This window comes from Eubalaena glacialis, chromosome 15, assembly GCF_028564815.1.
Source record: "Eubalaena glacialis isolate mEubGla1 chromosome 15, mEubGla1.1.hap2.+ XY, whole genome shotgun sequence".
NCBI lineage: Eukaryota > Metazoa > Chordata > Mammalia > Artiodactyla > Balaenidae > Eubalaena > Eubalaena glacialis.
The window spans coordinates 75,810,260-76,054,052 of record NC_083730.1 but is presented as its reverse complement, the minus strand read 5'-3'; the positions used below and the strand labels follow the sequence as shown (position 1 = coordinate 76,054,052).

General features: G+C 44.8%; 4 protein-coding genes, 2 long non-coding RNA genes and 1 pseudogene across 8 annotated transcripts; 3 read left to right on the top strand and 4 right to left on the bottom strand.

Annotated features, from left to right (window-relative positions):
* The first annotated feature begins 406 nt into the window (after positions 1-406).
* On the top strand, positions 407-6,556 carry LHFPL7 (LHFPL tetraspan subfamily member 7). The gene is made up of 4 exons (XM_061169261.1): positions 407-596; positions 1,365-1,535; positions 3,591-3,855; positions 6,463-6,556. Exons 1-4 carry the CDS (start codon positions 407-409, stop codon positions 6,554-6,556), a joined length of 720 nt encoding a protein of 239 aa, XP_061025244.1.
* A 3,019-nt stretch (positions 6,557-9,575) lies between these two features.
* Positions 9,576-92,321, bottom strand: SGSM1 (small G protein signaling modulator 1). Of its 3 annotated transcripts, XM_061169398.1 has the most exons (26): positions 92,243-92,321; positions 92,102-92,145; positions 66,936-67,011; positions 63,818-63,980; positions 61,555-61,707; positions 58,226-58,293; positions 57,804-57,949; positions 57,540-57,671; positions 54,327-54,451; positions 49,622-49,689; positions 48,343-48,506; positions 48,023-48,155; positions 43,229-43,393; positions 41,203-41,341; positions 38,659-38,723; positions 36,656-36,801; positions 33,124-33,252; positions 28,014-28,196; positions 26,689-26,757; positions 24,774-25,364; positions 23,080-23,204; positions 20,760-20,842; positions 17,334-17,443; positions 15,947-16,043; positions 14,682-14,849; positions 9,576-11,717 (listed from the first exon to the last, which is right to left on the bottom strand). In XM_061169398.1, the coding sequence occupies exons 1-26, from the start codon at positions 92,259-92,261 to the stop codon at positions 11,629-11,631; spliced, it is 3,450 nt and encodes a 1,149-aa protein (XP_061025381.1). In that variant the 5' UTR covers positions 92,262-92,321; the 3' UTR covers positions 9,576-11,628. The 3 variants fall into 3 exon arrangements, with proteins under 3 accessions (XP_061025381.1, XP_061025382.1, XP_061025383.1); XM_061169399.1 differs by lacking the exon at positions 43,229-43,393; XM_061169400.1 differs by lacking the exons at positions 63,818-63,980; positions 66,936-67,011; positions 92,102-92,145; positions 92,243-92,321 and having other exon boundaries at positions 58,226-58,289; positions 61,555-61,616.
* An 8,663-nt stretch (positions 92,322-100,984) lies between these two features.
* Positions 100,985-111,318, bottom strand: LOC133075364 (uncharacterized). Its single transcript, XR_009697354.1, has 4 exons — positions 111,273-111,318; positions 106,950-107,057; positions 102,107-102,158; positions 100,985-101,185 (listed from the first exon to the last, which is right to left on the bottom strand). It is a non-coding gene; the product is annotated as an uncharacterized LOC133075364 (long non-coding RNA).
* Positions 111,319-115,917: 4,599 nt separating this feature from the next.
* Positions 115,918-145,512, top strand: PIWIL3 (piwi like RNA-mediated gene silencing 3). The gene is given in 22 exon segments (XM_061169260.1): positions 115,918-116,076; positions 118,300-118,432; positions 120,590-120,718; positions 121,270-121,488; positions 121,611-121,615; positions 122,095-122,213; positions 122,874-122,954; positions 123,601-123,798; positions 125,787-125,898; positions 131,528-131,654; positions 131,860-131,977; positions 132,473-132,611; positions 133,530-133,711; positions 134,153-134,225; positions 139,821-140,036; positions 140,147-140,250; positions 142,242-142,312; positions 142,698-142,851; positions 143,557-143,611; positions 143,614-143,690; positions 144,556-144,709; positions 145,396-145,512. Coding segments are annotated over 22 exon segments (2,742 nt in total).
* An 8,481-nt stretch (positions 145,513-153,993) lies between these two features.
* Positions 153,994-187,985, bottom strand: LOC133075363 (uncharacterized). Its single transcript, XR_009697353.1, has 3 exons — positions 187,798-187,985; positions 162,443-162,593; positions 153,994-154,067 (listed from the first exon to the last, which is right to left on the bottom strand). It is a non-coding gene; the product is annotated as an uncharacterized LOC133075363 (long non-coding RNA).
* Positions 187,986-195,730: 7,745 nt separating this feature from the next.
* On the bottom strand, positions 195,731-198,186 carry LOC133075190 (putative POM121-like protein 1-like). The gene is made up of 3 exons (XM_061169259.1): positions 197,427-198,186; positions 196,708-197,345; positions 195,731-196,654 (listed from the first exon to the last, which is right to left on the bottom strand). Exons 1-3 carry the CDS (start codon positions 198,184-198,186, stop codon positions 195,731-195,733), a joined length of 2,322 nt encoding a protein of 773 aa, XP_061025242.1.
* Positions 198,187-203,601: 5,415 nt separating this feature from the next.
* Positions 203,602-203,700, top strand: LOC133076023 (U2 spliceosomal RNA; annotated as a pseudogene).
* The last annotated feature ends 40,093 nt before the right edge of the window (positions 203,701-243,793 follow it).

The following is a 243,793-nucleotide window of genomic DNA, read 5'->3' as shown; positions in this document are numbered from 1 at the left end:
CCTCTGGGTAGAAGCAGACCTTTTGGAAAGTGCAAGCCTTGATGGGCAGAGCGAATGAAGGAAGGAAGAAATGAATGAATTAATGAAACATGAGAGGGGGCTTGCATGGACCAGTGATGATCATTTCCCACGAGGACTGGTTGTGCTCCAAGGTCTGTTTAAGCACTAACATTCATTCTAAAATTTGGAATTTCGACTTCCAGAACATGTTAGGGAAAAGACCCACCCTCACCCCAGTTATTAACACCTGCAAGTGCATCCCAGGGCGAAGGGAGACTAATGACCTGTGATCTGAAGACAGGACCAGATCCCTGGCTGGCGGGGGAGGGGGGACACCTTTGCCAGCCCCTGTTTCTCTCCTTCCACTAATCTTGTCCCTTGATCTCTAGGTCACTGACATTCCCTGATGGTGGGCACCGTGTGGGCAGCTCTGGGGCTTTCCCTAACCTGCATCTCAGCCCTCAGCCTCATCTCTCCTGCCTGGTTCCAGACCACCACCTTCTCCTTTGGTGTCCTCACCTACTGCTCCTGGCCTCAGGGTAACAGCTGGAACCAGAGCTGTGGGACCTTCAGGTCCCTGGATGATATGCCTGACTGCCTGGAAGGTGAGGCGTGGTCTCATCGATTCACTGGGACCTGGAAGTGGGGCACTCTTAAACCCATCAGAGAAAAAAAAAAAAAAAAGCCAATTTCTGCCCACCTTCCTTCTAACCACTGACTCGTAGGTGCGGGGTGGGGTCTGGCTATCCGCCTGTTAGCAAACACCCAGGATGATCCTGAAGGCAGCTGCCAGCGTGCAGTGCCTTTGTACAAATTAGGAAAAGGGTGCCCCTTCTTCAGGACACTATACTGCCATCTGCTGGAAAAGTACTGTAGTCAATATGCATTTCTGTGATGACTCCCAAAAGCATCTCCTAGAGTTGTGCAGTGCACAACCTGTACACACCTACATGGTCATCCTCTATCTAAGCGCTGCTAGGTTTGAAAACCACAGCTAAGGTGTTGAAAGTCACTGCAAATTGCCAAATTCAACAATGGGCACAATGGGTTGGGACTCCCAGTTCAGCACCTCTAAGGAAGATTCACAGCCTTCAAAACCGATGATTACAAAGGTGCCTCTCTTGGTGACTCTGCTGTATAGCAGGTACTCAATTAAGGGAGGGTATGGTGGTTGTAGATCTAGATCTTAATTCTGACTCTACCTCTTAATTAGCTGTGTGCTCTGAGGGAAATGACTCCAATTCCTTATATCTCTGTTTGTTTATATGTAAAACAGGGATAATAATAGCACAGACCTTGTGGGATTTTGAGGACTCAGTAGCTGATCAGTTAAGCAGAGAGAGCAGAGACTGCCTCCACCCCAGACAACACCCTCCCTCCTTTCTCTTCCTGGCAGGTCTCAGCTGTGATGCTCCTTGGAGGCTGGCTCCTATTGGCCTTCAATGCAATTCTCTTCCTGTCCTGGGCCTTAGCCCCCAAAGGGCTGTGCCCAAGGAGGGGCAGTGGCCCAATGCCAGGGCTGCAGACAACAGCAGGTAAATCTTCTATCACATATGTGTTCCAGACATGTTTGTGGAATGAATGAATGAATGCATGGATGGATGAATGAGCCTGTAAGCAGAGTCTTGCCTCCTAGTTGAATCTCAGAGATAAACCCTAGGATTGTAGACTATTCCAGGTCCTTTAACAAGCCAGAAATTGGAGGTAGGGAATGGTATCCTTAGCATCACCCTCTCTTGCCCTTATCCAAACCCAGTCTTAATAGTCTGTCCTCCTTTGTTTCTCTCCCATCCATCCACTTTGCATCATTTTTACCAGGACCATCATATACAGTTGGGCAGGTTGTACACTGAACAAGGGCATCCAGCTGAGGGCTGAGAGCTGCTGAAATCTAACCATGCTCCAATTCCTAAGCTGTGAAACTGCAGGGCTGCGTCTGCCCGGCTGCATCTGCTTTTCTCTAATTCACACATCGGCTTGGGATGATCTAGCTCAGGTCTTGACTGAACCTTCATCCAATTAATTCTCCACCATCTCTCACCTGGTTTAGAGGTGACCACCTCACACGTCTCCCTGCTGCCACCCTTGCCCCCTAGAGTCTGTTTGCCACACTCTGGCCAAGTGGGTCCTGTTAAAGCTGAAATCAGACCATGCCACTCGGACTGGCTTATCCGCGCCAATGACTTCCTGTTACCGATGAGGCTCCACTGATGAAGCCCTCATTCGCTCACTGACCTCATCTCTTACCTGCTCCGCCAGGCTCAGCATGCTCCGGCCAAACTGGCTTGCTTTCTGTTGCTCATAAAAACCAAGCTTGTTCCCCCTGCCTGGAGTTCTCTCTTCTCAGATCTTCACATCTTGCTCCTCCCACTTCATTAAGGGCTTTGCTCAAATATCACTGCCTCAGTGGGGGTCTTCCATGACCGCAAGGTAAGGGAGCTTCCCTCTCCTTAGAGTCTCCTTCCTCTTACCTTGCTTTCCATTTTTCATAGCACTTACCTGCCTGTTTGATAATATCTTATCTGCCTGCTTGATTACTGTGCATCTCTCTCCACTAGAACATCAGCTCCATGAGGGCAAGGATTTGTCTGCCTTGATATCACCAGCATCTAACACGGTACTTTGCACATAATAGTTGCTCATTAAATATTTGTTGAATCAATGGATGGAGATACAGTCCTTGTCCTCCAGTGTCTACTGGGGGTGGGGTGTATTAGGCAGTTATAACTCAGTGGATATTTGGCACAAGAGGATGAGCACAGGATGCAAGGAAAAACTCCAAGAAGTACCTGACCCAGTGTGTGGAAGGTGTTAAGGAAGGCTTCCTTGAGGAGGCATCACTGAGATGAATCTGGAAGGATGAGTGGGAGTTAACCAAATGTAGAAGGGTGTTTCAGGTAATGGGAGCATCACGGGCAAAGGCATAGAGACGAGAGCAAGGCACGTGCAGGGAACTTCAAGTGGACGAGAGTGGCTGAAGGGTGGCTGCAGGTCACGTGACTCTCCTGCACAGGGAGTGCCTTCTAGGTGCGGAGGTGTCTGGTTCATTTTCTTAGTATCATTAGTACCTCTGACAGAGTGTCTAACAGTTTTGATGAATGAGTGCATGGATGGATGGGTGGGTTGGTGAATGGATGGAGTAGGGTGGGTAAGTAGGTGGATGTGCTGATGGATGCATCAATAGACATATTACTGGAAGAATGGATGAATGGATAGATGGATGGAAGGATGGGGAAAATGGGTAGATTGGAATATGGATAGATTGGAATATGGATAGATGGATGGATGGATGGATGGATTGGTGGAAGGCAGGTGGCTAAGTGGGTGGTTGGTTGGATGGATGGATGGATGAGTGAATGGATAGGTAGGTGGAGGAATGGAGAGAATGAGTGGATGGGTGAGTAGATGGACAGATGGGTGGAAGGCTAAGCTGAGTGATCGGTGGATAAAAGGATAGATGAGCCAATAAATAAGTGAATGGATGGATGGATGGGTGGGTGGATAGGAGGGTGGATGAGTGAGTTCTGGGATGGAAAGGCAGCCCAGAGCCCCTTGACTGACACACTGGTTTTCCTTGCTGCTGTTTCTAGCCATCACCAGCATTGTGGGCCTGCTGGTTTTCCTGATCAGCTTGGCCTCCCCATTTGGCAAGGAAGCCTGCTTAGCCTCCTCTGTGTACCACAGTGGTCAGTGCCAGCTGGGCTGGGGCTATGTGACTGCCATCTTCCATGCAGTCCTGGCCAGCCTCCTGCCCATGTTCAGGTGGCTCCACGTGACCGAGGTCCAGTGGAGGACCATCCTCTTCTCCAGTGACACTGAGAGCATCATCCTCATGCCAGAAATGAGCAAACAAAAGTATCTCAGTAGGAGCAAAAAGAGCCCATGCAACAGTTGTATGAAATCACCACGCACCCAGGTTCAAATCCCACCTCTGCTGCTTCCTTGCTGTGTGACCTCAGACAAGACACTTCACTTCTCAGGGCCTCGGTGTATACTTCTGTAAAATGGGTGTGTGTGTGAAATAATGCCTACCTCATAGGGTTGTTATGATAATTAACTTACGATGCTGTGTATAAATAAGGCCCTTAGCACGATGTTAGGCACTAGTATTCAATAAACTTTAGCTATAATTATAATCCCTATCTCACAGGACTGTGGTGAGGATAAATCTATTCATGAAAAGTGCCTGGGGCAATTCTGAATCCGTGCTCACCACTCAAATACTACATCTTTTAATAAGTATGTGCATATTCTCTCTCTATGAGAGAATAAAATAAAAATATCCCTCCCTTTTTATAACTCCTCCTCTTGGAGAATTTGAAAATTTTTCATTTTCCCATCAAACATCTAGTGAGTGCCCCTTATAGATGAGAGTTGGTCCAGTGCTGGCGTGGGGATTTGGGGGTGGGTGGGTGTCAGGCGGTAAGGACCTATCTCACCCCTCCGTGGATAATCCCACTGATGTGGAAACTTCACTGTTGTTTGGGGCACATGAGGCCCCTCACGATCCAGTCCGAACCTCTCTGTTCAGCTTCTTTCTTGTCATTCACCCAACCCTGCACCTCTGAAACCCTCCAGCCACACTGAATTCTGAGCCCACAGTAGGTCTCCTCACAGCTCCACCCCTTTGTACACGTTGCTCTCTCTGCCAGGGATGGAGTCAGTCTGTTGCCTTTGCTTATCAAGACCCATCACCCTTCTTTGGGAAGAGCGCCCTAATCTTCCCTTGGGGAATGACCCTCAGCAACTCTCTGACCACCCCAGGCTTTAGGGTGGACAAATGAGTCCTTATGGCCAGTCAAGCCCAGTCAGAATGATTGGTTCAGAGATGGGCATGGGACCTGTATAAGCCAACATGGACAACAGTGGAACCACAAGATAGACAAAGATGGAGCTCTAAAGACTTCACTTGAGTAGCTGGATGCAGCCGTGCCTGCTCCCCTACCTGCAAGAGACATAGTCACAGGCAGCTCCAGGCTGGTACCCCTCTAGTTAGACTGCCCCAGAAGAACGAGTGAACCACTCTCTTCCCAGGGAAGGAATCTGATTGGCCAGAACTGGGTCATGTGCCCACCTTGGGGGGAGGGGCATGTCAGCAATCTCACTAGACTATAACTATAGTTATAACATAGGAGATACATTTCCCCAGAAGATGGGAGAAGTTGCTGGTCCTAGAATGGGGCAAAGATGCCAGGCAAGCAAAAATATTTGATACCAAACTCTCTCTTTAAGGGAAGCTTTATTATCTGCATTTCACAAAAGTGAAAACTGAAGCTCAGAGAGACAAAGTCACTTGCCCAAAGTCACACAGCCGATCAGTGGCAGAGCTGGGATTTGAATCCAGGTCTGTCAGACTCTGTGATGGAGGCAAAATAACACCTGAATTTGTTATCTCTGCCCCGACCCAGCTCACCAAACTCTTTTGGTTTTAATTGTTCAACTAAGAACATCTGTAAACAACAATATTATATTAGAGCGATTCTATTATTTTGAAAACACACAGACCACAGAGAATGCAGCTTGCATTCGTCTTTCAGAAAAAACAATAAGGACAATAATTCCTTTAAAAAGTAAGAGAATAAGGGAATAAAGTAATAGAAAACCTAGGAAGCCACCACACGGTATCCAAATGGACTCGAAGACCAGTGGTATGTTCCAAGTGTCATCAGAAGCACTTTGATGTGAGTCAGGCTTCTGTGGGAAGATTCCAGGAGGCCCAGGCGGCATCCCAGTGCAAAAAGCTGCAAGTAGATGCCACCAAGAAGAAGCCCAAACTCAGCTTCAGGTCACCCACCTGCGCTAAGGATGAACCGCCTCCTCTATGTAATAACCTTACAGCAGCTCCCACGCTCCTTAATTTTCTCTTTCAACGATTTCAGCAATGCCAAAGGGAGCAAATCTGCAGCCTATGAAGCAGAAGCATTTACACAGACGCTGTCTTTATTTGACAAGAGACAGAGGGATCTGTCTGTCTTATTTTCTGTTCATCATAATAAGAGGTATTCTTTGTTTGCAGGAGCCCTTTACCTGCCGAGGCTGGAAATCACTGGGCCCCCAAGACTGAATAAAGCAAGCCAGGAAGATACTGGAGGATTCCTGCCCAACACCCTGATGTAATGGAAAGTCCCCAGGGAACGGCATCGTTCTGTAGGTCATTTGAATTCTACTAGGTTGACTTAGCAACGGATTGGCAAGCTGGCACTCCAAAAAGGATCAAACTGTGCTCCTTCTAGAGTCTATACCTGTCCTGGGCTCAAGCTCTCAATGTGTCCAGCAGCTTAAAAGCCAGCAGCACAGAGACCCAAGAGCCCTTCCCTGACTCAGAAGAACCCGATGCAAACTACAGAGTCAGAGTGGGTTTTGCTCCTGCCAAGAACTGATGGCCTCACCACACCTAACTCCAGTTGCTCTGTCATAGCCCCAGAGGGCTCAGAGCTCATCCCTTCCCCAGTTCTCCTCCAGGAGCTGTGTCAAAGATTCACCTGAGAACCTGAGCAAGACAGATGATGGGAACTCAGGGAAACTGAGGTCCCAACCAGGAAATCATCCCCAGTGATGCTAGGGGCAGAGGGTCCCAGTGGAAAGAGGGGGGCCAGGACTGAATCCAGACCCAAGGGAGGCATTATTACCCCCAGTTCACAGAAATGAAAACCAAGGCTCAGAGAGGTAAAGTCACTTGCCCAAAGCCACACAGCCAGGAAGTGGCAGAGTTGGGATCCTAAGTCATCCCTCCCCAAGCATGTGGACAAAGATATAGGACATGATTTTAGTTGGTGTGGTGAGAAAGTCACTCCCACTTCAATCCTCCTTGAAGTCCTCCAAGAAGAAAGGCTCGTCTGGTGCTAGCATGTCTTTAACCTCTCAAACCCTTAGTACATCTCTTCTTAACGGCAAGAGAGCAAGCTTCAGAAAGCCTTTGGTGGGAAATAGTATTTTGGCAAAATAATAATATTTATTTTTACAACCATCTTCTGTTTATGCAAATGATCCTGGCTTGCCATAAGTTTGAAGTTTAAAAAATGAGTTGATTTAAAGACAACTAGTAAAGGGACTTTCCCTGGCGGTCCAGTGGTTAAGATTCCGCGCTTCCACTGCAGGGAGTGCAGGTTCGCTCCCTGATCGGGGAACTGAGATCCCACATGCAACGTGGTGTGGCCGAAAAGTAAAAAGAAAAAAGAAAACTAGTAAAGATATAATAGTACAGATGGTACACAGATGTGGTCCAAATCATAAAGGTGGACTGCAGGTGACTTGAGTTTGATGCTGTCATAAAACTTGGGGAGAAGACTCATTGATTGATGGATCTAATGTCTCTCAAACTTGAGTATCTGTTGAAAAGGAAAGAAATCTAAACCACTTCCTCCCACTGCCCTTGACTGTACCCTCACCTCCTTTCCCCACTGGGCTGCTGGGACCTCAGGCCTGGGAGAGAAGGAGGGAGGGATAAGAAGGAAGATGAAACAGGATGGCATAAATGGTTGCAGCTGTTCTGAAGTGGGATGGTCGGGGCCTCCCAAACTCTTTGCATAAGTGCTTCTCAGTTGCCCCATGGCCTCTTCCACAAGCCAAATGGAAAGCTCGAGGTGAAAAGAAAATGGAACGTGATTTAGAAGAGAGATGACAGAGCAGCCAGAGGGTCTAAAGCCAGCAGTGTTGTTCTGAATGCGAACAGCGACATTCAGGCAGAAGACATGGTGACGGACAGTATCCACATGCTCGTGGCTACAAGGAAAGGAGGCAGAAGGAGGAGAGGAGAGGAATCGGAGGGATGGGGGAAGGAGAAGGTAAAGAAATGGAGGAAAAGATGGAGGAGGAGGTGGAGGAAGAAGAAGAAAAGGGGGGGAGGAGGAGTCCACAGTGACAACTGTGTGTGCCATACACATGGCAACAAAGACCCCTTCTCCATCCCTGCTTTGAGTCACGAAAACGTGCCTAGTGGCCCAAGACTCATCTTCGCACATCTATGCAAGGTGCAAATGCATGTGTTTAGGAAAACCTTTACAAAAGCAAAACATTCTCTTAGGATTTTTTTCCCACAAAATATATCGTCCTTTACCGTAAGTCAATAGTGCATGTAACTGCACATTTGTACACACATAACAGGTATGCTGGTGGTACCCAGGTCTGGTGGTGCCAGGCAGCTGCAAGAATAGTGGGGTCCTCCAGGGGGAGGGCCACGTGTACCAAGCTATGGCTGGAGTTGGGGAAATGAGACCAGTGGCTTCAAAGGATGGTCAGAACATCAGGACCAGTCTTTGCTCTCAGAAGCTTCTCCCAGGAAGAAGCAGACCTTCCCACTAAGAGAGCCCCATGTGGGCCAGCAAAAGACAAGTCCCCACCTGCCTGCTGCTGTGTGACTTCAGACTTACCTCTGCTGGCAATCTTCCAAGAAAGTGGTGACTTGGGCTCAGCCAGGCCACCAATGCCACCTGAAACTCCTTTACTTTGCTGGCTTATTTGGAAACTAACTTTTTCTATAGAAAACCTGAAGTTTTGATGGGTGCTCATTAGATTAAATCAAGCTTTGCTTCTGCAGCGGAAAACCAGAAGTTTCCCTTGGCACATGGTTAGAGGCTGCTGGGGGTGGAGATCCATGTGAGGTCTCCATTGCCCAAAGACTGGTGCAGAATGGCAGCCGTGAGTGGGAATCATAGATATTGAGGAGATAAGTTGATGGTCTATGGGAACACTGGGGGTGAGAGAGGAGCTAGCTCAGCAGTGGGGATACAGTGAGGCATCAACTTAGAGGTATACTCTTGAGTCCAATGGCTGACCATCTTGGGACCCCTCCTGTGCATGGACCTTGGGATACATGGTAGACTGTTTGCAAAAATACTCAATTATTTCCCTGCCTGTATTTACAGCCCTTTTCATTGTCACTTTTCAAAACCTCCCATCAACTGGTGGAATCTATTTCTCCATCCTTTCAATCTGAGCTCAGCCATATGACTTCTTTGACCAAAAGAATATAGTAGAAATAACTTTATGCCAATTCCAATCCTAGGTCTCAAGAGGCATTGTACACTTCTGTTTGCTCTCTTAGAAACTGCCATCATGGCCATGTAAACAAGCCTGAGCTAGCCTAATTGAGGATGAGAGATACATGGCCCAGTTTCTCCCACTATCCTAGACAACAGCCGGCCAATTGTCAAAAGCAGAGTAGCCTGGCTGGCCATCAGCTGACCAGAGACACACAAAGAAGTCGAGCTGAGACCAGAAGAACCGCCCAGCTGAACCCAGCTCATATTGTTGACCTACAGAATCATCACAAGCTAAATAAATGGCTGTTTGAAGCCACTAAGATTTGGGGTGGTTTGTTACACAGCATTACTTGTGGTAACAGCTAACTGATACAAAGGATGAGATGAGATTCACCAGCCTTGAACTTTCAGGGGAAAGACCAGGGAGCTATCATAAGAATATGTCCCTCTCTGTGTCTGGGTCACTGAGGTGGGGTGGAGGGTGGGGTATGAGGACACAGTCTTCAGAAGCAAGCATTTCTTTCTTTCAAATTAAAAAGAAAATCCCCAAACACAGAAACAAAAAATAACCAAGGTTCACATGTTTCTGTTTATATATATTTTCTCTCTCTATAGACACAACTCTGTAGTAAACTGTAACAAGATATGTTGGCAACACTGAGAAAAGGAGGGCACTCCATAGATAAAACAACTCGCACGCATACGATTCAGGGACACAAGGACACACACAACGTACAGAGATCCGAATAAACACAGTAAGCCAAATAAATAGGAGTTATTCCAAATCACAACCACGATGCTCTCTGGAACACCACGAGAGAAGGCAGAGAAGAGATCTTGTGCTGTACTTTCAGACTAGTCTGTCAAAAAACAAATAAGAATCGGAAGGTCTAGGACCTGGGTCTTGCTAAAATAACATCCTCTGTAGTGAACAGTTGAATGGCAAAATAAACTTTCATCTGGAGGGGACTTTCATACATTTTCTCCCATCTTGGGAAGGTGGGGGACTAGGGCGAGGAGATGCATTTCTCACGGAGCGTTCTTCGGAAGCGAGGGCCATCTAGTCTCATCCATCCTGCCCAGGAGGCCCTACTCAGGCGGAAGTTCAGTGCAACCTAAAGTGCTGGGTCCAAGGGAAGCACCTTCACAAGCACTCCAGGCAGGGATTGCTCCCCATCCTGGTTTGCTCAGGACGGAAGGACTAATGCACTCTCTCTGTGAATGCTTCAAAGTGCTTGACGAATCTCCTACCCTCTCCAAAATCCTACCTGCCGTTCTTGGGAAGAGCATCCCTCCCCAACTCTCACTGTTTCTCCCGACTCTGGTACACTCTCGGAAGAGAAGGGCTGGCAGGACCACTCTCCTGGGAGGACAGGTAGGCAGGGTAAACTAGCTCGCTTAGGGCCTGTTTGGGGATTGGTGACCCTCTGTGTGAAGACATGGAGGGGACCATTTCCAGTCTGGTCTGTGACCCTGGCACCAGTTCACCAGCTGATGTTTCTTTCCCAAGGAAAACACCCGACATACCCTACCTGGGCCAACCTCTGTCCTCCTTTCCCTCCTTTGTCCTGAGTGAGCAAGGGCACTTAGAGAAAAGCCAGCCTCCCTAAACAAGTGGCTTGCACCAACACACATCTTCCAAGCTTCTGGAACATCAGACCCGATGTATGGAAGGAGAGGCGAGGTCCTCCCTAGGAAGAGAGGAAGGGGATGTGGACTCGGCCCTGCCCGGGGACCCCTGAGCAGGATCTGGAAGAGGCCTATCTCATGCTTACAGACACTTCTCACAGGCAGACGTCCTTCTTTAAAAGAAGAAAAAAGTCTCTCCTGGGCCAGGTGGAGGAGAAAAAATGAGAAATACACAACGGTTGAAATCCAGGACCCCAAGAGAGATGTGCAAAGGACCCCATGTGCCTTTTCTAAATGGAAGAAAGTCTCAGGATATAGGCGGCTCAGGTACAAAGAAAGTGGAGAGGAGATACACTTGTAGCCCCTCCTCCAAGCCAGTGGTTCTCAAATGGGGCTATTTGGCAATGTCTGGAGGTGCTCCGGGATGTCACAAGGGGTTGGGGAGGAGGGTGCTACTGGCATGTAGTAGGTAGAGGCCAGGGAGGCTGCTCAAATTCCAAGAGTGCACAGGGCAGCATCCCTCCAAAAAGCATTAAATGTCAACAGTGCTCTGCTCCAGGCCAACCTTCCAGCCACGTTCTGGAACATCTCCAAAGGCCCCTTTCAGAGTACAGAGGTAGCCCCACAGACCTCTCCTATACTAGTTTCCAAAAAGTTCCCTCCCCAAGTCTCATCCGACAAGACAGTTGGAGGGATGGGAGAGAAGAGGGAGGAGACCATTCTGGGGACCATGAACGAAGATGTTCCCTCCGCACACCAACAACTCCCAACTCCCACAAGGGAGAAATCCCAGACTTGGGCGATCTTTGGTCAAACAGGAAACATAAGGCTGAACTGAAGGGGCAACCCCTCGATCCCACCTGCCTGGTGGCCAAAGTTGGGGTACTTTCTCTTTGCACAGAGGTCCATGCTCGGGAACAGATGCCAGGACCTTGCTCCCTGGGCAGCCAGGAGGAGAAGCAGGCAGGACAGGCAGGTGGGCGGAGGCTCGGCTGACGCTGCCTGGGTGACATGGTCCTCACTTGTTCTCAATCAGGGTCTGCACCTTGTACACGAGGTCCCGGGCCAGCTTCAGGACCTGTTTGGTGTTGTGTCGCTCGGCCATTTCTGAAAGAGCGGAAGTAAAATCTCATGAGCCTCCTTCTGTGTCCATCCTCGGGACGCACTTTCAGTGCCCGGAGAGGTCTCTGGGGCATCCCCATCATCATCATCATCTGGCATCACCCCCAGAGCAGTTCTGGAAGCAGAGACTTTGGGGAAGGCCTGCATCTCCAGACCTCGGTTTCCTCATCTGTAAAATGGGAACCATAACAGTACCTACTTCACAAGGTTACTGTGAGATCAAACGAGACGAAGCTGGCTCTCAGTGTGTGTGTTTAAAAAAATATTAGGTCCTCCCACCACCTTCCTACAAACATAATGACTGGACACCTTTTAAGAAAGCAATGCCAGGCACATGGTAGATGCTTAAAAGTAGAGAAGGAAGGAAGCAACAGAAGGAGAGGGGGAGGGGAGGGGAGAAAGCACCAATAATCACTTTGTCGAGAGTGACACAAAATGATCAGCTCTTCAAAGCAGAATAATCCTAAACTTAGACATTTATCATAAAGAAATCATTTGGGGATTTCCCTGGTGGTCCAGTGGTAGTCCCCGCCTTCCAGTGCAGGGGACGTGGGTTCGAATCCTGGTCAGGGAACTAAGATCCCACATGCCACGGGGCAACTAAGCCCGCGTGCCACAACTACTGAGCCCACGTGCCGCAAACTACAGAGCCCACGCGCTCTGGAGCCTGCGCACCACCACTAGAGAGAGACAACCCGCATGCCACAGCTAGAGAGAAGCCCGCACGCCGCAACAAAAGATCCCGCATGCCGCAACAAAGATCCTGTGTTCCGCAACTAAGACCCGACGCAGGCAAGTAAATAAATAAATAAAAATTGAAATAAAAAAAAATAAAAATAGGGATAAGTAACATTAAAAAAAAAAAAAGAACCTCAAAAAAAAAAAAACCAAAAACCCAAGAAAGAAAGAAATCATTTGGTAGAAGAAAAAAAGAAAAACAAACAAAAACACTAAGACCATGGTTCCCAAACTGGGTGCTGAGGAATCCCAGGGTGCCACAGTGAACACATGGAAACTTTGAGGGAAATACCGCTATCTTCCACATCTGCTGAACACCACGTAAACTGCTAACGCAAGTGAGTTTGCAAATTTCATGACTTTCCTATCAAAGTCCTTTATAGCTTTGCAAAAACTAGGTTTTCAGCAAGCAGTTGCCGTGATAAAAGCAAGTATCATGTGAAAATCACTGTGGAATAAGAAATGAAGGTGGTGGGGTTCAAAATGATTCCAAGGTTTGAGAAGTTGTGCAAAGCCCAACAGGTGAACACACCCATTAGTAACTGTACTTATTTGTTTATTTATTTTTATTTATTTATTTTTTTTGGTCACGCCGTGTGGCGTGTGGGATCTTAGTTCCCCGACCAGGGATTGAACCCATGTCCCTTGCATCGGGAGCGTGGAGTCTTAACCACTGGACCACCAGGGAAGTCCCAGTAACTGTACTTATTTAAATATAAAATAAAACTACTATTTTCTTTTGACTTATACGTATTATTTTTTCAAATGGCTACTAAGTTGTTAAGATAGATATACTTATTAGGTGGTTTGGACCTAACTAGTTACTGAATGGAACTTTTGGTCCGGGTGCCACAAAAACTTTACAGAGACATTAGGGGTGCCATGAACTGAGTAAGTTTGAGAACCTCCATGCTAAGACAGGAATTGCTTTGGGTTCTCAAATCACACCCTCAAACCGAAAACAACCTAGATGCCCAATCAGAAGGGATGGTTCAGTAAGTTATGAACAGTCACTTGAGGTATATTCTGCTGTCTTAAAAAATGATTATATGGAAGATGGTTTTTAAAACATTAAGTGGAAAAAACCCTAGATACAACTGGATTCTGAAATGGTAACAACATAAAAATATACATTATTTTGGGAAAGACTAGATGGAAAAAACATTTTTAAAAAAATGAACCCACTAAGTACAGCGTGGTTTCCTGGATTGGATCCTGGAGCAGAAAAAGGACATTAGTTAAAAACCAAGTGAAATCAAGTCAGTCTGTAGTTTAGTTGATAATAATATATCAATGTTAATTGCTTTGTTCTACAAATGTACGAGGATCAGGTAACATATTAACATTAGGGGCAGCTGGGTGAAGGGTATTGGGAACTCTCTGTACTATCTTTGCAACTTTTCTCTAAATCTAAAATTATTCCAAAATAAAAAAGCTTCTTTAAAGAAAACTAATAACGTTTCCAGTGTAAGGTCATCACAGGTGGCTTTTTTCTTCTTTTGCTTTTTCCAAAACCTTCTTTAGTTTAAGAAAATGTTTTAATAGTGATAATATTGATAGTAGCAACAGCTTCTATTCATAGCAACAGCTATGAGCCAAGTACCACCTGATTGATGGGCTTTATATCCTTGTGGTCTGATTTAATCCTCCTGACATCTCCATGAGGGAGGTGTTAGTATCATTTTATCCCCAAGGACTCTGAAGCCCAGAGACATAACGTCACTTGCCCAAGTCACACAGCTCCCAGGTGGCAAGGCTGGGATCAGAATCCATCTCTGTTTGATTTCAAAGACTGTGCCATTTTCATGCCACTTCAACTGCTTTCCTGTATCTGCTTTCCCTACACATGTCAACCCTCTGAAGCAGACACTGTTACTCCATTTCCCAGATGAGGAAGCAGATGTTTAGAGAGAGGGGAAGCGACATGTCCATGGCACAGCTGGTTAACGGCAGAGCCAGGGATGCTCCCTGAGCCTGATTTCAACACCTAGGCCCCTTCTGCCAGATCCCTGAGAAAAACACACAGGGATCACTCAGCACTACAAGATGTTAACTCATCCATTTGGAAATAGCCGCAAGAAGTGGGGAGAACCCTCCTCCATCCCCTTCATGGTGCATCAGTCTCAGTGACCCTCCATCCCTCTCCAGCCCCCAGGAAGGGGCCCTCCAGAAGCCTGCACCCCTCAGGTAAGACCCTGGTCATGTGGATACCATTAAAAAATTTGATGATGTCTGTGAAATCCATGTTGTTCTCCAAGATGATGTCACGGTAGACCTCCACCAGCGCCAGCGCGATGAACAGGACATAGTGGGCGGACGACACGTGTTTGGCTGCCCAGATGGTCTCCCAAACAGAGAAGACGTCATCATAGATGAGTTCTGCCGGGACACCAACACACACGCGCAGGGGGAGGGTCAGTCACTGAGCGCACGGTGCTGCCCTCCCTCCGGAAAGATCCCAGGCCAGCCATGGTCCGCGCTTCTGTCCTGGAGCAGTGGACAGAGCTCAGGCCAGGAGACAGGAGACCTGGACACTGTCATTTGACAGAAGCCTCAGTTTTCCCCTCTGTAGAATAGGCTATGCAAACCAGGTGGGTTGTAAGTTTCCAACTCTGACATCCTGTAAGTGGAGGAACCGGGCACGTGCAGATTTGATTTACATTGACCTGTCCTTGTCCAGCCCCTTGGTCAGTGTCCCCCTCTCTCCCTGCACCCTCCATCTCTTTTAGCACCAATGGGGGTATCTCCTTTTCCCCCTGCACCCAGGCAGAGCTGGCTGCTGCCTCTGGGTCTGGTAAAGAGATAGAATAGAGCAATGATGAAAAGTAAGGCTTCCTATGTCCAATAAACTCAGTCTGAATCCTGGCCCCATCACTTACTAGTAAGGTGACCTTGGGCTAGTTACTTCCCCTCCATGAGCCCTTCTCTTTCCTCATCTGTAAGTGGGGTGATACTAACAGTAATAAAGGACTGAAGAAATAATACATAGAAATGGCTCAGCACAGTGCCTGGACCTTAATAAACACCTCCATACAGGTTAGATATTATTAGCATCACCCCAAATTGGCATGACAGCAATGCACCGTGTCAGACATCATTTCTAAGTCACGTGTGAAAGATGCTCTATGGGCTTCAGAGTTCTTGGCCTCTGATAAGCAGCTTAATAGAATGGAAGGGAAGTGGGCTTAGGTAGACAGAGTGGGGCTCAGATCCCGGCTTTATAATTCCTAGCTCTGAATTTAGTTCTTCTCAGTCTTAGCCTCCTCATCTGTAAAATGGGGATTGTGACAACACCTACTGCATAGAGTCTCTGCAAGATAAGTTGGGTGAACTGATAGTCAGAGCTCAACAAATGGGCATTACTCTCTTCCACTGGCTTTGTTACAACACCTCCCAGCCTCACCTCCGTGGTACCTTTTCCCCTGAGATTCTGCTACAAAGAGTCTGAGAACAAGTTTCCAGTTTGAAGTCTGTACCTCGCTTGAAATCCAGCAGGAACCAGCGGTAGCAGAAGTAGAAGTGAGTATAGTCCCCATTCTGATGCATCAACTCGAAGAGCTCTGAGTCCAGGATCTGTCAGAGAAAGGAAAGATAGGCATCAGCCTCCTGGGCAAAGGCTAGACTAGAGGGGACAGCTGAATAAATGATGCTACATCCCCACAGCAGACACCATACAGCCCTTAACAACCAGGTGGAGTTTAAAAATGGGCAAAGGATTTGAGGTGGAAATCAACCTAGCTCAACCTAACCCCGTCATTTCTCTAAAGAAGATGTGCAAATAGCCAATAAGCACGAGAGATGCTTACCATCATTAGCAATCAGGAAAATGCAAATCAAAACCATAATGAGATACCACTTCACATGCACTAGGATGGCTATAATAAAAATGACAGACAGCAAAGTGTTGGTGAGGATGAAGAGATATTGGAACCCTTATATGTTGCTGGTGGGAATGCAAACTGGTGCAGCTGTAATTCCACTCCTAGGTATATCCCCAAGAGAAATGAAAACCTATGTCCATATAAAAACTTGTACATGAATGTACACAACAGCATTATTCATAATAGCAAAAAAGTGGAAACCACTCAAGTGTTTATCAGTGGATGAATGAATAAACAAAATGTGGCCTATACATGCAATGGAATATTCGGCAATAAAAAGGAATGATGTACAGATATATGCTATAACATGGATGGACCTTGAAAACATGATGCTAAGTGAAAGAAGTCAGACACAAGAGGCCACATATTGTGTGACTCCATTTATATGAAATGTCCAGAATAGGTAAATCTATAGAGACAGAAAGTAGATTAGCGGTTGCCAGGAGCTGGGGAGAGGGATTGACGTTAATGGGTATGGGGATTCTTTTTGGGGTGATGAAAGCGTTCTGAAATTAGATAGTGATGATGATTTCACACCTGTGAATATTCTAAAAATCACTGAATTGAACATTTTAAAAGGGTGAATTTTATGGTATATGAATTGATCTCAATAAAGGGCTGTGTGTGTGTGTGTGTATGAGAAAGAGAGAAAGCGAGAGAGAGAGAAATATACTCAAATATTTCTTTGCAGAAAAGGACCAATACAATCAAACATCCTGTTAAGAGCGAGGGCCATGTCTTGTTCATCAGTGTAGCCACAGTGCCTGAACCAAACAAATGCTCAGTGACAATGAATCTAGTGGAGTTGAGCTGTTGAGTGAAGGTTGAGTTGAATTGAGTTTTTTAGTTTAACTCAACTGGGCTGAGTTAAGTAGGATTGAGGGACTGAGTCAAGTTAAACAAGGCATGGCTATTAAGTTGCCTTGCGGTCCATTGGGCTGAGATGGAATAAGTTATATTATTGAAAAGCACAAGGTCCTACCTGGATTAGCGACCTCATGTTGGCAAAGTGCGTGTCCATGGCGCCTCCGTGGGGGAAGTTCTGGTTCATCCTCTTCATGAGCTCGGTGAAGCAGCTGAAGGCAAGGGCCTCTGCGGAAAGAGCACAGGAGAAACAGTCAACTGCGCCACTGCCCAAGGAACCCGAGGTCCCAAAGCGATGGTCCGAGGCCCGGAGCTGGTTCACAAAGTCCACAGCCAAATGAGAAGCATAAGGACAATGGAGTACAAATGCATACCATTTCAAGGAATGCTCTCCAATTAATTACATACTTCCCACCTTTAGAGGTACTGAAATGTTTTATTTTAGGAAACAATGGTGACAGCAAAATGCTCTGTTTTAAAGATCCCTATTTGCTGTAATAAAAAGTTGACAATGTTTGGTCCCAAACTTTTTGAAAAAAAATTCTACAGGGTTCATGAAATTCTCATGCCTGGGAACCACTGTATTAAAAGAGCAATTGTCAATATTGGAAGGGTGTTTGCAGGCGTTATGCAAAGAAAGGGTCAAATAACATTGGGAAATGCTGCTTAGAGAGCCACTACTAATATTAAGAATGAAAAGGCTCTGAGAAGTCATGTAATTTAAAAATTCTTTTATATTGTTCAACCCAGTGTTTAAAAAATTTATTTGAAAATAGTACCTTTTTTCTCTCTTAACACCTAGTAACTTTGGGGAAAGTTATGAGAAGGTTTCCAGAGGCACAGTAGGATCTCATTTATTTTTTAAAAGACTTTATTTTTCAGAACAGTTTACATTTACAGAAAAATTGGGAAGAGTGTACAGAGAGTTTCCATATACCCCACACCTCGTTCCCCCTATTACTAACATCTCCCATTAGTATGGTACGTTTGTTACAATTAATGACCCACTGAGGATACATAATTGACTCAAGTCCATAGTTTTTTATCTTATGTCCTTTTTCTGTGCCAAGAACTCATCCAAGGACTATATTACAAACAACTGTCATCTCTCCTTAGGCTCCTCTTGGCTATGGCAGTGCCTCAGGCCTTCCTTGTTTTTGATGACCTTGATAGTTATGAAGAATACTTGTCAGGTATTCTACGGGATGCCTCCCTATTGGAATTTATCTGATGTTTTTCTCATGATAAGACTGGAATTATGGGTTATTGGGAGAAAGACATAGGTAATGTGCCATTTTAATCACATCATATCAAGGGTATACTGTATCAATGTGATTGAGGATGGTTGATGACCTTGGCCATCTGATAGAGGCAGTGTTTTCAGGTTTCCCCACTGCATAGTTTCTCTCTCACCTCCCACCCCCTTCTACACTGAACTTTCTGGAAGCAAGTCACTATGCTCAGCTCTGAAGAGTTGGGAGTTATACTTCCCATTTTAAAACAGCCTTACTGAGGTTTACGTACCATAAAATTCACTTTTAAATGTATAATTCACTGGTTTTAGTATATTCACATCTGTGAACCAAAATCTCTAATTTCAGAACATTTTCATCACCCCCAAAAGACACTCTCTCTATATCAGAGGTCATCACCTATTTCCCTCTCCCTGCAGTCCCTGTTAACCACTAGTCTATTGTCTGTCTCTACAGATTTGTCCCTTCTGGCAGCAATCTTATTTTAATGTTGCTAAAATGCCCAGCTTCTCACATGCTCTTGGAGGCAGTTTTCATATCTTACTGGTTTCCTCATTAATAAGTTGAATAAAATCTTTGTCATGTGTTTATTTTATTTGTATGAGAGAGACATGTTAACTTTTTGAAAATTACATTTCATCAGTTCTGAAGGTCATCCACTGAGATGTTTGAGGGGATTAATCCAATGGAGACAAATTAAATCAATTTACCTGTACATCCTCGGTGGCAACAGAACTTTTTCTGACCCTCTAGTTATTTTTTTCTTTTTCTACTTATATTACGTATTTGTTTTTATTTCTGGCTTGTACACCTTCAATAAGTTAATCTGAATTGGTGGCAGCAATGACTGGGGATTTGCTCTTATGGTCTGACTATTTGGTGATCTCTGTTGGGTGTATAATGAAAGCCTATTCTCTGTTGGGTGAGAGATGACAGAGAATCCAATTTTGTAGTCTTTTTTTCTTTGTTGTTCTTTTTTTTTTTTATCTGTTTGTCTATTTGCAACCTCAAATCAATTAAGAATTACATGCTCATTGGAAGAAAAATAACTAAGTTTTTGTGTTTCTGGTTCACTGTTTTCAGCAATGTTTTATAGTTTTTGGTGTATAAATCTTGCACTTCTTCTGTTAGGTTTATTCATAAGCATTTTATTCTTTTAGATGCTATTGAAAATGGAATTGCTTTCCTAATTTCATTTTTAGATTATTCATTGCAATTGCATAGAAATACAATTGACTTTTATATAGGTCCTATATCCTGCAACCTTGCTGAACTTGTTTATTAGTTCTAATGTGTTTTGGATTCCTTAGGATTTTCTATAGGCAAGATCACGTCATCTGCAAATATACATGGTTTTACTTCCTTTCCAATCTGGATGCCTTTTATTTCTTTTTCTTCCCTAATTGTCCAGGCTAGGGCCTTTTGCGGCAAAAGTGGACATCTTTGTCTTACTCTTGATCTTAGGTGAGAAGTGTTCAGTATTTCACCATTGAGTATGATGTTAGTTGTGGGTTTTTCACAGATGCCTTTTATCACGTTGAGGAAGTTCTCTTTTATTCCAAGTTTGCTGAATTTTTTATCATGAAAGGCTGCTGAATTTTGTCAGATGGCATCTCTTTGTCAACTGAGATGATCATGTGATTTTTGTCCTTTACTCTATGAATGTAGTGAATTACACTGATTGATTTTCATACATTGAACCAGCCTTGCATTCCTGGGATAAATCCCATTTGGTCTTGAAATATAATCCTTTTTATATCTTGATGGATTCAGTTTGCTAGTGTTTTGTTGAGGATTTTTGCCTTTGATTTCATAAAGGATATTGGCCTGCAGTTTTCTTTTCTTGTGATGTCTTTGTCTGGTATTGGTATCAGGGTACCAGTGGGTCCTCATATAAGGACCTGCCTTATAGGATGAGTTGAGAAGTGTTCCCTCCTCTTCTCTGTTTTAGAAGAGTTTATGAAGTATTGGTATTCATTCTTTGTTAAGTGTTCGGTAGAATTCACTAGTGAAGCTGTCTGGGTCTGAGTTTTCCTTTGTTCTCACTCATGTTTATACAACCAGTGGCTAGCAAAAGCTTGGATGGGTGTTGGACACCTGGAAATAAGTGTTGGTCAACATGGAATAAGAGAACTTTTTATTTCACTAGGACCTTGATGTGTTCACTGGACATGTCTTCTGAGCACCTGTACTGACCCATTCCATGGAGTCACAGAGTCAGGTTAACCTCTCTTCTATGTAGTGGGAAGGAAACTGCATCCCCAGTTCTGGGGCAGGGAGGATACACTCACCGTCATCCAGAATGACCAACAGTGGAGCCAGGAGGTCACACATACCCTGGACATAGCCGATATCAATGTGCTGCCAGATGTAGCTACAAGAGAGACACAAGATGCCCAGTGATGGCCCCCACAGTATGCCTCTCCAACCCACTCCTCCTTTATCTCCATCCTGGTTTGGTCCCCACCTCTCACCTGGACCACTCCCTCAACCTCCTGCCTGCATCCCCATCCCCAGTCTCACTCTCTTCAAACATCCTATGCTCAGTCACCAGGATGTCCTTCTTAAAGCTCAGCTCAAGGAGACCACTGCATGCTCAAAAACCCCACTGCATGACAGGACAGTGTCCAAACTCCTTAACTGGGGGTGCAAGGAGTTCATAGTTTCCTCCCAATCCCTCTTTACAGTCTCACACATCACTTCCCAGTGCTTCTTCCCCTCCAGCTGCACTGAGGCATTTACCTTTGTACAAATAAAGCATACATTCATGCCCCTGTGCTTTTGTCCCAGCACTTTCCTCTGTCTGGAATTCCCATCTGTCCCTTAATAATAGTAACTAATATTTACTAAGCATTTACCGTATGCTCTGTCCACTATACATGTACTGTATCATTTAATTCTCAAAATAATCATATGAAAAAGTTACTATTATTATCCCATTTCACAGGTAAGGGGAATGAGGCACAGAGAACCAAGTGACATGCACCAGGTCATACACCTACCAATAAATGGTAGAGACAGGATTTGAACCCAGGTGGCCTCACCCCAGAGTATGTACTCTTAACTTCAGTGCTAAATGATTTATTTCTTCAGTGTCTTCTCTTTTTGCCAAAATTCATCTTGAAGGTCACACCACTGTGAGGCCTTCTGTGACTTCTCCTGGTGCCATAACTAGGTAAAAGTCAGTCTATCCTTCCTTCTCCCCCAGCACTTTTCAATTTTAAGGTAGCATGCTATATTAAAGTTAATTATGTTTGTATCTCATCAACTAAATTTTGAGTGGCAGTAATTGTTTGGGAGACCATAAGACAGAAAGTTAAGAGGTGGTGTTTATTAATAAGAACGGTTTGAGCAGGGTTTGGCAATCCTTTTCTGAGAGGTCCAGATAAGAAGTATTTTCAGCTGTGTAGGCCATATGTTCTCTTTCTCAACTACATAACTCTGCAGAAGCAATCAGATAATACGCAACCAAATGGGCATAGGTGAATTCTAAAAAAAAATTTATTTTCAAAAGCAAGTGGTAGGCTGGATTTGGCCCATGGGCTGTAGTAGTAGTTTGCAAACCCCTGAGTTAGAGTAGCATGTAAAGAAGTCCAGGATGCACTGTCGAGTGTAAAAAGCAAGTTGTAGAAAAACAGTTTATAGTATAATCCCACGCAGATAAACATTTTTTAAAAATTAAAACATGTGCATTCATGTTATATTATACTATATATTACATAGTATAACTATATATTATATAGTATAATTACATGCTATATAGTTACATAGTTATATAGCATTATATTACATTAAATATTAATTACTATCTAAATAAATATCAATATATTAACATGTGTATATTCATATTATACTATATATTTATAAAATTATTTACTACATATGAAGCATAATTATATATGTTATATAGTATAACATTGTATATTATATAATATACTATCTATTATAGATGAGTATATATAGATATCTCATATATATGGCTTGGGAGGATATTCACTAAACTGTTAGCAGTAGTTTCTTCTTCTAGGTGAGTGACATTAATGACTGGATATAAAAGGAGAAGTTTCTCTTTATACTTTATGAACTTCTGATTTCTTTGGTTGATTCAGGTTTTTAATAAGCATGGGTTACTTTCATATATTAAGAAATAAAATATTTACTATTTAATGAAAAGTAACAAGTAGCCCCAAATCCTGGCTTAAAGAAATAAAGCAGAGATTCTAGAGTCCGAGAGAAATGGGTGAGTTCCCATTCAGCCACTGCCCACCTGGAGGGACCCTGAGCAATGCGGTACCCCTCTGAGCCTCCATTTCCTCACCTATGAAAGGGGATAACACTTACCTCATAGGCTTGTTGTGAGGACCAAGTGAAATGATGTTAGTAAAGGGCTCAGGATAGTGCCTGGTATACAGTAGGTGCTTAATAAATGTTCTTTATTATTATCATTACTATAATTGTTATATAATTGTCAGGATGGGCTGGAATGAGATTCAAGGTGGGCATGGTGCCAGCTGCAGAGAGTGCGATTCTAAATGGGCTCCCTGTAGCCCACACCTGTGCCATCCCCTCCCGATCCCCGACTGATCCATCCCCCCCACCCACCCCAGCCACCTGCACATGATGTTCCGTAGCTTCTCCAGGTTGGCGGGTGTGAAGTACCAGTAGTTGCGGTCACACCTCTGCACGTCCTTCTCGATGCGGTGCAGGTTCACCGTGTACAGATCCAGCAGCTCTGGCTGCGGGCCCCCAGGAGGGGAGGAAAAGAACAATTACACCCCAACTCCTCACAGAGGCTGTCTTCCAGATTCTCTTTCCTCCTCCTAGCCCTCTCCTGTCATCACTGAAAAAAACTTCCTCTACCTAATAATAGATGGACCAGTCAGATGTTCGACTTTTTTGTTGTTGCTATTGTTTCCTGAGAAAGCCTCTTTCACTTTGCATGATGAAAATTCTCTTTATTTTTTTCCTTTATAAAACAACACAATCCCGGGACTTCCCTGGTGGGCCAGCGGTTAAGACTCCGCACTCCCAATGCAGGCGGCCCGTGTTTGATCCCTGGTCAGGGAACTAGATCCCGCATGCTGCAACTAAGAGAGCCCGCAGGCTGCAACTAAAGATTCTGCACACCACAACGAAGATCCCGCAAACGGCAATGAAAATCCCACATGCCGCAACTAAGACCCGGTGCAGCCAAATAAATAAATATATTTTAAAAAACAAACCAAAAAAAAAAAAACAACACAATCCTATGAGATGTATAGAATTACTATCCCCATTTTATAGATGAAAAAAGTAAGATATATATATATATATGTATATATATGCTACAATATACATGTAGCAAACTAATAAAAAGCAAACAAAGAAATGAAAATACTCTAGGAAAAACAAAATTTTTTGCAGGAAAGAAAAAACATATACAGGTTACTACATGGATTATGCATTAAATTGTTATAATAATATAACCACCGAACAGTCATTTAACTAAAATTATTATAACCATAGTGAATGGATGGGGATTGGGCCGGTTTCACTCGTGTGGTGAGGGGGCGGGGGGGAGTGGGAAGGAAGAAGACTGAATCCTCTTCCTCCACAGTGGGGAGTCAATAGATGTCAAAAACTGAAGACAAACAAAAAAAGATCAGTAAGTAGCAATACAAGTGTATTATTTACAGACATGAGGGTAAACACCAGATAATTTGGGCAGAATAAGTAAATACTACTGCCTCTGGGGAAAGCCTAATGGGCAGAGGTGGGGCAGACAACTTCCAGTTTTTGGATCCAGCCTTGTCTGTTTGACTCTTTGTGATAGAAATAAAAAGTCCTTTAAAAGAAAATGGATATACAACACCTGGCCCAGAAAACCTCCCTTTCAGTTGATGTCCTTTGCTTTGGGCTTTTTGGCAAGAAAGTAAAATATTTAAAAGCTATTGGACCTGAGTGTAAATCAGGATGGTCACCATCAAAGTTGCTATTGATCGCTATGGGCTGAGCACAGAGGACTTGACTCACTAATTCTGAAAATAACTCAGGGAGGAAGGTACTAGATAGACAGGGAAACTGAGGCTCAGAAAGATAAAGTGATGTACCTAAGCTGAGATCTGAACCGAGCACTGTTTGTCTGCAAAGCCTGTGTTCTTTAAGTATTATATTATCTTCTCTCCCAAATGGGTTTCTACAGTGAACCCTCCGTGATGGGAAAAGGCAATGAACCAGAGGTCATTCTGGATAACTGAGGTTTGTGGGACACTCCCACCCTCCTGAGGCTGCAGAAAATTGAGTGGAGGAGAATCCTGGTGACTTACAGAGTAGGTGACGCCACTAGAAGACACGGGGGATGCCTCGCTGTTGGCAGAAGTGGTCACGGCCAGAGAAGCGAGCACGGGGAAGAGACTCTCCATCTCGGGCTCCTCTGAGAGGTTGTCTTCACTGTCCACCTGGCTCTGCGTCCCCACCTCGATGCCCCTCCAGCCCTCCATCGCAGGGCCCCCCCTTTCGGGCAGAGCTACATCCATACTGCCAGTGATGGACACGAACTCGTCCATGCTTCCGTTGGCCAGGAGGTCGCTCTCCAGGCTGTCCTGCACAGCCAGCTCCTCACGGGGGACCTCATCCCGGGAAGCGGTGGCCTCGCTGCTCTGCCCGTCATCCACACCGCTGTCCCTGGGTCGAATCACCAGTGGGGCAGGGCGCTGGGTGTCCATGACGCTGTCCTCCGTGCTCAGGCTGGGTTCTGAGTGCTCCGAGAGGCCCGAGGAGAAGTTGTGGGAGGAAGGGTGGCCGGAGTCTGGGGAACAGGTGCCATTCACCAGGTTCCCGTTGGGGATCTTGGGCTGCTTCTCCTCCAACCTGCATTCTGCCTCCACCTGCTCCACCTCGTCCACAGACTCAAAGACCTGCAGACCAGGTGCACAAAGACAGATGGACTAGGATGTCTGTTGTGGTGCTGCTTCCAGCAGCAACCTGAGTATCCATCCACAGGGGACTGGCTCAAATACGGAACATGCCTGCAGGGGAGCACTACACAGTCAGTAAAAAGACTGAGGCAGAACAAGGTGTAATATATGCTCCCACGTGTAGAAAATAAAAAATTGCCCCATATGCACGCATAGGCATAGAATAATGCAGAAAGAAACAAGGAAGCATTGCAGTTGACTCTGAGGAAGAATATCTTTTATCATACAAAATTATGTGCACATAACTTTTTAAAGTAAAAAAAATTAGTTAACCACATAAGGAACAGGCTAAAAAAGCATCCATGTGGTGGACTATTATGGATCAATTTTCAGAATTAGTTAGATGTATATGAAATATTATGGAAAAGTCTCCAGGATACATATCTAAGATTTATTTGTGGTTCTTTGTGTCTTTAGGCCATATCCCATCAAGGCAGACTGTATAAGATCATGTCCCAAGATCACTTGAAATATTTCTTCTGTGTGGTTATGTCACCAACTTGATTTACTGTTAATTTCATGTGCTTCTGGTTTTAAAAAGATTTCTTTTCGATTAAATTGCTTTTGGAGTTAACTTACCTAACTCCAAAGTCAAAACTAGAAAACAAAGTACATTCAGGGAAATGTAGCTTCTTTCCCTGCACCCCTCACCCCACTTAAGTAACCATTTGATCAGTTTCTGGTTTATCCTTCCATCGTTTTAGAAAAAAAATAGATGCAAATACATACATATATTAATATTTCCTCTGTTTATGCAAAAGATGACATACTATGCACATTTTTTTCACTTTGTTTTTTTCTTTAATATTGAGTGAGAATGTGTTAACATTTCTTTGCACTGAATGAAATGAAAGGCTGTTGAACAATACATCTGATGGTATTTATTTAGAAATTTTAAAAGATTACTAAACATCGCAATATATTACATACTGCCTATATATTTCTGTGTACGTAAAGGCATACAGAAGGGTCTGGAAGGATACACAGCAAACTGAAGATAGCAATGTTATTTCTAGGGAGGGCATGTGGGGATTAGGGATGGTCAAAGCCAAATTTAGTTTTCTCTGTAATATTTTAATTTTTTTAACAGGCAAAAGAGATTCATGTATTACTCGTGTAGGTAAAACTTCAATTTTTAATGCTACCATAAAAAGCTAAAACAGATCAACCATGAGTGACCTGTATATGAGGGACCTCCAGTCCCGTTATTCCAGGTTGGAGGGAGGGGGATGGGTGGGGAGGGGCGGGGCCTCCGGGAGGTCACCTGTGTGCTGCTGCTGGAGTCGCTCTGCAGGCGGATGTTCTGGCGGCCCGAACTGCAGCTCTGGGAGGACTGAGAGAAAAAGCGGCAGGACGGAGTGTGGGTGAGGCTGCATCCGGGCTCAGGGCCCCCACATTGAGCTCAGGAGGGGCTGCTGGGCTGGAAGTCAGTAAGTGTGGTCTTATCTCTACTCCTGACTCGGGCAAGTCCCTTCTCCGGGCCTCAGCTTCCTATCTATCAAATAAAAGTGGGGCGGCGGCTCACTCCCTGCTCCCTGGAGCCTCCTCGGAGGCCACACCAGCCACTGGACCTCCACCTCCCACCCACAATCAGAGAACCCCACCTTTAACTGCTCTGCTCTTGAGACTTCCAACTAATATTTTAGTTCAACTCAAGGGACTGGTTGTATGCATGTCTGTTTTCTACTCCTTCCCTGTATACATGCTTTTGGCCCTATAACTTCTAGTTTCTGTCTACCCTGATGCTAAGCTTGGCCAAGTGACCTGCTTTGGCCAGTGGGGTGTTAGCAAACTCGACAGGGCAAACACATAAAAAATGCTTGTGCATTTCTGCTTTCTCTCTTTAAGATCTGCTTTCACTGCGAGAACATGGCCAGGCTAGCCTGCTGGAGGATGAGACGTGAGGAGCAGGGCCGAGTCACCCCAGATATGTGAGAGCCCAACGAAGATCAACAAACCTTTTAGCTGAGCAGAACTGCCCGGCTGACCCACAGACTCATGAGTAAAAAATATATGTTTACTGTTGGACATCATTGGCTTTTGGGAGTTGTTTGTTACACAGTATTAGTGTGGCAATTGATGACGGATTTATCACTGGTGAAGGGAACTGACTTTCTTTTCATCCCTTGCTTTGGGATGCTAAACTGGAGATTCTATCAGGACAGATATGTCTGACCTGGTCACTGGAGCATTCTTGACATTCCAGGACATTCCTGACAGTACCTGGCACATAGTAGGTACTCAACAGCATTTGCTGAACAAATGAAAGTCTAACACTGTGCTGGGCACTTTATTTATACTAGCTTGTTTGAGTTGCACACAAATCTCTCCTGTACAAATGATCATTCCCATTTCATAGATGAGGAAACTGAGGCCCAGAAGTAAAGGTGCTTGTCTGAGCCCCAGAGCTAAGAAACGAAGGGGCTGGAGTTTGAAGTCAGGTCTGTCTGACTCCAAAGTCACCTTCCACCCAAAAGCCAGGGGTGAGACTCTGTCCCAAGGCCCCAAACACCCAGCCCTCACCCTTCCTACAACAGCCTGATGGAGCAGAGCCCCGCCCCCGGCTCCCTCAGGGGAGCCACCCATCACCTCATTGCTGATGGTGGAGTCCCGGTGCATCATCCGGTGCAGGTGGCTGTCCAGGCTGGCCCCCGAAGAGCATTTGGCCAGGGCGGCCGCGTGGGATTCCCGCTCCCTCTGCCGCACAATCGCCTCACAGCCCAGCCACTCGGACATGGTCTGCGTGTAGCAGGCATGCATCTGCTCGTCCACCTGCCAGGGCACATGCACCGTCACCTGGAATGCTGGGATCCCAGGGGACAACCAACCCAACCCAGAAGATGGTGGCTCTGACCTGGGACCCTGAGCCCTAGAAACACCCATCCAACATTCATGGAGTTAACATCCATCAGACATTAACTGAACACCTACTATGTGCCAGGCACTGGCTAGGCCCTGGGGATACACAAAAGTGAGCAAGGCAACTCCTTTCTTTCCATTTTTCCCTCCTTCCTTCCTATCTTCCTTCTTTTATTCATTCATTCATTCATTCATACACTTATTCAAATATTTGTTGACAACCTACTCTGTGCCAGGCAGTATACTAAGCCTCGGGGATACTAAAGTGAGCAGACTGTTTCTTTCCTTCTTTATTACCTTTTTTTCCTCTTTCCTACTTCATTCACTCATTCATTCACTTGTTCATCTAAGTTGATAAGTACCTACTATGTGCTAGGCACCAACCTAGGCATACGAAACACAAGATGAGCAAGATGCCTCCTTTGTCCATTCCTCCAGTCACTCAACGCACTTACCAAGGGCCTCCCAGGTGCCCAGCATGGGGGTAGATGCTGAGAACACAAAGATGAATAAAAGTGACCCTTTCCTTTACTTACAGCAATGGCTTTAGAGAAGGGCCACAGGTTTCTAGTGTTTCCCTTGTGGGATTTCAGCAGAGAAGATAGGAGCTTACTTCATTTCTGTGTTGCACAGCCCAGGTAACTGAGGTTCTGAATCTGCCAGACCTCTGGGCACAAGTGGGGCAGACAAGCTGACGAAAGGGTGTGAGGGGGCAGGAAGGAGAAGAGGGAGGGCAGGGAGCCTGCCCTGTGCCAGGGTTGGGAGGGGCGGGCGTCCTTTAGCTAGTCAGGGCTTCCAGAGAGAGGCTCCGGGTCCACCCTGCCCAAGCCTGTCATGGGAAGCTCCCTCCCACTGACCTCCCGAAGACTCATCCAAGCCCACCTCCCTGTTCCCACTGCCATCCTAGGCTAGGCTTCCAGGACCCCTCACCCAGATGACCTTCCTTCCTGGTGCCTGCTTGTCCCAGATGGCCCCTCCTGCCCATCTCCCACTCGGCAGTCTTCCTCGTGTTTCCTCTCCAGCCCTGCCTCTCACTGCTGCCCCCACCCCCCTCGTCCTTCACGTCCCAGCTACCCACGTCCGCACGCCCTTCCGCCCCTCCCCACACAAATGCACACAGACACACACACATCGCATCATGCAAGCGTCTCTCTTCCTAGAAGCCCTTCCTCAGTCTCCTCGCCTGGAAAGCAACCTTTTCAAAGAATTCAGGTAGGCTTCTGCCCAGTGGAGGTGCCTCCTCCGTGCTCTTAAAGCCCCTGCGTTTGCCTCTATCTGACTTTGCATGAACCCCCCTAAACTGGCAAAGACCTTATCTAATGCACCTCTGGGTTCCCAGTCCCGAGCACGGGGCCTGCCACACCGGAATCCTCATGCTGGTCCTGAGATCAGTTTAGACAGTTCATGGCACAGCCTCAGCATATGGAACCACTGTGTGAGAAAGTCTCCATGTTCAACTTTTCTGATTACGAGGAAGGCCAGTCTGGCGCTACTGTGTCTTTAATCCATCCTTAATACTTTATAATCTCCCTTCATAACAAAGAGAGAGAGGCCTCAGGCAGCCTGTGACATCTAGGTAGAACTGAATTATATCATTTTGTCACATTCTATTTATTTTTGAAGTTTCCTTCTCTTTTGGCAAGTCATATTGGTTTTCCATTGATGGCAGGGATATAAAATGCCTTTTTAAGTAAGTTATATAAATTTTTAAGTGAATCAATTCAAAGACAAATTCTTAGTAAATCGTAGCACAGATGGTACACAGACATGGAGTGTAAAATATCAGTGGGTTTTGAAAACTCAGTATGAATAAAAGAATGTAAAATATCTCACTAATAATTTTTATATTGATTACATGCTGAAATGGTAATATACTGGATATACTGGGTTAAATAAAATACGTTATTAAAATTAATTTCACCCTGATAAAATGACATAGAACCACACACACACACACACACACACACACACACACAGAGGAGTGGATGCAAAAACTAATGAAATCCTAGGTTGTACTGTACCAATGTTGATGTGCTGTTTTTTTGTTTTTTGGGTTTTTTTTGGCTGCGAGGCCTTTGGGATCTTGGTTCCCTGACCAGGGATCGAACCCAGGGCCCCGGCAGTGACAGTGCCGAGTCCTTACCACTGGACCGCCAGGGAATTTCCTTAATATGCTGGTTTTGATAATACACTATATATAATAGTTCTATAAGATGTTTCCATTGGGGGAAGCAGGGTGATGGGTACCTAGGACCTCTGCATCACAACTTTTGCAACTTGGCGTGAACTTAAAATTATGTTAAAATTAAAACTTTAAAAATATTAATTGTATCTGTTTCTTTTTACTTTTTAAAATGTAACTACTAAGACATTTAAAATTCCATACGTGCTACAGTAATGAAGACAGTATGGTATTACCTGAAGATTACTAATTATAGTGTGGCATTAGATCAAAGGCACAGAATAGAGAATACAGAAATAGACACCACTCTAATAAGCCCCACTGATTTTTTTCTCCGTCACTTTTTTTTATATTGAGGTATAGCTGATTCACAATATTACATAAGTTTCAGGTGTACAACACAGTGATTCACAATTTTTAAAGGTTATACTCCATTTATAGTTATTATAAAATATTGGCTATATTCCCTGTGCTGTACAATATATCCTTGTAGCTTATTTATTTTATACATAGTAGTTTGTACCTCTTAATCCCCACCTCTATCTTGCCCCTCCCCTCTTCCCTCTTCCCACTGGTAACAATTAGTTTGTTCCCTATATCTGTGAGTCTCTCTCTTTTTTGTTACATTCACTAGTTTGTTTTATTTTTTAGATTCCAAGTATAAGTGATATCATACAGTATTGGTCTTTCTCTGCCTGACATTTCACTAAGCATAATACCCTCCAAGTTCATCCATGTTGTTGCAAATGTATGCCCAAATGATTTTTCACAAAGATGCAGAAGCAGTTCAATGGAGGAAGGACAGCCTTTTCAACAAATGGTGCTGAAGCAATTGGACATCCAGAGGCAAAAACCAAACCAAACCAAACAAACAAACAAAAACTCTTGACTTAAATGACACACCATATCCAAAAATGAACTCAAAATGGATCATGGACATTTTAGGAAAAAATAGGAGAAAAAGCCTTCAGGATTTGGGGCTAAGCAAAAAATTATTAGACTTGACACCAGAAGCACAATCCATCAGAGGGAAAATTGATACACTGAACCTCCTCAAAAATCTAAAAATTTGTTCTGCAAAAGACCCTGTTAAGACAAAAAGACAAGGTACAGACTGGGAGAAAATATTTGCAAATGACATATATGACAAAGAATTAATACCTAGAGCATAAAAAGAACTCCCAAACTCAACTGTAAAAAAATGAAACAATTCAACAAGAAAATGAACAGAAGCCATGATCTGACATTTCACTGAAGATTCACAGATGGCAAGTGAGCATGTGAAAAGATGTTCAATATCACTAGTCAATTGGGAAATGCAAATTAAAACCACAATGAAATACCATGTACACATTAGTTTGAGTGGCTAACATAAAAAATAGTGATAACACTAAACCCTGGTGAGGATGCAGGTGTGGATCACTCCTACAGTGCTAGCGGGAAGATAAAATGGTACAGCCACTGCAGAAGTTTGGCGGTTTCTTATAAAACAAAACAAAGTGTGAACTACCATCAGGCCCAGCAACTGCATTCGAGCATTTATTCCACCTTATGCTCACATGGAAACCTGTATATGAAGGTTCACTGCAGCTTTATTTGTAATCACCAAAAAACCGGAAACAACCTGCCTATCCATCAACAGTTGGAGTTAAGCTGTGGTGCATCCATACTGTGGAACACTACTCAGCCGTATAAAGGAATCAAGAATAGATACGCGCAGCAACTTAGATGAATCGCTACAGATTTACACTGAGTGGAAAAAGTCAATCCCCAAAGGTTATACACTGTACGATTCCATTTCTACAACATTCTTGAAATGACAAAGTTATAGAAATAGAGAACAGATCAGTGGTTGCCAGGGGTTAGGGATGGGAGTGAGTGGGAGGGAGGGAGGTTTGGCTATAAAAGGACATGAGGACCCTTGTAGCACTGGACATGTTCAGTATGTTGACTGTGGTGGTGATACACAAACCCACACGTGTGATAAAATTGTAGAGAACTAAATAGACACACACACGAGTACAAGTAAAATGGGAAGTCTGATTAAGATTGAGATACATATATATATATATACACACACACACACATATGTATAAGGATATATTATACAGCACAGGGAATATGGCCAATATTTTATAATAACTATAAATGGAGTATAATCTATAAAAATTTTGAATCACTATGTTGAACACCTGAGACTAATATAATATTGCAAATAAACTATATCTCAATTAAAAATATATACATATTTATTGTAAACAACTAAAAAGAAATGCAATAAAATATGGACTTTAATGTAAAAATAAAGATTGATACATTGCCAGTATATCTATGTCAATGTCAATACCCTGGCTGTGATATTATAGTTTTGCAAGAAGTTACCACTGGGGGAAGCTGGATAAAGGATGAGATATCTCTGCATTATTTCTTACAAGTGTATGTGAATCTATCATTACCTCAAAACGAAAAGGTATTCAAAAAAATGACATCTGTGGCGTGTGTTGTGTTTCTATTGGACTGCGCTGCCCCCAAGCTTCCTGACTCCCCAACATCTCCCTGCCCCACCTTGGTCCACCATGGGACCAGGGCTCCCCCAGCCCCACAGTACCTGGCTCTTCTTGCTGCCAAAGACCCCACTGCCCATCAGGGGTAACCAACCTCCTTCCTTTCTGTTTCTGTCATCCCAAACTGGTAGTGGCCCAGGAGGAAGGGCCACACGGCTTTGCGGATCTCTGGCTGGATGCCCCCGTAGTAGATGAGACGCAGCAGCTCCTGCTCCTCGTAACTCTGTGGTAGGTGGGGGGAAACAAAGGATTTGGTCAACAGGAAACCGGGGGATGGACTCTGTGACCCAGCAGTCCCGCTTCTCAGACCTAGCCCGCAGTGATCATGCTGTGAACAAGCAAAGCCACATGGGCCCAGATATCCATCGCGGCATCATACAATAAAGCAAAACCCCAGGAACCCCCATAACTGCCCACCAATGGGGGAATGCTGCATCCCTACGTGGGAATACCACACGGAGAGTAACAGGGCAGCAGGCGCATTTATGAGAACCTACATAAAAGGACATTCAGTGTATATTGTTAAGTGTAAAAAATAAGATGCAGAATAGGTCGAGGGTGAACCCATTTTTGTAAAAAACAAAAACAAAACCCAAAGGTCAGAATATAATGAATTAACATTTCTACTTAATTTTTAGTCAATTTTGTGTACTGTGCTTATTGGGGAATATTATCTTGGAGTTATTAATCTTGACTCAGCACTAAGAAAATTGTTTTAAAGCAAATTAAACCGAAAAGGAACCATTTCCAGCTGATTCTTTGTACACTAATAGCTTTTGTGCGCACAAGAATGACTTTAGCAACTGTTTGCTGTACTGTGGAATAGATTTGTCCTCTTTCTTTTCTAAAATTCATTTTCAGGCAAAGGCTTTGCAGATACAATTTGTCAAGCAGTCGCGCTGGGGGACCAGAGTGTCCTATCTGTGTGTGTGTGTGTGTGTAAAGTGCCAATGACTGCCAGAAGGCTACCCTGAAGGGCACTACGGTCCTGTTTCCTCCCACCTCTTTACTTCACATTCTAAAATTAAAGGCATGTTTCACTTCTTAACACTAGTCTTAAATGTACCCAACCACAGTGGCAAAACCAGCCATTTTGTTCCTGTTAGGAATTTTTATTCACATTGTATTGACAGCCTTGTCAACGCTGTATAAAAATTAGGGAGCTATTTGGGGCTGAGGCTGTGAACGCTTCATCAAAAATCTGTGTTCTCTTCTCCCGGAGTCCATAGCTGGACTCCATTTCCCAGCCTCCCTTGCAGGTAGGTGTGGCCATGTGACTGGGTTCTGGCCAAAAGGATGTAAGAGGAAGTGATGTAATCCATTTTCAAGCCAGGGCTTTGAAGAAGCAGGTGTACTCCCTTCACACTTTCCATTTCCCCTCTGCTGGCTGGAAGCAGATGACCACAAGGCCCCAGAGGATGGTGGGGCCACAAGACTGAAAGACCCCGGACCCTCTAGAGGGAGGAGAGATGCCCACTCACCAGGAATGCCCACCCAGGACTGTTAAGTGAGCAATAAATACACCTCTATGGTGTCAAGCAACTAAAACAGCGGGGACTATGTGTTACTGCAGCCCAGTCCACCCTGACACAGCGATGCAACCAAGCAGATTGTGAAAGGGTTGCAGGAGTGTTAGATGAAAAATATTCATTTTTGACTATTTATTGTTTCAGCCAATTTGTCCTTAGGATACTGCCTCCCAAACTGGGGAGATCGCGAGGAGCATTTGGGGAACTTTCTTTTCTTTTTTTTCTTTTTTTTTTTTGGCCACAACGCACAGCCCATGGGATCTTAGTTCCCTGACCAGGCATCGAACCCGGGCCTTTGGCAGTGAAAGCGCGGAGTCCTAACCACTGGACTGCCAGGGAATTCCCTGGGGAAGGGGAACTTTCAAAATATAAATTCTTGGGCTCCACTCTCAGAGGTGCTCAATCAGTAAAGCTGGAGTGGAGCCCAGAAGTCTATAAATCTTTCGAATTCCTCAGGAAATGTGCACTCACTCTCACAGACTGCCAGGGATTATGAACACTATAACCTTTCAAGAAAGGTAAGCTGGCATATCTATTTAAATTTAAAATGGACATCAAACAGTTACATTTCTAGGACTCTACCCTCGAAATAAGAGAACTAGTACAGAAAGGTATATGCTTATAAAGATGTTGACTGCAGCATTGTTTGAAATAATTAAAAAAAAAGAAAAAGGAACAGCCCAGATGTCCATCATTAGAGGAAGATTTGACTAAATTATGGTCCACCCATATATAAGGTGCTAAGGTTCTAACGTGTAATATTTTACTTAGAGATTTGAAAGATGTCTTTGATATAAAAGTAAGTTGGTCACTTAAAATACAAATATAATGTTACCTCATTAAAAAAATGTTTCAGCTATATCTATATAGACATATCTGTGGATGTATAAGTATGGGAAATGTATAGCAGGGTCTACACCAAACTGATACTATTCATTAATTCAGGGGATCAGAACTAGGGGGGTGCAGCAGAGAGATGATATTTAAAAACTTTTAAAAAATTCTGTACACCTGTGTTTTTCATTCTTTGAATTGTTACAGTAAGAAGGCATTCCTCCTGTAATTTAGAAAAACAACTATTTCCGGCAAAAAAAGAAAACCACCCTTCTGCTTGTCCAGGTTTGGGAATCAGTTTGTTTTTCCCACTGAGTCCCCTGGCATCCTCAGATTAATACACAGAATAGCACCCGCCCCCAACGTGGGGAAGCCAGGCTGAGCCAGGTGCACACCAGCTTGGCCCTCCCCAGGGAGGAGGGATGCAGCTGACGGAGCCACCGCGTTTACCCAGCGTGGAGGAAATGGGTATCTCCTCTGAGAGCCTGCACTTGGCAGCAAACCAGTATTTCTTAGAGTGGATTCTGCCTTCCACCATAGGTGGTACTTTTCCAACAAAGGTCCCTGCGGCCACATACATTGGAAGGAACGTTCCATACGCTCTCCCACACTCCCCCAATTTCCTGAGCGTGACAAGCATATCAGCATAGCCAAGGCTCTGACAAGTCCTGCAGGATACAGAAAGCTGTTTAAGCTTGTTTCCCAAATTATTTCTCCATGAAATTTTTTCACACATAAACATTTCCCTTCCAGGAATATTTGTATTCTAATAAGAAAATCTTAGAAATCTATCTCCAGGCAAAATAGCTAAGGGTAGAATTCTCGAGCCCTAAGACAAAGATGAGAGAAAAGGGTTTCATGTAGTGGTGGGGTTTCCTTGGTCCAGCTGCCTCCCTCTAACTTAGCTACTCTCATCATTCTAAGTAGCCAACTGGACTGTAAATTCCTCTGGCCGGGAAGTCACAGCACATCATACAGGACCGAGCATACAGCTGATGCTTCATAAATGCTTACTGACTGACTCATTCTTTGCTCCTTCCAGGCAAACATATGTATTTTCCACCCTCCCTGATCCTCACCCCAATGGGCAGAAGCGGGCTATGGGTGTTGGAACTCTCGAGGAGGGGACCTTCAATTTGTGTATGGAGAGCCCAAGGATGTCACAACACCTGAGTCCCCACGCAGGTGGGTCTGTTCCTCAGATGATAGGAGGTCCCCCCATAGTCTCTGCCGCACGGCAGGCCGAGCCCGGCCAAGCCTTACTGTGCTGTCCTGCAGGTACTGCTCCCAGATCTCGGCCGTCAGCCCGTGTCCAGCATCGCAGGGCAAGTCCGGGGACACGATCATGTGATTGACCAGGGCTGACAGGTGGGTCCTCACAGTGGACAGGTGTCTGCAGTAGGCGAGCCCTGCCGGGGAGGGAGGAAAAGTGTCATTGTCCACCATCCAACACCCCCTGCCTTGTCTCACGGAGTCTCCAAAGTACTGTCCTACTCGCAATCTGATTGAACCCTCGTGACCAGCAAATTGTCATCATCCCCCTTTTCCAGATAAGGAAGGTGAGGCTCGGAGGGGCAAAGTCACTTGCTGGCTTAACTGCTTAACAGCCCTGTGACCCTGGGGAAGTCATGTCACCTTTCTCAGCCCCAGCACCTCCTCTGCTGGAAACCAAGGCATTTAATTCACAGGCTGGAGGCAGGAAGAGGCCAGTGACTCCACGGGCTCGCTGTGCCCTGGGGTGCCTCCAATCCATACCAAGAGAAAGAGAATGGGAGAGAGGGGGATGACTCGTTCAAACTGCAGCTGGATAAAGAAGGCCCTGGCCAGTCAGTAGCTGGGGAGCTGCTGAGGACACTGGTTTGCTTTCAAAGATGGCCCTGGCCCTTCGAGCAATTCCCACCAACTTGCCCCCCTTCATCTGCTGCACCCTGGGTGCCGGGTCCACAGGAAGCACTCAGCCGGTGCTGGCCTATGTGTGCTTTGACCATGCCCGTTCCTTCTGGCTACTGACCCCCAACTCATCCTCGAGTCCCAGAGAGGACCCTGGACCATCTGGAGCCTGAGGACTCACCCCTACCAACAACAGGGGTAATCATGATGATTACGATGAGGATGATACGATAGCTAACACTTATATAGCACACTCTGTTCCAGGGAGCTGTTCCCAGAGCTTACGTAACTTAGTTGATTCTCACTACAACCCTATGAAGCAGGTACTCTTACTACGCCCATCTTATAGGTGGGGAAACTGAGGCACAGTCTGCGTGCATCACTTGCCCAGGTCACATTGCTAGGTGTTGAGTTGGGATTTGAATGCAGACTGTCTGGCTCCAGAACCTGGGCTCTCAACCACCATCAGGGAGGAGCCACACCATGTGATGACATCAAGACCCATCTCGACCCCCAACCCTTCTACCAGGAAGCTCTTCCACTGTGGTTCCATAAATACTCACCCAATGCCTTCTCCACGCCAGGCCCTGCGTTAGGCACTGGGGATGGGTAGCAACAGAACAGGCAAAAACCTTGATCTTGGGGAGCTCATGCTTTCCCTGTTTCTCCAGGCCGATACGACCTGCACTGTTTTTTCGCAGGCCCAAGCAGGATGTACTAACACTTTCCTAGAATCCCTGAAAATATACACATTTTATCTTCCCCATCTAGGCTGTGAGGCAGGGGAAATAAACCTGCTAAGAATCAAAATAGCAGAGTGGAAAAAACAGAGGCTTTGCCACCAGGCAGGCCTGGGTTTGAGTCCCAGCTCTGTCGCTTATTAGCTGTGTGACCTTGGGCAAGTCACTTTGCCTCTCTGTGCCTCAGTTTCCTCATCTGTTAATTGGAAATAATCAGAGCACCTGTATTATGAATTTAGTTTTTAAGTTTTTGGGAAGGGATCAGGCCATCTTACTCTTCTGCTTCTGCCTATAGGAGAAGGGGACTGACATTTACTGAGCACCGACTGCATGCAATGCCATGCTTTCCATTCAATCCTGAAAGCAAACCCTCTAAGGTGGGCACTGGAGATGCAATGGTGATTAAACCAAACCCCTTCCAGCAAGTGTTCACTGCCTTCCCTTAGGACCAAGGGAGAAATTTTATGCCCAATCTGTAAATGAGGAAATTGAGGCTAAGAAAGGTTAATGTAACTTCACCAAAACTAGACACCTAGGAAATAGGAGTCAGGCTCCTTCCCCTGATATTGCTGGCATGCAGTAGGCACTGAATAATGCTCCCTGGAGACCACAATGGCAAATAAGGCCAATACGCACATCCATAGAAGGCTCTGGAAAGAATCTGGTACTTCATATTGTCACAGAGAAGCTTCAAGGGAGCCCTGTAGGAAGGAAGGAAGGAAAAGGAAGACACTTAGTACAGATCCACACATAGCCCAGGTTTGCTGGAGAGGAGCATAACTCGTTATCTCTAGGGAGCAGATTAAAACCAGCCAGTCAAGTAGACTGGGGGTATTATTGTTTCTATCTACATAGCATCACTGCCCCTTCTTCTGCTATCAGCTTGGGAGTTACCTCCTCCCCAACTCTGTCCCTGTGGTTTGGGTAGAGCTGATTCTACCCAGTACATGATTCAGCTTGGAGTCACAGTTATTGGGTCGGGGTGGGGTGGGGTGGGTCACATGATCCAACCTGGGCCAATGAAAATCAGCCCTAGAACTTTTGTTGGAACTACTAGAAAACAGACACTCTTTTCTCTGCTTGAGTTCCTAAGCCAGTGGGATGTAGGGCAGCAGCTGCTGGGATCCATTTTTACTAGTGCACAGGAAGGGCCAGCCTGAGAATGAAACCATCATAGACACAAGCAGAGCCAAGAGCCAAAGAAACAGACATCCCTCTATGGAGCATCTCGATCCAGCCATGCCTGAAGCCACCATACCTCTGGATGTCTGAGTTCTATCAACAGATTTTCATTTGCACCAGTTTGAAGTGGGTTTCTTTCACCAGCAGAAAGTGTTTTGACATTCTTTTATTTTTTGATTGGAGTGTGGTTGCTTTTCAATGTTGTGTTAGCCTCCACTGCACAACAAAATGAATCAGCCATCCATATACAGCCATATGTCTGACTTCTAAAGTGACCCAGCTGAACCAAAGTGGAGCCAGACTGCGATTCAGACTCTGGCTGACTGCAAAGGTAATGCCTCAGAGCTTCTCCTTGCATGGGAATTTGCGGGGGGACTGTTTTGGCTGAAAGAAGGCCTCAGAATTGATGGAGAAAACAGGACTGCTGAAGGTAGCGTTGTGCATTCTTGGACAAAACAGAGTGGAGGAATATTACACCCGTTAAAAACCCAGCGAGACTGGGAAGGAGGCATGGCTGAAGTCCTCCAGTTATGCACATGGAGGCATTAAACATTAAAGTCACCCTCTTTGTGCCCTCAGGCTGGTGAGGCTTGGCTTCCTCGGGTTACATAAGGACAACATCACACTGACAGCTGCCCCACAGTGGCCTTGGCTGTCTGCAAGGTGGTGAGTTCCCTATCATTACAGATGTGGGAGCAGATACTATGAGAGGTGCTAGGTTAGAACAGCATTTGTCAATTGTCCATGGACCATCAGCCACAGAATCACTTGGGGTTTCTCCAGCATGTGGATTCCTAGGTCCTGCACAGACCTACTCAGTCAGGATCTCCAGTAAGTGGTCCAGGAAGCAGTATGTGATCTCCAAAGTGATTCTGATGCCTATGAAAATGTGAGAATCTCTGGTCATTTCAGTGCTTCTCAAGCTTAAAAGTACACACATGATCTTGGGACCTTGTTAAATGCAGATTCAGCTTCCGTAGGTCTGGGATGAAGGACAGAGAATCTGCTCCGGTGATGGTGCTGCTGGCCCAGAGACCATACCCTGAAAGCCAGGAAGTACATGGCTTTATCTGATGTTGGCCCCCATTTACACGCCCATGACTGAAGACTGGACCACCCACTGGGACAGAGGCCCAGCAAGGAAAAAAGAGTTCCATTCTCCCAGGCCAGGCCAGGCGGGGTCAATGGGAAACATGACCAGTCTCAGGAATGGGCTGAGTAGTTCCAAGGAGACAAAGCCCTGTGGGCAAGGAGAGAGATGATCTGGGGATTTAACTTTATGCAATAAATTAAAAAGTGTCATTTACTGAACATCACCATGTGCCAGGTACACATGCTGGCCACTTTAAACCATTATGTGATTTGTCCTTACAACAGCTACATAATGTAAGCATTAGTATCCCCACTTGTTGCAAGAGCAAACTGAGGCATGTTTGGTTGACATTAAGTAATATTTCCAGCTTCTGTCTTCCAGGAGCATGGTAGGACGCACTTCCTGGTCCCTTGTAGGTGGGGCCAATGAGGTGTGAGTGAAAATGTAAGTGCTGCACTCGGGCTGGAGCATTTAACCACTGGTTAAATCCCATCCAGAGCTCCACTTCCCTCAGTCACCATGATTTGCAACATTCAAGATGGTGGTGGCTCCATCTGCCAGGCCCTTTACTGTGGAGAAAGCAGAGCCCCCAGCTGACCCAGGATAGACACACAGCATGAATATGCACGATGGACAATCCTTTATTGTAATAAGCCACTGAGATTTTAGGATTGTTTGTTACAGCGTCATAATCTTGTTTATCCTGATCGATATATGTAAGGAAGCTCGAACAGCTAGGAAGCTCGAACAGCTAGGACTTCACAAGGCTAGGATTTAACCCAGACATGGATGATTCTATAGCCTATGTTCACTTCTCTGAATTCAAGGCAAGGCAAGAAATGGGCGTCTGCAAATCTTTGGTAAATCCTTCCGTTCCCTCCATCCACAGTCCAAGCCCCTCATACCTCTCATGGTTGCAGCCATTGGTTGAGCCACCATCAGCCGAGCCACTCTGTGAACAGGATGAGCAGGAAGATTTCCGTGGGCTGGGTTGCCATAGCGATGGCAGGTTGCTCACGGAGACATCCATCAGGTCCTGGGGGACTGTGGTGGGTAGAAGGGGCAGAGGAAGAGCCATGGTTAAGCCTATGTGGGTCACAGAAACCTCACCCCAAAGCAAGCAGCTCACCCACAGACCAGCACAGGGATAGGGAAAGACCCTGAATGTCACAGCAGGAAACAGCGACCCCAAACCAGGTCCTTGAGCCCATCCGAGCCAATGAAAGCCACCACCAAGATTTCGGGCCCCCAGCAGATGGGCAGAGCCGATGAAAGCTGAAGAGACAGAAGGAGAACAGACAGAAAGAGATCAGAGCCAAGGAAACAGGCCCAATCCCCGAGCAGGAGGCCAAGCCTCACCATGTTGTCATTCAGTTGTCCTCATAGGAGGCTGGCAGGAAGGAAGGGGAGCCTGCTGGGGACTTCTGGGGAAGGCTGATGGCCTCGAGTCCCCAGAGGTAGGTCTCATGGGGAGCTCCTGGTGGTGAGATGTAAGGAAGCCTGACTCAACAGGTGAGGCAGGGCACCCAACAGCAAGGGGACCCAGTGGAGTCCCCACTGATGAGGGTGCCTGCACTGTCCATGGTCCTGGGCCTGTAGCTGCTCTACCAAGAGAGCCTCAAATAGGTTGGCAACCCCCCAGAATCATGTGGGGGGGCATGTTAAAAAGCTATATGCCTGTATCCCACCCCTGACCTACTGAATTAAGGTCTCCTGGAGATACAGCCCTTGAGTCTGTGTTTCAAAAACAGTTTTGAGGTAGCAGCCACATTTGAGAACCAAGAGGGCACAAATGATCTCCTAACTCTTGGACACTGGTGGTTCCTGATCAATTGCTCCCAAGGATATAGCACTTATAGTTTCCCTTACTGTTTTCTTTCCCAGCTCCATGGAAAACGCAGCATCTGCAATGCTGCAGAATGAACACACCAGTGACCCAGGCATTAGAATTTCTACAGTTCATTTCCTGGCCTCTTGGTGCAAAAAAGTTGTTTTCTCTAGGACAGGGCTTGGTAAATATTTTCTGTAAAGGGCCAGGTAGAAAATATTTTAGGGTTTGCAAGCCACTATCATAACCACTTGATTCTGCTGCTGTAATGCAAAAGCAGCCAAAAACAAAAGGCAAACAAATGAGCATGGGTATGTTCTAATGAAACTTCATTTGTGGACACTATAATGTGAATTTCATATCATTTTCACATGTCACAAAATATTATTCTTCTTTTGATTTTTTTTCGATTATGGTAAACACCATTAGAATGGTGGTAAACACCATTCTTAGTTCATGAGCTATACAGAATGAGACTGGATTTGGCTTGTGGGCCATAGTCTGCCAAACCCTGCTCTAGGAAATTAAGAGGGGTACTCATTTGCCCCATGAGCCATGCCTCCTCAAGGATGACTGGTAATACCTGGCCTCTTCCCTTGGGCTCTAAGGGGAGGGGGAGCTGTGGATCCGGCCCCCCGAGTCACCTCAGATCCGTAGCTGACAGCGTCTGCCCCCAGCCACTGACAGAATAGAAAGCTGCCTACAGAATGAGGTTCTTGAGGCCACCAAAAGTGGCTTGTTGCCCTACTCCTCCCCATAGACTCACCAATGAGCTGGACAAGAAAGACCAGTAAGCCCCTGTAAAATGTTCTAGAAAAAGTCCCAGTTCTCAGCCAATCTCAGGGAAGCACTGATCAGTTTCACGGAGATGTGGCAAGAGTGCCTCCACCCCCAGCCTCTCACACCCTGCAGACATCATCAGTGGATCCCTCTGCTACAGAACCCGCAACACTCCAAGCTGCGTCCTGCAGCACGGAGGCAGGACAGTGTGAGGGCATCAATATTTCTCCTGCCTCCACCTCCCCCGGGACCAAGACTCAAATGACAACATGGCAGAGGTGGCTGGCACCCAGCCCCAGGGGTGGGGGGAGCCCAGGCATTACTGGGGGGCTGCGGCTTCTGGCTTGATGTGGGGAGGGTGGTGTCCCATTTGGTTTGTGCCCACCGACTGCCCCTGGCCACCACTAACGCGGACGGTCCCGCAGGAACCACCATCCAGGCAGGGCCCACGGAGACAGGGGAAGTGCCGCTCACGGCACTGGAAGCAACTTAAGAGACAAAATAAAAAGCCCTGGTGAAATGGAAGGTCTGCAGTTGCCAGAACACTGAAAAGGCGAGAAGAACCAATTCCCTGGGGCTTGAAACCTTCCCCTGTCCTGCTCCACTTAGTTCTATAGATTGTGTTTGATCGGAGGAAGAAAGAATGCTGTTACCTATAAAGTGCCTACTATGTGCTGGGTGCACATCCCCTACTATACGCAGGGGATTGCCTTATCCCTAACGACCCTGTAAGGGATGCATTTTTTTTTCTCCTATTTTGCAGAAGAGAAAACTGAGGCTCAGAATGGTGACACAACTTACTCAAAGCCTCACCAGCTAGTCACTGGCCCAGCTAGTCTTTTTGACTAAAGTCCCCCCTTCTCTTCCCACTTAGAAGAGCTGTCACTTCCCGAGCTCAAGTCCTATCATTATCCCCTTTTACAGATTAGAAGACTGAGGCACAGAGAGTTCAAGCAGCATGCCCAAGACTACTCAGCTAATAAGTGGTGGAGCCGGGATTCCAACCTAGAGGATCAGACCCCGAGATCCTATTCATACTCTCTCAGCTGTTTTCCTACTGGCTGCTGTCTCTCCAAACCATCCTTGCCCTAGACCAGCAGTTCTCAACTGGGGTGACGTTGGCGTCCCAAGGGACACTTGGAGATGTCTGGAGACATTTTGTCATGACTTGGGAGTTAGCTGGATGTTACTAGCATCTAGTGGGTAGGGATGCTGCTCAACATCCTATATAAGACTCCTCCCTCCTCCACCCACAAACAATTATTCAGCCCAAAATGTCAACAGTGTCAAGGCTGAGAAACCCTGCACTGGGCAGGTGCTGTCCAATACAAATCCAATGTGAGGTACAAGCATAATTTAAAATTTCCTAGTAGCCACACTAAAAGGGTAAGAAAAAACAGATGAAATCAATCAGCAATATGTGCTATTTAACCCAATAAACTCCAAATGTTATCTTTTTTTTTTTTTTTTGGCCGCACGGCGTGGCACGTGGGATCTTAGTTCCCCGACCAGGGTTGACCAGGGATCGAACCCGCACCCCCTGCAGTGGAAGTGCAGAGTCTTAACCACTGGACCGCCAGGGAAGTCCCACCAAATGTTATCATTTTCACACAGAATCAATATAAAATTATTAATGAGATATTTTACATTCTTTTTCTTGGTACAAAATCTTCAAAATCCAGTGTGCATTGTACACTTACAATTTGGACTAGCCCCGTTTCAAGTGCCCAGGACCATATGCGGCTCACGCCTCCCATACCAGACAGTACAGAGACCGTCTTGGCGACAGAGGGGTCTGGAAATGCCCTTCTCTGACTGTGAACCCACCTAAATGCTTGAGAACTTGTCTTTGCCTCCTCTGTGCACAAGAAGCAGGCACAGAACCAGGTGGTGGAGACAGGGGTGAGAAGACACGGAAAGGGAGTTTAGAACCATCTGTGGCCACATCTTCCCTCCCACAGGGGGAAACTCTTCTCTCTTATTATTTAAGGCAGGCATCTGTATACTTTTTCTGCAAAAGGCCAGACAGTAAATATTTTTGGCTTTGTGGGCCACGTGGTCTCTGCCCCAACTATTCAACTCTGCAGCTGTGACTTTTCAAGCAGCCACAGACCATACGTAAATGGATGGGTGTGGCCGTGTTCCAATAAAACTTTATTTACAAAAACAAGCAGTGGGCTGAATTTGGCCCACAAGAAGGGGTTTGCTCATTTCAGATTTAGGCACTTCTTCAGAAAGGACTTTACAGGTCTTACAGATGAAAATCATAACATGATTGTTTTGTAAACTCTGCGAGGCTCAGGGTCCTGAGAAAATCAACCAAGGATGGGCGTCACTATTTCCATGTGGGCTGAACCTGACCTCGAGGATGAAGGGAGTGAAACCACAATGCCCTCCCCCACCCTCCCATCAAAACAATCTGCATGGAGTGGATGTAAGAAGCACAAGCTCTGGAGCCAGACCACGTGGGTTCAAATGCCAGCCATGCCAAGGATTAGCTGGGCAACCCTGGACCAGTTTTTTAATCTTTCTGTGCCTCAGTTTCCTCCTTTGAACAAGGGGGGTTGGTGATGACAATGGTACCTGCCTGGGAGGGCTGTGGTGAGCATTAAGTGAATTAAGACATGGAGAGAGCACAGAAGTGGGCTCGGCACACAGTGGCACTTAGTACATGAGACCCACCATTGCTCACAGGGCATCTGTCATATTAGGTATGTGATGTATCATTGAGCTGACTTCTAGGAATATGATCCTGGGTGGGGACGACTGTTATCCCAATTCTACAGATGAGGAAATGAGGCCTGGAGAGGGCCAGTCACTTGGCCACATTGCTGTGGCAGACTTGAAAGTAGTAATGTGTTCTTTTCTCTAAACCAGCAGTTCTCATCCGGGGGCAATTTGGCCCCCAGAGGACACTTGGCAGCGTCTGGAGATATTTCTGGTTGTCACAATGTGGTGCTGGTGGTGGGGGCAGATTTACTACTTGGCACCTAGTGAGTGGAGACCAGGGATGCTGCTCAGCATCCTACAGTGCATAGGACAGCCCCCAACCACAAAGGATTATTCCATCCGAAATGTCAGTGGTGCTAAGATTGAGAAGCCCTGTTCTAAATACACTGTCTTGGTTGGGGTTTCCTTGAAGGCAGACAAGGATTCAAGTGCAATATGGGAGATGTTCCCAAGAAGCACAGGTAGGGGAGAAGTGAAAGGACACAGGAGGGGAAGGGCGAAGAGGGTAACGAGCTGGTCACCGCATCAGTTACCATCATGGGCACCTGGTGCTTGATCTCGTGGGGGACCTCTAGGACATGTGCAGAACACACATTTCAGAGTGTTCTCACCTGAGGGGTGAGGGAGCTGGGGCATTTATACACCAGCTCCTACCGGGCATTGGCTGAGGGCTGCTCCAGGGAGGCACTGATTGTAATCCACCCCACCCACCCACCAGGGCAGAAGGAACCCTGGTGGCTGCAGAAACCCTTAGGCAAAGAGACACTAAGGCTGGCAGCTGGCAGTGGAGCTGCCTGCACAGAGGGTGTGGGTGGGTGCAGCTAGCATCTGTTTCCCTGGCACATGCAGGGCCACGACAGGCTAATGTGGATATTCCCCAAATAAGTAAGACATTCAGCACCCAGCCTGGCTCCCAGCAAGAGACTACAAATTGTTTGTTGGATGAGGCCCTGTGGAGAGAGCTGCCTGGGAAGGCAGCCACAGGGCACTGGCCCCTCTGATAAATCAGCTCTCGGGGTCGGGGGGGAGGGCGGTGCGTGCGCCATGTGAGCCGTGGTCCTGCAGAGAGGCTAGGAGGGCTTCAGACCCTGATCCTGGGTGGCAACGGATGTGGCAATACACTTCAGGACACTCCATGGCTCTTAAAGACACGGGAACACGAGGCTTTGCTCCTAACTGAATACATGTGAAAACACAGGCTAACCCAAGCAACATAAGACCTTACCACCAAGCCTGCCCACATCCCAGCTCCGACAGCAGTGGCTGTGAACTGGAGCATTAAGCAGCCTGGCACAATTAGTCCAACCTCGCCAGGGAGGGTGTCTGCTTTCAAAAGAGCCTCTCACTGCCCAGCGTGGTCACTTAAGCAAAGGGAATCTCAGAGCCATTATCCGTCAAATGGGAACAGGGCTGCAGAGGGTTAAATATTTAAAATAAGGTTTATAGAAAAAGCCTGTAACTTATTATTGATTTAACAGACATCCACACAGTGCTGAACAAATGCCAGGCCTCCTTCTGAGAACTTTTCAAATATTAATTCATTTAATCGTCACCACAGCCCTCTGGTAATGATGATCTTCATAGCAACAGTTTCCATTCACTAAGCATTTACTTCATGGCAGTCACCATGCAAACTGTAGGACATATGTTATAATCTTGTGTGCCAGTGCCCAGGGCTTCCCTTCCCCTCTGCTGGCTTTTATTTATTTATTTGTTTGTTTGTTTGTTTATTTATGGCCGCGCTGCGCGGCTTGCTTGATCTTAGTTCCCCAACTAGGGATTGAACCCGCGCCCTCAGCAGTGAAAATGCAGAGTCCTAACCACTGGACCACCAGGAAATTCCCCCCCTCTGCTGTCTTGACAACCATTTATAGAGGGCCTACTGTATGCGAGGCCTCATTCTATGGGCATTACATTGACCAGCTTATCATCTCATTGAATCCTTACAACAATATATTGAAGTAAAATAATAATAACAACATAATAGCATGTGAGTGTTCTTTCTGTGCCAAGTGCTTTATCTCAGTTGATCCTTGCAAGAGTCCCATGAAATAGGTGCTATGAACATCCCCATTTTACAGATGAGGAAACCAAGGCACAGAGGGGTGAAGTGACTTGCCCAAGTTCAACCAGTATTCCAGAGCCCATATCACTGCTGCTACCCCATGCCACCTTGTGCCCATGGACATCTTTATTAGCTAAGTAGAGAGTGCTTATTTGTTTTCATTTGGGGGAAATCAAGGCTGCCAAGATCCCAACTTCCTGATTCCAGGTCCCCCTGCTGGCCCCAGAATTCACATCTCTTGTCCTCTAGTTCCACATGGCTGAAGTCAATTTCAGGACCAGCTAACAGGTGGATCCCTGGGCCCAGGGCCAGGGCAGCTTACCGAATTCAGACTGCATGCCAGGGTAGATGATCCTGAACACGTAATCCGTGGCCTCCTCATCTTCCTTGTCTGAAGACGTGGACTCGGACGAACCCTGAGGGCTTCGCTTGCGCAGTTTGGGAAATACTTTGCCCTGAAAGAACACATCCCAGTGCATGGTCCCTGGGACTCACCTGTCTCCACAGCCTGCACAGCCCGAGGGTCTCTGCGGGGCGTGCAAGAGCCCACGCGGCCACATAAGGGCCCGTGGGCAAGAACAGCCTGCCACTCCCCATGGCTGATGCTACCCCAGCCTCCCTGGGGCTCCCACGATCACTCACCTTCCCCCGCTGAGACCAGAGTGGCGGGTCCAGCTGCCCGTGAGGGAGCAGCCCATTCTCCAGGCACGAGAGGAACTGCAGGAGGTGACCTCCCTTGGGGAAGCGGAAGGGCGGCCTCTGGATCCCGTCCTGGCTGACCAACACCACTGTCCCACCGCTGTCCACTGCCACCGCGACCCGGCCAGAGGAGACCCAGCAGGAAGTCACTATGAGACATGGTGATGGGCCCCCTCCCAGGCATGCCCAGCCAGACCCAGCGGTCCTGCTCTAAGGCTCTGGGAAAGGCCTGGGCAGAAGGTCAGGGGCAGTTGTCACCTCCTCCGAGTCCCCCTCATCCCACCCACCAAGGTCATCAACTGGGGAACTACAGGACAAGGTCAAGAAGAAGGTGGTTGGCCTCCCTGCATTCACCCACCAAAGGAAAAAGATACCCCCAAATACCCTATGCCCCTCAAACACACTCTACAAATTGATCTGACCTGTTTTTATATGGAGGCTTTCAGACAGACCCATTTTCAGGGCAGTAATTGACTCTTGCTAGCACGTATTAAGCATTTACTGTATACATGCATAGCACGTTAAAGGCATTGTCTTATTGTAATACTCAGAAGAGCACTATGAGGCATATCTATTACTGCCTATTTTGCATATGATAAAACTGAGGCTCAGAGAGGTTATGTAACTTGCCCAAGGTCACACAGCTGGTGAGTGGCAGGACCTGGATCTGAACCCATGTCTGTCTCACTAAATAATTTAAATCACTGTGTTTTGTGTCTTGGTGAGGTACAGATTCCTTTCTTAATAAAGCAGGATGGCCCTCTGCTTGTTCAGAATATACCTTCCTTGAGCTATAAAGGAGAACTCTAGTTATAAATCTTTGATTTTCAGAACACTGACTTTGGAGGGACAAAGGCCTGGGTTTGAGACCAGACTGGGGAGCTTAGGAAGTATATCAATGTGCCACGCTGCTTCCTCACCTCTAAAATGGGAATGATGGAGCCCCTACCAATGGGTTGTTGCAACGATTAGATAACAAGCATGTGAATAGTGAGAACCGTGCCTGATACATGGGTTTAATGCTGAGCCCTTAACAAATGCCATTTGATCCTCACAGCAACCCCATGAATAGACGCTGTTATGATTTCCATTTTATAGATGGGGAAACTGAGGCTCAGAGAGGTGAAGTCACTTGTCTGACGTTGCACAGGTAATAAGTGGGTGGGGCAGGCAGGGGATCCAGGAGGAACACCCCAGCCCCATGCTCGCCCTCAGTCCCTACCTTGCTGGTGGCAATGCAGGTAGACAATCTCCTCCAGGCGGATGGTCATGGCATAGTCCCAGTAGACGCTGGAAGGGGAGGGAGGGTCAGGCTTGCAGGATGTCTGCCCAACTCGCTGTGGGGAAGCCCAACCCATGGGCTCCTCCACCCTCTTCACCAGGACCCCCTATCCCCAACATCCATGTCCCAGTCTTCCCAGACTCTATCTCCCCTTCTTCTGGTTCCAGTACCCCAATTTTCCAAGGAATCCCCCCTACACACACATTTCTTTAACCCCAGTCCATGTGGCTAAGGCTAACCTCTCCTACCCTCCCCCACCTCGAGGACTCCAGGAATGGGCACCTGACCCTGGCTTGGCCACTCAGTATATGACACTGTTCCAGCCACTGTGATTGGTTCACGGATTGCCCCATGAAGCAAACAGAACCAATGAGACTCAATTATTGGATTTATGTTAGAAATCTCTGGGAAAGAGATGTTCCTTTCTGCTAGGAGTAGTGGTAAGGATGATAGAACTCTGGAGATATAGAGGGCCATGGCAAGAAAAAGCCTGCCTGTGAATGGAGTCAACAGTTGGGAAAGTAGAGCCAAGAGATGGAAAGAGTTCAGGTCCTCATTTGAGTCCCTGGATCCAGCCATGCCTGAAACCACCGCCCCTGGATATTTCAGTTCATGTGAGCCAATGATTAAGGCAGTCTGAGTTTGGTTTTCTGTCACCAGCATCTAAGATAAGAGTCTTGACCAACTCCAGGCCACCATGTGTCCATGTGGTTAGAACAGCCACTGAACAGCCTTAACTGCACAGGTCTCAGCAGAGTGACTTGAAGGCTTCCATGAACCTCATTTTCCTCCTCTATGAAACGGGGCTGATAATATCTACTGCATCGTGTTGCTGTGAGGATTAAATGGAATCACATATTTGAAGGGCTTAACACAGTGGTGATGCATGAAAAGGTACTTGGTGGATGGTCTCTGTGATGATTTACTTAAGGTTTTCCATTTCCAGCTCAATGCCTACTGCTGTCTTGAAACAAGACTGCCCTTCCCCTCAGAACACAATGGACAGTGGGGGCCACAGGAGTGCACTGTTCAAGGTTCCTTCAGATCTTGCTGTGGGGAGCAGAGCTGACCAACAGCTTCAGAGGCCACCCCTGTGGATCCACCACCACATCTGTGCTAAGGTCATGCTTCGCTTGGGCTGTTCTTAGTCAGGACTGAGCACGTGGGGGTGACAGTGTAGGTCTATTCTTGTGGGCTCGGAGACTCCTCCAATGGTCAACTTTAGCCCAGGGATTCCCTACTGATCTGGCCAAATGTTCTTGGAACTGCACTGTGTCCGAGATTCTTCTTGGCCAGTCTTCCTTCCTTTCCCCATCCCTTCCCAGTGATAAGACCAGCTTCTCGGTCTGCCTGCCTCCTCCTGCTCCTCACTTTTATCCTTTGCAGGTTCTTCCCCTATTACATCTCTTCTGCACATCTAATCCTGTCTTGGTGTCTGCTTCTTGGAGGACACAAACTAACACAGGCGTCAAGGTCAGGCAGGGTTCAAATCCCACTTCTGCCACCTACACTGAGCCAGTCTTTCCCCGTCTCTGGGCCTCAGTTTCCTCTGATGTGAAGCAAGGAAGTTGGAATATAAGCTCTCCGAGGGTCCTTCCTGCACTGGTCTATACCAGAATCAGTCTCGTCAGGATCCGTGGAGTGAATGTCCTTGGACGATGGTCAAGTACACAAGCGTTTTTCCGAGTAGCAGCCTCTGCCGAGCCCCTCACAAGGCGAGTCTCAGTCAGGAGGTCCTTCCCAGGGCTCCCACACCAGGCCCATCACACAGGGTTGCAATTGCCTGTTTTCTCCTCTGTCTCTCCAAGGGGTGCTGAACTCCTGGAGAGGGACTGGGCTTTTTGTTCACTTCTGCAAAATGCTTAGAGAATGTTCATAATGAATGGTAAATGCTGGATCCTGGAATGCCCAGGAAACAAGGCAACTCTCCAATTACCACCAGACACCAGCAAGGAGGATCTCTGTGGCCACAGGTCCTTTGGATCCATCTAAATTAACACCAACAAACCCCATGACCGGGATGCCTTTCCAGCTGCCAGGCTTCCTGCTAAGGGCTTTATATGCATTTTCTTATTGACTCTTCCCTGTATGTCTCTTCAGAGATTCCATTACCACATCCCCATTTTACAGATGAACAAACTGAGGCTCAGGGAGGTGAAGTTGATTATCCAAGGTCACTCAACTGGGCAGGAACAAGAGTTGAGTTTCTGTTTTCGTTTTATGTGTTCTAACGGCTTCTAGAGTAGAATTGCTGGGTCATATAGCAAGGGTATGTTATAAGAAACTTCCAAACTTGTTTGGAAAGCGGTTGGACCATCAGCAGTGTATGAGGGTTCCAGCTGTTCCACATGGCAGGGCTGAGATTTGAGCCAAGTCTGGGCTGACTCCAGAGACCAAATATCCACCTTTCTGGTGGTATTTCCCCTCGAACATCAGGAAACCCAGCTGGGGAGTTATGATCCTGGTTGTGTAAGAGGGAAGTCTGGCTGGGAAAAGAGGAAAGAGGTCCTGAACCTCCTCCTCCTTATTGTCATTGTCCCTTGATCCCCAGAGGGATGCTGCAGCCCCTGGGTTCCCCCCTTTCCCATGCTAACACGCACATTTCTGACCCCTGGCTGTTTTTATTCCAGTGAGCCTCAGTTCCAGGCAAGGATAACAAGGATAGATGGGGGTTCAGAGCCCAGGGCTGGGGAAGTTCCCAACCCCATTAGCAGTGACCTTCGAAGTGCAGATTCAGCTGGAACTAAATATTGAAGCACTTATGATGTGCCTGTCCACAGAGGAAAAGAAGAAGCAGAAACAGGCAGAAGCAGAGTCCCCGATGATTTGAGCTGGAGGGAAGGTGCTTGGCAACCATTTGGTCCAATGCCTTTCCCAAAACATTAACATCAAAAGTTTCCCGCCCACACAATCCTGGGCTTAGGTCCAACCAACAGACAGGGTCCTAGTGTTGCTGAAAGCTTTGATGTTTGGTGGAAGACACGTCAATGTTTAGGAACCCCTGCAGACCCTTGGGGAACCCTTCATATTTTGGAGAGCTCATCCTGTCCAACCCCCTCATTTGATAGGAGAGGGAAGCCGAGGCCCAGAAAGGGGGAGTGATGTACCCAAGGTCATCCAGTGAGGTGAGGACCGAGCAAGGACTTGGTTCCATCACATCCATTTATTCATTGCTTATTCATTTTCTCCTCCAGTACAATGTAAATACAGTGTAAGCTCTGAAAAGATCGATTTTCCTCTCCTTTTACGCATCTATTATCTCTCTTGGACCAAGCACAGTGTCTAGCACACAGTAGGTACTCAGTTAACATTTGATGAATGAATCCAGGTCCCCTGACTTCCCTGCTTTGCTTCACAATTATTTGATATCTAAAGGGCAAGACAGTCGGAACACAAGTAGGTACAGATTTATTATGATTTTGTAAATGCTAAGAAGGAGATTCAGGGCTCCGTGGGACCTGAACTCAGCTGGGAGGTCAGGGAAGGCCTGATATATAGAGGTTTCAGGTGAATAAGCTGATATAAGGTTCAAGGGCAAGAGCATTTCCTTGGCTCCCACACTGCTCCTCCCAGAAGGTTTCACCATCAGAAACTCAGGAGTCTGGCTGGAGCTGAATTACGTGGCCCAGCTGAGGACTGACGGCACCTCCCAATGACCGTCTCTGAGGACAGATGGTAACCCTTGCCCAGGAAGTGATCAGCTTAGAGAATGATATTAATCACACCAAAGCCTGGCGTTAATCGTACCGAGGCTTAACACTACACAGAACACAATGACAGTGCTCTGGTTATGGCCCTTGAAAAGAGTCTTTATTTTATATATATAAATATATATATTTACACTTACAAATATGTATATATATTTATAGATGAAATCCTATAATTTCATGATGTCTGTTTGCCACTGCAGGACAATATGAAAGGCAGAGGGGATGATGGGATGGCTGTTAGGGCTGCATTGTGGGTACTTGAGTTCTATTTTTATGTTAGAAATTCCTCATAATCAAAAGTTTTGAAGAAATCGAGAACATGTATAATAATAATAGAGCCCGATGTGGACTCAGAGCAGCAAAACCCATCATTCCTCCCCCAGCAGCAGCCAGGACTCCCCCAGCTGAAATCACCGGGCTGGCGGCACCTCTGCATGGCGGCCTCCCTGTGTTTTCCCTAAACTTTTCCTAATTGCCCTGGAACACAGGGGATCGCAGGCAGGGAATCCCTGGTCCCCGGGTCTCTTTGAAGTGTGACTCCAAGGCCTTTGCTGGGTCTTATAACTCGCAGGGTATTACAGGAGATACAGACCTGGACCAGATGCTCACAACCAACACCTCTGGCCTTCCTTTTGCATTGAGTGATGGGTAAGGTGGCAGGAGACCGGGGAGTATTTGCCATTTGTGGGCTTATGAGATCTTTGTTACGATTTCTCTCTCCGGGTGGTGTTTGCTCAGGGCGCTGCCTAATACCTGTATCCTAAGATTCTTCCAGTCAGTTCCCAGATCCTCCTGAGTTACCCACAAGGCCACAGCTGCAGGGAGCCTGGACCAAGTGGCCATAACAACCAGACGGAGCGGGGGCAGAGGCGGGGCACAAGGGACGGGGCACAAACATCCCTGCGCCGAGGGGAGGGAGGCTCCCAGCACCCTACCTCTTCTCGTAGTCCAGGTCCCCCACAGACCCGTTCATCAGCTGGTTGGGCGTCCACTTCAAGGTCATGACGTCAGCTGTCTGGTGCAGGGACAGATATCCCGGCACAGCCTCCATGTCATCCCTCTGCAGAGACAGCAGGACTCAGGCCTGACCATAGTGCTGGCATCACAGTGGACATGGGCCTTGGCCCATGTGACTCAAGGACACACAACCAGAACCAAGAGGTTGGCTCATTCCCTCCACGGCCATGTCCATTTGGAAGACCCTGAACCTCCCTCCAGATGGCCGTGCTAAGCCAACCACCACGATGGGTTTGGTTCTATAGAGTCCAGCTGTGAAAGCCGCCCACCCCACCCTTTCATGTGGCTCAGGAGGGACATGTGGGGTCAGGGGGGATCTTTAGAACCAGGAAGGGGGCTCTGTCCTTTCAATAACACCCTTTCCAAAACAGAAGGCATGTATCTGCCATCACTGTGTCCAGTCTTAAGGGAGAAAGAGACGACAGCTGAGTTCTGTTCCAGATATTACCCAGAAGCCCCTCCCCCAATACCCTCTCCATACTCCCCGCCCAGGAGCCCCATCCTCTGCCTTCCCAATATGCCTGCAGGGCTTCTCACCTGCTCTGCTCTATCCCAAGTGGGGTTTGGCGGAGGGGGCTGTCTCCAAGCCTCACACATAAGAGGCAGCCCTCCTCCCCCCAAATTCACCCCACAACATGTGGAGACAGACAACTAACATTTACTGAGCACCGAGGGTGTACCGAGCGTGGCTCCACTCCATAAATATCTCAACCACACACGCCAGCAACCCTGGGAGGAAGCATCCTTGCCGTATTTCATCGATTCTAAGATACACAATTGTTTTTCACGTTTTAGTGCACCTGAAATGGGGATGCCTCTTATAATCAGCGGCATCTTAAACTGTGACATAGTTGTCCTTGCCCGATCTGGTGCAGACTCGGTCACGGCTGTTTATATTGTTGTCCCTTCAATGACGTTTTGTGCTATCGTTGTTACCCCACATGTGGAGTACAGGTGTTTTTTTAAAATGTCTTCGAAAAGATTAGACTGTGATCTGATTGGAAAAGTGATTATGTATGTAGGAAGGCTGGGAACAGAGCAGTGGAGTGGAGTGTGATACTGGTGAAGCAGACACATCATTCACCCTGCAGGGATGACCACACTTCCAGACTTTCTTGCACAGCAACCAAGTGCACACGCTTGCAGGAAAGGCTGTACCTCCTGTGCTCTTGATCAGAGGTGGGCAAGCTTTTTCTGTAAAGGGTCAGATAGGGAGTAATTTTGGTTTTGTGAACAATACAGGTTCTGCTGCAACCACTCAACTCTGCCATGATAGCGTGAAAGCAGCCATATACAATATATAAACTAATGGGCATGGCTGTGTTCCAATAAAACTTTATTTACAAAAACAGGTGGCTATATATAATAATATATATGTATGTATGTATAACTGAACCACTTTGCTGTACACCTGAAGCAAACACAACATTGTAAATCAACTAAAGTTCAATAAAAATTGTAAAAAAAAAAAAAAAGAGTAATAAAGTATCAGGAAGAACATAAATGGTAAAAAAAAAAAACACAACAAAACAACAGGGTGGATTTGGCCCACACCCTGTAATTTGTTGACCCTTTCTCTTGGTGGAACAAAAAATTATATTAGATAGGAAAATAAGGGCAGTGATGACTGTGACTCAAAAAGTGATACAGAAGATTGGAATCCTGAAATGTGAAGATGTTTTGGAACTATCTTAACTAATGTATTTCAATTATATTTCCCCTTGTGTATACTTATAAGAATAATGTATGATTAAAAAAAACTATGTATAAATAAGTCTCAAATATCTCCTTCAAAAAGTATAAAATAAAATTTCCTAGTGAGAAAACATTGTGTATAATTTAATAGCATTTTAAATTTCTTGACGGTTGTGTTAATAAATCAGGCACCTTGGGACTTCCCTGGCTGTCCAGTGGTTAAGACGCTGCACTTCCACTGCAGGGGGCACGGGTTTGATCCCTGGTCAGGGAATTAATATCCTACATGCTGCGCAGCACGGCCAAAAAAGAAAAAATCATGCATCTTAAATTCATGGCTACTTACAACTGAGGAAATAGGGTCTCATGCCCACTGAGATGCAAATACTGAGGCTCAGAAGGAGAAGTGACCTGGGGCACCCAGTGGTGGCAACCGTGAGCGCAGAGCTGGAGTGGCCAACAGCTCTCTCTCTTCCTCCTCCCGGCTGAGCCCAAACACGACGCTGATCTCGATGGTCCAGGGAGGGGACAGCAAAGGAGATATCACATGGGGGTAGGGCCTTCATGTGTCTTACTCGCCACCCACCCCTGGGGCTGCACTCAGTGCTGGGGCATAGAGGGCGACTGATAAGTGGTACAGACTCTGAATTCAGATCATAACTTTGCCCCTTACTCCCCTGTGTATGGGCCTCAGTGTTATCATCTGTGATAATACAACTTGCTTCAGATGGTTGTTGTGAGGTTTAAATGAGTTAATACAGTTAAAAACACTTAGCACAGAGCCTGACACATAGGAAGCGCTCCATAACTATTAGCTGTGAAGACTTTCATCTTGATATCCTAAGCATCTAGTGCATAGCGGGTTCAGTACAAATGAGTGAACTAAATGAGTGAGTGATTACAACAGAGAATGATAGATAGACAGCTGGGTGGAAAGATGGATGGATAGATGAACTGGAAAACAAATGGACAAATGAAGAGATGGATTAATGATGAGTAGATGGATGGATGAATAGATGAATATAATTATGGGTGGATGGATGGAGGTAATGATGGGTAGATGAATGGATGGATGTAATGATGGGTGGATGGACTGATGGAGTTGATGGATGGATGTAAAGATGGGTAGATGGCTGTATGGATGTAATGATGGGTAGATGGATGGATGAATGAACGGGTGGTTGGGTGGATATAAATACAGACAGATGGATAAAGAAATGGTGATGGATGCATAGATAGAGGGATGGGTGAATATAGAGACTGGAAGAGAGTAGACTGGCTGGGTGGGTGGAGATTTTGACAGATGGATGAATAGATGGGTGAATGGGTGGATGGATGGATAGATGGATGAGCAACCAGGAGCCAGAGGGAACTCCTCCTCTATAACCTGGAGCCAGACCCCCAGTGGAAGAACTGGGCCCAAGATGAACTCTCACCGGCTGAACCAGAACGTTGTTCTTGCCATAGAGCAGGGTGGCCCGGGAGTTCTGGTGCAGGGACTCTACATAGTCACGGGCGGAGAGGGACGGCCGGTCATCCATGCTGCTACTCGAATGCCTTTTCTGGATCTGGCAATGTGCGGGGAGGTGGCAGATGAGGTCTGGAGTGACCACCAAGGCCCCGGTCCACTCCCCACCTCCATACCAAGTCCAGAACTCAGCCAGACTCCCTCCCAGCGCCCCACCGTCCACCCCACTCACGCAGAGGGCTGGACGCTTGGTGGGTGAGTCCTGTCGCAGGTGCAAGCTGTGGATGCGGTGCCTCTGGACAAGCTCGTCGGCTGAGGGGTCCGTCCAGAAGTGATCAGAAGTCTTCATCTTGGTGTACTCCAGGGCGCAGGGCCCCACTGCAGAGCAGACAGGGGCTAGGAACCCATCTCCCTGGAAAGTCCTCCCTCCCTTCTACCACCAGACGGCCCACTTATTTCACCATCTCTCCCCTCCAGGCAGCTAGCATGACCCAGGGTCCTGCTAAAGAGAAACCAGCACAAGACCCTGAAAGCAAGAGGCAGGGAGCAGTTTTGAAGGGAGAGGCTGGTGGGAGGCGAGAGAGGCCCTTAGGAGGTGCCCCCTGGAGCTGAGACCAGAGATCCAGAAGAAGCTCAGAGCACTGGACCACTTACCCAACAAAGATGCAAGGATGGGGCCATCCACGGGGTCCATCAGGAGAGCTTCCTTCTCGTAATACTTACTAGCAAGAGAGGAAAGGACATGCAGGGTTGGATGGTGACCAGCGGAGGGCACACAATCAACTACAGCCTGATGGTTAAGAGTAGACTGGGTTCAATGCCTCTCTGGTCACCCAGTACCTCTGTGAGCCTCAGCTGTCCTATATGTAAAATGGGGATAATAATAATATATCTCATAGGGCTGCCAAAGGACGTTTGAGAGAGACAATAGATGTAAGGCACTTAACACGGTGCTTGGCTATAACTGCTTAATACATGGCTTATTAATAATACATTATTATTAATAATGAGAGTAACAGGGGCTTCCCTGGTGGCGCAGTGGTTGGGAGTCTGCCTGCCAATGCAGGGGACATGGGTTCGAGCCCTGGTCTGGGAAGATCCCACGTGCCGCGGAGCGGCTGGGCCCGTGGGCCACAGTTGCTGAGCCTGCGCGTCTGGAGCCTGTGCTCCGCAACAAGAGAGGCCGTGATAATGAGAGGCCCGCGCACCGCGATGAAGAGTGGCCCCCCGCTTGCCGCAACTAGAGAAAGCCCTCGCACAGAAACGAAGACCCAACACAGCCATAAATAAACAAATAAATAAAAATTTTAAAAAAACCCAAAAAACGAAATGAGTAAAATACGCAAAACTAACATTGGTTTAAAAAAATAATAATAATAATGAGAGTAACAGAAAAAATCATTAGAAGGCTGCCGAGGCCTGGCTGGTTCTGTCTGCTTCTCTTGCATCTTCCATTTCAAACATGAAGTCACTTAGAGGCTCAGATGATGTCTGCCCTTCCAATGTTATTGAGGCAAACATATGCTTTTTAGCTGTGGTGTGTCCTCAAAAGCTGTACTAATAGGCCTTTCTGTCTGGAAGACTAAAGCAGATGACGCCGGCCTGACACGCTCAAAAATGCCCCCGGCCTCTGACTCTCCAAAATAACATGCAGTGTTGTCAATACGTTCGTGCTGAGTGTTTTGTTTTTTGAGTTGCTGTGTACTGGTTTCTAATTCTTTGCAAACTCATACAATCTAGAAACTAACAGAACTTCAGAATTGGAAAGGACCTTGTTCTGACCTCCTGAGGGATCTCAGGCCCAGAGAAGGTAAGTGACTTGCTGGAGGCCACACAGCAGGTGGATGCAGGCTACACCCAGCAAGCTTAGCTCTTCTTCCTGTCCTACAACAGGGGGTGAAGAACACAGGATCTGGAGTCGGACTGAGTGGGAGCCCAGCTCGGCCACTCCCTCCCTCGCTGTGTGTCCCTGGGCAGGTGACTACCTTCTCTAAGCTTCGTTCTGTGCCCTCAGCTGTAAAATGGGAAGAATGACAGAACTCACCCACTTGGGGTTGCTGGGAGGAGTAAATGTCCAACTGCATGTATTAAGTCCCAACACCGGGAAGTTCTCACTAAATGTGGCAAAATCATTGTAATTTTACCCCCAAAGAAATCTTCAATCAACCATAAAATTGGCTGAGGCAGAATGACACATCCTGGACATGCTCAACATCAAGTTTATACATTTTGGTGTCAGATCTGAAGCTAGTACTTTGAGACACTTTCCAGTCCACCACTCGTATTCTATTCCAAAAATCAGCACAGTTATGTGATCATAACCTGGAAATAATGTCTTAAAATAGTAGGTAGGTTGGGAGCAAGATGTGACTACATAGGGTAGCCCCAAGGAGTTTCTTCCAGGTGATGGGTTTCTTTGGAACAGTTCTATAGCCTGAGTGTGGTGTTGGTTTTATGAAACTATGCATGTGTTAAAATTTCACAGAATTATATAGCAAAAAAAAAAAAAGAATGTACCAATACTGTTGGTTTAACAGTATTGCGTCAATGGCAATTTCTTGGTTTTAAGACTTGTACTACAGTTATGCAGGATGTTAACACTGAGGGTAGGCAAGAACCCTCTGTACTACTGTTTCAATTCTGTGTGAACCTAAAATTCAAAATACAGTGTTAATGAAGAAATAGTAGGTTGGTATTGCTGCTCAAATAAATTACTAACTAAATATGACCAACTTTTTCAGCGGGAAAACACAAGGTCATATGCCAAAGGCAATTAACTACAGAGACCCTGGACCCATAACAAGACAGGGGGCAGAGATGCGTTATAATTTACTAGAAGGTGAAGAGGTGAACTGGAGCTCCAGAGCCTGGATTTCTTTCAGTTCCTCTCCTGCCTCCGGGCCTTTGCACCTGTTGTTCCCTTTGCTGGGAACACTCTTCCCCACCCTGTTTCACAGTATCCCATCTTCTGGGATACTTTCCCTGACCACCCAGAGGAAATTAAACACCACCCACCTGTCCTGGTACACTCATCACAAATGATCACAATTACTATTTGCCTGTTTTCCCTGCTACAATGCAAGCTTCATGAGGGGAAGGACTTTGGTTTGTACTTTCATACATATTTTCCTAGCAAACAGGCAAAGAATAAAAGATGAAAACAATGATACCCACTCTGTGTGAGGATGTGGTTAAACAGGCATTTTCACATACTGAAAGATGGAAAGATTCTCAGATATATTTCTTTCTTTCTTCCATCCTCTCTGTCTCTCTTGCTGGAAAGGGGTGCTGGCCACGAGGAGTCTCAGATCATAGATCCTTCAGTAGCTCCCCACTGCCCTTTTCATAATATCCAAGTTCTTTAACATGACAGGCAAGACCAATGTATCCCCAACATCTAGGTTAGTGCCTGGCACATAGTAGATGCTCATTAAATATTTATTGGGTGAATGAATGGATGCATGGATGAATGTTTGCCAAGAGGACTTACACTGTAAAACCTTTATATCATGTCAATCTGAGGTAGGAGAGAAAATGTAAAAAATATCACTATGCATTTCCAAAATGCTGTGTACTCACTAACTCCTTTTCTCACCTCTTCTCCAGAGTGGCAGCAATTCCCATCCCGTCCCATTCACCAGAAGAGACAACAGAGGCACAGAGAAGCTAAGTGAGTCCCCTAGGGCCATATAGTGAATAGACTGTGGGCTTCATTCATGGGAAAAGGAACATCTCTAAGATTGCAAGATCCTTATACCCCACCCCAATTCTGAAGACCCTGCATTGCTATTAAGCACCCAAATCTTCCCAAGGTTCTAAGCTAGGCTAGTTCAGAGTCAAACATCCAGAAGGCCCTTATTTAATCACTTTCACATCAAGTGTATATTAAGTGACCAAAGGGTAAGCAGCTTTGTGCGAGAGGGTGCAATTCCTAAGAAGGCCAGCAGGTGGAGGCAGAGCGCACCCAGGTGTCTTCCGCTCACCTGCTGTTTTCCACAAGGTAATGAACAATTTTGTCCAGGACCTTCTCAAACAAGGCTGTACGGATCCACAGGTGCTTGATGGCGAGTGGGGACAGGTTGGGCAGTTTTGGCAGCTTTCGCACATTCTCCTGGAGGCCCTGGATCTGGTTTCGCCTTCAAGACCAGTAAAGGAAGATAATAGATATTCACAAAAGAGGAAATCCAACAGGATCAATGTGCAAATGGGAAAGTGTCCAACTTCTCTAAGAAATCAAGGAATGGCAATTAGAACAACAACAAGAGCCCATACTGTTCCTGGAGAATGGGAAAAGAGTTGAAAAAATAATACCGAGTGAGTGTGAAGATGTGGTAAAACTGACACTTTCATACACTGTTGATGGGTGAGCCAAATTCTCACACTGAAATTTCTGTCTCTCCCTCTCTTGGCTGGAAAGGAGTGCTGGCCAAGAACAGTCTTGGATTATAGATCTTTTGGTGGCTCCCCATTGCCCTGGAGAAGGAAGCTTTTTAACATGACTAGCAGGGCACTCCATGACCTTGCCCGTTTGCCTCTCGAGACACCTCCTTACCACTCTCTGCCTCTGACCCCATGATCCAGCCAGACAGAGATATCTGTGGATCCCTGAGGCTGCGAAGCTCTCATCTGAGGACTTCCATGAGCTGCTGCTTCTTCCCGGCTTCCCCCGCCCACCCTATTCCCTGGCTGACTCCTTCTCACTCTTGAGGTCTCAGCGAGGGCACCCCCTCCTACAGGAAGCCCTCTTGCACCAGCTGAAGCTGGGGAGGGGCCCCTCCTCTGTGTTCCCTCAACCTCTGCAGCTTAACTTCCCGCTCACTTCTCTGTCTTCCCCTCCACACTGTGACCTCGAGGGTATAGACAATGCAATTCGACTGCTTTTAAAATAAAATACTGAGAGTCTACCAAGTGGCAAGCCTTGGCCCTTTTTCACGCCTGTATCTCCAGGGCCCAGCACAGTGCCTGGCACACACAAAGGGCTCAGTAAATATGTCCATGAATGAATGATTGCACAAATGAATGAATGGGCACCTGGAATGGACATCTCTCATTCCTCCATTAGAAAGTTGCTCCCAGTGTTATGGAAGGTCCATGGAAATCCATCCCTTTAAGAAGTTATCAGCAAACACCTGGGAATTTAGCAGATGGATTGGAAGGCACCTAAAGACCAGGTGGCTGAGGAGTCAGATTCCAAATGGGAGTTGGCAATGCCAAATCCATAGCCTTACCCATCATGCAGTTCTGGCCAGCAGCCAGGGGCTGGCAGGGCCTAAAGGGCAAGGAAAGGGCCATTTCTCATCCAGTGAAGTGGAGTAACCACTCACGGCAGAGAGGGTAAACACATGACATGCATGCCTCTCTCTCCCTTCTCTTGCCCATAACAGGCATGGCTAATCAATCCTTGCCCTCTTTCCCATGAAGCCCACTCACAGCTCCAGAATCTTTCACAACACAACTCTCTGTGCAGCCACTAGGACCAAATGGGTTTGAAACCTATTTGCCATCCCTGACCAGGCTCCAGGTAGGGGGTTTGGCTGTGCAGTCGGGACCCTGGGGGTGGCTCGGGTGGAAGGCCCTCATGTACACACTCTCAGGCCATGAGCCTCCCCCCAGTACACACAATCAGCCACTAAGACAACATCCTCTTCAATGGCTGCTTCACTGTGAGCATCTGTCCACGCAGACAGAGACCATGTTGGTTATGTTAAACTTTGATCTTCCTGCATTTGGCACAGGCTTGGCTCAGAGTAGGCACTTATTCATTTTACAGTTGTTTCTTGGGCATTTCCCAGGTGCTGAGCACTGTCTCAGACACTGGGGACCTAATGGGGGATAGCACAGGTGCAGCTGCCTGCCCTCAAGGAGTTCAGAGTCAAGTGGGGGAGACAGACAACAATCAAGTAAACAGTAAACGAATGAATGAATAAATTACAGGTGGTGATAACAACTGGGAAGACAATAAACAGAGGGATATAAAAGAGAAATGGGGTGAGGGTTGGAATTTACCATTAGTTAGGGGAAGGCCTGAGGATGACAAGGAACCAGCCATGGAAGATGAGGGGTGTGAACTGGGTGGAGGGTACAGTGTGTGCAAAGGACCTGGGGTGTGAAAGAATCTGGCGGGTTTGAGGAGCAGAATGGAGAGTGGAGAGGGTGCGAGGAGGTGCAGGCTCTCACAGAGCCCGGGGAGGAGCAGGGGCTGGCCTCTGGGGGTACCCTAGCCTGTACCCCGTTCTCAGCACTTACGCGCTCTCGATCAGCTGCTCCAGGTCCTGCACCTTGCGGCTCAGCTCCTCTGCGGGCGGGAAGCTCTTGCCCACTTTCATGAAGAGAGCTGCGATCTTGTTGCTGCGCAGGAAGCCAGCCGCCCGCCTCCGCAGGCCATGCAGGACGCAGGCCTCCACAGCCGCTGCGGGGACACAACGATCAGCAGGCCCTGCCCATGCTCCCCAGTGCCCAGCCTGGCTCTGAGCTTCAGACACACACAGGTACCTTGAAGATCCGGGGACCCCAGAATCACAAATTTCGTGACAGCATCATAGCAAAAAGCACGTATGCCTCTCCACCATCCAGCCCCTCAAAAGGGAGCAAGGGGGCTTAGTGGTGAACCCACGCTTGCTGCCCAAGGTCAGATCATCTCTGTTCACATTCTCTCCTGGCCAATAACCAGCTGTGTGACAGGGGGCAATTACTTCCCCTCCCTGTGCCTCAGTTTCCTCATCTGTAAAACGGGGATGGTATGAACATTAACCTCATGAGGTTGCTGTTAGGATGAGGTGGAAAAAATGCACGGAAAGCACTTTGCACAGAGCCTGGCACATAGTGTGTGCTTTACGAATGTTAGCTATTACTCCTGTCAATGAGGGAGGGGAGCCTGGACCATGTGACTGCTGAGCTTTATTCTGGTTAGAGAATCACATTGTTGTCATTACTACTGTGACTCCAGTAACAGCTAACATTATGGATCTCATTTGATCCACAACCAGGCAGAAAGGAAAACCATCCATTTTTCAGATGTGGAAACTGAGGCTCCCAGAGGTAAACTGAACTGCCCAGGGCCACCCAGCAAATAAGTGATGGAGCTGGGATTCAAACCCACATCTGAACCCAAGGTGTGCTCACAACACTTGTGCCTCCACAAAGGGCCTTTGAAGAGAGGATTCAGTCATAATCTTCCCATTTCTGTGTTTCCCCTGGAGGCCCCGCCCAGCCCTCCTCAAATAAGAGACCTAGGGTGTAGCCTGGGTTCTACCACTAACTTGCTGTGTGACCTCAGGCAAATAACTTTCCCCCTCTGGTCCTCAGTGTTCCCTTCTAAGAAACAGACCCTGTGCAGGCCATTCTGATGGCCCCTATCTCATATCTGATACTCTCAGCAGCCTTTATTTATCTTCTTACTTTCCGTCTTACACAGCAGACTGGGAGCTCTCTGGTATGCACTGGAGCATAATCAATGTTTATGGGAAAATGTGAATTTATAATAAGAGCCACCCCTTCTTGGGCACCTACTGGGTGTCAGACCAGTGTTAAGGTTTACCTTCCCTGATCCCCGCGGCAAAACTCATGAAGCAAGTGTTCTAGTTACTGTCATTTCAGAAGAGGACACCAGCACTCAAGAGCCTGACCAAGGTCATGCCATGTGCAAGGAGAAATACTGAGAAGTTTCGGTCTAATTGCCTGTGTTGTTTTTGTTGTTGTTGTTAGCAATGACTTGGCTTTGAAGGATTGTTCACATGTTGCCTAATCTGCTCATGGATTTAAAATATTCTGGGTGATGATCTCTAAAATATCTTCATTTTTGCTTACATACCCAGAACTTTGATTTCTTTATACTGATTAACTTCATGATCCATTCCGGCTTGGTAGACATTTTTCCATTCTTTCTGACAATGGCTCATAAGGAACAATGGACAAAAGAAACCTCAGGGACATCCCTCAGGTCTCATTTAGAGCCAGCAGATTTCTCTCACCCCCAAACTCTGATCAGAGTTAGAGAATTATTATGATTTTTATCATTCTCTAGTCTTCTAAGTCTTTAATTGGTAGGTATGCTAGTGAGTCCCAAAATAGACATGCATATCATGTCTTTTGCAAATAAAAATGTCCAGGAGAAGAAAGAAAGACAGAGATATATATCTATATTTATATAGAGAGATATATATTCCCATATATATGTATGTGTGTGTATATATATGTGCATGCATAAATGTGTATTTTTATACATAACGTAACAGCTTATAGAAAAACCCGAATGAACTTTTTGGCCAACCCAATATATACATAAAACATATTTCTGGGACTTCCCTGGTAGTCCAGCGGTTAAGACTCGGCGCTTTCACTGCCATGGGTCCAGGTTTGATCTCTGCTCAGGGAACTAAGAGTCCACAAGCCAGGAGGCACAGCCAAAAAATATATATATGTATATATATATTTATTGATTTAAATAAATGCATTATCACCTAAAAAAATAAGATCTTGCCCAAGGTCACCCAACCAAGAAGTGGCAGAGGTGGGATTTGAACAGAGGTGGGCTGCAAGGGGCTGAGCTGACGTCAGTGGTTTCCCAGGTCATGGCATGTGCTCGGCCAGCTGCAGGCCCACGGGTGGTGTCCCCGGCCATCTGGATGGAAGCTGATGGGTCCCTCCATAGGGCCAAGACCGTTAGAGGGGCATTACAGCTTGTCCTTCGTTATGAGACTCCAATCACGAAATAAAAAGGTTTTCAGGGAGAAAGAAACACTCCCACATATACGTACACACTGCTTATGCACTGAATCCTGACTTCAGGGACACGGTAAGACACCTGTCTCTAGCCATTGTGAAAGTACAGTAAGAACCTGGCAGCGAGGTTATTTCTGGAACCCTGTGGGCCTCACAGGTTCAAGAAGAGAAGTCTCAGTCACGCTCTGAGCCTGCCTCCTTTGCTGAGCCAGCTGGAAGAGATCCCTCGGGATGTGTCTATGGCTCTTGATTCCTTATTATTTTTTTTTAAGTCCTCATTCATCCTGTCTCTTTACCTGGGTGAGGAAAGGATGCAGAGCCCATCCCTTAGATGCAAGACCCCTGGTCGCTTGGGGTAGGGTCACTGCGAACGGAGCCCACGGGAGGGAAGGCATCCTTCTGTGTCAACCATGATTACCTTTTCCCGGGGTGCAGATGTCATTCTTAATTTCTTCTCTACTTCCAAATCTTTTCTCTACTTCCAAATTCCCTAATGGAGTCCCTTTAGAATCCAAAAATAGCTTTGCAGTTAAAAAGCAAAAGAATGACATGAGAACTTTGCTCAAAGAAAGACGCCACATCCCCGAGGCAGCCCACAGAGGGAAAAAAAGCCACTTTTCAAGGCCATGGGCCACTAACTCACCACAGAAAGAGACGATGTGGCTGCTGTCTTCGTGGACAAACTTGCGCGTGACGGCTTCCTCCATAATCTGCTTCACCTGGAAGGCAGAGGCACCAGAGGGGGAGACCCAAACCCACTCAGGGTGCAGACACCTCAGAGGGTTACATCACCCCCCATGGTGTTCTCAGGCTGCTTGGGATGTTTTAGTAACTGCTTTCCTTCCACATCCTCCCCGCTGTGTTTTCTGTAGGGCTAGGGCCTGTGGCCTCTGATAGCCCCACACTTCACACTGAACTAAATTATTTTTTCAGGCTCTCTACAGAGTGGGCTTCTCTTGAGGTGTCACAAAAAATGTCCTCTCCTTCCTGACTGTCCACATCATCTAAGGCATCCAACCTCTAACTCCTTCCATCCCCTGTTATGGTTTCTTCAGAGTACTTCCTGTCCTATTTGTTTACTGTCTGTCTCCATCTTCTACAACTTAATTTCCCCAAGGGCAGGGCCTTATCTGCCTTTTTTTCACGGCTGTAGCCATGGAGCCTAGAACAGTGCCTGGTCCACAGTAGGTCTCCATAAATATTTTCTAAGTGAGTGGATGAATGAATGAATGAATGAATGAAACGGGTATATGAAAAAAACCAGGAAGGTGTAGTATGAAAAATCAGCCCTGGAATCCTGTAGACCACAGTTCAAATCCCTGCTCAGGTACCTACCAGCTGGATTTGTGATCTTATTTTGGGAAACAGAGGCTTAGCAACATGTAGAAATTCACCCAGAAAGGCAGAGCTGGCCCAGAGTGGAGACAGAATCCAAGCTGGGTCTGACTCCCCAGGCTGTGTGTTTTTCATACTACATTCACTCATTCAACAAATATTTATTGAATACCTGTGATGTGCCAGGCACAGGGGACACAGCACTGAAAGGGCAGCCATGCCTCTGCTTATGGAGGTGGCCCTCTGGTGGCCTGAATGCCCTTCTGCTTTGCTGGATTCTGGGCCCCACTGTGCCTGGAGTCACTGTAGTATTTTAGCAAAGTGTTTCTCCCCTCTAAGGCCTCAGTTTGCCCACCTGGAGGTTGAGGAGGTCAGAAGAGATGATCTCAAAACCTGGTCCCAGCTCTACATCTCTGGGGCTGTGACATGGGGATCCGGAATCCACCCCCATCGATGAGCCCCTACTCCCTTCTGGCTGCCCTGCAGCCCACCTAGACTTGGCCTGGCCAACCCATCCACGCACCTGTCTGAGAGCAGTCTCAGGCTCTCAGTGCCCCTCTCTCCCTTCCTTCTGATTGCCTTCTGGAGGGGAACACAGAACTCAAAGCATCCTTGGCCATGTTCTCCGGAAAAACACATGGCAGTGACCACCTGAGAGCTGACACAGCACTTCCCCCGACATAACCAAGTCAGCACCCGCACCGTGAACAGCTCCCGGCCGCTAAGCCCAGCAAGCTCTAAGCCTGGTTTTGCCAGCAGCATTTAAAAGTCTGAAAGCTATCTAACTGAGCCTGTGGAACTGGTCCCACTTACAAATGGGGAAACTGAGGTTCAGGAAGATGAACTAGTCCACCCAAGGCCATACGGCTAGGAAGCAGCAGAGCTGGAATTCCAACTTATAAAAATGTTTCTCATTTTGGCTCCAGCTGCCATATCCTGACCCCTCTAGCTACTAGCTGTATTTCCTCAGGCAAATCATGTCGCCTCTCTGAACCTTAGTTTTCTCACTGGGTAAAGGGCTTGTAGGAACAGCACCTACCAGGGGCAATGGGAGGACTGCACAAGGTAATGCACCCCACGTGCTGAGTACAGAGCCTGGTGCGCAGTGTGCCTGTGATAAACGTTAGCTGCATGCAGGTCACTGCCCTGCCGAGAACCTCACACCTGGCCTCTTTTACCGTTATTCTGGTCCTGCCTGAAACATCACCTGTTAAGATTAAATTTCCTTGCTTGGGGACCCATAGTGGATGCTTTTGTAACATCTATCAGATTTGTGATGATTTTGTCAGCACCTGTCCCCCCTGCCAAGCTGTGGACCCCATGAGGGCAAGCACTCCGTGTCTCCCTGCTTAACAACTGTGGTCCCAGCACACAGTAGGTGCTCATAAAGTTCTGTTTGAGGAATGAATAGCTTGAAGGATCATGATTGACTTCTGCTTTGGTAGAATATTCTAGTTGAAAAACATGCTTTCTTGTCACTATAATCATGGGTAAACGGACCAGCAGCATAATGATCCCTGGAGCAAACAAAGGCACAGAGAGGTGGAGTAACCTGCCCAGAGTCACACAGCTGGTGAGGAGTGGATTCAGGGCTTGAACCCAGGTTTATCCGATTCCAGGGGTTGAGCCCCTTCTACAACATGCCGTTAAGCCCACATGGTCTCAGAGCATTTGTCCCCCTCTCTGCCCTCCTCAGCCTCAGGTACCTGCCTCCCTCTTTTCTCTGCTCCCAGCACCCAGACTTGGACATCCTTTGGGAATGGAGGCAGAGGGAGTGAGTTCAGGCCAAATAGTGGCGACAGTGGACTGTCAGGGAGGCATGGGGGTGGGTGTCCAGGCAGCTGGATCGGGAGTACTTTCAAAGGCACAGTGAGTAATCAAGAGCCAAGAATTGGGAGCCAAACAGACTTGGGTTCAAATCCTGGCTCAGCCACTTACTAGCTGTAGGAGCTTAGGCAAATTCCTTTACCCAGCTCCAATTTCTACAGAATCGTTTTACTGACTCTTTTGGCTCCACCATCGAAATAGACTAAGAGTCCAACCATTTTTCCTCCCCTCCACCAGCACTGCCCAGGTGCAAGTGATCCTGGTCCAAGTCATATCTCTCCTGGATTGACACTGTAGCCTCCCACTGGTCTCCCTGCATCTACATCCTAGAGGCTGTCTTAACGTGTCCAGAAGGATCTTGTTAAAAGGTAAGTCAACAGAACAACCAGACAGAAGGTCGATAAGGAAACAGAGGACTTGGACGACATTATAGACCAACTGGACCTAACAGACACATGAACTATCCAACCAACAAGAGCAGAATACACACTTTTCTCAAGTGTACATGGAATAGTCTTCAGGTTAGTGTGTTAGGACACAAAACAAGTCTGAATAAATTAAAAAAGACTGAAATCAAAGAAAGTATCTCTTCCGATCACAGTGGAATGAAGCTAGAAATCAACAGCAGAAGGAAAACTGGGAAATCCAGAAATAAATGAAAATTTAAACACACCCTTAAACAATGAGTCAAAGAAGAAATCACAACAAAAATCAACAAACATCTTGAGACAAAAGAAAATGAAAACACAACATGCAAAAGTTTATGGGATGAAAGAGAAGCAGTGATAAGAGGGAAATTTACAGTTGGAAATACTTACGTTAGAGAATAAAGATCCCAAATCAGCAATCCAACTTTACACCTTAATGAACTATAAAAGGAGAATAAACTAAACCCAAAGCTAGCAGAGGGAAATCAAGATTAGAAATAAACAAAATAGAGAACAGAAAAAATTAGCAAAAGCAAGAGTTGGTTCAAACAATCAGCAAAATTGACAAACCTTAAGCTGGACTGACTAAGAAAAAAGGGGAGGGCTTCCCCGGTGGCGTAGTGGATAAGAATCTGCCTGCCAGTGCAGGGGACACAGGTTTGATCCCTGGTCGGGGAAGATCCCACATGCCGTGGAGCAACTAAGCCCATGCACCACAACTACTGAGCCTGTGCTCTAGAGTCCACGAGCCACAACTACTGAAGCCCGTGCGCCTACAGCCCATGCTCTACAACAAGAGAAGCCACCGCAATGAGAAGCCCGCGCACTGCAACGAAGAGTAGCCCCCGCTCTCCGCAACCAGAGAAGGCCCACGCGCAGCAACAAAGACCCAACGCAGCCAAAAATAAATAAGTAAATAAATAAATAAATATTTTTTAAAAAAAAATAAAAAAGGAGAGAAGACTCAAATAATTGAAATCAGAATTGAAAGAGGGGACATTACAAGGGACGCCACAGAAATAAAAAGGATTATAAGAGAATACTATGAAAACTGGATACCAACAGATTGAATAACCTAATAGATACTTAATAGACTATAGTATAGTGTAAACGTAACACTTATATGCACTGGGAAACAAAAAAATTCATGTGATTCATTTTACTGTGATATCTGTTTTATTGTGGTGGTCTGGAACCAAACCTGCATTATCTCCGAGTCAAGCCTGTATATGAAAAGCCCACAGCTACCATCATACTCAATGGTGAAAGCCTGAAAAAGCTTTTCCTATAAGTTCAGGAACAAAATAAAGATACCTGCTTTTACCTCTTCTATTTAACACAGCACTGGAAGTCAGCCAGATATATTAGGCAAGAAAAGAAACAAAAGAGGGACGCACACTGGAAAGGAAGAAGGAAAATTATCTCTTTTCCCAGATGACATGATCTTGTATTTAGATATTATATACAGAGAGAGAGGTTTGTATGCCCATGTTCATAGCAGTGTAATTCACAATAGCCAAAAGGTGAAAACAACCCAAAGGTTCATCGATGGATGATAGATAAACAAAATGTAGTGTATACATACAATGGAGTATTATTTAGAGTTAAAAAGGAAGGAAATTCTGACACATGCTACAACATGGATGAACCTTTGAGCACATCATGTTAAGTGAAATAAGCCAGACACGAAGAGGCAGATACTGTAGGATTCCACTTATATGAGGCACCTAAAATAGTCAAATGCATAGAGAAAGTAGAATGGGGCTGCCAGAAGTTGGGGTGGGGGCGAGGGGAAAATGGGGAGTTAGTGCTTAATGGGTACAGAATTTCAGTTTTGCAAGATAAAAAGAGTTCTGGACACTGGCTACACAATAATGTAAACATACTTAACACTACTGTACTTAAAAATGGTGAAGGATGTGAATTTTCTGTTCTCTGTATTTTACCACAATTTTAAGAAGCATGTATGTGTTAATGTAGTATAAATAAATATTTTCTAGTTAGAAAAAACAGGGTAAGTCCGACCACCATCCCTCCGGTGCTCAGAGCTCTTCCGTGGCTCCCATCTCACCTGGAGTGACAACCCAAGTGCTCACGATGGCCCACAAGGCTCCACATGACCTGGGTCCATCACTGTCCTCCCAGCCTCCTCCCCCACTGGTCCTGTCACTCACTCCACATACCCCATATCTCCTTGCTCCCAGCTCAGAGGGCACGGTCCCACCTCACGCCTTCACACTTGCTGTTCCCTTTACTGACCCAGCACAGGAACATTTGGCTCTGCCGGGCTGGTGTTCCCTGCAGCAGCAGGACAGCTCTGGGGGGTGGGAGGAGTGCCGAAGCGTGACCACTCCATTTCAGGGCAGGCCTCAGCTCCTTCCAGAGGGCCAGCCCTCTCTTAAGCAGGTCGCAGCCCTCCTGCCAACGTCCTCCTGTTCCTTGGAGGCGGCCATCTGCCTGTCACCCTCTGGAGTGGCTCTGATGCAGAGGCCCTGCTGCCAACCTGCCCCTTTCCCCACGGTTAGCGCAGAGACCACCAGGCCCCATCGGCTCCCTCCACAAAAGGAGGCTGTGAGCTTCCTCAGGATGCGTGAAAAACCCTTCGGCTTTAGCTTCCGGCTCTGCTAGCAACTAGTAGGGGCCCTTAGGCTGGCACCACCCCTCTGGCCGCAAAGACCTGCCCAGGATGCCTTAACCTCTTTCCATTCCTTTTCCTTGTCACCTGCTTTCCAATCCTGTAAACTGTCACCTCCCCTAATGTTATGGGCTCAGCTGTGTCCCTCCCCGGCCCCCCACCAAATTCATGTTGAAATCCTATCCCTTAGGACCTCAGAATGTGACAGTATTTGGAGATGAGATCTTTACAGAGTGATTAAGTTAAAATCAGGACATTCGAGTGAGCCTTCATCTGATATCATCTGGGGTCTTTATAAGAAGAGGAAATTTGAACATGGACAGGTACAGAGGGAAGACCATGTGAAGATACAGGGAGAAGACAGACATCAACAGCCGAGGAGAGAGACCCAGAACAGACCCTTCCCGCCCGGCCCTCAGAAGGAACCAATCCTGCCGACACCTTGATCTTGGACTTCCAGCCTCTAGGACTGTGAGAAAATAAATTTCTGTTGTTTAAGTCACCAAGTGGTACCTTGTTATGGCAGCCCAAGCAGACTAATACATCTGCCGTCTTCCTCTCTCCCTCTCTCTGGAAGGCCTGGAGCATCCCTAACCATCGCATGTGGCAGATAACACTGATGTAGTACAAAGAGGATGGGGCCTGGAGGCTTTGACTTCTCTGTGTTGCAGGATGGCCTGGCCAAGCAAAATTAAGATTCAGAGGTCAGCTGGTGGCAAAATCATGGGCAGGTGTCTTTACTGGGGGCTCTGTGTGTTTGAGTGATAGCAAGAGGGCTTTCTGGTTTGGGGCTGGAAAGGAAGGAAGAGTGTGGGGTACAGGGGCCATGGGACTAAGGGGTGGGGAGAGGATGGCAGTGGGGGCCATGAGAAGGTTCTGATGATGTGGCAGATGCCGCAATGCACCACTCAGATCCCATGAGGACCGGAGGCTGCCAGCTGCTGGGAGAGCTGCTGTCCCTTAGGAAACAGGGTCACTGCAGCTGCAGAGAGGGCCTCCCCCAAGGTCACAGTCCTTCCCGGGGTGGCCCATCCAGTGAATGATGCATGTGGGGTGTGAAGATCCGGCATCCTTGCCCTAACATGGGACAGCTCTAAAGGGCCATCCCAGATCTCCACAGGGCTGAGGCTTCCACGGAGGCCACATCGTGGCCCAACTTCTCCCTCCACCCACTCCTGCTTCTCTGCCTCACCTCCACTGGTGTTGACCCTGAGAGCGTGCCCTCATAGACCTCCGGCATCCTGATCTCTATCTCAGCACTGACCTCGGATCAACACGTCTGGACAGCAATCTACAGGGACAAGTTGCAAGTGATACAAACGCAGGTGAATTCATCTGGGCAGGCGGCAAGAGAAGCAGCCCTCGGATCCTGAGTTCAAGGTGGAGAGAGCTGCAGGGATGGAGTCAGACAGTCCTGCCCTGAAGGGGCCCTTAGTCCAAAGAGCCACAAGCTAAGGGAGGTGGGAGGTAAGTGCGATGGGGACCAGCAGAGCTCCTCGGGGCGGAGCCCAGAAGCACCAGCACTGGCACCAGCTGGGAACTGGTTAGAGATACAAATGCTCAGCCTCACCCTGGACCTACTGAATAAGAAACTCTGGGGTGGTGATCAAGCCCTCCAGGTGATCTCAAGCACGTTCAGACTGTACTCAAGGATCTAAGGGGATGGAAAAGGAGAGGGGGGGAGAGCGGGGAAGGGTGGGGGAGGATATAAAACAAGGAGCTGCCCCAAAATCCTTAAGAAAGAGGCGTAGCAGTCACAGCTGTCTCTGGGGACCCTCCCCACACAGCCTGCCCCTTCTGGGAACCTCTCCCCCCCACCCTGATCAGACTGGGGGCAGTAGCGGTTCCTGGTTCCCCAATGTTAATATCACGGGGTGCTGCATGCTTTCCGGGGTCTCACAGCATCCTTCCCTTGCCTTAGTCAACAGCCCTTTATTAAATTCACCTTAATGTACTCAGTTTGGGGAAAGCACTTGCTTCCTATCGGCACCCTGACTGCACACACGCATTGTCTCAACTCCAAAATCTGCAGAGCAGAGAAGGCCGTCTGCTTACAGCTGTGGATCCTGAAACTCAAAGGGTAACCTTGCTGTTGAGGTCACACAGCTGGGAAGCTGGCTGCAGGGAGGAGCCCGTGGCTGCCTGGCTCTGGGCCTCTTATCCTGGGGATGGATCTGGGGGTGGGTGGTGGAGGGGAGAATGCAGCACCCACGGTGTTCTCAGCCTGAACAAGGGGTTCTGGCGAGTGAGGGCCCCTCCCCACCTCCGTTGGCTCCCAGCTGTGGGCTAGAATATCTCCCCAGAAGTTCATAACAGGCTGACAGCCGGAGGCCAGGAGAGGAAATTAAAAGGCAATGCTGTGGGAGCCTCCCCCAGAAGGTCACTGAGAGTCTTGCAGAAGAGGGCATGGTCTCGCTGCAGGAAGAAAGAGGCTGCTGCCCACTCCCGTGAGGGGGGGACCCATCCCCGGGGACAGATCAGCACTGTGGGCAGGGGAAGAGGGTCTGGCAGCTGCGCAAGACTTCTGAAATTAGCTCAACCACCTTCCCCCTCTCAGACCCCCAGACATGGTCTTGAACTTGGTCCACCTTGGAGGCAGACAGATTTGAGGGACCGTGGGGTCGTTTGGATACAGTGGCAGTGGCAGGGTGCCATCCTGGCTCCTTGCAGCCTGTGTGATTTTCTAAGCTTTGGACCAGGAATCCCGCCCCATTTGGGCGGCACAGAGGCAGTGACTATGGTTGGTGCCACTCTGGAGCCACACAGACCTGCATTCTCATCCCAGCCCGGCCACTCACGTCCAGTGTGAGCTCGGTCGAGTCGTGCCCCTGCTGGCACCTCAGTTTCCTCATCTGTAAAGTGGAACCTATCATCCCCTGGGGCTGTGCTGAGAATTAAATGTGATGTGACTGGTGAAAGGGCAGGCCGGGCTAGCACACAGTAGGAGGTTTATGACGCTAAAGCTTACCCTCACTTTTCTGGGCACTCGCTGTGTTCCGGGGACTATTTGTAAGCACAACCTTAATAAGGTCATTTCCCAAGTTATTCCCATTTTATAGATGGGGAAACTGACGCACAAAGATTAGCTAACCTGACCCAGGTCACGCAGAGGCAGCAGGATTCAGACCCAGGGCCTTTGTTCTAATAAATACTTTGTCTCTCACTGCAGAAGCGGAGGCCACTGTGAACCAAATGCTTGCTATTCTCCTTTTGTTTTGTCATTCTGCTTTTGTTATTAAAGGAGAATGTATACTAAGAGCATCTACGAAGTGCCAGGTGATCTGTATAGAATGTCTGATTTAATCCTCACGAGAGCATTATTATCCCCATTTTAAAGATGGATAAAGTGAGGCACAGAGAGTTTATACAACTTGTCTGTAGGTCACACAGCCAGGACTTGAACCCAGGTCTGTCTGACGGCCTGACCTGCAGCCCTGCCTCCAGCCCTGCCCAATCTTGGGTCAGGCCCTCTGAAATCCCAAGGTGCTGAGAAACCTGTGAGGAGGGATTCTCCAGTGTCTCCCAACTTGGGGATGGAAAGAGGCACTGAACTGGGAGTCAGAAGACCTGGGTCACCTGGATGTGACTCTGCCAACTACAGCGCACTGTGGGGACCCTTCAGAGGCAGGGGGACCTCAAAGGTCACAGTGGTCGGGAAACTGTGATCCCTCTCCAGCTCCATTGTAAGGAGTCCAACAACTGCTTGCGTTTCTCCAACGATGGGGAGCTCACTCTTTTTGGAACCAGCTTCTCAGCTCTAAGGACAGGATGTGAGGAGGCAGTTGAGAGAGGCTAAGAGCCCAGGAGGTGGAGTCACTGACCTGGGGTCCAATCCTTGGCCACTCACTGCCCACATGATGCTAGACAAGCTTCCCCATCTGTAAAATGGGGTGGATGGTCTTAGCACCCCTACCTCACAGGCGTAATGTGAGGCTTGAATGAGATTGTGGAGACTGTACCTGGCACATAGTAAGGATGTTACAAACAGTAATGACTCTTGAGATGATAGTGACGGTCAGGTTCACTGCGTGGCCCATGGTGGATTTTCATGAGGGTTAGTTAGTTAGGTGAATGGCCAATTGCTAAGGCGCCCTTTCAGCTCTATTCACCAACCCCAACTTCCTCTGGCTGTGGCCCAGCCGTGCCTCTACATCAGGCCTCAGAGCACCTACCCCACCCCACCGCCAGCCCCACCCTGCAACCATTCAGAAATATGCCCCGCCCTCCCCCATCCTTCCCTCCCTCTACCTGCAAATATTTAAACAGCATAAAAGGAGGATTAATCTCAGGAGGGAGATAGGGAAATCCGGGCCAATTTGCAAAGCCAAAAGGGGGGCTCCTGGTGGCTCCCTGGTCTACCCTGTGTCTCTCCTCCTCACACCTGCCACCTGCCCACACCCAGGTACCCTCATGTTGCCCACCTGGAACACTGCCAGGTTCCAAATCAACTTGCTCCTCCTCCCTGCCTCTCCACACTGTGTTTACTCCTCTAAGCCCCGGATGGGAATCACATGGCCCAGTATGCAGGGCTGTCATAAGGATTACGGAAAATACAGGCAGGGGACCTCAAACGAGACCCAGCACACAGCTGGCACCATATAAAAGGAGGCATTTTAGTGATGTGAGTAAGAACGTGGGCTTGGAGGCCACCAGGCCCAGGTCTAACTCCAGCTCTGCTGTTAGCTGGGGAACTTCAGGCCTCGGTTTCCTCATCTGTGAAATGGGGATGATGTTTGCACCACCTCACAGGGCTGCTATGGGAGGATTCCATAGACAAAACAGGCACAGTGCTCAGAACCACCCTGTCTAAAACAGAGTCTCTTGCATGGCACCCTAGAACTTATCACAGCCTGATCGTCACTACACATCTGTGGATTTATTCATTCAGTGTCCGTCTCTCCCAAGTAAACCTTGAGCCCCTAGGACGAGCAGTTCAATATATATTTGGTGATCACTCTGATTATATCAATAACACGAATACCAGTAGCCGATGTTTATGGAGCTGGGTTCCAGGCAGTGTCCTAAGCCCCTTTGACGCCTGATCTTGTTTGCTATGTGTGTAAGGCTGGGGTCAGCAAACTTCTTCCATGTGTGTAAGGCTGGGGTCAGCAAACTTCTTCTGTAATAAGTCAGACAGCAAATACTTCAGGCTTTAGGATAGCGGTGCCATATAAAATACAGGATGCCCAGTAAAATCTAAATTTCAGATAAATAAGATATATATATATATATATATATATATATATATATATATATATATATATTTTTAGTATAAGTATGTTCCAAATAGTGAATGGTAAATACTTTTGCTAAAACATTACTGTTTCCCTGAAAGTCAAATTTAATTGGGCTTTCTGAATTTTCATTTGCTAAATCTGGCAAACCTCTTTTTTAGGTCACCTACAGTCTACGTCACAGAGTCTCTTTTGCTTTTACAACCCTTTGTAATGTAAAAAGCACTCTTGGCTCAAGGGCAGCACACAAACAGGCTACATTTGGGCCACGGGGACCCCTGGTTTAAAGCACCCAGCACAGTGCCTGTGGCACATAGGAGGCCTAAATAAACATCACCAGAGCTGCCACCTGCTTGGCGGAGGCCTTAGAGCATCCGCACGCCAGCGGGGGTCTCAGGTGGTAGGGGCCTGGTGGTGCAGGTGGGTGAGTAATGCTTAGGCAGCAACAGCTTCTGAGATGGAGGCCCCTAGGCAGCCTGACTCTTACATCTGCAAGAAACTCACGGTGGAGAGGACCGTTAGATTAGGATGCCTGGAGGGCCTTCGAAGTGGTTTTAAAAATAACTCTCAGGGACTTCCCTGGTGGCGCAGTGGTTGAGAATCCGCCTGCCAACGTTCGAGTCCTGGTCTGGGAAGATCCCACAGGCCGCGGAGCAACTAAGCCAGTGCACCACAACTACTGAAGCCCGCACGCCTAGAACCCGTGGTCCGCAACAAGAGAAGCCACCGCAATGAGAAGCACGTGCACCACAACAAAGAGTAGCCCCCGCTTGCCGCAACTAGAGAAAGCCCACGTGCAGCAATGAAGACCCAATGCAGCCAAAAATAAATAAAAAACAAAACAAAACTCTCAGCATGTAGGGAAAGTGGGGAGAAAAGGGGGGGTGGCTCAAAGGCCCCCTTGACAATGACTGGGGTGCGGGGGGTGAGAGGTGGATAGGCTGGGCCACTCTGCAGGCACCCCGGATGCTGAGAACAAGATGCAGATACCTTAAGAGGCCAGTATTTCCAGCCCTGCCTCAGGACGCAGGTCCCCAAAGGCAATGCAATGGGTTCACCTCCATGCCTTTGCCCACGTGGTGCCTTCTGCCAGATGCCCCTCCATGCATGCTCCAGCTAGCTAACTGCAACTCAGGCTTCAGCCCAGGTGTCCCCTCCTCCTGGGAGCCTTCCTGGACTTTCCATACCCCAAGCGGGGATAAGCGTGCCTCTTCCACGTTCCGCTAACACCTGCCTTCCCATAACGTATCACATGAACCAAAACTGTCAAAACTGACTGCTCAGTGAGTCAGCATTCACAGAGCGCCTCCTATGTGTGCATTAGGTGGCAAGCAGATGGAGTCCCTGTCCTCATGGAGGTCACAGTCCAGCAAGGTGGAAAGACATTAACGAAATCACACCAACAGGTAGGTAATGACGAAGCGAGACCAGTTCTCTGCAGTGAAAGAACTTGGTTCTATGAGAACAAATAACAAGGAAACTGGGTGGGTGGGGAGGTCAGGGAGGGCTTCCTGCAGGAGGTGATGCTCAAGATCTGAAGTACAAGTAGAAATGAACTCTCTGGGCTTCGGATTCACCAACTCTAAAGCACAGGGAAAAAACTTCCTCCTGCTACTGCCCCCACAGAGGTGCCCTGGAGCTCAAAGGAAGGAACAGATGTACAGACAGTGTGGCAGGGAAAAGCACTACATGGAAATAGCTGGCGGCTCTGTATTTTTTAATTTGATATGGGCGAGGCACGCAGGAGGTGAGAGTTGGGAGGGGCTGGAACAGGGCTGAGGCTGATGGGTGGGGCGGGGGGGGGGGGAAAGGAATATTTTGGGAAGCTCCGAAGCACAGACACAGATGTGGGGGCTGGATGGGACCGCCTGGCAAGCTGTAACTATTCCTATGGTGTGGCTCCACCTGCCTTTCCTGCCAAATCCTGTCCCTTCCCAGTCACACGTGCATTCCTTCTGTGTGACCCACGTGACTCCCACCACCTGACATTCGCTTCTGCAGTCCCCTGCACCTGACATCCCCACCCACTCTTACCTCCACCTCCAGCTCTGGAAAAACCACCCAGTGCTCCAGAACCAGATAATGTGACCTTCTTACTCCCTCCTGAGACCCCCTCGAGTTGATGTGATGCCCCCTCCCTTTCCCAGCTCCTAGAGTAACACCCACTGCACAGCCATGAGCACTGGACTCTGGAATCAAACTTCCAGGATTCATATCCCAGCTCATGCACGCATGATCTCGGGCAAATCATGTCCTTTCTCTGAGCCTCAGCATTCCCAACCATAAAATGGGTGCTATTCATATTAGTGTTATATTAGTATTTGTATTAGATATTAGTATTGCCTCACAGGCATAAGATGATACATTTTGTAGCAATATCTCTTGGATCTGTCTCTGAAGGCAAAAGAAATAAAAGCAAAAATAAACAAATGAGACCTAATTAAACTTAAAAGCTTTTACACAGCAAGAGAAACCATCGACAAAACAAAAAGACAACCTACAGAATGGGAGAAAATATATGCAAATGATATGACCGATAAGGGGTTGATATCCAAAATATATATAAACACCTCAGACAACTCAATATAAAGCATTAAACACAATAGCAGCCACATAGTAGGTGCTTTATGCATTTGTTTTATGTAAGAACAACTGGCATTTATTTATAAAGTGCTCACTGTGTGACTGGCACTGTGTTTAGGGGGTTTATCTCATCCAATCCTTGTGGTAATTTGGAGAAATGGTTACAATTAGCCTCCTCATTTTACGAACGAGGAAACTGAGTCTCAGTGAGATTAAATGACTTTCCAAGAGCACAAGGTTTTCAAATGGCAGGGCAGGGATTCAAACCCATGACTACCTGCTCTGCACCTAGCCTGGCACACAGTAGGTTCATTCATTCATTCAACAGACACCTACGGATGCTTCCCACAAGCTGGGTAGGAGCTTTACATATGTGAGCCCAAAGATTCACAATAATATAGGTGTCATTGCTACTATTCTCATTTTTCCAACGAAGCAGCAGACCTGGGAGGGACAAAGATCATCTGGCCTGTGAAGAGGCTGGGATCTGAATCAAGGTCTCCTGCTCCGGAGTCCCAAGTCACGGTGGGGACGCTAGCAGCCAGGTGGCCAACGCACCGGCTCCCTCAGCCCAGTGCAGCCCAATGTCACAGTCACAGCCAGGGTCCAGCAGCACCTGCCAGCTCCACCTCTGCCCCAGCCATCATCTTTCATCACCCATCTCTCCCAGCTCGCCAGGCACCTCCTAGCTCCCTCTCTCTGCCACATGTCGGTTCCCGAAGGAAAATCATAGTCATGAAAAGAATGTCCAAGCTGAAATGCTTATTACTAAATGAAAGAAGCCACTCTGAAAAGGCAACATACTGTATGACTCCAACTGTATGACATTCTGGAAAAAGCAAAACTATGGAGACAGGAAAAAGATCGGTGGTTGCCAGGGGTTGGGGGGAGAGAAGGATGAATAGGTAGAGCACAGAGGATTTTAGGGCAGTGAAACTGTTCTGTGTGATGCTATAATGGTGGATACACGTCCTTATGCATTTGTCCAGACCCATAGCATGCACATCACCAAGACTGAACCCTAGTGTAGCTATGAACTTGGGGTGATAATGTGTCAATGTAGGTTCCTCCATTGTAACAAATGTCCCATTCTGGTGGGGGGTCCATAGTGGGGAAGGCTGTGCATGTGTGGGGCGGGGAGTGTAAGGGAAATCTCTGTACTTCTCATTTAATTTTTACTGTGAACCTAAACTGCTCTAAAAAATAAAGTCTGTTTTTTAAAAAAATGTCTTTACCTTACTCTGCCACTCATGGAGGATGTCGGCAGGGGTCCCAGCTTTTGGGCAAACAGGCTAAGAGTCTCCTTCCAAAGAGACTCCTCCACGCCTTCAGCCTGTGTGGTCTGCAGGGGGCTCTGGGGCCTCACAGAGCAGGGGTCTGAAGGTGTCTGGCACTAGGACCTCAGCAACCACCGGGAATGGATCTACGCTTCCTTTTCGGGACTCTCTCTCACCTGCAGTTCCAGGACTGATCTGCCCCACCCTCCGGCCCACATCCTTCCATCCTGCCACCACATCCACGCAGGTACGGAAGGCAAAGCCACAGGGGTGTCCTTCTGCAGTCCCATCCGTGTGACGGGAATGAGCGGATAAATAAATAAATGATGAAGTGGTGGCATGTGGATCTTCAGAGGGTTAGAAAAGCCCTCCCTCCGGTTCCTCACTCTTAACCGCCCTAAAGGTGGCTATGGGGCTTGCAGGAGAAGCAAATGCCTCTCCCGGGCTGTTGCCGGTCCGGCCCCAGTTAATAGTTTACTGACGTGCTATAAATAGGCACCAGGCATTGCTTCCGAAGAGTAGAAAGACCAGCCAGCCAGCCGGGCCTGGAAGGAGAGGTGTTCGGGGGCTGAGAATGGGGTTCCCACCAACAAGTCTGTCATCGCCACCCTGCACAGGTGCCCCAGACCCCTCGACAAGGAGTCTTCCCCAGTGCCTGACTCTAAGAGCATTCACCTGGGGACATCTTGGCCAAAAGGTCCCTCCGGCCAACACTCCCACACCCAGCCACTGATGGACATGGAGAAGCCTTGAAGACCACCCCCCGGCTGCCCCCCATCCCCAGGGAAAAGGGCCCACGTGTTTCACATTCTCAGCCCACACCATGGGCACCCGCCAGCTTTCTCCCGGGTGCTCTGCCTACTGCGTGTGGCGGCTCCCCTGGCAACATGCCCCGTTTCCGCAGACCCACGGGCCTCAAGGATGAGGAAGGCGCACACGGACTCCAGAGGGTGCCAAGATTCTCTGGAAGGCTGCCCAAAATTTGGGGGTCTGGGTGGCTGCAGGAAAGAAAGAAATGGAATTCCCAGATGGTTCACACTCAGGATGGACCAGAAAATGGACTAACCACCTCCAGCCAACCTTAAGAGGAAAAGCAGTGAGATAGTGTATTTAAGGGCTGGGTTAGAATCCTGGTTCTTACGGGCTCTCCGACCTTGGGCAAGTCACTTGCTCTGTGCTTCAGTTTACTCATCTGTAAAACGGGATAATAAATAGGACCTACCCCTACCTCTGAGGTAGGGGTAGGTCCTATTTATTAAGGATTTTTTTAAGATCAAATATGTTAATGGATATAAAGCACTTAGCACAATGTCTAGAACATGATAGAACTTTCTGGACACGCTCTATCTCTGTATTGTCCAATATGGTATCACTAGCCACGTGGGGCTATTGAGCACTTGAAACGTGCCTAGTGCCGTTGAGGAACAGTATTTTAAATGTAATTTTACTTGATTTAAATGTAAATAGGCACATGTGACTAGTAGCCCACATTGGACAGTGCAGGTCTGGAATATAGTAGGTGCCCAATAAATGCTCATTATGATTATTATTAGAGATTGACTATTATTAGAGGACTCAATGGGTTAGAAAGTAGGAGACACCATTTCATTTCTGAGCACATGGAGGTCGGGAAACTGTACTGTATTCATCTTTGTATCCCAGCATCTTTCAGGGTGTTTTGTTTTTTTTTTTAACTCTGTGAAAGGTTTATTTAAAACCATATTAAAGGACACCAACTGTATTAGGGTATTTGGGTTGTGGATCCTTTACAGGTCCTGAGGATAATGGAGGATACGCTCTCCATACAGCAAGTACAGAGTGTTTGTACAATTTCAGGGTTTTGCACACCCCAGAGTAAACATCTCTGATCCAGCAGATACCTGAGCACAGCAGGTCCCCAGGCAGCACTTGGGATCACAGCCAGGCACAGACCATCAGAGTGGCCATTTCTACTGTTAGGGGCTGAGCTCCAAATGCAGGACCCTCAGGCTGTGAAGGCGGATGTCTGTGGTTTGTTGGCCTAGTTACCATCTCCCTGTCTGGTCATTTCACCTTGACTCTCCTCTGGGTCCCCTCCTTTACTCTCACAGGGCTGACTCCACACTTTACCCCTCCAGGCTTGACCAATCAGAGCAATCCATCCCACAGCCATTGGCGCAAAAGGAGCACATGACCCAGGCTGGTCGGATGAGATCTAATCCTAAGACTTCTGCTAGAACCATGGGGAAGGAGAAGCTCTGTTTGTCTTGATGTCAAGCTGGCATATTGTTTCCTGAGAGCAGCTGGGCAACACTCTACCTCCCCATAGAGAGAAAGCGTAAAGCTTACACAGACAAAAGCAGCACAGAGAGATGGAGAGAGATGGTCCTGATAACATCACTGGAACCCCTGGATACAGCTGTACATAAAACTGGATCACGACAAACTTCCCAAACCCTTGAACCAATAGATCCATTTCTTAGCCTCTCTTTCCCTTTCTGCTTTATATTTATATATTTATTTATTGTTTTAACTAGTTTTTTTAGCAAGTTATTATCCAACTTGAATTGGATGGGGCTGGCTAAAATACCCTGCTCTGCTGCTTTGCAGCTGTGTGACCTTACTTAGTCTGGTTTCTTAACCTCTCTGAGCTTCAATTTCCTCTTCAGTAAAGAGGAGTCGCTATCTGTACCTACTCTATAGGAAGATTGCTTTGTGGATTAAATGAGACAGAGTAAAGCACTTAGAGTAGCGTTTAATAAATGGTAGTAGTAAAAATGTCTTTATTTCTTAAAAAAAAAAAGAACAAAAAAAAGAAATGATAGCTGCTCTAATTCTAACTTTCTATTTCAACATAATTCACTAAATAACAATAATTAGAGGAGAATTCATTCAATGCCCCAAGTATCGCCAAGTCCCTTGATCTCTTGGGGCTTCAGTTATCCGATTTTTGTATGGAGTCTACTGCAATAGGACCTGTTACTGTCCTTTACAAATGCCCAGAATCTGAGTTCCTTCAGGATTTTGTAAAGAAAAAGCACAAAAAAACTATTCATCTCCTATCTTCTTGTACTACTAAAAGAAAGAAAAATACGCTGCCCCCCATTGGAGTTCAGCCCTCCTAGCTGCCTCACCCGGGGGCTCACAGAAGCTAAGTGGCAGGGCCAGCAGGCTCACGAGGGTTTCTGACCTCCTGAGGCTGAGGGATTACCTCCACAGGGGCCGATGAGCAGTCAGACACAAAGGGAACCTCCAGCTGCCCACCCAAGGATGGCAATGCCATCAGTCAAGACTCAGCCTTGCAGACTCCTACTCAGGGCTCAGTCCCGCTGGATCCCCTTCCTAGGCTACAGCACTGCTCCTGTGGCCCTGGCACAGCCCAGCCCGAGGCTTACCCAAGGAGAGCAAGATCCCATGCTGAGGGCATCTGCAAGTTCAACGTGACCAGAAAGGGCAGCAAAATGTCCTTCGGCAAACGAGTTCCATCTCACTCTTAACTGGGTGAGCCAAGCACTGTGCCTGGTCCCTCCACAAATACTGTCGAACCCCCGTGTTATAGCATAAACGAGTGGTAGATGATGCCCCGGCCATCTGATACACAAGGAAACTCAAGCCAGAGAGATTCCCACAGCTCCTAAATGCCAGGGCTGCAACCTGAACTCAAGGCTGTCTGGTTCCAAAGCTTGGCCTTATCCCTAACTCCACACTCTCAGCATAGCTTATAACCACATTGGTTTTGGCTCCAGAGTGCAGAGCAGGGTTCTGGAGCCAGACCCCCAAGCTGTACCACTTACAGTCTCCACGACCGCAGGGGTGTTACTTGCCATCTCTGTGCCTCAATATCCTTCTCTATTAGGGAGAACGTTTTATCCACTTCACGGGGCACTGAGATACTTAAATGAAGTCATTCATATAAAATGCTCAGTAAATGCTGTTTAAAAAAACTTGACCCCATTAGAATGGCTTTAGTCGAGCCCTTGTTTTCCTTGAGTGAAGGCTCCCCAAAAGTCTTATCAGCTACTGAGTATAATAAATCTTAAATACAGACTTGACAAATTCAGAGTAGAGAAAACACAGGAGAGACCTCGCTCTTGGAAAGAGATGCCGGTCAAATTAGATGGCTCGATGTTCTTAGAATTCCTGAGCCGTCCGACCTTGTCCACTTAGAAAGCAGGAGAACGAGACAGGGAGAAGGGACCCGCTAGGAGGCCACAGGTTGTTAGGGGCAGAGTTGGGACAAGGACTCAGGTGTCCTCACCTCCCATCCTGGGGTCTGCAGCCAACAACTGTGGGCCCAACTGGGTGACAGAAATGCACTGTCCCACCTGCCAACCAGCAGCAAAAGCTACCACCCTCTCGCAGAGCCCCTCAGGAGGTCACTGCGGGCGGGACCCAGCCAGACTTCACGGGAGACATAGCTAAGCAGGAAAGCCAGAGTCCCTCCTGCCACCCCCGTCACATCGAACCCAAGCCCACCACTATCCAAAGCTCCCGGAAGCCGCATTGCCAGAGATATAAAAAAAGCATCAAACCAGACTATGTGCGGATATAGCTGCATTATTCATGACAACTTCTGCCGTTTTAAGCTCGAAAACACGACACACACCAACTGATTTGAGTCAACCCTGCAAGCATCAGAGAGCCCCAAAATATCCCACCCAGTATTCCTGCTTTTGTTCATTCGATCAGCAAGCGTTTTTGGAACCTCCGCTCGGCCCAGCAGAGGAGCGTGGGGCTGTGATTTCCAGCCCAAGAATGGAAAGCTCGGAGAGGACTAGATAGAAGTTTCCTCTCTTGCCTAATGACTTTGTATCCTCATTTGTCCCCTCCATGTATTGCCCGCCTGCAGCCACACGTAGGTGAACTCACACTCCCCCCATGCTCAAAATCCCCCCACGGCTCCCATCTCACTCAGAGTAAAGCCAAAGGTTCCGAGGGCCACAGGCCCTGCACGATGGGCCTCCTGTTCCTTCTCTGACCTCATCCTCTCCTCCTTCATTCTTTTTCCCTTTGCTCCAGCCTTGCCGGCCTCCTCGCTATTCACTGTTCCCCACTCAAGGGCTTTGTATATGCTGTTCCCTCTGTCAGGAACACCCTTCCCGCAGATGTCCGCCAAGCAGACAATGTCACCCTGTCAGAAAGGCCATCCCAGAGTGCCCCCTCTGGAGCACCCTTCTCACCACTGTCCACCACCTTTCCTGCTTTATTTTCCTCATAGCTCCTGTCACCATATTTATTGTGTTATCTATCTGTCCCCCAACTAGACTGTAAGCTTCACGAGAGCACGTGAGCAGGGATGTTGCTTTGTTCACTTCTCAATCTGCAGTTCCTACAACAGTGCCTGGCACCTAGTAGATGCTCAATAAATATTTGTGGAAAGAAGGAAAGAAGAGAGGAAGTTTTCTTCTAAGACCTGGCAGAAAGGGTCTGTCCTGGCCCCTGCTGCCAAATGAAACTTCCTGAAGTACAACTCCAAGCAAGACCTCCCCTGTTCATAAATCTTCTAGAGCTCCCCACTATCTGATGGAGCAAAGGCTGCCGCCTGGCATCCACAGCCCTGCACAAGCTGGGGCTAATGGACCTTTCCTGACTCATCTCCTTCCCCTACACACATCTGACCCCGAAGCCTGCTTCCGGGGACTCTGCTGTAGCTTGTAGCTCCCTACCTCTGCCCTCTGTGAATCAGGGGCCACGAGGCCACCCTTCAGATCCTGACAATGTGGGATTTGAATCCTGGCTTCTCCACGGGCTGGCTGTGCAACCTTAAAGCGAGCTGCTTACCGTCTCTGTGCCTCCAGGTCCTCTTCTATAAGGTGAAGGAGATGGTTATTCTCCCTCTTAGGGTTGTCTTTCAGAGTAAAGGAGGTGGCACGTGGGGACCAATCAGCAAAGTAGTGCTGTTCTGAGCTGGATACTTCCTTGTGATGGGGGCTGTCCCGTGCTTTGTAGGATGTTGAGCAGCATCCCTGGTCTCTTCCCACTAGATGCCAGTAGCACCCCCAGCTATGACAACCAAAAATGTCTCCAGATGTTGCCAAATGTCCCCTGGGGTAGGGTTGCCAGATTTAGCAATACATACTCATTCTAAAAAATTGTTTGTTGTTTATCTGAAATTCGAATTTAACTGTGTGACCTGTATGTTACCTGGCAATCCTACCTGGGTGGCAAAATTGTGCCCCCTCCTTCACTAAGAGCCACCGGGTTAGACTGACACCACCACAGGGTCCTAGTACTAACATCAGTTGTTTCCCTCTTGATTTCCTCCAACCTTCTCAACACGTCCCACCCACCTCCCCTCTCATGATCCCCCACTCAGGAGCTGGGAGGCTGAGTCCTCAGACAAGCCCAGCTCAGCCACTGTGATGATGGCTCCCCAGGACAGCCCTCACACCAGTTCCAGTGTGCAGAGCTAAACGTAGCTTCCTCTCTACCATCCACCTCATCCCCCTGCCTCTTTCCCAGGGTCTCTCCTCCGGCCCACAAGCCCCTGCCTTCTCCCCTCCAATTAAGAGGCCTCCCAGGCCCAGCCAGGAGGCAGGAAAACAAGGCAGTTAGTCACTCTGCTTCTGTTATCAACTCGTGTCACGTGGCTGGCTCCTTTAGTGGCAGTCGTCATGGCAACGGGAAGCCAGTCCCTGAGGCTCTGGGAACCAAAACAAAATTAAGGGGTGGAGGCGGGGAGGGAAAAGGAGGGGAGGGCTAATCGAGCCAGGAAGGAGCCAGGACAGAGCTGGTTGGATTTAACTGGTGGAAATTATGCTGAGGCCACGCTGTCCCCAGCTTTCCCTGGGTGGCGCTGGGGAGACAGAAAAAAAAAAGATTCCTGTCCTGGAGAAGCTCAGACTAACGTGGTGGGTGTTTTCACATGGTTTATCCTGATAGGTGAGTAATTTTCACCCCCATTATGAATAAACTGAAACCCAGATACGTGTGAAGGTAAAGACAGATGCTTGTCCAAGTTGTACAATTGATAAGCAATGAGTTTCGGCTCCACCCTCTTCTTTCCATATTCCTCATGTCCTCCCCACTCCTTTCCTCTTGCTTTTAGGATAGGACCACATGCTCTGCCCCCTCTGCATGTGGCACCACTCGCCTTTCTCTCTGCACTCCAGCCACTTCCTAATCCTTCCATTCCTTGTCTGTAGTGCTCCCTCCAGCCACAAAGTCTTTGCATGTACAGTTCCCTCTGCCAGGAATGGTTTTCCTCTGTCTCTTGCTACCTCATACCTTCACCTAAAAAGCCTACTTATCCTTCACACATCTTCTTAAACATCACTTCCTCCGGGAAGCCCTCCTGAGCCACCTGCATGCAGTTATATGTTCTTGTGATGCCAAGTGCTTCTACTTCAGACCTCAGTGCACAGCCTGCAATCATCCTTTTCATTACATTCGGATGTCTGTCAGGGTCTGTCCACCGTACTGGAATGTCAGCCCCCAGGGGGCAGGGCCAATCTTGTTCACTGTGGGATCCACAGAGCCCAGCTGAGTCAGCACTAGATGGAACTTCCAGTCCCACAGGCTCTACTAGCCTTTGTAGCTTCAGTGGCTCAGATAAAGTTTGCAGACCTGCCTGGCTTATCTACAGAAACTGACTGTTAAGCCACCCCTTCCAGAAAGAAGGATGGGAGGGGCCTCTGGGCGAGGCTGTGACAGGCAGGGATGTGGTTCTGAACCCAGAGGGTGGACAGAAGGAAGACCTCAATCAATTCCCAGTTTTCTAAGCAAAGAGCTCCCTTTCACCATTCCATTGGAGATGCTCTCCAAAGACGTAGGCAGAGGAAGGAAAGGAGAGAGGAGATCTGCTTTGGGGGGCATGGATTTGTCACCATGCCCTTGGGGGCACCCATGCTGAACAGGGGGCTCACAGACAGAAGACTGTCCCCCTTCACTGGTTCTGTGCCCTTGAAACATCGCTTACTCTCTCTGGGCCAGTTTTCTCATCTGTACAATGGAAATTATACCACCCACACACGCTGAGATTGTAGCACTGTGTAGATGTGGATGGGCATGTTTGTGATTTAGGGGGTAAGAGCCTGGCTCTGACACCAGACAGGCCTGGGGGATAAGTCCCTTCTGGGCTGTGTGTTCTTGAGGAATTCACTCCTCTTCTCTGAGCCTCAGTTTCCTCGTCTGAAAATGGGAACAACCTCACTCACTTCATAAAATTACTGTGCACACAGGATATGGCACAGAGTAGCCCCCAGCAAGTGGAAGCACTAATTACTAAAACGACGTGCCCCACGAAATGCAAAATTTAGAAACAGCCATCAACTTGCAACTATAAGTCTTGCCTTCTGATTGCAGATCGGGGTCAACGGGCACCCGAGGTCCTTTGCAAGGTTCTGCCTCTGCACCCCGCCCCCCCCGGCCCCCACCCAGGCATCAAGCAGGATGCCAAGAGGTCCCTCTGACCAGGAGATGGCCTCCACCTCGAGCCAGGCAGAAAGCTCATCCCAAGCCCCAAACTCAGCTGCTCCCAGGAGAGAGAATGCAGCCCCAGACCGCTGGCCACCAGGGGGAAGTCCCCCACAGCCTGGCCAATAACCCAAACTAGACTGACATGGATGGGACCTCCAGGGACACTGAACCAACGCTTCCTCCTCCAGATATGGAAACTGAGTCCCTGAGAGGGGAAGGAACTCGTCTAGGGCATCGAGGGAGCTGGTAGCAGAGCTGGGTTCAGGGCCCCAGCTGGAGGCCTGCCCAGAGCCGGGAAGCACTCCCTCCAAGATGTTCACAAGCTCTTCTGCCTGTAGGTCCCCTCCCCCAACCCCTCGTTGAACCAGTCAAGCATTTCCTTAAAAACACAGCCACTCCAGGTGAAAACATCTGGGGAGCACATATTACACCTAGGTTTAATTAAAAAATGAACAAAAAAATTGCAGGTTTTTAACCTGAAGGGTTTTGCGGGGGAGGTCTATACACACTTTCCCCCGAAACAATCAGAATATGTAGGTTTTGATGGAAAGAGGGTCTAGACAGAGCTTTCTTCAGGTCCCCACAGGTGTCTCTAAGAGGCCTGAGCTGAAAAGTTCTGGGCCTTTCTGAGGGATTCCATGTAGCCTGTATGTCTCCTTATTCAGAAACGCTAGAATGTGCAGTCAGCCTGGAGCTGATTCTTTTAGCAACAATGGGACATGCCACACACAGAGACATACGCACAGACACACGCCCACGCTCCCCAAGTGGGGAGGGGCAGCAACAGGTTCCAGCCTCCAGGCTGCCCTTGGTGGTATCTGCCACCGTGCGGGGAGGGGCTTCTTGGTGGACAGCACTGTTACCAGATACTGACACCCTCAACATACACAGAGGCACAGGATCAGGTCAGCCCCCAAGGTCTGCGGCCATTCCTGGTCTAGGGCTGAGCACTCAGGATGCAGATGTGAGGCAGGCTCAGCAGCAATGGGGTCCCACGTGGAAGGATGCGGGGTGACATGAGGAGGGCGATGCACACACACAGACACACACACGGTCACAGCCTCACTCATTCACACACAGACTCATGCATCCCATGTCACATGCACACACACAGTCACAACCTCACTCATTCACAGAGATTCCCACATCACACAGATACACATCATAATCACAAAAACAGATAAACACACAGACACACGGATGCATGTACACATAGAGATACACTTAGATATTTCCAGGCAGATGCACACATGTTCTCAGATACACATACTCACAGCTACATGTCCTCACCCACACAGACATGTGCATGCACATACACACACAAAAAAACACACGCAGTCCAGGTATCTAAATGCTTCCCCAGGCACCCATCACTATAGATTCTCCCGCTCTCCAAGAAGTCATGAACTATTAACTCTAAAGGCTAGACTGGGCTCCCGTCTAACCCCAGGGAGAGTGAAGGGGCAGAGGGGCAGCTGAACCCTGACTAATTCTCACCCTCATTCGAGGGTGGGGTGGGGTGGGGGTCAGGGGGACCTGCCTGCCAGGGGAGCATGCGCACATGCCTCAAATGGAGTAACCCACTGACCTGGGACTCTCAGGGAGGGAGTCCCCTGGCTCCTGGGGGTGGCTCCAAGGACTGAGAATTTCGGGGAGGGGGTACGTGGGGGACTTTATTTCCCCGTAGCGACTTTCTCCCCTTTCCCGAAGTCTGGTGCTCCTGCTGCAGCCCCATCCGGCCCGCCCCCGACAACATGCCCTGTCAGCCCCCCCCCCAGGTGCTTTTCTCACCTTGGCGAGACCCACCACCCTGCTCTTCCACAAGAGGGGCTCCTACTCAGACACATCCAGGTGTGCCGCCACCTGGAGGGCCCTCACGCAGCAGTCGCCCCTGCACACAGCACAAAAACACCCAGGGCCCCCCACCAATAATCCCACCCCCAAGCTCACCCGCTTCTAGCCCCGTGGGGTCAGCACCCACGCAGGGTAGCTCCACACCCCAGGAGGCCACCGCTCCTTTGCAGACGCTTTCGGGGTGGCTGCGGTGGCTCCCTGCCCTGGGGGTGGCGCCCCCGCCCCCGCCCGGCACTTACCTCCTTCTTGACGGTGCGCAGCAACCTCTGCCGGGTCTCCGCCTCTGTGGGGTGACACGGGGGAACTGCCGGTCAGCCGAGGGCTGGGGGCCGCGGCTCGGCGCTGCCCTCCCGCCGCCCCGGCGCCCCGCGTCCCCTTACCCGCCAGCCCCGAAGCCATGGCTGCGCGCGCTGCGATCCGAGTGCGGCCGGCGGCGGTGGCTCCTAGGGGCTTCTCCCGGCTGCTGCGGCCGCGGCGGGGCGGGGCGAGCGCCGAGTGACGGTCAAGGCGCCAGACGTCAGGCCCGGCCGCGGCTGCCCCACCCTCCGGAGAGCCACGCTGGGCCGCCCAGGCCCTCGCTGAGGCTCCGCGCGGCCCGACACACACGCTCACCCCCGCGCATCCCGCGCATCCCGCGCCTGGACCTCCCTCCAGAGGGACCGCCCCCCCCCCCACCCCCTGCTCCATGCCCACCCGCCTTCTATGGGGCCGGGAAGGACAGCATCATTTATTCAGTGTCTGCTGTGTGCCAGGCTCGGAAGTGGCGGGAGACGGTGGGGCTACTATCGACACTCTACTAGCTTCGGTTTTCTCATCTTTAAAGTGGGTATAATATGATCACCTCATGGGAATAATATGAGACTTAAACGAAGTACTGAATGTAACGCGCTTAACACACACCTAGGGAAAAAAGGCCAGCAACCATAAAAGATAGCTGTGCTGCTACTATTACTGTTGTTGTTATTATTATTATTATTATTACAGGCATAACCTCGTTTTATTCTGCTTTGCTTTTTTTTTTTTTTTCATTTTAAAAACTTTACCATGGACATTTTCAAACATATATAAAAGTAGAGAGAATAGCATAATAAACCGGATTTACCCATCCCCAGTTATTAATATACAGCCAATCTTTTCTTTTTTATACCTCATTTGTGTCCTACCCGCTGACACCATTATCATTTCATCTATAAATACTTCAGTATGTATCTCTGAAATATAAGAACTCTTTTTGTTTACAACAAAACCCAATCTCATTATCAGACCTAAAAAATTAACACTAAATTCTTAATAACAACAAATATCCAGTGTTCACATTTTCCCAATCAACTTATAGATTTCAGTCTATTTTCAGCTAAAGTATTGCTTGTGTCTTATACCCTTTATTGCACTTTGCAGATATTGTGGGTTTTGTTTTGTTTTGTTTTTTACAAATGGAAAGTTTGTGGCAACCCTGAATTTAGCAAGTGTATTGGTGCTATTTTCCCGATAGCATTCATTGGCTTTGTGTCTCTGTCATATTTTGGTAATTCTCACAATATTTCAAACCCTCCACCTGCAAAAAGACTGACTCCTCAATGAAGGCTTGGATGACAGCATTTTTTAGCAATAAAGTATTTTGAAATTAAGGTATGTCCATTTTTTTTAGACATAATGCTATTGCACACTTAATGGACTGCAGTATAGTGTAAACATAACTTTTTTTTTTTTTTTTTTAATCGGTGCTGGGCAGCCCCTTGGTTCTTTTTTTTTTTTTTTTTTAATTAGTTAATTTATTTATTTATTTATGGCTGTGTTGGGTCTTTCGTTTCTGTGTGAGGTCTTTCTCTAGTTGCGGCAAGCGGGGGCCACTCTTCATCGCGGTGCGCGGGCCTCTCACCGTCGCGGCCTCTCTCGTTGCGGAGCACAGGCTCCAGACGCGCAGGCTCAGCAGCTGTGGCTCACGGGCCCAGTTGCTCCGCGGCATGTGGGATCTTCCCAGACCAGGGCTCGAACCCGTGTCCCCCGCATTAGCAGGCGGATTCTCAACCACTGCACCACCAGGGAAGCCCCCTAAACATAACTTTTATAAGCACTGGGAAACTGAAACATTTGTGTGACTTGCTTTATTTCACTATTCATGCTTTTTTTGTGATGACCTGGAACTGAACCCGCCATATCTTTGAGGTATGTGGTATTATTAAGAATCTTCCAAGGCACACTGGTTCTCCATCCAGGAGATGCCAGGCCTTGAGGGGCTCCCTCTCCCACATGCAGGTCATTGGGAGAGTGGGGTCCTGGCAGGACCCCAATAGGGGCACCTGTCAGCCAGGATCTCCAGGGCTGGGCAGGCAATGAGCTCTTTGGGACCAAGGTTTTTTCCACCAGGTTCCTGACTGCATCCACCCAGGATGCATCTCAGATCTATATTTACTGAGCGCCTACTATGTGCCAGGTTACTGTGCTGGGGATACTGAAGTGAGCAAGACAGACAAAATGCCTCACTTTGTGGGGCTTAGGGAATAGACAACAAAATAAATAAGCAGATGCTATAGTATGATGGAAGCTTCTGGAGAAAAATTAAGTAGGCAAAGCAGAGAGGGAGGGCCCAGACGGGTGGGTTTTGTATTTTGAAGTGGGGTAGCTGAGAGAGGCCCCACTGAAGAGGTGTCATTTGAGCAAAGGCAAAGGAGTAGGCTGTGGGGATTTCTGGAGGAAGAGCATTCCAGGCAAAGGGAACAACAGCAAGTGCAAAGACCCTGAGGTGGGAGTGCGCCCACTGAGTGTGATGACAAGCTGAGAGGCCAGTGGGGCTGGAGTGGCACAAACAAGGAGCACAATGGTGGGCCAAGGTCCTGTAAGGCCTTGAAGTCCACTTTAGGATTTGCATCCTGCCCCAGAGGGCCCCCCACTATTCAGTTTTCCTTTCAGAAGGACTGAGGACAGCTCAGAGTGTGCCCTCTCCCTGCAGCCGTGGATCCAGAGTCCCCTCTTTTCCATTTGTCAGTGTCAGGGGCCTTTGACCATAAGCCACAGGTGCTGACTTTGGCTAACTTAGCAAAAGGGAATAGACTGGAAGGATAATGGGCATTCCCAGAGTCCAAAGGAGGCTGGAAGACTCAGAAATGGGATGAAACCAAGGCAGCTCTGGAAGGCCAGAAAGAGACTCTTGGGAATAGCCGTCTGACAAAGACTGTATGTTTTAGAGCACCACCACTCAGGTGAGAGGAGCTCCATCTATTTAAGGCCCTGTTCCAGAGAGGGAGCATCTGATTGGTCTGGCCTGGGTCACACAGCCTGCTCCTTCTGTGGGAGGGGAGTCTCAATCACACTCCCCCCACCCCACTATCTCCAGTGCAGGTGCCCAGAGTATGAGAAACAGTTGCCTCTTGGCAAAAGAAAAAAAAAAGGTAACACACCAAGTGAACAGCAGCCAGAATTCTGACCTCAGGGCTCAAGAGATTGATCCAGTGGTTCTATCTATCCTTGACTGTGCCCCTAGGATAACTGCGGTACTTTAGAAAAGTAGGATGCCCAGGCCCCACTGTGGGGAGCCATTTCTCAAAACCCATGTTTTTCCTTCTGCCAAGCACTAGGCATGGATAGGTGACCTGTGATGGTCCCTCCTTGAAAACCTGGAGCTTTTCATCCAAAAAGAAGGACTTGATGAAGCTTGCTTTAGTAGCAACAGGAAGATGGGCATCTATGGGACCTGGATTTGCTCAGGTTTCTGAACCAGGAGCTTGGCTCTCCCCGCTGAAGTTAGACCGCTCACCACTAGGGGCGCCATCACCTAAGATCAGCTTGGAAAGATCCCAAAGCCCTCCTCAGGGTCTGAGAATTCCACCATCTGACTCACGGCTACCCAGGCTTTGCCTCATACCTGTGCTGCTGACCATTGGTGCAGCTGCGGGAACCAGTGCGAAAGGCCTGTTTCTCCTGCAGTGTCTCTTTAGCGCCCTCTACTGAGAAAACTCAGCATCGTGCTCAGTATAAAAGACAATCTTTTTTTTAATAAATTTATTTATTTATTTATTTATTTTTTATGGCTGTGTTGGGTCTTCGTTTCTGTGCGAGGGCTTTCTCTAGTTGTGGCAAGCGGGGGCCACTCTTCATCGCGGTGCGCGGGCCTCTCACTATCGCGGCCTCTCTTGTTGCGGAGCACAGGCTCCAGACGTGCAGGCTCAGTAGTTGTGGCTCCCGGGCCCAGTTGCTCCGCGGCATGTGGGATCTTCCCAGACCAGGGCTCGAACCCGAAAAGACAACCTTAATGCAGTCTTGATTATTATGGAGGAGCCTCCCTTGGACTCCGGGAATGCCCGTTTTTCTTCCAATTTATTGCCTTCTGCTTAAGTTAGCCAAAGTCAGCTTCTGTGGCTTATGGCTAAAGACCCCTGAACACTTCTATTCACTATGGAAGAAAGAATTTGGAGTTGAAAAGCAATACACTGATTACTGGCACAACGGCATGACCCTATTGTGAAGTCATTGACCTAGAGTTTTCTCTTACTTGCAGTTGAAAACACCTTGCTGATAAAATTATTCTATGTAATGTGTTCATCTGTTTCCATGAACATTTGTAAAAGAAAGTGACCTGCTTTTTCACTTAAAAATGAACATCTCTCTATGTCAATAAATATACATCTAGATCATTCCAGGCACATGGAAGAGCAGGTGCAAAGCCCCTGGGGTGGGAATGAGCATGCCTAGACAAAGAAGAGAATGGATGTGGTGGAGACTGTAACACAGTGAGTACTTAAGGCTCCTCCAGTCCATAACTCCCTAAAAAAACCCAGGAGAGTCTTGATTTCCTTCTTACCTTCTCATCCCACATTCTATCCATCAGCAAGCCTTTTTAATTTACTGTGGTAACAGTCACGTAACATTCACCATTCTAACCATTTTAAAGTGGACGATTCAGTGGCATTTAGTACATTCACAATGTGCTGAAGCCATCACCACTCTCTAGTTCCAGAACACTTCTTCATCTCAAAAGGAAACCCTGTGCCCATTAAGCAGTCACTCCACATTTCCCCCTTCCCCCAACTTTTGGCAACCACTAATCTGCTTTTTGTACCTATCAGTTTGCCTGTTCTGGAGATTTCATGTAAGTTAAATGATCCAGTAGGTAGCCTTGTGTCCAACTTCTTTGACATACCATATTTTTGAGATTCATCTATGTTGTAGCATGTATCAGTACTTCATTCCTTTTTATGGCTTAAGAATTTCCATTTTATGGACATACCACATTTTGTTTCTCCATTCATTAGTGGATGGACATTTGGATTGTTTCCACCTTTTGGCTGTTGTGAATAATGCTGCTATGGATAGTGCTGTATACTTCGGTGTACAAGATTTTATGTGGACAAATATTTTTATTTAACTTGGAGTGTAATTGCTGGGTGCTGTAGACTGAGTGTTGATGTTCCCCTCAAATTTATGTGTTGACACCTAATCCCCAGGGTGACAGTATTTGGAGGTAGGACCTTTTGAAGGTGATTAGGTCAGGGGGATGGAACCCTCATGAATGAGATAAGTGCCCTTATAAGAGACCCCAGAGAGCTCTTTGGCCCCTTCCACCACGTGAAGACACAGCAAGAAGATAGCCATCTATGAATCAGGAAGTGGGCTCTCACCAGACACTGAATTTGTCAGTGCCTCGATCTTGGACTTTCTGGTCTTCAGAACTGTGAGAAATAAATTTCTGTTGTTTATAAGCCATCTAGTCTATGGTATTTTGTTGTAACAGTCCAAACTGACTAAGACATGGGTCACATGGTCATTCTATGCTTAACGTTTTGAGGAACCTCCATATTCTTTTCCATAGTGACTGTACCATTTTGTATTCCTACCAGCAATGTACAAGGATTTCAATTTTTTCACATCCTTGCCAAAACTTATTTTCCTTTTTAAAAATTATACTCATCCTAGTGGGTGTGAAGTGGTATCTGATTGCGATTTTGATTTGCATTTCCCTAATGACTAATGATGTTGAACATCTTTTCATATGCTTGTGAGCCATTTGTATAACTTCTTTGGAGAAGTTTTATTCTAGTCTTTTGCTCATTTTAAATTGAATTGTCTTTTTGTTGGTGAGTTGTATGAATTCTTTATGTATTCTGGATACTAGACTCTTATTACATATATGGCTTGCAAATATTTTCTTCCATTCTGTGGGCTATCTTTTCTCTTTCTTGATAGCAGCCTATTGAGATAGTGCAAAAAAAGTTTTAAATTTTTATAAAGTCTATTTTATGTGTTTTTTCTTTTGTTGCTTGTGATTAAAAAAAAATTTTTTTTTTGTCCACTCCACAGGGCATGTGGGATCTTAGTTCCCCAACCAGGGATCAAACCTGTGCCCCCTGCATTGGAAGCATGGAGTCTTAACCACTGGACCGCCAGGGAAGTCCCTGTTGCTTGTGATTTTGATGCCATATCTAAGAAACCATATCCAAAACCAAGGTTATGCCTACTTGCCCCTATGTTTTCTTCTAAGAGTTTTATAGGTACAGCTCTTATATTTAAGTCTCCAATCCATTTTGAGTTAAGTTTTATATATGGTGTGAGGTAAGGGTCCAACTTCATTTGCATGTGGATATCCAGTTGTCCCAGTACCCTTTTTTCAAGAAACTATTGTTTCTAAAAATAAAGCTACCATATGATCCAGCAATCCCACTCCTGGACATATATCCAGAGAAAACCATAGTTCAAAAAGATACATGCACCCCAGTGTTCACTGCAGCACTATTTACAATAGCCAGGGCTCAATACTATGTAATGACCTATATGGGAAAAGAATCTAAAAAAGAGTGGATATATGTATATGTATAACTGATTCACTGTGCTGTACAGCAGAAAGTAACACAACATTGTAAATCAACTATACTCCAATTAAAAAAAAAAAGAAACTATTGTTTCTCCATTGAATGGTCTTGGCAGCCTCTTGAAAACCAGTTGATCATAGATGTATGGTATCCTTTCTGGGCCCCCAATTTTATTCAGCTGATCTATATAACTATCCTTATTCCAGCACCTCAGTTTTGATAACTGTAAGGAAGTGTGAATCTACCAATTTTGTTCTTTTTAAAGATTGTTTTGACTATTTGGGGACTCCTGATATTCCATATGAATTTTTGGATCAGTTTTTTCATTTCTGCAAAAATGGTGTTGGGATTTTCCCTAAGGATTGTACTAATCTGTAGACAGTTTGGGGGAGTATTGCCAAAGTTTATAAAGTGGTTTCACAGTCATCACTTGATCCTCATATTGTCCTTACAAGGTAAAGGTTACAATCAGTGTTTCCCATTCTACACACAAGGAAACTGAGGTCAATGAGATGGAGTAACAAAGCTCAAAGTCTGGCTGTTAGGAGGTGACAGATCCAGGGCATGAAAAGCAGAAGGAATAACACATGCAGGGTTCAGAGGTGACAGCCAGTATGATACATTTGGGGAATTACATGTTGGTCAGTAAGTTGAATACTGGGGTATCGAAAGTGGGGTGGCTGAGAAAGCTCTGGGGTCCACTCAGGGAGGCAGCACCACATACTGGTTAAGACCACAGTCTCTGGTCAGACATACACAAGACTGAATTTCAACTCAGCTACTTGCCAGCTGTGTGACCTTGATCATGTCCCTTAACCTTCCTGAACTTCAGTTTCCTCATTTATAAGATGGGGGCAATAATGATCAATATAAGCTTGTTGTGAGAATGAAATGGATGCCAAGCACTATATTCCTGGCATACAGAAAATGCTCAAGAAATAATAGTCTCTAGGGACTTCCCTGGTGGCGTAGTGGTTAAGAATCCACCTGCCAATGCAGGGGACATGGGTTCAAGCCCTGGTCTAGGAAGATCCCACATGCCGCGGAGCAACTAAGTCCATGCGCCACAACTTCTGAGCCTGTGCTCTAGAGCCCAAGAGCCACAACTACTGAGCCCTCGTGCCACAACTACTGAGCCTGCGCTCTAGAGCCCACGAGCCACAACTACTGAGCCCACGTGCCACAACTACTGAAGCTCACATGCCTAGAGCCTGTGCTCCGCAACAAGAGAAGCCACTGCAATGAGAAGCCCACACACCGCCACGAAGAGTAGCCCCAGCTCGCCGCAACTAGAGAAAGCCCACACTCAGCAACAAAGACCCAACACAGCCAAAAATAAATAAATAAATTTATAAAAAACCCATCTCCAGTCTCCAAACTTCAAAATCTGATTGGCTTAGCCTAGCCAATGAACTGACTCTATCCTGGGTCAGGTGGCCCTATCTGCTCCAATCAGCTGTAGCCAGAGGGCTGAAGTTATTTGGTGTGAACATTGCTACTGAAGCAGAAAGAAGAGTATGTGGCTCAGGAGTGTGCCTATGAGTGAGGCCTAGAGAAGGTGGGAGAGAAAAGCGTTCCAGATGGTCTCTGAGGGCTCCAGGATGTCCTGGTTCCTGTGCCACAGGCATTGCCTTCTGAACATCATTCCTTATCCTCTAAGCCTCATTTTTCTCATCTATAAAATGGGAGAGGTGTTAATTCTACTTGTCTATCTATCTCCCAGTGCACCTGTGAAGATAAGAATCAAATGACATCGTGTTTATGGAGACTCTTGGTGTACATGCCATGTAAGTACATATGATCGTTAATTTACCGAAGTGATAAAATTATGTTATCGAGCTGCTAAAGCAGATCTCAGTCAAGGCTCTTGGGACAGGAAAGACACTCACTCTGAGTCACTTAAATTGATGAAAGATACGCGGGGCGGATTTGACAGAAAAAAAGGACAAGCCGAATAGCATCTCTGGCTGTGTGAAGGTTATTGATTTTCTCTTGCTGTGTGTGGCTCCGTTCTCTTTGCCGATGGGTCTTTCTCCCTTTACTAATGTATGGGAAGGAGACTTACTTTGAATTGTGTGCTCTTTCCAGCAGTACGTTTGGGTTTTTTTTGGCCGCACCACGTGGCATGTGGGATCTTAGTTCCCCAACCAGGGATTTAACCCGTGCCTGTGCCTCCTGCATTGAGAGCACGGAGTCTTAATCACTGGACCACCAGGGAAGTCCCTCCAGCAGTGTGCTTTTTAAAAAATTATTATGAACATATGTTATCTTTTCACAAAATAGAAAATAATAATGATAATAATAAAGATGATGGGGTAGGGTATCAGCAGGAATTGCAAGTACCGGCCTGTTTTGTGAATCTTGCCTCCTTGTGAATCAGCTACTTCTCCAGGAAGCCTTAGTTTCTTCTTTTGGAGTGTGGCATTAGAAACCAAGATCTGGGCACGAGGTATCTTCTGCTTGCCCTCATTCTGCCTCCTTCTCTTCACACGCCCTTCAAGGTCTTGGGTTTCCAGTTTCCTGGAGGCATGCACAAATGAGAGATAAATTTGTGTTAGAAACGAAGACAGAGGGCTTCCCTGGTGGTGCAGTGGTTAAGAATCCGCCTGCCAATGCAGGAGACACGGGTTCGAGCCCTCGTCCGGGAAGATCCCACATGCTGCGGAGCAACTAAGCCCATGCGCCACAACTACAGAGCCTGTGCTCTACAGCCCGCGAATCACAACTACTGAAGCCTGCATGACACAGCTACTGAAGCCCGAGCACCTAGAGCCCGTGCTCCACAACAAGAGAAAGCATTGCAATGAGAAGCCTGCGCACCGCAACAAAGAGTAGCCCCCGCACTCCGCAACTACAGAAAGCCTGTGCACAGCAACAAAGACCCAACGCAGCCAAAAATAAATAAATAAATTAATTAATTTTTAAAAATTATAAAAGAAATGAAGACAGAGCAGAAGCAAGGTCCAGGATACAGGAACCCGAGCTCTGGCTGCTTCTCAAGCAAACTGTTCTTTCAGGTCGGCTTTTGCTTCCTAGACTCCAGAAGTGTGGATCCTGAACCAGAGGAAAGTGAGCTGGGTGATGGCCCGACAGTTCTGTGTCCAAAAGAGCCTGGGCAGGTGATAAGGGGACCCTAATGACAAGGCTGCTCCTCACTGTGCCCTCGGCAGAAGCAGGACCACCGGTAGCAAAGGCCAGAGCCTACATCTCAGCATAGCTTTGCCTTTGGTGTCACCGGGCTCCCTACTTGCAACAAGAGGGCTCTGCCTTGGAGCACCTCCAGGTTCTGACTTAAGGCAGGAGCAATCGTGCCTGCAAACACAGGGTTATTCTTAGTGCCGGGTCCTGTGGTCACTATGGAGGTGTTTTGGTGAGGGGGGCCCCAGGTGTTCAGGCCACGCTTCCCCCATAGCAGCTTGTAGTTCTCAGGGACCCACTCACTTCTGCTGTAATGCTGAGTGCTGCAAAGGGGCAGCTCATATCTGGGGCAGATCTGCAAAAAAACCCAACAAACAAACAAACAAACAAAAAACAAAAGAAGAACCATCACATAAACAATAATCTGCTCACCAGGGAACCACATCACTGACACTTGGATGCACCTCCTTCATGGCTTATTTTTAGGTGAGCCCCCCGCCCACTATCCCATAGGAAATAGGGAGTTCTTAAGAATTCCTGGGCAGGAGGAGTTCTCTCAACAACTTAATTTTGAAGCTCAAAAGACAATTTGGGGAAGCTACGTGGGCCTTAAAAGATCAAGTTACAACACAGGAGCACCTCAATACATAAGGCAAATGCTAACAGCCATAAAAGGGGAAATCGACAGTAACACAATCATAGTAGGGGACTTTTAACATCCCACTTTCACCAATGGACAGATCATCCAAAATGAAAATACATATGGAAACACAAGCTTTAAATGATACATTAAACAAGATGGACTTAATTGACATTTACAAGACATTCCATCCAAAAACAACAGAATACACTTTCTTCTCAAGTGCTCATGGAACATTCTCCAGGATAGATCATATCTTGGGTCACAAATCAAGCCTTGGTAAATTTAAGAAAATTGAAATCATATCAAGTATCTTTTCCGACCACAACGCTATGAGACTAGATATCAATTACAGGAAAAAATCTGTAAAAAATACAAACACATGGAGGCTAAATAATACACTACTTAATAACCAAGAGATAACTGAAGAAATCAAAGAGGATATCAAAAAATACCTAGAAACAAATGACAATGAAAACACGATGACCCAAAACCTATGGGATGCAGCAAAAGCAGTTCTAAGAGGGAAGTTTGTAGCAATACAATCCTACCTCAAGAAACAAAAAACATCTCAAATAAACAACCTAACCTTACACCTAAAGCAATTAGAGAAAGAAGAACAAAAAACCCCCAAAGTTAGCAGAAGGAAAGAAATCATAAAGATCAGATCAGAAATAAATGAAAAGGAAATGAAGGAAACAATAGCAAAGATCAATAAAACTAAAAGCTGGTTCTTTGAGAAGATAAACAAAATTGATAAACCATTAGCCAGACTCATCAAGAAAAAAAGGGAGAAGACTCAAATCAATAGAATTAGAAATGAAAAAGAAGTAACAACGGACACTGCAGAAATACAAAGGATCATGAGAGATTACTACAAGCAACTGTATGCCAATAAAATGGACAACCTGGAAGAAATGCACAAATTCTTAGAAAAGCACAACCTTCTGAGACTGAACCAGGACGAAATAGAAAATATAAACAGACCAATCACAAGCACTGAAATTGAGACTGTGATTAAAAATCTCCAACAAACAAAAGCCCAGGACCAAATGGCTTCACAGGTGAATTCTATCAAACATTTAGAGACGAGCTAACACCTATCCTTCTCAAAGCCCTGTTAGGACTAGCAGGGCCTGAGTTAGGAGTAGTGTCAGGGCCTTAATTAGGGACAGTGTCAGGGCCTGAGTTAGCAGTAGTGTCAAGGCCTTAGTTAGGGACAGTGTCAGGGCCTTAGTTACGACTAGCTTCAGAGCCTATGTTAGGAATCGTGTCAGGGGCTGAGTTAGGAGTAGTGTCAGGGCCTTAGTTAGGGACAGTGTCAGGGCCTGAGTTAGCAGTAGTGTCAAGGCCTTAGTTAGGGACAGTGTCAGGGCCTTAGTTACGACTAGCATCAGAGCCTATGTTAGGAATCGTGTCAGGGGCTGAGTTAGGAGTAGTGTCAGGGCCTTAGTTAGGGACAGTGTCAGGGCCTGAGTTAGCAGTAGTGTCAAGGCCTTAGTTAGGGACAGTGTCAGGGCCTTAGTTACGACTAGCATCAGAGCCTATGTTAGGAATCGTGTCAGGGGCTGAGTTAGGAGTAGTGTCAGGGCCTTAGTTAGGGACAGTGTCAGGGCCTGAGTTAGAAGCAGTGTCAAGGCCTTATTTAGGGTCAGTGTCATGGCCAGAGTTAGGTGTACTGTCAGGGCCTTAGATAGGGACAGTATCAGGTCCTGAGTTAGTAGTAGTGTCAAGGCCTTACTTACGGACAGTGTCAGGGCCTTAGTTACGACTAGCATCAGAGCCTTTGTTAGTTATCGTGTCAGGGCCTGTTAGGAGTAGTGTCAGGTCCTTAGTTAGGGACAGTGTCAGGGCCTGAGATAGGATTAGTGCCATGGCCTGAGTTAGCAGTAGTGTCAGGCCTTAGTTAGGATTAGCATCAAAGCCTTTGTTAGGAGCAGCCTTGTCTCGTCCTGATCTTAGAGGAAATGGTTTCAGTTTTCACCATTGAGAACGATGTTGGCTGTGGGTTTGTCATATATGGCCTTTATTATGTCGAGGTAAGTTCACTCTGTGCCTGCTTTCTGGAGGGTTTTTTATCATAAATGGGTGTTGAATTTTGTCGAAAGCTTTTTCTGCATCTCAATAGGTAATCAATATTATCTCAATAGAGATAATCATATGGTTTTTCTCCTTCAATTTGTTAATATGGTTTATCACATTGATTGATTTGCGTATATTGAAGAATCCTTGCATTCCTAGGATAAACCCCACTTGATCATGGTGTATGATCCTTTTAATGTGCTGTTGGATTCTGTTTGCTAGTATTTGTTGAGGATTTTTGCATCTATGCTCATCAGTGATATTGGCCTTTAGTTTTCTTTCTTTGTGACATCTTTGTCTGGTTTTGGTATCAGGGTGATGGTGGCCTCGTAGAATGAGTTTGGGAGTGTTCCTCCCTCTACTATATTTTGGAACATAGAGAATAGACTTGAGGACATGGGGCAGGGGAAGGGTAAGCTGGGATGAAGTGAGAGAGTGGCATGGACATATATACACTACCAAATGTAAAATAGATAGCTAGTGGGAAGCAGCCACATAGCACAGGGAGATCAGTTCGGTGCTTTGTGACCACCTAGAGGGGTGGGATAGGGAAGGTGGGAGGGAGGCGCAAGAGGGAGGAGATATGGGGATATATGTATATGTATAGCTGATTCACTTTGTTATAAAGCAGAAACTAACACACCATTGTAAAGCAATTATACTCCAATAAAGATGTTTAAAAAAAAAAGGATCCAGTTAATGTGATTTTTGGAGGCTTAAAGGGGTGACCCTGTGAAATCAGGAAAACAAATGGTAAGGAAATTAAACTCAAATTGAACAATTATTCCTAGGAAGATGGCCTTACACTTGCACATATGGGTGGTGGTGTACAAAAGTGGTTTTACTGTCATTTAGAAGAGGAATCCCACAGTGATACTGAGGAAGCCACAACTATCCACCTACAGGATTAATTTTTTTAAACGTCTTAATGCCACATGAATGCCTTGCTGTGGTTTGTCACAAACTCCTGATTCAAAAAGACCTGTTTTTCTTTCCACATAGATGGAAAACAATCTGAAAAAAACATATATATGTATGTATAACTGAATCACTTTGCTGTACACCTGAAACTAACCCAACACTGTAAATGAAATATAATTTTTTTTAAAAGGTAAAAAATAAATATACATAAAAAATGCTAATAACCTATAATGAAAACCTATAGTTTTCTGTTATCCTGATTTCTTGTGAAACTGGTCAGAAATTTGTATATTCCTTCAATATGTTAGGGTTTACTCCTCTTCTTAACTTGATTATCAAATAATCCAAGAGCCTAATCATTGATTCTGTTTGAAATTTATCTCTTCCTCTTCATAAATTATTGCTTTGGGTATGATACAAAAAATTTTTTGTTATATTTCTCATTGTTTGGTGCATTTATAAATATATGTGCCACATTACTGATTGTATTCCACTTGGACTGGGTGACCAACAGAATTGTTGTACACACTTGAATTTCCTAACTGAACACCATAGCTTGTTCATTAAGGGAAATGGTCCCTGATCTTGCATATTTGGGGCCTGAAAATTGCAGGGGAATATGTATTGGATAGTAAAAATTTTTTTTTCTGGCTGTGCTACGTGGCTTGCAAAATCTTAGTTCCCAGACGAGGGATTGAACCTGTGCCCTCAGCAGTGAAAGCATGGAGTCCTAACCACTGGAGCACCAGGGAATTCCTGGAAATTTTTAGTTTTGGTTATTAAGGACGCAAAAAACCACCACATATCCACTGTCTCCATCATTTCATAAAAGAAAAACCGGGACTTCCCTGGTGGTGCAGTGGTTCAGAATTCGCCTGCCAATGCAGGGGACACGGGTTCGAGCCCTGGTCTGGGAAGATCCCACACGCCGCGGAGCAACTAAGCCTGTGTGCCACAACTACTGAGCCTGAGCTCTAGAGCCCGCGAACCACAACTACTGAGCCCGTGTGCCACAACTACTGAAGCCCGCACGCCTAGAGCCCGTGCTCCACAACAAGAGAAGCCACCGTGATGAGAAGCCCGCACACCGCAACGAAGAGTAGCCCCCCGCTCTCCGCAACTATAGAAAGCCCGCGGGCAGCAACGAAGACCCAAGGCAGCCAAAAATAATAAATAAATTAAAAAATGAAAATAAAAACCATCTTAACACCTAAAGGATAGGAAGGACCTAATTTCAGACCTAAAAAAAAACAAGGCCTTTCCCGGGCAGGGACAGCTGTTGTTTGTACACTGACAATTTCACTGTAGAAACCTTCTGCCCCTGGCTTATGGATTTGAATCTTGTCTCTGATACTTCCTAGCTGTGTGACTTTGGGTAAGCAACTTTGCCTCTCTGTGCCTGTCTCCTTCTCCGGGTCATTGTGAGGATTAAATGATTTAACCTATGTAAATTAAAGCCCTTGCTACAGAGGCTAGTGTAGATTTATCGTCGCCGATACTCACGAGTGACAACAGCGTCACCTAGTGGCTCTTCATCCCAGGTACAGACAAGCTGCTTCGGAGGAGGCATCCACACGGGCAGTGAGTGGGAACCTTGTGTAATGGCCAAGGCTGGGGGAGAAATAAGGAGAAAAGCCACAAATATTCATGGAATTATAAATAAAGTTGGATTCTCACTTTATGCCATATACAAAAGTTAATTCAAAACTGATCAAATATCTAAACGTAAGAGCTAAACCTATAAAACTCGAAGAATACAGGGCAAAAGCTACATGACATTGGGTTTGGCAATGATTTCTTGGATGTGACACCAAAAGCACAGGCAACAAAATAAAAATAGATAAATGACTACATCAAAATTAAAAACTTAATGTGCATCAAAGGACACAATCAACAGAGTGAAAAAGGTAACCCAAGGGATGGGAGACAATATTTGCAAATCATTCATAAGAGGTTACTACTCAGGATATATAAGGAACTCTTATAATCCAATAACAAAAAACTAATGTCACCATTCAAAAATGGGCAAAGGAGTTGAATAAACATTTTTTCAAAAGTGTATACAAATGGTCAACAAGCATGTGAAAAGATGCTCAACATTACTAATCATTAGTGAAATGCAAATCAAAACTACAAGGAGGCGCCACCTCACATCCATCAGAATGGTTACTATCAAAGAAACAAAAGACAAGTGTTGGTGAGGATGTGGAGAAATTGGAAACTTTGTGCACTGTTGGTGGGAATGTAAAATGCTGCAGCCACTATGGAAAACAGTGTGGTGGTTACTAAAAAATTTAAAATAGAATTACCACATGACCCAGCAACTTCACTTCTGGGTGTATACCCAAATGAATTGAAAGCAAGATCTCAAAGAGATATTTGTACACCCATGTTCATAGCAGCATCAATCACTACAGCTAATCCATAGAAGTAACTTATATATCTCCATCATCAGACGCATGAATAAAGAAAATGTTATATATATATATATATATATATATATATATATATATATATATGTCATACACACACACACACACACACACACACACACACACACAATGGAATAATATTCCATTGGACACAATGAAATACCAGTCCTGGGTCATTCTAAGGAAATTGTTCCATCCAAGTATCAAATGGTTTTCTAAATTTATAACCCATCACAGGCTCAAAGTCATGCCTCATTTTAATTGGCCTCTTATTTGGCCCATGACTTTCTTGCACAGACTTATTTTACTAGAACTTGTAATTGGCTTCCTTAGTTGTTACTGACATAACAAGCATATGTGTTCTCCTTATTTCCAAGATTTTCAGTCATAGCTTTTTTTAAATTTATTTTTTATTGAAGTATAGCTGATTTACAATGTTGTGTTAATTTCTGCTGTGCAGCAGAGTGATTCAGTTATACATATATACATTCTTTTTTATATTCTTTTCCATTATGGTTTATCACAGGATATTGAATATAGTTCCCTATGCTATACAGTAGGACCTTGTTGTTTATCCATTCTACATGTAATATTTTGCAACTACTAACCCCAAACTCTGTCCATCCTTCCCTCACCGCCCTTCCCCTTGGCAACCACAAGTTTGTTCTCCGTCTGTGAGTCTGTTTCTGTTTCATAGATAGGTTTATTTGTGCTGCATTTTAGATTACACATATAAGTGATATAATATGGTATTTGTCCTTCACTTTCTGACTTACTTCACTTAGTATGATAATTCTAGTTGCATCCATGTTGTTGCAAATGGCATTATTTCATTCTTTTTTATGGCTGAGTAGTATTCCATTGTATATATGTGCCACATCTTCTTTATCCATTCATCTGCCAATGGACATTTAGGTTGTTTCCATGTCTTGGCTATTGTGAATAGTGCTGCTATGAACACAGGGGTGCATTTATCTTTTTGAATTATAGTTTTGTCCAGATATATGCCCAGGAGTGGGACTGCTGGATCATATGGTAATTCTATTTTTAGTTTTCTGAGGAACCTCCATACTGTTTTCCATAGTGGCTGCACCAACTTATTAATACATTCCAACCAACAGTGTAGGTGGGTTCCCTTTTCTCTACACCCTCTTCAGCATTTGTTATTTGTAGATTTTTTAATGATGGCCATTCTGGCTGGTATGAGGTGGTACCTCATCGTATTGTAGTTTTGATTTGCATTTCTCTAATAATTAGTGACGTTAAGCATCTTTTCATTTTTTTTTAAACACCTTTATTAGAGTATAATTGCTTTACAATGGTGTGCTAGTTTCTGCTTTATAACAAAGTGAGCATCTTTTCATGTGCCTATTGGCCATCTGTATGTCTTCTTTGGAGAAATGTCTATTTAGATCTTCTGCCCATTTTTCAGTTGGGTTGTTTTTTTGTTGTTGAGTTGTATGAGTTGTTTGTATATTTTGGAAATAAAGCTCTTGCAAATATTTTCTCCCATTCCATAGGTTGTCTTTTCATTTTGTTTATGGTTCTCAGTCATAACTTTTTTTTTAGTCATAAGTTCTTAATCATAGCATTTCTTATGCTAAATCCAATTTCTTTGCAAAAACTCTTTTCTTCAGGCTCCTTGAATTCTTGCTCTAACATGGACCGTGTACTTTCCAGTCCTGCTAAAAATATATCATCCTCGGATTTTTTTTATAATTGCACAGCTAGGTTATGTCCATAACACTAATGGTCCCCAATGGTGCCTCTCCTAGAGATATCTCTTGTTGAAAGTTTCAGGTGTATATGGTTTAACATCTTTTCTAGGTTTAGATGAACATACATGCCTACACATAATTTATTTTCAGAATGTGGTATTATTATTATGTAATTATGCAAGTGGGTTTTTCTGCTTAACCATTTTTCAAAGCCAGTAACAGAGCTCCTTCATGCTTTTGAATAGCTGCATAATATTCAATGTACTATTATTTGCTTACCTATGCCCCGGGTGATGGAAATTTGGGTTGCTCACATTTTTTTCCACTAGAAATCTTTCTACAATGAAAATTCTCATGCATATATTTTTTCCTATGTGTACTAGTATTACTACATAATAGATGCCTGCAAGTAGGATTTTTTTGACTCATAGGGTATGGGAATTTTAAAATTGATAAAGACTGCCCAATTTCCCTCTTAGAAATTATACAATTTCATATGCTCACCAACAGTTTTAGAGAGTGAGTATTTCCCATATCCTCACCAATACTGGACATTTTTCATATTAAAAAAAATTTTTTTTTGCCAATCTGTAAGGCAAGAACTGTATCTCATTGCCCTGTTTTTATTTTTTCTGCTCCCTGATAGTGTGTGCTATTTCATCTCTATGTCAGTGTTCATGCTGTAGGTGAAATCCTAATTACCCCCAAACAGGTCCAGCCCTGGTGATAGTTCTGCTGTGAAGTCTTTCTTGGTCTCTTGGGCAATCCTATCCTCTTCTGAGGATTCTATAACAATTGTATAGACTGACCTCTCAGTTGCACTGTAAAAAAAAATTTTTTTGGATGAAGCCCATTTCCTAATCCCTTATTTCTTTATTCACTGGTGCTTTGCACATACTAGGTGTAAAGAGTTTAGTTGAATAACTAAAGGTAATCTCTTAGGTTCCTTGTAGCTGTAGTGATTTGTGTGCTGTGTTTCCATTGCCCGAGACTTGTATACAGTTTTAGCTTTAGAAGGCAAAGAACCCATATTTTTAAATGAGCACAAAGTCATTCCTCATTACTCATATGTGCATCAGAAATGGATTTCGTTATCAGGAAGATTCCCAAGACAACCAGGCTGGACACAAGAAAAAGAATGACGGCAAAGTACAGAGAGTGTACTCCATAGATAATCTTGGGACAGTCACTGGCAGCCAAGCGACTCCCCATTCCACAGGCAGCCTCTGTGACCATACAAATGAGGCCAACCACAAGTCCAGTGATTAGGCCCCAGAGGCCCCCGGCAAAAGAAACAAAAACAAAATTAGGTTTTAGAAAAGATGAGAAGCTCATTTCAGTGTGTCATAATTATTATCCTGCCTGTTTTCTCAACTAAGGACCTAAAAAGGCTAACCTTGAACACAAGGTAACAAAAGTCAGGGCAACTGCAAATACTCATGTCTCTTGGGAAGTGTTGCTCTCCGTGGTCCTGAAATGTCATTGTGCTGTTGATTCTCCAACTCCAGGACACTACTGTCTACCCTGATCCAAACTGAGGTTTTCCTTAAATTGTATACACTTAAAAGCTGGTGACTTATTTGAAGAGTAAGAGAAGTTTATCCTGTATGGACTCATGGAAAAATGTACCAGTATCTGGTCTTGATTCAAAGGAAAAATCCTGTGATGTCACTTACATTCCAGTTAAAAGTTGCAATGACGATGCCAAAGCCACTCCTGTCTCCACCAGCCACGTGAAGTGACTGCTGACGATGTCAGTGGCAAAGAGAGAGTTACCCATCTGGAATCCAAGAGAACAAATGAGGATCAAGGTTTGAAAGAACCAACAGACTTCTTGAAAATAGGAAATTGATGGTATTTCAATCACTACTCCTTAGGGCAGGGTTTGAAAGATCACAACTTGAAGGCTCATATGTAGGGGACTTACTGTAATTAAGGGAAATGCAAATCACAATGAACTATCACCTCATAACCACTAGGATGTCCACACTGTATGTATATACCACATTTTTAAAAATCTACTCATCTGTTGATGGAGATTTAGATTGCTTCTGCCTCCTGGCTATTACAAACAATGCTGCAAAGACTACGGATATGCAAATCTCTCTTTTGAGATCTTAGTTTTAATACTTTTGGATATATACTCACGACTCAGACTGCTAGATCAAATGGTAATTCCATTTGTAATTTCTTGAGGAACTGCCATACTGTTTTCCATAGTGGCTGTACCATTTCACCTGCCACCAACAGCACATAAGGCTTCCAATCTCTCCACATCCTCACCAGTACCTATTTTCTGGTTTTCAGGGTAGACCCACTCCACCTTAGAGGTCTAATTATGACTTGGACCCCACTCTGCCTACTCACCTCCAGGGGCTAAGCAAAGGTATCCACCTCAGCATCCCTGTCTCCAGCAGTTAAATTATTTTGGTGGGCGATTACATGGCCCACATTCATTGTCTTTCAGAAGTCTCATGGGGCCATTCATAATTGAATTCCCAGCACCACACCAGGCTATTCTCAATTGTACAAGAGCCCGTTTTGTTACAGAACCAAACTTAGGTCTGCTCACCAGCATGCAGTAAAGCCAATCTACTGACACCAGGTTGTGAAGGGAAGTGCAGCGTTTATTTCAGGGCACCAAGCAAGGAGTCCAGGGCAGCTAGTGCTCAAAACACCCGAACTCCCCACAAGTTTCAGCAACACAGTTTTAAATGCAAGGTGAGGGAGAGGCGTCCCAGGGTGTGTGGTCAGCTCGTGCACAATTCTCTGATTGGTTGATGGTGAGGTAATGTTGCCAGAGCTGACCCAGGTGTTTGTTCACAAACCTCCAACCCCCTTACCTTTAGCAGGAGTTAACATAAATCTTTAAGTTAAAGGTCCAGAGATAAGAAAGAAAGCTGCAAACAAACAAAAAAAACAGATGGAACCAGCTAGGACCAAGATGCCTGGAATCTGACCTCCAGCAGCCTCTGAGCTTCATTATATGCTGGTTTTACTACATTAGCATATTAAATGACACACACCTACCGGCGGCCAGGGCCAGAAGTTAAGGACCAAAAAGAGGATGAAAAGGGGGGGGGCACCCCACTCCCTCGGAAAAAGCCCTGCCCCTTCCCTGGTAGAATAATGCATATGCCTCCCTGTCATTAGCTTCACTCCTCCTCCCTTTGTCTTTACTCTTTCAAATTGAATCACTCTCCCCAGGTGGGCGAGAAGTTGATCTGTGAACTTAGTTCCCGCTTCTCCATTCTTTGGCCAAGGAATAAAGTTTGTGCTGTGTCAGTCTCAGCTTCAGTTTCCTTATCCGCCTTGTGATGAAAATGGTGCCGCCATAAGCCATTACAGCTGCCCCCCACCCCACCCCCATCCCAGTGAGCCCTGAGGGAACTCAGGATGGAAACAAATGGGTTGCCTGTTGCCAAGCCCTCAGCCACTGCAGCCACCCCAAAGGTGCACCCGCAGGGGGCTCAGGATGGGAAAGAACAGGATACCAGCCCTAGATAGCTAAGTTTCATACCAAAGGAATGATTACAATGAGCCCGGACTCTTGCATATTCCTATATATAGAAAAGAGCTAAATTCATTAACTTGAGAGGTCTGGTTTCCTTTAATTAACAGTAATCTTTTGATGTTCCGACTGCCTGGTTTTTGTTGCAAAAACTCCCGTATATCCTGGCTCCTCCTTTGTCTCTTCAGAGCAGTCCCCCAGAGCTAGCTGAGAGGCTGCCTCCAGGGCTTGAAGTCCTCAGTCCACCAAATAAAACATAATTCTCAACTTTTAGGTTGTGCATTTGTTCCCCAGTCAACAGCCTACTCTAACACAAATGGAAAAAGAACCCTCCCCCAATGTGGCAGAGAACTTTGGCCAGGCTGGGGCCCAAGCAGGGTCCAGAGAACTTAATTAGGTAACAGTAACAGGGCAGTGTCACAAGGGTTAACATCATTCATCCTCAGGCTCCAGTAGGTCTGGAGGCTAAGAGCTCATGGTCACCAAGTAGTTAATTTCTTCCACTTGGTGGGGCAGGTTTAGCATCTGAAAAACAACTCAGGAAATGTGCACCAGATACTATTATCTAGGAACTTCAGAGAAGAGCTAAAGCAGAGGATATGGGGGGCAGGTCTGTCCCAGGAAGGCCCCCAAAGGGTCCTGCTCTGTTACAGGTGTGGCCATTAGTTATGAGTCCCAAATACCATGAAGAGGTGGGTACTCAGGGAAAGACGCATTCCAGATGTGACTTAATGCAGGTTCAGGAAATATTTACTAAAAACCTGCTACACCTGAATACTGGACTGTGTCCACAAATGATGTCTGGAAGTGTCTCATCCAATCCAACATTCCAGAGTTTTCTCCTCTCATCGTCTTCTCTTTTCCCTGCACCCTCTCTCCTGAGTTACCCTCCACCAGACAAGCCGGAATCTTAAACCAGAACACACAATAGGCATGCTCACTACCCAGAAGGCACCCAGGGCGGGTTTCTATGGCAGTACCCTGAACACTCACAGGCATCTTCCTTGAAATCACTTATGAACACAAGGATATTCCAGGGAAATCTTAGTGAGGACTCTGCAACTTCGGGGAACTAAATCAACGTCTAAGTTCAATACAACCTCAAATTAACAGGACAACAGAATTTGTTATAGTCTAGAACTCAATGCAACGATTCTAAAGTTCATTTGAAAAAATACATTTAAAGGAACAGCCAGGAATTTCTGAGCACTTAACACATTCAGGCTTTTTTAGTCTTTAATCATTTCAAGATAGAGCAAACAAAATATTGTTACTGGAGCACCCTGGACAGTGTAGAATTGAGTTAATATTTAGAGCTGGGCGTGCACACAGGTTTCTGTAGGATAACAATGGAATTTCAAAGCAGTGAGTAAGGTGAGGATTATCCAAATGTCAGATAACTATCTTTTTCATAATTAAAATTGGTATTCAGTGTGCATCAAGGATATAAATGCAAAACAATGCAACTGTAAAAATATTAAAAGAATTAGTGATTTAAGAAAATTTTTAAACAGCAAAGCCAAAGAATGACAGAAACCTGGAGGCAATTAACAAAAAGACTGATACAACAAATATCATTTACAAAAACAACCTCCAATAGTTAGCTTACATATCACTGCAAATCCACTTGTAGGGATCTGTGCCAGGGAGACAACTAGGGATGAGCCCAGGTTTGAGTCCAAAGACAGTCACAGCAGCTACAACTGAGTTATATTGGCCACAGCAGGGATTTAGTTCAAGTATTAAATGCTAAGGACATAAGTTTCTGGAGTTCCAACTGCACATCATTTGGTAAAGTCACTCGGCAGGTTAATCCGCGGATGGCTGATGGGCGGGATCAGGCGGGCCCAAGGGCAGGCAGAGCCACTCCCCCTCCCACCTTCCCATCCCACTGACACTCAGAGCATCTCTTAATTCGCCAGGTGCAGCTTAGAGTTGGCCCTATTTGGGCCAGGATGGAGGCGGCGCCGGAAGAGGCTGGGCAGCAGGGTTGAAAATGAAATTGAGGTGGGCTTGCACCGGCACCTGCCCTGCTCGGGGTGAGGCACATCCCACAAAGCGGCCAGGCTAGTCCTCCCTCCAATCCCACCCCTGCTTGGTGACTGCTTTGGGGGCACAGGGTTGTGTCCTGGGAAGGGCTAACCCTTTTAGAAAGAAGCTTTGCACCTCTAACCCTGCAGAAATCGGCGCTCAGACGCTGTGGGGCTGGAGGAGAGGGACCCGAAGGCACAAAACTGTGGGTGCATCATGCACAGATCTTCCTAATTCCAGAAGAGGAAGGAAGGTAGGTGAGCTGTGTGGGCTGAGTCCAGAGGACCAAGACTGGAGATAGGTGGGTGGAGTAGCAGTTCAGAGGTGTGTGTGTGTGTGTGTGTGTGTGTGTGTGTGTGTGTGTGTGTGTGTGTGTGTGTGTTAGAGAAAGTCTAGGGGACACCCGGGCTCCTCACTGTGCTATGGGGATGCCTAGTAGGTAAGAAGAACCCAGTACACACCTGACTTGTACTAGCAAGCACTTTGACCATAGTGTCTCGTGAATCTGTGTGTGGAAAAGAAACATAATCAACAATTTTCTTAAATTCCCATGAGTATCTTCCCAGGTCCCCTGTCTTTTACTACAGGACACTGCCCTGACAATTTAGGGGCAGCCCCTCTTGTTGGTGTGATTGGAAAACGTGTGTAGCTAGTAACCTGATGCTTTATTTGAAGTCATAGTTTAAAAAAAAGTTCCCAGGCAACTACACAGAGATGTTTAACAAAACCATGTTTTTTAAGGGCCTCTTCCCTTCAGGGTCATCGCCTTCCGGACAGCAATGACCGGCAGGGCCAGGGTTCGAGCCCGAGGCAGAGTGCGCAATCCAGCATCCGTGGCGCCTGCTAAGCCTGAGGTGGCTAGGGGTTCCCGAATGCCTGAAGTACCCAGAACCGACCCACCACGGAGCTTCGTTGACATAGTGAGATGTGGCACAGCAGTGAGCTTCCTAATGTTCCTAAAGATGCGTTGCTGGGTCAGTACAGTTCAGGTTTAGAGTTCTCTCCTGCTGAGAGAGAACTAATGCATCTTGTAAGAAAAGTCAGATTCTACGGCTGCCGGTGTGGGTAGGCTTTATCTACCTGGATATCCTCTCTACCGCTTCCCTTTCATGTGCATCTTCATAGATGCAAACAGACTTTCTTACAACCTCCAGGGGATGGAAAGTCATCTACATCTCTTGGTCTCAGCCAGTGACTCCTCTTTGGGGAGTGATTTCAAAATGGACAATTTCAGGCAAGTGTTTGAACAGACTGAGTTGGATAGATTTTTTTAGTCTTGTTTAATATTTGCTATCCCTGCTGTCTCTATGCATTTCTGTCTCTCTTATCCCACATCTACTTTGCATGCTTTAGGGGGTCTTGCTTTGACCTCTGATGGGTCCCGGTGCTGGCCGGCAGTCACATGACCCCATCAGGTCCTGTTTCTTCTCCTCCCCCACCTGCTCAAGCCTCAACCCTTCCTCCTGCTCCTCCTCCGTCTTAATTTTCAGCCTTTAACATCAACTGCTATGTCACTGAGACAAATAAAGCATCAAAGCAGAACTTCAATGTTGTCTTCACCGAATCTCCACATCCTGGCCTTGGCCCCTCACCTGAGACCCTAGGGCACTGGCTCTGCTCCTACCTAAAGGAAAAATCTCCTGGGCCCCTTAGCCAATTCTCTATCCCCTGGCATCTCTCCTGCAATTCTCCTTTCTATCTCCCGAGTCCTAGATCATCCCCATCTGCCTACAACCAGCTGAGTTGACTCCCATCCAACAAGAATCCTCTCCTGCATCTGCTTTCCTCACAGTTACTTCCTTTCTCTTTGCTTCTCATCAAAGAAGTCTTGTCTCTACTCTGAACTCCAATCCTTATCGCCCTCGTCCCTTCACTCCCATCAGGTGCTCTCCCCATTGCTCCACTGAAATGGCTCTTGTCAGGCTTCCCCAGTATCCTCCACTTTGTCAAATCCCCAGGTCCGTCCTAGGTCCTCCTTGGTCTTGCCTATCACTTGTACTTGGAATAGCTGAGCCCTCTTTTCTCCTTGATTAACTCCTTCCATGTGGTGGTCAGGTCACCGCACACCCTTGGTTTTCCGCCAACCTCACTGGCCACTGCTATAGCTTCCCTTGGCTGGGTTCTCCTCCTGTCCTGTCCATATGCCCAGGACCTAGTCCTTGGGCCTCTTCTCCTTGGTATAGGCACTCACACCCTTGGTCATCTTATCAGTATCACGGCTTTAAGTGCGATCTGGTACGTGGACAAGTTCCCTCTCCTGCACTAAACGAACATCCCCATGCATGTCTCATGCTCCTGAGTTGCCCTCCCAGACAATTCCTAACTACTTCATCTGATGAAATCCCTTCCTTCCAGTTGTTTAGGCCAAAGTCTTTGGATTCACCCTCTCTTGACCTCAAACCCTTCACATGAACAACCAGGAAATACTGTTGTCCCTGACTTTCAAAAAATATCCAGTCTCTGATCATTTCTCATCCCCTCTATTACTACCCTCTGGGCCAAACCACCAGCATCCCTGGCTGGACCCCACAAATGGCCACCTAACTGGTCTTCTTGCTTCTGCCCTGGTCTCATCCTCAGTCTGTTCCCAGCACAGAACCAGTAACTTGGACTCACGTTCAACCCACAGCCTGTAAGAGTTCCCATTTTCTCAGAGTCACAGGAGATTCCCTTAAGATGGCCTCCCTCCCACTACCTCTCCGAGTCCTCCTGCTTCTCCCTTCCTTGTTCATCTTGCTCTCCCTTCAACCTTTCTTCCTTAGGAGCTTGCTCTTTCCTCCACCCGAGGCTTGTGTAACCTTGTTAATTCACTGCCTCCGAGTCTTTGTTTCAGCGTCAACTTCGCACTGAGGCTCTGCTTTGTCCCCCATCAATTAATGCAACCAGCCCCTTTCATACCCCACCTTCCCAATAACTCCCAATTTTCCATACTTGGCTTTGTTCTACTTTTTTCATTTCCCTAGCAATTATCATATTCATGCCATATAAGTTAGTCATCAATTTATTTTCTGTCACTGGAATATGAGATTTTCAAGGAAGTTCCTTTGCTTTATGCTCTGATACATGGCATCATGGCACATGGCAGGCATATGATAATTTTTGGGTGACGGTCGAACATATGGATAACATTACTCTTTATTTTTATCTCCAAAAACTTGCAGGCTCAGCAACCTCGTCAAATCCAGCCTAGACTCAAGCAGCTGTGGGATGATAGCCATGTGGCTGGTGCTGGACCACCCCACCTCGCTGGGGCTGGACCACCAACAGGAACAGAAGGAACACCTCAGCCTTCAGGTAAAAAGAGGGAAGAAGAAAGATTTGGTGAGGGGCAGAGGATGTTTAATATGTGACGGTACGCGACAGCGATAAAATCCTAGACAGACAGCCTCAGTGTTCCCGTGATGTTTGGCAGGATGGGAAGAATGTACAGCTCTCAACTATCTCCTGCAGATAGCATCTGGCTATCAATGCTTTATTCCCCTTATATTTTAAGGCTTATGGAAAAAGAAATAGAGGTCATTATTCATTAGCTAATTCAATGTAATTGCTTTTCAGATTTAGAAAATGCATTGGTATGACAACTATAAGTTAACTAGGAGTTCGGGGAACATGATTTTTCTTGGGTTCGTGAATTGCTATACTGAAAGGTTGAGCAGTTCCTCAAATGTTTACCTACATTATATTATCCTCACAGGTGAATGGTTATCATTATACAGGTAAGCCCACAGGCTCAGATGTTGTCGTTTGCCAAGGATTTGGGTAATGCAGTGAAACCTTAGATCTGATTCTCCAACCACCTTTTTAAAACATTTTTAAAATTTTTATTGTGGTAAGAACAATAGAGTTCTACCCGCTTATTGTTGTTTTTTTTTTTTTTTAACAAGGAAGTTTTTTTTTTTTTAATTAATAGACTTTTACTTTTTTTTTTTTTTAAAGTATTTGTTTATTTATTTATTTATGGCTGTGCCGGGTCTTCGTTTCTGTGCGAGGGCCCTCTCCAGTTGCGGCAAGCGGGGACCACTCTTCATCGCGGTGCGCGGGCCTCTCACTATCGCGGCCTCTCTTGTTGCGGAGCACAGGCTCCAGACGCGCAGGCTCAGTAATTGTGGCTCACGGGCCCAGCCGCTCTGCGGCACGTGGGATCTTCCCAGACCAGGGCTCGAACCCGTGTCCCCTGCATTGGCAGGCAGACTCTCAACCACCGCGCCACCAGGGAAGCCCTTTTTTTTTTTTCTTTATGGCTGTGTTGGGTCTTCGTTTCTGTGCGAGGGCTTTCTCCAGTTGCGGCAACTGGGGGCCACTCTTCATCGCGGTGCGCGGGCCTCTATCGCGGCCTCTCTTGTTGCGGAGCACAGGCTCCAGACGCGCAGGCTCAGCAACTGTGGCTCATGGGACCAGTCGCTCCGCGGCATGTGGGATCTTCCCAGACCAGGGCCCAAATCCGTGTCCTCTGCATTAGCAGGCAGATTCTCAACCACTGCGCCACCAGGGAAGCCCCTCTTACTGTATTTTTAAATGTACAGCACAGTATTAACTATAGGCACAATGTTGTACCACAGATCTCTAGAACTAACTTACCTTGCGTAACTCTAATTTTACACCTGTTGATTAGCAAATCTCTATTTCCCCTGTCCCACTCCCTGAAAACCACCATTCTACTCTCCGCTTCTGAGTGTGACTATTTTCAATATATAAGTGGAATTATGCAGTATTTGTCCTTTTGTGACTGTCCTCAAGGTTCATTCATGTTGTTACATATTGCAAGATTTCTTTTTTTTTTAATTTATTTTTATTTATTTATTTTTGGCTGTGTTGGGTCTTCATTGCCGCACACAGGCTTTCTCTAGTTGTGGCGAGCGGGGGCTACTCTTCGTTGCGGTGCGCGGGCTTCTCATTGCGGTGGCTTCTCTTGTTGCGGAGCACAGGCTCCAGGCGGGCGGGCTTCAGTAGTTGTGGCACGTGGGCTCAGTAGTTGTGGCTCGTGGGCTCTAGAGCGCAGGCTCAGTAGTTGTGGTGCACGGGCTTAGTTGCTCCGCAGCATGTGGGATCTTCCCGGACCAGGGCTTGAACCTGTGTCCCCTGCATTGGCAGGCAGATTCTTAACCACTTCGCCACCAGGGAAGCCCATAGATTTCGTTTTTTAATGTCGAACAATATTCCAGTTGAAGAATCTTGTATTCTGAACCAAAACCAGATGAAACAAGACAAATATTAGAGCAGGGAGGAATGAGGTGCTAAGGCAAACACTGATGTGGACTGGGGACTTGTTGGGAAAAGCTTCTAAGACTCTTCTTTTCTGATGACCCATTGCTAAAATAATGTTGGGATCCTTTGATATCTTTTCTACCTCAAACAATCTTAACTCTTAATAGCTGGGGTGTAATATTGTCCTTTCTATTTACATTTCCCTTTTTGTGTAAATTAACAAGTTTCATGCTTGTTTACATGTAGAGGAACTTCAACTGGCATCTGGACTGCAGGAATCCTCACTGAGGGAGAGGAGGGATGTTGGCAGGGATTATCGAGACTTCGTGGTGAATACTTGGCAGAAATTAGGCCATGTTAGACAGTCAACAAAAGGTATGCTGGTCGTTAACAATACAATGTTATAGAGTTGTTTAACTGTCTATGATGCTTTATACCATCACCTTAAGTGGAGGTACCCTCTCACCTTCTCACATTTTTGTAATAACATTCACTTTTGCATAAACAAAGACTTAAGAGTCCTGGATGTACTCTTCATTTTCCTCTCTTCCTTTTATAGTCACTTAAGATAGAATGACCCAGTTCTTCGGTTGCGCTGAGATTTTTTAAAAACCCAGAAAACTAAACATTATTACATACAGTGGCTCCCCTCCCCCAATCCCCTGCTTTTGGCAAAGGTTTTCTTTTGTTATTTTTATTATCGTTAAATACCTTGATCCTTGAACCTCCTAAATGTGGGCTTGCATAAGGATTCACCTAAATTGATGTTAGGGATTCTGGATGCCAGGTGTATATAATTGCTTATGTTGTTTGTTGTCAATCTCCTGGTTGGATCTAACTTTGGTTCTTAATATTGTGGTGTCCAAATTGTTTGGGGTCTGATCAGCCACTCTGTTTCATGATTAACACGTGGCTCCATTTTTCAGGCACGCTAGGTAGCCCAGTAATGCTATTTTCAAACCATGTCCAGCTGAAGTCTTGTTCTCACAGGAATTTATACAAGTACAATGTCATCTATACGCCAGACATAGAGGATGGAAGAAAACGTGACGCTTTACTCTCTGAACTTGAAAAGTTATTGGGACATCGTCGTATATGTGATGGAAGCTCTTTATTATTACTTCACTCACTAGGGAAACGGTTAAGTAATATTCTACATTTTCCTGACATTGCTCTTTCTCTCCCATTTTTCACTCTATTAGAGCCAAACTCCCACTATTCCTGTGCAAGAGTTTGTGGAGATATCCTGAACATCCCTTGCCCATAGGACTTGTAACAAACCCACATGCCATGTTTGATTATCATTGATATTCTCTAGTGTCTCATTTCACTGCTTAAACTGAATTTAATACAAAGGTAAAAAATATATCTTTTACCCTTTTTAATGGTACAATATGTCTCAAATGCTGATAATGAAGTTTTGAGTAATTTTTAAAATTTCTTGTTCCCTCTAAAACTTTAGCAGAAAAAAACACTGGGAGAAGGACTTCCTATTTTATCCTATAAACTTCTACATCAAGGAACCAAATAATTTATAGGAGCTTGCTTAAGTAAAAAAAAGTTTTGATTTAAATATTTAATTCTGACTCTTTACTTTTGTCTTGTAAATCACATTTTCCACCTGCATGTGCCTTTTTCTGGGAAGGATTGGTCCTTCCACTGTGCTGTGTTGGACAGCACGCAATGGATTTGTCACACAATGGAGCTTAGTTTCCTTGGAAGAACTACGGGACCTTTTTTCTTTATCTCAGAAAAAGGAAGTGGTCAGCAAGTTGAAGAACCAGCCTGTGAAGATAACCTTTGAGCTCTCCAGAGAACTACAGACCACCTCGCCAGATTGCCTACGCTATTACAACATTCTCTTTAGAAGGTATGTTAGTAACATTGTTTGCTTGAGATTCAGTTGCGTTTTACTGTGTGTCAGTGATGCTGAACACAGCCATTTGCTTCTAGCATTTTGTGTTCTTGACAAGTCCCACGTACTGAGAGGGTGAAGAATCTTTTGAGATGAAATGACACTGGAGCCTCAGCTAGGCATGTGCAAATTCCATGGATTTCCTCCATATTCTACTCCCTGCCCACCCCTACTTCCCATGGCTGCAACCTGTCTAGAAGGAGTAGCAGACATCAACTTTGTACATCCATGCTTATTTCTTTCTAGAGCAAATATACTTGTTTTCTGTTCTAGATTCACTGTAATGAACAAATAGTCAAAATTAAAACTTGGAACACGTAGCCTGCAAAAGATATTTCAGTTCATTTCTAGGAATGAAGGACATACTGATGTCCTTTCCATGTTATACTGTTTTATATTATGAAAGAGAAAATTTGAGGTTAAATGAACCTCATTATGCACCTCAATAATGTAACTTACTTGTTATTAACAGTCATTATCAGATGTTTTGTGTTGTTAGTATAAACAAAATCACTGACAGATTTTTTTCCCCCTCTAATGCATCCTTATGTGTGTTAACAAATGCTTAGTAATATTCACTGCACTTTCAACAAAACCTATTCTTCCAATTTCTAGAATGTTGGAGAAGATGGATTTGAACCAAGTTGGTCACAACTATTACAATAAAAGTAAGAAGACTGAGTTCTACAAGAATAGGTATGTATGAAGTGTTGTATGAAGTGGAAAGTTTCACATTCTGCAGACATAATCATAGAAGCTTTTGAGACAGTTGCTCATTTGAAGTGGTGTATGATTTACAAGTGATCTTTTAAATACTATCCAATGACTGAACAACTAAGTTACAATTGAAGTTACAATTTAAAATGGAAACTTAAAATTTTAAATGTACTCTAAAAATCCTAGCATGATAAGCATAAACTTTAAGATTGTCAGTTGTTGTATAAACCTTAGAAAATCAAAATAATCATCTCAAACTTGGGTAATTTCTCTGAAAATATTGTCAATCATAACACTTGTGTCTATGTGTATGTATTACTCCTTAGTATACGTGTATATAATTTACATATGTATATATCATATATATCCTCACATATGAGTATATATAATAGTTTAAGCCCATAGATGATAATAAAAATGGTTTAACAAAGATGTATTACTTATAACTAGCGCATCTGGTAAAAATCTCTGTTTGAAGGTCCTTCAAAAGGCCAGTGATTATTAAAAATAAGAGATTAAAACTGACTCTAAAAGTATCAATTTTAGACAGTGAGTTTAGGTTCCCTAATACCTGGCTTTACGTCCAGAGCTGGGATCTTGACACCCACATCTAACTTATTTGCAGATTGGAAATCTGGCCTGGCTATGTTACTTCCATTCTTCCATATGAAACTGGTCTTACCCTCTGTGCTGATGTGAGCCATAAACTGCTCCGAATGGAAACTGCTTATGATTTAATATCACACACTCGTGAAAAAGCCAGAGGAGAAGATGCAAAAGAGAAAATTCTTAAAAAATTAGTTGGGTCATCTGTTCTTACAAAGTAAGTCTGCTTTTTGGAAACCTATCCAATCACTTTGACTTTTTTTCATTAGAGATGTTCCTAGGGTTTTTGAATGATTAAATGTAGACATTCAGAAGTAGAAATAGCATGGAAATGGCAAGAATCACTGGATAATTTTTCTCATCTGGTTATACAGCATGGGAGAGGAACATATGTCAACTGTAAACTCTGCGGTTCTTGTGAGTCCTACTGCTAATTCAGTTGTTGGCTCTGAACGCTCACTTGCACTGAAGAGAGTATGCATCTTCCAAATTTCTCCTTTCCTTTCTCTTTGTCTAGCTATTTTTAAAAATTAGTGCTTAATTATAATCTACTAGCAAATTTCCATTTGAAGGAAGTTTTTATTTTTAATCTCCCTCTACACCAGAAATCTTAAATTGATAAGAGGATGTTTTGGCTAAGTAACCTTAAATCCAATCTTTAAGAAGAGCAAAGTTGGAAGACTCGCACTTCCTAATTTCAAACCTTATTATGAAGCTACAGTAACCGAGACAGTGTGACGCTGGTATAAGTATAGACCTAAAAGTCAGTGAAATAGAATAGGGAATCCATGAATTAACCCTCACTTTTATAGTCAGTTGACTTTAACAAGGGTATGGAGACAATTCAATCAGGGAAAGAATAGTCTTTTCAACAAGTATTGCTGGGATAGCTGGATATTCACCTGCCCCTTCATCACAGGATACACAAAATTAACTCAAATTTACTAAAAAATTAACTCAAAATAGACCTAACTAAAAGAGGTAAAAATATAAAATTCTTAGAATAAAACATAAGAGTAAATCTTGACTTTGAGTTAGGCAAAAACCTTATTAGATAAGACACCAAAAGCACAGGTAATGCCCAAAGAAACAAATAAATTGGACTTAACCAAATAAAATGTTTGTTCTTTAAGGTATACTGTCAAGAAAGTGAAAAGACAACTGGCAGAACAGGGGGAAATATTTGCAAATCACATGTAGTAAATAATTTGTATCTAAATGCATAAGGAATATTTACAACTCAATAAAAGAAACTCAACTTTAAAAAATGGGCAAAGGATCTGAATAGACATTTCTCCAAATAAAATATACAAATGGCCAATAATCACATGAGAAGATGCTCAACATCATTAGCCATCAGGGAAATGCAAATTAAAGCCACAATGAAATGCCACTTCCTATCTACTAGGATTGCTAAAATTTAAAAAGGAAGATGCTAACTAGTGTTGGCAAGGATGTGGAAAAATTGAAACCAACCATTATACACTGCTGGTATAAGTATGGCCTCTTTGGGAAAGAGTCTGGCGTTTCCTCAATGTGCTAAATATAGCATTACCATACGACCCAGCAATTCCACTCCAGGTTATATACCCAAGAGAAATAAAAACATATCCACCAAAATTGGTATATGAATGTCCACAACATCACTATTCATAATAGCTTGAGCATAAACAACCCAAATGTTCATCAACTGGTAAATGGATAAACACAAATGTGGTATATCTATACAATGATATATTATTTGTCAATAAAATGGAATGAAGTAGCAATACATGCTACAGCATGAATGAACCCTGAAAATATTATGCTAAGTGAAAGAAGCCAGTCGGGGAAGATCACATAATATATGACTCAATTTATATGAAACGTGATGAGTAGGCAAATGCATAGGGACAGTAAGTAAACTAGTGGTGGTTTAAGGACTGGGGGAATTGGGTGGAAACAAGGAGCGACTGCTCACGGTTCAGGTGTTTCTTCTTTGGGTGATGAAAATATTCTAAAATCGTGTGATGGTTGCACGACTCAGTAAGTACACTAAAAACCACTGGACTGCACACTTAAATGGGTGAATTGCATGTTATGTGAATTAATCTTAACAAAGCTATATATTCTGCAATTACTTGTAGGATTTTAAACCACTTCTTTCTTACATGGTTCCATGCAATAACGTCAGGAATAATACCATATATTACGATTATTCCACAGGTATAACAACAGAACCTACAGGGTGGATGATATTACTTGGGAAAAGTCTCCCAGCTCTACATTTACAAGGTCGGATGGCAGTGAAACCTCCTTTGTAGACTATTACAGGGAGGTATAAATTTTATTTCTTCAAACATATTTGTCTTAAAATTTTTCATATTATACAGTTAAGTATATTTCTCAAGTCTTATTTAGACACATATATATGTAGTTGTATATATTCTCCTTTTGGGGTATTATAGCTTGGCTTATATCTATTATCCATGTATTTGAGTGTTTTGTGTATAGGGTAATGTCACATAATTAGAATGCCTCCAAGATGGCCCTCCCTGTCAGGCTTAGAAGTGGCTATGGTTGTTTTAAACATGTAGATGGATTGTTAGGTAGAAAATAAAATACGGTAATACTTCAGAAAAGAGAACTTTATGTAGGAGTTTCAGCCCTACAGAACTTGGTTCAAAAAGAAGAAAAAAATGACCAATTACAATCTGAGGTGATGTCTGTTACATGCTAAATCTCATAATTCATGGATTCCTCTATTTATTTATTTTTGGCTGTGTTGGGTCTCCGTTGCTGTGCACGGGCTTTCTCTAGTTTCAGCGAGTAGGGGCTACTCTCATTGCGGTGCGCGGGCTTCTCATTGCAGTGGCTTAGTTGCTCCGCAGCATGTGGGATCTTCCTGGACCAGGGCTCGAACCCGTGTCCCCTGCATTGGCAGGCGGATTCTTAACCACTGTGCCACCAGGGAAGTCCCTCCTCTATTTTTAATTTGAGTGCTCACAAATAAACTCAGGCCAGTTGGTGAGGTTGGTTTTCTAGCTTTAGCAGATGAGAGAAAGGTAATTAAAGGAATGGCAGATATTTGTGGCAAATGGAAAGAACTTATAAATGGATGATTTTCTTTAAAAAGCTTGTATTATGTTGGGACTCAAAACATAGCTACTTGGAACAATTGCAGGTACATAGCCCTCTGACAACCCTTCAAGGGAGGGTTATTATGACATTATCCTCATTTGTGTTTCACACTTATTGCTTGTTCATTCAATCCCAAAAGCATTTAGTGAGTGCCTACTGTATATCTTGGGTATACATTAGTAAGACAATTTAGTTCTCAGCTCTCAAGGCACTTGCATTCTCATGGCAGACAGACAGATGACAAACAAGAAGAAAACTATTCTAATAGTTATAAGGGATATGGAGATAATTAAAATTGGGTGGTATTATGGAGAATGTCTGGTGGCTATTAGTCTGCAAGGTCATGGAAAGCTTCTCTGCGAAGCTGATATGTAAATGGCAGCAAGGAGCAAGCTAGGTGCGGATGAGGGAGAAGAGGTAGTACAAAGGCACTATTTTCAGGGTGGGCATGGTGTACCCAGAGCCCAAACTAGGCTGGAGTGTTCTCTAGAGAAGTAAATTGGATTTTATTGTCAAGTCATACTATGTAGATATTTGTAAGATTTCTGTCTAATATACAGCGAATGGGCTGTATGGGGGTAAAAATGGGAGGCAGGGAAATCAGTGAGGAGGTTATTAAATCAGTTGACTGAAATGATGATGGTGGCCTGGAGCAGGGTGGGAGAAGTAGGTGAAAATGGAGAGGACATAGTGAAGGCTTGGTTGTAATAAGTGAGGGGATTGTTCTGGGATGAGATAGGCACAGATGGAATTGCAAACTGAAATATCAGTAAGTTAATTTTAAAAGGTTTATTTCTGGCTTGAATAAAGTCTAATGAGAGTCAGGGAGACTCAGTGATCTCATCTGTTACCATTTTGTGGCTCTACCATCTCAACAAGAGGACTCCAAGGTTGTCATGTTAGAAGAAAAGAGGTGGAAGCAGCATACTGGCTCTTAGGTCCCTTAGACTGAAAGTGATAGGCTGATGCACTACTTTCACTCATATTTCTTTGTTAAAATTCAGTCCTACAGCCTGAACCTAACTAAGTGGACACTCTTTTCTTTCGTGTACAGATGTGGTGAGTTCATCATCTCTCTGCCAAAGGGTGTAAATAAAGTATGCTCTTTGGGCATGCCGATGAGTCTGGAGTCCCAGGGTGTAAAGCCTGGAGTTTTCGTTTTGCGAATTATTAGCTCTTACCTAGTCCTTGGATTCTGATATGCAGTCACCTAGGCAGAATATATAGATGACCAAGAGAATGAAGTATTTCAGGAAAGAAGGCTATGCGTCTCTGTAAAATGTTAAGATGAGGTTAAATGAGAGTGTATACATATGCCCAAATTCACCAAACTGTACACATTATGGGCAGATTTTTGTATATAAATTATACCTCAATAGAGCTGGGGGAAAAATACACAGTGAAGAGTATATTGAGTTTGATAGCATGGAGTTCACTGCCAAGAGCAAATTGTGTAATGGTGGGAATTGAAGTCCAGGTGGAAGGTACTGAAGGAGAGATTTAGCAACGTTTGCTGTAGAAGGGAAGAGAAATGCTATGTAGACGAAGGATTTTTTTAAGTTAGAGAATACTACAGTATGTGTTTATCCTGGTATAAATTGTCCAATAGAGAAGGAGAAATTGTTAATACAGAAGGCAAGATAAATGAGGGGTAATGATAGGAACAAAATCCCTGAAGGAAAGAAGAGGTTAGAATCCATAGCTGTAGTAGAGATTACGGACCCTTTTCTGGAGCAGGACACATCCTCCATAGTAATCGGAGGGCAAGAAGAACATACACATGTGTAGAGAGAAGGCAAACACTGGGCAGAATGTAAGTGTATTCCTGTCTGAATCTTCAGACATTCACTTCTCAGTGAAGTATGAAGCAAGATAATTGGCTGAGTTAGTTGATGGGCAGCGATGAGGGAGATGTATAGGAGGTTTGAGAAGAGATGAGAAAGTGTGAAATGTTGGTTTTTTCAATGGGTAGGAAGCATAACTAGGGAATCTGAACAGAACACCTCTTTTAGATTGTGGCAGACTAACTCTAGAACCAGTCAGCAGGGTTTGATTGTTGGTTGCATAGGCAGAACAGACAGCTGGGTTTTACCAGGGTTCGAGACTTGCCAACGTAGCATGATCAAGGCATAGTGAAGGAATGAATGGCATTTGTGAGGATGTGATTGTGACAGGCTATGGAATGCAAGCTGGGGAAGTAAGGGAGGTGAGGCTGTGAGAGAGTTAAGCACCTCTCTCCTCAATTTATGTGTGCTGATTCCTCCACCTAGGCTGATGTTTGCCTGTTCATCCTACAAATTTTATCTCAAAGATCTTTGACTAAGAAGAGCCGTTCTGGGTCCATCCATGTTGCTGCTAATGGCATTATTTCATTCTTTTTTATGGCTGAGTAATATTCGATTGTGTGTGTGTGTGTGTGTGTGTGTGTGTGTGTGTGTGTATACACCACATCTTCTTTATCCATTCATCTGTCGATGGACATATGGTATTACTTATATGTGCAATCTAAAATATGACACAAATGAACATATCTATGAAACAAACAGACTCACAGATACAGAGAATAGACTTGTGGTTTCCAAGTGGGAGGGAGTGGGGGAGGGAAAGATTGGGAATTTGGGATTAGCAGATGCGAACTATTATATATAGGATGGATCAACAACAAGGTCCTACTGCATAGCACAGGGAACTATATTCAATATCCCGTGATAAACCATAATGGAAAAGAATATGAAAAAGAATACACATATATATAACTGAGTCACTTTGCTATATAGCACAAATTAACATAATATTGTAAATCAACTATACTTCATAAAATTTTTTTAAAAAGAGCCATTCTGGATATCCCAACAGTACCCCTCCCTCCCGTGCATACACTGACCTGCAACATCAGGCCTCTGTGAGGTCACGCTGTTCTGTTATGTACTTGTATTTCATAACACTTATCCCAATTTGTAATTATATATTTGGGTGATTTTTATTAATCTCTCCCCTCCCCAATAGACTACGAGTTTCATAGGACTAGGAGAGCTATAATTCTGCTCTTTGCAATACATATCTCTTATACTTTACACCATGACTGGCACATAGTAGTTCATACACATAGGTTGTAATAGATAATTCATGCATGTTAGCATCACAGAGTAGTGGGATTAGTAATAATTTGAGAGAGTGTGTCACATTAAGGCAAACTACCTTCTTGGCATGTGTTGATAGAGTCTTACATGTAAACATAAGAAAATGGTTCCAGCAGATTTACTTGAGTGAAATGGATGCGCTGAAATATTTGAATGACTAGGGTAGTCTCAGGATGCCCTGGTAGGAATTGAGTCTCATAAGAGATGACAACTTGGTCGTAGGGTTGTAATGAGATCTGGGAAAAATTGCTGAATTCATAGATGAGGCATTAGAAAGTAAGCGCAATCCTAGCTTTCAAATAATGGAAATAGGGACAACAGAACTGATTTGTTTTTTGGACCTAAAACAAATAGACTGCAGGTTTTTTATTCAGCAAAGATGGGTTGATTTGGGATCAGTGGAGAATTGCAATTTGGGCAACCCTGGCGAGCCATGTGCAAGTCCCACTTGACGAGGAAAGGAGAACCCTTTTATAGAAGAGAAAAGGAAGTTGGAAGGGCTTTAGTAAACAAAGAGTCCATGGCTTTTCATTGGCCAAGGTCTTGCCAGGGAAGAAGAGAAGTCTTTCTTCTTCCTGTTGGGCTCTGCTATCGTTGCAGGGTGTGAGAGCTCCCTCTCTGGTCTCCTGACTCTATTTAATTGAGGTTTGTTTATTTTTTACAAAAGCTATAAGAAATGGAAGTGTGATTTCCAAAGTTCTCTATAGGAGGAAGAGCAAGTCCAAAGGCTTTGATAAACTGGGTGATAGGAGTTGTGGATGAAGCTTAAAATGATGCCATGATTCTACAAGCATGTATATACCTGCACAAGTCCCCTCCTTAAAGAAGGGTCTAGGACAAGGAAATAGGGGGTGAACCTTAGCTGCCTTCAAATAACTACAGAGTGCTTGAAGGAAAAAAATATATAATCTGCAACAATAGCATGAGAATTAATAGTAGCCGCCCAGCTTGAAAAGAGCCATGAAACCTGGATTTGAAGTCTTCTTGCCCAAAGTTAGAACTCCTTTTGAAGCTCTCAGATGCTTAAATGACAGATGATACCAGAATTCATGTGGTTAACTTATTGATGAGGACCTTGCTAATAAGCAGCTTAGGAAGATCTACGAAGAATCTCCACTTTGTGTTGGGGAGTAAAGTCACTGTTGTACAAGAATTTGCTGCCTTAGGGATAGGAACTTCTGTATGTGATGTCTTAGAAGATGCCTTTCCCTACTGGAAGCAGAGACTAAGGGTTTAGGGGAAATAAAGCAGGAGGAATGTTGGGAATAGATCTGGAATTGCCACTCTAAAAAGTGGCCAGGTTTTTTTGTCCCCCATTAGTATAGGAATCCTCTTGAAAATTCTCAGTATGTTTTGGAAACTTTCAAGGCATTACTGTGGTGAGAAATACATAATCCAAGAGTCTCACCCATCTACATCTATAATAAAAAGGGTAGCACAATGATTCCATTATGTTTTGTGGGTGTTCTACTCTCCTTGGCCATCTATGTTTATAAGTGATCCCTGGGACATCAAATTAAGAGAATATTAAGAGCGTTTTGGAGGCTCTCTTAAACTGGGGGAAACAATATCACCACACGTCTAGGCCTCCATTTGTGATCCGAAAATGCACTTTCGTACCTATTTATTTGATGTTACTAAGGTTTTGCTAATAGTCATGCCAGTGTTCGTTTTTCTGTTGAGCAGCAGTACGGTACAGTGGTCACTACCTTAAGTCAGCCACTTTTGATCACCAAGGGCAAATGGAAAAAGAGCTGCCAGGACACACTCCATCAACCTATAATGCTGGTTCCTGAGCTATGCCACCTGACAGGTACTGTGGATTTATACCATCTTCATAAAAGACAGCCCTTCTTTAAAGTCACCAGTATTACTTTACAGGATTTTCACAAGACTCCACATGACCCAGACTTGTTCTGATTTTCTTCTTCTTCCGGATACAACAGTTATGTCTTCTCTAATAGAAATCTATTCTTGCTTGTTTGGTGTATTATCTTTCGGATTTTTTTTTTTTAAAGGCTTAACGGATGACCTGCGTAAAGACTACAGAATGATGAGAGAGTTGTCCACCTATATGAGGATGGATCCAGGTAGAAGGCAGCGTAAATTGCTAACACTCATGGATGCTTTAAGAGAGTAAGTGCTTGGCAATTCCCTGGCTGTCCAGTGGTTAGGACTCCATGCTTTCACTGCTGAGGGCCTGGGTTCCATCCCTGGTCAGGAAACTAAGATCCTGCAAGCTGCACGGAGTAAGTGCTACTTTTCTGTGTGTGTGAAGCGGAGACCTGTGTGGATCACTTGGCATCTCAGATTCTTCAATTAAAAAGTGACGATTAGGAAGAAAGTGATATTTGGGGAGTGGGGAGGTGCAACTCTATTTTTTTCTGTCATTGCAGTGTTAGAGGAGGCCAAGAGGGGGTAAGAATGAAATAGATTCTAAGTGCCTGCACAAGTGTGAGAACAAAGACAAGATTGTTTGAGTTTTAGGGAGTTTACCTGTAGCATCTTGACACAAAGCACAAGCAATAAGGAACTTTAGATGAGAGGAATACTGACTTGTGTTTTGCAAATGGATAATTGCCTTTGCGTATTTTCTTGGGTTTGAGCATGTGGAAATATTTTTTCTTTCAGAAATAATACTGTACAAAAGGAGCTTCGAGACTGGAATTTGGAACTTGAGACGGAGTTTTTATCCTTTTCTGGAAGAACTTTGCAAGATGTAAGAATTCACCAAGGAAGAAGAACTGTAAGACAGCTGCAGAATTGTCATGTCAGAGTTGGGTCAAATTAGTAACAACCCAAAGAGGAACTAACTCGGTCATGTCAATAACTATGACTGCTGTTTTCAGACTACCTGTCATTTCCATATGAGAGGACAAGCCATCATTCAATAAGAATGCATGTAACATGCTTGGCATAGAGTAAACTCTGTATTATATCTTTATTAGTATTGTGTACATTCTCTCATGGTAAAATGATCTTCCAAATGTATCCTTAAGAGTCAAATACCTAAAATCATAATAACCCAGAATAACCCATGGTATTCTAGTGTGACTAACCTATATCTTAAGGAAAAATAGCTAACATTAGACCAGATGTGAAAGACTACAATGTACATAGATTTCCTTGGACTGCCTTTCTAAGTCAGCGTTTAATTCCACCCCCAGGATTCTCATCTCAACTGTTTGTGATTTCATAGATCCATGCACTTTGAATATCTGTCACATGCAATCTTATGTTACCTGTTCTTGCCCTTTAGCATTTTGAATGAGCATCATAATGACAGTAGGAAGCAAGTGGTTTGTTGATTTCTTAATTTTAATGGACCTTTACCTAGAATATAATGTGTTGGAGCTTTTCAGGATCAACTGACACATGAGAATTTCATGTTTAGATTTCATGTAAAACTCTGTCCAAGTTCTTACTTTGTATCTTGTGGGGAGGGGGAACAAGGGAGGGATTTACTTTTTTTTGCAAACATGTTTGAAAACATGTCAGATTTTATATTCATTAGTTATAATAAACTTACTTTTAAAGTACTTAAAAAAATCTTGTCATGACTGAAGTTTAAAATGGTAATGTTTCAATGGGAAATAGCACAGATTTACAATGGAAAGGATCTTAGATGATGTTGGTTTTCTTTTTTTTTTTAATGAAGTTTTATACCATGTCTTGAATTCTCCTCCAGTTTGACAACCATAATGCAGATTGGTCAAGAAACACAAGGGAGGTACCTGTACTTAGAGCAATGTCACTGGATCATTGGCTAATACTCTAAACTAAGGGAAATTATGGAACAGCCCTTACCTTTCAGCAGAATCTACAGAAATTCACACCCAAAATGGGCATAACTGTCAGAAATGCAAAACTGTAAGTAGAGCAGAAATTATCTACAATTTCAAAATCGGTTGCTGGCAATTTAAAAGTGGGAAAACTTCTTAAATTGTAGGAATCCGTCACGTTATCCAAACGCTGAAAGTGTGTAAGCAAAAAAGTAAAGTCTGCTCTAGCCCACACATATTAAATCAGGCTTTTGTGATCTATGAATTTCTGGTTATTGGGCTACATCTTGAAGACATGAGAATTAGCTACTTGATGTGAGTGGATGGGGAAGGAGGGAATAGTAAAAACTAGTTTCCAGTCTTGTTTCCAAAAACTGAACTTGTTTTTGTCTTAAAAACCTTCAAATGAAATACTTACCTTGGCAGTTTATCTTGCCTTGTTTTATGTCATGCTTCATTGGCTGTATAAAATGTGACATGTTTCACTGTTCATTACTTTTGAAATATAGATGAAATACTTATTTTCTAGGCTTGAAGCAGATGATACAGTCCATTCTTATATAAGCACCTTAGAAAAACATGCTTCACAAAAAACACAGATGGTAAGTGTCTATTTGATGTGTGCCCCGTCCTTAGTGAGTTGCATTTGTATGTATTTTAGAATTTGGATGTTGCCATTGGTTTCCTAAACCAGCCCAAAAATATAAATTTACCCCTACAATGTAGCTGAATACAGACTTTGGGGTTTAAGCTACTACTTAATATCACCATGTTATGCTCATTCTTTTAGGCTTGAGGACTTAGAATTATTTTTTAAGTCTCAGATTAAAAAACACCATACAAATATTAAGTAATATGGATTATGGTAGGCACACATTCATCATTTCTCCCTCCAGCTGTAACCTGCAAAGTCGATGATCTGTTCTCTTCCAGTAAGTGTTCTTTCGTCTGGTATTTCTCATGGAATTTTTCCTTTCTCCCATCTGTTGTCACTATGTGGTATCTGAATTACTAAAGCAACATCTTTCTTCCTTCCTTGGTTTCTTTCCCCAAACTCATCTCCCATTCTTCCTTCATCATCCAGGATGCTCTTTATATCTATCTATCTACCTACCTACCTATCTACCTAGCTATCTATCTAATCTATCTATCTTGGCAGCACCGGGTCTTAGTTGCGGCATGTGGGCTTCTTAGTTGCGGCATGCAGGATCTTTTAGTCGCAGCATGTGGACTCTTAGTTGTGGCATGCGGGATCCAGTTCCCCAACCAGGGATCGAACCTGGGCCCCCTGCATTGAGAGCGTGGAGTCTTACCCACTGGACCACCAGGGAAGTCCCCAGGATGCTCTTTAAAGGGATCTTTGTTTCTTGATCCTGAAACCAGGATATTCCTCCTATTGTCTTTTCCATAGAGCCTAGACTTTTCTCTACTTTCAGCTTCTACCAAGCAACCCTGTAGGCCACTCTGAAGGATACCTTCTGTGAGCCATTATTATACTCAAATGAAATCTTACTTTTGAAATCCTGTTCTTAAATCTGTGTCTTGCTTCCTGTTACTTTGATTGAATGCCATGCTTCATGCTTCTCTGGTGTTGTAGCCTTAAATGCTCAGCTAGGTCAAGGAAGCCTCCGGTGGGACTCAGCAAAGCATCACATGTTAGAATGGAGTTGAAGAGGCCTTGGTGGTGGTTTGCATCCCAACTCATGACATGACTTTCTTTGTTCATTTAGCATCTGCCTGGAAAATGAAAGACTACCTTTCTAATTGTGGGAATTTCTCTTAAGAAAGTGTCTGAAACTTGAATGGGAACTTGCCCCACTTTTACTAATTTATCCTAGTTTTTCTTTTTGGAACAATATCTTTTATTCAAGGCAGTCCCTTAAATATTTTAAGGTGTCTTTTCAAATGGTGGGGAGAGCATGCCTACAATCTTATGCATTCCAAACAACTGGGAATGACCAATAAAATAGGAACTGGAAATTATGTGTAAAACATCTTTTGGCACAAAAGTAAGTCTCCCTAGACCAGGAACAGAGGGGAATTCTCATATATAAGCAGGGGTGAAGCCATGTGGCTCACAAATTTCAAAGGCTGTGTGGCGCTGGGTGGGGGCCAGAACCAGGCTGTGTAAGGTAATCCACTGAATGTGATGGTAAGACATCAAGTCACATATTTATGTTATATCTCAAATTAAACATTAACTTCCCAAATATTAATATGAATTGGTGGTAACACTACCAAGAGTTCATAAGTACTCACATAGTTTGGGAATAATAAAGAATTTAATTCCTATAAACGTGTGAGCTGGCGGAGTAAGGCAGAAATAGAGGAAATAAAAGCATATTTAAACTATAGACTTTAAACCAGGAAGGAAAAGCAATCTAGTACTGCATTAATAATTTAAGGTTAAAAGAATAAAAATAGTCATCTTACACATAATATTAATAACCTATTCCTCAAAATCAGATATTGGCAGTAAAAATGGCAACTGTGAACATAGTCCCCGTTATTTTAGAGACTCTTTTACAACTTTTCTGTTTAAGAATGAGTACACACCAATCCAATCTAAAACCTCCACTATCTATTTTCCTGAATATTTTAAAACTTTTTTCTTTTCACTTTATATTTTCAGACTTATAGGAAGAGTTGCAAAGACAGTACAAATCTCTCTATAACCATCATCCAGATTTCCCAACCAGTAAATTTTATCACATTCCTATAATCATTCTCTCTCCCTCTTTATATCTACCTACATATAATCATTCTTTCCTTCTCACTATATATACATATATATGTATATATATACCCGTGTCATTATTCATAGTAGTTACATGTGTGTATATATGTTTTTTCCTGAGCCATTTATCTGATCTACACCCCTAATCCAAATTCTTCCAATCGTTCCCTTTTATAGCAAAATAAATTCTTTGTCTGGTCCATCAAGGGTCACCTGAGGCATCTAACCAACAGGCTTTTTCCGTCTTCTTTTAATCTGGGAAGTATCTTCAATCTGTCTTTGGGTTTTATGGCCTTGACATTTTAGAAGTGTACTGGCCAGTAATTTTATAGAACAATCCTCAATATAGGTTTGCCCATTTCCTCATGACTAGATTCAGGTCATGCATTCTTGCAGAATATCACAGAAGTATTCTATGGTTTACTAAATCCATCATATTGGGAAGCCCATGATGTTGATTTAACTGGTCATTTTTTTTTTTCTATTCATGGTTTAAGTCATCAGATCTCCATGTAATAATTTTTTTTATTATTATTAGAGTTTAGTTTATTTACAATGTTGTGTTAGCTTCTGCTGTATTAACTGGTCATTGTAATTTTGCTCATTTGATTAAGTTGAGGTCTGGTAGGTTTCATCATTATAAAGTTACTGTTTTATCCCTTTGTAATTGATTAAATTTATTATGGCACGACACTTTGAGACTATGCAAATGTTCTGTTTCTCATTGAAGTTTCACTCATTAATTGTAGCATCCACTGAGGATTCTTGTCTGAAACAGTTGTTAACATGGTCTCACCAAATAGTGATGTCTATGTTTCCAATATCCCTTCTATATTTATTAGTTGGTATTTTATTATAAGGAAGAGCTCTTCATTCTTACTTGTGTAAACACAGACTCATGGATTCTTATTTAATGGATCATAATCTTTTAATCTCATTGGATGCTCACTTTGTCCCCTTCACGCTCACTATCCTACAAATGAAACTACTTCCCTGCCTTCTTATCACCGTAGCTTAATGTTGTCTGTTCTTGAACTTTACCTAAAGAGCCATATGCTTTCAGTCTTGTGTTGGTTTTTCTTTGGCTCAGCATTGAGGTTTATCTTTGTTGGGTGTAGCTGTAGTTTTTTGTTCTCTTGCTCTAGATAGTAACCCATTGTTTTTAACTTAATGCATCCTATTGTCAAACATTTGGGATATTTGTAGTTTTGCTATTACTTAAGCACTGTCATGACTACCTTTGTACTTGTCTTTCGTGCTCATATGTATGCATTTCTGTTGGGATGCACCTGGGAGAAGAATGTTCCTTGTCACTAGATGCTGCTAATCAGATTTCCTTAATGGCTGTACCAAGGTGGTACACACCCACCATCAGCTGGAACATTCTCATAGCTTCATGTCTTTAAAGCATAGTATTATAAATCTAATCTGTTTAGAGTGGTAGCCTCAAGATTTAACTCGAGTACCCTTTCCTTGGCAGGACCTGGTCTTTAATTTCTGTCCTTCTCTCTCTTTGAGGAGAGGCTGTTAGTCTTTTCAGAGCCTCCCAACCTCTCAGCCTTGTTTACTGGGATGGGCAGATACCTCAGGAGAGAACGCAGCCTCAGTTGCTGGGATCACCTCTCTGGGTCCCTACTTCTCTCCTATCTTGACCCTATCATTCTTTATTGCCTTGTTAAACTGGCTGAGCCTGAAACAGGCATGTTTCTATATCTTCATCAGCTTGAATAGCTCTTAAGAGGAGACAGGTCCATGCTATTCCAGAAGCTGAAATTTTAGGAGACAATATTAGCTGACCACTCTCAGGAAAGTCAGATCAGCAGATTAAAAAAAAACAGAATCTAGAAGATTTTTAACTTGTACCTAAAAGCTTGACCTACTAACCTACTAACATATATATATATATATATATATATATGAGAGAGAGAGAGAGAAAGGGAGGAGGGAGAGAGAGGGAGATGTGTGCGTGTGTGTGTGCGTGTGTGTGTATAAAATATGGACCCAAAAGATTAGGTGCTCTTTCAAAGTGCATCTATAAGTTCGTTTTGTCTTTGTCTTCAACTGATCACGCTGGGCTTGGAGAAACCTAGGCAAATAATGAAGGACCGGGATCCTATCGACCACATACACTGACCACAGTACATTACAATTAGAAATCATTAAACCACGTACACCTGAAGAAACCATTATTTTTTTAAGTAACAGTGATATTAGAGAGAATAATGGAAATTTATTAAACTCTTAGAACCGAGGGACTATATAAGTAAGTACTAGGCATCAAAACGTGGGTGACACAGCAAACTAGAAATGAGACCTACAGCCCTTGATGAATACACTGGGAATGAAGTCTGGATTTTAATGCATCAAGAACCAAGTCAACCAAAGTAAAATAGAATGAAATCAACAGTAAAAAGAGAAACTAAATAGAAAACAATCTGCAAATAAATCTAAAGCTTTGGAAATGCTAAAATTTGATACGGTCAAGAATAAAGAAAAAGAGTAAGGCTCAACAACACTAGGAATAAATAGAGTTCATTATTAGAGATTCGCTGGTGGTTAAAGAAATATTAGGAGAACACCATGGGCTAGAGTGGGCCAGTAAGTTTGAAATAGGTTGTTTATATTTTTCTAAAAACTGGTTAGTGTGGTGAACTATAGTGTGGTGAATATTTCTCTTAGTCCACTCAGGTAATGCATTTAATAAAATCTCATACTTTTTCATGTGAAAAGAAAAACTCAATCTACAATGAGAAAAGAATTACCCTAATCTGATAAAGAACGTCTGCCAAAAACTTCTATAAGCATCATTATGTTAAAAAGAATATACTGATGATTTTTCCCATTAGTCAGAAACAAGCCAAGCGGTAGCCTCTCTTCCTAACTGCTCAGTGTCCTACTGGAGGTCCTGGCGAGGGCTTGTAAACTTGCTCTGCTGCTTGTAAATCAGGCAGTTTCCATAACAACCCCCAAGCTTGTTTGCTGGTGGGGGCAGATAACAGTATTTATCTCAGTGGATTGGTGAGAGAATTAACTGAATCAAGTAAAATGCTTGGCAAGTGCCCCACACAGAGCGATCATCCCATCGACGGTGACTGTCCTGAGAACGGTATAGTTCAGTCTATGTTTTTAACCCATCCATGTTGACTTCATGATAGACTTCTGGAAATGGAACGATTCCTGGGAATGGAATGACTGGGATGAAAGGGTTTTGCAAGTTTAAAGGATCGATGCGTATTGCCAAATGCCTGTCTCGCAGCCTGTCTCTTCCAAACACTCATACTCACACTTGTTGAATGCAGTGTGATTCTAGACCCTTCACCCTCATGGATTCAGATATCTATTTAATGAATAGTCTCTACTCTGTCAGTGCTCCACCTATATAGCTTCCTGGACACGCATCCATTTCTCACATCACTGTGTTCTTGCATCTTGGGGAATGTCATGTTTGCTTTCTTTCAAGGTCCTTTTCTTGCTGCCCACTGAAAATAAAGAAATTTATGATGGCATAAAAAGACATCTGTGTGTCAATTACCCGATTCCAAGCCAGTGTGTGTTGAAACGGACCTTAGAGAGACCCAAGACGCTGCTGACCATTGCTACAAAGATTGCCCTGCAGATGAACTGCAAGCTAGGAGGTGCCCTCTGGAAGGTGGATATATAAATACGTGGGGATTTTGTTGCCTTCTCTTGCTTTCATCTCTCTTTGGTAGAATTTGTTAAGGTCCTATTTAATTGGAAATTTGCTTTGTGTTCTAACTCAATCTGCTACCTTGTTTAAAATTTAAGTTGCAGAATGCAATGTTCATCGGTATGGATTGTTTCCACGGTATTGTACATCGACGGAAGTCAGTCGCAGGATTTGTGGCAAGCATCGATCCAGACTTGACGTGGTGGGTAAGCTTTGGCAGACAGTGTTTAGTGGGGAGCTATCTGGAGGCCAAAGAGGAGAGGCGGACCTAACACACATTGATGGCAAGCTCCATGGACAAGTTGTTCTTAGTGATGTGCTCTCCTGATCTTCTGGCAAAGTTAGGCTCCCAGAACATTTTGTATGGAAGCCTCTGATCATTCTCTATTGCTGCCTAACAACTACGACAAAATGTGGCAGCTTAAGACGACACTCACATGACCATGGACAGTCCTGTGGGTCAGATGTTGGGCACTGCATGGCTCTCAGGGCCTTACAAGGCCGAGATTTTGTTTTTTTGGCTGCACTGCGCAGCATGCGGGATCTTAGTTCCCCGACCAGGGATCGAACCCATGCCCCCTGCAGAGGAAGTGCAGATTCTTAAACACTGGACCACCAGGGAAGTCCCAAGGCTGAGTTAAAAGTGTCACATAAGCCACATTCTCACCTGGAGGCTTGGGATCCTCTTCCCAGCATACGTCGATGTGGCAGAGCCAATTTTCTTGTGATTGTGGGACAGAGGACCCCACTTCCTTGCTGGCTGTCACCTACAGCTAGTCTCAGCTTCTAGTTTCATCCACGTTCCTTCTGATGTGCTCCCCGCCTCCCCTCCAACTTCCAACCCACCAATTCACACTGTGTTCTTGTTCTCTTTTGAATCTCTCCATCTTCCTCTTCTGTCATCAGCCAAAGAAAACTCGCTGATTTTAAAGGAGCTCATGAGGTCGGATATCATCCATCTGGAGACTCTCCTTATCTTAAAGTCAACTGTGCCATATAACATCATCACAGGGGCCAGATCTCACTATGTTCACAAGTTCCAAGGATGAGGACAAGCAGAATTCTGCCAACCGCAGGATTTGATCAGTGAGTCTCTGCATAGGGACACATGAGGAAGCACTTAGGATATACGTGGGTGAAGACACATATGGGAACATACCCAGTGGCCTGTAGGTATAATAAGATCTTGTCTTCATACATTTGTATATAATGTACTTGAATAAGGAGATGTGCTTCTATATCCTATGATTCTCCTTTTCTCCAGGGACCTTTTATTTTCTGTGCTTAGAGTAGAAAATAAAACCCATAGTGCAGATGGGTTTGCATATTCTTCTCTTGTGCATTATAGTATGTGGGACAGTCACAAACCACCACTATGTTCAATGCTGTTTGTGGCCCACTAGGTATAATTCCACAGTATCCTTTAAGGATCTTTTTTTTCCAGTCATACTCTAAATACAGTAACATGGATTTACTCTGCCTTTTTTAGTAGAAAATGTTGTGATAATAGGTAAAAAGTTAAGCTTGCATTCATGCAATAGATATTTTTGAGCACTTGCTATGTGTAAATACTGAGAATGCAGCAGTGAAAATGTAAAGCCAAAATATTTGATCCCATCCATCGGAGTACAGATTCAGATGAAGAGGCAAACATACATCATACCCTATCAGGTCATCCTAATACTCTGAAGTAAACAAAAACGCAATAAGGGGATAGAAACTCGAGACAAACAGGTGATTTTACTTGATACGTTGAGCAGTGGTCACAATAGCTATTACTGTTTTGAAGCAAACTGCTCCCTCCAAAGCAGATTCATATGGATGAACCATTGTTTACGACATTGAACTAGAAGTAGGAGTCTCCAGAAAAACACTGGGTTTGCACTTTGTGGAATTCCCCAGGAGCTGAAACAATATGAGTCATATGTATTCAAAGCATGTATAATTTGTAGTTAATGTTAACAAATGCTTCCATTCTATCTTACTCTTTGTGTGCATTCAAAATGTTACAAAATGCCTAAGATATGTGAAGAGACCAATACTTGGATCTCTGCAGCGGGATGAAGAATGGATCTTTAATTGGATCCTCAACTACTGATAGTGAATTTTTTTTTTGGTCATAGATTAATTTCATCATTTTGATTCTGAATTAATCTTGTTTTCCAAACTAACGGCTTATTTTTCTCCATACAGGTGGTTCTCTCAATGCATCATCCAGCAATCGGGGCAGGAGCTTGTCAATGGGCTGACAACCTGCTTGCATAGTCAGTGCCTGGTGGAGGCTGGAGGGCTTGAGTCTATACTGGTGGAGATACTGCCCCCCCACCTGGGACATCTGGCAATGAGTGAAGACACTTTTGGTTGTCACAGTGGGGATAGAGGTGTTATTGGCATCTAGTGGACAGAAGTTTAGGGATGCTGTTAAATGTCTTACCATGCATGGGACAGCAACACTCCCTGCCCCTGACCACCACAATCAATTATCTGGCTCAAAATTTTCATACTCTTGTTAAGTATGGACTAGACTGAGGACTTAAGCAGTGTCCTGAAAGCTACCATGTTGACAAATGAACATAGAAGTTGTCAAAAACAGTGGCCACTTTGTTCCAAGTTATGGTTTATTTATATGTGTTTCTGACTTCCTTTCAGCTGCCTTGAAGCTCTGGTATGAACAAAATTCATCTCTGCTACATTCTATCATTGGGTATCGAGATGGAGTGGGAGATGGACGGCTTCAAGCACTGATTGACCAAGAACTAAAACAGATGGAGTCCTACTTAGAAAATGCTTACAGAGGACAAAGGTGGGTATATTACTCATGAAGTGCAGATTTTGTAAGCTTTACATTTTAGTTTCCGGGGGCAGGGGGGAATATCTATAACAATTGTGATGTGTGAACTGGAACGCTGGATACAGAGGGCTTCAGTGGATGGGTGGGGAGAAAAAAACAGACCCTTCCCCCTTTGTGTTCCATGCCCACGTCAGAGGAGAAAGCAGAACTGAAGCCTTGCAGTAGCAGGTTGTTTCCCCATATGGAACCCCATGATTCTTTCTCTTTTTCTAATCTGCTTCCAAACCTTGATGGAGGAGGGCTTGCTAACCTCAGATATTCCTAAAAGTCCATGAACATAGCCTGTCAATGGTTTGTACTTATCCAGCTCCTTTATCCTGGAGTTCTGTACGTCTCAGGACTGGGGATTCCTCTCAGTTCCCTTCTCTGGCCTCACCTGTTTGTCAGTGAAGCCTGGTGCCCAGCACAGACAGTACAAGTAATCTTTACCTTGGGAGGAAGGGACCCTTCCCCTAGGATCTGAATGGCTATGAATAGAAACCTCCTTTACTTCCTGAATCAGGCTCTTGGAGCTAAGACAGTAAAATTGGGGTGTGTGGAGAGCTACCATCTGCAGACTCCTTTTAATGGCTCCTACGTGTGGGCTGTTTTCGACACTCTGAATGCTTCTGAGATAAGGCAGAGCAACCAGAGTGACACTGATCATAATCTTTTAAGTGTCAGACTAACTTTCATCGTGGTGAAGAAACGAATAAACACCAGATTTTTTAAAGTATTGAAAAGTATGAAGGAAGACTTGACAATCCATCTCCAGGAACGGTTATTGATTTAGAGGTGACTAGGACGGAATGGTAAGCCATCTTTCTTTATTTTAAAGATTCCTTTTTATTCAAATAGTAACAGAATTTTTTAAGGTTTGCATGATTTGCACGAGAAAGGAAGAATTGACCTAAAGAAGGTTAAAAATGATAGGTATATTAGATAATTTTTTCTGTCTTCAGTCATTTTGTTTCTCAAAGAATTTTAAAAACAGACAAATATTTATTGATCGTTCTAAGATGATTCAGTTGTTAGGAAGAAGGCTAGAACTTCTGGTTAACTTTAGACTTGTAAAGTGAATTATGCAAATGAGAAAGTTATGCAAAACCACAGCAAGAAATAAAACAGGACATTCATACCAACAGATAGGGAGAAATGAATTAAATTTGAAGAAAGACAGAAACACTGATTTTTCTAGTAGAAGGCATGAAAGGATTGAAGAAAACAAAGCAAATGAAAAGTACAATTAACAAAGTATAACATAAAATGATATAAACATTCAATATTTACAATAAATTGGTTAACCTTACCACTTATATAATTTAGGGAGTTTGAATATATTCTGGTGATATGCAGGGATGGATATTCCCGTCTTTCCCTGAATCTCTGAATCTCATTACCTATGACCATGTCTAAAGTGCTAATTTGATGTTTGCTGCCTCTAGGCATCAGTGCATATGCTTTTGAGTTTAAATCCCATGAGCGTTATTGTCAGTGATTTCACTGTCCTTTGTAGATTTGCTTTAGCAAATCATTGCTCAACAGTTAGCCAGGCTTCTAAATATAAAGGAAACTCTGTATCATGGATTTCTGTAAATTGTTACTTCAGAGACTAGGTTTGCTACATTGTTTTTCTTCTAAAATAAGCTTGATACCAATTATGTTCTATAATTCTAGGTATGACTTTTTTATTGTGAGTCAGTCTGTGGAAGAAGGCACTGGCACTGTCACTCCCACTCATTATAATGTCATCCATGACACGCTTTACTTGAGCCCAGATGCAGTACAGAGTCTAACTTACAAACTATGCCACATGTATTACAATTTTTCAGTAAGTATTTTTTTTTCTTTAATTTGGTAATGTGCATCTGTTAATCCCATACTCCTAATTTATCCCTCCCCCCTGCACTTTCTCATTTGGTAACCATAGGTTTGTTTTCTGTGTCTGTGAGTCTGTTTCTGCTTTGTAAATAAAAATAAGTTCATTTGTATGCTATTTTTTAGATTCTACATGTAAGTGATATCAAATAATATTTGTCTCTGATTTACTTCACTTAGTATGATAATCTCTAGGTCCATCCATGTTGCTGCAAATGGCATTATTTCATTCTTTATGAATGAGTACTATTCTATTGTATACACATACCACATCTTTGTCCATTCATCTGCTGATGGACATTTAGGTTGCTTCTGTGTCTTGGCTATTGTAAATAGTGCTGCTACGAACACTGGGGTGCACGTATATTTTTGAATTAGAGCTTTCATCTTTTCTGGATATACGCCCAGGAGTGGGATTGCTGGGTCATATGGTAGCTCTGTTTTTAGTTTTAAGGAGCCTCCATACTGTTCTCCATAGTGGCTATGGTAAGTATTTTTTGATACTGATTTTCCTTCAGATCTGTGAAATTGTTCAAAATTGAATCTACTTTTTGAACCTTGGATATCTGTAAAAATTTAAACTTAGGGAAAGCAGACATAAAAGTAAAAAAATCTTTTTGGTTGATCTTTCTCCTAAAGGGTATCATCCGAGTTCCTGCTCCTTGCCATTATGCCCATAAGCTGGCTTACCTGGTGGGCCAGAGTCTTCACCAAGAACCACATGAATCTCTGTCAAAACGTCTCTTTTACCTTTAACATAGAGAAGAAAGCATGATGGGATGTTGAAAACCACAATTTGTAAACTTACTTTCTCATTCTGCATCTGTACATCTTAAATTTTTTCCTAGATGCACAATCAGAATTTAAAACCATTCTTGACTGGACATGGACGAGACTCCAAGTGTGTTATGCTATTTTCAATAATACCACTAACTTAACATGAGGCTTCTCTTCTCCAGGCGGGAGAACTGACAGTGAGAGTTTTGTTTTACAATTTACCTCTCAAATGTGTTACAAGGACTTTATGATTAAACATGCCTGAATATTCTGTACTCCAAGCAATGCTGCTCTAATTGTAAAGGTTGGGGGACTTCCCTGGTGGTGCAGTGGTTAAGAATCCGCCTGCCAATGCAAGGGACATGGGTTCGAGCCCTGGTCCAGGAAGATCCCACATGCCGCGGAGCAACTAAGCCCATGCGCCACAACTACTGAGCCTGTGCTCTAGAGCCCATGAGCCACAACTACTGAGCCCACATGCCACAACTACTGAAGCCCACGTACTCTAGGGCCCTGCCCTGTAACAGGAGAAGCCACCACAATAAGAAGCCCATGCACCACAATGAAGAGTAGCCCCTGATCGCCACAACTAGAGAAAAGCCTGCACGCACCAATGAAGACCCAAAGCAGCCAAAAATTAATTAATTAATTAATTAATTTTTAAAAAAAGGTTGGGCATTAGTCACATGGAGAATATATATATCTATGAACAAGTAAATTCTACTTGGAAAATCATACCTACTTTATTTTTGTAACATCCTTTTTCTCAAGGACACTGAAGACATAAAAGTGGCAAAATTAAATGGGAATTTATTTGTGTTTAATATTTTGTATGAAAGAAACAACCTATATATGAAATAGTTTGTTCTTTGTACCTGCATGGGAATCTGAATTTTTTCTGGTGGAGCTGTAGTAAGGAGAGCTTTGCGATTTAAAAGTTGGTGGCTCAGGAATGTAACATTTTGTCACATTTTCCACAAAGAAGGTAAATTAAGGGCTTTGTTAGCATTTCTGTTTAATTCATTCTCTTGTGCATGTTCTAAGTGTGACATTATTGTGTTAGCTGTACCATCATCAGAAGAAAGTCTTGAATAAGTTGTTTAAATGAAGCTATCATGTTTTTCCTGAAAGCACACACATTATTTTTTCTCTCCCCACTTAAAACTATCTTTAAATAGACTTAAGAAACAATATGTGGGACTTCCCTGGTGACGCAGTGGTTAAGAATCCGCCTGCCAATGCAGGGGACACGGGTTCAAGCCCTGGTCCGGGAAGACCCCACATGCCACGGAGCAGCTAAGCCCGGGCGCGACAACTACTGAGCCTGCGCTCTGGAGCCCGCGAGCCACAACTACTGAGCCCATACACTGCAACTACTGAAGCCCGCACACCTAGAGCCCGTGCTCCACAACGAGAAGCCACCGCAATGAGAAGCCCGTGCACCAAAACAAGGAGTAACCCCCGCTCACCGCAACTAGAGAAAGCCCGCACACAGCAACAAAGACCCAACGCAGCCAAAAATAAATAAATAAATAACTTAATTAATTAAATAAAAAAACAATATGTGAAACTTTTGTTCTCTTATACTCCTAGAGTGGTATTTTTTTTTCTTTGAGGTGGGGTAGTTAGGGGACTTCAAATACATCAGAAAGGATATGTTTAAAAACAATATAATTGCTTTGATTATAGGTTAAACAATTTAGGTTTGCAATTTGAACCCATCTTAAAAGAAATAAAATTAAAACAAGTCTTTTAAATAACTGTAATCCCGGTAACGTCCTACCTAGCTGTATTGCTAATAATGATAAATATAATATAGGATATGGTCTCCATGATTAAAGATAACACATTCTTCTCTGAACCTAGAATTTGATTTATGATAATACATTTATGGTAGTACATTTCTAGAGAGCTACAAAAATCACTTGGAACAAATTCAAAGTAATGAGAACTTTCTGAACATTTCCTATAAATGCAATACAAATATTATTTATTCATAACACTATAATGTCTAGAATTATAAATTTAAAATGTGATTCAATAAAGGTATTCATGTTAAAATCACTGAATTCAGTCTTGTTATTAAAAATATGGTCTTAGGTTTCTTAATCTACTGATTAGAAAAAATTGTTGCTTTTGTAAGATGAATAGAAATATCGTGACCAGAACACCATCTGACTTTATTAGCCTACTAGTCCTTTATAAATTAGATGAAGGAAACTGGGTATCAAATATTTCTAGGAGAAAGCTTTATTGTTCCAAAGGCTTACAGATAAACTTTCTCCAGTGTATCATAGTACCTAAGTTTCACGTTACTGAGTAGGTTAGGAATGAATTTGGCCTAAGTAGCAATACAATATATAATCTAAGAATAATGAATTTCCTGACTCTGAGTTAGAGGTCTGATGTGGGCATTACCGGGCTAAAATAAATGTGTCAGCAGGGCTGCATTCCTTTCTGGAGGCTCTAGGAGTCTGTTTCCTTCTTTCTAGCTTCCAGAAGTTGTCTGCATTCCTTGCCTCCCAGCCCCCCTTCCATCTTCAAAGCCTGCAATGGCCAATGGAGTCATTCTCATATCCCACTGACACTGACTCTTCTGCCTCCCACTTCCACTTTTAATGGCCCTTGTGATGATGTTGGGACCGCTTGGATAATCCAGGATATTCTCCCTATTTTAATGGTAGCTGATAGGCAGCCTAGCTCCATCTGCAACCTTAATTCCCTTTCTCCATATAAGGCAACATTTGGGTAGAATCCAAGGATTAGAACATAGACATCTTTGGAGGGGCCATTAACCTGCCACAGAGACATTGCCCAGGGCTGAGTGTGTTGGGGAACAGGGACACATGTGAATGTAGGAACTCCTCCCTCCCACGGGTGCCTCAGAATAAGAGAGACTTAGGGGAGCACCCACTGGAGTCTCAGGCAGCACAGCTCTTGAGCACCTGCCCCATGACCTGCACCCCTCTCCTCATCATTCTCCTCCCTCTCTGCATAGGTGAGGGCTGACCTGTTCTGGGTGGAATATTTGTGGGGGACCCCTCAGTTCTGCCCTGTACCCTCATTCACTTGGCTCACTGTTCCCTCTCTCCCTGTAGGGTCTATGGCCCAGGCAGGGCTGACTTAGCCACCCTCAGCATCTAAGGGCCCAGGACAGATGGCCACCATTACCTGTACTGGAAATAGCAACAATGTGGGCAACCAGGGAGCAGCTTGGCTGCAGCAACACTCAGGCTGTGTCCTCAAACTCCTGACCCACAAGTATGTTAACCGACTCTCAGGAATCGCAGAGAGATTCGTGGGCTCTGGGTCAAGGCAGCCTGGCCTCTCTCTCTCTGGTCTCCAGCCTGGAGACGAGGCTAATTATTACTGATCAGCATGGGACAGCAGCTTGGTGCTTGCATTGTGCTCAAGGTCCACAGGGAAGTGAGAGAAAGACCTTTGGGCTTCAGGCTACCTACTCGCTGCCCAGAGCATCGGGGTGCAATGGATCCCTGAGGAGATATGGAGTAGACAATATTGGGTACTTGAAGGGGCTTTTTAAAGTTGGGACTGCCAACAAAACTCAATAAATCCAGTTAAGGATGTTTAGAATTACTCATTCAAAAATATTTATATGCAGCACAGTTCTAAACCTACTGGGATCTACTTGATGATGTGTATTACATGTATTTATTAATGAAGAGGAGCTAGATTAAATATGTTTATTTAACCTCTGATTTTTTCCATAAAGGAACTGTAAACAATTAATGCCAAGAATAGCTAAAGGGACATTTACTTACCCAGCTTCTTCCTAACAATCTTTCAATTCCATGCAATGATCTAATTTTTCAGTCCTGTGGATTATCCACCATTACAGCATATATTGGCCACTTCCTGGGGTCCCTAACACTAGAGCAGTAATGCTCTCACACAGCTTATGTTTTTGGATGTCAGTCTCCTCAATTGTGCCTCCAAAGCCCCATCTTCACCTTTTTCTACCAGTCCCTGAACACAACAGTGTGAGAATTAGAAGGGTGCCGTGGGAGCACATATTGAGTTAAATCCCCAGTGAGGGTTTGGGCTTGGGGAAGCATTTAGGACACAGAAACCTGACCCCAGAGGGTGATATCTTTAGGATTTATGGAAATGAGCTAGAAGGAGAAATGAGGGGGGAAATGCTCTAGGTGTTGGTAACAGCATATGTCAACAGAAAAAAAATTTTTTGGTTGTTCATCCAAGTAAATAATAGAATTTGCACTGGGCCTAAGTGTGACAGATGGAGGTGGGGACAGGGTCAGGAGAAGTGACTCTAGATGAGTCTGGATGAGAGGAAGGAAGGGTGCAGCCATGTCGTAAAGATGACACATCCTAAGAAGTAAGCATTTGGCTGTAGAGGTCATGTGGAGCCTGAGCTAGTCAGAGTTCTCTAGAGAAACAAGAAGAGATAGAAGGAGATTTATTCTGAGGAATTGGCTCACATACTCAGGGCTGTGCACATGCTCAGGAAAGACCTGGGAAGGTTCTAAGCTCTCACCTCTGGCTGACCTTGACGTTCTGCACAAGCAGGAAGTGTAGGCTTAGGTGGGGATTTCTGCTGCCTGGCTGAGCGTTAAGACAAAAATCCCCATGCTCACAGAGCCCCTCAGTAAAGACTGGGCGACTTCTTGGTTCCAGGCTGTTAATGAAATCTCTATCCAATCAACAAATGACCACCAAGTAACCAAACAGGGACGACAGTGGTCACACATGACACAGAATACACTTCAGTGAATTCGCTCAGAAAAGTCAATAGCAAAAAAACAACAAAAGAAAAAAAAACCCAAAACAACAAAGAAACCAAAAACACAAGTACAAAAAAATAGCAAAACAACAAATCCTGGGGAGGGGTGAGAATCTGATTCTCAGAGTTTCCATGTGATATTATTTTAAATGTCCAGTTTATGCCCCCCCGCCAAAAAAAAAGAAGAAAAGAAAAAAAGTGTGGTCCTACGTGGTCCAGAAAAGAGTTGACATAGTAGGGCTGAGACTGCTTTCCTTAGAAAGGCCTGCTTGCTAGATTGGCCCTTGGCTAGAGTCTGGGGACTTGGAATCAGGACAGTCCCCACCATTCTCCAGTAAGAGTGGCTCACTGTGCCCAAGCTGTTTTTGCAAACACTGTGCTTTATGCTGATCATCTCTTTCCTGCTGAAATTCTTGAGTTTAGGTATGTGCTAGGCAGAGGATGACTAAATGACCAGCCCCCAGTAACAACCTCTGGGCACACAGTCTCTAATGAGGTTCCCTGGAAGACAACATTTCACATGTGCTGTCACAAGTTTTACTGGAGGAGTTAAGTGTGCCTGTGTGACTCCACTGGAGCAGGTTTCCTAACAGCCTGTGCCTGGTTTCCTCTGGACCTCCTCCATGTACTTTTCCCCTTAGCTTATTTTGCTTAGTGTGCTATCATTGTAATAAATCATAGCAACTAGTATGACAATATACTGAGTTCGGTGAGAGAATCACATAGCCTGGGGGTGTTCTCGGCCCCCCCCCAAAACAGGCTGACACACAAGGGGAAAAAAACCCTAGTAGACAGTATCTTCATGAAACTCCTGACAATGGACAAATACTTTATATCAGCTATTTTTTTAAACCATTTTTTAAAACTGAAGTGTAGTTAATTTACAATGTTGTGTTAGTTTCAGGTGTACAGCAACATGATTTGGTTTATATATATATATATATATGTGTGTTCTTTTTCAGAATCTTTTCCATTATAGGTTATTATAAGATACTGAATATAATTCCCTGTGCTATACAGTAGGTCCTTGCTGTTTATCTACTTTATACATAGTAGTGTGTATATGTTAATCCCAAACTCCTAATTTATCTCTACTCCCTCCCCCTGCTATCCCCTTTGGTAACCATAAGTTTGTTTTCTATGTCTGTGAGTCTATTTTTGTAAAGAAGTTCACTTGTATCATTTTTTTAGATTCCACATATAAGTGATATCATATGACATTTGTCTTTCTCTGTCTGACTTCACTTAATATGATAATCTCTAGGTCCATCCATGTTGCTCTAAATGGCATTATTTCATTCTTTTTTATGGCTGAGTATTATTCCATTATATATATATACACCACATCTTCTTTATCCAGTCATCTGTTGATGAGGATATAGGTTGCTTCCATGTCTTGGCTATTGTAAATAGTGCTGCTATAAACCCTGGAACATTTTTTGAGTATGTTCAAAGAATTAAAAGAAATCATATTTTAAAAACTAAACAATAGTATGAAAATTATATTCCTCGAAGTAAAGAATGGCAATAAAGAAGATAAAATTATAAAAGAGAACCAAATGGAATATCTGTAGTTGAAAAGGACAGTAATAACTGAAAATTTCACTGGAGGGGCTTAGATTAGTTTCCCAGGGCTGCTGTAACAAATTACTACAAACCACATGTCTTAAAACAACAGAAATTTACTGTTTCGCACTTCTGGAGGCTGGAAGTCTGGAGTCAAGCTGTAGGCCCGGCTATGCTCCCTATGAAAGATCTAGAAAATTATTCTTCCTTGTTTCTTTCTAGCTTTTGGTATTTTCTGGAACTCATTGGTTTTCCTTATCTTGCAGCTGTATCACTCCTATCTCTGCTTTCATTATCACGGGGACTTCTCTCCTCTGTGTCTGTGTATCCAAACTTCCCTGCTCTTATAAGGACAACAGCCATTGGGTTAGGGCCCACAGTAATCCCGTATGACCATATCTTAACTTGAGACCTTATTTCCAAATAAGGACACCGTCACAGGTACTGGGCATTAGAGATTTAATATATAACTGGGGGGGACACAAACCCACAATAGGGCTGAACAGATGTGAGCAGGAGGAAGACAGAATCAGCGAATTTGAAGACAGGTTAATTGAGTTCCAGTCTGATGAACAGTAAGTTAAAGAAAGGGGGGGGATACGGAAGAAAAATGAACAGAGCCTAATGAGACCTGGGTAATACTATCATCAAGCATACCAACACATGCATAAAGAAGAGTCCCAAAAAGACATGAGAGAGAGAAAGGGAGGCCATGTGAAGTAATAGCCAAAATCTCACCAAATTTGATGGAAAACACAATCAATATTCAAGAAGTTCAATGAACATCAAGTTGAATAAGCTCACATCACAATAAAATGGTTCAAGGTCAAAGACAGAGAGAATCATGAAAGCAACAAGAAAGAAGTGACTAATCACAGGCAAAGGCTCCCCACTAAGTTTAAGGGCTGACTTTCATTAAAAATCATGGAGAACAGAAGGCAGTGGGATGACGTAGTAAAAGTGCTAAAAAAGGGAATTTCCTGGCAGTCCAGTGGTTAGGACTCCGCGCTTTCACTGCAGAGGGCGCGGGTTCAATCCCTGGTTGGGGAACTGAGATCCCACAAGCTGCGCGCAGCGTGGCCAAAAAAAAAAAAAAGAAGTGCTGAAAGACATTGACTGTCAACCAAGAATTCTCTAGTAGAAACAAGGTTAGAGAGGAGAAGATGGCTGAAGAGTAAGACGCGGAGATCACCTTCCTCCCCACAGATACATCAGAAATACATCCACACGTGGAACTGCTCCCATAGAACACCCACTGAACGCTGGCAGAAGACGTCAGACCTCCCAAAAGGCAAGAAACTCCCCATGTACCTGGGTAGGGCAAAAGAAATAACAGAGACAAAAGAATAGGGACGGGACCTGCACCAGTGGGAGGGAGCTGTGAAGGAGGAAAGGTTTCCACACACTAGGAAGCCCCTTCGCGGGCGGAGACAGGGGATGGCGGGGCAGGGTGGGGAGGGGGGCTTCAGAGCCACGGAGGAGAGCGCAGCAACAGGGTGCGGAGGGCAAAGCGGAGAGATTCCCGCACAGAGGAGCGGTGCCGACCAGCTCTCACCAGCCTGAGAGGCTTGTCTGCTCACCCGCCGGGGCAGGCGGGGGCTGGGAGCTGAGGCTCGGGCTTCGGAGGTCGGATCCCAGGGAGAGGACTGGGGTTGGCGGCGTGAACACAGCCTGAAGGGGGCTAGTGCGCCACAGCTAGCCGGGAGGGAGTCCGGGAAAAAGTCTGGACCTGCCCAAGAGGCAAGAGAATATTGTTCCGGGGTGCGTGAGGAGAAGGGATTCAGAGCGCCGCCTAAACGAGCTCCAGAGACGGGCGCGAGCCGCGGCTATCAGCGCGGACCCCAGAGACGGGCATGAGACGCTAAGGCTGCTGCTGCCGCCACCAAGAAGCCTGTGTGCGAGCACAGGTCACTATCCACACCGCCCCTCCCGGGAGCCTGTGCAGCCCGCCACTGCCAGGGTCCCGTGATCCAGGGACAACTTCCCCGGGAGAACACATGGCGTACCTCAAGGCTGGTGCAACGTCACGCCGGCCTCTGCCGCCGCAGGCTCGCCCAGCATCCGTACCCCTCCCTCCCACTGGCCTGAGTGAGCCAGAGCCCCCAGTCAGCTGCTCCTTTAACGCCGTCCTGTCTGAGCGGGAACAGACGCCCTCACGCGACCTATGTGCAGAGGCGGGGCCAAATCCAAAGCTGAACCCCGGGAGCTGTGCGAACAAAAAAGAGAAAGGGAAATCTCTCCCAGCAGCCTCAGGAGCAGTGCATTAAAGCTCCACAAACAACTTGATGTACCTGCATCTGTTGAACACCTGAATAGACAACGAATCATCCCAAATTGAGGAGGTGGACTTTGGGAGCAAGATATATTATTTTTTCCCCTTTTCCTCTTTTTGTGAGTGTGTATGTGTATGCTTCTGTGTGAGATTTTGTCTGTATAGCTTTGCTCTCACCATTTGTCCTAGGGTTCTGTCCGTCCGTTTTTTTTTTTTAACTTTAAAATTTTTTTTCTCTTAATAACTATTTTTTATTTTAATAACTTTATTTTATTTTATCTTACTTTATTTTATTTTATCCTCTTTCTTTCTATTTTTTTCTCCCTTTTATTCTGAGCCGTGAGGATGAAAGGCTCTTGGTGCTCCAGCCAGGCATCAGGGCTGTGCCTCTGAGGTGGGAGAGCCAACCTCAGAACACTGGTCCACAAGAGACCTCCCAGCTCCACGTAATACCAAACGGCGAAAATCTCCCAGAGATCTCCATCTCAACACCAAGACCCAGCTTCACTCAACGACCAGCAAGCTACAGTGCTGGTCACCCTATGACAAACAACTAGCAAGACAGAAACACAGCCCCATCCATTAGCAGAGAGGCTGCCTAAAATCATAATAAGGCCACAGACACCCCAAAACACACCACCAGACGTGGACCTGCCCACCAGAAAGACAAGATCCAGCCTCATCCACCAGAACACAGGCACTAGTCCCCTCCACCAGGAAGCCTACACAACCCACTGAACCAACCAACCTTAGCCACTGGGGACAGATACCAAAAACAACAGGAACTACGAACCTGCAGCCTGCGAAAATGAGACCCGAAACACAGTAAGATAAGCAAAATGAGAAGACAGAAAAACACACAGCAGATGAAGGAGCAAGGTAAAAACACACCAGACCTAACAAATGAAGAGGAAATAGGCAGTCTACCTGAAAAAGAATTCAGAATAATGATAGTAAAGATGATCCAAAATCTTGGAAATAGAATAGACAAAATGCAAGAAACATTTAACAAGGACGTAGAAGAACTAAAGAGGAACCAAGCAACGATGAAAAACACAATAAATGAAATTAAAAATACTCTAGAAGGGATCAATAGCAGAGTAACTGAGGCAGAAGAACAGATAAGTGACCTGGAAGATAAAATAGTGGAAATAACTACTGCAGAGCAGAATAAAGAAAAAAGAATGAAAAGATCTGAGGACAGTCTCAGAGACCTCTGGGACAACATTAAACGCACCAACATTCGAATTATAGGGGTCCCAGAAGAAGAAGAGAAAAAGAAAGGGACCGAGAAAATATTTGAAGAGATTATAGTTGAAAACTTCCCTAACATGGGAAAGGAAATAGTTAATCAAGTCCTGGAAGCACAGAGTCCCATACAGGATAAATCCAAGGAGAAACATGCCAAGACACATATTAATCAAACTATCAAAAATTAAATATAAAGAAAACATATTAAAAGCAGCAAGGGAAAAACAACAAATAACACACAAGGGAATCCCCATAAGTTTAACAGCTGATCTTTCAGCAGAAACTCTGCAAGCCAGAAGGGAGTGGCAGGACATACTTAAAGTGATGAAGGAGAAAAACCTACAACCAAGATTACTCTACCCAGCAAGGATCTCATGCAGATTTGATGGAGAAATTAAAACCTTTACAGACAAGCAAAAGCTGAGAGAGTTCAGCACCACCAAACCAGCTTTACAACAAATGCTAAAGGAACTTCTCTAGGCAAGAAACACAAGAGAAGGAAAACACCTACAATAACAAACCCAAAACATTTAAGAAAATGGGAATAGGAACATACATATCGATAATTACCTTAAATGTAAATGGATTAAATGCTCCCACCAAAAGACACAGACTGGCTGAATGGACACAAAAACAAGACCCGTATATATGCTGTCTACAAGAGACCCACTTCAGACCTAGAGACACATACAGACTGAAAGTGAGGGGATGGAAAAAGATATTCCATGCAAATGGAAATCAAAAGAAAGCTGGAGTAGCAATTCTCATATCAGACAAAATAGACTTTAAAATAAAGACTATTACAAGAGACAAAGAAGGACACTATATAATGATCAAGGGATTGATCCAAGAAGAAGATATAATAATTGTAAATATTTATGCACCCAACATAGGAGCACCTCAATACATAAGGCAAATACTAACAGCCATAAAAGGGGAAATCGACAGTAACACAATCATAGTAGGGGACTTTAACACCCCACTTTCACCAATGGACAGATCATCCAAAATGAAAATAAATAAGGAAACACAAGCTTTAAATGATACATTAAACAAGATGGACTTAATTGATATTTATAGGACATTCCACCCAAAAACAACAGAATACACATTTTTCTCAAGTGCTCATGGAACATTCTCCAGGATAGATCATATCCTGGGTCACAAATCAAGCCTTGGTAAATTTAAGAAAATTGAAATCGTATCAAGTATCTTTTCCGACCACAATGCTGTAAGACTAGATACCAATTACAGGAAAAGATCTGTAAAAAATACAAACACATGGAGGCTAAACAATACACTATTTAATAATGAAGTGATCACTGAAGAAATCAAAGGGAAAATCAAAAAATACCTAGAAACAAATGACAATGGAGACACGACGACCCAAAACCTATGGGATGCAGCAAAAGCAATTCTAAGAGGGAAGTTTATAGCAATACAAGCCTACCTCAAGAAACAAGAAACATCTCAAATAAACAACCTAACCTTACACCTAAAGCAATTAGAGAAAGAAGAACAAAAAAACCCCAAAGTTAGCAGAAGGAAAGAAATCATAAAGATCAGATCAGAAATAAATGAAAAAGAAATGAAGGAAACAATAGCAAAGATCAATAAAACTAAAAGCTGGTTCTTTGAGAAGATAAACAAAATTGATAAACCATTAGCCAGACTCATCAAGAAAAAAAGGGAGAAGACTCAAATCAATAGAATTAGAAATGAAAAAAGGGAAGTAACAACGGACACTGCAGAAATACAAACGATCATGAGAGATTACAAGCAACTCTATGCCAATAAAATGGACAACCTGGAAGAAACGGACAAATTCTTAGAAATGCACAACCTGCCAAGACTGAACCAGGAAGAAATAGAAAATATGAACAAACCAATCACAAGCACTGAAATTGAAACTGTGATTAAAAATCTTCCAACATGGCTTCCCTGGTGGCGCAGTGGTTGAGAATCTGCCGGCTAATGCAGGGGACACGGGTTCGAGCCCTGGTCTGGGATGATCCCACATGCCGCGGAGCAACTAGGCCCATGAGCCACAAATACTGAGCCTGCGCGTCTGGAGCCTGTGCTCCGCAACAAGAGAGGCCGCGATGAAGAGTGGCCCCCGCTTGCCGCAAATAGAGAAAGCCCCTGCACAGAAACAAAGACCCAACACAGCCATAAATAAATAAATAAATAAATAAAAACCCAAAGTTTAAAAAAAAAAAAATCTTCCAACAAACAAAAGCCCAGAACCAGATGGCTTCACAGGTGAATTCTATCAAACATTTAGAGAAGAGCTAACACCTATCCTTCTCAAACTCTTCCAAAATATAGCAGAGGGAGGAACACTCCCAAACTCATTCTACGAGGCCACCATCACCCTGATACCAAAACCAGACAAAGATGTCACAAAGAAAGAAAACTACAGGCCAATATCACTGATGAACATAGATGCAAAAATCCTCAACAAAATACTAGCAAACAGAATCCAAGAGCACATTAAAAGGATCATACACCATGATCAAGTGGGGTTTGTTCCAGGAATGCAAGGATTCTTCAATATATGCAAATCAATCAACGTGATACACCATATTAACAAATTGAAGGAGAAAAACCATACGATCATCTCAATAGATGCAGAGAAGGCTTTCGACAAAATTCAACACCCATTTATGATAAAAGCCCTGCAGACAGTAGGCACAGAGGGAACTTTCCTCAACATAATAAAGGCCATATATGACAAACCCACAGCCAACATTGTCCTCAATGGTGAAAAACTAAAACCATTTCCACTAAGATCAGGAACAAGAAAAGATTGCCCACTCTCACCACTATTATTCAACATAGTTTTGGAAGTGTTAGCCACAGCAATCAGAGAAGAAAAAGAAATAAAAGGAATCCAAATCAGAAAAGAAGAAGTAAAGCTGTCACTGTTTGCAGATGACATGATACTATACATAGAGAATCCTAAAGAGGCTACCAGAAAACTACTAGAGCTAATCAATGAATTTGGTAAAGTAGCAGGATACAAAATGAATGCACAGAAATCTCTTGCATTCCTATACACTAACGATGAAAAATCTGAAAGTGAAATTAAGAAAACACTCCCATTTACCATTGCAACAAAAAGAATAAAATATCTAGGAATAAACCTACCTAAGGAGACAAAAGACCTGTATGCAGAAAATTATAAGACACTGACAAAAGAAATTAAATATGATACCAACAGATGGAGAGATATATGTTGATGGATTGGAAGAATCAACATTGTGAAAATGACTCTACTACCCAAAGCAATCTACAGATTCAATGCAATCCCTATCAAACTACCAATGGCATTTTTCACAGAACTAGAACAAAAAATTTCACAATTTGTATGGAAACACAAAAGACCCCGAATAGCCAAAGCAATCTTGAGAACGAAAAATGGAGCTGGAGGAATCAGGCTCCCTGACTTCAGACTATACTACAAAGCTACAGTAATCAAGACAGTATGGTACTGGCACAAAAAGAGAAACATAGATCAATGGAACAGGATAGAAAGCCCAGAGATAAACCCATGCACATATGGTTCCTTATCTTTGATAAAGGAGGCAAGCATATGCAGTGGAGAGAAGATAGTCTCTTCAATAAGGGGTGCTGGGAAAACTGGACAGGTACATGTAAAAGTATGAAATTAGAACACTCCCTAACACCATACACAAAAGTAAACTCAAAATGGATTAAAGACCTAAATGTAAGGCCAGACACTGTCAAACTCTTAGAGGAAAACATAGGCAGAACACTCTATGACATAAATCACAGCAAGATCCTTTTTGACCCACCTCCTAGAAAAATGGAAATAAAAACAAAAATAAACAAATGGGACCTAATGAAACTTAAAAGCTTTTGCACAGCAAAGGAAACCATAAACAAGACCAAAAGACAACCCTCAGAATGGGAGAAAATATTTGCAAATGAAGCAACTGACAAAGGATTAATCTCCAAAATTTACAAGCAGCTCATGCAGCTCAATAACAAAAAAACAAACAACCCAATCCAAAAATGGGCAGAAGACCTAAATAGACATTTCTCCAAAGAAGATATACAGATTGCCAACAAACACATGAAAGAATGCTCAACATCATTAATCATTAGAGAAATGCAAATCAAAACTACAATGAGGTATCATCTCACACCAGTCAGAATGGCCATCATCAAAAAATCTAGAAACAATAAATGCTGGAGAGGGTGTGGAGAAAAGGGAACCCTGTTGCACTGTTGGTGGGAATGTAAATGGATACAGCCACTATGGAGAACAGTATGGAGGTTCCTTAAAAAACTAAAAATAGAACTACCATACGACCCAGCAATCCCACTACTGGGCATATACCCTGAGAAAACCATAATTCAAAAAGAGTCATGTACCAAAATGTTCATTGCAGCTCTATTTACAATAGCCAGGACATGGAAGCAACCTAAGTGTCAATCACCGGATGAATGGATAAAGAAGATTTGGCACATATATACAATGGAATATTACTCAGCCATAAAAAGAAATGAAATGGAGTTATTTGTAGTGAGGTGGATGGAGTTAGAGTCTGTCATACAGAGTGAAGTAAGTCAGAAAGAGAAAAACAAATACAGTATGCTAACACATATATATGGAATCTAAGGGAAAAAAAAAAAGGTCATGAAGAACCTAGTGGCAAGACGGGAATAAAGACACAGACCTACTAGAGAATGGACTTGAGGATATGGGGAGGGGGAAGGGTAAGATGTGACAAAGTGAGAGAGTGGCATGGACTTATATACACTACCAAACGTAAAATAGATAGCTAGTGGGAAGCAACTGCATAGCACAGGGAGATCAGCTCTGTGCTTTGTGACCACCTGGGGGGGGGATAGGGAGGGTGGGAGGGAGGGAGATGCAAGAGGGAAGAGATATGGGAACATATGTATATGTATAACTGATTCACTTTGTTATAAAGCAGAAACTAACACACCATTGTAAAGCAATTACACTCCAATAAAGATTAAAAAAAAAAAAAAAAGAATTCTCTAGTAGAGATGCCTTCAGTAATGAAGGAGACATTAAGACATTCCCAGATAAATAAAACCTGAGAGAATCCATGGCTATCACCAGGCCTATAAGACATATGGAGTCCTTTAGGCTGAAATGAAAAGACAACAGAGTAACGCAAAGCTACATGAAAAAACTGTTACATATGTAAATATAAAAGAAAGTGTAAATATAAGTACATAAGACGTATATAGTATAAACATATAAACAATGTACTATTTTCTTCTATCTGCTTAAAAAGGACACTACAAGAATATTATAATCTATATTGCTGAACACACAACATATAAAATATGTAATGTATATGACAATAACAGTATACAGAAGGGTACATGGAACAGATCCACAGATGAGTAAAGTCTCTGTAAGTCACTGAAATTAATTTGGTATTAATCCAAATTAGAATGCTATAAATTAAGATGTTAATTGTCCCCAGGGAAACCACTAAGACTATAACCCAGAATCTATAGTAAAAGAAACAACATGGGAATTAAATTGGTACACTAGAAAATAACCAGCACAAAAGAAAGCAGCAATGGAGGAATATTAGAACAAAAAGATATAACTCATACAGAAAACAGATGGCAAAATGACAGATGTCAATGCTACCTGACTAGTGATTAAATTAAATGTATTCATACATGGTTTACACACTCCAGTAGGCAGACATTGGCAGAACGGATAAAAAGCTATGATCTAGCTATATGCTATCTACAGAGTTGCACTTTAAATTCAAGATACAAAGAGATCTAAAGTAAAAAGATGGGAAAACATATACCAAGCAAATATTAACCAAAAGAGAATTAGACTGGCTTTATTATATAAGACAAATAAACTTTATGACAATTTCTTCTAGAGACAAGTAAGGACATTTTAGAGCGACAAAAGGGTCCATTTCTCAAGGAGGAAACAGTTATAAACATTTTGCACTTAACAAGATAGCTCCAAAGTACATGAAGCAAACTGACAGAACTGAAAAGAGAAACACGCTCCTCAACAATAATACTGAGAAACTTCCATACTCAACTTTCAATAGTGGAGAGAATCTGTTATTTCTTGGGATTCTCACATAAGCAGTAATGGGGTGGACAGAGTAGGGGCTGTGGCCCATATTTTATGGTTCAGGGCACTGAAATTTAGAGAGATTGAATAACTTGCCCAGAGTCACAACACTGATGAGTGATGGGTCTGAGGCAGGGGAGGGAGTTGATTCCCTGGGGATAGAGATTCCTGAAAACATGGACATGAGATCATGCCCTGGATACACAAATCAAGAGCTCTCCTCATTCCCTTTCCCACATCCTCCTGCCCCAAGGATGCTGCAGGGAGACATCTGGTACCCGGAGGAGGTGCCTGACCCAGGAGAATGGCTCAAATCTGGACCCAGCTCCTGGCTCTACGTTTCAATCCCTGACCCCAAATACAATGCCTTTCCCCCAAATGAAGACCCCCTGATGGACTGGGGTATCCAAATATGTGTGTATCTCCCCTCCCTTCCCCCTCAGCACTTGATTCTAGCAGCTGATTTGCAGTGAGACTTCCTGGTGGTCAGGTGACCACCCTGAATGACCAGTAGTCTTCTTGACTCCCTAACTGACTCAGAACCCAGGACATTCCAAACCAACTGCCCACATGACAGTTGCACAGAGAATCAGCGTCATCTTCAACTGACCAAACCTGGATGATGAGCAGTTAATATTCATTAGCGGGGAACAGGGTCTACTGGGCTGGTGTTCTGGTGGCTTAACAGATGAAGCTTACAGGCCCCCAGGGTCTCACTGACTAGAAACTGACCAGCTGAGCAGCTTGGACTAAGGCCTGGCTAAGAGCGGGCAGTGGCTGCACGGGCTCTGAGTGGGCACCTTCCCTGCCCAACCCTCCCTCAGCCAGATCCAGGCTCTGCTGCACAAACTATAGCCATTACTCCTGAATCTACTTACTGGTATTATTTCCACAGTACCTTCAATGGAGTGGTTAGTGGGGGTGATATTTGTGTCCTTACCCTGTTGTTTGGCCAGATGCTGATTCTGATGTGTCTGAACCACCGCTGCGGATGGCCAGCAGATTATCTTGATCGCAGATGATATTCTTGTGCATCCTGTGCTTGATTCCTTTATAATCTTCCTTTTCTTCTTGGTACCCGAGTCATGATCCTGGAAAACACAACAAAAATTGAGAGAACTATTGATATGTTGCTGGGAGAAGACCATGCGGAGGTGTCAATTCATTCCCAGGTCACACGTCTGTTCTCTTTGTTCACCAGCCTCCTAGGGGAGTCTAGGGGAGTCAAGTGAATCAAAGCTGGCCTTGGGAAGAGGGTGTTGCAATGTGGTGTGCACTTAAAATAGCCAGCGGGCTGACTGCACGGGGACATGACTTTAGTGAGATAATATAGAAAGGGAGCACAGCACAGTGACCGAGAGAGTGGGGGCTGGTGCCTGATGGTCTGGATTCAAATCATACCAGAAGCCACATGAACCTGGGAAAGTTATGCAGACCCTCTGTCCTCAGTTCCTTGTTCTGTGATAATGGAAATGTTAATAGGGCCCACTTATTAGTATTACATGATGAAGCTTAATACAACAAATCAGGTAGACCCTGACGAAAAATGATGGGTACTTCATAAGTGCTACCTAAGTGTTCAAATATTACATGTCTGGAAGAATAAGCAAGAAATGTGGTAGTGCTGCCTCGAGAGAGGGGACCTGGATGCCACAGGGCAGGGGAGCGGGGAAGGTTATGGGTGTGATGCTTTAGAGCTTGTGAAGAATATCTGTTATCTCCTGTGATCCCCACATCAGCCCCGTAGGGAACTCACGGCAGGTGCTGTGATCCATATTTTATGGTACATGGCACTAAAATGTTGAGATTTTAAGTGACTTTCCCGGAGTCACAAAGCTGATGACAGATGGATGTGGGACAGGAATGTAGTTGGTTTCCTGGGACGGAAATCCCTGAACCCCTGAATCCTCTAGATGGTGCCCTGGACTCCTGAGCCCAGGGCTCCCCTCCCTCCATCCCCCCAATCCTCCTGCCTGCCCCATGGTTGCTCCAAGGACAGGAGGGGTCTGAGCCAACAGGAGGGCCCATGCCTGACCCAGCTGCCTCCCTTACATGTTGATCCCTGACCCCACAGCTGTTAAATATCCCTGAAAGAAGGTCCCTTGAAGGATCAGGGGGTCCCATCTACATCCTTCCTCCCTCAGCATCTTCACACACCGGGTGAGCCTCCTGGTGGTCTGACCAGTGGTCGGCTTGTCTCCACGTGGCTCAGAGCCCTGGTCTCTCCAAGCCAGCTGCCCACATGGCACATCTCTAACAAATTAGCTTGGTCTTCAACAACCAGCCCTGGATGCACAGTTACTGCTGATTAATGAGGACAGTGGCCTGCTGGGCTGTGTTTGGTGGTTTAGTGGGTGAAGCTGGCGTGCCCCACTGTCGCCTGACCATTGATGTGAGCAACTGTCTGAGTAGCCTGGGCTATGGCCTGGCTGGGGAGGGGCCATGGCTGCACTGGCTCTGAGGGCGCACCTTCCCTGCTCATCCTTCCTCATCAAAATCCAGCCCCTACAAACTCCTCATCCATCCGTAGACCCTGCAGCGGCACAGGAGAGAGGCCCATGTCCTCCTAGAGGGACCCCTCTATAGCCACAGCCTAGAGACCCCATCCCAGGACTGTCTCTGAGGATGACTCAGGCCCTCCTAATCTCTGTCACCAAATGTTCATTCCACTAACCCGATGGCATTGCCCCTTCTCTCCACGTTCCCAGGCAGCACCCAAACACCCAGTGATCCTGTCCACATCAACCACTGGAAATACCGCCATGAAATCCCAGTTTCCTTCCTTTCTAAAAACCTCTAGATTTAGATGGCTAATATTTGCTTTTGGATTTTGACATCGACATTCAGAAGTGTTTAGCCTGTAATTTCTCCTGTCCTGTGATATCTGCTGCTGGTGTGACAGTATTCTCCTGCTCCAATGAAAGCAGTGTGGGTGTGTTCCCTCTGTATCTGTTCTCTGGAAGAGTGTGTAGGAGACGGGCATCATTTCTGTCTTAAATGTTTGGTAGAAATCAGAGGAAGCCACCTGGGCCTGAAGTTTGTTTTGTGGGAAAATTTTTTTTGCATCTCTTTCTAATTGAAGTTTACTTGGTGTATTGTACAGGGCACAGATCTTAAGCGTAGAGCTTTATGGTTTCTTGTAAATATAAACACATCTGTTACCAACACTCAGTTCAATATACAGGACGTCCCCAGCACCCTGGCAGCCCCCTGTAGAAGGGGAGAAGAATACGTGCTAACTTATTCGGTTATAAGCATGAAATCACTTACTCCATGTATACTCCAAGTGCAATGATTTACACACAGATAACTCAAAATTAGTGTGGCAGCACACTCAGAAAGTAGTGGAGGGCGCTGGAGGGCTGGCAGAATCCAGTCCCTTTGGGATTTCCGCTGTGGAGGTCTGGGGCCAGAGTAAGGAAGCTGAGACGAGCTTCTCAGAAGCATCTGGGCTTTTACAGAGGGAAAAGCTACTGCTTCCCAGAGTGGAGCGCCCATTGTAATTCACTGAGCCCTCCCTTTGCTGAGGGTGCTTTCCTATACTTGTGTGTTATTTTACATAGAAATGTTTAAAAATTAAACCAAGTAGGAGATCAACTTTGCTTGATGTAAAAGCCTCCAGTGTTAAAAATAAAACATATATCTAAAATTAATGCTGAATCTGTACAGTTCAGACAGGCGATAACCGGCACTAAATAGCTGACTCAGGAGAGGAGGAGCAGAGAGGCGGCCCTCCTTCCTTGGCCTCCTGTCTCATTTAAGCTTCCAGACACTGTACAAGCTCCATCCCCTCTGAGTCTCAGGCTGAGGCCTCCAGGTCACGGTCTTCACAGGTGTCAGACCAGAACCTGCCGCACAAAGGCAGGGACTGGAGTCAGTGGGGAGGTGGGCTCCCTCGGGTCGGTGTGTGGGACCCAGGGGGCTACTCAGAAGTGACTTTGGGCCCTGACATCCCCAGGGGTCACATCCCCAGGGCACTGGGTGGGGCCTGTTTGCTGCTCTTTGCCAAGTGTATTCTGGTAGCAGAGACACATGTCCTACAGGGGCGATTTAACCTGGGCATTTGGCCGGGCGGCGTTCAAGTGACTGGTCCCCTGAACAGTGAAAGTGATGCAAAGGAAAGGGGAGGCTCTGGGGCTCCAGGGTGAAAAGTGTGGGTCCCTCCCACCTGGGCACTGTGAGGAGTGGGCGGTCTGATGACACAGGTGGGAGTAGTGACCCTGTCCCTCCAGCCCTGCTCAACCCGACCCATCAGGAGACCCGCACAGTGGAAATGAACAATTAATTGTTAAGTCACATTTTACCCCCAATAATTTTTTTCCTAACATCCCCACCAAGCCTTGCTTGCTTCATTCAGTTCTGATACAGATTATTCAGTGGTAATAAAAAAATAAGGTTTATGGCCTAAGTACTCCAATGTGAAAAGGTTATAGGAAACACTGCTATGTAAAATATAATGAGGGCTTCCCTCGTGGTGCAGTGGTTAAGAGTCTGCCTGCCAATGCAGGGGACATGGGTTCGAGCCCTGGTCTGGGAAGATCCCACATGCTGCGGAGCAACTATGCCCATGTGCCACAACTACTGAGCCTGCGCTCTACAGCCTGCGAGCCACAACTACCAAGCCCACGTGCCACAACTACTGAGGCCTGTGTGCCTAGAGCCCAAGCTCCGCAACAAGAGAAGCCACCACAATGAGAAGCCCGCGCACCGCAACAAAGAGTAGCCCCCGCTCGCCGCAACTAGAGAAAGCCCGCGCGCCGCAACTAGAGAAAGCCCGCGCGCAGCAACGAAGACCCAACGCAGCCAATAAATAAATAAATAAATAAAATTTATTAAAAAAATAATAATAATAAAATAAAATATAATGAAATAGGGACTTCCCTGGTGGGCCAGTGGCTAAGACTCCGTGCTCCCAATGCAGGGGGCCCAGGTTCGATCCCTGGTCAGGGAACTAGATCCCACATGCCCCAACTAAGAGCTTGTATGCCGCAACTAGGAGTCCGCATGTCACAACTAAAGATCCCACGTGCTGCAACTAAAGATCCCACATGCCACAACCAAGACCTGATGCAGCCAAATAAATAAATATTTAAAAAATAAATAAAAAATGAAATATAATCAAATATATAATTTTTTTTACTTATTTACAAATTTGGAAATTAAAGAAACATAAGCAATTTATAATTCTGCCCCCTTACCCTATCCCAAATGAGTATGGCATTGAGTTTCCTTCCATTTTTGTGTGTTTTGTTTTTACATACATGTGACCAATCTACAGAACCTCAGCCTGAGAAACGTTGCCATGAGGTGACTCAGGCCCTCTGCAGAGCTCTGTAGAGGCTGAGGGGCCCCCAGGGGTTGGCTCCCTCCCAGCTGGGTGTGGATCCTGCAGAGTCCCCTACTTGATGCTGAGACTACTACGGGCAGACAGGGCTCAAAGCTGGCCCGGGTGAGCTGTCCTGATTGCATGAGAAGGAGTCCCAGGTGCCTCTGTCCTTCTCACCCTTTTCCCAGGAGGCCTGAAGGAGGGGGAGGGTCAGGGTCACACCATGCTATCTCATCATGTCCAATGTTAGCGGATCTAGCATTCAGCCGCTGAGTGGGGGATGCCCCCTTGCTGATGTTAAGGGGGTTGGTGGAGCAGAGCTGGGTCCCGCACTACCAAGATATTAAATAAATCCTGGAAGACTCTTACAAACGTGTATGATGTGAACAACGCAGCCTGGAGACAGGCACAGGTGGCCTTACAGTAACCTACAGCCCTCTCCTCCAAATGGAGGAGCCATTGGAGGCTTTGGCCCAGCAACCTTAAAAGTTTATGTGGAGTGGGTTATCGCTTCCAGGAAAGATGTTCTCAGGGCACCCTCCATTTGTCTGCGTGGGTTTTTACCATCCTCTTGTCTCCCTTGCATGCAATACTGGTCACCCCAGTGTGCTCCTCAGTTTTGCTGGTTCTACCAAAGTGCCAGAAAGAAAGTTAGGAAGCAATGGAACCCACGTGCCCTTATTTGCCTCCCCTCCGCAGTTTGTTTCATACTCCCATTTCCTCTTATTCTTCCACTTTATCTCCTTCCTTCATTCTAATAGAGTAGGAGAGAATTTCTTGACAGCTGGAGAGAAAACAATGGCACATGTCAGAGGCGCCCAGGGCAGGACTACACCCATTGGTGGTAGTGGTGGGAGGGGGCAGGGCAGAGCCAGACTTCACAGGTGGGGCTGGGGTGGCTCCAGCAGGGTGGGCCCAGTCCTTCTGCCTCTGACCTGCCTCCTGCCCCAGGGAGGGGGGCACTCAGGGTTGCTCAACACGATTCAGTGACACAGACAGGGTGGTGGGCGGGGACTCTGGAGCCAGGGCAATGCTAAGAAAGTGGAGGAGGACGGCTGCAGAGGGTTTGTACAGATTTTACAGAAGATCCCAGGACCTCAAGTGCCTGGATGAGAACAGGTCCTTCTGGATGAGAATCATTAAAAAGAAGGAAGGAGGGGATGGGGAAGAGCTACATAAAGGAGCTTATGGATTAGAAAAAGAGAGAAAATGTAAAGGAGAGGAAAGAGTAAGTAAGTTACATGCAGATTGTTGCCCTCCCGTTCAGAGTCTTCACCGTCAGCAAAGGAGTGTTTTAGTGCCCAAGGACAGCAATGATGCTGGGGGTGGGGGCATGCGAAAGGAGAGCTGAGAATCAGAGTCAAGGTCAGGACTCGGGGCCCCTTCTGTCCCCATCTCTCCCAGGGCCTTGATGGCTTCACCTCTGCAATGAGGGAGAGGGTCTAGGATCTCTAGGGCCCCTTTTCCAGCCCTCGAATTCTGTAACTATGACCAGGACGCCATGCCTGTGTCCTCCCGTGCCTCCGACAGCCAGTCACATCTCCACGGCTTTCTGTGCATAACACTGCCCTCCTCCCAGCTCCCTCCTCTTCCTTCCTTCTTCCCTTCCTTGTCGGCTTAAAGTCCCTTCTCCTTGACAACCTCCACCAACCATATTGTTCTCCAACATATGGGAACATTGCAGGAACAATTGTGGGTGTCCTGCCACTCTCCCTAATCAATCAATGGATCGATGAACCAATCCAACCAAATGCAGGAAGCACCTGTCATGGACCCAGGGTTTCGATGGGCCTCCTGGGAGAGAATGGCAGCCAATTCCACATACAATTTATCTGTCCTGTGCCTGAGGTGATGACCTTAGTTACTTGCTAGATACTTAGTCCTCACAACAACCCTGTAAGTTTTCTAGCTCCTTAGAGGGGATGAACACAAGATTAAAAGTAAAGTAACTTGTCCAAATTCTCTTGGTCTGCAAGTGATGCAACAAGAGTTCTCCAGCAGGAGGATATATGCCCACATGAGTAAACAGTACCTGCTAGATTCTCCCAGAGTCCTGGAAGGACTGGGGAGAAGGGCACAGGGTGGGCATGGCTGGGGTATGGGGGAGCAGGGGCAGCGCTGCCGGGCTGCAGCGGTGGGTTCTGAGAGGAGAAGCGACCCCCTGGCCCTGCCTCCCAGACGCTCTGTCCTGGGGCAGGTCAATCCCAGAGGACCAGGTCAGCAGGGCTATGAGGGCAAGTGTGTGGAGCCAGCCCGGCAACCCTTCACAGCATCCTCGAGAATTCCTGCCAGCCATGGAGGGGCTCGAGGGGCAGCTGAACATGGGCCTTATTCCTGGTCCCAGGATTTGGGTGGTGGGTGAGGAGTGGAGGCGAGAAATGGGCTCCAGGGTGTGCTCCCCCCTCACCTCTCCAGGAGGACCCAGGAACCCGTGCAGGAAGCTGGGAGGACATCATCTCTAACCTCCCCACCCCTGGGAGCGCCCTTAAACCAGGAGTAAACCTGAGGGCAGGACATGAAGGTGCCGCCACAAGACCTGAATGTGCAGAGGGAGAGCGTCTGCTTCTCACCCAGCACTGGGATCACACACGAAGAACTGTGTCTCCAGGTTCAAGTGTTCGTGAGGGAGTCGTGTCCCACCAGATGGCCTCATCCCAGCTCAACCCCCAAACCCCAACCCAATAACACTTGTGCTTTATTCCCAAGAGATGCCATCCAAACATAAGCAAAGGTTCTGGTGTTTGGCAGTGGCAAAGGCAGCAAGAACTGGTCTCCTGGAAATGATTATCTTAAATAACAAAGCAAGAAAAGGTGATTACAAACACAGCACCCTCAAAGCCCACAGAGGTAATACCTCTTCCTATTAGGTCGTTAAAATACAGAAAACATGGGACTTCCCTGGTGACGCAGTGGTTAAGAATCAGCCTGCCAATGCAGGGGACACGGGTTCGAGCCCTGGTCCGGGAAGATCCCACATGCTGCAGAGCAACTAAGCCCGTGCGCCAAAACTACTGAGCCTCCGCTCTAGAGCCTGCGAGCCACAACTACTGAAGCCCGCGCACCCAGAGCCCATGCTCTGCAACGAGAGAAGCCACTGCAATGAGAAGCCCGCGCACTGCAACAAAGAGTAGCCCCCGCTTGCTGAAACTAGAGAAAGCCCGCACACAGCAATGAAGACCCAATGCAGCCAAAAATAAAACGCAGCCAAAAATTAATTAATTAATTAATTAATTTTAAAAAATACAGAAAACACAAAACAAGCCTCCCCGTTTCCTCTTCCTTCTGATTTTACACCTTTCTTCCTCAGCCTACTAAAGCAGTTGAGCCTTGTTCCCTACCTGGAGAGTCTTCATCCTCGCTGCCTGAGTCATTTATGCTCTCCTCAAGCCATTCTTTAGAAACAGAAACTTGAGCAATAAAGTTGTTAGAAAGAGTGGCTCACTCCTTCTACTCCAGTGGAGACCATGCTGGCTCACTCAGCATCACCCGGCTCTTTCCTCTGGGCTCTCAGCCTTCCCTGAGCTCCCTGGAGCCAGAGCCCTTCACCAAGATCATAGCTGCAAATCTTCTAATGAGAGAGAGGATCCCTCTTCAACTTCTCACTACCCCGATTCCCACCAGATAAGTACCACTCTCACCTGCAAATTTATCAACCTGAAATTCCACCTGTGATGGAAACACTTTGAATTTGATGAGTTCAACCAACAGACCTGTGCCCAGATCAGGTCAGCTGCACGAGACAGTGTCCTGTGAGGATGGAAATGTTCTCTCTACCTTGTTGAATACAGTGGCCGCTAGCACATAACTCTATAAGGCACTTGAAACGTGGTTGGTGTGATGGATGGACTGAATGTTCATTTTATTTATAATTAATTAATTAGTTAGTTATAAACAGGCAAATCTGGCAAGGGAACACCACACTGGATTTCACAGCTATAGAATCCAAAGATGAGGAAGACATAGTCTCCCTCGCTCCGCCTTGTTCCTTGTTAAGTATAGTTTGCTGGTCTTACCTGACAACGCATTTGTAGGTTCTTCCTGGACTCACGCACACGTGCCAGGCCTTAAGTGAGGCCCTGGGGACAAAGACAGTAAGGTCAACACCCAGGTCCTAGAGGATTCCCAGCAGGGGGCCCACCTGTCAGCAGAGATGAAGAGCAAGGCCGGGCACACCTGTGCTAGATGTAATCAGAACAGCAGGGTCAGGGGTGAGGGAGGGATGCTTCAGGAGCCCACCCGTCTCATTCCTGATTTGGATTAGAGCCTGGGCAGGCTCCTGGCTTGGTGTGGACCCAGCAGGCCTGGACAAGCTGAGGAGGGACCCTTTCCACCCCTGAACTGGATCCCAGTCCGGGGTGGGGGGATGTACATTAGACATTTATGGGACCTGAGACGGGTTGTCCAGGGCTGAGCACTGGGGTGAGAATTGATGAGGAAGATACAGGCAGTGCCCTTGCAGTGGTCACCTACGTCCAAGGTTCCTGTCCCCACGAGTGGGAGGACACAGAGATTGGGCCTGAGAATTCCAAGACAATTTTGAAGAAACTCTCAAATTGATGCCTCTCAGTCATAGAGAAGAGTTGCAAGGACCACCTCAACTCTGGGAACATCCCTCATGTCTTTGCTGAGCTTGCCCGGTGCTAGTGCCTGTGCCCCTCCCCACCTCCACTGCACCTGGAGTGTTCTACAGCTGCCTGGCCACATGCTGTGAGCTCTCTTCAGTTTAAATGCTTTTCTGCGCCGGACAACCCTTGGTTAATATTGTCTAGAAAAGGAGTAGCAGTCATGCAACCTCTAGAAGCTGATGAAAAGTAAAAACTGGTCCCTGTCCCAGCATGAGGGAGAAGAGGTCTCAGAGCCTCCTGTCTCTGGCCGGACCCTGTAGTCCATTCCTGCTGACCCATGTCAGACCTGACTCCTCTTCTCTGCCTCTCACCAACTGCCATGATGCAAAGTGCTGGGTATGTTCCAGTTGATGGAGAAGACAACAGAATAGGAAGGAAGCTCCTCTCTGCAGACACTAAGGTGGATGTCCCTGTTATTCTCACTGCAGCCACTGCACCTCATCCTCCTTCATCCCCACATGGAAGGAGCACAGAGGTAGAGATGGCCATGGCTGGACACAGGTGGTGATGCTGTACTGATTTTTCCCATCTGAAGACTTTGGAATCTATCACCCCTCTTCCTTCCCATGGCCTGGGTACTCTTGTGTCTTTCTTGTGTCCTTCCATATCTTTTTCCTCTCAAGGTCCTGCCCAAGGTTCTGGGCCCTGATGTCTCCTATGGAACCCACTGCGCAGCTGCTCTTGGTATCTCTCGCTGTAACCTTTAATCACACACGGCCAGGGTCCCCTCAAGCACCCCTGGGAATCTGTGATCTAGAGATGAAGGATTTCTAGGACAATCTTGTTATGAGAAACTTGCTTCTGGGGGGAAAAAATCGATCTTTTTAATCAAGTAGTCTCCTCTTTTTATTTTGTGGGGAAAAATTTCAACACTCCTGTAGGACAATCAAATTCTATTAAAATGCCATGCATTTCACACAGGAGCCATGAAACAAAAGGATCCTCAAGTCAGACTCTGCCTCATTTTATATTTGCATTGACTTCAAAGAACTCCCTTGACTTGTTACTTGCTAAGGCTTCAGAAGAAACCCAGACCCTATGTCCTCTGGCAGGTTTGTCCCACTGCTGAGTTCCCCTTGCAATGCATAACCTCTCCTTCATCCTCCCAGGAAGGGAGCCCAGTGCCTACCCTGACGCTCAGTCCCTGAAGGAGATCTCTGTACAGTGTTTCGTGCCCAGCACACAGAAACCAGGGCTGGCATAAGTGATGGGAGACTGATTTTCCACATCAGAATGGCATTTCCTATTCTTGCCAACATTTTCTGAAGCAAAATACTAGACCTTAGTTGGTGAAAGTTGGAGTGAATGTCCTTCATTTACCCCTGGAGGATCCTCCTTTCTCAGATTCCTCCAGAACTGGGTGCGACATGTGGGTTCACCTGGGGCTCCTGCAAAAGGAAGGAATGCTGCCCCAGCGCCCAGCTGAGATGGGGGAGAATTCTGAAGCCTCCTGTAATAACAAAAAGAAGCTTTGGGAATGTGGAGAGGGACAGCAAGGAGGCACCCTTGAGAAAGTACCCCTTTAATGTTAAAGTATCTGAAGGAGCAAGGGCTGGGATTACTGCAATCTCAGGCCTGCTGAGCATCCCACACAAGGATTGGGAACAAGGATGAAAGTCATAATTGATATGCCAAACTCATAGGAGAAGTTTAGAGTCTGTCCCAAGAAGCAGAGGCACCAGAGAAAGTCCACAGGATTTGGAACTGAAGGGTTAATCTACAGGGCCTGGTTCCCTATTTGCTGGTCGTACAACTTTGCAGAATATCCCCACGTTCTCAAGCCTCCCATTTCTCATAACTCAAATAAATACAGTTACAGATTCTTTTCTTGTATTTGATCAACCAAAATGAGGGGAACGTAAAGGCCAACTCAGAGTGGAGATTTATTATTAAACGAATACTTAATGTCTCAGTAATAGTGATTCTGAAGCCACAGTTTTGTCCATTTAGAACTCTGTGAATGTTTTCCTGGATGGCAACAGTATTTTGTCCCAGTTTATTGAGGTGTGCTTTGCATACAGTATACTGCACATACTGAAGGTTTGCAGTTTGATAAATTTGGACATACATCCTATAGTATAATAAAGATGGTGTCTGGTCTCTGTCCCTGGCTCCTGGCACAAAGCTTCAAAAATCCTTGGAATTTGCTGCATGCTAAGATAGCCTTTGTTAGGCCAAAGAGGTGACTCATTTTGGATCCCTGGATGGCTTTAGGATGGGAGTGAAAGGCCAACTGCAGGATTAGATGGTTGTAACTTCAAGCCAAAGTGACCTCCAGGGAGAGGGGAGGGGGCTGGAGATTGACTTCAGTCATTCAGCCAATGATTTGATTAATCGTGCCTACCTAATGAAACACCAGTAAAAACTCTGGACACCCGTACACATTGGAACCTCCAGGATGGCGAACACGTGGTGGGAGACTGATGTGTTAGGACTCCACAGGGAGGGGACATGGAAGGTCTGCATCCAGAACCCTCTTAGACCTCACCTGTGTGTATCCTTTATAATAAAACTGTAAGTGTAAGGATAGTGCTTCCCTTAGTTCTATGAATTGTTTCCAGGGAATTATTGAACCCCAGGGGTTGTGGGAACCCCTAAATATACAGCCAGTCCATCAGAAGTATGGGTGGCTAGGGATCCCCAAATTGCATCTAGTGTCTGATGGAAGGAGAGTCTTGTGGAGGACTTTGTCCTACCTTGTGGGATCTGATGCTAACTCTGGGTGGTGAGCATCAGACTCACATTAATGTATGCCCAGATTAGGGTGGGGAAACAGAGCATTTGGTGTCAGAAATGGGGGATCCACTACAAGGACCCTGACCCACTGAGACATGTGGTTTGGGAAGAGAAAGGATAAAAGGTTGGCGGGTGAGGATTTTTTCATTCCTGGGTGGCCACAAGGTCATTTACAGTATGGAATAGCAGTTGTGCTGCAGTCCCTTACTCAAAGGTGAACAATATAGTTTAGAGATGATGGACCCAGCTCCTGGGGTTTTGGCTCACTGGATGCATAAGAATTGTAAAATAACAAGAAAAAAGTTCAGTATGTAGTCCGCTGGTTACTGTTATCTGTAGTAGCTAAAACCGAACTGAAAGAAAGTTCTGAGTCAGATCTTGGTGTTGACAAAGCTCAGATTTTGGGCAGGAGAGAGGACCTCTGAGACCTCTGGTCATCAAAAAGGTAGTCCAAGTCGAGGATGGCAAAACGAAGAACTTACTGAAACCAGGAGGTAGAGTGTGCAGTTGTCTCATTTTCTGGATTGGTATCATCAGCTTCCTGAAAAACCTGTACTGAAATGGCACATGAGGGATTAATGTGGGGGCTGTGTCTTTGGCTTTGAAGGCTGCACAGTGGAAGAGTGTGTTTGCTCTGATCCAGGACCCACATCTCACTACGGAACGATCACAGAAGGCTGTGCATGATTCAGGCACACCAAAGGTTATTCCCAACAGCCTTGTGGGCTGGATAAAAGGCCCTGTGAAGTCTGTTTCCCCTGAGAAGAAAGACTGTCTGACTCCCCCTATAAATGCCAACTAGTACATCTCAGATGAAGCAGCTGAAATGCTTTGCACACAAGCCATGCCACACTGGCTTTATGGAGATCAGGATTTTAATCCACAGAGTATGCCCCTTACCCAAGACACGGTAAGTGCTGTGATTAAAGGGCCTCTTTTGCATGGACACGCCATGTAACCTAACTGCTGCCAAATCAAACAGCGCCCCAAAATGATTTATGAGATTTTTCTGTCTCAGTTTCCCCTTACGGGTCTTATAGATGCTAATTAAAAAATAGACTAACTTTAAACAATGGCAAAAGGCAGAAGGGAGAGTCAAGGGACTCATTCCAGCAGAATGGAAATCTTTGCATGGTTTTGAGGAATGGGATGAATAAAGCTGACCTTAATGGCATTGAAACAAAAGTCTTAATGGAGCACCATCAAAGGATGAGTGGACCAATGGGACGTGGGTCCTCAAACATGTCTTTCCACTCTATTTAACCCAGTTTGGAGCAATTTTAAAAGTCAGGAGGCAAAGACTACAGTGAGAAACCCAACTGGGAGTCACCTGGGATGACAGTCAAGCAGACTCACCTAGATAAAGACTGACAAAGGGGCCAGGGTATCTTGGCTCAAGGCTCTGCTGGGGGACCCAAAGCCTTATGCACATGAGTGGGTGGAATGATTGGGGAGGGAGGAAGGGAAGTTTCCTGGGCTCCTTGACAAAAGAACTTCATGAACTGTGTAGCACCCAAATCTGTGGGTGAGACAGGACCTCAAAGAGCCTACAATTAAACTGAGAAAATAACAGAAATGCATGAGTTAATCAGATTAAGGTAGAAAGTTTGGATGAAAACTGGAATGTTTATGCAGGCTCTGTGTGAAGTGGCTGTGTCTGTTTTACCTGAACATATTATGGGGATGGATATTGGGTCTGACAGGAATGTTTCCCTTGCCTGGCATAAAACAGAAGGCACATAAGTCCACCCTTCAAGCAATACTAATTGCTAAATGGGAAGCAGTAAAAATGTCAGAACCTACAGAGTATAAAATAGAAGCTTAAGTGTTGGTACAGACAAATTCTCGCTACAGTAGACCCATGTAGCGTGTAGACTGGGGTTTATGGCAAAACCCTGTGATCCCCTCCCAGTGACCACTGCTGGGATAACGGACTAGAGAATTTCCATATGAGGAGCAATTATTATCTTGCTATTGGACATTAACTGACTCTGCCCTACAACTGAAGGACATAAAATAATCTTGAAACCTGAAATACCCATAATATCTTGGGTGATAGTAGAGGGACACTCTAATAGGGAGGGCAAAGCCCAGATGAGTTCCATAATAAAATGGAAATGGTTTGCACAGGAGCATGCTGTGAGGGGATTGCAAAGACCTGTTCAGTGTATTCGTGGGCAAGTACACTCATTTTCTCTAGGACTGACTTTGGAATCACATGAAGAGCTACTGATTCCATTGCCACTTGGGACAGGGCCCTATAAACAGCTCGACTGACCAAAAAAGAGCGGCTTAGCTTTTAGATGACAGTTCCAAGATGAAGAGTTAGTTTCCTGTTTGGAAGACCATCACTCTGATCAAAGAAGGTAAAAATAAACTAGCTCCTTGCCCCTATATTGCATGCTGTTTGGGTTTTTACTGATGCATGGGTGGTGACCAATAGCTTGGCCATATGGTCAGGCCAAAAGGCAATGGAAAACTGGCCTATCAGAAGGATGCCCAGATGGGGCATGGCCCTATGGAAATCACTATGGAAATTTGAAGACTGAATTAAAGTAGGATATGTCAATGCCCATCAGAAAAACCAATCTTCAGATTTGTAAGATGACTGGAATCGATGAGTTTGGATATACTAATGTGCTTGCCTGAGGTGGCCTCCTCGGTCCACGGACTGTAGTAACGGACTGAATCTGCATGCATTCCTCTTGTACCCTCTGAGACACAAAATGCCAAGAAGAACTGTTCTGTCTGTCGACAAGAGAGACACAGACTGCTGATGGCCGTGGAGTGGATTCCCCAGGGGGAAAGCTGGCAAGTGGATTACACTGGACTAATGCTGGGGCCCCAGTGGGCTATACCTAAGTCCTGACAGGAACAGATACTGACTATGGGCTGGAGTGATGTTATCAGGTGGTACATGCCAATGCTCACACTACAACAAAAGAGTCAGAACAGAAGGTCCTGCACCGAGCAACACAATGCTCATCCTCAGAGGAATGGTTTGGTAGAGAACTGGAATAGGCAATTAAAGCATTGATTTGTCTAAAACAGGGGGAGATAAGAGGCATAACAGACTTGCTTATGTGCCCTCACAACAGTTTGCTCACACTCACCGTGACAGGCGCCAAAGGCATTTCCCCATTAGATAGATCCTTCTGCTTTTTTGGTGGATCTGAGGGAGAGGGCATGGGAGAGGATGCTGCTTTGACTATGCAGTTCTCCCCAATGGGGGAAGATGATGGTATGATTATATATTTTTCTTTTCCTCACCCATCACCTCAACTTTCTTCCCCTACCTGATGTAAATAGTAGTCACAGGACTGGGCTGCAACTACAATCAGAAGCAGGCACGGGTCCTAAGCAAGAAATTGTAACTCTACTTTTACATGTTTATGTCAATTTTCCTAAGGGCCTGATTGAGTGAGTCCTGCTTTCACTCCCTCAAGCCAAAATGGGGTTAATGGTGAATGCGCTTATATTGCCCAGTGGTAGAAATAGCCCATTCATTCTGTACGAATGGAGAGAAGCAGAAATAACAGCCGAAGGTAAAGGAATGAATACATGGGTTATGCAGAGAGGGAAATCCAATATTCTTCTAAAAAGGCCCTTAGCTCAATTATGCCAGATGCCTGAAAGGCTGAAGCCACATAGAGCTGAGACCACTCCTTCTTTTGGAACCTGACAATCTCAAACAGAAGCCTGCAAACCTGTGTGGCCCTGGCCCAGGAGACATTTGGTCATGTAATATGATGACGGGCTGGACTACTTATTCATAACTAAAAGGAACTCATTTTTCAGGTTACATCTATAATATTGACATGCGGTCTAACACTGGCATTGTTGGCAAGATTATAATACTGATACTGATAGTTAAATGTATTGGGAGATACATTTGAGTTAAAAACCTACTATCTGTACCCTACACTTGCTCCTCCAAATATGAGCTATATTCACATCAGTACTATTGCTGTACCTATTATGTAAATGCTACTCCAAATGTAGATGCTCAGACAGGTATGATCATTTTGCTATAAGGTAACCATGGTCAAAGACTAGGAGAGGGGAGGGCAGACAGAGATTGGCTTCAATCAATGGGCCAGTGTTTAAATCAATTATGCCTGCAGAGTGAAACCCCAATAAAAATTACGGACACTGAAGCGCGGTGGAGTTTTTTGTTTGGGGAACAGACAGATGTGCTGGGACGGTGACGTGCCTGACTCCACGGGGAGAGGGGATGGGAGCTCTGCTTCCAGGACCCCCCAGGCCTCGCCCTATGTGTATCCTTTATAATAAAACTGTAATAACAAGTATAGCACTTTCTTGAGTTTTTTGAGTCATTTATAGCAAATTATCAAACCTGAGGGGGTCATGGGAACCCCTGAATTTATAGCCAGTCTTTTGGAAGTTTGGGTTGCCTGGGAACCCACAAAATGTGGCTGGTATCTGAAGAAACGGCAGTCATATGGAGGACTTTGTCCTTAACTTGTGGGATCTGATAGTAACTCTTGGTGGTTAGCGTCAGAATGACATTGCAGTGCACCTAACACATATATCCGTGAGGCAATGGCAATGGGATATTTTACTGAGAAAGTTGACACCTGCAGTTTTGCTGTGTAAAAGGAATATAGGGGAAAGACACACACACGCACACACACACAAAACTGCACCACACAAACTCACATACAGACACACCCCACCCCCTAGGACACAAACCTGTACCATCTAAAGGGATTACAATGGCTTGCAGAAACACGGCCAAAGTTCTTTACCTAGAAAAGTCACCTATATCCTCCTGTTTGACTAGATATCTAAGGGCTTGAGATTCTATAATTGTCAGAATCATAAAGATCTTTTAAATATTTTAAAAATTAAATGTAGAACTAAAAACATGGAAAGGAATCACAGATGATCAGAAATGTCCAGGCAGATTATTAAAGGAAACAACTGAACTACTAGAAGTGAAAAATACAGAAATTAAAATTAAAAACTCATTTAATGAGCTATAGCAGAAGATTAGAGATAGGTGAAGAAATAAACATAGAAATGGACATTAGGTCTGACATATTTTCCCAATTCAGTATACAAAGAAATGGAATGTTCAAATAAAGAGGTAAAACAATATGAAACACAGAATGAGAAGCTCTGATAATCTTCCAACTTTATTCCAAGGAGAAAATGAAGAGAATGGGAGAAAGAAAACACTGGAAGTAATCACGGCTGAGCATTTCCTAGATTTGATAAAAATATGTGAATTCTCACCTTCAGAAAGCAGGATGAAAACCCTAGCACGTGAATCAATAAAAAATCCACGTAGAGCTATATTGCGGTGCATCTCAAGAAAAACAAATGGAGCGACGAGAAAGGGCTATTCTTATCCCGTAAGAACAACCAGCAGAAGTACAAACAAAAGGAACTGAAATAACACTTTCATATGTTAAGATTCAAAAGAAGATCAGTGTAGAATTATAGACTTTTACTTGTATTCAAATCACAGTGAAAAGAAACAGTAAAGATGATTTTTCAGAGACAAACTGAGGTAATTAAAGGGACAATGATCTCAGAATGAAAGTTTGAGATGTTGGGATGTTCAGTGAAGACTGGTGAGCAGAAATGAAGTACTCACCAAATGAAATAATAGTATTTTCCAAATTGGGAGTTAAAAAAAAAAAGAAGCAAACTACTAGACAAAAGTAACATGTAGGGTGAGAAGGATGGCAATCAGATTTGAAGAGTTCTCATTTTGTTCAGAGTGAGGTAGGCACAAACATTGTAAGCTAATTCTGCATGTTAAACTTTTAAGAGTAACTTTAAATACACAAAAGTACTATGGTAAAAATTACAGTTGGTCAATCCAAAAGAAAAAAGAAAAGGAGAAAGGAAGCATCAAACCATCAGGACAAATAGCAAAAAACATAGTAGAAATAAATACAAATATATCAAAATTATAATAGAAATAAATACGAATATAAAAATATTCACTCATACTAAATTTAAATGGGCTTAACATGAGAGTTAAAAAGCTTGTATCCAGATTAGATAAACCATACAAGACATGACTACATATAAGTACACATACATACTTTTGATTAAAATGTTGGGAAGTTATACTAGGCAAACATTAGCGAAAGAGAAAGATTATTGAAGCTACATGAATAAATAGCAAACTAAATATGGTTGGAGACCAAAAGCACTGTTTTGTCTTTAGAAGGTCAATACATAAAAATAAATTGTGTGATTCAAAAAAAAGAATCGTAATTCTCAACTCCAACACCAACTAGCTTGGACAAATCACTTTCCTTCTCTGGGCTTCATTTTCCAGATACAACCCTTGGGGATAACAGCACCCATAGCTTGGTGGTGGTGAATGAAGGGACACAGTGAGTCCCCTATAGTAAGTGAAGTAACAGACGGCTTGTGTGATGGAGAATGAGCTCTTTGGGGGCAGGGATGGCTCCTACTCTCCCACCCGCCCCTCGGGCCCCACTCAGTGCCAGGCACACAGTAGGTGCTCAGATGCCCAAAGGAAATGAATCTTGTTTCAGTTCTTTGTGCTGCAGCCCCAGAGAGCCAGCGCCAGCTCCTGAGCGCCCTCCCCTCCCAGGCCAACTCTCCTGTGTTTTTCCATCCCATTTCCGATGAGGTGGAGACAGAGCACCAGCCCTGCCCCTGCCTCAGGTGGGGTGGAGGTGGGGTGGCAGCTGCTCCTCCAGGGCACACCTCCCAGTGGAGGCTGGCAAGGAGGGAGGAGGGAGGGGGAGAGGAAGTCCCTCCAGAGTTAGCCCTGCTTTCCCAGGGGCCCAAGGTCCTCAGACAGCAGAGTGAGGCTTCAAGCCCAGCGCCCCTACTCCTAGCTGTGAGACTGTGGACATGTCACCTCACCTCTCTGAGCCTCCCTTCCTGTACAATGGGGCTGCTGATGATACTGGCAGCCCCTTAGGATTGTGGGGAAGGTGGTGAAGTATGGAGCATACCATTGGCACTCCATAAATGCACCAGGCACTGCTGTCTCTCATTTTTTACAGTACAGCTCTTGTCTTCCACAGATGGAGAAACTGAGATCCACAGAGGGCCAGTGTCTTGTCCAATGTCGCTGAGCCTATACCTTGCTGGTTCCAGCTCTGGCCTTAGCCATTCTCCCTGTGCAACCCCAAACAACCAGCAGGGCTGGGCCTCTGGGTAGACCAGGCAGGGGTCTCCTGAGCTGAGGGAGTGGGGAGGGTGTGGCGTGGAGGAGAGCATCAACAGTAATACCGCCTTGCTGAGGGCCTTACTTGTATTCTCATTAAATCCTCAAAAAGCTATGAAAGCGGTGTTACTGTCATCTTCATTTTACAGATGAGGAAATTGAGGCTCAGAGAGGTGAAGCCACTTGCTCAAATCACACAGTGGTGGGAAGAAGGGTCTTACTTAACCCCAGCCCCAGATCTATTTGTTGAATGAAGGAAGAGACAGTGGATGATCTGGGGACATACAGTGAATTCTTGGTTTGGGGGAGTTCAGCCTGCCTCCCCCAACCCTGAAATGGTGAAGGGCTACAATGCCAGCATCTTCTGGGCTTCTGGCTCTTTTGAAGCTCTCAGAGCTCCAGAAGAGGACAGCCCTAACCTCACCCCACTCCCCATGCCCACCTCTAGTTGGCAGAAGCCTCCCCTGCACAAGCTCAGCCCCAAGGAGCAGCAGCAGGGCAGCATTTAGAACTGCAGGGGCCACACCCACACGGCACCTGCCCAACCAACCTCTGCTCTGTGCAACCAGGCAACGTTCAGAGGCCCATCAGTGTTTCTCCCCAGGACTGCTCCAGCTCCAGCTCCAGCCATGGACCTGGAGCCTTAGCACCTGGTCCCATTGTATATGTTGTCTCCTCCAAGCCTGGCACCTCCCTCCACCCCCCAGTCTCCTACAGCCCTCCAGGCTCCAGGAGGAGGGTCCTGGCTGTGGGCCCCATGTGCCTGCAGGCCTCCAGGTGCACTGTTTGCAGTGCACCCTCAAGGAGACACAGGGAGGTGTCTCAGCCTCTGATTCCCCAAGTGGGAAGGCCAGTCCCAAAGTCTCATAGGAAGAAAGCAGAATCCCCCACCTGAAAAGATATTCACAGTAAGCCTCCCAGGAGGTGCTGTGACCCCATTTTATGTGAAAACTGAGAGTCACGAGTGAGTGGATGAGAGTTTCGGAAATGGAAACTGGAGTCTCCCACCCCCTGTCTTATCAGTAACTGGCCCTGCTTCATGGGGCTGGGGATGTCAGAAGGGGCCTCACCCTGATGATGTAGTGGAAAGAGACTGAACTGTGGCTCCACGGTTTCAAACAAACCTCACTTTCTTCAGTCTGTAAAATGGGAGGATAAGGTTTCTGTATCAGTTTTCTAGTGCCGTGTAACAAACCATCCCAAAGTGTAGTGATGGGGTCCTAAGTAGCAATAAAAATAATAGCAATTATTTGTTCATAGTAGGAACTCAAAACGTGTTACATTAACAATTCTCATTTTATAGATGAGGATCAGAAAAGTTGAATAACTTACCCAGGGTCACACAGCTAATTAGTGGAAGAGCTGGAATTTGCACCCAGGGCTATCTGATTCCCAAGCTCACGTTCACGCCTGCTATCCTCTGCAGCTGTGCCAGAGCGTGTTATTCAGTTCCAACATTAACAGGGATTAATCATTTACAGTACTTATTCTGGGTTGCAAGCCCTGTTTCTCCCTTCTGACCCTTTCCCTCATCGTTCTCAGACAATGAGATTGTCTGGCCACATTTCAAAGAAGCCAGTTGACTGGTCTGCTTCTCATCTATATCCCAGGGTCAAGGGCAGTTGATCCAGGCACAAAGTAGAAACCAGGGGTAATTAGTCTGAATAAGTCACCCACCCATACCTGCAAAGACTGAGTAAATAAACTCGACTTCCACTCTCTCCAGGCTGTAATGAGGCACTCCAACCCCCTTCTGGCGGGACAGGGGTATGGTGGTGCCAGAGAAGGCTGAGTATGGAGTCAGGACTTTCATCCCTGCCAGATGATGAGGAAGTCCTCCACTCCTCAGTGTCAGTGGATTTTGGAGAGAGCCTGGACTTCCAACAACACCCAGACATAAAGAGGTGGCCTCCCTCTCCCCACTGGGGTGATGTCAGAGGAGGCTTTTACCACCACTCAGTGTTACTGAGGCCACTCTCCCTACCCTTGATGTCAGTGAGGTCACATGGGGAGCACTAATGAGGTACTCATACCCCTCCCTCCCACCGACGTATCACTGGAGCCCTAGTGGGGAGCTGGAACTCCACTCTCCTGTCCCATCCTGACCAGCAGTAAGGAGAACCTCAGCCCTCGAGAGTTAATGGAGGCCAACTGGGAGACCTGGATTCCACACTCAACTAGCAGTAATGAGGCAAGACCCTCTTCCCCTTGAGCAGGGTCAGAAAATCCAGCTAGAACAGAACATTTAAATAAGATCCAGAGTCTCATCATACTCATAATGTCCAGGTTTCAATAGATAATTACTCATCACATCAAGAACTGGGAAGATTTCAAACGGACTGAACAAAGACAATCAGTAGGTGCCCACACTGATGTGACAGGGGTGTTGAAGTATCTGACAAGGATTTTAAAGCAGCCATCGTAAAAATCCTCAAATAATCAATTAAGAATATACTTGAAATCAATGAAAAAATAGAAAATCTCAGCAAAGAAAAAGAAGATATAATGAAGAACCAAATGAAAAGTTTAGAACTGAAAAATACAATAATGAAAAATTAAAAGAAATTAATGGGTGGGTTTAAGATTAGGATAATGGAGACACAGAGAAATATCAATGACCTTGAAGGCACAGCAATAGAAATTACCCCGTCTGCAGTCAAATGCTCTACCACTGAGCTATACCCCCAGAAATTACCCCAACTGAACAACAGAAAGACAACAGACTGAACAACAATGAACATAGTCTCAGGGACATGTTATATTCACATCATCAGAGTCCCGGAAGAAGAAAAAGAAGGCGGGGTGAATAAGTACTTGAAAAAATAATGGCTGAAAAGTTCTCAAATTTGACAAAAGACACAAACCTATAGATTCAAGAAGCTGCGTGAACTTCAAGCTGAACAAACCCAAAGAAATGCACACCAAGACACATCGTAGTCAGATTTCTGAGAACCAATGACAGAGAAAACAGTCTGGAAAGCAGTGAAAGAGAAATGACACACTATTTATCAGTGAAAAACTAAGTGATGGCGAATTTCTCATCAAAAATCATGCGAGCCAGAAGAAAGTGGCACACCATTTCTTGAGTACTGAAAAATAAGAACTGTCAACCTAGAATCCTAGATCTAGTGAAAATGTCCCTTAGGAATGTATGGGAAATGAAAACATTCTCAGATGAAGGAAAGGAAGAATAAAAGCACTTTATTTGCAGGCGCCTTGATTGTCTATAGAGAAAAATCCCAAGGAATCTACCAAAAAAGAAAAACCAACACAAAACAAACAAAAAAACCACAACAACCCAGAGAACAACAAAACTCTAGAATAAATAAGTGACTTCAGTGGTTTGCAAGATAGACATAAACTTACATAAAGATTAATTAAAATCAATTACATTTCAATAAACTACTATCAAAAATCCAGAAATAACAAAAATAAAATCACTGTATCAATAAAAGAGTAATTAGGAGGAGGTGATCAGTTTATCCTGCACATAAGAACAGTCTGTGAGCTGGAAGCATTCAGACCCACAGTGGAATGAAGCTCAGAGTTACATTGCTATAGAACTGCTTATACAGTGAAAATGCAGAAGCTGTTTATTCTTTACAAAGGTTGTTTATAGCATTGGGGTTTTTCCTAATGACAGGGGATTAGTTAAAAGCGGTTATCTTATTCCAATTTTGGAAAACAGTTTGTTTCATTTATGATTTTCAGAGGCATTTACAAGAAACAACCCAAGTTGAGTTTTGGTTACACAGCAGGATAAGCTCAACTAAGTATCACTTATGTGGCTTAACAGGTTTTGTCTACTCAAGAGAATTTTCAAGTCCAGCCTCCATTTTGTATTTAATTTTAACACCAGCAATGAACACACGGACAAAATTAAAAAATATTGATACAATTAACATTTACAACAGCTGAAAAAAAGAGAAATTCTTAGGTGTATTTCTAATAAAACATACACAGGACTTGCATGCTGAAAACCAAACAACACTGTGAAAGAAATCAAAGAAGATGTAGACAAAGGAAGCTGCATACCATGGTCATGAATCGAAAGAGTCAACCTAGTAAACATATCAACTGCCTATGGACGATTTACAGGTTTAATGTAATTCCTATTGAAATACCAGCAAGATTTTTATCGTTATAGATGAGATTATTACAATATTTATATGGAAAAGCAAAGGAACTAGAATAGCTAAAACAAAATTTTTTTTAAAGAAGAAAATGGGAGGAATCAGTCACCTGATTTCACAACTTATTTTATAGGTACAGTAATCAAGACTTTGTGGTATTGACAGAAGAACAGGTGCATAGATCAATGCAAAATGATAGATAACTCAGAAATAGACCCATAGCAATATTCCCAACTGAGTTTTGACAAAGGGCCAAAAGCAATTAATGGATGAAAGATGTTCCTTTTCCAGAAATGATGCTGGAGCAATTGGACATCCAAAAAAAAAAAAAAACAACTACAACCTAAGTGTCACATGATATACAAAAAGTAATCAAAATGGATCACAGATATAAATGTAAAACTATAAAACTTTTTGGAAAAACTTCTGGAAGAAAATCTTTAAGATGTGAGGCTAGGGCTTCCCTGGTGGTGCAGTGGTTGAGAATCTGCCTGCCAATGCAGGGGACACGGGTTCGAGCCCTGGTCTGGGAAGATCCCACATGCCGCGGAGCAACTGGGCCCGTGAGCCACAACTACTGAGCCTGCGCGTCTGGAGCCTGTGCTCCGCAACAAGAGAGGCCGCGACAGTGAGAGGCCCGCGCACCGCGATGGAGTGGCCCCCGCTCGCCACAACTAAAGAAAGCCCTCGCACAGAAACGAAGACCCAACACGGCCAAAAATTAATTAATTAATTAATTAATTAAAAAATAAAAATAAAAAAAGATGTGAGGCTAGGCAGAGGCTTAGAACTGACACACCCAAAGCATAAACCTTAAAAGGAAAAACTAATAAACTGGACTTCATCAAAATTAAAATATTTTGCTCTGTGACCTTGTTAAGAGGAGGAAATAAACTGTAGATTGAGAGAAAATATTAGCAACAAACATCCAAAAAAGCAGTATTGTCTAAATATGTAAAGAACTCTAGACATATCAGACATTACACTGAAGAACTGACAAGTACAGATTCTTTTAAAGCATAGATGTTTCTAATTAAAAAATCTTATAATGCTTTAGGTCATAAGGAAAGTCTCAGTAGATTCCAAAGACTCAGCATCATACAAACACATCATCTGTGTATAAAATAACTCTCAAATATCAACAATAAAAAACAAACACCCCAATTTTAAAATTGGTAAAAGACCCAAAGAGTCATTTCACCAAAGAGGAATTTACAGAGAAAAAATAATTTTTGACATTCATTAGCCATCAGGGATGAAAACCACAATGAGATACCACTATATATCTATCAGAACGGCTAAAATAAAAAATAGTGAGAACACCAAATTTTGCTGAGGTTGGAGAGAATCTGGATCATTCATAGATTGCTGGTAGAATGTAAAATGGTACAGCCACTCCAGGAAACATTTGGGCAGTTTTTACCGGTAAACTAAACATGCCCCAGCAATTGTGCATCTCTTTTTTTCCCAGAGACATGAAGACTTACGTTTACACAGAAACCTTGTACATGGATGTTTATAGCAGCTATATTCATAATAGCTAAAAACTAGAAAGAACCCACATGTCCTTCAGTGGGTGAAAGGCTAAACTAACTGTAGAACGTCCATACTACCGAATAGTAGTTAGCCATAAAGAGGAAGAGACTATTTATTTACCTAACATCTTGGATGAACCTTCAGAGAATTACGTGAGTGAAAAAAGCCAATCTCAAAAGGACTGTATGGTGTATTTACACAACATTCTTGCAACTACAGAGAAAAAAAAGTAGTGGAATCCAGGGGTTAAGGAGAGGCTGCATGGAGAAGGGAAGGGGATGTGGGAATTAAAGGGATATGAGGGACCCTTGTAGTGATGGATCAATTCTGTATCCTGACTGGACCAATGTCAATATCCAGGTTGTGACATTGTACTATTGTTTTGCAAGATGTTACCATTAGGGGAAACTGGGTCAAAGATCCATGGGATCTCTTTGTATTATGTCTCACAACTGCGTGTGAATCGACAGTGATCTCAAAATAAAAACTTTGATTACAAAAAAATGAGGCATCTCATTCGCAGCGGGATCATTCGGTACTTTTCCAGCCCCCTGTTTTCCAGAAGGAAGCACCCCCATTGCAGTGAGACTCCAAGATTATTAAAGTAGGATTAATTTGAATATTCTCCAAGCTTTGTCCACGTCTATCACTCAGTGAGGCGTCCTGCCTACTCAAATTACTCTACGGGCTTCTACTCTCTCATTTATTTCATATTATTATTCGTTAATGCATCCTAAGGACTAACTGACTCACCTTCCAGGGTCCAGGACTGTTGAGGAGATTTCGGGTGATTACGCAAATAAAGCACTCAGCGTAGCATCTGGCACATATAAGTAGAGCTTAATGTTAGTCATAAAGGGCAAAGTCTGGCTGGGGAAAGCCTGCTGGGACTCCATTTGGGCCCAACCTTCCTCCTTGGCACACCGGCCTCCCTCAGACAGACAAGAGGCGGCGCAAAATGGCGCGGGTCTCAGCGGAGGAACTGGCCTTCTCTCCGGGATGCGGGCGGGGCGGGGTGGGGCGGGGGCGGGGACGCCCCAGTCCAGCCCCAGTCAGGAGGCCCTGGTTGGACACGGTGTTGAGGGGGCGGGGCCTCAGCGCAGGGCGTGGTCTGCATTGCCCATGCTTTTTCGTCCAGGCCCTCAGCAGGGAGGAGGCAGAGGTACCGCTTCAAAGTAGCCCACCTAGAGTCTGTCATACAGAGTGAAGTAAGTCAGAAAGAGAAAAACAAATACGGTATGCTAACACATATATATGGAATCTAAAAAAGAAAAAAAAAGTTTCTGAAGAGCCTAGGGGCAGGACAGGAATAAAGACGCAGACGGAGAGAATGGACTTGAGGACATGGGGAGGGGGAAGGGTAAGCTGGGACGAAGTGAGAGAGTGGTATGGACATATATACACTACCAAATGTAAAATAGCTAGCTAGTGCGAAGCAGCCGCATAGCACAGGGAGATCAGCTCGGGGCTTTGTGACCACCTAGAGCGGTGGGATAGGGAGGGTGGGAGGGAGACGCAAGAGGGAGGGGATATGGGGATGTATGTATACGTAGAGCTGATTCACTTTGTTTTTAAGCAGAAACTAGCACACCATTGTAAAGCACTTATACTCCAATAAAGATGTTTAAAAAAAAAAATCTCCTGACAAAAAAATAAAATAAAATAAAGTAGCTGAGGCTTCACAGACAACGCCTCAGGCATCTTGGCCCTGGTGAACGGAAAGCGCTGAGGGGAGTGTATTGTGGTGAATGATAGTCCTGTGAACTGAGGGTTGAACAAAAACCGGTATAAAGGACAGGTACACACCTTTTGACAAATGCGAAATGTCTTTGTTTTTGAATGCCCTTGGAACGTTCTACATTAAAGCCTGATAATTTTACTTCTCTAAATTTTTAAAAAACTTTTTTATTGAAGTGCAGTTGATGTATAATAAATACTATATAAGTTACAGGTGTACAATATAGTGATTCACAACTTTTAAAGGTTATACTCCATTTATAGTTATTCTAGAATATTGCCTATATTTCCTGTATTGTGCAATGTATCCTTGTAGCTTATTTTATACATAATAGTTTGTACCTCTTACTCCCCTACTTCTATCTTGCTGCTCCCCCCTTTCCCACTGGTAACCATCAATTTGTTCTCTATATCTGTGATTCTGTTTCTTTTTTTGTTATATTCACTAGTTTGTTGTATTTTTTAGATTCCATATTTAAGTGATATCATATATTTGTCTTTCTCTGCCTGACTTATTTCATCCAGCGCAATACCCTCCAAGTCCATCCATGTTGTTGCAAACGGTTCTTTCTTTTTTTATGGCTGAGTAGTATTCCAGTATTCCTGCACGTACATACCACGTCATCTTTATCCGTTCATCTGTAGACAGACACTTAGGCTGCCCCCATGTCCTGGCAGCTGTGAACAGTGCTGCTGTGAACACCCAGGTGCATGCATCTTTCCAAGCCTGATGAATTTTAATAGATACATGGCCATGAAATATCACTGCATGCAGTGTTGAATTTTTCATGATTATTGGTTAGTTTGCCTGCTGGTTGCACTGATCTGCATTTATGTCTGTTATTTTATACATGGTTTAGAATTAGATTCAGGGTCAACAAATACAGTAGCCTTTTTAACACACTTTTGATTCTTCTGAGTTTTATCCTTAAGCATCTGTCACTTCCTGGAATCCACTCCAACCAGGAGGAAGAGAGGCATTCCAATGCCTATGAAATGGAATCTGAGTTTTTAAAACTACAAATTTGCATGATTCAGTTCTTCATGATTGCAAAACATTTATTTCTTGATATTTTGGTTTTTCAAAAACTGGTGCTTTCGAAAGAGATGTTAATTGAGCTGTTTTAATTTGACATCATTTTGACGTCAGTAATAATTTGGATAGCAGTAGTGAATTTGGGTCCAATTTCATATTCAGGGTGTAGGTTCATGTAATCAAAACTTTTCCACTTATTTTCAATTTGATAACTTCCCTGTGTTACCCTCTCCCTGAGTTATGATAATTCTTTTCTGACACTTTTGAATATGTTTTATTAAACTTTAGGTGACTTTTTTTTTTTTTTGGTAAATTAAAACATGGAAATCCTCATGAGTATTTCAGTATGTCATATTGCATTGAACGTTAACTAAAAGAATTCCTCTGGGGTTTCATTGCCCTCGTTTTGGTCCTTTAAACTGAGTGAACAAGATTCTGTACTCTCTTCTGGGGGCTTACTTTATGTGTTGGCAATACATAATGCAGTCTTTTAATCATTGTAACAGCTTTATTGAGATACAGTTCACTTACAAGTCACACTTTAAGGTGTGAAATACGTCATTTTTTAGAATATTTACAGAATGCTGCAATATCACCACAATCAATTTTAGAAGCTTTACATAATTCCCCCCAAAGAAATACCTTACTCATTAGCAGACAATCCCTATTTCCCCTAACCCCTAAGGCCTAGGCAAACACTAATTTACTCTGTATTTCTGTGGATTTACTTATTTTGAACATTTCATATAAATGGAATAACGCAATGTATGACCTCTTGTGTCAGGCTTCTTGGCTTAGTGTAACGTTTTCAAGATCCATCCATATTGTAGTGTGTATCAGTACTTGATTTATTCTTTATTGCTGAATAATATTCCGTTGTATAGATAGAGCACAGTTTACTTATCCATTCCTCAGTTGATGGACGTTTGGGTTGTTTATACTTTTTGGCTATTATGAGGAATGCTGCTGTGAACATTCATGTACAGGGTGTTGCGTGAACATACGCTTTTATTGCTTTTGAGTGTATACCCAGGAGTGAAATTGCTGGGCCATATGGTAAATCTCCGTTTCACTGTTTGAATACCTGCAAGACTTTTTTCCAAAGTGATTGCACCATTTTACATTCCTGCCAGCAGTATGTGAGGGTTCCAATTTCTCCACATCCTCACCAATACTTATCATCTGTCTTCTTGATTATAGCCATCCTATGGGTGTGAAATGATATCTCATTGTGGTATTGATTTGTATTTCTCTGATGGCTAATGTTGTATTACATCCTTTCATGTGCTTAAGGGCCATTTGTCTATCTTCTTTGGAGAAATGTCTGTTCAACTCATTTTCCCATTTAAAAAATCAGGTTATATGTCTTTTATAACTGAGTTGTAATAGTTCTTAAATATTCTAGATTTATTTTATCAGGCATATGAGTTGCAATTTTTTCTTTATATTGGGGGTTGTCTTTTCACTTTCTTAATGGTGTCCTTTGAATCACAACAGTTTTACATTTTAGTGATGTGTCATTTATGCATAAGGGAGTCTTACTGGCTGGGAATTATTTAGACATTAAATCACATCCTCATCAGTATTTTGGTTATATAAATTAAAAGCTAAATGTGAAAGGGTTAGGGAAAGATTTGAATTAGTTCATTTCAAAATTTGCTATAGATGCTAAAGAACTCATCAGGGACATGTCATTCCCCTGTTCAAATATTTCTTTTTTTTTTTTTTCTTATTTACAATGTTGTGTTTAATTTCTGCTGTACAGCAAAGTGACTCAGTTATACACATGTATAGTCTTTTTCATATTATTTTCCATTATGGTTTATCACAGGATATTGAATATAGTTCCCTGTGCTATACAGTAGGACCTTGTTTTTTATCCGTCCTATATATAATAGTTTGCATCTTCTAATCCCAAACTCCCAATCCTTCCCTCCCTCACCCTCCCCTTGTCAACCGTAAGTCTTTTCTCTGTATTTGTGAGTCTGTTTTTGTTTCGTAGATATGTTCATTTGCGTTGTATTTTAGATTCCACATATAAGTGATATCATATGGTACCCTGTTCAAATATTTCTTGATTATCCTTTTAATGTCCATGTGATTAGTAATAATAGTCCCTCTCTCACTTCTGATATTAGTAATTTGTGCCTTCTCTCTATTTTTTTTAAAAGTTCGCCTAGCTAGTTTATCAATTTTTTAAAATCTTTTCAAAGAACTAGTTTTGGTTTTAATGATTTCTCTATTGATTTCCCATTTTTTCAATTTCATTAATTTCTGCTGTAATTTGTATTATTTCTTCTTTTTTGCTTTGGGCTTAACGTTGTTCTTCTTCCTCTAAGCATTGTTTCAGATCTTTCTTTTTTCTAATATATGCATTTAATGCTATAAATGTCCCTCTAAGTGCTGCTTTTACTGCATTTCATAAATTTTGATAAGTTGTATGTTTATATTCATTTTCATTTAGTGAAAAATATGTGAAATTTCTCTGGAGACTTTTTTTTTGATCCATGTGTCATTTAATCTCCAAATATTGGGGCATTTTGCAGGTATTTTTCTGTTTTTGTTTTCTACTTTAAAGTTGTGTGGTTTTTTGTTTTTTGTTTTTGGGTTTGAGAACATATTTTGTATAATTCATATTGTTTTAAGTTTTTTGAGGTGTGAGGTTTTTTTTACCCAGAATGTGGCCTATCTGGTGAATGTTTCATATCAGCTTGAGAAGACTGTATTCTGTTGTTGTTGGACGTAGTATTTTATTAATGTTAATTAGATCTAGTGGATTGATGATGCTGTTCTGTTCATCCTTACTGATTTTCTGCCTCCTGCATCTACTCGTTACTGAAAGAGCAGTGTTTAGTGCTACAATAGTAGATTTGTCTATTTTTATGTCTATCCAATATGATAGTGGACTTGTCTCTTTCTCCTTGAAATTTTTAAAAATTAATTAATTTATTTATTTATTTTTGGCTGTGTTGGGTCTTCGTTGCTGCGTGCGGGCTTTCTCTAGTTGCGGTGAGTGGGGGCTACTCTTCATTGTGGTGCGCAGGCTTCTCAATGCCGTGGCTTCTCTTGTTGCGGAGCATGGGCTCTAGGCACGCAGGCTTGCTTCAGTAGTTGTGGCGCACGGGCTCAGTAGTTGTGGTGCACGGGCTTAGTTGCTCCATGGCATGTGGGATCTTCCCAGACCAGGGCTTGAACCCATGTCCCCTGCATTGGCAGGCGGATTCTTAACTACTGTGCCACCAGGGAAGTCCCATTATTTTCCTTTTCCTTCTCTGAAGAACTTCTTTTAACATTTCTTTCTTTCTTCCTTTCTTCCTTCCTTTCTTTCTTTTCTTTTCTTCCTTCCTTCCTTCCTCCCTCCCTCCCTCCCTCTCTCTCTCTCTCTCCCTCTCTTTCTTTCTTTCTTTCTCTTTCTTCTTTTGGTAGTCCCTTTACACAAATGTTACACCTGTTATAATTGTTCCGCAGTTCCTTGATATTCTTTTCTATTTTCCTCAGTCTTTTTTTCTCTTGTTTTTTAGTTTGAGAAATTTCTGTTGCCCTATCTTCAAGCTCACTGATTCTTTCCTCAGTCATATCCAGTCTACTCAGGAGCTCATAAAAAGCATTCTCCATTTCTGTTACAGTGTTTTCAACTTCTACCATTCCCTTTGATTTTTTCTTAGAATTTCTGTCTCTCTGCTCACACTGCCCATCCGTTCTTACATACTGTCCAGTTCTTCCATTGGAGCCCTTATCATATTAATTTTACTTATTTTAAATTCCCAGTCTAGTAATTCCAAAATCTCTGTCATATCCCAGTCTGGTTCTGATGCTTGCTCTTCAAACTTTTTTTTCTCTTTTTTTGCCTTTGAGTATGGCTTCTAATTTTTGGTTGAAAGCTAGACATAATGTACTGGGTAAAAACAACTGAGGTAAATAGGTCTTTAATGTGAGTTTTTATGTTCTAGGGATTAAATTGTTTACCATTTGTTGCTAGTCATAGGTGCCAGAAGCTATCGTTTCTTCTGGGGTCCTTTGTTTTTTTCAGGGGTTTCTTTTTTTCAGTTTATTTTGTGTTCCCTGTTCTCTTTGGGTTTTCCTTGAGACTTCTTCATTAAGATCTGAGACTTGCAGTTCTTTCTGTTGAAATCCCATTTTGATACAGGAGCCCTATTAATGCAGTGGAAGGGGAATGTAGGGGAAGGGGAAGTGTCTACAGTTCTGTCATTAGATCTCAGCCTGTGTCCCTGGGATTTAACCTTTACAGGTGCTTTTCAAATTATTTTTCCCATTAGGTAAGAGAATGCTAGAGGGAGCTGGAGTTGAGTATTTCTTTTCCTCCACATGGAAAGCTCAAGAGGACTAGATTTGGGGACTTCCTTTTTCCAGGCTAGTTATGATCTGATAGAAACTAGGGTGGGTGCTCTGGTAAAACAGTTTCCCTTGAGGGAAGGCTTTCTTATGGAGAACAGACTGCGGTGGGCTGTTGCTCTTCTTCTCTCCCTGCCAGAAGTATGAAGGACTTTTCTATGATCTTCACCCTGAGAACGTGGTGGGACTCCTGGTGGCATAATCCATGAAAGGGTGGAGGCCCCGTAAGACTGCCCCCTCCCCTGGAGTTTTTAAGCATGTCCACAATGAGCCTCCAGAAATTCATCAATTGCAGTTTAAGTTTTGCTACCCAGATCTAGGCTCTAGCAGAGTCCTGTGCTTTGTGAAGGTGTGATTCTCTGTATTCACTTATCTAGTTCTTGTGGTGGTAACTTGCCATGTGATCTCAGTTTTCTGACGGATTTAAGAACTGTTGATTTTCAGTTTGTTCAGCTTTTCTCTTATTGTGATGACAGGAACGATGATCTCTAAGCTCCAAACATATTGGACCACAAACTGGAAGTCTTAATCTTTTATAATTAAAATTAATGTTTGCTTCTTTCCTCTGCAAATAGTTCCCTTTCATCTTTATTTGTTGGAAAAGGGAAGAGATGTATTCATGGAGTCCTTCTGCTTTTTTTAAAGCAGAATGTCACAGATTGCTCCAGGAGATGTCACATCCTAGAATTAAAGCTTTCCTTGTTGGCCCCATTCCAGAAGCTTTGATGCCAAGCCCATACTCTTTAGGGGAGATATGTATGTAGGTGATTTGCCTAGGTCTCTAAAAGTAAAAAAAGTAGAAAATAAAAAAGAGATTTGCTGCATTAGAAAAGACTAGTGTGTAGAGTGTGGGCTCCTGTTGTACACCCGGGATGATCTAGCCCCCTCCAAGTCAGAGAGGTGGGTGAGAAGTAGCAATTCCAACAGACAAGGATGATCCTCCCTATTTATCCCTACCTTGGGCTCATTTTATCCTGGGCTGCATCACTTAAACTCAAAACACACTTTTAATATTCAGGGGTCAGTCCTTGTAGCCATCACATTGTGCTATTCTCCACACCCTATGAATGGGTCCACAGGAAACTGGAAACAGGTCTGGCTTTCCGTGTCACCACTCATACAAGCCAGTGCTTTTCCACACTTGATCTACAGATCACAGACAGGTGAGGATTATGCAAAAAAACAAGAACAAAGCTTTATTATAAGTTATGAACACAACACAAGGGTTCTGGAAGGAAAACAGGGAGAGGGGAGGAGTCAGCTCCAGGCAACAGGGGGCATCCCCTTGTTCCAGGACTGAAGGAGACGAGGCTAGGGCCTCTGTCTACTGTCCTGAGGACTCTGACCGCTGGGATGGGACAAGAGCCTCAAACCACCCACCTTTCGGGGGAAGACTGCAGGCCGGGGGTGGGAACGGAATGCTGTATCTCTGGGTGCCCAGTTTGCTCCAGGATTACAGAGGTTAGGGCTACGATGTCTGTTTCACATGGAAACAGGGTCCACACGAGGCCCAGCCTGGGAGGAGGTGGACACTGATGGCTTCTCCCCAAAATTATTGGCTCAGGCCAACTTTCTCCTCTTACACCCCAGGGTAATGAATCCCGACCTGGAGGAAAATGAATTGGTCGATGGCCCAATGGTTTTATGTCCCCTGGGCAGGTGATGAGGGGGCCCTAACAGGAAGGCTGCACCTTGCTGTGCCCATCGTGGAGGCGGGGCTACTAGGAGTAGAGGCCGGAACCGACATGCCCCTAAAGGCAGCCTTGGCTGGCATGGGCTGGGCCCTCCGCTGGAAGTAGGGGAGTCCTGCCTGGGCGCGCCCCCAGAGATGTGACTTAAGCTGGGGGCAGTAGTGCCTCCAAACCCAGGCTTATTCTTAGTGCTGGGTCCCGTGGTCACCATGGGGGTGCTCTGGTGAGGAGGGCCCCAGGAGTTCAGGCCCACGCTTTCCCCATTGCTGTGTGTGGTGCTCGGGGGCCCCCTGGTTCCTGCTGTGATGCTGAGAGCTGCAAAGATGCAGCTCAGATCTAGGGCAGCCGCTCCGCTCCCAAAACCCAGCTGGGTGCTGGCATGGGTGCCCACGGTGGAATTTGTGGATGATGAGCTCCCAGAAGATGCTTGTGTGGGGCTTCCCGAAGCTGGGGGGCCCGGAGCAGAGGCTAAGGCTGGAGCTGTCCGTTTTCTATGCTGGGGAGAGCTGCCACAGGCGGTGGTTCCTCGCTGCTGCCCATCAGGGGCCCCAGAGATGGGCTGGGTAGTGGCTCCAGGCTGAAGAGGAAATCTCAGAGTCTGGGCGGGGCCGCAGAACCTGAGTGCAGGCAGGCCGGTGGTGACTGTGACTGAGGATGTGCTGTAACTGGGGGGCGTCTGCAGGGCCTGGGTAGACAAGAAGAGGTTCCCATTGGAGCCAGGGGCGGACCCCAAGAGGAGAGGCTGGGAGGGTGGAGTGGTGTCCATGGGGGTGACCTCAGGGTCAGAAGCGGCCTGGGGAGCCAGGCCCGCAGATGTGCTGGTTGAGGGTCTGGAACTGACAGTACACGTAATGGGCAGGCTGGGGGGGGCGGGGCAGTAGGGTTGGTGACGGGAGGGAGGCTCTGTGGGGTGAAGACAGGAGACCCCACGCACACGGGTGTGCGGGACTCCATTCGGGAGGTGCTGGGAGCTGCACAGAAGGCAGGTCTAGCATCCACGGCAGCTGTGACGGATGCCTTGGGCTGTAAAGGGCCTCCTCCTGCCCCATTTGTAGGAGGCCCCGAGATGAGCTTCAACTTGAAGCAGGGAAGGGAAGCCGCAGCAGCGGCAGGAGCGGGCCAGTCAGGAGCCAGGCTTCTGATCACACCGGCCATGCTTGGCACGGGGGAGGGAGTAGGGGCGGAGGGGTCTGGGGGCCTAGCACACAGGCCAGCCCTGCCTGATACTGGGGGGGAAGCGGGGGTCAGCAAGGTGAGAGGGGCTGAGGGCCATGAGTGTGAAGAGGTGCCTGGAAGAGGCTGTGGCAGGTAGAAGAGGCGGCCGGGTGAGTTGTGCTGCCTCCCAGACAAGGGATGCACAGAGGAGGCCCCTCCGGCGGATGCCGGGATGTCCACTGGGGCTGGGGAGTCCTGCTTCCTACCGCATCTCTCCAGCGGTGGATCCCTGCTGGGGTCTGGAGGGACGGCTGGCGGAGAAGCAGCCCCTGCGGCAGGCACGGGGAAGGGACAGGAAGGCTGCGTGGCGCCGAGGCCCCCGATGGCCTGGGTCTCACCTCACAGCGCACTGTTGATGCGCCGGAGCGCTGCTTCCTTCTCCGCGTCTAGGTGTTCAGCGGTGACCCGGAAACCCAGCTCAGGGGGTGAGGGCAGCCTCAGAGGCTCCCCTCGCCTGTGCGGCAGCAGAGGAATCCTGCGTTTTCGGGGCCTGGGACTGTCAGATGTGGGTGAGCAGTTCCTCCGGGTCCGTTTCTGCCCTCTTGTTGCCTCTGCACCCTTGTCAGGCTGGCTTTTGCTCTGGGAAACCACCGGAGCTGCAGAGGGCGATGGACGGCCCTCCTCGCTCCCTTTCTTTGAGGACTTCTGGGGCAGCCCTTGCGGTATGGCGGGACCCCTCCTTCTCTGCACTGGCGGGAAACCTCGGGTGGAGCTATATGAGCTCGTGATGGCGTTTCTTTGGCGGCAGGAGCTCATAAAAGAGGTCTGGAGTTTCCTCTTGTAGCTGTCTTCTGCGCTCTTGGCGTCGAGGTGTATCTGCAGAGGTCCAGGCCTGGGCACGAAGAAAGAGACCCCCAGGGGCCTAAATGCAGATCGTGTGCCCCCGGTGCCATCGGGGCCGCTTCTCCGGTCGTCATTCCTCCCGGTGACTGTGGGGACTTCCTCCTGCTTGGCCATCCCTTTCCCGCTCTCTCCCAGGGCCCTCAATGCCGTCTTCTCTGTGCACCGACTACTGTTCGGGACACACCTGGGTGTCGTGGGCGGCACTGGCTGCCCCCGCGCCACACTGACAGTGACTGTGTCCACTGCAGACACTGAGCTGCGGGACATCGTGGAGGTGTGAGCACCCATCACCACCTTCTTCCGATGGCCTCGCCTGCAGATGGCGATAAGGACCCCCAGAAAGGAGCGCAGGGTCTGCGGGATGCTGCAATGTGGTCTCAGAGACTCTGTGGCAAAGCGCAGATGCAGAGTCACTGGACACTTGTGGGATGGCCTGCGAGTGGATAGCGGGCCATGGACAGCTGGGTGACCCGGGCCGGCCACGGGAAGTCGGTGGGCGCGGGGAGCGGGCTGGGGGCGGCCGAGCCCTCCTGGGAGGTGCTGGTCCCCCAGTGCCCTGGGCGGGGGTGAGGGGCAGGGCCTGCCTAGGTAACTGTCCCTAGAGAACTTGGGTGAGGTCGGTCCTTGGACAGAGAGCTGGGCTCCGAGCGCTCTCCTTCAGCTGCCAACTCGGCCAAAGGCGAAGTGCGCACTGTTTGGCCTGTTGCTGGGACGCAGCTCTGGAACCTGTGAGCGAAGAATGGGCGCGTGTTCGCGGGGCGCGTTCGCGGGACGCATGCGCAGAAGACATGTGAGGCCCTGGGGCGCACAGGTGAGGATGCGCCCCTGGACCGTCTAGCGCTTCTGAATCTCCCGGGGTCTGAGGGTTGGAGGTGTTTGCCTTGAGGGTGATGAGCTTCTTGGCAGGACAGCTGGCCCTTCTCCCCTGGCCGGGCCCCAGTGCTGTCGGGGGAACTAACTGTACTGGACGGGGTCCCTGCCCAGCAAAGTGGAGCAAGGTTGCTGGCTGTGCAGCTCCCACAAGAGGCGGCAGCTTTGGCAGCAGCGCCTCTGCGTCCTCCTGCCGTTTCCCCTGGCGGCACCGGAGGGGAGAGCCGCTAAGAACAGAAGTGCCCACACCACCCAGATCCTGCTGGGGTGACACCTGAAGTGGTGGCCAGGGCTGGCTGAGAGGGCCATACCTACCATATGACCCCAAAACCCACTCCTAGGCAATTAACCAAGAGAAAAACTTTTCACAAAACACGAATGTGAACGTTTTAGCTATCTTGTCCACAATTCCTAAATATAGGACTATTGAGGTTACCCAGTTTTCTTGAGTTTGTCATTTTTTAATTGTTCTTGGAATAACACTATGTATACATATTGTTTCACAGTCTAGAGTTAATATTTTACCAATTAAATAAAATTCAGAAGGCTTACATCCATATAGATTCTTTTACCTTCCACTCTTTGTTATAGTTGTCATATGTGTCACCTTTATATGACTTGAACGCCACCCTCTGAGACTGTGGTATCCTTTTTTCATACATATACAGGGAATTCCCTGGCAGTCCAGTGGTTAGGACTCAGCACTTTCACTGCTGGGGCCCCGGGTTCAATCCCTGGTAGGGGAACTAAGATCCCGCAAGCCATGCAGGCGCGGCCAAAAAAATAAAAAGTCATACATATATAAAATAATGTAAGGGGATAATTTTTCCAGATACTTGCCATTTTTGTTGCCCTTCTTTTGTTTCTGAAGTTGCAAGCTTACTTCTTTCTTGTGTCATTTCACTTCAGCCTGAAGAAGTTCCTTTCATGTAATATTTTTATAGCAAATTGTCTGGTGATGAATTCTCTTAGTTTTCTCTCATCTCCATCAGCCTTCATTTTGGGTTTTGTTTGGCTTTCAATCTTTAAGGATATCTTTGCTTTAAGGATATAATATCCTGGTTTGGTCTTTTCCTTTAATGCTTTAAAGATGTTATTCCATTCTTTTCTGGTCTCTATGTTTTCTGATGAGAAATCACAGTCCATCAAGTTGACATTCTGTGATGTATAACAGGTCGTTTTCCTTGACTGCTTTCAAGATTATTCTACACCTTTGCTTTTTTATCAGATTGTGTGTCAGGGTGAGGCTTTCTGAGCTTAGATCTGTGTCTCTAAATCAGTGATGTTTTCAACCATTCTTTTCCTCATATATTTTCTTCTGCACCTTTCCTTCAGACCCTCCAACGGCACAAAAGGTAGAACTTGCAATATTGTTTCACATGTCTCTGAGACTTAATTTTTGTTCAGTCATTTTTCCTCTTTGTTTTTCAGATTGTGCCATTTCTATTGATCCATTATTTTTCTGAATCTTTCCTCTGTCTTCGCTGTTCTGTTATTCAGCCCATCCCCATCCAGTGAATGTTTGCTTTTGGATATTGCATGTTAATTTCTAGAATTTCCATTTGCTTCTTTTTCATAGTTTTTACTTCTCTGTGAAGAACTTCTTTCCATTAATTTCAAGAGGATTTACCTTTACCTCATTGAGCATGGTTGTAATGGATGCTTTGTCTGCTAATTCCTTCATGTGGGTTATTTCAGGGATGGGTCTGTTGATTGCCTTTTTCTCTTGAGAATTGGTCACATTTTCCTAGTTCTTTGTATGCTCTGTTGCGTGATTTTGGGTGGTATCCTGGAAAGTTTGCTTATTATGTTTCAAGACTCTGGTTCCTATTAAAATCCTCCAGAGATTGTTACTTTTTCTTTTTCTGTTGTTTTTATGAAGCAATTCATGAACCTATGGTCAAACACGTATTGTGCCTTGTCTTCTGAGTTGTTCCAGTCTTGGTGCGGTTTTCAGGACACTGCTGTGCTGTTTGTGTCCACATGGTGCACGTACCACTCAGGGGTTAATCTGGGAATTGAGTGGCAGTTTATACTGTAGTTCACTTCTGCAAGCCTCTACTCTGCCTCGTTGGGTCTGTCTGTGCATGAGGCTCAGGGGGATCCCAGGACTTATGTTGGCTCATACACAGACCTAAATAGTCTCCTCCTCTAGCTCTCTCCTCTTTGGGCTTCTACCCACATTCTCAGGCTTCAGGGACCCCTCCTACATGTTCCTCAAAGTGTTTCAGCCTCCATGCTGTCATGCAGTTCCATATGGCCAGGTTGACCTTTCAGGTGAAATAGCAAGAGAAAAGAAAGGAAAATAACAGGCATTCCCCCACACTCTTCAGACAATAGGAGCCTCTTTACCTGTTCCTTTGTCCAGAGACACAGGTCATTTCTCAGTGAAGGCCTCTGCCATCACTGAGGTTGCAGGGGAGATGTGGTAACTGGGGAGAAAAAAACAAATGGGGATGACCCCCTCACTCCTCAACATGCAAGCCCCCCACTTTCTCACTTGTCTGGCTAGAAATAAAGGGTTGATCCCACGGTTTTAACTTTCAGCTGCTGCTGGACTTTGCATGCCTTGCGTGAGCTGGGAGACAGAGGCAGGAAAAAAACCACCATAATCACCCTGTTACGGGCTGTTATTCAACTTTGGACTTCCAGGCCCCATCTGCCTGTTAGTGTTCACTTCTTAGAGCTTCAAGTGCATGCTTTTTGTCCTCTATCTTGAGTTTCATTTGTAATCTGCGTGAGAGAGGTTGTATGGGGCTTTCTCCATCTTGGCCCAACCAGAAGTCTACCGTTACTTTAAAAATAAATATATTTAGGTTGTCGCATATAGCAAGATATCCTCCTCTTTTCAGGCTGAATAGTGTTCCATTGTGCGTATGCCACATTTTCTTTATCCATTCATCTGTTTATGGACATTAAGTTGTTTCCGTACCTTGGCTATTGTGGCTAATGCTGCCATAAAAATGGGAGTGCAGATGTCTCTTTTGAGATCCTAATTTCGATTCTTTTGGATATAGACCCAGGAGTGAGATGGCTCGATCATGCTACGTGAAATAAGCCAGTAACAGAAGGACAAATATTGCGTGGTTCCACTTTTATTAAGTATCTAAAATAGTCAAACTCACTCCAGTTGATAACAGTGAATTGTATAATTGATATTTGCTGAGAGAGTAGAACTTAAATGTTTTCACCCCCACCCCATTAACTTGATGGGGGAAATCCTTTCACAATGTATCAGATCATCGGGTCACTGAACAAGGGCTAGCTGCCTGATGTGCATAGAAGCCAATACTATGGCACTGGGTTTTGAGGAGAGAGCTTTATTGTGAGGTCAATCGACAAGGAGACAGGAGGCAAGGCTCTCAAATCTGTCTCCTTGATCTAGGGTTTGGGGTGAAATTTAAGGAGTCAGGGGAACTTCAAACTTGGAAGCTGATCGGCTAGTGTTGAATCAGTCCATAGAAACAGCTACTCCTGCACCTGGAAGCCAGCTTTTCCTTACTGAAGGACTCCTCGCTTTGTAAAGGGCTCTGGTGGCAACATTTCTATTCTTTAAGTTCTGTAGACTGAAGATTCTGGGTCATGCTGGAGACATGGGTTCCCATCTTCTACGTGCACAGTGCTGTCTCTGTAAAATAACTCAAGGTTTGATTAGTCAACCTATATAAGGAGGCAAAACCAGTTTAAGCTGGTATTGTTTCAGTTTGATTATTCAGCAGTCTCTTTAAGGAGGCAAAACCAGTTTAACCAGTTTAATGTTTTACATGCTTTTTCAACCACGTTGTAAATAACTCACAACTGTGTTTGTCAATTATACTCCAATAAAGCTGAAAAAAAGGACCCCTTCCTCCCAAAAAAGAAAAAAATGTCAGACTCATACAGAGAGTAGAATGGTGATTGCCAGGAGCTGGCGGGAGGGGAAAATGGGGAGTTGTTGTTAAACAGGCATAAAATTTCAGTTCTGCAAATGAATACGTTCTAGAGATCTGCTGTACAACATCTAACAATATCGTTTGTGCATTTAAAAATTTAAGAGGGGAGATCTCAAGTGTTCTTACCACAATAAAAAAAGTTAGGCAATTTCTGGTTATCACAGAATGCTTGGAATATATAACTAAAGCAGTAATATGCTAAATATCAAACTCGATAATGAGGTAATTTCCAAGAAATAAAAATTAGGATTGTTTGACAATAGAAGAATAAGTATGTCTCTCCATATGCACTCTGAAAAAAAGATGTTTCTATAAATGCATGTGAAAGAAAATGTTTCATAGTTATTTCTATTTTAATATGATCATGGCACATTAAAATGTATTAGTGCTTGCCTGTGAACACTAAGGTCACTTGATTTGTAATTTTCTATATTGTTCTATATTTTTGTGACTAAAGGCATTACTTGGGGGAATTAAAAGAATATCTTGAAGCGAGTTTGGCTTTGGATCTGCCACTAATTCCTATTTAACCTTAATTCAGGGGTCGGATTCTTTGACCCAAGGAAACAGAATAGTATAAAAAGAAAGAATGTGAGTGTCAGATGGTGGCAGTGATTAAGTATAGCAAGAGATGTCTTTGCAAAAGTTACTGTTGGTCCCAGAAGACTCTCACTTAGCTGTGTGACCCTGGGCAAGTCACTTCACCTAAATCTGTGAATTATAGGGCTGTGGTGATGATTTAAAAGTGACTGGGCACGGTGGACACTCGGAAATCCTGGGTTCTCAATAAAGCCACTGCCCTGCTCCTTGGTCCTTTGGAATTACTATATTAGTAAAATTTATACTTGACAGTAATTTTAGCTTAAAGTTTATTTTGTCTATTTCGTCTCAGCCTTTTGGCTAAGATCATGTGTAGTATCTGTTCTTGTCAATTTAAAGTTTATTTTCTTTGATATCATTGCAGCTGTTCCCACTTTTGCTTTCCACTTGCATTGACTATCTTTTCCATCCCTTCACTTTGAGCCTATATGTGTCCTTAAAGCTGAAGCGATTCTACTGTAGGCAGCATACAGTTGCATCTTTTATTAATCTATCCATATGCCTTTGGATTGGTGAATTCAATCCATTGAATTTAGAATTATTGAGAACTTACTAATGCCATCTTACTGTTTTCTGGTTGTTTTGTATTCCCGTTGTTTCTTTTCCCCTCCGTTTCTGCCTGCCTTTGTGAATTGGTTATTTTCTGTGGTGGTGTGCTGCTTCCCCGTTCTTTATCTTCGGTTCATCTGCTCTAGGTTTTGCTTTGTGGTTACCATGAAGCTTACATAAGACATCTCATAGACATCTCTTAAAATCGTCCATTTTAAGCTGACAGCGTCTTAACTTCAATTGCCTACAAAAACTTTACCTTTTTACTCCCCACTCTTGTTTTTGATGTCGTTATTTATGTCTTTTTATATTGTGTGTTTGTTAATACATTACAGTAGCTATAATTATTTTAAATACTCTTTTCCTTTGACCTTTATAATTAAGTGGCTAACACACCTTCCTGTTACAGATTTAGAGTTTTCTGATTGTATATTTACCTTTACCAATGTGTTGTATACTTTTATACGTTTTCATGTTGCTGATTACTGTCTTTTCATTTCAGCTTGAAGAATTCTTTTCAGCATTTCTTTCAAGGCAGGTCTAATGGTGATGAACTCCCTCAGCTTTTGTCTGCCTAGAAAAATCTTTATTTCTCCTTCATATCTGAAGGATAACTTTGATGGATAGAGTATTTTTGGTTGGCTTTTTTTTTTTCTTTCTTTCAACATGTTGAATATGTCATTCCACTCTCTCCTGGCCTGTCGGGTTTCTGCTGAGAAATCTGCTGATAGTGTAATGGGGGTTCCTTTGTAAGTTAAAATCTTTTTTCCCCTGACTGCTTTTAGAATTCTTTATCCTTTGATTTTTGACAATTTCATTATAATGTGTCTTGGAGAAGGTCTTTTGCATTGAGATAGTAGGACACTCTTTTAGCTTCAAGAACCTGGATGTTGTTGAGATTAACCTGGTATAAATTCAAGTTAGAGTGTTTTAATTTTAGGATGTTAAAGGTAATCCCCATGGTAAACACAAAGAAAATAGCTATAGAATATACCCAAAAGGAAGTGAGAAAGTAATTTAAATATTTTACTGTAAGAAATCAGCTAAACACACACAAAGAAAGATAGGAATGCAGGAAATGAGGGGCAAAAAAGCTTTGGGCATATGGAAAACAAATAGCACAATAGCAGAAATAAGTCTTTTTTTTTAATCAGTAATTACTTTAAATGTAAATGGATTAAACTCTCCAATCAAAATACAGAGATTGGCGGAATAGGTAAAAACATATGATCCAACTATATGCTGTCTACAAGAGACTCACTTGAGATCAAAAGACTCAAACAGGTTGAAAGGATAGAAAAAGGAATTCCAAACTCAGTGAGAAAACTCAAATAGTAACCAAAAGAGAGCAGGAGTGTCTATACCAATATCAGACAAAATAGACTTTGAATTTAAAATGGATCAAAGACTTAAATATAAGAGCTATACAAATTTCTGAAGAAAAAAAGGGATAAATCTTCATAGTCTTGGATTTGGCAACGAACTCTTAAATATGATGGCAAAAGCACAAGCAACAAAAGGAAAAAGAAATAGTACTTTATCAAAATTAAAATCCTTTGTGTTTCAAAGAACACGACATAATAGAGATAGCCTCAACCACCAGAGAGCAGACAGCAGAAGCAAGAAAAACTACAATCCTGCAGCCTGTGGAACAAAAACCACATTTACAGAAAGATAGACAAGATGAAAAGGCAGAGGGCTATATACCAGATGAAGGAACAAGAAAAAAACCCAGAAAAACAACTAAATGAAGTGGAGATAGGCAACCTTCCAGAAAAAGAATTCAGAATAATGATAGTGAAGATGATCCAGGACCTCGGAATAAGACTGGAGGCAAAGATTGAGAAGATGCAAGAAATGATTAACAAAGACCTAGAAGAATTAAAGAACAAACAAACAGAGATGACCAATACAATAACTGAAATGAAAACTACACTAGAAGGAATCAATAGCAGAATAACTGAGGCAGAAGAACGGATAAGTGACCTGGAAGACAGAATGGTGGAATTCACTGCTGCGGAACAGAATGAAGAAAAAAGAATGAAAAGAAATGAAGACAGCCTAAGAGACCTCTGGGACAACATTAAACGCAACAACATTTGCATTATAGGGGTCCCAGAAGGAGAAGAGAGAGAGAAAGGACCTGAGAAAATATTTGAAGAGATTATAGTCAAAAACTTCCCTAACATGGGAGAGGAAATAGCCACCCAAGTCCAGGAAGCGCAGAGAGTCCCATACAGGATAAACCCAAGGAGAAACACGCCGAGACACATAGTAATCAAAGTGGCAAAAATTAAAGACAAAGAAAAATTGTTGAAAGCAGCAAGGGAAAAAAGACAAATAACATACAAGGGAACTCCCATAAGGTTAACAGCTGATTTCTCAGCAGAAACTCTACAAGCCAGAAGGGAGTGGCATGATATACTTAAAGTGATGAAAGGGAAGAACCTACAACCAAGATTACTCTACCCGGCAAGGATCTCATTTAGATTTGATGGAGAAATCAAGAGCTTTACAGACAAGCAAAAGCTAAGAGAATTCAGCACCACCAAACCAGCTCTACAACAAATGCTAAAGGAACTTCTCTAAGTGGGAAACACAAGAGAAGAAAAGAACCTACAAAAACAAACCCAAAACAATTAAGAAAATGGTCATAGGAACATACATATCGATAATTACCTTAAACGTGAATGGATTAAATGCTCCAACCAAAAGACACAGGCTTGCTGAATGGATACAAAAACAAGACCCATATATATGCTGTCTACAAGAGACCCACTTTAGACCTAGGGACACATACAGACTGAAAATGAGGGGATGGAAAAAGATATTCCATGCAAATGGAAATCAAAAGAAAGCTGGAGTAGCTATACTCATATCAGATAAAATAGACTTTAAAATAAAGAATGTTACAAGAGACAAGGAAGGACACTACATAATGATCAAGGGATCAATCCAAGAAGAAGATATAACAATTATAAATATATGTGCACCCAACATAGGAGCACCTCAATACATAAGGCAACTGCTAACAGCTATAAAAGAGGAAATCGACAGTAACACAATAATAGTGGGGGACTTTAACACCTCACTTACACCAATGAACAGATCATCCAAAATGAAAATAAATAAGGAAACAGAAGCTTTAAATGACACAATAGACCAGATAGATTTAATTGATATTTATAGGACATTCCATCCAAAAACAGCAGATTACACATTCTTCTCAAGTGCGCACGGAATATTCTCCAGGATAGATCACATCTTGGGTCACAAATCAAGCCTCAGTAAATTTAAGAAAATTGAAATCATATCAAGCATCTTTTCTGACCACAACGCTATGAGATTAGAAATGAATTACAGGGAAAAAAACGTAAAAAACACAAACACATGGAGGCTAAACAATACGTTACTAAATAACCAAGAGATCACTGAAGAAATCAAAGAGGAAATCAAAAAATACCTAGAGACAAATGACAATGAAAACACGACGACCCAAAACCTATGGGATGCAGCAAAAGCAGTTCTAAGAGGGAAGTTTATAGCTATACAAGCCTACCTAAAGAAACAAGAAAAATCTCAAGTAAACAATCTTACCTTACACCTAAAGAAACTAGAGAAAGAAGAACAAACAAAACCCAAAGTTAGCAGAAGGAAAGAAATCATAAAGATCACAGCAGAAATAAATGAAATAGAAACAAAGAAAACAATAGCAAAGATCAATAAAACTAAAAGCTGGTTCTTTGAGAAGATAAACAAAATTGATAAGCCATTAGCCAGACTCATCAAGAAAAAGAGGGAGAGGACTCAAATCAATAAAATCAGAAATGAAAAAGGAGAAGTTACAACAGACACCACAGAAATACAAAGCATCCTAAGAGACTACTACAAGCAACTCTATGCCAATAAAATGGACAACCTGGAAGAAATGGACAAATTCTTAGAAAGGTATAACCTTCCAAGACTGAACCAGGAAGAAACAGAAAATATGAACAGACCAATCACAAGTAATGAAATTGAAACTGTGATTAAAAATCTTCCAACAAACAAAAGTCCAGGACCAGATGGCTTCACAGGTGAATTCTATCAAACATTTAGAGAAGAGCTAACACCCATCCTTCTCAAACTCTTCCAAAAAATTGCAGAGGAAGGAACACTCCCAAACTCATTCTATGAGGCCACCATCACCCTGCTACCAAAACCAGACAAAGACACTACAAAAAAAGAAAATTACAGACCAATATCACTGATGAATATAGATGCAAAAATCCTCAACAAAATACTAGCAAACAGAATCCAACAACACATTAAAAGGATCATACACCACGATCAAGTGGGATTTATCCCAGGGACGCAAGGATTCGTCAATATATGCAAATCAATCAATGTGATACACCATATTAACAAACTGAAGAAGAAAAACCATATGATCATCTCAATAGATGCAGAAAAAGCTTTTGACAAAATTCAACACCCATTTATGATAAAAACTCTCCAGAAAGTGGGCATAGAGGGAAACTACCTCAACATAATAAAGGCCATATATGACAAACCCACAGCAAACATCATTCTCAACGGTGAAAAACTGAAAGCATTTCCTCTAAGATCAGGAACGAGACAAGGATGTCCACTCTCACCACTATTATTCAACATAGTTTTGGAAGTCCTAGCCACAGCAATCAGAGAAGAAAAAGAAATAAAAGGAATACAAATTGGAAAAGAAGAAGTAAAACTGTCACTGTTTGCAGATGACATGATACTATACATAGAGAATCCTAAAACTGCCACCAGAAAACTGCTAGAGCTAATTAATGAATTTGGTAAAGTTGCAGGATACAAAATGAATGCACAGAAATCTCTTGCATTCCTATACACTAATGATGAAAAATCTGAAAGAGAAATTATGGAAACACTCCCATTTACCATTCCAACAAAAAGAATAAAATACCTAGGAATAAACCTACCTAGGGAGACAAAAGACCTGTATGCAGAAAACTATAAGACACTGATGAAAGAAATTAAAGATGATACCAACAGATGGAGAGATATACCATGTTCTTGGATTGGAAGAATCAACATTGTGAAAATGACTCTACTACCCAAAGCAATCTACAGAGTCAATGCAATCCCTATCAAATTACCAATGGCATTTTTTACGGAACTACAACAAATCATCTTAAAATTTGTATGGAGACACAAAAGACCCCGAATAGCCAAAGCAGTCTTGAGGGAAAAAACGGAGCTGGAGGAATCAGACTCCCTGACTTCAGACTATACTACAAAGCTACAGTAATCAAGACAATATGGTACTGGCACAAAAACAGAAACATAGATCAATGGAACAAGATAGAAAGCCCAGAGATAAACCCACGCACCTATGGTCAACTAATCTATGACAAAGGAGGCAAAGATATACAATGGAGAAAAGACAGTCTCTTCAGTAAGTGGTGCTGGGAAAACTGGACAGCTACATGTAAAAGAATGAAATTAGAATACTCCCTAACACCATACACAAAAATAAAATGGATTACAGACCTAAATGTAAGACTGGACACTATAAAACTCTTAGAGGAAAACATAGGAAGAACACTCTTTGACATAAATCACAGCAAGATCTTTTTTGATCCACCTCCTAGAGTAATGGAAATAAAAACAAAAATAAACAAATGGAACCTAATGAAACTTCAAAGCTTTTGCACAGCAAAGGAAACCATAAACAAGACGAAAAGACAACCCTCAGAATGGGAGAAAATATTTGCAAACGAATCAACGGACAAAGGATTAATCTCCAAAATATATAAACAGCTCATTCAGCTCAATATTAAAGAAACAAACACCCCAATCCAAAAATGGGCAGAAGACCTAAATAGACATTATTCCAAAGAAGACATACAGATGGCCATGAAGCACATGAAAAGATGCTCAACATCACTAATTGTTAGAGAAATGCAAATCAAAACTACAATGAGGTATCACCTCACACCAGTTAGAATGGGCATCATCAGAAAATCTACAAACAACAAATGCTGGAGAGGGTGTGGAGAAAAGGGAACCCTCTTGCACTGTTGGTGGGAATGTAAATTGATACAGCCACTATGGAGAACAATATGGAGGTTCCTTAAAAAACTAAAAATAGAATTACCATATGACCCAGCAATCCTACTACTGGGCATATACCCAGAGAAAACCGTAATTCAAAAAGACACATGCACCCGAATGTTCATTGCAGCACTATTTACAATAGCCAGGTCATGGAAGCAACCTAAATGCCCATCAACAGACGAATGGATAAAGAAGTTGTGGTACATATATACAATGGAATATTAGCCATAAAAAGGAACGAAATTGAGTCATTTGTTGAGACGTGGATGGATCTAGAGACTGTCATACAGAGTGAAGTAAGTCAGAAAGAGAAAAACAAATATTGTATATTAACGCATGTATGTGGAACCTAGAAAAATGGTACAGATGAACCGGGTTGCAGGGCAGAAGTTGAGACACAGATGTAGAGAACAAACGTATGGACACCAAGGGGGGAAAACTGTGGTGGGGTGGGGATGGTGGTGTGCTGAATTGGGTGATTGGGATTGACATGTATAAAGTGATGTGTATAAAATTGATGACTGATTAAAAAAAAAAAAAAAGACATAATACAACCTTCAGAATGAAGGAAAATGTTTGCAAATCATATATCTGATAAAGCCTAGTATTCAGAATATGTAAAGAACACTGGCAACTCAACAATAAAATGTCAAATAACCAAATTTTAAAAATGAGAAAAAGAATTTGCATAGATACTGCTCCAAAGAAGAGACACAAATTGCCAATAAACACATGAAAACATGGCCAAAATTATTAGTCAAAATTATGCAAACTGAAACCACAGTGAGATACCACTTCACACCCACTAGTATGCATATAATTTTTTAAAAAACAAGGGTTGGCAATGATGTGGGGAAATTGGCACTTTCAAGCATTGCTGGTGCAAATATGAAAAAGAAAATAGTTTGGCAGTTCCTCAAAAAGTTAAACACAGAGATACAATATGCCCAGGAACTCCACTCCCAGGTATATCTCCAGGAGAAATAAAAAACATATGTTCACACAAAAACTTGTACATGAGTGTTATATTGTCGTATCATTACTCATAATAGCCAAAAAGTGGAAACAACCCAACTATCCATCAACTGATGAATGGAAAAATAAAATGTTTTATATCCATACAATGAATATTATTCAGCCATAAAAAGGGTGAAGGACAGATACATGCTACAACCTGGATGCACCTTGAATACGTTTTGCTTACTGCAAAAGTCAGACATAAAAGTCCACACATTGTGTGGTTCTATGCATATGAAATGTCCAGCATAGGAAAATCAGTAGAGACAGAAAGACCCAGGGCTGGGGTGAAAGGGGAGGAGAGAATGAGAATGACTGATACTAGGTATGAGATTTCTCTTGGGGATGATGAAAATGTACTGGAATTAGAGATGTTGATTGCAAAACCTGAGTATACTAAAAGCCGCCGAATCACACAGTTCAAAAAAAAAGTGAATTGATGGAATGTGAATTATATCTCAATAAAAAGATAATATGACTTAACATTTTTATAGTCATTACTCTTTTTTTTAAAAAAATAAATTTATTTATTTATTTTTGGCTGTGTTGGGTCTTCATTTCTGTGCGAGGGCTTTCTCTAGTTGCGGCGAGCGGGGGCCACTCCTCATCGCGGTGCGCGGGCCTCTCACTATCGCGGCCTCTCTTGTTGCGGAGCACAGGCTCCAGACACGCAGGCTCAGTAGTTGTGGCTCACGGGCTTAGTTGCTCCGCGGCATGTGGGATCCTCCCAGACCAGGGCTCGAACCCATGTCCCCTGCATTGGCAGGCAGATTCTCAACCGCTGCACCACCAGGGAAGCCCCTATAGTCATTACTCTTGATCAGTTTCATGATGGAATTCCCACAGTGACTTCAATGGAGTGGCTTGTATGGGATGATATTTGAGGCTCAGCCCTTTGGGACTAGATGCTCATTTTGAGCTGTTGAATGACGGTGAGGGCCAGACAGTATATTTTCTTCACTGAGGATCAATCCCCATATGTATCCTTGGTTTGAATCCTTGTCTTTTTCTCTTCATATTCCTGAAGCAAGTTCCTAGGAAATACATTCACAATAGCGAGAGGTGTTGACATCTTCCTGGCAAAAGTCTTAACTTATTCACAGGTCAAACTTCAGATCTCCTTATTACTAGCTGCCCGGGGAGCCCCCTGAATCAAAGTAGAGCTTACGAAGATGGACCTTGCATTTTAGCGTGCCCTTAAAATATCCAACAGGCTGATCGCATGGGGAAAATAACTTTATTTACATGAGACAAGTACAAAGTCAGCACAACACAATGAGGGAGAGTATGGGTGCTGGTGCCTGATGGCCTGAAATCAAATCCTATTTGAAAGCCACTTGTACCTGGGAAGGTTAGTTACTTCGCCCTTCTGTTTCTCAGTTCCCTGGCCAGTGATATGGAAACTTTAATAGGACCTGCTTATTTGTATTATGTTCTGAGGCTAAAAATTAGTAAATACAAAGCCTGAAGAAAAATGATGGGTACTTCATAAGTGCTACCTACATAAATGTTCAAGTATTAAATGCCTGGAAGAATAAGCAGGTTGTCTCCAGAAAGGGAACCTAGGAGGCTACAAACAGGAGGATAGAGGCTACTTTTTCACATTGATGACATGAGTAAGAAGTTTTAGAGCTCATGGAAAGAATATTATTTCTTGTGATGCACTGTGGGGTGGGCAGAGTAGGGGCTGTGGCCCATATTTTATGGTTCAGGGCACTGAAATTTAGAGAGATTGAATAACTTGCCCAGAGTCACAACACTGATGAGTGATGGGTCTGAGGCAGGGGAGGGAGTTGATTTCCTGGGGATAGAGATTCCTGAAAACATGGACATGAGATCATGCCCTGGATACACAAACCAAGAGCTCTCCTCACTCCCTTTCCCACATCCTCCTGCCCCAAGGATGCTGCAGGGAGACAGCTGGTACTCAGAGGAGGTGCCTGGCCCACGAGAATGGCTCAAATCTGGACCCAACTCCTGGCTCTACGTTTCAATCCCTGACCCCAAATACAATGCCTTTCCCCCAAATGAAGACCCCCTGATGGACTGGGGTATCCAAATATGTGTGCATCTCCCCTCCCTTCCCCCTCAGCACTTGATTCTAGCAGCTGATTTGCAGTGAGACTTCCTGGTGGTCAGGTAACCACCCTGAATGACCAGTAGTCTTCTTGACTCCCTAACTGACTCAGAACCCAGGACATTCCAAACCAACTGCCCACATGACAGTTGCACAGAGAATCAGCGTCATCTTCAACTGACCAAACCTGGATGATGAGCAGTTAATATTCATTAGCGGGGAACAGGGTCTACTGGGCTGGTGTTCTGGTGGCTTAACAGATGAAGCTTACAGGCCCCCAGGGTCTCACTGACTAGAAACTGACCAGCTGAGCAGCTTGGACTAAGGCCTGGCTAAGAGCGGGCAGTGGCTGCACGGGCTCTGAGTGGGCACCTTCCCTGCCCAACCCTCCCTCAGCCAGATCCCGGCTCTGCTGTACAAACTATAGCCATTACTCCTGAATCTACTTACTGGTATTATTTCCACAGTACCTTCAATGGAGTGGTTAGTGGGGGTGATATTTGTGTCCTTACCCTGTTGTTTGGCCAGATGCTGATTCTGATGTGTCTGAACCACCGCTGCGGATGGCCAGCAGATTGTCTTGATCACAGATGATATGATATTCTTGTGCATCCTGTGTTTGATTCCTTTATAATCTTCCTTTTCTTCTTGGTACCCGAGTCATGATCCTGGAAAACACAACAAAAATTGAGAGAACTATTGATATGTTGCTGGGAGAAGACCATGCGGAGGTGTCAATTCATTCCCAGGTCACACGTCTGTTCTCTTTGTTCACCAGCCTCCTAGGGGAGTCTAGGGGAGTCAAGTGAATCAAAGCTGGCCTTGGGAAGAGGGTGTTGCAATGTGGTGTGCACTTAAAATAGCCAGTGGGCTGACTGCACGGGGACATGACTTTATTTAGTGAGATAATATAGAAAGGGAGCACAGCACAGTGACCGAGAGAGTGGGGGCTGGTGCCTGATGGTCTGGATTCAAATCATACCAGAAGCCACATGAACCTGGGAAAGTTATGCAGACCCTCTGTCCTCAGTTCCTTGTTCTGTGATAATGGAAATGTTAATAGGGCCCACTTATTAGTATTACATGATGAAGCTTAATACAACAAATCAGGTAGACCCTGACGAAAAATGATGGGTACTTCATAAGTGCTACCTAAGTGTTCAAATATTACATGTCTGGAAGAATAAGCAAGAAATGTGGTAGTGCTGCCTCGAGAGAGGGGACCTGGATGCCACAGGGCAGGGGAGTGGGGAAGGTTATGGGTGTGATGCTTTAGAGCTTGTGAAGAATATCTGTTATCTCCTGTGATCCCCACATCAGCCCCGTAGGGAACACACGGCAGGTGCTGTGATCCATATTTTATGGTACATGGCACTAAAATGTTGAGATTTTAAGTGACTTTCCCGGAGTCGCAAAGCTGATGACAGATGGATGTGGGACAGGAATGTAGTTGGTTTCCTGGGACGGAAATCCCTGAACCCCTGAATCCTCTAGATGGTGCCCTGGACTCCTGAGCCCAGGGCTCCCCTCCCTCCATCCCCCCAATCCTCCTGCCTGCCCCATGGTTGCTCCAAGGACAGGAGGGGTCTGAGCCAACAGGAGGGCCCATGCCTGACCCAGCTGCCTCCCTTACATGTTGATCCCTGACCCCACAGCTGTTAAATATCCCTGAAAGAAGGTCCCTTGAAGGATCAGGGGGTCCCATCTACGTCCCTACTCCCTCAGCATCTTCACACACCGGGTGAGACTCCTGGTGGTCTGACCAGTGGTCGGCTTGTCTCCATGTGGCTCAGAGCCCTGGTCTCTCCAAGCCAGCTGCCCACATGGCACATCTCTAACAAATTAGCTTGGTCTTCAACAACCAGCCCTGGATGCACAGTTACTGCTGATTAATGAGGACAGTGGCCTGCTGGGCTGTGTTTGGTGGTTTAGTGGGTGAAGCTGGCGTGCCCCACTGTCGCCTGACCATTGATGTGAGCAACTGTCTGAGTAGCCTTGGCTACGGCCTGGCTGGGGAGGGGCCGTGGCTGCACTGGCTCTGAGGGCGCACCTTCCCTGCTCATCCTTCCTCATCAAAATCCAGCCCCTACAAACTCCTCATCCATCTGTAGACCCTGCAGCGGCACAGGAGAGAGGCCCATGTCCTCCTAGAGGGACCCCTCTATAGCCACAGCCTAGAGACCCCATCCCAGGACTGTCTCTGAGGATGACTCAGGCCCTCCTAATCTCTGTCACCAAACGTTCATTCCACTAACCCGATGGCATTGCCCCTTCTCTCCACGTTCCCAGGCAGCACCCAAACACCCAGTGATCCTGTCCACATCAACCACTGGAAATACCGCCATGAAATCCCAGTTTCCTTCCTTTCTAAAAACCTCTAGATTTAGATGGCTAATATTTGCTTTTGGATTTTGACATCGACATTCAGAAGTGTTTAGCCTGTAATTTCTCCTGTCCTGTGATATCTGCTGCTGGTGTGACAGTATTCTCCTGGTCCAATGAAAGCAGTGTGGGTGTGTTCCCTCTGTATCTGTTCTCTGGAAGAGTGTGTAGGAGACGGGCATCATTTGTGTCTTAAATGTTTGGTAGAAATCAGAGGAAGCCACCTGGGCCTGAAGTTTGTTTTGTGGGAAAATTTTTTTTGCATCTCTTTCTAATTGAAGTTTACTTGGTGTATTGTACAAGGCACAGATCTTAAGCGTAGAGCTTTATGGTTTCTTGTAAATATAAACACATCTGTTACCAACACTCAGTTCAATATACAGGACGTCCCCAGCACCCTGGCAGCCCCCTGTAGAAGGGGAGAAGAATACGTGCTAACTTATTCGGTTATAAGCATGAAATCACTTACTCCATGTATACTCCAAGTGCAATGATTTACACACAGATAACTCAAAATTAGTGTGGCAGCACACTCAGAAAGTAGTGGAGGGCGCTGGAGGGCTGGCAGAATCCAGTCCCTTTGGGATTTCCGCTGTGGAGGTCTGGGGCCAGAGTAAGGAAGCTGAGACGAGCTTCTCAGAAGCATCTGGGCTTTTACAGAGGGAAAAACTACTGCTTCCCAGAGTGGAGCACCCATTGTAATTCACTGAGCCCTCCCTTTGCTGAGGGTGCTTTCCTATACTTGTGTGTTATTTTACATAGAAATGTTTAAAAATTAAACCAAGTAGGAGATCAACTTTGCTTGATGTAAAAGCCTCCAGTGTTAAAAATAAAACATATATCTAAAATTAATGCTGAATCTGTACAGTTCAGACAGGCGATAACCGGCACTAAATAGCTGACTCAGGAGAGGAGGAGCAGAGAGGCGGCCCTCCTTCCTTGGCCTCCTGTCTCATTTAAGCTTCCAGACACTGTACAAGCTCCATCCCCTCTGAGTCTCAGGCTGAGGCCTCCAGGTCACGGTCTTCACAGGTGTCAGACCAGAACCTGCCGCACAAAGGCAGGGACTGGAGTCAGTGGGGAGGTGGGCTCCCTCGGGTCGGTGTGTGGGACCCAGGGGGCTACTCAGAAGTGACTTTGGGCCCTGACATCCCCAGGGGTCACATCCCCAGGGCACTGGGTGGGGCCTGTTTGCTGCTCTTTGCCAAGTGTATTCTGGTAGCAGAGACACATGTCCTACAGGGGCGATTTAACCTGGGCATTTGGCCGGGCGGCGTTCAAGTGACTGGTCCCCTGAACAGTGAAAGTGATGCAGAGGAAAGGGGAGGCTCTGGGGCTCCAGGGTGAAAAGTGTGGGTCCCTCCCACCTGGGCACTGTGAGGAGTGGACGGTCTGATGACACAGGTGGGAGTAGTGACCCTGTCCCTCCAGCCCTGCTCAACCCGACCCATCAGGAGACCCGCACAGTGGAAATGAACAATTAATTGTTAAGTCACATTTTACCCCCAATAATTTTTTTCCTAACATCCCCACCAAGCCTTGCTTGCTTCATTCAGTTCTGATACAGATTATTCAGTGGTAATAAAAAAATAAGGTTTATGGCCTAAGTACTCCAATGTGAAAAGGTTATAGGAAACACTGCTATGTAAAATATAATGAGGGCTTCCCTCGTGGTGCAGTGGTTAAGAGTCTGCCTGCCAATGCAGGGGACACGGGTTCGAGCCCTGGTCCGGGAAGATCCCACATACCGTGGAGCAACTATGCCCATGTGCCACAACTACTGAGCCTGCGCTCTAGAGCCTGCGAGCCACAACTACCAAGCCCACGTGCCACAACTACTGAAGCCTGTGCACCTAGAGCCCGAGCTCCGCAACAAGAGAAGCCACCGCAATGAGAAGCCCGCGCACCGCAACGAAGAGTAGCCCCCGCTCGCCGCAACTAGAGAAAGCCCGCGCGCAGCAACGAAGACCCAACGCAGCCAATAAATAAATAAATAAAATTTATTAAAAAAATAATAATAATAAAATATAATGAAATAGGGACTTCCCTGGTGGGCCAGTGGCTAAGACTCCATGCTCCCAATGCAGGGGGCCCAGGTTCGATCCCTGGTCAGGGAACTAGATCCCACATGCCCCAACTAAGAGCTTGTATGCCGCAACTAGGAGTCTGCATGTCACAACTAAAGATCCCACGTGCTGCAACTAAAGATCCCATATGCCACAACCAAGACCTGATGCAGCCAAATAAATAAATATTTTAAAAATAAATAAAAAATGAAATATAATCAAATATATAATTTTTTTTACTTATTTACAAATTTGGAAATTAAAGAAACATAAGCAATTTATAATTCTGCCCCCTTACCCTATCCCAAATGAGTATGGCATTGAGTTTCCTTCCATTTTTGTGTGTGTGTTTTGTTTTTACATACATGTGACCAATCTACAGAACCTCAGCCTGAGAAACGTTGCCATGAGGTGACTCAGGCCCTCTGCAGGGCTCTGTAGAGGCTGAGGGGCCCCCAGGGGTTGGCTCCCTCCCAGCTGGGTGTGGATCCTGCAGAGTCCCCTACTTGATGCTGAGACTACTACGGGCAGACAGGGCTCAAAGCTGGCCCAGGTGAGCTGTCCTGATTGCATGAGAAGGAGTCCCAGGTGCCTCTGTCCTTCTCACCCTTTTCCCAGGAGGCCTGAAGGAGGGGGAGGGTCAGGGTCACGCCATGCTATCTCATCATGTCCAATGTTAGCGGATCTAGCATTCAGCCGCTGAGTGGGGGATGCCCCCTTGCTGATGTTAAGGGGGTTGGTGGAGCAGAGCTGGGTCCCGCACTACCAAGATATTAAATAAATCCTGGAAGACTCTTACAAACGTGTATGATGTGAACAACGCAGCCTGGAGACAGGCACAGGTGGCCTTACAGTAACCTACAGCCCTCTCCTCCAAATGGAGGAGCCATTGGAGGCTTTGGCCCAGCAACCTTAAAAGTTTATGTGGAGTGGGTTATCGCTTCCAGGAAAGATGTTCTCAGGGCACCCTCCATTTGTCTGCGTGGGTTTTTACCATCCTCTTGTCTCCCTTGCATGCAATACTGGTCACCCCAGTGTGCTCCTCAGTTTTGCTGGTTCTACCAAAGTGCCAGAAAGAAAGTTAGGAAGCAATGGAACCCACGTGCCCTTATTTGCCTCCCCTCCGCAGTTTGTTTCATACTCCCATTTCCTCTTATTCTTCCACTTTATCTCCTTCCTTCATTCTAATAGAGTAGGAGAGAATTTCTTGACAGCTGGAGAGAAAACAATGGCACATGTCAGAGGCGCCCAGGGCAGGACTACACCCATTGGTGGTAGTGGTGGGAGGGGGCAGGGCAGAGCCAGACTTCACAGGTGGGGCTGGGGTGGCTCCAGCAGGGTGGGCCCAGTCCTTCTGACTCTGACCTGCCTCCTGCCCCAGGGAGGGGGGCACTCAGGGTTGCTCAACACGATTCAGTGACACAGACAGGGTGGTGGGCGGGGACTCTGGAGCCAGGGCAATGCTAAGAAAGTGGAGGAGGACGGCTGCAGAGGGTTTGTACAGATTTTACAGAAGATCCCAGGACCTCAAGTGCCTGGATGAGAACAGGTCCTTCTGGATGAGAATCATTAAAAAGAAGGAAGGAGGGGATGGGGAAGAGCTACATAAAGGAGCTTATGGATTAGAAAAAGAGAGAAAATGTAAAGGAGAGGAAAGAGTAAGTAAGTTACATGCAGATTGTTGCCCTCCCGTTCAGAGTCTTCACCGTCAGCAAAGGAGTGTTTTAGTGCCCAAGGACAGCAATGATGCTGGGGGTGGGGGCATGCGAAAGGAGAGCTTAGAATCAGAGTCAAGGTCAGGACTCGGGGCCCCTTCGGTCCCCATCTCTCCCAGGGCCTTGATGGCTTCACCTCTGCAATGAGGGAGAGGGTCTAGGATCTCTAGGGCCCCTTTTCCAGCCCTCGAATTCTGTAACTATGACCAGGACGCCATGCCTGTGTCCTCCTGTGCCTCCGACAGCCAGTCACATCTCCACGGCTTTCTGTGCATAACACTGCCCTCCTCCCAGCTCCCTCCTCTTCCTTCCTTCTTCCCTTCCTTGTCGGCTTAAAGTCCCTTCTCCTTGACAACCTCCACCAACCATATTGTTCTCCAACATATGGGAACATTGCAGGAACAATTGTGGGTGTCCTGCCACTCTCCCTAATCAATCAATGGATCGATGAACCAATCCAACCAAATGCAGGAAGCACCTGTCATGGACCCAGGGTTTCGATGGGCCTCCTGGAGAGAATGGCAGCCAATTCCACATACAATTTATCTGTCCTGTGCCTGAGGTGATGACCTTAGTTACTTGCTAGATACTTAGTCCTCACAACAACCCTGTAAGTTTTCTAGCTCCTTAGAGGGGATGAACACAAGATTAAAGGTAAAGTAACTTGTCCAAATTCTCTTGGTCTGCAAGTGATGCAACAAGAGTTCTCCAGCAGGAGGATATATGCCCACATGAGTAAACAGTACCTGCTAGATTCTCCCGGAGTCCTGGAAGGACTGGGGAGAAGGGCACAGGGTGGGCATGGCTGGGGTATGGGGGAGCAGGGGCAGCGCTGCCGGGCTGCAGCGGTGGGTTCTGAGAGGAGAAGCGACCCCCTGGCCCTGCCTCCCAGACGCTCTGTCCTGGGGCAGGTCAATCCCAGAGGACCAGGTCAGCAGGGCTATGAGGGCAAGTGTGTGGAGCCAGCCCGGCAACCCTTCACAGCATCCTCGAGAATTCCTGCCAGCCATGGAGGGGCTCGAGGGGCAGCTGAACATGGGCCTTATTCCTGGTCCCAGGATTTGGGTGGTGGGTGAGGAGTGGAGGCGAGAAATGGGCTCCAGGGTGTGCTCCCCCCTCACCTCTCCAGGAGGACCCAGGAACCCGTGCAGGAAGCTGGGAGGACATCATCTCTAACCTCCCCACCCCTGGGAGCGCCCTTAAACCAGGAGTAAACCTGAGCACAGGACATGAAGGTGCCGCCACAAGACCTGAATGTGCAGAGGGAGAGCGTCTGCTTCTCACCCAGCACCGGGATCACACACGAAGAACTGTGTCTCCAGGTTCAAGTGTTCGTGAGGGAGTCGTGTCCCACCAGATGGCCTCATCCCAGCTCAACCCCCAAACCCCAACCCAATAACACTTGTGCTTTATTCCCAAGAGATGCGAACCAAATGTAAGCAAAGGCTTTACTTTGGCAAAGGCAGAAAAGACCAATTCTTATGGGAAAGATAATCTTAAATAGCAAAAGACATTTGAACGCCATAGGTTTAGTATCTCCCACTATTATGTCATTAATATATGAAAAGAGCAAAACAAGCCCTCACACATATTTCCTTCTTCTTTCTTATTTCATATCCCTCTTCCTCAGTCTCCAAAGGGGCATGTGTAACCTGATTGCTGCTGGGGACCCTCGCCCATTGGATTCTACCTGAGTGGTTCCCTACCTAGAGAGTCTTCGTCCTCGCTTGAGTCGTATATGCTCTCCACAAGCCATTCTTTAGAGACACAAACATAAGCAATAAAGTTATTAGAGAGAGTGGCTCACCGTGCCTCCCCCTCCAGTGGAGGCCATGCTGGCTCGCTCAGCATCACCCGGCTCCTTCCTCTGGGTTCTCAGCCTTCCCTGGGCTCCCTGGAGCCAGAGCCCTTCACCAAGACATTGATCACAGTTGCAAACCCTCACTGAGAAAGAGGATCTGCTTTCAACTTGTCACTTCCCCGTTTCCACCAGATCCTTCTAGCTCTAGCTTCCAGTCTTATTCGCCTGCAAATCCAACTGTGATGCACATGCTTTGGGTTAAATGACTTCAAGGAACAGATCCAGTGGTGGGCAGCTGCCCAAGAGAATGTTCTGTGAGGATGGAAATGTTCTCTATTAATTGGCCCTTGAAACGGGGCTAGTGTGATGGGGGACTGAATGTTTCATTTGATTTGCTTTCATTAATTTAAATATGAGCAGGCACCTCTGACTCGTGGCCACCATGGGACAGTGCAATAGTAGAGATCAGAAGATGAGGAAGACATAAGCTCCCCTCCCCTGGTTGCTCCTTGCTTTGGAGTAGTTAGATGGCCTGATCTGACCATGCATTTGTAGGTTCTTCCTGGGCTCATGTACACATGCCAGGCACTAAGTGAAGCCCTGGGCACACAGACAGTAAGGTCAACACCCAGGTCCTAGAGGATTCCCAGCGGGGGGCCCACCTGTCAGCAGAGATGAAGAGCAAGGCCGGGCACACCTGTGCTAGATGTAATCAGAACAGTAGGGTCAGGGGTGAGGGAGGGATGCTTCAGGAGCCCACCCGTCTCATTCCTGATCTGGATTAGAACCTGGGCAGGCCCCTGGCTTGGTGTGGACCCAGCAGGCCTGGACAAGCTGAGGAGGGACCCTCTCCACCCCTGAACTGGATCCCAGTCCGGGGTGGGGGGATGTACATTAGACATTTTTGGGGCCTAAGACGGGTTGTCCAGGGCTGAGCACTGGGGTGAGAACTGATGAGGAAGATACAGGCAGTGCCCTTGCAGTGGTCCCCTACGTCCAAGGTTCCTGTCCCCACGAGTGGGAGGACACAGAATTTGGGCCTGAGAATTCCAAGACAATTTTGAAGAAACTCTCAGATTGATGCCTCTTGGTCATAGAGAAGAGTAGGAAGGACCACCTCGACTCTGGGATCAGCCCCCATCTCTTTCCTGAACTCCATTGGGGCCCATGCCTGTCTCATCTCCTTTGCAACTAGAATGTTCTACAGCTGCCCTGGCCACGCAGTGTGAAGGCTCTTCAGTTTAAATGTGTTTCTGAGCCAGACAACACTTGGCAAACAGTGTGTAGACAAGGACTGGTCGTCAGGCAACTTCCAGAAACAGGTGAAAACTAGAAACTTTTCCTTCCTGGCCCCAGGCGGAAGAGGCCTGGGGAATTCCATGTCTCTGGCCCGACCCTGTATTCTGACCCATCCCTGTGGACTCATCTCCTGGCCAATCCCAGCTGGAACCAGGATGAGGCCAGCTCTGCCCACGAAAGCCAGCATGTTTTTTTTCCTCAGCAAGTGAGTGATTCCAGACTACGTCGCACTTTCCCTTGTTCCTGACACCACCTGCAATTGCAAAGAAAACACAATGAGGACCTGTTCACACAGGTCTTCGTTCTGTTCTCTTGGTGACTTTAGGAAACCAGATGGGAAGCTGTGGTCAGGTCAAAGGTCCCAAAAGCAAGGGTAGAGGACACCTTTGGAAAAGGCACAAGCTTTCCTGAAGGATGTGTCTCTCGAGTCCAGTTTGGTCGGTGATGTCAAAGTTCTTCATCCAAGGAGGAATATTGCTGCCAAGCGAAAGTTCCCCCACAGTGTAGTTTATGACTGATGCCGTCATTTGTAAATGCCCTCTTGGATCAGGTATCAGTGGGTAAAAGACTCTCATTCAATACTCCCCTTCCCCGCCCACCATGGAAATGGTATATATCATCCCTAATGTACCTGGTCAGCTTTCAAATTTGATTGAAAAGGAAAGAAACCAAGAAAGCAGCGTTTCTATCTCAAAGAGAGGCGACCTTACCTTGGCTCTAGACGGGGCCTCTTCCTCTGCTCTGTCACTTGGAAGATCCTCTAACAGGTCCTGCGCGGGGTCGGGGGGGTCTAAGAGAACCCACAGTGACCATTGGGACATTGGTGGTGCCTCTCAGAAATTACTCAGGGGGCTTTGCTTGATGTGGACCCGGAGTGGGGGGTTGTGGATATGGTTGATTAACAAGCATGGACCAAGGTGCTGCTGGGCCATTCTTCTTGGTGAATTGAAGGAAGTCAAAGGAGAGGAACGTGAAAGAAATGAGAAACAGAGCCCTTGGTTTGGCTTTGTTGCTCAAGGTGACCTAAAGCAATGCGAATGAATCAGTCTACGTGTGGTCCTGACCTGCAGGCTGTGATTCAATGGCGTGGTCCCCATCGCCTCTCCTGCCCGTTCTGAAGCTCATCTCGATCACCATTGTCTTCCTCACCTCTTCCAAGACCATTTCAGTCTCCACGATGCAACGATGGTGCAACGACATCGGCCATCTGTGGCATGGGAATCTCACACTTGTTTAAAAGACTTTTCTTGGTGGGAGACATTTAATTGTAGGCAGTGCATTCTACTGTTCTTGAGAATCCTCTGCCATGAAGACACTCAAATTCAGAAGATATGAGAACACTGACATATTGCCACTTAAAAATAACCCATGGGACTTCCCTGGTGGCGCAGTGGTTAAGACTCTGCGCTCCCAATGCAGGGGCACCCGGGTTTGATCCCTGGTCAGGTAACTAGATCCCACATGCATGTCGCAACTAAGAGTTCGCATGCCACAACTAAGGAGCCCGCGAGCTGCAACTAAGGAGCCTGCCTGCCGCAACTAAGACCTGGTGCAACCAAATAAATAAATAAATATTTTTTTTAAATAAAAATAAAAATAACCCTTATTAGCCATATGTTATTTTTACCTCCAGTCTTCCTTTTCTTTGTCACATGTGTGTATTCATTGAGACAGGTGGCTATCCTTGCTCGGGTAGCAGTCCGGAGGTGGGCTAGTGCACTCTGGAGGGGAGATGGGGGTGAGCAGCAATGCTCTCCAACGTGGCTGCGCTAGAGAGTTGTGGCAAGGGGGATGGGCACCAGGCACCTTGAGTTCTTATTTGTCACTGTCCCCAGGGTGCATAGCTCAAGGATTTCAGGATTTCTAGGGCTCCCGGAGATAATGCTGCCAAATGCACTAAACTTATCTGCGTTGGGCCGGCTTCTAAGGAGTGATGACCCAGAACTGGCAGAAGGTGACCCAGTTGTCCTAGGTTCTGCCTTCCGTGCTCAGCATCTATGAGCTGACCAGAAGCATGTGGACCCTCTGCGTGCTTTTCGCACTAACGAGGATGCCCAAGCCTGAGTAAGACGCACCTGTAGGGACTGTTGGGAAAGCACCACTGAAAGACCCACAGCCTCTCTGGGATTGCGGGCTTGGTGCGCTGGGACTGGAACAGTCCCCCCTGTGTCGCTTGGCCCTACATTCTTCTTCCTTATTAGGAGAACCTCTCCCTGGTCTGCGTGTGCACTGAACCTCCTCGTGTTGCTTACCTGTGTGGTCATATGGCACCTGGCCAGCCCCACTGGCATACGTGCGGTCCACTGCTCCATGACGGCCATCAGGAGGGACATTTCAAGTACACGGGTTTCTCAGTGAAGGCCAGGCACACGGGACATGTGCTTGTTTCTTCAAAGTGTTCAGCCATGTTGGCTGCCTGGAGGGGTATCCTGGGATATCCTAAACAGCACCATTCTACTTTGTCTCTGAATCTGACTAGATATCTGACTAGGTATCTACCTCAAGTAAGTGGAATCATACAGTACTTGTCCTTTTGTGACTGACTTCTTTCACTTAGCATAAGGTCCTCAAGGTTCATCCGTATTGTAGCATATGTCAGGATTTCCTTCCTTTTTAAAGCTGAATAATAATATCCCATTGTACGGATAGACCCATTTTGCTTATCCATTCCTCTGTCAGTGGACACTTGGGTTGCTTCCACCTTTTAGCTATCGAAAATAATGCTGTTATGAACACGGGTGGACAAATATCTCTTCAAGACCCTACCTTGAATTCTTTTGGGTAGATACCCAGAAGTGGAATTGCTGGATCACATGATAATTCTATTTTTAATTTTTTGAGAAACTGCCATCCTGTTTCCTGTAATGGCTGCACCATTTTACATTCCCTTCAACAGTGCACAAGGGTTCTAATTTCTCCCCAATTTTGCCAACACTCTTCTGTATTTTAATATTTAATATCCCAATATATGTGTGATGGTATCTCATTGTGGTTTTGATTTGTATCTTCCTCATGATTACGGATGCGGAGCATTTTTTCAGGCACTTATCGGCCATTCGTGTATCTTCATTGGAGAAATGCCTATTCCAGTCTTTTACGCATTTTTAAAGTCAGGTTGTTTGTTTGTAGTTGAGTTGTGGGAGTTCTCTATATATTCTGGATATTAACCCCTTTTCAGATATATGCTTTGCAATGTTTTTTTTCCATTCGTGGGTTGTCCATCATTAGGCTGAGGTGGAAGATATGTCCAGACTCACCTCCAGCTACCCTACAAGTCCTCTTTGGCTGAGACATTAACCCAGAGCAGGGCTGAGAAGTTTAAGGAGTTGGGGGGAGGGGCTACAATCTCCCATCTTCCAGATCAGAAAATTACACACATCTTGAATTTCCTTAAAAAACATATTGAAGGGACTTCCCTGGTGGTGCAGTGGTTAAGAATCTGCCTGCCAATGCAGGGGACATGGGTTCGATCCCTGGGCCGGGAAGATCCCACATGCCGCGGAGCAACTAAGCCTGTGCACCACAACTACTGAGCCTGCGCTCTAGAGCCCGCGAGCCACAACTACTGAGCCCATGTGCCACAACTACTGAAGCCCATGCACCTAGACCCCGTGCTCTGCAACAAGAGAAGCCACCCCAATGAGAAGCCCGCGCACCGCAACGAAGAGTAGCCCCTGCTCTCCACAACTAGAGAAAGCCCGCGTGCAGCAACAAAGACCCAATGCAGCCAAAAAATAAATAAAAAAATATATTGGAAAAAAGAAAACAAAAATGGTGAAATAAACGTAAATCATATATTTTTAACTTAATGTATCTAAAATGTTGGAATTTTTACAAATGTGGCCACATTGGTAGAGCTCAGTAGTCACACGGAGCCAGTCACTAGCATATTGGGCAGGTGACAAAGTTGCATACATATTGCCAGGTGTAGAGTTGGTACTCAGTAATGGTTTAGTTATCAATGTCTAAATTCTAGCCACCCTTTTTAGAACTTGAGAAAATTTAAAAAAAGAAATTTTTTTGGAAGCCTTCCTCCTTGGCTTGCAGACGGCTGTCTTCTCTCTGTGTCCTCACATGGTCTCTCCTCTGGACTTGTGCACATTTGGTTTCTCTCTGTATCTCTTAATCTCCTCTTCCCATAAGGACACTAGTCAGATTGAATTAGGGCTCACCTAATGGCCTCATTTGAACTGAATCCCCTCTTTAAAGGTCTTCTCTCCAAATACAGTTTCATCCTGAGATATCGGGGGTTAGGGCTTCGAACATATGAATTTGGTGGGGCGGGCAGGGGGGACACCATTCAGCCCATAACAGAATTTAAACTGCTATAAATTTTCATCGTCTTGTGAGGACCATGTAGTTAGGACAGCTAATTGTCAAGAGGCAGGGGTTTTTACAAAACTGAGCAGTCACAGGATCAGATGGGTCCTTGCTTTCTGGTGAGCATTTCAGAAAGTAGAATCTAGGAGGCAGGAAACCTGGATCAGAACAGGGAAGAGCCAAATCCTTTCATAGACTTTGACATAGCGCCACCTAGCGGGTAGCTGTGAGATGGCTGGAGCCTTTTATGATTAATTACTTCATTAATCAAATGTTAAATATGTCTGCAACTGTCACTCAAGAACTAAAACCTGTCCATATTTTTTTATATATGAAGAAAGAAGGTCAAAATATGTGGGGAAGTGTCTAAAAACAACAACAAATTCTCAAACTTCATTGAGTGTTCAGTAATATGGATATTTAAAATATGTACAATTTATGAACTGCCATTATGACCTCATATTTTGAATCTCAAAACTATTTCAAATCAGCTTCATGATTTTTGCTACATCTTCACTCTTACATTTTAATGCACAGTAAAACAAGGTGGCAATTTGCAATATCTTCTTTCTAGTCATTGACTGACAATAAAATCAAGACGAAGAATCTATCTCATAGGATGGGAATTAAGCACGGCCAAATCCCATCTCACCTTCCCTTGGTACCACGTGATTCCCTGGAAAATAGGTTGTGTGTCCATCAAACTGGACCCACATATTCTAAATAGTTTAGCTGAAGTGAGAATTTACATCAGGTATTAGTGAAGGGTCAATATTAATTAGCAAAGCTGAATGTTTTAATCTTAAAAATGTATGAGTCAGAGTAAATGAGAATTTTACCTACCATTGTGTGGTTTACAGATTAAGCATGACATATTTACAAATATATGTGAAGTAATATTAATGAATTGTAATTAATTAATGCAAGTGCAATTTATTTAAAATGTTGAGTAAAAATGCTTGTGATAATTTACATCAATAAAGAATGTTTGTGGTAACTTCTTTGTCTTTAGTAAAAATCTCATTTTTGCTAGAAGTAAATCAAAATACAATCAGATTAAAGAGGCCTGGTATGAATAGGGTGGGAAGAGATCCTTCAGTATAAAAAGCCCCTTATAGAAGATATGGTATACACATACAATGGAATATTACTCAGCCATAGAGAATGAAATTCTGTCATTTGCAACAATTGGATGGATCTAGAGGGTATTTATTATGCTTAGTTAAATAAGTCAGACAGAGAAAGAGAAATACTGTATTATATCACTTATATGTGGAACTAAACAATAATACAAATGAATGTATATAGCAAATCAGAAACAGGCTCAAAATATAGAAAACAAACTAGTGGTTACCAGTGGGGAGAGCGAAGGGAGGAGGGTATGGGATTAAGGGATTAAGAAATACAAACTATTATGTATAGAATAGATAGCTTTTAATGGAGTATAATCTGTAAAAATATGGAATCAGTATGCTGTACACCTGAAACTAATATTGTAAATTAACTATACTTCAATAAAAAAATCAATTTTCACATCCTTCAGCAAAGTTTTACAGATTTTACCCTGTACAAGTCCTATACAAGTCTCATTAAATGTGTAACTAAGAATCTTCTAAAAAATTTAAAAAATTAAAAGCCCCTTGTAGGTGGATCTCACTCAAGAGCTGAATCACCTTCAGAAGGAGTTGGAGGCAGAGGAGGATCTAGTAGAGAGGCAAGTCCAATCTTATGTAATTTCTTTTTTGCTTCTCAGTTTTCTACAAAAGGCAAATATGACAGAACAAAGTTTGGGGAATGGAGTAATTTATTAATACAGCAAGTGTTGCCGAGGCCAGCTCAATCCCAGACCTAGTGTGTACACTTAGGGACCCTTGGGCCCTCTGCTCCAGGAGCTGTAGGCAGGACTAGGTTTCAGCACCCAGGCTGGAGAGATGACGCTCTTTTTCCTTAATCAGATCCTGGTTGGAGTCCTCTGCCACATGGTGAACCGAGTTTCCCCCGTTGACTGATTCAACCTCTCAGCTGCTGCTGGGGATCTGAGCCACAGCCGAGTCGGAGCAGCTGGCGGAAGTTGGAGGGTCTCTGACTCTAGACCAGGATGTCCAGGAGAATGTAACCCACATATCTAATTATAAATTTTCTAGTAGCCACTTTAAATGAAGTAAAAGGAAACAAGTCAAAATAATTTTAATCGGCAAAATGTTATCACTTCAAAAGGTATTTACACTGACGATACAAACATTGTTTAAAAGATCTCAATGAGGTAGTTTAAATTTGCTTTTTCTTATTCTGTCTTCAGAATCCATTGTGCATTTTTACACTCAGAGCACATCTCAGTTCAAATAAGCCAAATTTCAGATGGTCAGGTGCCACCTGTGGTTGGTGGCTACAGTACTGGACAACCCACGTCTAGTCCATTCACCAACTCAAGTTGAAGCTAAATGATGGATTGAGTCTTTCTTTCCTTTTCTTTCTTTCTTTTTTTAAATGTAATGCATCTCTCCATCAATGCACTTAACTTTTTTTAAAAAATAAATTTATTTATTTATTTATTTATGTTTGGCTGCGTTGGGTCTTCGTTGCTGTGCGCGGGCTTTCTCTAGTTGCGGCGAGCGGGGGCTACTCTTGGTTGTAGTGCGTGGGCCTCTCATTGCGGTGGCTTCTCTCATTGCGGAGCACTGGCTCTAGGCGCGCGGGCTTCAATAGTTGTGGCTTGCTGGCTCAGTAGTGGTGGCTCACAGGATCTAGAACGCAGGCTCAGTAGTTGTGGCACACGGGCTTAGTTGCTCTGAGGCATGTGGGACCTTCCCTGACCAGGGCTCGAACCCACGTCCCCTGCATTGGCAGGTGGATTCTTCACCACTGTGCCACCAGGGAAGTCCCTGGATTGAGTCTTTCATTCTAACTAGCATTCCAAATATCAGAAGTTCTGGGGCAAAGGTCAGTTATATTTATATTTATATTTATATTTACATTTTATGTCATTACCTAGCACAATGGATGGCACATATTAGGTACCTGATATATCTATACAAGTAAAAAGGATAGAGCCCCAAGCAGTAATGGTCATTCAACTCATGGAAACATCTTGCTCATTTTTCCACAGAAAGTGACTATGGCTAAACATTTTAAAGAAGCAAGTAGATGTCTCATCTGCCTAGGTTATCTTGAAAAACTTACGTACCTGAAATGCAGATATGTCTGCTGCCTCTGGTGCATCAATTCAACACAGAGGGAGTCCCATGGAAGCGTTCATTGTGCCCGTTCTGCTCTGTGGCCACTGAGAAGAATGAGACCAAGACAAATGGTCAGTTGAGGAAGCTGGTGTCCAAGATCAAGGACATGGAGCCCCACCTGAGTAATGTTCCACAGTTTAACCCAAGGACGCTGAAGCTCCAAGGGGAGGCATCTGTCCTAACTACTCCTCCCCATGGAGGACCCAGGAGGAAGCAGCTCTGCTAAGGTCTCCATTAAATATGGGCATTACTTGAATCCTGGCGCCTAAATTTTTATCCCCTAAACAATGGTGTTTCTCACCCTGAGTATGAATTAGAACCACCTGGAGATTTTTAAGAGGATATAGTATTTAGGTCATGCCTTGATCTGTGTTGTTCAATAGGGTAGGCACTGGTGGCCATTAAGCACTCAAAACAGGGGTAGTGTCACAGAGAAATGATAATATTTTGGATATATTGAGCTTAATACATATCTTATTGAAGTCATTTTTGAATAAGTTTACAAGAAACTTTAGAATTACACCTGTGACTCATGTTCTATTTCTATTGAGAAGCACTGCCTCAACTATGGCTTCTCAAACTTGAATGTGCATTTAATTACCTGGGGTCTTCTTAAAATGCAGATTCTGATTCTACAGGGCTGGACTAGCCTGAGAATCTGCATTTCTGACATGAGCCCAGGATGATACCTCTGGTTCCTGACCACACGTGGAGAGTAGCAAAACCGGCACTGTCTGAATCTGCAATGTTTCTGAGCCCCCAGGTGATTCTAACCCACACTGGGTGTGGGCAACCACTGTGATGGATGAATGTATGTTTGGTAAATATCCCAGTCCACCATATCACTTGTGAGAAAAATGAATTGTTGATTTTCTAAGTGAGTTTACTCTTTGCTCCATGCAAACTTGTATTGGGGATAGCAAAACCGGTCCCAGACATTTTGTCCTTGACAGCCCACAGTCTGACTATCAGACATGTCCCAGCATCTTCAACTGAGCCAGTCATCAGAGAGCCTAACAAAGTGAGTGGCACTGTTCCAGACAACAGGGGCGCTTCTGAAGCTTCCTGTGCCTCCATCCACAGTCATGTTAAAATAAGCAGTTCTGCTCCAGACTCTGATAATTAGGGCCAGCTGGAGATGCTGGCAGTCCAGAAAGCCATTCTTCTCCAGTTTCCCTTCTCCTCTGAGCAAGTTCTAGTTCTAAGTTGCCATCAAGGTCCAAAGGCATCCCTACTCGTGCCCAAGGAAATCTGATTGGCTGGGAAAGATGCCTCTTGCTCTGTCTTGACGTTGGCCAAGATAACCCATTGTCTCAGGACTCCTAACATTACCTATTCATTTGTTGTAACACTAGGAAAATGAAAACCTGGAATCTAGCCAGCAAGATGAAATGAGAAAGGGAATTGTAAAGAAAAAAAAAGTTTATTATTTCAATACTATTCTGCAATAAATACAATTACTTTTCCTTGATTCAAAATAGATGCGATGTCTATCTTTTGTTATGATCTAGACTAACATATATTAAAGAGCAAACACAGCTATGGTGTCTGCTTTCATGAATCTAACACATGAAAGAGAGGACAGATCTTTAATCAGCGGGCCACAGAACAATATAAAAACTCCTACTATCAATATTAGGCCCATGTTTCTAGACACATAGGATAATTAGACCAACTCAGGGAAGCAAAGGAAATTTCCCCCAAGAAAAGTTCTGATTAGGGAATAAAAGCTGATTTAAAGAAGCTAAAATGAATGAAATCATTGGGCTTTTATAGTAGAAGAGTTGGCCTAGCTCTGGTCCATTTGCTAAGCTAGTTATGTTTCTCTCCACAGTGGATGCTGATTCAGTCAAGAACCCCCTCCTCATTTCTGATGGCCTGAAGAGCCTCCAATAGAGGTATATCAAAGAATGGGAAAGAGCTTCCTGAGAGATTCAGCTACTTGGTTTGCACCCTGGGCTCCTCTTGATTCACCTCTGGCCGCTGTTACTGGGAGATGGATGTGAGAACAAGCAGAGAATGGGGGCCTGGGAGTTTGCAGAGAATCTGTTCACCGACAAGGAGAGTCCAACTGTGCTCAGAACTTGGATTCTGGACACTGAGCTTGAGAAAGGGAAGCTACTTTGAGGCCAACACAGCACCTCAGACTGCCCTCTGGGTGACCCCTGGGGTACACGACTGGGCATTTTTCTAAATATGAAAATTGGAAATATTTCCTTTTTTTGACATTAGCGATGCAGCCCATATTTTCTCATTCACCAAAATTTCTGCTGCAGAGACTCTGTGCCCATTCTTTTCACCTTCAGATCCAAGTACGTAATAGTGATCAGGGTGCCCTGAGGATCTATACAGTGTTGGATCCAGGTTCAGTAATCCCTCCAATGTATGCTAGGGAAGACCAGTGAAACTCTTAACCACAAACAAAAACAGAATACTTGGGGGGAAAAATATGTACGTGATACAGAAGTATTCTGCTAGTTTTACATATTAAACATGTCAGAGGACAAAAATGTATGGAACCTTTTATGAATCATCAACCTAGATTTTAATAATTTAATAATTTGTATCTCTTGAACATTCAGATCAAGAACTTGTATTGTAATTATTTTGTTCTAAGGACTATCTAATGTATTACAGAGACTTTTTAACTCAAAGAAAATATTTTATAAGATCTAAGTACGTCATGATTTATTAAAATGATAGTAATATTGGGTTGGCCAAAATGTTCGTTCGGGTTTTTCTGTAAGATGCTATGACAAACCTGAACGAACTTTTTGGCCAACCCAATATTAGGCCCTCTTATAAACCAGTAAATAAAATTTATGTACTATAAAATTGAGAAATGAATAAATAGATTACAATTTATATTCTTTTTTCTTTTCTTTTCTTTTTTTTTTTGGTCACACCACACAGCATGCGGGATCTTAGTTCCCAGACCAGGGATCGAACCCGTGCCCCCTGCAGTGGAAACGTGGAGTCTTAACCACTGAATCTCCAGGGAAGTCCCTATAATTTATATTCTTAAATAAACATTTTCACCATTATGAAGTCATGGAGCTTTTTTCTAACGTTTCACTACACCTGAGTGTCTCAAGGTTAACAATGACCCTTAGGTGATGCAGACATTGAATGCTGTTGTCTAAAGGCTACTGTTGGAAATTCCCTGGCGGTCCAGTGGTTAGGACTCTGCGCTCTCACTGCTGAGGGCCTGGGTTCGATCCCTGGTCGGGGAACTAAGATCCCACAAGCCACACAGTGTGGCAAAAAAATAAATAAATAAAATAAATAAAAAAAGGCTACTGTTGTCAAGTTGGATATTATCATCATTCCTTCGCCCTCTAACTTTCTGCTGTTGGCTTCCCCATTGCTGTGCCCTCCTATAATTTCCTTACTGCACCACTGGTCAATTGAAAGGTAAGATTTTTTGGGGTCATTTTTTGATACTCACTTCCCAAATTATGACCTTCCACCACAGATAAAGTAAACTCAAAGTTTTCCTTCAGGTCTGCAGATATTCTTTTGAGTTTCAGAAATCTAAGAACTTTCAAATGCAAAAATTATAACTAAGAACTTTCAAATGCAAAACTCAGCTATTATTTAAGAAGAGATTTGAGATTCCTGTTTCCAGAGACACTGAGGAGCCCATATTTCCCGTTCACATAAGAATACTGGAGATCTATCGCTAAATTATTTAAAGATGCGCTTTCGGTCAAGTCAGGGAGATACGAGGACGCAGATACGTGCCAAGAGCTAAATGTGGAGCATTAATTATCAAGTGCTGTTGGCACGACCTTGAGCGAAGCCTGTGTGTCGGAGCAGATCAGCTCCACGCCTCAATCTTGGGTTCCAGGACACATGTTCAGGGACAGGAGGTGGGAATTTGACCCCTGCTGAGTGAGATCTTGAAACACGGGGTCCAATCAAACATAGGAGACTTTTAAAGTCCAGAGCTGCCAATGAGAGCGGGCAAGGAAAGCTTTACCACTGACCCAGGGGAAGGCGGGCAAGCTCCTCTCTGTGCAAATCTCCAACTGGGAAAAATATTGTAAGTAACTCCAGGATCAAAGGGCCGAGCCCACCCACCTGGACCCTGTGAGGAGCAGGAGGTCTGATGACACAGGTGGGAGTGGTGACCCTGGTCCTCCCAGAACACACTCAACACGACCCATCATGAGACCTGCACAGTAGAAATGGGCAGAGACCTGGAATGCACCTTTTCCCCTAAAAATCATTTTTCTTTCTAACACCCCAGCCAAACTTTGCCCCTCAATTAAAAGAAAATTAATATGCTTTAATAATAAAACCATAAATGTTTAATAATAAAACCATAAATAATAAAACCATAATATGTTGAATAATAAAACCATATTCTTACTGGAATAGACTAAGGTCACAGAAGATATTGCCTTTGAAAATAGAACACAAATTATATTTGTTTTCTTTATTTACAAAATTGGAAAATAAAAGAAATGTAAGTAACTTAGAATCCTAACTCCTTAACATACCCCCAAGGTAGCATTGCACTGAATTTCCTTCAAATTTTTGTGTTTTGCTTGATTTTTATTTGTTTATGAAAAATCGACAGAACCTCAGCCTGAGAAACGGTGCCATGAGCTAAGCCAGGCCCTCCACGGGGCTCCACAGAGGCTGAGGGGTCCGCAGGGCAATGGGAGACTCCCAGCTGGGCTTGGATCCTGCAGTGTCCCCTACTTGATGCCAGGGCTACCACGTGCCTACAGGGATGCAGCAGCACTGGGCCAGGTGAGCTGTCTGCTTGCATGAGAAGAAGCCCCGGTGCCTCTGTCCTCCTCACCCTTTTCCCAGGAGGCCTAAAACAGGGGAGGTCAAGGGCATCCCACACTGTCTCACCACACTGATCAGCTGAGGTGCTCCCTGTTCACCTTGAGAGGCTTGGGAGGGCAGGATTGGGTCCTGTGGGACTAGGATGTTGAACCACTCCAGGGACACTTTCCACAAAAAACACAACGCAACCTGCACCTCCCAAAGTCATGCATATGGCAGCCCTACAGCACCTAGAGCGCTCTCTTTAGGGCCTTGTAAGGACTGGTTATCCATTCCCTGGGATACGTACTCAGTTCATCCTTCACTCGCTGGCACTGATATTAACCATCATTTATCTCCCCTGCATGGTCACGTGCAGTAGTGGCCACCCCAGAGCGCTCCTCCGGTTTTTTGGTTTTCCTGAAGTGCCCTTATTTGCCCTCTGTGCTTCCTCATGCCCCCTCTACACTCACATTTCCTCTTCTTGTTCTTTTTCCTCTCCTTTTACTTTCTTGATTCATTCTCTTGAATCCAGGATGAGAGGATTTCTGCCTGATGGGATAATCCTTTTTAAAAAAATTGTGTAATCTTGAGAGCTGAAAGGCAGAAAACAACTGTGCATGTCCAGAGACATCCAGTGCAGAAGAACCCCCGTAGAAGGGGGTACACAGCTCTTCTGACGCCCAGCCCACCTCTATGCCTGGGCCACTCAGGGTTGCTCAACATGGCTCAAGGGTGCAGACAGGGTGTCAGGAGCCAGGATGACACTGAGAGAGCGGGGAAGGAGGGCTGGAGAGAGATTTTATAGACATTGAAGTTCCCAGGACCTCAGGTGCCTGGATGAGACCAGGCCCTTCAGGATGAGAATCATAAAAAGAGGGAACAGGGAAGAGCTACAGAGAGGAGTCTATGGATAGGAAATAAACAGAATAAAAAGAGAGACATAAGTAGGAAATAAATTACGTGCCGATTGCTGGTCACTGTATCCTAATCCTCAGAATCTGTAACACAGGCTTCTGCAGGTACCAGGGCAGTGATGGTGATGGAGTGGCCTTGGGAAGAGAAAGCACAGAGTTAGGGTGGAGGTGAGAACTTGGGTCCCTGCTGCCCCCTCTAACTTCCCTACCCCTGGCAGCGCCCTTAAACCAGGAGTAAACCCGAGGACAGGACATGAAGGTGCTGCCACAAGACCTAAACGTGCAGAGGGAGAATGTCTGCTTCTCACCCAGCACCTGGATCACACACGAAGGACTCTGCAGGTTCAAGTGTCTGTGAGGGAGTCGTGTCCCACCAGATAGCCTGCATTGTAAGTCAACCCCAAAACCCAACCCCAGAACGCTAGTGCTCAATTCCCAAGAGATGCCAACCAAACACAACCAAAGGCTTTGGTGTTTGGCAGTGGTCGAAGCAGAAAACAGCAGGTCTTGGGGGAAAGATAAGCTTTAAATACTAAAGCAAGAAAAGATAACTACAAACAGTACATCCAAAGCCCCCAAAGCAAGAGACATGAGAGATCTTATTCTTATGTCATGAAAACATGAAAAGAACACACATTTCCTTTTTCTCTTTGATTTTACTTCCTTCCTCCTCAGTCTCCAAAGCAGCAGCTTCTCCCAGGATCCTTCTCCCCTTGAATCCTACCTGAGTGGTTCCCTACCTAGAGTCTTCGTCCTCGCTTGAGTCGTATATGCTCTCCACAAGCCATTCTTTAGAGACACAAACATGAGCAATAAAGTTATTAGAGAGAGTGGCTCACCGTGCCTCCCCCTCCAGTGGAGGCCATGCTGGCTCACTCAGCATCACCCGGCTCCTTCCTCTGGGTTCTCAGCCTTCCCTGGGCTCCCTGGAGCCAGAGCCCTTCACCAAGACATTGATCACAGTTGCAAACCTTCACCGAGAGAGAGGATCTGCCTTCAACTTGTCACTTCCCTGTTTCCACCAGATCCTTCTAGCTCTAGCCTCCAAAGGGATAACCCTCAAATTCCAACTGTTATAGATGTACTTTGTATTAAAGGACTTCAGTGAACAGACCGTGAGCCAGGCTCGAAGCTGCCCAAGAGAGCATTCTGTAAAGATGGAAATATTCTGTGTTGGAAACATAGGGCTCTTTTTTTTTCCAAGTCTATAACTTTTAAAAAAAAAATTTTTTTAAACCTTTTATTTTATAGGGGTGTATAGCTGATTAACAATGTTGTGATAGTTTCAGGTGCACAGCAAAGTGACTCAGCCATACACATACATGTATCCATTCTCCCCCAGACGCCCCTCCCATCCAGGCTGCCAGGTAACATTGAGCAGATTTCCCTGTGCTATACGGTAGGTCCTTGCTGGTTATCCGTTTTAAATATAGCAGCGTGTGCATGTCAATCCCAAATTCCCTAACTATCCCTCCCCACCACGCTAAGTCCATTCTCTAAGTCTGCGAGTCTGTTTCTGTTTTGTAAATAAGTTCATTTGTATGAACACAGGGCTCTTGGGCACTTGAAACGTGTCTAGTGTGATGAAGGAACAAATGCTTAATTTGATTTAATTTAATTAATTTAAATATGAACAGGTGCATCTGGCTGGTGGCTACCACACTGGGCAGTGCAGCTCTAGAATCCAAAGAGGGGGAAGATGCGACCGCCTGTCCCCTGCTTGTTCCTTGCAGAGTAGTTCACTAGCCTTCCCACCGCTGATCCAACCAGTGACATTTTTCAGTCTGGCAGTTTAATCTTTTTGTTTTGCAGGGAAAAATATTGACGTCTACAGGACTATCAGATTCTATTAAAATACAATCTATTCCACACAAGATTCATGATCCAAAAGGAAACCCAAACCCTACTTTGTCTCGTTTTATATTGACTTGAAACAACTCCTTTGACTTGTTACTTGTTAAGGCTTCAGAAGAAACCCAGACTCTATTTCTTTTGGCAGGTTTGACAGGGACGTAACTGAAAAATTCCTGTCCCACTGTTGAGTTCCCCTTTCCCCACTTCACAACGCATAACCTTCCCTTCATCCTCCCAGGAAGGGAGCTCCTGACGCTCGGTCCCTGAAGGAGATCTCTGTCCAGTGTTTCATGCCTAGCACACAGAAACTAGGCCTGGCATTAGTGATGGCTCTGATTTTCCACACGACAATGGCACTTGCTACTCTCGGCAAAATTTTCTGAAGCAAAATATGAGATCTTAGTTGGTGAAAGTTGGGGTGAATCTCTTCCTGGAGGCTCCTCCTTTCTCAGATTCCTTCAGAACCAGGAGTGACATGTGGGTTCCCCCCAGGGCTCCTGAAAAAGGAAGGAACCCTGCCCCAGCACCCTAGCCGAGGTGGGGGAGGTTTAATGCTGAGACCACCTGTAATCTAAAGGTTTGGGGGAAGAAGGGAAGGAGCAGGAATGAAGCATCATTGGGAGAAATATCCATTTAATACTAAAGTATCTGAGCGATCAAGGGCTGGGGTTACTGCATCTCAGGTCCAGCGAGCATCCCACACAAAGAGGCTTAGGAACAAGGATTAAAATCATAATTGATGCCAAACTCAAAGGAGAAGTTCAGTCTCTCCCAGGCAGTAGACGTGTGGGAGAAAGTGCAGAGGCTCTGGATCGAAGGCTCTAGACTGCCTCACCCAGTTCCCCACCCATAGGCTGTGCGACACCCCATAATTCATCCACCTTCTCCAGCCTCTGTTTTCTCTTATGTGAAATAAGGACAATGATGGCTGCTTTTCATTCACCACCAATCAAACTGCCTGAAGGGACTATAAAGGGCTGGATGGAGGTGAGAATTATTAATAGAAGTTGTTACTGACTCAATCACAGTGATTCTGAAACACACTTTTGTCCACTTGGAACCCTATGAACATTTGCCTAGCTGGTGATGGGATTTTTCCCCTGAGCTTATTGAGGTATTCCTGCCATACAAGAACTGCACACATTTTAAGTGTACAATTTGATACATTTTGAAACACATATAACCACATGAAACAGTAGCGATGGGATTCTTCATTTAGAAGCTGACACTGGCAGTTGCCTTGCTGGAGGCAATCTAGGGAAACACACACACAGACACACACATGCGCACATGCACACTCAGAATCATACCACCCAGATCACACAGACAACAGCCCACTGCTATGCACACAATCTGTCACCACTTAAAGGCAATGAAACTGCTTCTTGAAAAACAGCCATGGTTCTTTGCCTGGGAAATCAGCTTCTTTCGTCACATCCTCAGCCCTTGTTCCCAGCAGGAATTCAGAATCAGGGTGGCTCTCCAGATGAAAGCCAGAAAACAAAGCCCACCTTCCTTATCATCAGCCTTTTTTCCCCAAGCAAATGATTGATTCCAGAGTACCAACCATTTTCAGTTACCCCTGAGGCCACCTGCAATTACAGAAAAGAAAACACTATGAGTATCAGATCACGCTGTGTGTTGTTGACATGGATCTTTTATCCAATTGGTGACTTTAGAAAAACAGATGGGAAACTGTCCAGTCAAATGTCCCAAAAGATAGTATAGGAGACACCGGTGAAAAAGGCACAAGCTTTTCCTGCACCATGAATCTTTCAAGTGCATATTGGTTGCCCCTTGCAAAATTCTTAATCCACTGAGGAAACACCTTTTTTTTTCTTTTTTTTTGGCTGTGTCGGGTCTTAGTTGCGGCACCCAGGATCTTCGCTGAGGCATGAGGGATTTTTCACTGTGGCATGCAGGCTCTTCTAGTTGAGGCATGCAAGCTCAGTAGTTGTGGCACACAGGCTTAGTTGCCCCACGGCATGTGGGATCTTAGCTCCCTGACCAGGGGACCAGGGATCGAACCTGTGTCCCCTGCTTTGGAAGGCAGATTCTTAACCACTGGACCACCAGGGAAGTCCCCTGAGGAAACATTTCTGATGAGGAAAGGTCCCTGCGTGATCTATAAGCTGATGCTGCACTTGTGAATGGCTTCTTAAATCAGGGGTCATTGGGGAGAGACTCAATGCTCCCCGACGAGGTAACTGTAAATCCCACCTATAATGCACATGCTCAGATTTTCATACGTGAATTCAACCGAATTAAAAAAGAAAGAAAGAAACCAAGAAAGCAGCACTTCTATCTCAGACGAAGAAGGGTGAGCTTACCTTGGCATTAAATGGACTCTCTTCCTCTGCGCTGTCCCTGGGCAGCTCCTCCACCAGGCCCTCGGGGGAGCTGGAAGGACACACAGTGACTGTCAGTCATTGGTGATGCTGCTCAGGAATCACTCAGGGAGGTTTGCTTGATGTGGACCCAGGGCCAGAGTCTATGGCAGCAACTGGTTAACAAGCAAGGACTGGGCATTAAGGGCCACCCTCCTTGGTGGATGAAGGAAGGCAAAGGAGAGGAGCAGGAAAGAAATGAGAAGCAGGGTCCAGGCTAATAACAAAGCCATATATTGAGTTCTTATTTGTCACTGTTCCGGGGTATGAAGCTCACACAATCTGACACTTGCAGAGCTTGTGGTGATAATATTATTGAATACACTAAAATATCTCCCTGATTCTTATATGCTTGGGGCCAGAGGCTGAGGAGTGACCCCAGCACTGACAGATGTTGACCTGCATTGTCTACATGGAGCCTCACACCTCTCAGAATCTATGGACTGACCAGGGGCGCAAGGCTCCTGATGTGCGTTCACACTCATGACTGTGCCCAAGCCGGCTGTTAAATGCACCTATAGCTGCCCTGGGCTCCGGGACCACTGAGACCACCTCCTGATGGTGGGCAGTGTCTGGGACCCCCGTAGATGTACACAGATGCTGCGAAGCTCCTGCCCTGAGACGAATGACCCCGTGCCTGAGTGACAAGTGCAGGGCAGCAATCTAGAGCACCAGCCACACGCCCAGGCTCCCACGTTGGCTCTTCCATGTAGGAGCTCCTGAGCTTGGGTCAATCGTCTCAGCACCTCAGTTTCTCTCCCAGGGGAGTGGGGATAGTAAACCAATGCCCAGGCACAGCTGTGGGGAGGGTTGAACGAGACAATGTGCATAAAGTGTGCAGTGGTGATAGGACTTTCTTTGAGAAAGGTGACGCTTGTGATTGTGATGTATTAAGTGGGACATATCTACTGGGGAAACACGTATTTTTAACCGTATGTATTGCCCACACATTCACAATCACATCACACAGACCTACACACAGACGACCCTAAAGCCCCATGGACACAGACCCACACCACCTCAAGGGAACACAGCTGCTCCCAGGGGCTGCAGACCATGGCCATAGTTCTCTACCTGGAAAACCGGTCCTTACCCCACACCCGTAATCCTCATCCCAGCAGGAAGCTGGAAATAGGGTGACTTTCTAGACTAAAACCAGCAAGAAAGCCCCACCTCCCTTTTCTTCTAGATTTTTCCTCAGCAAGTGAGTGATTCTAAAATACGTACCCTTGGGCTTCCCTGGTGTCACAGTGGTTGAGAATCAGCCTGTCAATACAGGGGACACGGGTTCGAGCCCTGGTCCGGGAAGATCCCACATGCTGCAGAGCAACTAAACCTGTGCACCACAACTACTGAGCCTGTGCTCTAGAGCCTGCGCGCCACAACTACTGAGCCCGCACACCACAACTACTGAAGCCTAAGTGCCTAGAGCCTGTGCTCCACAACAAGAGAAGCCACTGCAATGAGAAGCCCACACACTGCAACGAAGAGTAGCCCCTGCTCACTGAAACTAAAGAAAGCCCACATGCAGCAACAAAGACCCAACACAGCCAAAAATTAATTAATTAATTAATTAATTTAAAAAAAAAAAAAAAAAAACCATGTACCCTTTTCATTGGTTCTTGAAGCCACCTGCAAATACAGAAAAGAAGACGCTATGAGGGTCAGATCATGCTGTATACTGCCTGCACAGGTCTTTTGTTCTCTTGGTGAGTCTAGAAAACCAAATGGGAAACAGCAGTTGACTCAAGGGAAACCAAAGCAAAATAGACCAAACCTCCTCACGCCAAAAGGCACCGGCTTTTCCTGGAGAACATGTCACTAAAGTCCATTTTAGTTGGCAATCACATAATTCTTGTCCAAGGGGGAGAAATTGCTGCTGGTGGAAATGCTTGGTACCATAGCGTTCTGTAATTGATGCCACCATTTTTGAATGCCCTCCTGAATCACATGTCAGTGGGTAAAAGACTCCTAAGTGACACTCTCCCCAGCATGGAAACATTATATACCATCTATAATCTTCATTGTCAGATTTTCATACATGAATTCAATTGAACGTGAAATAAATGAACAAAGAGACATAATGATCTCAGACAAAAACAAGCAACCCTACCTTGGTGTTAGATAGGGTTCCTTCCTCTGCTCTGTCATGAGGGAGCTCCTCCAATAGGTCCTCAGGGAGGTTTGGCTGACTTGGGCAAGGAGACAGGCTGCATGGATGTGGTTGGTAAACAAGCATGGATAGAGCTGCCACAGGGCCACCTGCCTGGTGGACAAAGGAAGGCAAAGGAGAGGAGCAGAGAGACAGGAAATACACAGCCCTTGGCTTTTCAGCGGAAGGCAACCTATATCATTGTGAAATATTCAATTTACAAACGGTACTAAACTATATGCTATCATTCATGACAGAGTCCCATCACTCATCCTGCCCATTTTGAAGTCCAGTTAAATTACTGCTACATTTTTAACATCTTCCAAAAACCATTTCAGCCCCCATGGATCACATATGCTATTACCACATTTATCATCTGTTGTATAGAATTTTGCAAGTGATGAAAAGCAAACTTTTATTGGGTGACTGGATTTAATTCCAGACAAAATATTCTATTCTATTCATTCACTAACATTTTGTCATAAATACAATCAGTTATAGAAGTTTTGAAAATACTGATATCCTACTATTTAAAAATGACCACAATTAATAGACGATATTTTTGCTTCCAGTCTTCCTGTTCTGTACCATTTATGTGTATTCACTTGTTACTGGCTGTCCATACTCATACTAGTCAGACAACTGTGGGAGAGTTTACTAAGGAGTTCATCCTCCAACATGACCCCCATGGCAGGCAGCCATACCAGCATCCCTAGATCAGCTTGTGGGAGCTACTATGGGCAATAAGAACCTTGCGCTCTAAATGCTGAGGATCTGTGTTCTGATTGTGGATTACTGCTTTCTGTAATGGAGGTGCAGACATAAAGGCAGGCCACTATTGTTTCAAACCCCACCAGCTGAGTGCCTTCCAGGGTATTTAAAGGGAAAGCATCTTTTTTTTCCCCTCTCTTTCATTTTTTCCTTTCCCTTTTTGGGGGAGCCAGATATTTAAAGATAAGGATATTCAAAAGTAATCGTATGTATGGGAGAATTTAGAAAGTGAGTGCACATTCCCAGAGAAAGACACAGCCTCAGAAAAGACCTGAGAAAACCTTAAGTTTATACCACAGAGTGATTCCAGCACAGAAACACCCTATAACAATTAAAACACACACACACACACACAAACACACACAAAACAGCAAACACTGAGGAAGAGAAAGAATCAGATTTCCATAGATACCACATTATAAGATTCAAATGTCCAGTATTCAACAAAAAAAGTACAAGGCATAAAAAGAAACAAGAAAGTATTGGTCTAAAAAAATAACGACAAAAACCATCCCCAAGGAATACAATATGGCAGATTTACTACACACTATCTTGAGATATTCAAAAAGCTGAACGGAGACATGGGCAAAGTCAGGAAATTGATTATGCAATTAAACTAGATACCACAACAAAAAATATAGTAGGAAAATCCCCAAATACTTGTAGATTGAACAATACACTTCTAAATAAAACATGGGTCAGAAAGGGTCTCAAGAGAAAATTGCAAAATATTTTGAACCAAATGAAATGCAAATACAGTTTGTCAAAATGTATGGAAAGACTGTCCTAAGAGGGAAATTTATAGAATTAAATGCAACATAATGGAAAATAAGATATAAAATTAATCATTAAGCGTCCATCTTAGAAAACTAGACAAAGAAATGTAATATAAAGTGAGCAAAGAAATAATAAAAATTATTGCAAAAATCACTGAAATTGAAAACAAAAAATCAAAAGAGAATATCAATGAAACCAAAGCTGGCTCTTTGCAAAGAACAATAAAATTCATGAACCTCTAGCTGGGCTATCCATAAACAAAAAAAAG

Excerpts from the sequence above, each read along its gene's own strand:
- LHFPL7 (XM_061169261.1), top strand. The coding sequence starts at position 407 with ATGGTGGGCACCGTGTGGGCAGCTCTGGGGCTTTCCCTAACCTGCATC. Across the intron at positions 597-1,364 it reads CCTGGATGATATGCCTGACT|ACAACACCCTCCCTCCTTTC; the intron begins GCCTGGAAGGTG and ends CCTCCACCCCAG. Across the intron at positions 3,856-6,462 it reads CCAGAAATGAGCAAACAAAA|GAGCTGTGTCAAAGATTCAC; the intron begins GTATCTCAGTAG and ends GTTCTCCTCCAG.
- LOC133075190 (XM_061169259.1), bottom strand. The coding sequence starts at position 198,186 with ATGTCCCGCAGCTCAGTGTCTGCAGTGGACACAGTCACTGTCAGTGTG. Across the intron at positions 197,346-197,426 it reads AGCGCTCCGGCGCATCAACA|GGGCTGCTTCTCCGCCAGCC; the intron begins GTGCGCTGTGAG and ends TGCCTGCCGCAG. Across the intron at positions 196,655-196,707 it reads CCCCAGCCTGCCCATTACGT|GCCGCTTCTGACCCTGAGGT; the intron begins GTACTGTCAGTT and ends CTGGCTCCCCAG.
- SGSM1 (XM_061169398.1), bottom strand. Across the intron at positions 38,724-41,202 it reads AATGGCTGCAACCATGAGAG|GGCTCCCTTGAAGCTTCTCT; the intron begins GTATGAGGGGCT and ends TCCTTCCTACAG. Across the intron at positions 28,197-33,123 it reads CAGAAACAGAAAGGAAGGAG|GTGGACGAGCAGATGCATGC; the intron begins GTTGGTTACCCC and ends GTGCCCTGGCAG.